This window comes from Trichosurus vulpecula, chromosome 2 (assembly GCF_011100635.1).
Source record: "Trichosurus vulpecula isolate mTriVul1 chromosome 2, mTriVul1.pri, whole genome shotgun sequence".
In the NCBI taxonomy this organism is placed as follows: Eukaryota; Metazoa; Chordata; class Mammalia; order Diprotodontia; family Phalangeridae; genus Trichosurus; species Trichosurus vulpecula.
Genome location: NC_050574.1, coordinates 29,733,065 through 30,013,600, shown reverse-complemented (window position 1 = coordinate 30,013,600; position 280,536 = coordinate 29,733,065). Strand labels below are relative to the sequence as shown.

Below are 280,536 nucleotides of genomic sequence, written 5' to 3'. Positions count from 1 at the left end.
TAGCACAAAACATAATCAGGTGAACACAGTAGCAAATAAAAACTAGTCTCAACAAATAGTCATTCACATGTACAGCAATGAACATATGTAATCACATTCTTGGGCAATTTTCACATGAGATTACCTTTCATTGTCACGCAGAGACAGGTAGAATTCTACCTTCAAGTTTACCTGCAAAATCATAACTTCGCCTAGTGCCCGCTCTAAGCTGCCTGGTTCTCCTGTCATTGCCTGACCTCTCCGGTCCTGTACCAGCCCTAGCAGTTGGTGTGGGCTGACCCTCAGAATCACTCTAGACCTGTGTCTACACCTGGACTGGAGCCTGTCAGTCTATTCAGTTTCTGTGGGTTGCATCTACACCCTATGAGTTTCTGTGGCAGTTTGAGGAATGAAAGGAGCTGACTCCAGATTTAATTCTCCTGCCCTGCAATGATACATAGAGTCTCCTTTTCATCACTTCCAGTGCCCATATCTGGGTCACAAAGTCTTTGCTGGTCTCTTTTTCTCAGCCTTTTCCCAGGTGAGTGGCTATCAGCTCTCTTCACCTGCTCATTGGAAAGTCCAACTGCCTCTCCTAGGGGAATGAGATGGTTGTGATAAATAGCCCTTATAAGACCTCCTCCATTCCCTGCGTCTCTTTTGTAAACTGGCAAGTTGCCTGGTCTCTTAATAACCCTGTATGAGTTAGCTAAAAAACCTAAGCATAAAGAATGAATGGGTTAAAGAACACAATATAGAAACAATAAATAGTTTTATTAAAGAGAAAAGATAATGACATAGCATTTCCAAGCCTACGGGATACAACAAAAGCAGTAATCAGAGGAAAATTTATTTTTCCAAATGATTCTACCAATAAAATAGAGAAAGCAGGCCAATGAATTGGGCATACAATTAAAGACAAACTAGAAAAAGAACAAATTAACAGTCCCCAATTAAACACTAAATTGGAAATTCTAAAAATTATAGGGGAGATTAATCAAATTGAATGTAAGAAAAACATTGAATTATTAAACAAAACTAGGAGCTGGTTTGATGAAAAAAGCAATCAAATAAAGTATTGCTTAGTAATGACTTCTTTTTTCTTTAAAATAACATTATTTTTTATCACATTTTATTTATTTATTATATTTATCATATTACATTACATTTATTTATTACATTAAATTAAAGGATTTTGTATGAATAAAACCAATGTAACCAAGTCAGAAGGAAAGTAAAAAAATTGGCAGAAAAATTTACAGACAGTTTCTCAGATAAAGGTCTCATGTCTCAAATATATAAAGAACTTTGTTAAATACATGAGAATATAATCATTTCCCAACAGATTGTCAAAACATATGAACAAGCAGTTTTCCAATCAAGAAACTAAAACAATTTTTAGTCACACAAAAATGCTCTAAAATATTATTGATTAGGAAAATTCAAATTAAAACACCCTAGAGATATCATTTTACCCCATCATGATTAACTAAAATAATAAAAGAGGAAAGTGACAAATGTTGGGAGGAATGTGGAATAATTGGGACATCAATCCATGACTGGTAGGACTGTGAGCTAATCTAACCATTTTGGAAAACAATCTAGAACTATGCCCAAAGAGCTATAAAAACTGTGCCCTAAGACACTTACTACAGAGGGGACCCAGGGCAAGTCACTTAAACCCAGTTTCCTCATCTGTCAAACGAGCTGGAGAAGGAAATGGCAAACCGCTCCAGTATCTTTACAAAGAAGACTTCAAATAGGATAACAAAGAGTAAGATATGACTAAACAATTAAATAACAACAAAAAATAAATTATATAACATAAATTAAAAAAAAAACCTTTATGTAAAACACCAGGTGGCCAGCCACCTTTTTCACGTTGGTCCTTGGCAAGCAGAGTCTCTTCATCCCAGACACATAGTCATAGCCCATTCACCCTCTCAGAACTCGGGCACTGTTGCCCAGGTTGCCACGCTCTGCTCTGGGACAGGACATACGAACTGGATGTTGGTGGTGAAACTTTTGGCCTGCTTTAGATATCACTGGCCATGTGGAATGCTTCTGGCTCCAAAGCTAGGAGGAGGTTCAAGCAGGAGGTGGCCACCATTGCTGGGGATGAGCTTTGTCCCAATGACAGACAGAGAGTATGACTTGGCCTTGGCATTTCACTGTACTCCCAAGGGCACAATCAAGGTTCCCTGCTGTCCTGACTCTGGCATGTTACTTCACTTATTAGAGCTGATTCTTCTTGTTGTCCAGTCTCCTGCCCAGGCAAGTTGGTGACTGAACCAGTGGCCTCAAGAGGGTCAAAGATATTTCCACCATGTGATGCTTTGGCCTGAAATAGAGAAAAATATAGATGAAAAAGGAAAAAGTAGCCAGTTTGAGGGTGTTCCAAAATTTTTAGGCCTATTTCTCTGTGTGTGTGTGTGTGTGTGTGTGTGTGTGTGTGTGTTTGCTTAACTACATTTATCTCCCTTCCACATCACAACTTTCTCCATTGCAGTTTTGATTTATTACAGGTTGGCAAAAGCAATTAAATGGGAATTGCGGGAGTTTTGCAGAAGCTCCAGGCTATAAGCCCAGGCCAGCAGCCAACGCAGAAATGTGTAGAAACTCAGAAATGCATAAATATATGTATAATAGTGCATAATATCAGCATATTTTACCTTTTAATAACATAATTTTTATGGATTTTTGACATAATTTGGACTTCTTCCATGATATGAAGTGAGGGGGGGTGCAAAAAAATTTTTATGGATTTTCCAGATCACTGAGGAGCCACACTCCTAACCCTGCAATGTAGAAGGATTAACTGTATAATCACTGATCCAGCCCTTACATATCACAGGAAAATTCTGAAACTCCAAAAAGAAAGTGACCTATCCAAGATCAAACAAGAACCTTATATACAAACTCACTTCCAGGACTTCTCATGGCTTTTCCCTATCATAGGATCGTAAATTTAGAGTAGGAAGCAGCCTCAGAGGCCAATGACCTCAGACCTGAGCAAGAAACCTCTTTCTCAGCTCCCCAGAACTTGATTCTCCAGCCTCCAAATGAAGACATCTAGGAAGAAGAATAGGCTCTCTCCTAAGGCAGCAGCTTCTACTTGACAACAGCTGGAATGCTTAGGAAACTTTTCCTGACTTTAAGCCTAGTCAAAGCCTAATCATAGATGACCCTCTTTGTGACTCCCACCCATTGGTGTTGGTTCTACCCTCTGGGGCCAAACAAAACAAGAAAATCTTCCAAGGAAAATCCTGAAGTCACCTATGGTGTGTCCTCTTTGCTACCTTGCTCCTGACTAAACACACCCAGATCTTTCATTCAGTTCTCATATGGTAGGAAAGATAGATTTAGTGGTCATCCAGCCAAGTTGATACATTCAAGGCTCATTGTCATAGAAGAAAGGCAAATGGAAGCACTATTCTCAGCTAGAAGAGATCCCCCAGGCAGCAACATTAGCAGAAAGATGTCAGGTCAGTCAAACCAACTGGTCAATCCATACGTCTGGCAGGAGCTACTCCCCCAACCTTTTATGTCATAAGCTAAAATACAAAGAAGATGAGTGTCAGGAAGCAGGATGGATACAATTTTCAGACATATAACGAATAAATAAATAGAGAAACCTCAACATGGGATGCAGTGGACAGAGCTCTAGGCTCAGAGTCAAGAAGACCTGGGTTCATATAAAGTCTCTGACACTACCTAGTGACTTTGGGCAGCCAATCAATCAACTTGCACTTATTAAATGCCTACTATGTGGCAGGCATTTTGCAGGGTTCTAGAGTAGGAAGCATAAAGAATAAAACAGGCAAAGATGGCAGCTGGAAAGCAGGGACTAGCGTGAGCTCCCCACCAAGTCCCTCCAAAAACCTACAAAAAATGGCTCTGAAGCAATTTGAGAACTACAGAACCCACAAAATAGCAGAGGGAAGCAGGGCTCCAGCCCAGGACCGCCTGGATGGTTGCTGGGTGAGGTCTTTCATGCATGGACTGGGAGTAGAGCAGAGCGGAGCAGAGCCCAGCGTGGGTGGCGCGGATCAACCAGACCAGGAGCCGGGCAGAGGGTGTTCTAGTGCCCTGAATCAGTGAGCTGTGGCAGTTGCCAGACTTCTCAACTCACAAATACCAAAGACAACAGAGAAGAACGGCAGAACCCACAAAATATCGGAGGGAAGAAGGGCACTAGCCCAGGACAGCCTGGATGGTTTCTGGGTAAGGTCTATCCCGCATGGAGCTGGGAGTGAAGCAGAGTCCAGGGTGGGCAGTGCAGACCAACCAGACCAGGAGCCAGGCGGAGCGTGCCCTAGCGCCCTGAATCAGTGAGCTGTGGCAGTTACCAGACTTCTCAACCCACAAACAACAAAGACAACAGAGAAGGTTAGTGGGAAAAGCTGAGGGGAGTGGAAGGAGTTTGTGGTTCAGCCATCACCCCGGGGGCAGCGGAGGTGGGGCAGCTACAGAACTACAGCTGCAGTTGCTTCCGGCCCCAGGCCCACCTGCTGGGAGGAATTAAGTAGTAGATCAGAGCAGGAGTGAAGAGCTTGCTGAAGATCTATGTCCAGTTCGGGTTGAGGGTTCTTGGGGAAGGAGGAGTGATGGTGTGGCAAAGCTGGCGCATCCCCACAAGCTTGGAACATAGAACTCTTTACTCTACAAGAAGTCGTACCCCACTGAAAAACTCAAGGGTCAGGTAAGTTGGCTGGGAACATGGCCAGGCAGCGAAAATGCACCCAGATTCAGTCTCAGACTTTGGAATCTTTCTTTGGTGACAAAGAAGACCAAAACATACAGCTTGAAGAAATCAACAAAGTCAAAGAGCCTACAACAAAAGCCTCCAAGAAAAATATGAACTGGTCTCAGGCCATGGAAGAGCTCAAAAAGGATTTGGAAAAGCAAGTTAGAGAAGTAGAGGAAAAATTGGGAAGAGAAATGAGAAGGATGCGAGAAAACCATGAAAAACAAGTCAATGACTTGCTAAAGGAGACCCAAAAAAATACTGAAAAATACACTGAAGAAAACAACACCTTAAAAAACAGACTAACTCAAATGGCAAAAGAGCTCCAAAAAGCCAATGAGGAGAAGAATGCCTTGAAAGGCAGAATTAGCCAAATGGAAAAGGAGGTCCAAAAGACCACTGAAGAAAATACTACCTTAAAAATTAGATTGGAGCAAGTGGAAGCTAGTGATTTGATGAGAAATCAAGATATTATAAAACATAACCAAAGGAATGAAAAAATGGAGGACAATGTGAAATATCTCATTGGAAAAACCACTGACCTGGAAAATAGATCCAGGAGAGATAATTTAAAAATTATTGGACTACCTGAAAGCCATGATCAAAAAAAGAGTCTAGGTATCATCTTTCAAGTAATTATCAAGGAGAACTGCCCTGATATTCTAGAGCCACAAGGCAAAATAGAAATTGAAAGAATCCACTGATTGCCTCCTCAAATAGATCCCAAAAAGAAATCTTCTAGGAATATTGTCGCCAAATTCTAGAGCTCCCAGGTCAAGGAGAAAATACTGCAAGCAGCCAGAAAGAAACAATTTGAGTACTGTGGAAAGACAATCAGAATAACCAAAGATCTAGCAGCTTCTACATTAAGAGATCGAAGGGCTGGGAATACGATATTCCAGAGGTCAATGGAGCTAGAATTAAAACCAAGAATCACCTACTCAGCAAAACTGAGTATCATGCTCCAAGGCAAAATATGGATTTTCAATAAAATAGAAGACTTTCAACTTTCTCAGTGAAAAGACCAGAGCTGAATAGAAAATTTGACTTTCAAACACAAGAATCAAGAGAAGCATAAAAAGGTAATCAAGAAAAAGAACAAGAAAAAGAAATTGCAAGGGACTTACTAAAGTTGGACTGTTTTGTTTACATTCCTATACAGAAAGATGATGTGTATGATTCATGAGACCTCAGTATTCGGGTAGCTGAAGGGAATATGCATATATATATATATATGTTATGTATATATATGTATATGTGAGTGTGTATGTATGCATATATGTATGTGTATATGTATAGAGAGAGAGAGTGGGCACAGGGTGAGTTGAAGATGAAGGGAAGATATCTAAAGGAAAGAAAATCAAATTAAGGGATGAGAGAGGAATATATTGAGAGAGGGAGATAGGGAGAGATAGAATGGGGTAAATTATCTCACATAAAAGTAGAAAGAAAAAACAATTCTGTAGGAAGAGAAGAGAAGGCAGGTGAGGGGAAATGAGTGAATCTTGCTCTCATCAGATTTGACCTGAGGAGGGAATACCATACATACTGAATTGGGTATCTTACTCCACAGGAAAGAAGGAGGAAGAACATAAAAAAGGGGGATGATAGAAGGGAGGGCAGATGGGGTGGAGGTAATCAAAAACAAACACTTTTGGAAACGGACAGGGTCAAGGGAGAAAATTCAATAAAGGAGGATAGGTTAGGAAGAAGCAAAATATAGTTAGTCTTTCACAACATGAATATTGCGGAAGGGTTATACATAATGATACGCATGTGGACCATGTTGAATTGCTTGACTTCTTAGGTAGGGTGGGTGGGAAAGGAAGAGGGGAGAGAATTTGGAACTCAAAGTTTTAAAAACAAATGTTCAAAAACAAAAAAAAAAGTTTTTGCATGCAACTAGAAAATAACATACACAGGCAATGGGGCATAGAAATTTATCTTGCCCTACAAGAAAGGAAGGGAAAAGGGGATGGGAGGGGAGTGGGGTGACAGAAGGGAGGGCTGACTGGGGAACAGGGCAACCAGAATATATGCCACCTTGGAGTGGGAGGGAGGGTAGAAATGGGGAGAAAATTTGTAATTGTGAAAATCAATGCTGAAAACTAAACATATTAAAAAAAGAATAAAGTAATCTCTCTTCTCAATGATCTTATATTCCAACAGGAGACATGAGGAGTACCTTTTCCCTAGCTGCTGCCCATGCCTGGAAAGGTTCCCCCCTTCCCAGTCTACATTTAAGATGGCTCAAATGCCACCTTCTGTAAGAGGTCTGTCCTGGCCCCTCCTTAATGCAAATGCCTTCACTCTGAGAGAAACACTCGTTTAACACTAAATAATCTGGTACATACATGGTGGTCTGCCCATTGTTTGCCTCATTAGAAGGATGATCTCTTCGAGGGCAGGGACTGAGCATTCTTTTATCCTAAAATTCAGCATGTTCATTGGCATATTTTTATTGTTTTTCAGGTTTTAGCTGTGTTTGACTTTTTGTGACCCTATTTGTGACCCAGAGAATGAGACCCCTGGTCCTATTTTAGAAATCTTTAACTCAGCAGTATTTGTCAGAATTTGAAGTCTTTGGGGATCACCTTCAAGAGCCCAGGGGCACATCAGACCAGAAAAAGGAGCTATGAAGAAATTGCCAATCAGCTCTGTGTACAGCGAAAGAGTTTATGGTCAAATAAAGGAGAGGGATGATCACAGAAGATTAAAATAGACAATTTTGATTACATAAAACTTAAAAGATTTTGCACAAACAAAACCAAAACAGCTAAAATTAGAAGGGAAGCAGGTAACTGAGGAAGGGGGTGGGAGGAAATCTTTCCAGCAACTTTCTCTGATAAAAGTCTCATTTCCAGAATTAATCAAATGTATAAGAACAAGAGCTATTCTCCAAATGACAAATGATTAAAGGATAGAAGAAGTTTTCAAAGGAAGAAATCCATACTGAAAAATATACTCTACATTTCTAATAATTGGAGGAATATAAATTAAAGCAACTGTGATGTTTCCCCTCATACCCATCAGATTGACAAGACTGACAAAAAAGGAAAATGGCAAATGTTGGAGGGACTGTGGGAAAACAGGCATTTTGATATACTGCTGGTCGAGCTGTGACTTGGTCCAGATATTGTGAAAAGTAATTTGGAAGTAAACCCCGAAAGTTATTATACTGTGCATTCCTTTGGCCCACTGATACCGCTTCTGATCCTCTACCCTCAGAGAGATCAAAGAAAGAGGAAAAGGACCTATATACAGCACAATATTTATAGCTTACATTTTTCTGTAGAAAAGGAATAGGAAACTAAGGCTGTGTCCACTAATTGGGGAATGACTGAACAAATTATGGTACATGAATGTAAGGGAATATTATGGTGCCATAAGAAGTGATGAAATGGATGGTTTCAGTGAAACATGGGACAACTTTGTATGAACTGATGTAGAGTGAAGTAAGCAGAACCAGGGAACAGCTTATACAGTAGCAATAACATTGTGATGACAAACAACTGAGAAAGACTCCAGACCTCAGATCAATGGAATAAACAACTACACTTTCAGAGGACTCACGTTTAAACATGCTACCCATGTCCTGATGGAGAGGTGATGGACTCAGGGTGTTGAAGGAGTCATATGTTCTCTTTGGACATGTCTAATGCATGGATGCGCTCTGTTTGACTACACATATAATTTGCTGTTAAGGTATTTGCTTTTGTTTTTCTTCTCCCATGAGGGAGGAAAGGTGAGGAGAGAAAATAGATTTTTGTCAACTAAAAAATTAGTTCATTTAAAAAGACAAAAGAAACAAAGATTCAGAGTCACTTTGTGCCACCAAAGCACATTGGAGGAGGACACCAGTGAGGAGGGAGACCTTGGTGGACTTTTCCCAGCTCTGACTAATTCCAGATTTGCCCCTGGCTGTCTGAAGTTCATGTAGATGATACAGGAGACCTGAAACCAGACTTCATGATCACGGACTCATAAATTTCCATCTGGAAGAGACTGAAGAGGTCATGTCATTCAATCCTCTCATTTTACAGATGAGGAACCTGAGGGCCAGAGAGGTAGTGTAACCTCAGGATCACATGGACAGTGAGGGCAAAGCTGAGTTTTGAACCCAAGCCCTCTCAGACCAGATCCAACCATCTTTCCATGATACCACAACTGCCTCCAGGGAGGTAGGCAGAGCTGAGGGAGGTCTGGGCACTTCTCAGGTTTCCAGAGCAGCAGCCCAAAACAACAATAGTTCTGGGTCCCTGGGTGGATGGAGACCAGGCAGACTCACCTCCAGACTTCACGTATTGGACAGCGGTGTAGACTTGGTGACACACACAGATAGCTCGCAGTCATCATCTTTCATGTCAGCACGAATATGGTCTGGGGAGAAAATACACACGGTGTTGAATGTAGGTGAGCATTCCTTTATTGTCATGAAGCCAAATTCTGAAAGAACAAATGCATCTGCTGATAAAGGTCCAGGGAGGGAGCATCCTGAGGTAGCCCATCTAGCTGTGGGCTCAAATGCTGCCCCAGATCCTTTGTGACTGAGGGAAGCTGGACAGGTTGCTCTAGGCCACTCTGACACTATGAACTGCATCAGACAGGGCACCCACATGCCTTGCTAGAAGGAATATTCTTCTCCGGGCAAAAAAAAATCACAGGCCTGGTGCCCTGACCATCACCTTCCAAGAAGAAAAAGAAGAGGAAAAGTACAAAGCATTGTGCTGAGGATGGGCGACAAGGACAAAGACAGAACAATTTCTGCCCTCAAGAAGCCAACATCCTACCTGCACAGCATCATCCACCACTTTTCCCTAGTGAAGAGGAAGTGTCTTTTGTCTTTCTGCATATTCCTGGCACTTACTGCCGTGCCTGGCACATAGTAGGCTCTTCATAAATGATTGTTTACTCCCTCGTCTTTTTCTTTCCTTCCTTCTTTCCTTCTATTCTTCCTTCCTTCTATTCTTCCTTTCTTCCTTCCTTCCTTCCTTCCTTCCTTCCTTCCTTCCTTCCTTCCTTCCTTCCTTCATCCTTCCTGTCTTCTCAGCACTTGGTTTAGTGACTTGCATACAGTAGATCTTTAATAAATACTCATTGACTGACTGACCTGGCCTTAATTTCCTATGCAGATAAAAGCAGTTGACCTAGATCATAGGATGCAGGACTAGAAGGAGCTTTGGATACCAATAAGTCTAATCTGTTTCTTTTATAATTAAAGACACTAAAGCCCAGGGAAGTAACTTGCCCACAGTCATAGAAGCAGAAAAAACCCCAAGATAAGATGACCTGCAAGTGCTCTCTCACTTTACAAATCCCATGATCCTATGAATCCAACCTTCTTGGGGAAGTAGAGTCAAGGGATCCCTGGCTGAGTGTGTGTGCTGGGGACTAAAGTTAGGAAAGGCATGGTGTGGAGAGCTGGGCTTGGGAGAGACACTCCCCAGCCAGGCCTGTCTTTGAGTTGCACAGAGCTGAGTTCTGAACCTAGAAGTAGGAACAGTGAATGGTTGCTCAAGGTCATCCTCAAGGGTTGGGGAAGCTGCTATCCCTGATCTAATAAAGCCAGCAGAAGCAGAGGTGGCAGGTGGGAGGGAGAAAGAAAGTGTTCTTGGTACCTCCACTGTCATGATAAGGGACATTAAGGCAGGCTCTGCACTTTGTATTCCCTGATGACCTACCCTAGGTAAGTGGGGAGCCCTGACAGAGACAGGCGGCTTCCTGGGAGATGCAGCTGAGACTGAAGACAGTATGTGTACTTTTTTTTGATTTCTAGAGGTGGATAGCATTTTCCTTCACAGGTCCTTTATAGTAGATTCGAACATTTATAATACTCAGAATAATTAAGTTGTTCACAGGTATTGTTCAAACTATTGCTGTTACAGTATATAACATTGTCTTGGTTCTGCTCACTTCACTTTGCAACAGTTCATGTAAGTCTTTGCATGTTTTTCTAAAATCGACAGGCTCATCAATTCTTACAGCACTGTAGTATTCATTACAATCATGTTCCACAACTTGTTCAGCCATTCCCCAATTGATGGACGTCCCCTCAATTTCCAATTCTTTCCCATCACAAAGAGATCTGCTATAAATATTTGAAAACACATGGATTCTTTTTCTTTCCTTCTGATGACCTGGAAAACAGATCTAACAGTTGTATTTCTGGGTCACATTCTTCTATCTATCTAGCCATCTATCCAGAATCTTTCATTCTTTCAATCCAGCCATTCATCTTTCTATCCAGCCAACAATCAGCCATATCTCTCTCTCTCTCTCTCTCTCCTCTCTCTCTCTCTCTCTCTCTCTCTCTCTATCTCTTTCTCTCTCTCTATCTCTTTCTCTCTCTCTCTCTGTCTCTTTCTCCCTCCCTCTCTCTCCTTCTCTCCCTCCCTCCCTCTCTCTCTCTTTCCCTCTCCCTCCCTCCCTCTCTCTCTGTCTCTCTCTTTCTACCTCCCTCCCTCTTTATCTATTATATATCTATCTCTGTTGACAATCATTACCTCCCTTTGGAGAAAGGAATGTTTTCCAAGTTTACTTCAAACAGTTGTGGTGATCAGAAATCTCAGTTAGATTGTCTTAGTGTGAATTTAACAGGTTAGTGATTAGCAGCAGAAATATAACTAGGAATCTCTGTGCCTGGGGGCAAGTACCACAAACTGAACCTGGGTCAAGCCCACCCTCAGTTAAGTGGGGAAGGGGGTGGGAGAAGAATGAGGAAGGATGAGGACAAGGGGAAGCACTCCCCTGCCTTCCAGCTGGCCTTTCTCTAGATTCACTAAATGAATTTATGATTTAGGTACTGAGAGCTGTTGCTTTTATAGCTCTAAAGGACTCCAATATTGGTCAGAGCCCTCCCTCTAAATTCAATATCCTGCGGTAAAGTCCCCACCACTCCAGCCTTTTTAGGCCTCTGCTTACCTGCTTGGTTTTTTTTCCTTCTAACTAACTTCACCACCAAAATGATGGCAGCGGCAGCGATGACAGCGATGACAACGATGGCAATGAATGGAATGATGATAAATGTGAGTTGATAGTTGCTATATGGAGAGCACAATTCATCCTTGGTGTCCGTGCCTGGCTTTTCTTCAAATAAACCCTGTGCAGTACAACTAGGAAGATGGAGGAATACGCATGTCATTGAACATGAGCTCATTCCCATCAGCCCAGCAAAACCAAGTTATCCAACTCCTCCCCCAGTTGCACTCAGCCATGCAACCCAGCAGCCAAAGGAGCTGACAGAAAGAGAGGCAGAGTATCCCAAAAAGAGGAAGAGAAGTAGGTGAAGCAAAAGTGTACACCTCTCCAATTTGTAGACAATACACAAAACCAGGAGGGAGGGCATGCATGTTGGATTAGCTAGAAAGCCAGTATTCCCAGGATCCAAAAAAATTTTGACAAAATAGAGCCATGAGACAAGATTGTTGTTTTTTTTCCCCTCTTGTAAGAAACGGGGAGAGGGGAGGGGGAGAGCAGTTTTGTTTCCACAGAGTTGAAAGCATTCCTCTTCCTCATGTGCCCCCCCCAGCTTTAGCAGAATGTAAGTGAGGTGACTGGTTAGAATTAGTTCTAATGAAAGCTCTGGGGTGAAAGGTTAGAGGCTTGTATCCATGCCGTTTGAGGACGACATGACCAAGGCAGTCAGGGGGTTGTATCTGACCAATGAAGAGCCTGGTGGGAGAATCGAAGGAAGAGCCAGTAAAAGGACTGGCGTCCATCTGAGTCCTTTGTACTCTTCTGTACTCTGTTCAGGAGACGTTCCCATTTATTCAGACCAAATAAATGTAAAACATAATTAAAGCGCCCCGGCGTGGGTGGCGTCCTTTCTCATGAGAAAGCAATAAAATTCCTTTTTGCCTTCTCTGGAGAATGGTCTCTGTTTATTTTTAATGTGAGTAGTGTTCTCAGACCCATACACTGTTGTTTTTGAGGGGAACAGAACTGCAATCAGGGGAGACCCTGGCCCTTTTCTGCTTCATATGTCTAAGAGACAGAACCAGTGGTGGGATTCAGCCAATTCTCATCGGGTTGGTAGAACCGATACCTAATTTTATGTTGAATTTGGTGAAACAGTTGTTAAAATGGCTCTTGTAATTAGGGTTCTCTCTAAGGTGGGCACCTGGGCAGCCTCCCAATGTAGAAATCACAAATCTACATTCCTTACTCTTTTTTAATGTTCATCTGACCAACAGTGTTTTCTAAGTGTCTGTAGTAATGTTCATTCCGTGCATAGGTGAAAAAAAATTGATGGAACCAGACTTATAATATTCATTCATTCATTTCTTAAAACTCATTATATCTTTGATGGAAATGCTACATTTTAATTCCCTCATTTTTGTTACTTCAGTAACAATCATATAATGTAAAGACAAAAAGTGCCAAAAAACCATGGGGTGACAAGCTGTCATTTATTTCCACTTTGTGTTATGCCCCCAAATTCCCCCTGAGATATTACGAGTGTGCTGGTATTCCCTGAATAGTGAAGCCAATAGGAAGTTGGGACACAATGAACCAATAAAAATATAGATTTTAAGGGTTATGTCGTCACCCATTTCAGAAGCCATGGAAATAGAATAGGTAGGATGAGTTTTGGTTCTGCATATTTTCCAACATTGGCTGCTGTGGTCACATGGCTGTTTTTGCTCCATAAGAATACGTTTTTTAATATTTTTTCATTATTATTTTAAAACTCTTTCTTATAACATAATCTAGTTTTGTGTACCTCTTTTATTATTCTTATTTGAGTATTAAATGCATGAAATATTAAACTACATTTCAGTATATCTTTTTCTATACTTAAAATGGTCATTAGGGCAGAGAACCAGTTGTTAATTTATTTGAATCCTACCACTGGACAGAACTCTAGGCTTCCCAACTCCAAGGCAAGCCCTGTATTCCCTATCGCCTATGCTAACAGTAAGAAGGAAAATAATAGAATTGAATGAAATCAATGCCTTACAATTAGGCTAAAAAAATCATCTCAAAAAGATCATAGAGCCAGAGATAGCTAGGTGGTCCAGTGGACATCAGTGGACATAGCCCTAGAGTCTGGAACATGGGAATTCACATCTTAGTTTAGCCATTTCCTGGCTGTGTGACCTTGAGCAAATCACTTAACCTCTGTTTGCTTCACTTCCTAGTGTTGTTCTGAGGAGCAAAGGAGACAAGGCCTAGAAAGTGCTATGTAATGATGCCTATTATTATTGTTACACTAACTGTTGTCCCAGTGCCCATGGGTATGAGACCCTGTCCTTTTTTGGTCGAGAGGAATGCCCTGCCCAGCAGGAGCTGGCTGACAGAGTTGGTAGGAGGACTCCAGCCTTCATCAATCCTTTCTAGGACCCCTCAAGCTTCAAGATTTTTGGGGGGAGACTCTTCAAGCATCAATGTGCCTCTGGCTTCTGGATTGAAGAGGGAAGATGGAAGAGGCCAACCCCAATTCAGATTGCTGAAGGAAAGATGCCAGAAACATGAGTGGTGCCAGCAGCCTCCATCATGTCCTCACCCCAGCTTGCTATGCTAGAGACTTGGGGAATTTTCCCTTTGGGTGAGACCTAGGACTCTCTCTTCGTCCAGCTGAGTTATCTTGCTCCTGGTGGAAAAGCGCCTTTACTCTACATTATTTGACATTATTTTCTATGTATATCTTTTCTGGTCTCCTTTTTGTTACAATTTAGATAAGTGGGTATCTTTGCTTTTCGCGATGTGTGTTCATTGTGGAGTTTGTATTAGGTGAGAAAGGAGTCAATCTTTGAATAGAGAGTTTGGAGTTTCCCTTCCTCCTCCAAAAACAGACAAAGCAATCATAAATGAGATTAAACCTGGTCATATCCCCTAAATTAACAATATTTAAGGGAGCAGATAGTTATGATTCTAGCTTAGTACCTCCTTTCTCTGAAAAGAACAAAGTGGCCTCGGGCCCCAACCTCCTGCTTCTGTTCTGGCAGGAATTAAAATCTTCCTTGGAAAAGGGCAGTTGGGAGAAAAGGCTAGAGATGTCTAGGCTTCCTGTCTTTGAGCCACATGACAGCCCACACCACAAGTGGGTCTTATTATTAATTTATTAATATTATTGCTGTTTAGCCATTTCAATCATGGCTTACTCTTCATAACCCAATTTGGGTCTTTCTTGGCAAAGATACTGGAGCGGGTTGCCATTTCCTTCTCCAGCTCATTTTACAGATAAGGAAAGTGAGGCCAACTGGGTGAAGTGACTTGCTTGAGGTCACATAGCTAGTAAACGTCCGAGGCCAGGTTTGAGCTAAGGAAAGTGGGTCTTCCTGACACCGAGCCTGGCACTTTATCTACTGTGCCACCTAGATGACAATTATTATTGGTATTGTTACTTTTGTTGTTGTTGAAACAGACACCAGGACACAGCCACTATAAAGATGAGGAAACAGGTTCAAAGTATCAAAGTGATTTATCCGTGGTCACAAAGGAAGCAAACATCCCAGGCAGAATCTTAACACAGGTCCTTTGGCTCCAGAGCCAGTGCCCTTTCCTCTGTACTATGGCACCACACTGGGAAGGAGATGAGACTAGATAATAATCTATCTGATTGCATAATCCTGTGCCAACAGATGTAAATGAGGTCAACATTTCTGATTCTATGCCAGTCAAATGCTGGTGCAAATTATCAAGAAAATGTTTCTCTCTGCATTCCCTGCCAGCACCTCCCATTTGTCCAGTAGCTACAAATTTTTGGAAGAAGAGGATCTGCTGAGTCATCACATCCTGGACCATCTTGATACCCACATCTCTGAGCTAGAGAGAGAGTGAAAGGACTCTGAGACAGCTTAGAAATCTAATCCCAAATCTAATCCAATCACAGTGTCAGGGTCCTCCAAATACAGTGACCCTGAAGGGTGAACATCCTCTCTGTTAGCAAAGTATTTCAAAATGTGAACAGAGTAAAGATGATAGGGACTGACTGCTCCAGTGAAAGCAGTGGTGAAGAACTGACCCTTCTCCTGAACACAATGATTCCTTCCTTGGGGCTGATGATCAGATGTGTGCTTTCTGCCTGGTGGACTTCTGGTAGCATCTGTTTACCAGTCTAGACTTCTTTGCTAGTGTTTTCTGTCACATGCACATTTATTGTCACAGATGTGATGTGATCTAGGTGCGGATAATTTAAAATAAAAGTTTTACAATGTACATCCTAAAAATGGAGGAGACTGCTAGGTGGTACAGTGGAGACAGCATCAACCCTGGAGTCAGGAGGACCTGAGTTCACACCCAGCCTCAGACACTTACTTGTTATGTGACCCTGGATAGGTCACTTAATCCTGATTGAGAAAGAAAGAAAGACAGACAGAAAGAAAGAAAGAAAGAAAGAAAGAAAGAAAGAAAGAAGGAAAGGAAGGAAGAAAAGGAAGAAAGAAAGAAAGAAAGAAAGAAAGAAAGAAAGGAAGAAAGAAAGAAAGAAAGAAAGAAAGAAAGAAAGAAAGAAAGAAAGAAAGAAAGAAAGAAAGAAAGAAAGAAAGAAAGAAAGAAAGAAAGAAAGAAAGAAAGAAAGAAAAAGTAAAAGCATGGAGTATGAGTGCCCCGAACCTTCTGTGTGAGTCACTAGTGCAATCGGAACACCAGCCATGGCGATTCAGCCTTAGACTACATTGGCGGGTTTAGAATAAAGGAACTGCTGTAAAGCCTGTCACATGGACACTGTCCTGGTCAGCCCACATCTGGAGAGTTGTGTTCAGGGCTCCATTTTAAGAAGTTCCTCAGTTAGCTGGAAGAACTCCCATAAGAGGGCACTAGAGACTCATAGATTCTGGGCTGGAAGGGATTCAGGGGGCCCCTCATTTATAGATGAGGAAAACCAGGCACAGAGAGTTCAAGTGACTGATAATAGCAGCCAGCATTTATGTAGCATCTCCCATTGGTTAGCACTTTAAATATTATTTCACTGGCCCAAGGACACATGAATAGCCTCCATGGCACCTGAACCCAAATTCTCTTGACTCCAAAGCCCTTTCCATGGTACTGGGCAACCAAGGCTCCAAACCAGGCATGTGAGGAGTTATGGAGATGTCCAAAGGTTGTCTCAAGTATTTAAAGGGATGTTAAGGAGAAGAGAAGTAAAGTCACTTAGCTTGGCCCCAGAAGGTAAAACCTGGAGTGGTAGAGAGAAGACACAGAAAGGCAGATTGTACTTCAGTTTAAGGGAAAAACCATAACAATGGGAACTGTCCAACAGAAGGAAGACCAGAAACAAGAGCAGATAAGCAGAGCAGCTTTGAAAGCTACAGACTGAATTTCTTTTATGCCTAAAAGGAAATGTTTGCTATAAGGAATAGGGATTCATAGTTCACTGAAAATCCAGAGGTGGCTGGAATCAGCTCAATCCATAAGCCAATGTTAAATTGTTAAATTCATGCTTCAGTAATTGGCCGATATTGCAAATTAGGGCTTGATTTGTTATTTTGCTGAGTGTCTAGACTTAAGAAAGTGACAGTGAAAATGCTGATGATGCAGAATAAACTGAAAAATGTGTCCTGTGTATATTTATTTTTCAGAGATCCAGTTGTTAAACATTTACCTGAACCCCATCCCTACCTTTCTTGGTAATTTCCTTCTCTTTTTTTCTGTTCTGCTTTAGATACGGAAACATTTGTTTTATTTGGTGTTTGTTAAGGTCAGAATTTTTGTTAAAAGCATTATAAGTGAACAAGCAAAAAGAATGAACCACCAAGTCCCAGAGAGCATGATATGCCTACTTTGTCCATGGCAGACACTGGCCAAGGGTTCCATTCGGGGAAAATGTCCCTGCCTGGCACTTTTCACAGTTGGTGTTGTTTCTCTCTGTGCCTGAAAGAGAAGGAGACATGGGAGATTTGGTGCTGAGCATAGCAATAGGATCAGAGCAAAACATGGCTGCTAGAGCAGTGTCCCTGGATTGGTTGGTCCCTTCCCTGGAAGCTCTGTGTCAGAGCAAAGAGTATTGGGAACAACTCTAAGAAACTCTCCCCAGGCCTGTGGCAAGAAATTTTTAAAATATATATGAAAATATATTTTTACATCACCTACATTACCCAATGTTTCTTTCTTCCTATTAATAAATGTTTAAGGGTCAACTGTTTGGTTTTTTTGGCAGGGGGGAGGAATACAAGGGACACTTTTTTGTTGTTTTTTATGTTTAATCGATATTACTAAAATTTTCCCAGTCACTTACTTAAAACTAAGCAATTAACAAAGCAATAAATTAAGTCCTGATTTACTGTTTCCCTATATCTGAAGTGATGATGCTCACATTGAAAATTTAACAATCAGCTCTTGGGAGAGCAGTTCAGGCCCACCCCAGCTCACCCCTTATGACCTTATCTTACCCAGAGAGCCATCTCTTCTAATACAGAATCTTAAGATAAGGAAAAAATAACAGTTCAGCAAACTAACCAACATATCAAAAAAGGTTAACATGTGTAGTGTTCCATCCCCTCGCCCCCCAGCTCTACAAAGAAGCTGAGGTTGAGGTACAGCAGCTAGGTGGCTCAGTGGATAGAGCACTGGAACTGGAGTCAGGAAGATTTTAGCTTAAATATAGCTTTAGACACCTACTAGCTGCATGACCCTGGGCAAGTCACTTAAACTCTGTTTACCTGTATCCCCTACTATAAAAGGTGGCTAATGATAGCACCTACTTTCCAGGTAATATTTACAGAGTACTTAACACAGTGTCTGGCACCTAGTAGGTTCTATTAAATGCTTGTTTACTTATTATCATTTTAGTTTTCTGAAACCATATAAATGATTTAGGATCATGGCTTTAGAGGTAGAAGGGGCCTTAGAAATCACTGACTCCTACTGTCTTATTTGACAGAAAGGGAACCTGAGGCCCAGAAAGCTCAAGTGTGTGACTTACGTGGTGACACAGGTTATTCCTTCGGTATTGGAAGGATCTTCCATTCGGGAAGCTTGGTTCCTCCCTCTACAAGGGCAGGTTGTGATCCTTCTCTGTTTTAGCAGATGGCCTTTCAGAGCTGTATCTGAAACATCCATCCCCTGAGGCCTCTGTGAGGCTGAGTCCCTCTGTACTTAACTAGGCAGGTCTTCAGAAAACAGACCGTCAGAAAACCAGACCCCTGGTCCTAATTTTTTCCAGAATTTGAGCTCTTTGGGGAATGCCTTCAAGAATCCAGGGGTACAATAAGCAGAGCAATGAAAAATTTCCAATCAGATCTGTGCACAAGGAAAGAGTTTATGACAAAATAAGGGGGAGGGATCATCACAGAGGATAAAATAGACAGTTTCAAATAGATAAAATTTACAAGATTTTGCACAAACAAAACCAATATAGCTAAAATTAGAAGGGAACTAGGTAACCGGGGGAGGGAGAGGGGGTGGAAAATCTTTGCAGGGTCTCATAAAACTCTCATTTCCAAGACAGATGCAGTACTGAAATATATAAGAATAAGAGCCATTCTACAAATGATAAATGGTCAAAGGATTGGAGCAAGGAGTTTTCAAAGGAAGAAATCCAAGCTGTCAATAGCCATATTTTCAAAAAATACTCTAAATCTCTAATAATTAGAGGAATACAAACTAAAGTAACTCTAAGGTTCTGCCACATACCATCAGATTGATAAGACTGACAAAAAAGGAAAATGGCAAATGCTGGAGGGACTATGGGAAAACAGGTGTATTGATGTGCTCTTGGTGGAGCTATACCTCAAAAGGTATTATACTATGTATCTCTTTTGGCCCACTGATACCACTTCTGATCCTATACTCCCAAAGAGATCAAGGAAAGAGGAAAAGGACCTACATATGCCAAAATATATATAGACTACATATTTTTGTAGACAAAGAACTGGAAACTAAGGCTGTGTCCACTAATTGGGGAATGGCTGAACAAATTATGGTACATGAATGTACACCATAAGACAAGATGAAATGGATGCTTTCACTGAAACATGGGAAAACTTGTATGAACTGATGAAGAGAAGTGAGCAGAAACAGGGGAACTGGTTATACAGTAACAATAACATTGTGAAGACAAACAAATTAGCAAGGCCTCAGAACTCAGATCAATGGAATAACCAATTACAATTCCAGAGGATTCATGATTCAACATGCTACCCACCTCCTGATAGAGAGGTGATAGCTTCAAGGTGCTGATGGAGATGTATAGCCTCTTTGGACAAGGACAATGAGTGAATGTGCTTTGTTTGACCACACATAAAATTTGCTATAAAGGATTTTGTTTTGGTTTTCCTTTTCCAGTGGGGTAGGAAGATGAGAAGGAAAGAGAATAGATTTTTGTGAATCAAGGAATAGTTCATTTAAAAAGACAAAACAAACAAAGATCAGAGTCACTTTGTGCTACCAAAGCACATTGGAAGAGGACACTGGGAGGAGGTTGACTTTTCCCAGCTCTGGCTAATTCCAGATTTGCCCCAGGCTGTCTGAGGTCCATGTAGATAAGATAGGGGACCTGAAACCAGACTTCAATATGATAGACTCATAAATTTCCATCTGGAAGAGATCTAAAAGTTCACATCAACCAACCCCCTCATTTTACAAATGAGGAAACTGAGTCCCAGAGGGGTCAAGTAACCTCAGAATAATATGGATAAGGAGTGTAAAGCTAGGTTTTGGACCTAAGCCCTCTCACACCACATCCAATCATGTTCCCACTGTACCACAACTGCCTCCAGGGAGGCAGGCAGAGCTGAGGGATGGCTGGGCACTTCTCAGGTTTCCAGGGCAGCATCCTGAAGCAATAACAGTTCTGGGTCCCTGGGTGGATGGAGATGGGGAAGGCTCACCTCTAGACTTCATATATTGGCCAGGGTCACAGACTCGGTGACGCACACACGTCTCACAGTCGTCATCTTTCATGTTAGCGCAGAAATGGCCTGGAGAACAGCCACACACGGTGTTGGATGTAGATGAACATTCCCATCTGGTCATGAAGCCAGACTCTGAAAGAAAGAACAAGCATATGCTGGGAAATGCCAGGGAGGGGGCGCCCTGAAGTTGCCCATCCAGCTTTGGGCTCAGATGCTGCCCCAGATACTTTGTGGCTGAGGTATGCTGGACAGGTTACTCTAGGCCTCTCTAAGATTATGAGCTGCAGAGGAGAGGAGACTCCCACTGATGGGGTGCTTGGGTGCTTGTGCTTGGACCCTAATTCTAATATCACATTTCACCTAAGCCTCTGCTTGGGTGCCTGTGCCTGGACCCCAATTCCAAAAGCATATCCAGTTCTAAAATCGCATCTCTCCCTATCCTCAAAATACTGTCTCAGGCATTTCCTCTCCAGTTAAAGGGCAGCATGCCTTAGCAAAACACTTCTCTCTCCTCCTGACACTGTAGCCAGCTGCACCTATAGAATTTATTAGGTTGGACTCCCTGTGTAGGTGCTAATTGGCTATGCATTGGGACATAACAATATTTACTACTTACTGACTTTACTGATATATAACCTAGACATAGTCAAATGTATACTCACGTTCATCTTGTCTAACAAGATATCAATGAAAGCAACCTGGATATTTCCAGTCAGCCCTGACCATAAGTTGACTTAGTGACATTTCACAGTCAAAACCACACCTCCTTGTAGCCCCACCCCCATCCCCTTGGGCTGTTTCCTAGTGAACTCTGGATAAGATACCTGTGCAGTAGATACAAAAATGCATGTTCCTTTAAGAACTGACCACCCCTTAACCACTCCCAAATCCCACCCCAAAACACCTAATTGACATGTTTCACCCCAAAATCTCCTATAAAATCTTTTCCTATACCCCCATAAGGTTGCAGGTTCCCTAAGAACTCTTGCCCACTATAAAGCATAATAAACCTTTGCCACTTTGACTTAAACAATGCTTGACATTGTGAATTCATTCCAGATGGCCTGACCCTCTCCAGTACTTGGATCCTTGAGGGGTACTCCCCCTCAACAACCCTGTCTGGGAACTCCAGTCTTGGGGTTCCTGGACCTCATCTCCCCCAACCCTCAATACCGCATGCCTTGATAGGAGGAGTGTTCTTCCCTGGGAAAATAAAATCACAGGCCAGATGCCCCTAACATCACCCTCTAAAAAGAAAAAGAAGAAAGAAAGTACAAAGGACTGTGCTGAGGATGGGCTACAAGGACAAAGAAGGAACCATTCCTCCCCTCAAGCAGCCAACATTCTACCTGTGTAACCTCATGTGTCACTTTTCCCTAATGAAGACAGAATATCTTTTGTCTTTCTGGGTATCCCTGGCACTTAGCACAGTGCCTGGCACATAATAAGCCCTTCATAAATGATTGTTTTCTCCCTCTTTCCTTCCTTCCTTCCCTCCTTCCTTCTTTCCTTCTTTCCTTCCTTCTCAGCACTTTGTCTGGTGCCTGGCATACAGTAGATCCTTAATAAATGCTTATTCAGAGGACTCTGGGAAGATGGCAGAGTAGGTCAGAAAATTCCAAGTTCTCAAGATTTTCCCCCACAAATGAGTTAAAATAGCACCTTAGGGCAAACAAAGTGTGGCTGGAGACAAAGAAGGATAGGGGCACAACTAAGATCTTTCTGAGACAACTTGAGAAGATAGAAAGAAAAATCCCAGGACAAAGTTTGGTCCCTGCAAGGAGTAAACACCTCTAGGCTAGTTTCCATTTTAACAACAGGTGGCAAGCCTTGGGGTTAGTTTGAAAGGCTTCCTCTGCCCCAGACATAGGAACTTTTCACCCCAGGATAATGAGGGGAGTTGGGAGTGTGAGCCTGTATCAACAATCCAGCTAGCAGCTTCTGTGGGGGTGTAAGATCCACCAACAACCAGCACCCAGAAAGCTGCCAACACAGGTCCTTTTGATCTGCTTTACTTAAAGGAAAGGAATGTTAAGGGGTTAACAATCTTACTTTAATCCAGCATACAAATAACATCCACCTAGTGCAGGGGAAAAAGCCAGCACCCTGAATTACAGACCAAATACAATTCGTAGTTATCAACATCTGGGTGTACAGCCGGGGAGCTCATTAGAATGGCTGGCCCAGAGTCACACGCCACTCCTGCTGTGGCTGAGAGCTCCCAGAGAGACTGCTAACCTCTGCACTTATATATCCTCACCCAGGCTGGGCATGGAGAAATTCCCCACCTCCAATATCACATCAGATACAAATCAATGGCTCCCAAATTGTCTCAGTGCCGAAAAATACAAAAACATCCCACTTTATCTGCCCCATTCAAACAAAGGCCAAAATCATTAAAGGTCAGCAGCAAAAAGTCTCACCTTAATTATCATTGCAGAGCCCAGGAAGATTGAGGGAAAGAACCTCTGCTGATGAACATCAGACCCACCTGTGCTGCAAAGAGCGGTGGGGATGAGAAGGAAGCAGCACACACCAGGTGAGTGCAGAAGCAGTGGGGCAGAAAGCCCCTGGCTGTGGACACTTACAGGAGGTTGGAGGTTTGGCTTTGATTTCAGGCTAGAGTGGAGACTGAAGATCTGGGGCAAGAGGCATCATCCCCGTACCCCAGGGCTAGTGGTGATTATGAAAATCATGTTATTATCACAAAAAAAAAGGCAAAGGAGAAAGAATACAACCATAGAAAATTATTACAGGAATAGAGATGACTGGAGTTTGTCTTCAGAGGAGGATATCGAAGTAGAGAAATCCCTGATAATTATTTAATAAGAATTTAGTAACTTCAATAAGGACCAGAGACTGAACTAATCAACCAGAGGAAAAGTTTGGACCTAACAACTTCTTTGTTCTTTGAGCAAACTCAGAGAATGGCCTCTTCCTATGTCAACAAGCCCAGATGGGGCTGAGTTAAGAATATTCTTTCCTCTGTTCATGGCCATTAAGGATGAGACACTTAACCTGAAACACTATTTTGAATAATGGGCCTTTTCCTTATCTCAGTATTTTATGGACATGTACTGTTATGGTATGTTAATGGTAAAGAAAATACAGATGTCCTGGATCATAATTTCAATGGACATTTTGTCAACTCTCTTATTGTATTTACAACCTATGCAATTAAGAAATTACTTTCTTACACTGTGATTAAACATACATGGAGATCATAAATTTTGAGTGACACAGACATGCTGAGTTGGGACTGTCCTGAAATGCATTTAAGCCTTCTCATTCTTTTGTTTAGACAGTCAGAACTTATGATCTGGCCCCTTGTAAGTACAAGCAATCTAGTTCCGCTAGCTTTAAGGGAACAAACAATATGAATTTACATACCACCTAGCTTCTTTGCCTCCTTTAACCAAACTTTCAGGTTAATACCCCCAAAGAGTAATGTCAAATCGTCACTTTCCCCAAAAGAATTTATAGAAGATCTTAAAAAAGACTTTAAAAATCAAATGACGGAGATAGAGGGAAAACTCAAACAAACAAATAAATACATATATAAAGAAATGAATAAATGGATAAATAAATAAAAATAATCCAAGAAAAACAAGAAAGTTATGAAAGGAAAGTCAGCCAATGAGAAAAGGAGATCCAGAATCTTAAGGAGGAAAATGACACTTTGAAAATTAGAACTGGGCAAAGTGAAGCCAGTGAAATTATGAGAGATCAAGAAATAATTAAAAAAAACATGAATAATGAAAAATGGAAGAGAAAATAAAACATATTATAAGAAAAACAACAGATTTGGAGAATAGATCAAGAAGAGAAAATATTAAAATAATTTGACTAACTGAAAGTTATGATGAAAAAAAGAATCTTTATAAAATAATACAAGAAATAATTAAGGAAAATTGTCCTGAAGCATTAGAACAAGGCAGGGAAATAGAAATAGAGAAAATCCATCAAACACCACTTAAAAGACACCCTATGAGGAAAACTCATAGGAATATCATAGTCAAATTCTAAAACCTGTAGCTCAAGAATAAAATATTAAAATCATCAAGATTAAAGCAATTTGAATATGATGGTGCGGCAATTAGAATTACACAAGACCTAGCATCGGAGACATTAAAGGACCGTGGGTCTTCGAACACAATATAATGAAGAGCAAAAAACCTGGGGCTCTGGCCAAAAATATCATGCTCTACAAATTTAATTTATCTTGAGTGAAAAAAATGGACATTTGGTAAACTCTCAGACTTTTTAAAAAAAATCCTTAAAAGATTCAACATGTAAGTTCAAGAGAAACATAAGATATATACCAATGATTGACTATAAGGGATTCATAAGCTCAGGCTGTTTGCCTTTTATATAACATAAAATGAAAAATGTGTATCTAAGATTCTTATTAATAATTGGCAAGCTCATAAGAAAGAGGGGGGTAAACCTGACTATGATACGAATTTAAAGAGTAAAATGATTTAGAAACAGCTTAAAAGGGTAACTATTTTATACAAATGAGTTGCTAGAGGAAGAATGGATACAGAGGAATTAGATGGGGGAGGCAGCCTGGTAGTTCTGGTAACCTACTCTCATCGAGAATGTGTTTAAGAGGGAACAATACATACATATTTAGAAGAGTATAAAAGTCTTCTAAATTTAGAAGAAATAAAATGGTAGTGGGGAGAGGGGGGAGAGGACAAGGGTGGGATTTTTAGAGGAAAGAATGATGGAATAGGTAAAAGGGGAGGTTTAGATGGGTGTTTAGATTTATGGGAATGGGAGGATAGGGGAAGGATCCTTGGAGGGGGGTAGGCAAGTAATAGGAGGGCAAGGTAGTTAGTAGAAATAAAGTAGAGGAATCAGGAGGGATGGGAAACAAGAGACATGCACAAACAAAAAAAAACAAAGATCGTGAGTAGATTATGTTTGGGAAAATATATGTCTATATATGTATGTATATGTATATATATATTTGTATGTATATATATATATATATTTGTATGTATATATCTATAGCTATAGAGAAACATATCTAAACTTTATTGTAGCCTTCAGGGGTGGAGTGGGGGGAGGGAATAAAAGAACAAAGTAAAAAAGTGCACAGCAGAGAACAAAAGGAAACTTAACAAGGAAGCAAAGAAAAGATGGACAATTCTCAACACAACATATATTATTTGTTATATAGGCTTTCTGTAAATGAAAATCTATTGGTATATATGTTGAATCCTTTCTTACGTTCTGCTATGTACATGGCATGCTTTTTTCTTACTTTGTATTTAAGTTTTAATATTTAAGTTTACGATACGTTTTGTTCCTTTTCTCCATTCTGTATTTGTATTCTGTCCCTCGAGTTTAAAATTAAATTAAATTAAAAAAATAATAAATGCTTGTTGACTAGCTGTCTTGTCTTAATTTCCTCTGCAGAAGGAAGCAGTTGATTTGCATCATAGGATGTGGGGATAGAAAGAGCTTTGGGTACCAATAAGGCCAACCCCTTTTACAGAGGAGGATACAGAAGCCCAGGGAAGTAACTTGCTCGCAGTCACAGAATTAGAAAAAGACCAAGGTAAGATAAGTTCCAAGTGCCCTCTCAATTTATAAATCACATGATCCTATTAACCCTACTTTCCTGGGGAAGCGGAGTCAAGGGATCCCTGGCTGAGGATGTGTGCTGGGGACAAATGGTAGGAAAGGTGTGGTGTGGAGAGCTGGGTTTGGGAGAGACACTCCCCAGCCAGGCTTGTCTCTGAGTTGCACAGAACTGAGTTCTGAACCCAGAAGTAGGAACATGAATGGTTCCCCAAGGCCATCCTCAAGGGTTGGGGAAGCTTCTATCCCTGGTCTAACAAAGCCACCAGAAGCAGAAGTGGCAGGTGGGATGGAGCAGAGAAAGTGTTCCTGGTACCCCCACTGTCATGATAAGGGACATTAATGCAGGCTTTACCCCGCTATTCCCTGATTACCTGTCCCAACAGAGGGGAAGCTGACAGAGACAGGTGGCTTCCTGGGAGATGCAGCTGAGACTGAAGACAGTCCTCAGTATCACCACCCCCAGCCCCAGCCAACTTGAAACTAGCTGAGGACCCCAAGGGGAGTCAGATTTCCTCTCCAAAGTCTGAACTGATAGGGACTCCCAGAGACAAAGAGGAAACACAAGGGGGTAAGGAGGACCCCATCAGGAGAAATGGAGGTGCAAATAAATTGAGCATTATGGGGCTGAAAAAGGAAGAAACTGCTGTTGCTATCTACAGGGATATGCAAGTTGAGGAAATTGGGGCCCATCATTTACTCTTCTGAGAGCAGGAGGCTCACTCCACCTCTACAGACTCAAATTTCTGAGCTGGATGCTCACAGCCCACATGTTTGCCTGGCTATGCCAAGCACCAGGTTTTGCCTTAGCCCTGGGTTCATCACAATCTCAGGGCAGTCTAACAACCTTTCCAGGTGGGGAAGGGGGAAAGGAGAAGGTAGATGAATATTTATTAATTGGCTATTTATTGACAATCTTAGGTCAGTCTAACAACCCCTCAAGGAGAGCCAGAGTTGTTACCTGCACCAAATATACAGATTCACTTACCGAGGACCAGGTTGGGAAAAGGGATTTCTCAAGGTCACACAGAGTCTGTGAGAAGTGGCAAGAAGAAAGGAGAAGAGGAAGGGAAGAAGCACTGATTTAGTGCCTCCCCACCATGTGTCAGGCACTGTGCTGAGTGCTCTACAGATATCTCATTTGATCTTTACAACAACCCTCAGAGGTAGATGCTGTTATTGTCCTCATGTTACAGTTGAGGTAACTGAGGCAGACGGAGGGTAAGCCATGCCCAAGGTCACAAAGTTAGAAGTGTATGAGGTCACACGTGAACTCAGATCTTCCTGACTCCAGACCCAACACTCTATCCACTGTACCACTGGGCTACCAGAGCCCAAGTCTCCTAGCCAAATGCATGGAGAATAGATTTAGAGCTGGAAGGAACCTGATTGTTATTGCATCTAACCCTCTCGTTTTAAAGATAAGCAAATGCCAGCCCAGAAAGGTTAGTTACCTTTTCCCGATTTCCCTTCATGCTGGTGCCTTCCCTCTGACATTATCTCCACTTTGTCCTGCCTATAGCATGTTTGTACAGAGTTGTTTCATGGTGTCTCTCCCATTACATTGTGAGCTTCTCAAGTGTCTTTCTTGGTATCCCCAGCACTTAGACCAGTGTCTGACACATAGTAGGTGCTTAATGAATATTTTTTGGTGGGCTTGCCCAACATCATACAGACAGTAAGTGGCAGAGCTGGGATTTGAACTCAGGTTCTCTGACTTCTCATCTAGGACTCTTCCCAATGCATCATCGGATGTCAATACTGGGGCTGAAAACCTTTTCAAATTTCAAAAAGAGCTATGTCTAAGACTGGAGGAGGGAAATATGAAAAGCTGTGAGCAAGTACTTAATTTGCAGTCATGGGACCTGTGTTCAAATCCTGGTTAAAACTTCTCTGCAGTCAGTTTCTTCACTAAAATGAGTCCAGACTCCAAAGGAGCAGCGCCAGAGCAGCCCCAGGTGAGCCAAGCAGTTCAGACAAACAGTAGGGCGATGATAGCTATACAATGTGTCATCTTGCTCTGAGGGGGAGTTGTGGGACCCTTGTATGAAAGGCATGAGCCATGAGCCAAAGTACCCTTCAATAGGAATGCTTTCAACAGCAACTGGGACCACTGCTATTGTCAGCCCCTTGACCCCTTCTCCTCTCAGTGGCTCCTTTGTACCCAATAGCAGCTCAGCAGCTACCAGCAAACTGTCAGTTCAAGCAGTGCCCTCCTTCAGCTTTGCTGCTGCCCTGAGCAAACCAGCAAAACAGGCAGAGGAACTGAGAGGGTCTTCAATAAGCGGTGAGTCTTCTTCATTCTCTTCTCTGGCAAACAACCACAGCTCTCCTGCTAGCACCTCCAAGTGAGTGCCCATTGGGCCCATCATTGTTCTTATGGGGGGCCACAGTGTCCCCGGCACACCCCCAGTGGTCACCAGCACTCCAAAAAAAACAGCCAATGGTGTCTGGAGAAGTGAAAGTTGACAGCCCATGTATCTTCTGGAGAGCTTATGAGGTCTTAAGGAGCTATCAGCTGGTGGCTGAATGTTTGTTGTGGCCGTATTTAGTAAATACACTTGATTAATGAAGGAGATTCTCCCAGTGGCACAGCACTGCCTGGCACTGAGCTGGTTAAATCTTATCTGCTATGTGTTCCAAGATGTCACTGTCTGGTGATATGAAGATGGATGGTCTCCCTGAAGAAGGGCGGCCTGTGCCTTAATGATGGGCTTGTTCCCTCGTCCAGCCAGCCCCCTCCTCCCTCCACTACCTAAGCATATGTGAGCTCTCTCTCTCTCTCTCTCTCTCTCTCTCTCTCTCTCACATCCCCTCTCTCTGTCTTTCTCTCCTTCTCTCTCTCCCACCTCTGGAAGTTTAAGATTGAGGCATCAAGAAGGGTCCCTCAGTTCCAGACAAGGCTGCCTTTTCCCTTTGAGAGCATGCCAGTCATCTGCTGTGGAGTCCAGGGCAGCAGCCAGTGTCCATCTTCCCCCCAGCTAGCTAACTGTTCATGACCTGGAGGAGCTGACAGTACACCCTCCTCTTCCTCCTCTCCTTGACCCTCCCCCCACAGATGCCAAATTCCTTGGGCTTTTTCATGTCTGTTTCAGACCTGCGTCCAGCAAACATTTAGCACTGTCAGAGCTGAAGGAAATAGGTTGATTAAATAGGACAGGTTTTGTGTACTCACGAGTTTTCCTAGAGGCTCTTATTTTTTAAAAAAAGATAATATCTGGTAACATTGCCCTATGCCAATACCACCCTTACTCCAAAGCTACATCCCTCATAGACTCCATATTGGAGCCAAAAGGAAAAGTCCCTTAGTGACCACCTAGTCCGCACTCTAGTTCCCTAATACATCCTATCCTACACCCCGGCTGGGGTGGACTACAAAGGAACTATAAGCCATAGTCCCTGCCTTTGTAGATTTCACAAACTAGCTGGGGAAATATGACACATGCACAGATACAAAAAATTAATTTGCAAAGCAAGGAGAGCTAACATAGCATTGAAAGGTTTGTGATTTTTTTTAAACAAAGATTCCCAAATAGCCCCTTGTGGGAGGTGTTTTTGTTATTCCCGTATCACAGATGAAGAAACCGAGGCTGAGGGGTTAAATGATTTGCCAGTGTCACCCAGTAAGCACCAGGCAGAACTAAAACCCAAGTCTTTCTGACTCCCTAGTCCAGAGTTCTATCCACTGCGCCACCTAGCTGCCACAAGTTGGAAGGGATCCCTTCATTTCTTCTTGGGAAGCATAACAGGCACATTATTTTCTTCTCCTGTCCCCAGGACAGACCAGGCCAGGAGTAGACCGGGTGGAGCAGGCCTCAGGACCCTGAATGACTGAGCTGGGTGTGTTGGCAACCAAAAATGGGCTCCTTAGCGCTTGGTCAGCAAGTGCCCTTGACTGGTTTGGCTTTTTCCCCTGAACTGAATGCTGTTTGTATGTTGGACTGGAGTAAGCTTGTCGGCCCCTTCACCTTGCTTCCCTTGCTTAAGCTGATGGAAAGAACCTGTGCTTTCCTGGTCAACCCCTTCACCTTGCTTAAGCAGATTGAAAGAACCTGTGCTTTCCCCGGCGTACCTTACACCCCCGCAGAAGCCGGATGGTTAAAAGCAGCTCCCGTTGGAGCCAGAGGCTGCTATAGCCACAGCCACAGCCACAGCCACAGCCACAGCTGAAGCAGGAGCTGCCAGTGGCAGAGCTGACCTACGGGAGGAAGCTGAACAAGGACTTCAGGCCAGTGGGTAATCTTTTTACCATAGAGGGGGAAACATGATTTTGCTTTACGCAATCATGCTTCTCTGTAGCCTCCTGGTTACTCTTTCAAGGCGTACTTATTGGGCCTGGAAGCTTTTGATCAATATATCAAAATGGGGTTGCTGGTTCATGGGTTGGTTACTGTGGAGCCTAAATATATGTTTTGATTCTTCTGCCTTCTACTTTGAGAGTTTCTTATATCTGGCGGTTCCGAACCTTTCAGACATGTTTATGATCCTCTTTGAGATTATAAACTCTGCCCTTCTAATACATTTGGTGATGAGGATGGGATCGCTAGGTATAGGATCTCTATTTAGAAGCAGAACAATTTCAGAGGAAGAGATGAATATCCCAGGATGGGAGGATCCATTTTATTCCTCCCTAGCAAAAGAATTGGCTAAAAAAGCTGGACCCTGTGAAAACTGGGAACCAAGGCTACGGAGAGGAGATCCTAGGGATTTGGAAAAGTGTTTACAAGAAGTTGGGATACAGTCAGGGGCATCACTATCTAGGCAAAGCTGGATAGTGTTATCAGCCTACCGGCTAGTATACGAAAGATTGAGATTAAGTGAAAGACATGGGGGCACTCCTACCCCACAGCAAGAAGGGGAATCTCAGATAGCAGGAGACCAAACTGACTCAAATGAGAACTTTTCTATTAATGTGGCTAAGAGCAACAGGAGACCAAAAAAGCCCAGAGTGCATTTCAACCCAGCCCAGAAAGAGCCTGACTGCCTGCTTCGTCCTAGCCATGGTGGCAGAGGAAGTGAGTGGGGGGACAATGAGACAATGTTAGGGGCTGAGGCACAAAACACTACTGGGGTTCAGGATGTCCCTCACACAGAGAATAGGAGATGGTTAAATGATCAGACAAGGGCTCGACCCATACAAAGGAGGAAGACAGAAACCCGAGGTGAAGATTCAGTTACAAGGGAAATTCAGGAAGATTTCTCACCGCAAGAGGTCACAGATATTTTGAGTAGATTCAGCCAAAGAATAGGAGAACCATTAATATCTTGGATACTAAGACTCAGTGATCAAGGGGCCAGTGGAATATCAGTGGATAGGACAGACTGTATGAGATTCATAGGTATCAGCCATGATCCTCTAGTTCAACAAGCTTTTAGGGAACATCATCAGCAAGGAGATGGTGATAGCAGGACTACTCTGTTGGCGTTAGCCGCTGTGGGATGCAATAAGAGATATGCTACTGATTCTATGTGGCCCACTGAGCACAGACCCTGGTATTCACTTAGAGATTGTATCATGAGACTAAAGGAGGAGGTGATGAAGACTGCCATTATGATAGGAACCGCAGACAAATATTACAATGATCCAATGGGACTGCCTCATAGGAATTTAATAATTAGGACAGCTCCCCCTGCTTATAAACAACTAATTTTGAATTTATTACTTGGAGAAGTAGGGAGCCATCTTACAACAGTGATAAATAAGATTTTACAGTTACATGACTTAGGTGACTGGGGAAGGGATAGATCTCCTCGAGAGAGAAGGGTGAATAACCAGCAAACTTGGCGCCAAAGGAGAGTAACAAGGAAAGAAATGTTTACTGCTCTATTGAGAGCAGGGGTAGGTTTTGAAATGATAGATGGAATTCCAACCAATGAATTATATAGAATGTATAGAGATAAAGGACCTGATAACAGGAGAAATAGGGAAATAAGAACTGCTCCTGCAAGCCCACAAGCCACTCAGAGTGAAGGTGACCTTGTGTGATTAACGGATGAAAACTTGTACATCTGGGGAAAGGCTGGGAGGACAATCCTAGTCTCTACCTAGGATGGGATCCTCTTAGTTTAGTTTTCCCATTGTGTTTCCTTGTACATCTGGGGAAAGGCTGAGAGGACAATCTTAGTCTCTATCTAGGGTGGGATCCTCTTGGCTTCCTCATTATGTTCCTCTTGAAAAGAAACATTTCCCACCTGAGTTTGGCTCTGATGTTGGATCTTTGCATAACTAAAATCTCAACCAAACTTGAGATGATTTTATTTGAAGGATAATAGCCCATACTTGTCTACTCTTTTTGTCCTTTGTTTTGGCTAACGTTGTTGCTAGTTCTGTTTCCTTTAGGCTTAAGCACCCTGCACTTTCCGGTGACTGCCTAAGCACGTAGCATTCTTGGAATTCCTGCCAGCTAGTTAAAGAACTGACCTCTGGAATGGGACTTTTTTGGGGCAGGGCCATCTCTACATCCAATTTCAGCATGAAGAAGCTATGGAAAATGAGACCTTCACCCCTTACTCCAAGATTTTGAGCCTCAATCATTCAAGGGGGGTGGGAATGATGATAATGTTCTATGTTTACTTATTTTGTGTTATCCTTGCTATGTTGTTTTATTATTATGATATTATTGATCCTATGTAATGGATACAAGGATCTAGGGGTGGACATTTGAATTATTAATAATTATTTTGGGGATGATTGATTGAAGAGATTATCTTGCTGGGACCTAGGGGTGGATCACATTTGAATTGTAAACCAATGTTTAGGAATGTCACCAAATGATATGTTTTGCTTTATTATGAATATGTTTTAGTTTCCTTTGTAATTGGATCACAATGTATGTTCTAGGATACATGGCTGATTAGATTATGTATCCTATAACAAGGGGTGGAGAAGTGTGTTGGCAACCAAAAATGGGCTCCTTAGCGCTTGGTCAGCAAGTGCCCTTGACTGGTTTGGCTTTTTCCCCTGAACTGAATGCTGTTTGTATGTTGGACTGGAGTAAGCTTGTTGGCCCCTTCACCTTGCTTCCCTTGCTTAAGCTGATGGAAAGAACCTGTGCTTTCCTGGTCAACCCCTTCACCTTGCTTAAGCAGATTGAAAGAACCTGTGCTTTCCCCAGCGTACCTTACACCCCCGCAGAAGCCGGATGGTTAAAAGCAGCTCCCGTTGGAGCCAGGGGCTGCTATAGCCATAGCCACAGGCACAGCCACAGCTGAAGCAGGAGCTTCCAGTGGCAGAGCTGACCTACAGGAGGAAGCTGAACAAGGACTTCAGGCCAGTGGGTAATCTTTTTACCATAGAGGGGGAAGCATGATTTTGCTTTACGCAATCATGCTTCTCTGTAGCCTCCTGGTTACTCTTTCAAGGCGTACTTATTGGGCCTGGAAGCTTTTGATCAATATATCAAAATGGGGTTGCTGGTTCATGGGTTGGTTACTGTGGAGCCTAAATATATGTTTTGATTCTTCTGCCTTCTACTTTGAGAGTTTCTTATATCCGGCGGTTCCGAACCTTTCAGACATGTTTATGATCCTCTTTGAGATTATAAACTCTGCCCTCCTAATACACTGGGGCAGTTACCAGACTTCTTAATCCTACCCTCAGCTTCCCATAGACAGTTTGCCAGGATGAGATCAGGACTTCCATTTGTCTCAGATCTTCTGTTCATTCTATCTAGACTTTCACAAATCTATCTTTCCTTTCCTCTCCCCAACTGGGAGACTGCAAAAGACCAGCCCTGCTCTGAAGCCAGCCTTCTGCTCTTCATAACTGGCCCTCAGTCTCCAGAGAGCACCTGTCTCTGGGTCCAGGTATCTGCCTGGAGTCTGACTGGGCAGCAGAAGCCTCAGCCGTCAATCAAACTATCCATTGAGCTGCGCCTAGCTTTGCCCCCAGTGCCCAGAATCCCATCAGGGTTTTCTCTCTTTTCTTCTCTCTCCTAATATTATTACTGTTAGTCACAGTAAGAGTAAAAACGACTACTCACATGCCTGAAAACAACGGGGACCCCGAATGAGATGACCTCTGTGGTACTTTCCAGCTCTGGATCTGTTATCTTGTGATCCCTTCCATAGGGGCTAGGGATCGGAGATACCCTGAGGGGGCAGGTGGACAGTCCCGGGGAGGGGAGAAAAGTGGAAATGGGGGAGTAACAGAACAAGGAGAGTTCCCAGTACTTTACACGGTCAAGAGATCTGACATGCTTAAGACGAATTTGTTAGTTATGCAAAATATCCTATTCAAACAAAGAAGTCCAATTTCTAGGATACTAGAGTACATGAGGTGGACAGCAGGGCCAGCTCCACCACCCAGCATTCATCCCCTCTCTTCCATCCCCCCATCAACAGGGATACCCTCCCCCTTCTCCAGCCTGATATAGCCCCGATCCAGCTGGGCTTCAGGGGTACGTGGGAAAGGCATATCCTTTGTTTTTGAAAACCATCCTCCTATCACTGAGGGTGAAAGTTCCTCTTTAGAAATTCATTCCTTTAAGTAAATAAGAACCGACTTTTTAAATGCCCTAAAAAGGGTAACATTAGCAGTCATCCACAATCTAATGTGAATTAATTGCTCAGCGTAACTCCTGCCTGTCAGGCAACTGAGGGCAAGGGAATTATTAGAAAAGAGCAGAAGGTTGGAGAGGTAATTGGAAATTCCAGAGCACAGCTGGGGAGGACAAGCCTAGCTGCGGGTTAAAGGGAGAGGTTTTGGGCAATCAGGAGGAAACACCAGGTCAGGAGACCACCCTTCTAATCCAGTGGCTAGGGGTTAGGAGGGTGTAAACGGGTGCATTTAGGAACCTGGTAGGGCTCTGGGGACTAACTCAGACTCTTTCCCAAGTTCCTGAGGACCAGCTCTGCTGATTGCCCCCCTTTAGAATCCCAGGCATTTTAAGTCCTCTATGCTGAGGTCCTTTCTAGCTTGGATAGTCTGTGTTCTAGGGATGTGTAAAAGAGTGTGAATAAACGATCCTGTGTTTCACGTGCCTTAGAACCTTAGAAACTAGCCCAAGCCCCTCATGCTCTAGATAGACAAACTGAGATCCAAAGAATGGACATGATTGACCAAGGTCATATGGAAAAGCCTGGAAAGGAGCCCAGGTCACCCATCTGCCAGCACAGCTCTCTCACTGCCTCTCCTCCTAACCTGGTCCAGCTCCTGCTGTCTGGGTTGTCGACTTCCCTCCCACCCCATCTTGTCTGGGTAGGTCCAAGACTGATGACTTTCTCTGGCCCCAGCTCCCCCATCCCAGGGAAACAAGAGCACTCAGGTCAGAGCCCAGGACAGGGTGGGCCTTGGGTTATATCCAGGATCCTAGGTGACCCCAAGGCCCCTGAAGAGTTTCTTACCAGAGTCACAGACTTTACACTGGAGACACTTCAGGACACTCTGCTCTGCTGTGTATGTCCCGGAACCGCAAGGCATACACATGGTGCCTGTCATTATACTGCATTGCCCATCAACTCTGTAACCTAACAATATCAAAGAGTTAGCATTAAGAACAAAGTATGGGGCAGAGCCAAGATTGCAGAGTAAAAGCAGGAACTTGCTTGAGCTCTCCCCCAAACCCCTCCAAATGCTTGTGAAAATTCTAGAGGAGGCTACAATTGGGGCGGAGCCAAGAGGCTACTTGAAAAGAGGGACTTGCTTAAGCTCACTCCAAATCCCTCCAAATACCTGTAAAAAATAACTCTAAACAAATTCTAGAGATACAGAACCAATGAAATAACAGAGGGAAACAAGTCTCCAGTCCAAGATGGCCTAGATGGTCACTGGGAAGGGTCTATCACACCATGCTGGGAATGGAGTGCAGCCCAGTGTGGGCTGCGCTAGGACAGACCAGACCGGGAGTCAGGCGGAATAGGCTTTAGGGCCATGAATCACTGAGCTGTGGTAGTTACCAGACTTCACCCACAAACACCAAAGACAGCAGAGCAGGTCAATGGGAAAACTGCTGGATCTGGGTGAGAGAAGTGTGTGGTCCAGCCCCAGCCCTGGGGTGGTGGGCAGCAGTGGCAGGAAGCTCCAGGAGCTGCTTCTGGAGCCCCTGGTACACACAGTGGGAGGAATCAAGCAGCAGATCAGACCAGGAGTGCAGGGATCTCAGGGTTCTCTTGCTTTCCCCTGCTTGGATCTGGGTCGCAGTCCTGGTTGTTGGTGCTTCAGGGAGGAGGAGCACTAGTGTGGCAGAGCTTGTGGTGACTGTGGAGAGGGAGTCCTCCTTGTAGTTACATGGCAGAAAGGAGCCAGACCAGAGCATTCTCTAGAGAGGAGCATCATACCACCTCAGAACAGAAGTAGCTCTGAAAACAGCAGCGGAAAACCCTGAAGCTTGGGACAAAGCACTCTCCACTCTGGAAGCAGTCATACCCTGACAAAAGCTCAAAAGTCAAGTAATTGGCTGGGAAGATGAGCAAGCAGTGTAAAAAGACTGAGACTATAGAATTTTTTTTGGTGACAAGATCAAAACATACAGTCAGAAGAAATCAACAAAGTCAAAGTTCCTACATCAAAAGCCTCCAAGAAAAATATGAATTGGTCTCAGGCCATGGAAGAACTCAAAAAGGATTTGGAAAAGCAAGTTACAGAAGTAGAGGAAAAATTGGTAAGAGAAATAAGAGTGATACAACAAAGTAATGAAAAACAAGTCAACGACTTGCTAAAGGAGACCCAAAAATTATTGAAGAAAATAGCTTTTCCTTGACTCTTTTATGTGAGATAATTTGCCCCATTCTCCTCTCCCTTCCTCCCTCTCCCAGTACATTCCTCTCTCACTACTTATCTTTATTTTTTAGATGTCATCCCTTCATACTCAACTCACCCTGTGCCCTCTGTACATATATGTTTGTATGTGTGTATATGTAGGGCAGGAAGGGCAGATTGGGGGAGGGGTGTAGTCAGAAGCAAAAACTTTTGGGGAGGGACAGGGTTGAAAGGCAGAATAGAATAAATGGTGAGATAGGATTGAGGAGAATATAGTTAGTCTTTCACAACATGATTATTACAGAAGTGTTTTGCATGACTACACGTGTGTGTGTGTGTGCGTGCGCGTATATATTTGATATATATATATCAAATTTCTTGCCTTCTCAATGAGGGTGGGTAAGGAGGAAGGGAGGGAGAGAATTTGGAACTCACAGTTTCAAAAATGAATGTTAAAATTGTTTTTACAAGCACATAGGAAATAAGATATACAGGTAATGGGATATAGAAATCTAACTTGCCCTACAGGAAAATAGAAGGGGAAGGGTATAAGAGAAGGAGGGTGGTGAGAGAAGGAAGATCAGATTGGGGAAAGGGAAAATCAGAATGAATACTATCTTGAGATGAGGGGAGGTGAGAGTTGGGGAGAAAATTTGGAACTCAAAATTTCGTGGAATTGAATGTTGAAAAACAAAAATAAATATATATATATATATATTTTTAAAAAACTGAAATGATGAGCAGGCAGATTTCAGAAAAAAACCTGGACTTACATGAACTGAGGCTGAGTGAAGTGAGCAGAACCAGGAAAACATTGTACAAAGAATCAACTGCATTGTGAGATGATCAGCTATGATAGACTCAGCTCTTCTCAGCAATACAATGATCCAAGACAATTCCAAAAGACTCATGATGGAAAAAGCTATCCATCTCCAGAGAAAGAACTATGGAGTCTAAATGCAAATCAAAGCAGACTACTGTCTCTTTTTGTTTGTTTGTTTGTTTTCTTTCTCATAGTTTTTCTCTTTTGTTCTGATTCTTCTTTCACAACATGACTAATGTGGAAAAATGTATAATATGATTGTAGAGGTATAACCTATATCAGATTCCTTGCTATCTTGGGGAGGGGTAGGAAGGAGGAAGAAAAATTTGGAACTCAAATTGAATGTTGAAAACTATCTTTACATGTAGTTGGAAAAAAATAAAATACTATTTAACGTAAAAAAAAGAACAAGGCCCAAAACACCTGCCTGCAGAAGCCATTCCCCTTCATGAGAATTGGCTCAAATTGGGGAGAACATACACACTTAATTGGGTCCAGAAACATATCTTACCCTACAGAAAAGAAAGACAGGATGGGAAATAGAGAAGGGGGTGCCAACAGAAGGCAGAGTAGATTGGGGAAGGGGGTGGTCGGAAGCAAAACTTTTAAGGAGGGACAGGATAAAAGGAGAGAGAATAGAATAAATAGAGGGGGGTGAATGGAGGAAAATGCAATTAGCAATAATAACTCTGAAAATTTTTTTGAAATAAGTTTCTCTAATAGAGGCCTCATTTCTTTAATCTATTGATAACCGAGTCAAATTTATAAAAATAGGAGTCATTACCCAAGTGATAAATGATTAAAAGACATGAACAATCAGTTTTCAGATGACATAATCAAAGTTATCCATACCCATATGAAAAAAAAAATGGTCTAAATCACTATTGATTGGTGTGTTGGTAAACAAAATGGGCTCTTAACACTCAGTTCAACCCAGTGCCCTTGAAGAGTTTGGCCTTTGTTTCCTTGGTTAGATTGAGAGATGTTGGTGATCTCCTTGCCTCAGGGGAGGGTCTAGTTTACACATGAATTTGAGTGACATGTTTGGGACATCAGAGGCTTTTAGACCACATGGGTTTAAGTCACCTTTTTGTGACTATTTTAGGCCATGTGGGTGAGTCACATGTGTGACTCACCCCGACCCTGAAAAAGATACAAAACCAGAGGTTGCCTTTCTCTTTTTCAGAGCTCTTACCCACAGACGTTGTGGTGCTCGTGACTCTGGGCCAGCCCTTGTTATGAGCTCCCAGGCTGAACCTAGATGTTGGTAACCATGAATTGTATTTGGCCTGTCTGTCAATGTTTGTAATTTGTTTATATTTGCTCCGAAGTTCAGGGTGCTGGCTTTTTCCCCTGAACTAAGTGAGTGGTATTTGTATGCTGAATTAAAGTAAACTTGTCCTGTCCTACAACAAGTATTGTTCAAGAAGTTCATATGTTGGGAAAGAGATTGGGCTAGATGTTCCCTGGTCCCTCTAAGATCTGAGATTCTATGGTTCTGGAATTCAAATGGATAGATGAAGAAAGGGAGACTGGAAGAGGCAGACATTTACCAGATTAAGAGAGTGATCTGTTCTAGAGAAAAAACTCTTTGACTTACCTGGATCGCAAGGGTAGCAGCACTTTTCATCTACCTCATACTCTCCCATCATACATTCCAGCGCCTCCTGGGAGCGGATGAGCTTAATCATTATAAACATGCTGAAGATCTTGGGAAAGGAAAGAAGGAGACAGCAATGAGGGCGAAGGAAAGACTGTGGTCCAGGGTGTCAGGAAAACTGGGTTCTAATCCTGACCTTGTTGCTCACTGTCTAAATGACCTTGGGCTAGCCACTTACCCTCTTGGGGCCTCAGTTTACCCATCTGTACAATGAAGTGATTGAAAGACAGCACAATGTGCTAGAGAAAGCACAGGACTGGTGTTTTAACAACCCAGCTAGTAGCTTCGGTGGGGGTGTAAGATCCCTCCCCCACAGCCGGCACCCAGGGGGCTGCCGGGACCCAGGAGGCTGCTGGGAAAGCACAGGTTCTTTTTATCTGCTTAAACAAGGAAAGCATGGTGAAGGGGTTGACCAGCTTACTTTAATCCAGCATTCACTTAGCATACAGACAACATTCATTTAGCTCAGGGGAAAACGCCAGCATTCAGTTAGCATTCAGTTAGTTCAGGGGAGCATACAGACAAGCATCAAGAGACAGACCAAATACAGATTCATTGACTTACTTCAGGGGAAAAAACCAGCACCCTGAGGTTCAAAACATTCATTTAGTTCGGGGGAAAAACAAACCAGCACCCCGAACCTCAAAACCAAAATACAAACAAGTTACAAATATCAACAGACAGACCCAATACAATTCATAGTTACCAACATCTGGGCTCAGCCCGAGAGCAAGGGCTGGCCCAGAGTCACGCTTGCTTGCTGCTGCTCCCACACCAACTGGAAAAGGAAAGAGAGAGCTTCAAGCTGTCCTCTCCCCTCTTATAGAGCGTTTTGACATCATCAAACACCGCCTGAATGACCAGGGCCGATTGGTTCTTGACTTGGCCCCTCCCCCTAGCGTAGACTCATCACACAGGAAGTTTTCTGCTTCCTGACATGCTCTCTGGGCTTCCTGCCCCGGAAGAGCAAGCCACAGCATCCAGAGGCTCAATGAGGTAAGCTGAGTCATTCAAAGAAAACAAAGGCCATTCTGGTTACAACTGGGAGTCAGAAGATTTCAGTTAGAACCCTGCCTCATGCACTTACCATGCTACTCTGGACAGTCATTTAACGTTTCTTGGTCTCCATTTCCTCACCTGTAAAATAAAGAGATTGGACTTGAAGGCCTCAAAGACCCATTCCAGCTCTAGACCTGGGATGCTGTGATTTAATCTCCAAGAGAGTCTGACCTGTCTGTAACTTTAAAAAGCACCAGCCTAGAAAGGCTCAAATAGAAGGCGGGGTGAGTATAGGAGAGAGGGGCATGGTGCAGATAGGATGTAATTTTAATCATGATTAAGTCACATTGAATAGAGCACTTTCAAGGTTTCCAGAGAGCTTTACACACTTTTCATTTGAGTGTTATGACAAATCTGTGAAGGTTTTACAGGTAGGGAAACCAAGGCTGGAAGGTTAACCTGGTAAATGTGTGAGGCAGGATTCAAATTCAGATCTTCTCCATCCACTCTGTCTCTCTCCAAGGGATGCTGTAGGATTGTCTGCCACAAGTCCCTCAGGGCATGTCTGTGATTTCCTCTGTTTTCTTCATGGTGTTCAGAGGCAGGTGGGACATAGAATTCAGCAAATGCTGATTGCTGGAGCAATTTGGCACCTTTGTCTAGATCCCTGCTCTCAGATCAGAACCAGAGAGACCAGGGAGAGGGTACCAGGGAGCGGAATACCCTGTCAGAGGGTTCTAAAGGGGAATCCTTGCCTCCTTTGGCCAAACTGCCTATCAAATGTGCTCCACCTAAAACTGATGATAGGTGTTATAACGTCTGGAGGTAGAGAAAGAAGGGGCCTAAGGGCAGCAATGAAGAGGAAATGAGATAAAGCTCTTCAAAGCACAATGCTTGGCTCATACTAGGGAGTTAATAAATGCTTGTTTCCTTCTTTCTTTTATACATTTAAAAACATGTTTTTTTCAAGGATTCATAGACCTCATGGAACTGCCAAAGGAATCCCTGCCTGCCCATCCCCCCAGAACCCCTAATTTCTAATCTGACCCTTTTACTTTGGGGATAAGAAAGCTCATTCCCAGAGAGGTAAAGTCAACAAGCATTAATTAAGCACCTATTGTGTGTCAGGTAGGCATCTAGGTGGCACAGTAAATAGAGGCCAGACCTGGAGTCAAGAAAAACTGAATTCTAAGACAGTCTCAGATACTCCCTAGTTGTGTGACCCTGGGCAAATCACGTAACCCTGGTTGCCTCAGTTTCCTCTTCTGTAACATGAGCTGGAGAAGGAAATGGCAAACCGCTCCTGTGTCTTTGCCAAGAAAATCCAAATGGGGTCATGAAGTGTTGGACACTCCTGAAAATGACTGAACAACAACAAAAGTGCCAGGCATTGGGATGAGGCCTGGGGATAGAAAGAAAGGCGAAGATGGTCCCTGCTCTCAGGGGGCTCACACTCTAAGTGGGGGGGTGGGGGCTGGGGGTGGTGGTGGAGGTAAGGTGAGCTGTCCAAGGTCCCGAAGAGAAGAAGTAACAGAGACAGACTTCTCCATCTGGGGCCTCTGCCTGCTAAACCACTGCTCTTCCTGCTGCCCTGGTTCCATGTCTGAGAACCTCAGTGCTGTCAATCAAGGCCCTGAAGCACCATGTGCTGCCTCTGGTTCCTTCTAGCTGACAAGTATAGGGCAGTGTGGAGAGGAAGTTGCAGGGACCAAGTCCAGCAGAGGCAAGTGAGACAAGCTGGGGCCTGAATCAGAGTCAGCCCCTCTTACTTCACAATCCAAAGGGAGCAGACCCCAAAGGGGGCTTTCCTCATGGGAGGTAGCATCCTAGTTCCAGAATTACAGGAAACCTCTGAGATCCCCCAGTGCACCTCTCCTATTTTACAGATGGGGACATTGAGGTCAGGGAGGTGAAATGACTGATCCACTGTCACACAGAGGGTAAGGGCTGGAAGGGGAATCTGAGCCCAGGGCTCTGCCTACTGTGCCACCTTCATCAGACCAGAGCTCAGAGCCTGGAGTTGGTTTCTTGGTACCACTATAAGAAGAGAAAAGGGTCCACCTCCAAACTAACCTCTAAACACACATTACAAAAACAGAGGGAAAAAAGGGAAAACTACATTTCTTAGTTTACGTATTTTTTTTTAGATAAACAATTGTCTCCAGGACACATATACATATCTGGCTTTATTACTGAATTTTTCATTGACCTTTATCTTAAAAGAAGACACTTTTTTTTCTGTTATGGCTCAGGGGCCTCCAGCGTGGCCTAATCCAAATGGGTGAGACAAAGAATAGGTGCTGACCAGTGACCAGGGTCCCAGGGGGCTAGAACCCAGCTTGTGAAGTGGAGAACTCAGACAAGGGGAGTTGTCCTGGTGACCCAAGGATCTGTTTAACCTAATGTCTCATTTTTATATGTTCAAATATAGAATAAATATAATTGACCTCGATTATTTTTACAGTATTTTCATTTCCCATTATATTCCTCTCTCTGTCTCTGTCTCTCTGTGTGTCTGTCCCTGTCTCTGTCTCTCTGTCTATTTCTGTCTTTCTCTCTCTGTATCCCTCTCTCTCTTCTCTCTATATGTACACATAATGCATATACACACACACACACATATATATATATACGTATACATGTGTATATATCTATATCTATCTATCTATCTCCATCTCTATCTCTATATATCTATATCTATATATCTATATATACACATATACACGGGGCAGTGTGTCCCAAGTATTGAACCAGAGTCTTCCTGACTTTGAGCCTGGCTCTCTGCCCAGCATGCTGGGAGGAGAACATGCCAGTTTAACAGGCATCCTGACAGTGTGACCCTGGACAAATCTCCCAACCTCTCAGTGCCCTTGGGAGCTCTCTAGGGTTCTAGATTGTAGAGAAGGTGCCCACCTGCATCAACAGAGGGATTTCTGTCTTCTGGGAGAGCCCCCTGTACCAGTGAACTCTCAAGTGCAGTGCCAATCCCTATGCCCACATTTTTAGTTTATCTTCACTTCCACATCTATTTCTGTACCTGATGACTCAGACCTTGTAACAAACTCTAAAAAGGAAAGAATGTGAAAAAGGGGGAGGGAGAGATAATGCAGCAGGGAGATGGCTAGGGGATTGTAAGAGATAACCATCCCTTGGAGCCACATTCTATCTCTTTTGCTTTTACTGCTTGAGGGACCTGAAACAATTTACTTAGCTTTTCTGGGCCTCAGTTTCCTCATCTGTAAAATGAGCTGGAGAAGGAAATGGCAAATTGTTCAAGTATCTCTGCCAAGAGAACCCCAGATGGTGTCGTGGAGAGTTGGACATGTCTGAAAAATGACTGAAAAATGCCTTACCAGCAACTGCAGGAAGAGGTTGGCCTCCCTAGACTCAGACATCAATTCCTATCTCTCTCTGCCACACAGTATCTAACTCTCCTTAGGTGGGTTTCTAATTTCCTCCACAGTCTCTCTAGTTTTCTCAGCCTCCCCATCATTAAATTCAAGAGGGAGGAATCTGCAATTTGGATCCTTTTGTGGCCAGTCTAGGGGCATGGAGAGGATGAAAGGGACTGGAGAGGAAGAAATGAGGGAAGGGGGCACGGGGTGTCTGGGAATTAGGAAGAGGGGAATGGAAGGGAAAGACTGGGTAAGGGAATGAGCTGGGAAGAGAGTCAGAACAGGAATTAGGGAGGAAAACGGCGAAAGGCTCCCCTGCTGGCTCTGTATATTCCTCTGAATAGCCCCCCGCCTTCGGGAGTCGAGGCTACACTGTCCCTCCTCCCTCTCCTTTAGTGGGGGGGGGGGGCGTGGGAGAGGGAGGAGGGGGAGGGGCAGGGGGACAGAAGGCAGGCATTCCCTGTCCAGTTGCCCCCAGACCCAGATTCCTACCAGAAAGATGCCTCTGTTCACCATCTATACGTATCTCCGTCTGGCCGTCTCCAGCTCCAGAGAAAACGTATTCCCTGTCTTCGCTGAAAATAAATAGTAAATGCTAGGCAAATGAGTAGGCGGGGCAAAACAAAGAGTTCCCAGAAACGAAAACCTCTTCTCAGGTCAGGTTGGGGCCACAGCCAATAAATGTGCACACAGTAAGAATGACTTTGTAAAGCAGAAACTTCAAAACGTGCCCACATCTTCAGCCCTGGGGAGGCTAGAGGAGAGGATGTAGGCAAGGGAAGGAGGTGGTGAAGTAGTTAGAGAGCCAGACCTGGAGCCAGGAGACTGGCGTTCAAATTCAGCCTCAGACACCCACTAGCTGTGTAACCCTTGACAAGTCACTTACCCCTGTTGGCCTCAATTTCGCCATCTGTAAAATGAGCTGGAGAAGGAAATGGCAAACCCGTCCAGTGTCTTCGGCAAGAAAACCCCAAATGGGGTCACGAAGAAGTCAGACAGGACTGAACAACAATAACAAGGAGGAGGTGTACAAAGACAAGAGGTCTTGCCAGATCCAGCATGGGGGCTGGGGTGAGGAGGAGGGGGAGGGGCAGGAGAAGGGGAGCTGCGGAGACTCTGACCAGATGGAAACCCAGATGACGGTAACTCTTCATTATTCATCAGTGGCTTTTCTTGGCTTCCACTCCAAAGAGCACCATGCTCCTTGGAGGCAGGGACTGAATTTCTTTCACATAGAGATAGAGACGGAGGTAGATACAGAAATATATGCATGCCTACATATACATATACACATACAAAGTACATATACAGATATATGTGTGTCTATACCTATTCACATACATGCACACACACACATCTACACAGACACACACATACATCTCCCCATATCTCAAGCAATCTGTCAAAAGCTACAGGCGATCAACAAACTCAAACCGCTGCACCAATGTCAATAGGCCCCTACAGAGTTCACAGCTGCACCATGAGCACCAGCCTGTACAACAATTAACAAACATTGCCTTGGCATGCATATAGCACAAAACATAATCAGGTGAACACAGTAGCAAACAAAAACTATTCCCAACACATAGTCATTTACACATACAGCAATAAACACATGTCATTACACGCCAGGTACTTTTCACATGGGAATACTTCACATTCTCACCTAGAGACAGGTAGAACTAAGCCTTCATAATTTCATAACTTTGTCTAATGACTACTCTAAGTTTCCTAGTTCTCCTGTAATTGACTGACCTCTCTGCTCCTGTATCAGCCCTAGGAGTTGGTGTGGGCTGACCCTCAGAACCATTCTAGACCCATGTCTACTCCTGGGCTGGCAACCAGTCCAACTTAACTGTCAGTCTGTTCCAGCTCTGTGGGTTGCATCTATACACTATAAGTTTCTGTAGCAGTTTGGGGCATGAAAGGAGCTGACTCCAGGTTTAATTCTCCAGCCCTGTGAGTGGAATGGCTGAAAGTCTCTCATTTAAGGAAAAGGATACTTAATATTTTAGCCTCCATAAAGCCTGAGCTGTATCATAAAGTTTAAAGTTAACCCTCCCCCTCCCCACTTAAACTTGCACATATACCACACATAACCACATCCTGTATCATGTCTGTAACTGCTGATTTTAGTTTGGGGTTAAGGTGTTAGATTAAGGATCTTTCCTTGTTTCAAGAATGTGAGGCCAATTATCCCCACCAATGGGGATAGATGTCCAGACTTTGGGGTTTTTCTTAGAATTGTTTTATAAGGGGGTTTTTAGGGGCATTTTTTAGAATTGTCTTCAAGGGTTAAATAAACTGCCTGTCTGCTCTCTATAACTGGCCTCCCTACCCCATTCCACCCTGGAGTAGGTGATGCTCAGTTCTCTCATGAGACTTGCAAATAAAGCCTCTGTCTTTACCTTGAGAGATGTTTGATTGTTATTTCATTTTGGGGGAATTACTGTCCCACACACCTGTAATAACACACAGAGTTTCCTCTACTGTCTTCATCACTTTCAGTGCCCCTCTCTGGGTCACAAAGCCTTTGCTGGTCTCTTATTCTCGGCCTTTTCCCAGCTGAGTGTCCATCAGCTCTCTCCACCTGGTCATTGGAAAGTCGAACTACCTCTCTTATGGACACAAGATGGTTGCGATAAATAGTCCTTATAGTGCCCTCTCTGTTCTCTGGGGCTCTTCTGTAAACTGGCAAGCTGCCCAGTCTCTTAATAACTTTGTGTGAGTTAGCTGGTCCACCATCTAAGTCCCTGGACTATGAAAGCAGACTTTTCCTTGTCTCCATTGACATTACCTCAGGTTGAAGTCAGTCCCTCCCTAGCTGAAGCTCCAACTGAAGAAGAGGTTCCAAATGCCATTAGGCTCCTTTTGTGTGGCAAAGCACCTGGTGCTGATTCTATTCCAGCTGAGATTTACAAGGTAGGGGGTTCATTGCTCATATAAAAGCTGACTGAAATTTCCCACGTTATATAGCAATAGGAGATTATCCCCCAGGAGTTCAAGGATGCCTCCATTGTCCATCTCTACAAAGGTAAAGGAAATTGATTGTCCTGTGATAATCACAGGGGAGTCTCTCTCTTAGTTATTGTGATAGGATTCTTGCTACCATCCTCTTTAATAGGCTGATTCTTCACCTGGAAGATGATAATCCACCTGAAAGCCAGTGTGGCTTCAGAAAGGGCCAAGGAATGGTCAAGATGGTGTTTGCTTCCCAACAACTCTAGGAGAAATGCTAGGAGCAGAACAGAAGTCTGTACACAACATTTGTAGATCTGACCGAGGCTTTTGATACTGTTATTCATGAGGGCTTATAGAAAATTATGTCAAAATTTGGTTGCCTGGAGAAGTTCATCAGCATTGAATGCTTGCCCATGTTCTGGATGATGGGCAATGCTCTTGTGCTTTCCAAGTCACCAAAAGAATGAAACAAGGCTGTGGGCTTGCTCCCATGCTTTTTAGCATGTTTTCAGCCATGTTATCAAATGCTTTCAATGAGGATGAACATGGCATCAAGATCAGCTACTGCACTGATGGTAAAATCTTCAACTTTAAAAGGCTACAAGCCAAGACCAAAGTGGAGGGAGGGTTGGTGCATGATTTTCTGTTTGCAGATGATTGTGCACTCAATGCAGCCTCTAAAGTTGAGATGCAATGAAGTATGGATCAATTCTCTGCTGCTTGTGCTAATTCTGGCCTAACAATTAACACCAAGAAAACACAGGTGCTCCATCAGCCACCGCCACACCATCTATACATGGAACCATCAGTTACAGCAAATGGAGAAGCTTTGAATGCTGTGGATAAGTTCACTTACCTTGGTAGTATACTTTCAGTGATGTACACACTGATAATGGGGTTGACACATGCATTGCTAGAGCTAGCTCAGTGTTTGGGAAGCTCCAAAGGAAACTATTGGAGAGAAGAGGTATTAGACTGACTACCAAACTGAAGGTCTGCAGAGCCATTGCGCCAACCTCATTGTTATATGTCTGTGAGACCTGGACAGTATAATAGCACCATGCCAGGAAACTGAATGGCTTCCATTTTAATTGTCTTAGGAAGATTCTGAAGATCACCTGGCAGGATAAGGTACCAGACTCTGAGGTCCTTTCTCAAACTAAACTGCCAAGCATTCAAATTCTGTTTCAGAGAGCATAACTTTGATGGGCTGACCATTGTTCGAATGCAAAATGTATGCATGTCAAAAAGACTGTTTGATGGAGAACTCACACAGGATAAGCACTCACATGGAGGTCAGAAGAAGCAATACAAGGACACTCTCAAGATCTCTCTTAAGAACTTTGGAACTGATTGTGTGACATGGGAGACACTGGCACAAGACCAACCAGCATGGCATTCCCACATCAGAGAATGTGCTGTGTTCTATGACCAAAGAAGAATTGAAATAGCTCAAAGGAAATGCAGGAGGTGCAAATTTAGAGAGTCCACCCCAAATGTTCACACTGACTATTTGTGCCTGACATGTGGTAAAGCATTCCAAGCTTGTATTGGCCTGATGAGCACAGTCAGACACATTGAAACTTGACTCTAGCATAGTGATGTCATTTTGGTCCTCTTTGAGAAAGAAGGACAACAACCATGAGTTCAAGGGTCCTTCTTTCTTCTCTGGGAGATACTTTTCTATTCTCCAGCCTTTGACACATCTATATTCTCTTTCATCTCTTCAGACTGACCAATCAATGGACACATTTTTCATTAAATGTCTAGTACAGGGCAACAGGTGCTGGGGAACAGCAACAATGAAAGGGTCCCTGCCCCACAGGGGTTATTTGATCCCTTCACTTTGTTTCTTTTCTTGTTGTTTCTTGTTGTTTTGTCAATTAGTCATGTCTGACTCTTTGTGACCTCATTTGAGATTTTCTTGGCAAAGATATTGGAGTGGTTTGCTATTTACTTCTCCAGCTCATTTTACAGATGAAGAAACTGAGGCAAACAGGGTGAAGTGACTTGCCTAGGGTCACACAGCTAGGAAGTATCTGAGGCTGGATTTGAACGCAGGTCTTCCTGAGTGCCCAGGGTGGGCACTCTATCCACACTGGCAAGTCCTAGTCTTCTAAGATAAATGTTCTTTCTCTCAAGGCAAGCTAGCATTAGACACTAGTAACCATATCACCTTCCATGGGAAAATGATCCATCTTTCATCTCAATATATTTCCTTTATGCAGTTTTTTCTCTGCCTCTTTCTGTCATTGTTGTAGATTATAAACTCCAAGAAGGCAGGGATCTCATCTTAGTTACCAGCGGCTAGCTAGCCCTTGGGTCAGGGGCTTGTAAACATAGAGGACCCAGCCTCCCTTTGGGGTACTTCTCATTTCTCTGGCTCAGAACCACCACCCAGGGAGTCTGAGAAAGTCCACTGACACCACCCATTAGTACATCCACACTAATTCTTCACAGTTCACAAAATGGAGGAAGGGAAGTCTTCATGTAAGGTTTCTTTTAACAGGCATTTAAGTGCCCACTATATGGGAGAAAAACAAAATACTTACTGTTTTCTAGGAGCTAACACTTTACCTAATAATTTACAAAATGTGCACTTGAGAAATGCATAACCTTGGGAAGCAGCTGTCTTTACTCTCTCGGTGTCCAATGAATTAAGTTAAAATTCTCTCCCAGAAGAAGCACCTTTACCCCTAAATAAGCCCCTTTGCAGCATTTCAGTTGCACAAATCAAGGTATTTCAGAATTTGGAAGGGAGCTCAGTGGCCATCTAATCCAACCCATACCGGAAAAAATAAATCTCCTGTACGACATACTCTGTAAATGGTCCCAGCTTCCAGTCTTTGCTGGGAGACCTCCAAAGATGGGCATCCTACCTCTTCCCAAGGCAGCCGTTTCTGTTTGGGGACAGCTTTCCTTGACATTGGCCATACATCTGCCCCTTTGCAATACCCACCCTTTACCCCTGGTCACACAGCAATTCTAAACCTGCTTCAAGTGCCAGAAGACACTTCTCACATCCCCACTGAGTTTTCTCTTCTCTAGGCCAGCCATCTCCTGTTCCTTCCACTCATTGTTATAGGCATGGACTCAATGCCCTTCACCTCTCTGCTCACACCAGATACTCTCCAGTTCCCCCATGTCCTACCTACATTATGGTGCCCACAACTGAACCCAATTGTGCAGATATGCTTTGACTGGAGCAGACCAGTATCACTTTCTTATTCCCAGAAGCTGGGACTCTAGTAATAAAGCCCATGATCTTTAAAACAAACACTAATACCTTTGAAATGTAAAATTCATTCTCTAGTTTGTCATTTCCTACTTAAGTAAAGACGACTTTCCTGGACCTTTGAAGAGAGCGTCTTACTGTTACATTCACTGAGTCACTCCATCAATTACTTTTCAAAACTCCAAATATTTGTGGGGTGACAAATGCATATCTAAAAAGGCATTCAGGTTACTTGTGAGCAAATATAATTTACTCTGAGCCTTTTTTCATGTTTTAAAGGCAGTTTCATGTACTTTTGGGTCAGCCATTAATGCCTGAAGCCCAAGTTTTATTATTTTGAAGTGTTAATTCATAGAAGGGAAGACTTACGATCTAAAATGAAGCACCCAGGGGTTGTGGCATGGGGGGGTGGGGTCAAATGAAGGGAGGTTCATTGCAGAGGTTATCGTTGGGCATCCATCACTGAAGTAGGAAGGATGGAACTCAGCCTCCACAGACAGAGAGGAGACATGAAGCACCAGAGGCCATTCAATCCAATCCTCTCATTTTACAGATGAGGAAACTGAGGCAGAGGGAAAGTCAGTGATTTGCCCAAGGTCACATAGATCACAAGCCCAGGAGCAGCATTTATGACCAGTCTCTATGACTTTAAAGTCAGGGTTCTTTCCTATTGTACCAGGTAGGTCAAAGCAAAAGGAGAAAGAAGGGTCAGTAATGATCCATTAATAGGATGCTCTAGGAATTGGCATGTCCAAGTCCCATCAAGGGAGCTCCAACATGGGATCCCCTGCCCTTTCCTGGGGATTCCTTGGACGGCATCTTGTTGAGCCAAAATTTGAGGTGTTACACTGAGATAGGGCAGCAAGAGCACATAGAATGACTGGCCTGGAGTCAGGAAGATGAGTCTTCCTGAGTTCAAATCCAGTCTCAGACACTTACTAGCTGTGTGACTTTGGGCAAGTCATTGAACCCTGTTTCCCTAAATTTCCATGTTTGTAAAATGAGCTGGAGAAGAAAATGGCAAACTGCTCCAGGATTTTTGCCAAGAAAACCCCAAATGGGGATGGTCACAAAAAGTCAGACAGGCCTGAAAAATGACTGAACAACAAAAGAGGGGGACAGGGCTGACAGAGTCACAAAATTTCAGAGTCAGAAAGGCCCCCAGAAGCCACCTAGTCCAGCCCAGCTTCCACAAGAACCTATCAAGGGCACCAACCCCCTCCTTTTACAGATTAGGAAACTGAGGCCCCAGCAAGGTAAATGGCTGCCCAAGGTCACACAGCTGCCCCAGTGAGGGGAAACCCAGACCCTCCCAGAGCAGCATCTTCCACTTTGGGACATCCTGAGATAGTTGTTTGATTGTTTATTTGTTTTCCTGACCTCTGGCCCAATTGGCCACTTCTACCCATCATTCCTACTTCTGTTCTCCATAAAGGCCAAGACTTAGCTAAACCTCCCCAGTTCCTTCCACCTCCCCACCTAGGGCATCATGACCTTGAGGCCCCTTCGCCCTCTGGCTGCTCCCTTCTGGTCACCTTTTAGCTTATCAATGTCCTTCCTGAACCGTGAGACCTAGAACTGAACACAGTCGTCCAAAGGTCTGGTCCAAGAGCAAGGGAAGGTACCGTGTGAAGCGAGAGCCAAGCCTTTGTGTCCTTTCTCATGGGGGACCGAAGGCAGGAGGGATGTAAGGAGGGAGGCCCCTCAGCCTGCCCCAAGTGACCACTTGTGTCTCCTCTTCCCAGGAGGAGCAGCCTCAGCGAGAATGGGCCACTCTCTTCTGTGAGGATGGGCCTCTTCAGTGGGACCTCAGATGATTCTTTACAAATCCTTGTTCTCAGTGATGTTGAGGGCAGAGAGAACCTGCTCCTGAATTTTCTTCATGTTAAAAGGGGGAATTTCACAGTGTAGGCTGTGACAGACCTTTGATCAGCTGCTTCCACACTGTCCTCTGGGCTTACACCCAGAAATCTGCTCATCCTAGTACTGTATCCAGGGCAAACCCCACTGTCCTTACGCTCACATGGGGTGCTGGTGAGTTTGCTTTTGAGGTGTGTCCCCCTTGGATTAGGAGATTTGCTTTGACCAGTTCAGAGCCAGAAACAATGCCAAAATGTGGGGCTGGGCCTTTAAATTGAGTGTCTCAATCACGGAATGAGGCCAGGCTTGGCCTTGGAACATATGTGGTGGACCTTTCCCCTGGCTCTGAGAAGCACAAGCCTCTAGACAAGTTGGACTCCTTGCCTAAACAAATTCCAGTGACAAATTGGTATCCCTGGGTTCTTCCAACACCCACATGTTTCCAACTGAGGGCCTGTGTTATGTGTGGAGAGTTTAGGAGTGGCTTTGGCCTTGGGCCCTCCCTTGGCAGACAGTGCTGGCTTCAGTGGAAATTGCATTCTGGTCAGAGGGAAGCTTTGCTGGGAGGACTCTTAGGGCAATGGGGTCTGATTCTGTTGTTTGGGTCCATTGTCCCCATTTTTTCTTTCATGGTCACACATATGTTTTGGTCTTTTAATTTAAGAAGTGATCGTCTACATGAATATTAAAATGGAGAATCAAAATAAATTGTGAAATTATCGCTCCCTTGTTCATGGCAGCCCTTGCACCTCAAAAGACCCTATGGACTTTTCAGACTTCCAGGTCCCTCACATTTCCACAGGACTCTGGGTGCCATCCCCATACTGTGATTGTTCAGTTGTTTCTCAGATGTGTCTGACTTTTTGTGAACCTATTTGGGGTTTTCTTGGCAAGGATGCAGGAGTGACTTGTCATTTCCTTCTCCAGCTCATTTTACAGATGAGGAAACTGAGGCAAAGAGGATTAAGTGACTTGTCCAGGGTCACACAGTTAGTGAGTGTCTGAGGCCAGCTTGAACTTACTGACACTAGGCCTGGCACTCTAAATACTGTGCTACTTCACTACCATATTATATTCTGCCCATATTATTATCTCCATATTACTCATGTAATAATTCCCAGAAGTAGGCAGGGAACAAGAGACCTGGGACCTCATCTACCCCTACCTTTAAGACTCATGTGATCCAAGGCAGGTGACTTGCCAGCATTCGTGCCCTCTGTGACTCACTGAGGTGTAGTGAAGATCAACTCTAGTGTTTATGAAAATGCCTTGTGGACTCTAGAGAGTATACCAGGGTGAAGGACTCTCGCTTTTGTTATTGCTCCAGAGTCCCAGAATCTACCTTTCTCTCAGGCCCTGGCTCCTTTCTCATCGACATCCCTAAGTCCATGCTGGACTGGCCCAGCCTCAGGCAAAAAGGAAAGCAAAAGCCCTAAATTGGATTCCACTCAGAGATTCCCAATCTCCACACTGAACATGTGCCTCTCACCTGGGCTCCTGCCCCTGGTTTGAACACCTGGGCAGAGACTCACACTACACACAGGAGGGGAGATTGCCAATGTCGTTCTTAGCTCAGCGCAGGCTCTTTGTGCCCCATCCCCCTCCTGGCATCCGCACCAGTGTCAGGGTCAGAGCTGGGGTCTGGGAGTTGGAAGGATTCACAAAGAGCCCAGAACTAGCATTAGGGCCTGTGTGCTGGTTGCTTTGTGTGAGGCTAGACAATAAAGGATAGTGTAGCCCCCAGACTCACAGATAACGAAACCCTGAACTCAATGTCTCTTGCCTTTCCCCAATGCAACAGTTGATGAGGGTGGAGGAGGGGAAAAGGGAAGACAGATTTGGTCATAAGGGAACTTCTTCAAACCTGCTTTTGTAACTGGAAGTCACAAGGCCCTCTGGTCACAGGACAAGTGCAGATCTCTCTGCTTCCCTAGAGTCTGACCCAGATTTTTTTGCTTCTCTTTTTAGCTAAACTGGCCAGCCTGAATCACTAGTGGGGGCAGGTAAGACCTGAGAAGCAGGAGCTCACATCCTAGCCCAGGTGCTGGGCTAACCACACCACCAGTGGTTAGGAAGAGGCCTCGACTCATGAGCCATCTCCCACAGGAAGCCTTCCCAGATACCCTTGGTGCTAGGTCTCTCTACTCAAATGATTGTATGCATGTTTAGCTAATTAAAAGTGGGATCTCCATAATAAGCTCCATGAGGGCAGAAGCTGCCTTTTCATTTTCTCTTTGTTTTCCTAACCTATTAAGCAGACACCTAATAAATGCTTATTGGATCCAATTAGAGATAATAAATGACTAGATAAGCAAACTCATGAATTTTATTTAATTGTATTTTAATTTATTAATTAATTTATTTTTAGTTTTCAACATTCATTTCCATAAGATTTTGAGTTCCAAATTTTCTCCTCATCTCTCCCCTCCCCCACCCCAAGATGGCATGGATTCTGATTATCCCTTCCCCCAGTCTGCCCTCTCTTCTATCACCCTCCCTTATTGCCTTCCCCCTTACTTTCTTATAAGGCAAGATAAATTTCTATACCCCATTTCCTGTATATCTTATTTCCCAGTTGCATGTAAAAATAATTTTTAACATTTGTTTTTAAAACTTTGAGTTTCAAATTCTCTCCCTTCTTCCCTCCCCACCCATCCTCATTGAGAAGGCAAGCAATTCAATATATGTTATACATGTGTAGCTATGCAAAACACATTCATAATAGTCATGATGTGAAAGACTAAGTTATTCCAAGGTGATATAATCCAAGGAGAGGTGTTTATTCCTCTCCTGACCTGTGCTCTGGTCTATGAGTGACCTCAAGCACTATTTTCTGCCCTGGAACTGTGAGGAGGATTCCCCCTCCAAACTGCCAGAAGCTCTACCACACCAGTGCTCCTCCTCACCCCAGGACTATGATGCAGATCCAAGCAGGGCAAAGCAAGATAATTCTGCCTCAGTGCCAGCAAAGAAATCCCTGCAATCACCCTCTGATCAGCTGCTTGATTCCCCCAAATCTGTGGGCCTGGAATTCTGGAAGCAAGCAGCCACTGCCACACTGCTGCCACCACCTCTATCACCCCAGGGCTGGGGTGAGACTGTGCTCTCACCCAGGTCCCACAGAGTTTTTCCACTGACCTTTTAATTTGTCTGTGGTATTTGTGGGTTGAGAAGTCTGGACGCTTCCCCATCTGCCAGTAATTCAATCCCCTCCAGCCCCATCTGTGCTAGTGCAGCTCACTCTGGACTGTGCTCCTTTCCCAGTCTGGTGTGATAGATGTTTCCTATAGACCTTCCAGGTTGTCTTGGGCTGGATATTTGCTTCACTCTGTCATTTTGTGGGTTCTGTGGCTCTAGAATTTGTTTGGAGTCATTTTTTACAGGTGTTTGGAAAGGTTTGGGAAGAGCTCAAACAAGTCTCTGCCTTTACTCCTCCACCTTGGCTCCACCCCCACTAGTGAATTTTAAAAGGTCAGAGAGATAACAGTGAGTGAATGAGGGGTGGAGAATGGAATAAGGAGGAGATGTTTACTCCCAAGGGCCTGTGGGATATCATTTTACCTCAAAAAAAGGATTTGGCTTCTTCTTTTGTTATTTCTGAATATGCTCAACTTGATCCATTCTCATCAGGCTTCTAAAAAAATTACACAGGACAACTTCCCTCCATTCTCCTACCTTGATTCTTTTTTTAAAATGTGTACCGATTTATTCAAATGTATGCATATGGCTAAGTCACATCATTTTAAAATTACTTGACAGGTTTTAATCAACCAATTGTTTGAAAGCAACGTGAATACGAGTTTGGCAGAGTCTTTTGAAAACACTTGTTACTACTGATGGGGTGCCTGAGTGCTTGTGCTTGGGCCCCAATTCCAAGATCACTTTTCTCCCTAGCCTCAAAACACTATCCCTGACAGTTTTCTTCCCTGACAGTTTTCTCCCCAAAGACATTATGCCTAGCAATAACTCATGAGTGGCCCCCAATAAGACAAACTACCTTTCCCCACAATTACTCATAAGTGGGTCCCCAGCAAAATAAACTATCTTTCCCCATCACAAGAACAAACTAACCTCTGGAGAAATTCTATTTTAAAAACAGGACTATCTTGTAACCCCAGTATTATCATGCATTGATTCTCAAAGTTATCATATCCAATCGAGAGGTCAAACTATAATCATCAACTCTCAGAGCTATCTTGCTATAGACATAACAGACCAAAAATATACCCCTGAGAAACCCCTTCCCCTGATTTCCAGTAGTAAATGATGCCTGTGACCAAGGTTGTAGGTTATTACCTCATTAGTATATCTGGCACTTAAACCACTACTTTTCCTACATATGCTTTAGCATCATTCCTGTTAAGTTGCAAGTTCCCTAAGGATCTCTGCCCACTGTAATAGCATAATAAACCTATGCTAACTGACTTGAAGAATGCTTGAGTCCATGAATTCATTCCACATGACCCTCTTCTGTACTGCAGTCCTTGAGGGCTTCCTGATACTCCCGTCAAACCTCATCACTACTACCAGTTTTTCCCTGAAGGGATAGAACTGTTTGCTACTCTGATTGTTTTCAGAAAACTCCCACACATTTTTCAAGCCAGGGTGTCAAATGTGTGTCTGAGTGTATATGTGTGTGTGTTTGTGTGTGTGTGTGTATTTGTGTGTGTGTATGGTGTTTTTGTGTGTATGTATACATGTATGTGAATATATACATGTGTGTATATATGTATACACACATACCCTCATACATATATGTATACACCCAACTTGCTTGGTAAGTTCCAATCAATTCCTCAAACAATCAAGTGAGAAAAAAGAAAAGGAGAGTTTTAAAGTAAGTTCAAGTTGTTCGTGGGAGAAAAAAATAAACTGGAAACCCAAATGTAGGCTGACTATCTTTATTTCACAAGATAGCTGAGGTCTGGCTGTCTGGGGAAGAGAAACAAGAGGAAACCCAGAGAAATTTTAGTAGGCATGGAAATTAATGGCAGGTGGTATGAAAAGTATCTTCAATGATGCCAGTCATCCTCCATGAGGCTGCCTTGGTTGTTCAACCACTCCCTGTTCCAGGACACTCTGGAGTGCCTGATTGCTTAAAGCTCTCTGTGTGGCTGAGGAAAATGACTGAGTCAATGGCATCTCCTACATTTTCTCCGACAACAGGAGAAGGTGGGTAAGAGCAGAGGTGACTTCAATGTCATACTCCTCTGAATGTCTCTTTTCCTCCTATACTCAATTGCCATGGAGTGGGACCAAGTATACAATGGAGACATTGATGAGGTAGTTACAAGACAACCTTTAAGCAAGCAGCTTCTCCAGAATGTAGGTGGAGGGTGAAGTTACAAAGGTAAGAAGTTTATACTTGTACTGTGTATGAATGCCAATTTGACTTAGTTTTAAAAATAAAATTAAAATCAATTCTCAATTTTGTACTCCCTTCCATTAAAGTTGAGACCATCCTACTCAGAGGCATGGTGCTATCTTCTATGGCCATCCAGGGTCACTGTCCCTCCCCACAAAGTTCAGTCTCTGATTTATAGGTTGATTCTGCCCCATTTGTATAACCTGGTCTCCCAGTTTCTCAACCTTTTTAGCTGTCATGAAGTTTGCTTCCAGTCTTACATCAACCATGTAATTGTCAAAACCAAATTTGCCCCAGATGCTTGAATTCCTGTTTATAGCTCTTGTCAACCTGAAAGTTTGGTTAAAAGAGGCAAACAGGCTAAATGACATATAAATTCATATTGTTTTATTTCCTTAAAGCTAGCAGAATATATGCACACTTGGAGCCAGATAAAATCTGACTGTCTGATAAAAGAATGGCAAGAATGTCTATGTCCCTTAGATTTATGGTCTCCATATGTGTTTAACCACACCATGAGAGAGGAAGTTTCTTAGCTAAATAAGTTGTAAATACAATAAGACAAGACAATTGACAAAGTGTCAATTGAAATTATGATCCCAGAATATCTGTGTTTCCTTTGTATAGCATATGTCTATAGGACACCAAGATAAGAGAAGTCCCAGTATTCAAGATAGCATTTGATCCTAGGCATCCTGTCCTTTAGTGGTTACAAACAGGAAGAATGTTCCTATAGTTGCTGACACAGGAAAAGGCATTTTTAGAGCAAAGCAAAGAAATGTCTGGTTGATTAGTTCAGGCTTTGGCCCTTTTTTAGGGTTCAAATGATCTTAAATGATTATAACTCTAAATATAATCATAAGATATATATCAGTTCTATGAAGATCTATAACATTTTCTAGAAGTCAAACAAAAAATGTCATTCATCATAGAGGACTGGAATGCTAAAGGAGGAAATAAAAAGGTAATTGAAATAACAGGCAAATTTGGCCTTGGAGTACAGAAGAAAGCAGGATAGAGATCAATAGAGTTTTGTCAAGGTAACTTGCTGGTGATAGCAAACACTCTTTTTCAATACCCCCCAAATTGACTTCACACATGGACATGACCAGAGGGTCAAACTAGAAATCAGATTGATTATATATTTTGTATCCAAAGGTGAAGAAGCTCTATACAATCAGTTAAAACAAGACTCGGAGTTGACTGAGGATCAGAACATGAGTTTCTTCTTCTATGCCCAAAGGGCTATGCCAACGTGCATACCCTTTGAGCCAGCAATACCACTTCTAGGGCTGTATCCCAAAGACATCATACAAGTAGGAGAAGGACCCATATGTGCAAAAATATTTATAGCTGCTTTTTTGTGGTGGCAAAGAATTGGACATCAAGGGGATGCAATCAATTGGGGAATGGCTAAACATATTGTGGTATATGAATATAATGGAATACTATTGTTCTATAAGAAATAAGGAACAGGTGGACTTGATAAGAACCTGGAGAGACTTATATGATCTGATTCTGAGTGAAGGGAGAAGAACCAGGAGAACATTGTACACAACTACAGACACATTGTATCTATCTGTGATGACTAACTTTGATAGACTTGGTTCTTCTCAGCAATGCAAGTTTTCAAGACATCTCCAAAAGACTCATAATGGAAAAAGCTATCCACATCCTGAGAAAGAATTACAGAGTCTGAATGCAGATTGAAGCAAACTGTTTGCTCTCTCTCTTTTTCATTTTATTTTATTTTTTTATTTTGTTTCTTCTTTCTCATGGTTCATTTCATTGATTACGATTCTTCTTCACAATTTGACTATTGTGAAAATAACTTTAATGTGAAGGTATATGTAGAACCTACGTCAAATCACATGCTGTCTTGGGATGGGGGAGGGAGGAGAAGAGGGAGAGGGAGAAAATTTGGAACTCAAAAACTTGTAGAACTGAGTGTTATAACTTAAAAGAAAATAAAACAAATGTTTCTTCTTGCAAAATTCAGACTTAAACTGAACAAAGTAGGGGAAACCATCAGTCCATATAGGTATGATCAAAATAATTTCCTTTAGGACTATGAAGTAGAGGTGATGAATAGATTTAAGGGATTAGATCTGGTAGACATTGTCTGAAGAAATATGGACACAGGTTGGCAATATTGTAAAGGAAGCAGCAAAAAGAAAAAAAAATCCGAAAGAAAAAGCAAAGTGAGAAAGCAAAAATGGCTATCTGATGAAGCTTTACAAATAGCCAAAGAAAGAAGGAAATGGAAAGAAGAAAGGGCACAATATATCCAGCTGAATACAGAATTCCAGAAAAAATCCAGGAGAGATAAGACTTTCTTAAATGAGCAATGCAAAGAAATAGAAAAAAAACTATAGAAATAGGAAAAACAAGAGATCTCTTCAAGAAGATTAGAGATACCAAGGGAATGTTTCATGGAAAAATGAGGATGATGAAAGGCAAACTGGTAGGGACTTAAAAGAAGCAGAAGAGAGAAAGAGAAGAGAATACACAGAAGAACTACACAAGAAAGATCTTAAGATCACTGATAACCACAATGGTGTGGTAACTGATCTCATTATCAATGTGTACATCCCTGGAAAGTATACTACCAAGGTAAGTCAACTTATCCACAGCATTCAAAACTTCTCCATTTGCTGTAACTGATGGTTCCACGTACAGATGATGTGGTGGTGGTTGATGCAGCACCTGTGTTTTCTTGGTGTTAATTGTCAGGTCAAAATTATCACAAACAGCAGACAATTGATCCATACTTCATTGCATCTCAGCTTCAGAGGCTTCATTGAGTGCACGATCATCTGCAAACAGAAAATTATGCACCAACACTCCCTCCACTAGTTTTGGCTTGTAGCCTTTTCAAGTTGAAGAATTTAGCATCAGTGCAGTAGCTGACATTGATGCCTTGTTCATCCTTGGTAGTGTACTTTCCAGGGATGTACACATTGATAATGAGGTTGACACATGCATTGCCAGAGCTAGTTCAGTGTTTAGGAGGCTCTGAAGGAAAGTATGGGAGAGAAGAGATATTAGACTGATTACCAAACTGAAGGTCTACAGTGCCATTGCACTGACCTCATTGTTGTATGCCTGTGAAACCTGGACAGTCTACTAGTATCATGTCAGGAAACTGAATAGCTTTCATTTGAATTGTCTTAGGAAGTTTATGAAGATCACTTGGCAGGATAAGGTACCAGACACTGAGGTTCTTACTCAAACTAAACTGCCAAGCATTCAAACTCTGCTTTAGAGAGTGCAAATGTGATGGGCTGGATGATTTGTTCAAATGCAAAATGTATGCTTGTAACAACAATGTGGCTAGCAGCTGCTGGGGGGTGGTGGTGGTAAGACCCAACAAAACCAGAAACAAGAGCTTCCAGCACAAGTTCTTTGATCTGCTTTTCTAAGGAAAGCAACTTTTTAGTTCAGGGGGAAAAGCCAGCACCCTGAATTTCAGAGCAAATATAGACAGAAATTACAAACTGTAAGTATCAACAAATCAAATAAACACAAGCCATATGCTTCTAGCTTTCTGTCCAACATCTCAGTACATAGTTACCAGGGAAGCACCAACATCTGGGTTTTCAAGTCAGGGGTCTCTTAACAATGGCTGCCTAGAATCTTGTTTAGTCAAATCACACGACACTCTTCCAGTGAGTGAGAACCCCAAACAAAATCCTAACCTCAGAGTTTATATGCCCTTCTCAGGGCTCCAAGGCTTCACACCTAATCAGCAAAAGGGTGTGGGCCTGGAGCTTAGTACCTAGCAAGACTTAATCAAAGGCACTTGATTACTTTATCATTCTAAAAGAGAAAACAGTAAAAATAAAAGTCCCAAAACTTGCCAAAAAGACTGTTTTTTGGAGATCACACACAGGGCAAGCTTTAACATGGTGGACAGAAGAAATGATAAAAGGATACTCTTAAGGTCTCTCTCAAGACTTTTGGAATTGATTGTGTGACATGGGAGGTATTGGCACAAGACCACTCAGCATGACATTCCCACATCAGAGGAGGTGCTGTGCTCTATGAGCAAAGCAGAATTGAAACAGCTCAAAGGAAAGGCAGGATCCACAAGTTTGGAGTATCCACCCCAAATGTTCACACGAGCTATTTGTGACCAACCTGTGATATAGCAGTCCAATGCTGTATTGGCCAGATCAGCCTCAGTCAGACGCATTGAATATTGACTCAAGCATAGTGATGCCATTTTGGTCCTCTTTAAGAATGAAGGACGGTGAGAAACCAACCAACTGATTTAGAGGCAGACATCCTGGAGAATGGAGCCAAGAGGGTCTTAGCAAACCTTGCTAACAATAAGGCCAATGGAGGCGATGGAATTCCAGCTGAGCTATTTAAAATCTGAAAAGATGTTGTTCAAGTGCTGCGCTCAGTATGCCAGCAACTGGTGTGGAGGCTCTGACGGTGGCCACTGGATTGGAAGAGATCACTTTATATCCCAATCCTAAAGAAGGGCAATGCCAAGGAATGTTCAAATTACCAAACCATTGCACTCATTTCACTCACCAGCAAGGTTATGCTTAAGACTCTGCACGGTAGGCTTCAGAGCAATAAGTGAACTGAGAATTATCAGAAGAGTTGGCTAGTTTTTCAAAGAGGCAGAGGAACTAGGAACTGAATTCTAAGGGGGTTCCAGAAAAAAAAAACCCTCTAATTCTGCTTCATTGACTACACTGTAGCTTTTGACTATGTGGATCACTACAAATTGTGGCAAGTCCTCAGAGACTGGAGAAGCAGCTCATCTCATCTCCTGAAGAACTTGTGCAATGGACAAGAAGAAACAGTAGCTTCAGGCATGGAACAACTGATTGTTTAAGATTGGGAAAGGAGTTAGATGAGGCTGTATATTTTCACCTTGTTTATTTAATTTACATGCAGAGTACATCATAAGTATGTCATCCAGGCTGAATGAGTCAAAAGCTGGAATTGACATTGCCTAGAGGAATATCAACAAACTTAGATTTGCAGACTCTACCACTCTAATAACAATAAATGAAGAGGAATTAAGAAGCCTCTTGATGAGGGTGAAAGAGGAGAGTTTAAAAACTGTCTTAAAAAACAAAAAACCAAGGTCATGGCTAATGGTCCTATCATTTCCTGGCAAAGAGAGGCAGGATAAATGGAAGCACTGTCAGATTTTTATATTCTTGGGCTCAAAGATCACTGCAGACAGTGACTGCAGCCATAAAACTGAAAGATGCTTGCTCCTTGGAAGGAATACTATGGCAAATCCGGACAACATACTAAAAAGCAGAGCTATCACCTTGATGGCAGAAATCTGTATAATCAAAGCTATGGTTTTTCCATTAGCAAGGCAGGGCTGTGAGAATTGAACTATAAGTAAAGCTGAGCACTGCCAAATTGACACTTTTGAAGGGGGAAGGCAGGGCAATTGAGGTTAAGTGACTTGCTCAAGGTCACACAGCTCATAAATGTGTCAAGTGTCTGAGGCCAGATTTGGACTGAAATCCTCCTGACTTCAGGGCTGGTGCTCTTCTCACTGCGCCACCTACCTGCCCCCAAATTGATGTTTTTGAACTGTGGTGCTGAAGAGTTTTTTTTTTTTAAATCTTGGATTTTTTTTTTTTATGTTCAACCATGCAAAACATATGACCATATTAGTTACGTTGTGAAAGAAGATACAGACCCAAACTGAGGAAAACACACAAAAAATATAGAAAGAGAAAAATAATATGCTTCTGTCTGTATTCAGACTCCATCAGTTCATTCTCTGGAGGTAGACAGAATTTTTCATCATGAGTTCTTTGTAATTGTCTTGGACCATTATATTGATGAGAAAAACCACACAGCAAACTTAACCTAACTTTATATAATTGAGTCTTGCAGTCTCTTGCCTCAGGGCCTTGCTCCTCTCCCTAGCGACTGACAAGTGACATCTGGTGATGAATATAAAGCATAACCAAGTTTCTCTAGAAGTGGAATCTGAGCCCAGCAGCCCCAACAAGCCCTCCTTGCTCTGAGGACATCAGGAAAGGAGCCCCTTGAAGCTTTATAGCTCCAAAGTGAAGATGAATTTCCCTCTACTCAAAGAATTACAGAATCTCAGGGTGAGAAGTGACCTAAAAGGCACCATGGTGCCTTCCACTCTCCAGGCTTCAGTTTCCTTCTCTGAAAAATAGAGGTTGGACTAGAAAACCTCTAAATTCCCATCCCACTCAAAATCTTTGGATCAGTGTTCAAGTCACCCAACCCAGTCTTCTCTTCTCCAGGATGGACAGTCTTAATTCCTTTATCATTAGTGAAGGGAGGCTAAGACAGACAATGGATATACAAGACATTCAATCAAAAAGCATTTATTAGGAATCATCTGGTTGCCAGACACTATGCTAATGTTAGAAATACAGTTGGCACAGAGATTTAAGTATCAAGGGCAATTTATTACTATGGAGGAATCCAAGGTAGTTGGGCTTATGTTCCTGACCAGTAGCAGGCTTTGCCCTTCTTTGGAAAGAAGAAGCAAGGAACACAGGAGCAGGAGCTGCTTTATAGGATTAGACCAATATGGCATGCCTTCAGACAATGGATTGGTCCATTCCCCTTCCAGGTTACAGTCTTCCTTACACTCCCCTTACATGCTGATCCTTGGTATGTCCCCCACACCCCACCTCCCATCATATATCCCATGTTCAAAAATGGCAGAAACTCCTTCCTGTGGATGTGTAAGGTAATATTCAATTGGCTAATTAAGCATGTGTGCTAGCCATTTGACCCAGTTCTGTCTTCAATCCTGACTGTTATCTGGTCAGCTTAGGCCAGTTTTGCCTATATCTGGAGTTTGTGGTTTTCAGAAAATCACTATGTATTCTTTGATTAGCTGGGTCTACCTGCCTTAGTTAATTTTTATTCCCTTCTTTGTTCAAAATGACAATTAATTATTCTGTGGAAACTTAATTTTCACCAAGCTCTCACACTAAGTGCTGGAGATACAAAGAAAGACAAAAAGAATCTTCCTTTTTAAGGAGTTCACAGTCTAATGGGGAGACAACAAACAAACATATATACATATGTATATATCATATATATATATATGTGTGCGTATGTGTATGTGTATATGTATATGTGTGTATGTGCGTGTGTGTGTGTGTGTGTGTGTGTGTGTGTGTGTACCTTTCTACAATTTCTGGGAAGAAAAGAACCAGCTCCCTGGAGATGTTGGGAGAATGGAGGGAGCAAAAAAGTTTGTGATGAAATAGGAAGATCTGGGAGAGTAGAGAATGGAATAGAGGAGGAGCACAGCATGGAGACCACAGAGCGGAGAAAATATTTATTGTTTATCCTTTAATAATATGGTTGAATTTACACATAAAACTGTCTAGCTCCAATATCTTACTGTAGAGCTTAGGCTGACCTCAGAAGTGCTTCAAGGAAGCAGGATGGTGGTAAGGAATGCTTAGATCCCACCAAGTGCCTATTTAGGGTCCACCCAAAGTTGTGTTTTGGGTTGCTCAAATTGAATTGTCTTATCTTTGGATTTACATCTCAAACTGCCTGTGTGAGCCAATTGGCAAATATCTTTTTTTTTACTCCTAATAATATTTTATTCCCCCCTCCCTCAGTTACATGTACAGAAAATTTTAAGCATTCATTTTTTTTAAAATTTTAAGTTCCAAATTTTCTGTCTCCCTCCCTCCCTTCCCTCCCCTCTCTCTGAAACAGTAATTGGATATAGATTATACATTTAATCATGAGAAGTATAAGAAATCACATGGCCCAAATTAAAAAAATGTGGAAAAAATAATAAAAAGTGAAAAATAGTATTCTTTGATCTGCATTCAGACTTCATCAGTTGTTTTTTTTTTAAATCTGGAGGTAAATAGCATTTATCCTCATGAGTCCTTCGGAATTGTCTTGAATCACTGTGTTGCCGAGAATAGCTAAATCATTCAGAGATGATCATCATATAGTATTGCTGCCACTGTGTACAATGTTTTCCTGGTTCTGCTCACTTCACTTTGCATCAGTTCATGTAAGTATTTCCAGGTTTTTATGAATTCCACCTGCTCATCATTTCTTATAGTACAGTAATATTCTATTATAATCATATATGACAATTTGTTCAGCCATTCCCCAAATGATGGACATCACTTCAATCTCTAATTCTTGGCCACTACAAAAGGAGCTGCTACAAATGATTTTTGGAATCTCTTAGGGATACAGACCTAATAGTGGTATTGCTGGATCAAAGGGTATGCACAATTTTGTGAAAGTCTTTCTTCCCTATCTGAATTCTGCATAATACAACCTCCCAAAGAGTAGTAGAGGGAGCTGCCCTTTCATTCTGGCTCTCTCCCTACCAAATGACTGAATACATTTTTTTTCTATTTCAGATTTTGGGGTTTGTTCTCCTAATACTGGTCACTAAGACTGAGAAGCAGAGCAAAGACTATAGAGATGGAGGATAGATGATTGATAGAATACTTAGGGAGGGAGGGAGGGATAGGTAGAAGGGCAGATTGATAGATAGATAGAAGTGGAAAAGTCTAGAAAGTGAGGATTGTGCTAGGAAAGGAGTGAAGGAGGCTGCATGACTGGCCTGGGCACTGCCTCAAAATTGAGGTTGTGGGAGAGATTCACCAAAGGAGGGGCAGAAGGAGAAGAGGAATCTGGTAGTAGAGAGGAGAGAGCTTTCAGTCTGATGGCAGAGGCCTGCCCTCCTGTCCTTTGAATTCTAATCGCTGGCGGTCCTCTTATTTTTCCTCTTGGGTTCTTCTTCTGTCCATTCAGGCAGACAAGTTGAGGGATGGCAGAGGGACTGTGTCTATCCTTCTTTGCTCTCCCCCACTGAGGGTGGGATCATGTAAATCTGATTCCCTTCTTATAAATTAGTTCATTCCTATTGTCCAAAGACTTGTCCTTCCCTGAGATCAGAGTGTGTTTGGAGGAACAGCCCTAAAAGTTTTATGTTTCATAGTAGGCCCTGGAGTTCTCTGGTGAATGTTTAAAACACTTCGTGTGGGAGAGCCATCAATTTACGGCTTCATTTGATGAATGGTCCTGTAACCCTTCCAAGCAGAACCCTAAATCTTAAATTCTGGGCTCACTTGGATTTCCTTTGGGAGTCATGGGGCCCCTGAGAGTGAGTACAGATCTGAGGTCAAACTCTACTTAAAGGGGGGCAGTGTAAACGGTACTAGAGGAGACAGTTCTGCCTCTGAGTAGGACCAGGAGTGTGGTGTGAGAGTATTCAGAATCTGCCCCTTTTTCATTGAGGAAAGTGATGAGAGCATAGGCCCTCATGCCCCACCTAGGGTTACCTATAGGAGCATACAGGGTGCAGAGGTGACAAAAGGCTCACAAACCAAACATTTGATAAGTTCCTACTGTATACAAAGCAATGTGCTAAGTATTCAGAGAGACAGGATTTAAGAAAGACTTAGTCTAAGATGCGTTTGGAACATACACACAACATGGCAGAGCAGATAGAATGCTGCACTTGGAGGCAGAAAAGTCTAGTCCCCAATCCTGCCTCTAACTAGCTGTGAGAACCTGAACCAGTCACCCTGAGTCTCCGAGTCTCAGTTTGCTCATCAGGAAAGTGGGAATGGAGGCAGCTAGGTAGCACAGTAGAGTGCCAGGCCGGGAGTTAGGAAGATTCATTTTTCTGAATTGATATCTGGTCTCAGACACTTACTAGTTGTGACCCTGGGCAAGCCACTTAACCCTGTCAGCTTCAGTTTCATCATCTGTAAAATGAACTGGAGAAGGAAATGGCAAACCCCTCCAGTATCTTTGCCAAGAAAACCCCAAATGGGGTCAAGAAGATGCAGACATGACTGAAAGTGACTGAACAACAACAACAAAAAAACGGAAATGAAAAAGCATCTACAGCACAGGGTACTTTTACGTATTTTAGGTTTCAAGACTCAGATGAGATAATGTGTGTGAAACAATTAGAAACTTTAAAATCGGGTTTCCTGGGCACCCCTTCTCCTAACCTCCCCACCCCAAGCTTCTATCCCCCAACACTATTAGTGAGTTCTCCTGAGATGCAAAACACTTTTTTAACCCATTCCAATCAAGCAAAACTCCTTAAACAAGGACAATCCCCTCCCACCCCCGCTTAAATCCATGACTAATTCTGGTTTGGGGTTGTCCTCCCTCCACTGAACTCTGAGCACTGCCATGTTGGTAAGGAAGCTAAGCCATGACCCAGACTCAGAGAGGCCCTGTCCTGGGAGAGGTAAGAACCTGGAGCTGCCACATACAAGTCACAGCTACTGTTGAAATGGCATTTTAAGGTTTGCAAATGCTTTAAAAATAGTATCTCATTTCATCCTCACTACATCACTGCGGAGGGGAGAGGAGGTGCTATTATTCTCCCCATTTTACATCTGAAAAAACTGAGACAGACAGCTACCAAATGTCTGTGAGTCTAAATTTGTATTCAAGGCCTAGCTGATTACAGGTTTAATGTTCTGTACACTATGGCTCCACCTAGCGGCCATTCCAACCTCTTCCCTTTATTCTTTAATGAAAGTGGTCAGACTGACGGGCTCCGATGAGTTCGAGCTGCATGGGACCTCAGAGGTCATTTAATTTAACTTCTTTATTCTACAGATGAGGAAACTGAGGCTCAATGGCATTAAGTAACTTGTCCAAGATCATACAGCTAGTGAGCGGAAGAGCCAAGATCTGAACCCAGATCTCTGCTCCCAATGTCCATTCCTCATATTCATATACACCCCTTCTTTTTATCCTCATCCTCTCTCCAGGTACCCACTCTACTTAGATCTGACACGGTTCCCTTGTACCCACTTCTACTCCCAATATACATGAGATAGTTTAGCGCAGTGGATACAGTGCTGGATTTAGAGCCAGGAAGACCTAAATTCAAATCTAGATTTACAGCCTTGGGCAAATCCGCTAATTTCTCTGAGCATCAGTTTCCTCACCTGTAAAGTGGGGTTAACACCATCTCACTCTGCCCAGTGCTTTGCAAACTGAAAAGGACCATGCAAATGGCCATTGTTTTTACAGAGAGAGGATGTCATTCACACCCCACTTTTAGGGACTTTACAGCAGGGTTTTAGCCAGTGGTGTACTGGTAAATGTTTAACAGCCATCTCTCAGGGAGAGAAAAAAAAAAAGCAGTTTAATATTTTCATCATCATGAACATTTTCTCCATCTCTTTCTTAAGACTAGTAATCAACAAAACAATGACTCAAGCCCTGATTCGTAGTTTGCTTATTTTTAAGGTGGAAATGCTCCGGCTGAAAATTGACCAACCAGCTCTGGTGAGCCGGCTCTAGCACACACCTGGCGGATCGGCCAGCAATGCCATCCCACTCAGGAGCATGAATGCTGCCTAAGTAGAATCTTCAACTCCATTAACAGAAGTCAGTGACGTCCAGTGAATGTGAGCTCATCATGAATAAGGATCTTGTCCTTCTTTGTACAGTATCCCCAGCTGGGTCTCCAACACTGAGCGCAGTACCTGGCACTGGCACATAGTAGGCATTTAATAAATGCTTGTTAACTGATTGACTGATGACAAAGGTGATGGTCCTCTGTCTTCTACTTTGGGCAGATCACATTTGAAGAACTGGGCTCAGTTCTGGCACCATGTTTCAGGGAGAACAGTGATGGAGGTGTCCAGAGGAGCAAGGCTGTTCTCTACACTTAGTGCACGCTTTTAAAATGTTTATTGAATTAATGACAGAGCTATCAGATTGATGATGGCACTCCAAAACTTATTCTATGAAGGAAGCCTATGAATATTTAGTTTGGGCAAGGCTTAGAGGAGACATCTTCCCTGTCCAACCTTTTGAGTTCCATTTTATGTGTTGTCTTCTCTGAATAGAATGTAATCTCCTTAAGGACAGGAACTCTTATTTTCCTGTTTTTGTGTCCCCAGTACTTAACAGACAGCCTGGCACATAGTAAGCTTCTCTCTCTCTCTCTCTCTCTCTCTCTCTCTCTCTCTCTCTCTCTCTCTCCCTGTTTCTCTCTTTCTCCTCCCTGCTTCTCAAATATGCAAAAATAAAAGGGATTGAGGTCAATGAACTGAAGTTCCTTTCAGTTTTCATTGACAATCCTATGATCTGAGGCTAGCAGCAGTGACTTCTCAGAAGGACCAGTCCCCCCAAATGTATAGCATTCAAACCACAGTCTCCCATCCCCTCACATTCTTTAACATAAAATGATCCCCATTCTTCTCACAAATAGAAAAAAAATAAGACAGCTACCCTTTAGAGGCCTCCATTCCCTGTCCATGGTCTGACATGATCTATCTACCTTCACCTCCCCAAAGTAGTCACTGATGGAGAGAATAACTCTCCCAGGAGATCAGAGGTTCCCAATAGCTAGCCCAGGGCTCAAACAGATCACATGAGCCCTAGATAGCTAGCCCAGGTCCCACAAAGGGCTTCTTCTCTTGGGGACAAGGGGAGACTGGGGAAAAAGGAGTGTTATCCAAGGATGGATAGCAAGAAAGCTGGATGCAAAGTCACAAAGCTCTTACACAAGTGAGAGATTCTCCCCCACTCTATCCCCATCTCTACGCTTAAAAGATTAACAATCTTACTACAGTTTTAGCATACAGAACATATTTCCCTTTTCCTTTTCAACTTTCTGCCCTTGCCCCTTCCCCTTCCCACCCATTAAGGATCCTTCATTATGAAGGCACATTTATGTACAGCCCTATATACTTAACAGAATACTGGACTCCTTTCTTTTCAAGCCAGAAGAGACCTCAGAGTTGAGGCAGAGAGATGCAAAATGACTGACCCAAGGCCACACTGTAAGTTAATGGCAGACATGGAGATGGGAGTCCCGGCCTGCTGACTCCTAGTCTAGGGTTCTCTCTAATCCAAGAGTTCAAGTATTCCATTCTTTTCACACATAAATTAAAGGGAACTAATATTCCCTACTGAAAAGAGGAGGTCCTGCAGGAGCCACCTTCCTCTGGAGTGAAAGCCTGGAGGTGGCCAACATGAGTCCATCTACCAGGGCCACCACAGAGGACTGGGAGGGTCTTTGAGAGCAGGCTGCTTCCCAGGGTCAGGAATAGGGAAGGAGGGAGTCAGCCCCTCTGGAGCTGCCCAGGAGCTTTTCTGGAAGTGGCTGTGCAGCTTGGCCTGGGTATGGGTCTGTGCCTTGTGGAAGGAGAGGAAGTGGAAGGCTTCCTGTAGCCAGCAGGCATAGCCCTCCTTCTTTCTGCAGGACTCCTAGGAAAACCCCAAATGGGGTCACAAAGAGTTGGACACAACTGAGCATGACTGAACAGCAGCAACAAAAGTGTGCCAGGCATTGGGATGAGACCTGGGGACAGAAAGAAAGGCAAAGATGGTCTCTGCTCTCAGAGGGCTCACACTTTAAGTGGGGGAGGGGAGGTAAGGTGACCTGTCCAAGGTCCTGCAGAGAAGAAGTAACAGAGATAGACTTCTCCATCTGGGGCCTCTGCCTGGCAAACCACTGCTTTTTCTGCTGCCCTGGCTCCATTTCTGAGAACCTGTCAATCAAGGCCCAGAGGCATCACCTGCTGGCTCTTGTTCCCTCTAGCTGACATGTAGAGGGAAGTGAGGAAAGGAAGCCAAGCAGAAGTGCTGGCCCAGAGTCATGCTTGCCACTGCTCCCGAGCCAACCGGAAGAGGAAAGAGGGCTCTTCAAGCTGTCCTCTCCCCTCTTATAGAGTTTTTGACATCTTCAAGTGCTGCCTGAATGACCAGGGCCAATTGGTTCTTGAGTTGGTCCCTTCCCCTAGGTTAACACTCAATAGGGCATGGCTCTTCAGTCAACCCTCCTCTCAGCCAGCCCCATGAGTCATCACACAGGAAGTTCTCTGCTCCCAGGCATGGGTTTCTGGGCTTCCTGCCCTGGAAGAGGTCACACAGGAAGTTCTCTGCTCCCAGGCATGGCCCAGCAAGGCTCAATGAGATAAACTGAGTCACTCAAAGAAAACAAAGGCCACTCTGGCCACAAGAGTCAGGTCAGACAAGCTGGGGCCTGAATCAGAGTCAGCCCCTCTTCCTCCACAATTCAAATGGAGCAGATCGCAAAGGGGGCTTTCCTTATGGGATGGTAGCATCCTAGCTCTAGAATTACAAAAAACCTCTGAGATCACCTAGTGCACCTCTCCCATTTTATAGATGGGGACATTGAGACCAGGGAGAGGAAGTGATCGATCCACAGTCACACAGAGCATAAGAGCTAGAAGGGGAATCTGAACCCAGGGCTCTGCCTACTGTGCCACCTTCATCAGACCAGAGCTCAGAACCTGGGGTAGACTTCTTGGTATCACTATAAGAAGGGAAAAGTGTCCAACTCCAAACTAGCTTCTAAACACACATCACAAAAAAAGGTGAGGGGCAGAAAATTACATTTCTTAGTTTAAATATTTTTTAAGGACACATTTGTCTCCAGGACACATACATATATCTGGCTTTATTATTGCATTTTTCATTGACCTTTCTCTTACAAGAATGTACATGAAAAAAAAAGAATGCACAATTTTTTCTGATATGACTCAGAGGCCTCTGTATTGTCAATGTGATATGAGCAACTGCTATGAATACACAAATGTATTTTAAGGATAGAATTGCAAGGTATAATAAGCACTCTTCACTCAAAACTGAACCAGTATAACATGTACTCTGTACACTAAGCCCAGATAAAATATCATTATGGAGATACAGGAAAACAAACTTAATTGGGCAATGAGAGTATTTGTACACATTACCAGCACTGCCATCTAAATTCACTTTCACAGCCCAGAGGCTCCTTGTAATAGCTCTTAAGAAGGGTAAGAAAGTCAGAAGCTAATCATCCTTCCAGAGGGCAGGGTCTCCCTCCAGGGAGTTTCTGCCCTTTGGCAAATCAACCCCAGCTGCTGCGGCCCTCTTCTCAATGCTCAATGCTCTACCCTCACCACTTTCTCCTCCTCCTCCTCCTCTTCCTCCTCCTCCTCCTCCTCTCCTCCTCCTCCTCCTCCTCCTTAACACAGGCTTGCCCTCTCAACATTGGTTCTCTATATATTCACAGTTCCACTCAGCACCTTATTGGCTACAGCCCACATAGACAAAGGAATAGGCACAGAATGAAGCATCCCAGAACTGTCCCCCAAAGCACCCTGGGAAGCCAGAGGTGAAGACTCATGGGGAAAGAGGATGCAGGAAGTGGGAGGAGAGGGGCCAGCTCAGGCTGACATGTAACAAAGCATCAATTAAAGTATTAGATATGAAAGAAGCTTGAGTGGTTTCATGAGCAGCAGATTGCATATCTCCTTCTGCCCATTATGAAATGTATCATATTGGACATCTGGTGCAGGGTTTTGGGGGGCGATTTATTAGGTCTTCACTAATGAAATAATTTTGTTTTCTGTGAGCCCACCACAGGCCTAACGGGACCTGGAAAGGGTAGGAGGAACTAGCCACCTAATAGGGAAAGCTGTAATTGTCAGATAGAGAAGAATGTGGATGAGAAATTGTTGTGTTTATCCTTTATTCTTGAAGAGGAGCCTGACGTCAGGGAGATGATGATATGACTTGGAATTGACTTTGATTTGAGTGAGGGAAGGCTGCGCAAGGTCACCAACCTCACTTTCTCCTCCAGAGCCATCTGGGTCCAGTTTCCAGATACTCATCAGGATGATGAGAAATGACCCAGGATGCAATAGAAGACCCTGGCCCTTTTAAAGTAAGGTATTTTCAGGTTCTCACTTTGAGTTAGGTAACACCCATTCAGTGACTAGGCCTCTTTAAGAAGTGAACCTACAGCTATGGCTGGTGGCTATCCCTGAGAGCTTTCGATGTGATTGCAAGGTAGAGTAAGGTTATCTTTTGGGGAGGGGAGGCTGATTCTTTGTTCCTATGGCCCATGAGGAGGCCAGTTCAGGCTATCAGTAGTCTCCTACTTTGCCTTGCTATGGGAAGATACTTGAATTGACTTTAAAGATTACCATGACCACAAATGACCATACTTAGATTTCCTGGACCATTGTGGAAAGGGAGGATGGTCTTGGAATGCCAAGAGCTCTGGAAGAGGCAGAGGCATAACCAAGGTCAGACCACTAGTTTTCTGCCCCAAGAAGCTACATTTAATGGGTCCTTTATCAATGTAGAAGTAGGCTTTAGAATTAGTCACCAAGAATAGTTAAAATAGGAAGCTGATAGAGAGGAACCAGATTGGACTCCCTCCTTACCATGTTAGCCTTCCTCTTCTTGCCTCAGATGTGAAAATTCCTTGTTACAATTATATGTTGTAAGAAATGACAAGCAAGATGATTTCAGAAAAACCTGGAAAACCTTACATGCACAGTGAAGTGAGCAGAACCAGAACATTGTACACAGTAACAGCAATACTGTTTAACGAAGAATTGTGAACAACTTAGCTATTCTCAGTAATACAGCGATCTAAGACAATCCCAAGGACTAATGATGAAGTGTACTCTCTGCCTCCAGGGAAAGAGCTAATATTGACTGAATACAGACTGAAGCATGCTATTTTTCAGTTTCTTTCTTTTTTCTTTTGGGTCTTCTTATACAAAATGACTAATATGGAAATGTTTTACATAAAAAACCCATTTAAATAAAGATGGGGCACCACTATTCACCCACAAGGTTTTCTGCAGCAGGAACCAAGACCATGCTGGGTATCAGGCCACCTCTCCTTTCACTGCAGCTCCTCCACATCCTAGAACAGTTATCCTCTGAAACTGGATTTCAGAGACAATGCCTCACCTCCCTGGGGAGTTAATCCATTCCTCTTTGGAGTCCTTCCCTGGGGCTCAGTCGTCCTAATGGGCGAATGTGTCCAAACTCACTTGACCCTGCTGGCTCTCTCTAGCAGACCCTAGACCATGTGTTATCTTCTCTCTCATCATAGGCATCTTGCCTTCTGGTCCTGCCTTCCATTTCTTGTCCCAGAGCCATATTCAACCCTACCACTGGTCCTAGAAATTGTGTATCAGTCAGTTGCCCTATGGTTCCACTCACCATCACTGTAACTCCCCAGACCAGAACTCTCCTCTATGGCCATCATCCACTATATGTGTAGTTTGTAACTTTAGAATATAAGCTATTTGAGGGTAGAGACCGTATCTCATTCTAGTTTTTCTTTCCCAAGAATTAATGCTTGGTGAACAGTAGGTATCTAATAAATACTTTCCCCCTCTTCCTTCCTCCCTTCCCTCTTTCCTTCCTTCCTCCCCTTCCCTATTTTCTTCCTCCCTCCTTCTCTGCCTGCCTGCCTCCCTCCCTCCCTTCCTTCCCTTCCTTCCCTCCCTTCCTTCCTTCCTTCCTTCCTTCCTTCCTTCCTGACTCCATACCTACCTCCCTTCCTTCCTTCCTTCCTCCCTTCCTTCCTTCTTTCCTCCCTGCCTGCCTGCCTACCTTCCTTCCTTCCTGTTCTCTTCCAAAAGGGAAATTACTCCTCACCCTAACTTGAACCCAAAGGATACAAATAACAGCCCTTCAGAAGGCAAAGCAGTCTTCAAGTAGGTTTATTTTGCTCAAGTCTGAAACGATCAGACATTTAACACACACTAGGTGCTTGGGAGAGTAGACACGGGATTATAGATTTTTACACCAAAAAGCAAATCTGTTGGGCTAGCCAGGAAGAGTTAACACAATAGCAGCTGTAAGGTGTGGTTGGATTACACTTAATGAAACACCTCAACTGGGTCATCTTTCATTCAGGCTCCAACCTCTAGTATTGAGGGTCCTGGCTGACAAATATACATGGATTTCTTAAAGAACTAGGTGGTTTAATAACAGTCGAGATGTCATTTGAAACAGTCATTTTTCCCCCAAAAGAAGCTGCCCAGTCTTAGGCTGATGAGTGGCAGAGAACCACTGGCATCTCCATTCCTATATCTGCCTCTGGTTGGAGACAATAGCTGGGACAGACCCTGCCCTGGGCTGGGACAGAAGGGGAGAAAGCGCTGGGCACGTGGGCTGCCCCAAGGAGGGGCCCAGCCCTCAAAGCTGGCCTCGTTGACTGCTTGGGGCTGACTGTAGGGTTGAAGTACAGGATTTGGGCTTGGTCTTCAGCTACCACACTCTGCATTTCTCCTCTGGGTGCATCACTGTCCCTGTGTGGCAATGGAAGGCTTCCGAGAAGGCTTCAAAGTTTTGCAAGGACCCCATCACCCTGAAGGACACAAGCGAGAGGAGAGATGAAAACATAGTTATAGAGGTCGGCCAGCTCAGTGGGCAGCTAGGTGATTCAGGGGATAGAGTACTGGGCTTAGAGACAGGAAAACCTGAGTTCCAGCGCAGCCTCAGACACTTCCTAGCTGTGTGACCCTGGACAAGTCACCTAACCCTGTTGGCCTTAGTTTCCTTATCTGTAAAATGAGCTGGAGAAGGAAATAGCAAACTACTCCAGTATCTTTGCCAAGAAAACCCCAAATGGGGTCATGAAGTGTCAGACACAACCGAACAACGACAATAAACCATCAGCTCAGTAAACAACCATGAAGGGGAGCATATACAACTCTAGCATCTTAGGAATGTAACTTAGGAAAGAAGTCTGGATTGGGAGGTGGGAGGAGTCTTGGGTTGTGGTATCAGCAGCCAGGTATCGGAGTGGGCAGAGCACTGTACTGGGTAGTTAGGAAGATCCGAGTTTGAACCTTGTCTCAAATACTGGCTGTGTGGCGCTGGGCAAGTCACTTCTTAGTCTCAGTTTTCCTGCCTATAAAGTGGGAATAACCAAAGCACCCGAACTCCCAATGCTACTGTGAGAAACAAATGATACCAACAGCTGGCATTCTACAGACATTACTTCACTTGATCCTCACAAAGACCTTGTGAAGCAGGTGGTAGTGTCTTTATTTTGCATGTGAGGAAACTGAGACGTAATATATGTAGATATCATACATTTAGAATTTAGAATATTTAACATACACTTATAACACACACATATGAACACAATGTATTCACATAATGTACTCATGTAGCACTACATTATAATTATGTATCATTATGTTATTACATATATCATATTTTATTATATAATTAGGTATACTTATAATATATGCATATAAGTGTATATTACCTATGAATGATTATTTATTGTTGTTCAGTTGTTTCAGTTGTACTAGACTCTTTGTGACCCCATTTGGGGGTAACTGGAGTGGTTTGGCATTTCCTTTTCCAGCTCATGATGCAGAAGAAGAAACTGAGGCCAACAGGGTGAAGTGGCTTGTCCAGGGTCACACAGCTAGGAAGTGTCTGAGGCCAGATTTGAACTAAGGTCCTCCTGATTCCACGCCCAGCACTCTATCCATTGTGCCAAATGGCTGCCCTGATATGATATACTATCATATATCTTACATATCATCTTATATATACACCATAATATATAATTCATATGATATTTAATACAATATATTTTATATGGATATACACTTGTTAGTTGTTATTATAACAAAGGGCATGGTGACAGTGTGGCCCAATAGGTAGACAGCTAGAAGCCGGGAAGATCAGGGTCAAGTCCTTACTCTGACATACTCATTTTGTAACCTCTCAGTGCTCTTGGCAAGATTGCAAGACTATAAGATGTAGAAGAGGTGCTGACCTGCATCAATAGAGGGAGTTTCCTCCCCTGGGAGTTCCTGATGCCAGTGAAATTGCAGGTCCAATTCCTACCCCAATTATCATTATTATCGTAGGTCCTTCCAGCTCTGCCACTAGCTCAGGGCCTGCCTGTTGGATGCCTCAGTACTTCCATGTGTAAAGGGCGTTGCTGTAACAGACTGTAAGCTCCCTTCCATGCCACACACCAAACAGGGCTGACATAATTAGGTGGTGCCACATGAGGGCAATCTCAAGGTCTTTTGTGGCCCTGCCGATTTTCTGCTGGCTCTGTGGGCAGGCTGAATCACTCCCTTAAGTTTCCTCTTTGTGTTGGGCACCTCAGAAGGATCACCATTGCAGGTAAATCAGTTTACTCTCTGAGCTAAGCTCACCTGGCTGGGCCTGAGGGCTGGGCCCTGCCAGGCTATTTGATGAGGGGTGGGACAAGGTTTAGAATGGGTGTTCTTCACCTTTTGGATGGCATGGACCCCTTTGGCAATCTGGGGAAGCCTTGGGATCCTTGTTCAGAATCATGTTTTTAAATACATAAACATACAGAAGATTACAAAGAAATGAAAGGTTAGTGAAAATAAATATGTGACTGCTTTCATAAAAATAGCAAGCATGAACTGGACAGACTTTAAAAGGGCCTGGTGTGCGGTAGTCCCTGGGGCCATGAAGAGTGGGATACAACTGAATAACACCATCACATTTTTTATAAATCAAAGTCATGGATCCCCTAAAATTTATCCATGGACCCCTTGGGGGTCTGTGGACCCCAGGTAAGGAACACCTGGTCTAGAGTTCGGGGCCTGACTGTAGTAGGGGGCGTCCCTTGGTGACAAGGTAGGACAAGAGCATGCAAATTTTCTCCAGGGGAAATAAATATACTCAAGTGGACTCAGACACTTCTCCTTCCTTCCCTCACTAAACCAAGACTGAAGCTAGATCCAGGGTAGAAAACTTGATGGCGGGGAGGAGGGAGGAGATGAGTTGGGGGATGCCATGGCATTCTGCATGCATGCCAACAGCCTATAGGGTGAGGCAGATGGAAAGAGGATGCCTCCCTGCTAAGTGGAGTAATAACTAGAAAATTCTGGACTCAGGGCTTGTACCACAAAGCACCCATGGCATGCCAGCCCCAACACCCCAACACGGGTGGCTTCCTCTTTGAATTATTCTTGTCAGCATATTGCTGAGCTCTACTGGATTTAGGTTGCTGGAGAGTTTGCAAATATTGTTATTAATCTTTAAAATAAATGCTCTTCAAAATTGGGAGACTTTAAATTCAGTGCCCTGGCACAGAGCTCTGTTGGCCTGCCCTCGTTTCAGCTTCGCTGACAAGGTAACTTCCTGCTTTCCCACCTCCTTTCGACTTCCCCATTCCAATCATAAGAGGGTTGCAGGAGCAGCCCCCTCAAATGCATCCACTCAAGGATACCCCATTTAAAGTCAGCCTGGTTCAGGAAAGAAGAAAGGGCAATTTATAAGTGGAATGGGGTGCACTTTAAAGTCCCAGCATCTTGGGACATTGAGGGATTTGGCTTCCCTGGCCTCAGCAGGTGGGTTCAGAGTGCTCGGCTTGCCTGTACTTCAGAGGACTGTGGACGTCTGTCTTTATGGACTGGCTGGCATACTCCGGTCTGTAGGACCCACACCAAACCTGTGGAAAAAGAGCCTGTGTTCTCACAGAGCCCCGGGCAGCAGCTCACACATCCCTGTGGTAGAATACAATGGGCCCATCCAGAATTCTCCCATCGATAGCTGTGGTTCCCAATGGACTTCGCTTTTACAGAACAAGCCCAGTCCCTTAACCCAGCCTCTTACCATCCTCCAAACCTCCCCTCATCAGACCTTACTAAATCAGCCACCCTTGATATGGGGAAGGAGGATTGGGGGGTGAGATGGGGATGGAGAGATGTTCTGAAACTGAACCTTGAAAAGATCTAGAAACCACTTAATTTAATTTCACATTAGGACTGGTCGAGGGAACTGGGCATCTTTAGCCTGAAGAAGATTAGACTTGGGAGGGAGTCTGGTATCTGCTTTGAGAGGAAAGGTATCCTAACAACCAAGGCCATCTCTAAGTGGAAGAGGCCGTCCCAACAGGTTGCGGGCTTCCCCCTCTCTGGAGGTCTTTAAAGAGGCTGAGTGACCACTCATCAGTTACGCTATATAGCGGGCATTCCTTTCAGACACGGGTCAGACTAGATGGCCGCTGGGGTCTGTTCCAACTCTTAAATTATGTGATGCTGTGACTCACTAGCCAAGTGACCTTAGTCAAAGTCATTGGGTCTTAATTTGCTCATCTGTCAACTGGGGATAAACTAATACTACTCTGCCTTTGAGTCAGAACTTTTGTGAAGATTCTAAGAGCTAGTGGGCAGAGAAGTGAAAATAGCTGTTACAAGTGTGGCTGGCCAAATGCTGCAATGCAGTTAGAGGACCTGAGTTCAAATCCTACCTGTCCACTACTTTCCCTCTCTGGGCCTCAGTCTATATATCTATAAAATGAGACCCCTCTAGATCCCTTCCACTCCTCAATCTCTCATATTTTATGTAAAGAATTGTTTTCATTTTAGCAGGGCCTGGACCCACAGTACCGCCCAATTAGTGCCTGCTGATCGAAGAGATGAGGAATATATCTTTTCTTGGGTGAAAAATATTCTGTAAAGGTCCATATGGAGAGTGCTAACTAGCAGTCTTGGTACCTGAGAAAATTCAGCTGAGGGGAGGATAGGGACATTGGGGCACACTGTAAGGCCACTGTTGGGGCAAAGGCCTGGGAAGGAGGGGTGCGGGGTGTTGGGAAGGAAGTTCACCATCTGCTTGTTTCTTCTTCTAACATTTTTATTGCTAATTAGGTACTAAGCTTTGTTGGTGCAACACTAGAAGAGGAATGTTTATGGGAGTCAGACCCCTCTATATTTCAGCCCCCTGAGGAGAAGCCCCAGCCATTCCGCCCTAGTTGTGGCTCAGCCTGGGTGAGAGTGACCTGAAATCAAGAAAACTTTAGTTCCTTTGACCTAGGGAAGTGAGTGTGGGCAAGGTGAGAGAGGCTGATGAGCTCCCTCCTCATCCAGTTAACAGGCCAGAAGATCCCACCTGGGCAAAGTTGACGAAGAAAAGCTGCTCATGGGTGAGATTCAGTCCTGGCAGTTTGGGCTCTTGTCCTTCCTGTTCCACCCACTTTATGTAAGCCTATGGATGGGACAGACAGACAAGGCCTGTGTTACCCACAATGCACGAGAGCCCACCCCGGCAAAATGGTTTTTCTATAGCGGGGCTGATCCCGCCTGGCACGGGCACAACAATAATTGCTAACAGTTACATAGCATCTACTGTGTGCTGGGCACTGTGCTGGGCACTTTATACTGATTGTCTCATTTGATCCTCACAATGACCCTAAGAGGTAGGGGCTGTCATGATCCCATCTTATAGATAATAATGATAATGATAATAATAAAGAGTCGAGATTTGTATAATGCCTACTATGTGCCAGGCACTGTGCTAAGTGCTTTGCAATTTTTACCTCATTTGATCCTCACAACAACCCTAAGAGGTAGGGCACCCATTTTATAGATAAAAACAAGTGATAATAACAATACTTGACATTTATATAGTGCCTACTATGCGCCAGGCACCGTGCACTAAATGGTTTACAACTGTTATTTCATTTGATCCTTATAACAACCTCTAAGGTAGGGCTTGTTCTCATGCCCACTTTACAGATGAGGAAATTGAGGCAGATAGAGTTTAAATGTCTCACATAGCTAATAAGTGTCTGAGTCTGGATTTGAACTCAGGTCTTCCTGACTTCAGTCCCTGTGCTTTATCCACTGTTCCGTGAGATAGTCCTGGGCATCTCTGTCTGAGTTTCCGTGTTTTGAGGCACCACAGACAAAACCTTGTAAATGGAAGCTCTCCCCAGCTAAAGGGCAGGCACAAGTAAACAGAGGAAGCAGCACGGATTACTAATGGATTTGGAGTCAGAGGGTCTGGGTTCAAATCCTGGCTTTGCTGCTGACCACTTCTGTGACCTTGAGCAAGTACCTCGACTCCTCTGGGCCTCAGTTTACTCACCTGTTAAATGAGGCTTCTAAGGTCCTTTCTGGCTCTAGATCTATGGTCTTACAAATGCCTTGTCCTGTAGGGGAATGAGCACTGAGTTTAGAGCCAGACGACCCTTGTCTGAGTTATGATTCTGATCCTTGCTAGCTGAGATCCTTGGACAAATCATTTCACCTCTCTGCCTCGGTTTCCCTATCTGTAAAATGAGGGGATTAGACTAGATAATTTCTGCAATCTGTTTCTGTTCTAAATCCCAAGACCCTTTTGTCTCTCTTCTATTCTTTCAAATACCCAGGAAAGAATTTCATAATAGAGCCTGGCATAGGGCCCTGTATTGTATACAGTGGGCACTCAATAGGTGTTGAATGAAGGAGTGAAATCCAGCTTACCTTATAAGCTTGCCGAATGCCTCCATTATCTGCAATGTTTTCTCCTAGTGTGCCAATCCCACTTACCTGTGGGCATGAGAAAGGGAAAGCAGGATCGTGGAAGAAGACATTTCAAACTACTCCCCTTCAGCACCGTCTCCTACTGTTCCCTGGCAACTGCCTGCTTTTCTGTGGCGGGTCCCCACGCCTGGAATGCTTTCCCTCCTTCCGTCCCCCTCCCACAATCCCTAGCTCCCTCCAAGGCTTGGCTCAGTTGACACCTCCTCCAGGAAGCCTCTCCAGATCCCTCACATGATCCCTGCTCTCTCCTTCCATACAGCATCTTCTGCTTTATCTGGTTTTCCATGCAGGCCCTGGCATTCAGCAAATGTGGAATCAAATCCCCTCTAGAGATACTTTGTATCTCTTTTGATTTATCTTGTATACACCTGTACCATATATACTCTCTCTCCTCCCATTACAATGTAACTTTTTAAGAGTTTCAAACTATTTTATTGGGGGGAGGGACTGGGAATAGTATTTATTTTTATCTTTTATTTATTTTTATTTTTTAAAATATTTTTTTTCCAATTACACGTAAAGATAGTTTTCAACACTTATTTTTGTAAAATTTTGAGTTCCAAATTTTTCTTGCTTCCTCCCTTTCCTCCCCCTCCCCAAGAGAGCCAGCTATCTGATATAGGTTATACATGTACAATCAAGTCAAACATATTTCCACATAGAATTTAACTTCTTAAGGGCAGGAACCTAACATAGTGCCTGGCACACAGTAGGTGCTTTACATCTACTATGGTTGGTTGGTTGATTAAATGAATGGTGTAGCTGGCTGGTCCCATCCCAACCCCCTGACCCCTGGTCTTTTATTTCCCCAGGTCCCTCTGAGGACTTGATGCTCTGACTAGCAAGGTGGTGGCTGCACTTGGGTCCGCCATCACTCTCACTCACATGCTGGCCGCCGGCCAGGTCCCAGGTATAGTTGCCATACTGGTACACCATGCACTTTGTCTGCTCCTTGAAGTGCTGAGATGAGAAGTTACTCCACCAGTCCAACATGTTTCCATCTTTGTCAAAGTTTCTTCCTGGGGGAGAGGAGGGAAGGGGACTACCCAGGGGAGGACAACACTGGTTCTAAGATTACCAGTGAGGCCAATACATCCCTAAAGCACAAACCCTGCCCTGTTTCTGTTCATAAATGTTTCACATCACCATGAACAGAAAAGGAAAAAAAGCAACTACCAATGCTGGCAGGTGACTGTGACTTTGGGTCATCTGAGAGTCCATATGGGCAGCTAGGTGGCTTAGTGGATAGAACGCTGGGCTCAAAATCAGATAGACTCATCTTTCTGAGTTCAAATCTGGCCACAGATACTTACTAGCTGTGTGACCCTGGGCAAGTCATTTAATCCTTCTTGCCTCAGTTTCCTTATCTGAAGAATGAGCTGGAGAAGGAAATGTCAAACTACTCCTGTATCTTTGCCAAGAAAACCCCAGATGGGGTCACTGAGAGTTAGACAGAACTGGAAAATGACTTGATCTTTAACGTGGGCACTGAACATTCTAGAGAGGGGCAGCACATGGATGCTGATTTTATTTCACTCTTGCTGGCAAATGCAATGAGTGATTCTAGTACCATGATATATCAGCACCCATGGTGGATATTTGTAATCACCTATTGGTCTCTTACCAAAAGCCAGAAATGTGGATTTAACCCAGATGTACCTGGTTCACCTGGGGACACTTACCAATTTGAAATCTATAGTCCAAACAAGTCTTATGACTTCATAGCCACGCTTTCTATACATGCATGCTGTCCTAGCCATACTGGCTAACTAATTGCCACCTGAACTTGATATTCTATCTCCCACCTCCATGTCTTTGCCCAAGCTGTACCTCCTGTCTAGAATGCACTCCTATTTCACCTCTGTCTGATGAATTTCTAACTTCTTTCGAGGCTCAGCTCAGAGTCACCTTTTATGACTTTTCTGATCCCCCAGAAGTTAGTGTTCTCTCTTCTACACAATTTCTATTTAATTATCTCTCTATATGTTGTATCCTCTTATAGACTGATGGGAGGGTAGAGCCATGAACCCCAAAACTCCATTGAAGGAGGGAGCTCAGCTAAGGATGCCTATACATGCATTACTTTGGGAATCCTTTGATTTCCTCTCCCCTCCCCCATGTAGGGTGCCTTGTTCAGGCCCTCTCCCCTCCCCTTCCACCTTGTGGCCTGCCCCATTAGACTGTAAGCTCTTTGACGGGAGACAATGTTTTTCTTTTGTATTTGCATCCCCAGCACTTAGTACAATGCCTGGCACATACTAAGCACTTAATAAATGTTTACTGCTTGATCATGAGCTCCTTCAAGTGAGCAATTGTTTCATTTTCAGCTTTAGATTCCCAGTGTCTGGCAATTTGGGCAGGGAAACTGAACTTGTGATTTTATTGGTACATGTGCCAACTTATTGGTACAGGGTGAAAATGGAGTCTCCCAAAGTGCTCTACAGCTAGAGGTGACTCAGGGAGTGAAAAGATAAAGGACTTGCCCAGGGTCACAAAGCCCATGTGTGGCAGACAGGATTTGAACCCAGGTCTTCTAGATTCCAAGGTCTCTCTCTATTCACCATACCATTTTTCCTCTTGATCAAGAAGTACTTGGTGAATCACAAGCCCAATTTTGTGACAAAACAGGCTGGGCCCTGTACTTCCAAATGAATGTTTACCTTCCAAGTAGTCCCCTTGGAAGGCTGGACACATCTATAGTTCCTGCTTATAGGATCTTGGCTACAGAGCGGGTGAGGCTTTGAACATTGTCTAGTCAAAATGCCTCCTTTTACAGATAAAAACTATGCCCAGATGGGCTGCTAACCCAAATGGGATGGGTAGCCCCCCTAGGTAGTAGGGTCCCCCTTCTTGAAGGTCCTCAAGCAGAGGCCAGGTGGTCAGTTGTCAGGCATGTTGTAGAGGGAAGTTTTGTTTAGGTGTGGGTTGGATGGAGGTGGCTTCTGAGGGCCTCTATGACCCTTAGGCTCTATAGGACTTGCCCAATGTTACATGACTAGTATATGGTAGAGATTCAAATCAGATTCTCTCCATATTCCAAACCCAAGTGCTTCCCTCTATACTTCCAGTCTCCTCCTGGTACCATGAAGTGGAACCCAGTTCTTGTGTCACTTTTGAGCTTTGCACACATGGATGTCCCGTATCCTCAACCAGGCTGGGTGGTCTTTGAGGCCAGACATCATGACGTGGCCATTTCTGTCTCCCCTCATCCCCTCCACCCCCGACCCTTGCCTGGATCCTCAGCACTGAAGCTTTGAATACTACAATTGATCTCTCCCCATAGAGATTGGACCCGGAATGTGTGTGGTAGGAATGAGAGAAGGAGGAGGATCCTACTCACCATTGTCATCAAACCCATGGGTGATCTCATGGCCAATCACCATCCCAATCCCCCCAAAGTTCAAGGCCTGAAGCTGCTGTTTGCTGAAGAAAGGGGGCTGCAAGATCCCAGCAGGAAACACTGCAGAAGAAAGAAGGGATCATTGGCGCTGGAAGGGATCTCAGAGGTCGTTTGGTACAAACTCTTATTTTACAGACGAGGAAACTGAGGCCTAGAAAGTGGAAGTGAATTGCCTAAGGTCACACAGCTAGTGAGTGTCAAAGGCTGGATTCAAATCCAGGTCCTCTGACTCCAAAGCCAAGGTTCTTCACATTATATGACACTGTAGGCCTATTGTCTTGTTCTTTTCAATGGCCAACTGCTTGGGATGAGATCACAGGGTCAGAGGCTCATAGAGTTTGTCAGCCAGTCAGCCAAGGAGCATTTATTAAGTACCTGCTATGTGCCAGGAACTGTGTTAAGCACAGCTGAAGGTCAAAGAAAGGCAAAATCAGCCTCTACTATCAAGGAGCTCACAGCCAAATGGGGGAGACAACATGAAAACAACTCGCACAAACAAGATACAAGGACAAATTTTATAGATGAAGTAACTGAGGCTTGTAGAAAAGTTTCTGAAGTCACAATCCAGATCTTCTTGATTCCCAGTGCAATGATCATGGACTAGACTGAATTGATGGCATTTATCACCCAGGTGGCAGGGGTGAGAATCTGGTCACCAAGCCTCCCATGGAGGACGACAGAAGCCCTCAAAGTCCTGGAATGAGGCTCAGCAGTCATCTAGGGGAACTTAAAGGCCACTTCCTTCAAGCAGGTCTCCCTCAAACCCTTCCAAGCCCTGTAGACTTTCCACAATTTTTGGCATCTGTGGGGGGAGCCCCTAACTTCTGTTTTCATATACATATCTTTCCTTCATCTGCCAAATCAGCTTCTCATACTCATTCAAGGTTAACCTTTTGGGAGTTAAACCTACAAAAAGAGGCATTAGAAGGAAGGCTGGGTTTGGAGTGTGTGGATTTGGATTCAAATCCTACCTGCCCCTGGGTCCCTGAATGACCTTAGGTAAATTATTTTCCTTTTCTGGCCTCAGTTTCCTTATCTAGTTTTTCCTAGGTTTTATGTCAGAAAAAACCTCTCTATCAGAGCTGCTCCAAAATAGAAAGGCTACCTTGGGAGGGGATGGGTGACTCCTTCTTGGAGGTCTTCAGTCAAAGACTGGACAACCACTTGTTGGAAATGTTATAGTGGGAATGCCATTTGGGTGTGAGGTGGACTGGATGGCTTCTGGGGTCTCTTTTAACTCTCAAATTCTGGATTCTAGGTGAGCTATAGGATGGGAGGAAGAGGGGCAGGGGGCTAGATTAGGGAGATACCTCTGAGATTCTAAATAAAAAACTAATGGCCTTCCATCTCCTCATCTATAAAACAGAGATTTGGCCAAATGCCCTTTGATGACCCTGCTGATGGCCCTCCTCCCTTCTCTCAGGGGAGGAGGGGAGGGGAGTGACCAACAAATGAGGTAGGGTGGGAAGGAGAGGTATGGATTTCAGCAGAGGCCAAGAAGGAAGGGACTGCATCACCTACCAATCTGGTTTCGATTTGGAGAGTAAAAGGCATTGACTACGGCAGCCCCGATGATCCAGCTGAAAAAGAAGACAGTGACCAGAGATTAGGTTTGGTGCCTGTGGTCAAGCTCCAGATGACTATGGGCTGTCCCATGGAGAGGCAGCCTGGACTAGCATCAGGGATGGGCTGATCACACTTTGGCAAATCACTTAAATTCTCATCTCTAAGTTTCGTCTTCTATAAAATGGGAATGATTATACCGATAGTGCCCAGCTCTCAGGGTTGTTGTGTGGGGCTAAAAGAGATCTGGACATGTGAGCTTTTATTATTTTGGATATTAACATGATCATTTAAAGTCGCTAGATGGCGCCATAGTGCATAGAGTGCCAGGTCTGACATTAAGAAAGTTCATCTTCCTGAATTCAAACCTGGTCTCAGACACTCACCAGCTCTGTGACCCTAGGCAAGTCATTTAGCCCTGTTTGACTCAGTTTTCTTATCTGTAAAATGAGCCGGAGAAGGAATTAGCAAACTGCTCCAGTATCTCTTTCTAGAGAGCCCCAAATGGGGTCACAGAGAGTTGGATAAGACTAAAACAACTTGAACAACAAACACAAAAAATATTGTTTTGGAAGGTTCATAGAAGATGTCTCATATCAGGCAGGCTGCCTCTTTTTCTTTGTCCTTTCTCTCACCACAAGTGCTGTGTCATTTTATTTTAATATGAATGATATGAATGATACAAATACTGCAAAATAAAGCACTTGGAGGTTATTGTAGGAGCATAGATTTAGAGCTGGAAAGTACTATCTAGTGCAGCCCCTTCATTTTACTGGTGAAGAAAGTGAAGCCCAGAGAGGTTAAGTCATTTATCTAAGGTCACACAGGTAGTCAGTGGCAGTGTTGGGATGACTTAATATAGGTCCCCCTACTTCAAATCCATACCTTTATTACAATATTGATAGTATAAAAGATACCTGAAAGGGGCAGCCTAGTGCAGTGGAAAGACTGTGGGACTTTGAGTGCAACAAACAGGGTTCATGTCCCAGCTTTGCTGTTCAATAACCTGTGACCCTTCTCTGAGCCTGTTTCCTCGTCTGTGAAATATGAGTGTTGGATAAGATGGTTTCTAAGGACTCTTTCAGTTCTAAATCTGCTCTATATTAAAGCTAAACTGTAACTCCCCAGTGTTGTCCTGTCTTCTCCCATGTGGCTCTCTACCTTCTAGCTGGACACCTCCCAAAGCCTGGAATGCACCCACAGAATCTCAATGTTGGGACTTCATCTCCACCCATTTAAATATCTCTTAAAGCCTGGCTCAGGTGCCCAGGAAGCTTTCTTTAATTTACAAGATCGAAGAATCATTGATCTAGGGATGGAAGAGGTCACAGAGGTTACTTAGTCCACACCCCACCATTTTATATCTGAGGAAACTGAGGCTCAGAAAAGTCACATGACTCTTCCAAGGTCATAAAGCCAGAAAGTGGTGGAGCCAGATCTTTTGTATTCCAGGACTGTGCTCTTTCCCTAAGCCACAACTTTCACTGCAGTTACTCGTTTTACAGAAGGGGAAACCAAAATGTGAGAGAAGTAATTTGCTGAAGGTCACACAGGTAAAACAGCAGAATCAGGATTTGAACTCAGGTCCTCAGACTATAAATCCATGGCGCTTTCCACTGTATCACATTGCCTCTTATCATGATAATCCTGAGTCGTCCAGGAAAAAAAGATCATTTTTTTGAGAAAGCAGGAAAAAGGTGCTTTTGGGAAAGATTTCTGTCTATGTACATTTTTGTTTTTGCAGGGGGAAAGGCAGGGCAATTGGAGTTAAGTAACTTGCCAAAGGTCACACAGCTAGGAAGTGTGTCAAGTGTCTGAGGCCAGATTTGAACTCAGGTTCTCCTGACTCCAGGGCCGGTGCTCTACTCACTGTGCCACCTAGCTGCCCCCATAATGTTTTTAAAGGTTTGATGAGGGGGAGCTAGGTGATGCAGTGAATGGCACATCAGCCCTGGAGTCAGTAGCACCTGAGTTCAAATAACCAGTTGTACGATCCTGGGCAAGTCACTTAACCCCAACTACCTCATTAAAAAAAAAAAAAAGCTTGGTGATTTAAGGTGGTAAATCAGAGTGTTTAGACAGCTAGGTGGTACAGTGAACAGAGGGTCAAGAAGACCCGAGTTCAAATACTGCCTAGAGACTTACTAGCTCTGTGACCTTGGACAAGTCTCTTTGACATCTCTGGCTTCAGTTAGATGGGGATAATAACAGCACCCATGTCCCAGGGCTGTTTTGAGGATCAAATCAGATGATATTTGCTAAGCACAGTGCAAACCTTAAAGTGCTGTCAAAACGTGCGCTACTTTTTTCATTATTTTTAATCACATCTGCCTAAGACCACATCACATCAAGATCTGCTTAATCACATCTGCGCTCTTTTCCAGCTGCCACTGTACTCACACATCCTGGTCCACCTTCTCCCTCAATTTCTTCAGGCTTTTCTGTGCATTGGACTTGAGGTTCTGCAGTGTGTTCTCAAAGAACATGTCCTCTGTGAAGTTCAGCTAAGGAAAGGGAATGTTAATATGTAAAGCAATTAGTCCAAAGGATGAAGCTCTTTTGTTTGTTTGTTTGTAGAAAATCAATGAGCATGAAGAGAAGAGCTATTCCTGGACCAGCCTGCTGATATAATAAACAAACGAACAAATAAAATATTGATGATTACTTTCATTTTTTTAGCAGTCACTAATGGATGTGTCTACCCTAAGCACTGAAGTCTCCCCTATTTTTTAAAAATGATCCCTCCTGCGGTTTGGAACTATGCCCAAAGGGCTATAGAAATGTTCATACCCTTTGACCCAGCAATACCACTTCTAGGGTTGTATCCCAAAGAAATCACGCAAGCGGGAAAAGGACCCATATGTACAAGAATATTTATAGCAGCTCTCTTTGTGGTAGCCAAGAATTGGAAATCAAAGGGATGCCCATCAATTGGGGAATGGCTGAACAAGCTGTGGTATATGAAGGTGATGGAATACTATTGTGCCATAAGAAATGGGGATGATGCAGATTTCATAACAACCTGGAAAAACCTACACGACATAATGCTGAGTGAGCGGAGCAGAGCCAGGAGAACGTTATGCACAGCCACAGATATATGGATTCCGTGAGGACCAACCCTGACATACTGCGCTTTTCTCAGCAACCTAAGGGGCAAGGACAACTCCAGGGGACTCACGATGGAGAATGCTATCTTCATCGAGACAAAGAACTGCGAAGTTTGAATACAGACTGAGGCACACTACATGCTCGCCTTTTCTGCTTCTCTTTGTTTTGTTTTTGGGGTTGTTTTTTTTTTTTTGGTTCTGTTTCTTCTTTCTCATGATTCATTCCATTGGTCAAAATTCTTCTCCACGACTTGACTAGTGCATAAATTAATTCAATGCAAAGTTATACATGACAGTTATATGAGACTTCATGCCGTCTTGGGGAGGGAGGGGGGAGGGAGGGGAGAAAAACTGGAACTCAAAACTATGTAGAACCGTGTGTGGTAAACTAAAAATAAATAAAGAAATTTATAAAAAAAATGATCCCTCCTAATTTTAAAAAAAACATTTTGATTTTTTTTTTGGAGTGGAGAGGGCAGGGCAATTGCGGTTAAGTGACTTGCCTAAGGTCACACAGCTAATAAGTGTGTCAAGTGTCTGAGGGCAGATTTGAACTCAGGTCCTCCTGACTCCAGGGCTGGTGCTTTACTCACTGTACCACCTAGCTGCCCCTAAAACGTTTTTATTTAAAGTTTTGAATTCAAAATTCTATCCCGGCCTCCCTCACCCTACTTCTTGAGATAGTAAGCAATCAGATATAGGTAATACTCATGCAATTATGTAAAACATTTTCATATTAGTCATTTTGCACAAGAAGACTCAAAAGAAAAAAAAAGAAAGAAAGAAAGTGAAAAAAGCATGCTTCAGTCTGCATTCATACAATATCACTTCTTTCTCTGGAGGCAGATAGTATGCTTCATCATTAGTTCTTTGGGATTATCTTGGATCACTGTATTGGTGAGAATAGCTAAGTCATTCTCAGTTCTTCATCAAACAATATTGTGTATACAACGTCCTCCTGGTTCTCTTCAACTTCACTATGCATCAGTTCATGTAAGTCTTTCCAGGCTTTTCTGAAATCATCTTGCTTGTCATTTCTTCTAGCACAATAATATTTCATTACAATCATACACCACAGGTTATTTAGTCATTCCCTAATTGATGGGCATCCCTTTGATTTCCAAATCCTAGCCACCACAAAAAGAACGGCTATAAATCTTTTTTGTACAAATAAGTCCTTTTACCTTTTTTGGATGTCTTTGGGACATAAAACTAGCAGTGATATTGCTGGATCAAAGAGTAAGCATAGTTTTATAGCCCTTTGAGCATAGTTCCAAATTGCTCTTCAGAATGGTTGGATAAGTTCACCACTCTACCAAGAGTGCATTACTGTCCCAGTTTTCTCACATCCCTCCAACATCCAACATTTTCCTTTTTTGTCATATTAGCCACTCTGGTAGGTGTGAGGTGGTACCTCAGAATTATTTTAGTTTGCATTTCTCTGATAAATAGTGATTTAGAACATTTTTCCCCACATGACTATAGATAGCTTTCATTTCTTTGTATGAAAACTGTCAGTTCATATTTTTATAAATTTGACTCAGTTCTCTATATATTTGAGAAATAACGCCTTTATCAGAGATAGTTGTTACAAATATTTTCCCCAGTTTTCTGCTTTCCTTGTAATTTTGGTTGTATTGGTTTCATTTGTGCAAAAACTTTGTTTAACTTTACATAATCAAAATTATCTATTTTACATTTTGTAATGCTATCTATATCTTCCTTGTTCTTAAATCCTTCCCTTATCTATAAATCTGACAGATAAATATTCCATGCTCTCTTAATTTGCTTATGATATCAAGCCATTTAGTAAAAGCACACTCGAATATTCCCCAGGTAAAAGCATTTCCCAAAGGGGTGAAAAAAGGAGTTCCCAAGAATATAAGAGCCCCAGGCTTGAGTTAGCTCCTCAGACTCCAACCAAGATCCTTGGGCCCATGACAATAGTATAGACAGAAATTACAAATATGAGATTCAGAGAAGCCTGGAATGACTGTTCTGAACTGATGGGGACTGAAGTTCCTAGGTGTGTAAATCATTTACCCATTTTGACCTTATCTTGGTATACAGTGTGAGATGTTGATCTACACCTAGTTTCTGCCCTACTGTTTTCCAGTTTTCCCAGCAGTTTTTGTCAAACAATGAGTTTTTTTCCCAGATGTTTGTATCTTTAAGTTTATCATATACTAGATTTCTATAGTCATTTATTATAATGTAATTTGTACCCAATCTGTTCCACCGATCTACCACTCTATTTCTTAGCCCGTGCTAGATTGTTGTTTTGATAATTGCTCCTTTATTATAATACAGTTTGAGATCTGGTATGGCTAGGACACCTTCTTCCACATTTTTGAAGTCTCCCTTATGACAAAGGAAAATTGTTAAGCAAAACAACCCATTGCATAACCTCACCTACTAGTGTTTGTAGCATGCCACTCCCTCTTTAGGCTTGTTCTCATCTTCTCTCAACCTCTCCGGTGAGATGCAAGAGTAGCATTCCATTTTTTATTCTTTATTTTCTGGTGTCACAATTGGTACTCGGCTATCTAGCATTCCATCTCCTTTAAGTGTGATGTTCATTTCCATTCCTGTAATCATTTGGGGTCTTATTGTCCTGGTTCTATGAACTTCAGCCCCCATCAGTTCAGAACAGTCATCCCAGGCTTCTCTGAATCTCTCATATTTGTAATTTTGGTCTACACTATTGTCATGGGCCCAAGGATCTTGGTTGGAGTCTGAGGAGTTAATTCAAGCCTGGGGCTCTTACCTTCTTGGGAACTCCTTTTTTCACCCCTTTGGGAAATGCTTTCACCTAGGGAATATTTGAACATGCTTTTATTAAATGGCTTGGTTATTTTGAAACTTCAGGCTCTGGTTGATCATTGGACCACATATGGAGACCCCTTCTAGGACAAAGGTTGTGTTCTATCATATCCCTCCACCAGACTGTTCAGTTAGTCTTTTATAATGGGTACCCACAATGTTTCCAGTTCTTTGCCATTCTGACTAGCATTATTAAAGAAGATGAAATCAGAGAGTAACCGCTGGGGATGATGGCCTCACCTGGTAATATTCATCATCAAGTTTGTTATTTTGCTCTTCTAAAATGTAGTCTGGGTAACCAATCTGCTCCTTTATGGCTGTGGCCTATGATAGGGAAAGAAGGAAGAGGGTTGGAGAGTGGGAAGAACACTGAATTGGGGCAAACAAGAACTGGGTTCAAATCCTTGCAAGTCATTTCTATTTCCTGAACCTTAAGTTCATTTTCTATATATGGGGATATGGGATGGGTTTGTGATTTCAGGTGAGTGGAGTGACTCATTGCGTGAGAACTCCCTTCACTAATGTGGATTATATCCCATCACTGGCTTTGATAAACCAGTGTTACAGAGCTAGCAATTTTTAGATTTGAAGCCAGGTATCCTTGGCTCCAAGTACCCACTATTGTCTTGCAAGTAGAATTATCAATTTTATAAAATGAGTGTGAAAATCTCCTGATAATAATTACCTAAGATAACAAAGGTAGAAACATCGATGTGAGGAAAGTGGAAATGTCAGGGTTTATGATCTCCCACTTTGAGTAGAAAAGTCTAAGTTTGGCTAAAATAATAATTGTACATAAAAAGTGCACTTTCCCAGCTTACTAAGTGTGGGATAAATTTGTGGCTCCTAGACCAGGTAACAAGGACCAGTGACATCCCCAAATGAAGGAGCCCCCAAAGCTCTCACTGACCTTCTCCTGAGCCTTCTTCTTGGACAGTTCATCCATCCATTGTAACTCATTGAGGGTCTCAATAAAGACCTCACGTACTTTTTGGATGAGATCACTCACCTGAAAGGAAAAATTTAAGCAAAACTTTCCCCTGACTCAGAGCTGAGCCCTTACACTCCTCCCCCCTACACCTGGAATGTGTTTGCAGAACCTCAGCATCTGAAGGGGCTTCATCTCTGTCCACTTAAATACCTTTTCTTTTATGGTCTCTTTGCCCCAGAGGAGAGAACACTTGCCCAGGGCAAGTTATACTTTCTGTACTTTTTGAGTGTGAGGCAGGTCAGTGTTCTGCTAGAAGCCCTGAAGTCAGCAGGAGAGCAGCGTTCTGACCATGCTGGGACCTACTGCCTGACCAAAGCTCATGCTGGTATGGATAGAATCTTTCCATACCTCATATAACAGGTGATTGTATAAAAATAACTTTGAATTTGGAGTCAATAGAGTTGGAATCCTAATTCCTTACTAACCTAGGTGGGGAGGGGATTATTAAGCTCTCATTATGTGCTAGGCAGGGTAGCTAGGTGGGGCAATGAATAAAACACTATATCTGGAGTCAGGAAGACATCACTTCAAATCTGGCCTCATACACTTGCTAGCTGTGTGACCCTGGACAAGTCACTTCACCCTGTGTGCCTCAGTTTCCTCACCTATCAAATGAGCCAGAGAAGGAAATGGCAAACCACTCCAGTATCCTTGCCAAGAAAACCTCAAATGGGGTCACAAAGAGTCATCCATGACTGAATAATGTAACAACAAAGTGTTAGGCACTAAATGATTGACAAATATTACCTTATTTGATCCTCACTATAACCATGAAAGGTAGGTACTATTATTATCCCCATTTTACAGACAAGGACACTGAGGCATATAGGCATGTCCAAGGTAATCGGGTCACTAGTAAATGTCTGAGGCTGGATTTGAACTCAACTCTTTCAGATTCCAGTATCAGTGCTCTATCCACTCTATCACCTAGCTAGTTATTTCTCCTCTCTGGGCCTTACTCTCTGCCTCTAGAAAATCAGTGGGTTGAAGGGCAGCTGGGTGCCACAACAGGTAGAGCACTGGCCCTGGAGTCAGGAGGACCTGAGTTCAAATCCGGCCTCAGGCACTTACTAGCTGTGTGACCCTGGGCAAGTCACTTGACCCTGATTGCCTCCAATAAAGAAAGAAAAGAAAATCAGTGAGATCATTGCTTAGGTCCCTCCCAGCACCAAATCCTGGGTCCCTGGGACTAGCACAAGCTAAATTGGCAAATGCAGGGAATACATCTCCCCTGCATCTCCCCAACAGACAACTAAAGTCACTTCCTGGCTAAGCACTGAACTTGTCCTCACTCTAATTCAATCTGGGCTCCTCAATTTAGGGCTGGAGAAGAAGAAGGAGCTTCCAATAGGAGACAACATGGTTTGGAAGTTGGGCCCTGTTACTCAGAACAAGTCACTGTGCCTCAGTTTTCCTCATCCATAAAATAAGACAATAGGATTGTAGCAAAGATGACCCAATAGTAGGTTTTCACTCTTTTTTTGCTCCTGTACATACATTAATGATGAATAAAGGTTACGTTATGTTTAACAAGACAAGCTGGCTTGACCTCTTAGAGGAAGGCGTTTGAACAAGATTAGGAGATGAAGAATACACAACATCCACTGTGGATCAGGTTCAGAGCTGGACTCTAGGGGATTGGGCTGACCTGGATCCCTCTTCCCACTAGAGTCCTCTGGCCCTCAAGTTTGTATGGTATGGGAGGTAGGGAGCCTGGGGCAGCAGGATGCTGGAGTGAGTGAAGGAGTGGTGCAGGAAGACCAGGAGTGGTGCTTTACCTACCATCCTCTTACTCTCGCCAGCAAATGATTGTTTCACGTAGAGGGCACCCACTGCGCTCTCCATGTTGTTGTTGACATAACGCACGCATTCCCGCCACTGTACGTCCTCCAGCGAAGTCCCATACAGAGCCTGGAGGGAGAGAAACAGTGTATACTCTCCCCTCCTCTCCCTTATCCACTCATTCATATATTCATTTACACAGTCACTCATTCATTCATGTATTCTTCTATATTATTCATTCACCTGCTCTGCATATGGTCTTAGGACCATATGAGGAAATGACCATCAACTCTATTTCCAAGGGTCACATGGCTTACTTGGGGAGACAAACCACAGGGAATCACAGAATCTCAGGGTTGGAAGGGATGTCAGAGGTCATAGGTTTTAGAATTAGAAGCCACCTTAAAGGTTGTCTAGTCCAATCCTCTCAACTTACAGATGGGCTAGAGAAGGTAAGTGATTATTTGTTTAAGGTTACGCAGGTAAGAAATAGTCTGGTCCATACGGTGACCTCAGGTGAATAATTTCACTTTTCTGGGCGTCCTGTGTAAAATGAGGAGGTTTGACTAGATGGTGTCAGAGGCTCCTTCCAATTCTAGGTATATGGATGACTCTGCGATTCTAGGTAACAGAATCTCTGAGGTGGAAGAGGACTCATCAGCCATCTAGTCCAGCCCATACCCAAATGGGAGCCCTACCCATGACATCCCCACCTTCTTCTGTTTGAATACCTCTAGTGATGAGCAAAAAAGCAACCCATTCTGCTTTTTAACAACTATTGTTTGGAATTTTTTCCCTTACATTGAGACAAAATCTGACCCTCTGCAACTCCTGAGGACCTCATAACTTCCAGTTTTGCCCTTTGGGGAGAAGCTGAACAAAACTAATCTCTCTTCCACATGACAGTCAGACAGGTACAGAGAGTGCTAGGAAGGAGACATGTACCTAATGAGGGTTGTGGAAAGGAAGCACATGGAGAAAAAGAACTCAGAGGAGGGAGAGATGACTGTGAGCTGGGGTGGGTTTTCTGGAGGGAGAGGGATTGGGCTAGACTTTACAAGACGACTAGAATTTCAATTGGCAGTGATACTAGTGAGCATGGGTATTTTACATGGAAGGGAAGAAAGGGAGTAATCACTGAGGCTGAAATTCATGTGGACAGTGAAGGGTCTGGTCTGGGGTGGGGGTACCAGGAAGCTGGAGCTGGAGAGAAGCTTAGGGCCAGACGGTGGAAGGCTTCAACTGTTAAGAAGTTTTTATTTTATTTGGCAGGCAGTGAGTCAATCACAGGGTCCCTCCTTGAATTTCTAGATAAGGACTTGTTCTTCTGGAAGAAGACATTTGCCTCTGTTTACCAAACTCATCCTTCTCCATTGCTTTCTCCCACTTTCTCCTTTCCACTGACTCGTTAGATATTTAGAATGCTCTTCACTTGTTAGATAGAGGGAATGCCCTTCACTGAGCCCATACTCTCTAATATCTGCCTGATGGTGGGACTTAAGTTTTCACCAGATGACTTCTGATGTTCCCAGAGGATAGAATCAGAGTACCGTAGTCTAGTAAACAAAACCCTAGTCTTGAGTTGAGGCAGCTAAGTGGCACCATAATGCATAGACTACCAGGCTTCGAATTGGGAAGACTCATATTTATGAATTCAAATTTGGCCTCAGACACTTCCTAGCAGTGTAACCCAGGGCAAGTCACTTAACCCTATTTGGCTCAGTTTCCTTAATTGTAAAATGAGCTGGAGAAGGAAATGACAAACCACTCCAGCATCTTTGCCAAGAAAACCCCCAATAGGGTCATCAAGAGCTGGATACAACTGAAAACTACTGAATTCGTCTCAAGTTAAGTCCTATCTGTCACTAAATGGCCTCAAATCATAGAACCCTAGAATTGGAAAGGACCTCAGAAGAGATGTGATACAACCTGTATCTGAATGAAAATCCATTCTACAATAACAATAATAAAAACTAACACTTATGTAGTGCTTTCTGTGTGTTACTGTGCTAACTGCTTCATAATTGTTATCTCACCTGATCCTTACAACAATCCTGGGAAGAAGTAGGAGCTATTATCATCCCAATTTAACAGATGAAGAAACAGACAAACAGGTTTAGTGACTTGCCTAGGGTCCTGCAGCTAGTAAGTATCTGAGGCTGGCTTTGGACTCAGGCCTTTTTGATTTCAGGCCCAATTATCTACTGTGCCACCTAGCTGCCCCATATGATCTCCCCAATATGTGGTCCTCCAGCTTCCACTTGAAAATCTCAAGGAAGGAGGAACCTACTACCACTTGAGGTCACTTGTTTTACTTTGGAACAACTCTCATTGTCAGAACATTTTTTTCTGGACACCAAGCCTCCTTCTTGACATGTCTACACTCTTGGGACCCAAGAAAGACAATACAGTTAATCCTTCTTTTCTATAATAGGTTTTGCAGGTGGGAGAAATGAATATTTTTCTCTTGTATATAGTAACTAATTATTGAATCAGGACTAAGGTTTTTCCCCTTTTCTACTTCCCCATCCAGAAACCAACCAGTGTGGGAAATCTCTCTTAAAGATTTCCCCAGGTCAAGATCTAGTCAGAAGGTAAAAGACATTCTAAGTTTGGGCTAATGGGTGCATTCCTGCTCATTGTGTTTGCTCAGACAGATCTGGGGAAGTGTTAATTCTCCCCTTGGTCAGACAGGTGATATGATATCAGATACCATATCAGACAAGATATGGATGACCCAAGTCATGTACCCCAAGACCCTCATTTTAATATAGCCCACCTCCCATTGTGTTAACCAATCAGAGTTGATTGGTGCTGCCCCAGGAATACCTACTCTTTGAAGGACATAAAACTGTAAGTCCACCACCATTAGGGGTCTTTGGTGTAAGGAAGGTAGCCAAATGACCATCCTTTTATCAATAAACATGCTGGACTTATTAATTAAATGATTAAATTACCCACAAACTATGTTTCTCTAACCTTCTTAAACATCACAAAAGGATTGGAGGGGTAGCTAGATGCGTGAAGTGGAGGTCTACACTTTGATGGAGTAGGGCATGGAGTTGGGGAGAAGATAACTTGGGAAGGGCTGGACTCAATGATAAGCTGTACAAGGGGATCTGGGCTGAAGCTACACAGTCTTTAGAACTGGACACAGTCCATAGTTGTATTCATAAACACACCATAAACAATCCATTTTCCCCAACACATCAGTAGAGACTTTGGGAAAGGAGCTGTTTAGGAAACTCACCCAAGTCCCTCCATGAGAGAAGAGGTCCAGGGCCCAGGAGCCATCTCCCCCTCATTTAATACCCTGATCTAGGATTGCGATTGCACATTTGGTCCAAACATTGCAGTTAAGCCTCAGGCCCCAGTCTCAATCCCTACACAATCTATTAGGAAAGAGTGAGTCCTGGTTCTTTCCCTTCTCTGGGGCTGAGTATTTCTACAAAGTGAGGAGGATCAATTTTGAGACTAGAAAATTAAAGATTTTGATTTGACAGCTGCTTCAGAGGTCATCTAGTGTAATTCACATTTTTTTTTTATTTGGTTTTCAGCATTGATTTTCACAACAGTTTGAATTACAAATTTTCTCCCCATTTCTGCCCTCCCCCCCCACTCCAAGATGGCGTATATTCTGGTTGCCCTGTTCCCCAGTCAGCCCTCCCCTCTATCACCCCCCTCCCCTCTCATCCCCTTTTCCTTTCCTTTCTTGTAGGGCAAGATAAATTTCTACGCCCCATTGCCTGTGTATCTTATTTTTTAGTTGCATACAAAAAGTTTTTTTGTTTTTGAACATCTGATTTTAAAACTTTGAGTTCCAAATTCCCTTCCCTCTTCCCTTCCCACCCACCCTCCCTAAGAAGTTGAGCAATTCAACCTAGGCCACACATGTATTATTATGTATAACCCTTCCACAATACTCATGTTGTGAAAGGCTAACTACATTTTGCTCCTTCCCAGCCCATCCCGCTTTATTGAATTTTCTCCCTTGACCCTGTCCCCTTTCCAAAGTGTTTGTTTTGATTACCTCCACCCCCATCTGCCCTCCCCTCCATCATCCCCCCCCCCCGCCTTTTATTTTTTTTTTATCTTCCTCCCTCTTCTTTCCTGTGGGGTAAGATACCCAACTGAGTATGTATGGTATTCCCCCTCAGGCCAAATCTGATGAGAGCAAGGTTCACTCATTCCCCCCTCACCTGCCCTCTCCCCTTCTCCCATAGAACTGCTTCCTCTTGCCACCTTTATGGGAGATAATCCACCCCATTCTATCTCTCCCTATCTCCCTCTCTCAGTATGTTACTCTCTCATCCCTTAATTTCATTTTATTTCTTTTAGATATCTTCTCTTCATCCTCAACTCACCCTGTGTCTGCTCTCTCTCTTTTACATATATATATATACACATACATACATATACACATAGATACATACATACATTCACATTCACTTATATATATACTTATATATATATATGCATATATATATGTATATATATGCATATATATATGTATATATATGCATATTCCCTTCAACTACCCTAATACTGAGGTCTCATGAATCATACTCATCATCTTTCCATGTAGGAATGTAAACAAAACAGTTCAACTTTAGTAAGTCCCTTGCAATTTCCGTTTCTTGATTACCTTTTCATGCTTCTCTTGATTCTTGTGTTTGAAAGTCAAATTTTCTATTCAGTTCTGGTCTTTTCACTGAGAAAGCTTGAAAGTCCTCTATTTTATTGAAAGTCCATATTTTGCCTTGGAACATGATACTCAGTTTTGCTGGGTAGGTGATTCTAGGTTTTAATCCTAGCTCCATTGACCTCCGGAATATCGCATTCCAAGCCCTTCGATCTCTTAATGTAGAAGCTGCCAGATCTTGGGTTATTCTGATTGGGTTTCCACAATACTCAAATTGTTTCTTTCTGGCTGCTTGCAGTATTTTCTCCTTGATCTGGGAGCTCTGGAATTTGGCGACAATATTCCTAGGAGATTTCTTTTTGGGATCTATTTGCGGAGGCGATCGATGGATTCTTTCAATTTCTATTTTGCCCTGTGGCTCTAGAATATCAGGGCAGTTCTCCTTGATAATTTCCTGAAAGATGGTATCTAGGCTCTTTTTTTGATCATGGCTTTCAGGTAGTCCAATAATTTTTAAATTATTTCTCCTGGATCTATTTTCCAGGTCAGTGGTTTTTCCAAGGAGATATTTCACATTGTCTTCCATTTTTTTATTCCTCTGGTTCTGTTTTATAATATCCTGATTTCTCATAAAGTCACTAGCTTCCACTTGCTCCAATCTAATTTTTAAAGTAGTATTTTCTTCAGTGGTCTTTTGGACCTCCTTTTCCATTTGGCTAATTCTGCCTTTCAAGGAATTCTTCTCCTCATTGGCTTTTTGGAGCTCTTTTGCCATTTGAGTTAGTCTATTTTTTAAGGTGTTGTTTTCTTCAGTGTATTTTTCAGTATTTTTTGGGTCTCCTTTAGCAAGTCATTGACTTGTTTTTCATGGTTTTCTCGCATCCTTCTTATTTCTCTTCCCAATTTTTCCTCTACTTCTCTAACTTGCTTTTCCAAATCCTTTTTGAGCTCTTCCATGACCTGAGACCAGTTCATGTTTTTCTTGGAGGCTTTGGTTGTAGGCTCTATGACTTTGTTGTCTTCTTTAGGCTGTATGTTTTGGTCTTCTTTGTCACCAAAGAAAGAATCCAAAGTCTGAGACTGAATCTGGGCGCGTTTTCGCGTCCTGGCCATATTCCCAACCAACTAACTTGACCCTTGAATTTTTCAGTGGGGTATGACTGCTTGTAGATTACAGAGTTCTATGTTCTACGTTTGGGGGGGAGGTGCCAGCTCTATCAGAGCCACACTCCTCCTTCCCCAAGGACCCCCAGTCCAGACTGGGCTCAGATCTTCGGCAGGCTGTGCACCCCTGCTGTGATCCACCACTTAATTCCTCCCACCAGGTGGGCCTGGAGCCGGAAGTAACAACAGCTGTAGCTGCCCCACCTCCGCTGCCCCCGGGGCTGGAAGCCGAACCGCGAACTCCTTCCACTCCCGCAGCTTTTCCCACTAACCTTCTCCGCAGTCTTTGGTGTTTGTGGGTCGAGGGGTCTGGTAACTGCCGCAGCTCACATATTCAGGGCGCTAGGGCCCCCTCCGCCAGGCTTCTGGTCTGGATCGTCCACGCCGCTCAGGCTGGGCTCTGCTCCACTCCGTTCCCAGCTCCCAGCTCCCAGCTCCCAGCTCCGTGTGGAATAGAGCTCACCCAGAGACCATCTGGGCTGTTCTGGGCTGGAGCCCTGCTTCCCTCTGCTGTTCTGTGGGTTCTGCCGTTCTAGAATTGGTTCAGAGCCATTTTTATAGGTTTTTGGAGGGACTTGGGTACGGAGCTCACTCTAGTCCGTGCTTACCAGCCGCCATCTTCTGTAATTCACATTTTAGAGATGAAGTTGAGAATAGAAAGTGATGTGCCTAAGATCACACAGGTAATGTCGGAGCTAGGATTTGAACCCAGCTCCTGTGGTTCTAAATCCAGTTCTCTTTCAAATATACTAGACTATTCTGGATGTTAGTGAGGGATAATAGAGAGTGGACTGGCTTTGGAGTTAAGAAGACAGGGGTTCAAGTCCTTCTGACATACACTGGGAATTTTTTTGAGATTATTGGTTAGAGAAAAACTGTTGATCTGTACCAGGGGAGGGTGCTTCCACACTGGGAGTTCTTCACCTTGATGAAATGAAAGGAATAAGAGAAAAAAGATGGGGATGCTCCCCAAGAGGGATATGGTATGGAAATCACAATCTAGCAGACCTGTGAGCCCTTTATTCCATTTACTAGGCCTATGGGTGACTCACCTTGCGATAGCTGACTCGGGCTTCCTTGAATCGATGGCTCAGGTTACTAATTTGATCCTGCACCAGGCGCCAGACCAGGTAGTTTTGGATGGTTCTGGGAACAGATGAGTAGAGTCCCTCATTAGTGCCCAGGGAAGGGTCAGGAAGGGGGCTGGAAGGGGAAAGGGATAGAAATGGGGTTGGAGACAGGGTCTTCTGGTTCCTCACTGTCAGAGTAAAAAGTCTTTCCAATTGGAGATGATAAGTCTGGGGAAAGGGCTGGCCTTACAAAAGAGAGGAATAGGCAATTGAGAAGATGCTATGGTTTAGAGATCCTAAGAAGAAATTCCTTTCCTTCTCTCAGGTCTCTTTTTCCACCTGAAATTTCACCAAAAGAAATCAGGTTGTTTCATAGGTGGGAATGCAACTACTTCCTGAGAGGGATAGTACATTAACCCTCATCAGTCATTTATACCTTAGTGTGAATGAACACATTGGCTCTTTTCCTGGGAGCAGGTTTTGATGGAAGTGTTGGTGTTGGAAATCTGGGGTACTGGGTGCTTGAAAAGTAAAGCGGAGAGGATACCACAGAAGGAGGAAAAACAAAAGAATAAGGGGAGGCTGAGGCTGATGAAGCCAAAAGTTCAAAGCCATCAGAGTGACATGGGCTGGCCATGCCTATTCTCACCTGGCTGGGTACTTGCTGATGATTTCTTGAAGACTCTGGAGGTAAGGAACCCCATACACCACGACCTCCTCATTTTCCAGGATGTTAATGTTTACCGAGGACATGACAATTTGTATAAAGACAGTCCAATTGAAGTTCTGTGAGAAAGGATCACAGACCTGGTGTGGTGTAATGGAAAGAACACTGGCATTAGAGGACCTGGGTTCAAATCTTCCTAATGCACAGGCCCAGTCAAATCAGTCCTTTCCTCATGAGGAGGCCAGGCCATCCCCTCTGGCTAGAACATATCATTTCCTCCTCATCATTGCCTTTCAAAATTCTTTCTTCTTCCTATTAGGCTCAAGTAACATCCCCTCTCTGAGGATGTTCCTGATTCACAATGTGTGGCTTTCTTCTTTGTCCCCCTCACTCCCCACCTGGCATTCTATCTATTTCTGTGAACACATGTCATGCCTCACTCTTCTCTCTGCTCTCTTCCAGACTTTCAATAGAGTGTAAGCTTTTAAAAAAATTAGATTTTTTAATTTCAGTTTACAACATTCAGTTCCACAAGTTTTTGAGTTCTGAATTTTCTTCCCCTCCATCCCCTCCCCCCTTCTCCATCCCCCCTCCCCCACAAGATGGCATGTAATCCAATATAGGTTCTACATATACCTTTGCATTGAACTTATTTACATAATAGTCCAGTCATAAAGAAGAATTATAACCCATGGAATGAATCATAAGAAAGGAGAAATGAAACCAAAAAAGAAGGAAAAAAAGAGAGCGAATAGTTTGCCTCAATCTGCATTCAGACCCCATAATTCTTTCTCTCGATGTAGACGGCTCTTTCTATCATGAGTCCTTTGGAGCTGTCTTTGAACCTTGCATTGCTGAGAAGAGCCAAGTCCATCAAGGTTAGTCATCACAGAAGCAGTATGTCTGTGGTTGTGTACAATGTTCTCCTGGCATGTAAGCTTTTGAAGATTAGGGGCTGTGCCATATTTTAAATCTTCCTATTATTCATTCAGTCCATCCATATTCACTTATTAAGCACCTACCATGGGCCAGAGACTATGTTAAGCAGTAGACATATAACAACAACAGTAACATGACAACAAAAGAAGGCCTGCCCTCAGCTCACATTATGATAGAAGAGGGGCCTTTAACCACTGAATGGGTGTTGCCTCAAACTGGGGCCTGGGGAAGACCTTAGCTTAAAAAGGCCAAGGTTACTTTCACTGCACCTGGGACTATCGCCAATTGTCCTGACCTATGTCTTGCCACTGGACTCAGATGACCCAGGAGAAGAGAGTGAGGTTGGTGAATTTGCACAGCTCTGCCTCACTTAAATCCAATTCACTTACAAATCAAGACCTCAACCTCCTGATGTCATTGGTGCTCTTGGAGAATGAAAGATGAACAACAACAGAGGTGACAATATGGAAATAACTGATTACATACAAGCTATAAGTAGTGTGGCAGCTAGGTGGTGCCATAATGCATACAGCACTGAGCTTGGAGTTAGGAAGACTCAACTTTCTGAGTTCAAGTTTGGCCTCAGACACTTGCTAGCTGTGTGACTCTGGGCAAGTCACAACCCTGTTAGTCTTTGTTTCCTCATTTGTAAAATGAGCTGGAGAAGGAAATGGCAAACCACTCTAGTGTCTGCAAAGAGTTGGGAGATGGTATCTTGTGCCAGAAGGCCAGCATCAGAGAAGACCATATGTTTCATGTGGTATCTTCCACAGGAAGAGAGGAAAGTTAGTGAGTTTAGTTTTGGACATGTTGAGCTAAATATTTCTATGGGACAGGTCTTCCAGCTGTCCTGTCTTTCTACCTTCTGTCTGACCCTGGCTCAGGGCCTTCTTCTTCCATCCATGATCAAACAAAGAGACAGACAGAAATACAGATTGAGAAGTTCAGCAAGCATTTGGAGATATGAGACTGCAGGTCAGGAATGAGGTGGGAGCTAGACATATAAATCTTAGAGTCGTCTTCACAGAAATGATGATAGAATTCATGGGAGTTCATGAAATCACCAAGAGAAATAGTATAGAGGGAGAAGAGAAGAGGACCTTGGTGGATGCCCACAGTGAATGAGCCAAGACCTCAGCAAAGGAAACTGAGCAGAGGTTAGACTGGTAAGAGAACCAGGGGTGTCATGAAAACAAAGAGAAAAGAGAGTAACAAGGGGGAGAGGGCTATCAACAATGTCAAAGGCCACAGAGAGGTCAAGGACGATGAGGATTGAGAAAAGGCCACTGGAGTTGGCAATTAATAGTTCATTGGTGATTTTAGAGAAAGCAGTTTCAGTTGAATGATCAGGTCAAAAGCCAGACTGAAGAGAGAGAAGACAAGAATGAAAGGAAAGGACAAAGTGGGTGCTCAACAAATGCATGAAGAATTGATCAAATAATATACAACCAGCCTTCTGTCCTCCACCTGAAAGTGGTTTTTTTTGTTTTGTTTTGCTTTTTTTTGTTTTGTTTTGTTTTGTTTTGTTTTTGCTATTGGTGTAAGTCTGGTAAACACCATCCCTCTTCCGACAAAGCCCCAGACAGACAGACATACAGACAGATGAGAAACTGAGGAAGCTGCAAAATTACCTTGAAGGGAAAGGTACTCTGGAGTTGAGATATATTCATTCTGTGATAGAGGAGAGTGACATCATGCCTTTCCTCTTGAGGTGAAGTGGCCTGGGGGGAAGATTTAAAATTGGGTCACCATTAGTGGGAACAACCCCCTAAAACTGTCCAGATCTACATACCCAAGAAGCCACAGGTCAGAATCTCCATGGTTTCTCTTTGCTGTCTCAAGTAATCCCATGATCCTCAGGGAAAGAGAAGTCAGGCATAGGACCTGGCACAGAGAAGGTGACTGATAAATGCTTATTGGTTGACTAATTAAACTCTGGCCACTAACAAATGTTGATTAGCAGCCCTTCTGGGGAAGAAGTGTGGTTATATTAGCATAAAGAATACTGAATCTGGAGTCAGAGGTCCTGGGTTCAGATGTCACCTCTGATGCTCCTTATGTAACCTTGGGTAGGTAATGTCAATTTTCTTATCTGCAAAATGAAGGGGTTAGACCAGATGGCCTCTGAGCTCCTTCTAGGTCTCCATCGAGGATCCTATTAGAGCTGGAAGCAAGCTTGGATGTCATCTAGCCCAATCCCCTTATTTTACATAGGAGAATAACCTGAGGTCCAAAGAAGTGACTTGTCCAAGGCCATACTAGTAATCAATAGCAAAGCCTGACCTCCAACCCAGATCTATAATCCTATAATTTTCTTCATCCATCTCCCATGGACCCTGCTTTCTCTTCCACCAAAGCCAGATCCCACCTGACCATTTTCCCTAGCTATCCCCCACACCTAGAATACTTTTCTTCCTCATCTCCATTTCCTGCCTTCCTTGGCCTCCTTTCAGTCTCAGCTGAAGTCCTGCCTCCTATCAAGCCTTCCCTAGACCTGCTTAATTCCCTCTGAGGCGATGTGCAATTTAGCCTGTCTATTTGTATGCTGTCTCCTCCATTAGCCTGCAAATTTGTATCCTTATCACTCTGTGGGCTTGAACAGTGTCTAGCCCACAGAGGATACTTAATTAAAACTGGTCTCTTTGGCCTTTACATCGTTACTCACTTTGGCAATTTCAGTTTCAAATTTCATCACCAGCAACATTTCATTCTCTACAAACTCATCATCTTTGGTGAAGTTCAGATCGGCTCGAATCATCTTGGCAATGCTGATCATGAACTGGAGGTATGCCTCCCGGACCTGGGCCAGAGGGTAGACAAAGTCGGTCAGGAGAGAGACAAGAACAGAGGGGCAGAGACACTCAGGCAGAAATGCCCCACCCCTCCCAATGTCTAGGTCTGTTTTTTTTGTACCTTCCCACAGGGGCACACAAGCCCACTACCCTAAGGAAGCATAGAGCTCCTCAAAGAACATTTAAGGAGTTCCAGGATTTAGAGCTGGAAGGGACCTTAAGAGATCATGTTTGCCAACCTGTTCATTTTACAGAGGAAGAAATGAGTCTCAGAGAGGGGAGGGGACTGGGCCAATGGCACAGTGCTTTTAAGGAGCAGAGCCAGGATTCGAACCCAAGGTCTGACTGCTTCCAGGACTCTTTCCACTCCATCCTGCCCCAGGTATTCAGAAACTGAGAGAGTTGGGGAAGGGTGGTATCTTTGACTTAGAACTTAGAAAATACTTTTGAAGTCATCTGGTTCCTACTCCCTCATTTTATAGATGAAGGAGAATGAGATCCAGAGGAAGTAAAATGACTTATGTAGGTTACACCACTTGTAAGTGGAAAAGATTCAAGCCCAGGTCCTCTGACTTTAAATTCAGGGGCTTTCCATTATGTCTTAGTGCCTTTTCATGAAAGACCCTTAGATACAATCAACTTCAAACCTTTTGTTTTCAGAAGAGGAAGAAATAAATCTGAGAGAGGTCACCTGGTCCTGTGTTCCAGGTGGTAAGGAAGCCCTTTAACAGCATCCCCAGCCAGGACTGAAAGTTAATGTTGTATCAGGGCATCTAAATCCACTAATGCACTAATGTATTTTTTAAGAGGATTCTTCTTATGAATAAGGAAGCCTCCTGGTGATTCCCATATTCCCACATACAGCCAAGGAGAGGGGCAGAGGAGCTGGGAGGAATTGTCTTGGGAGGCTAGGATGGGCTTGAAGGAGGAGAGGGGGCTGGATGCAAATGCTCTCTGTTTCTCAATTGGACCAAGGGCTTCCTTGTGTGCATAGATATCACTGGCAGCACTGGCAGGGGAGGGGTGTGTGTGTATGTGTGTGTGTGTGTGTGTGTAGGGGGAAGACCATCCTCTTAACATCCACATGAATCCCACCTCAATGAAGGGTTGCACTGACCCTCTGGTAGTTGCCACTGTTGAAGTAATAGTCTCTGGAAGGCATGCCCAGTGATGGCTGGTCAATCTGCAGGCCAAATACAGAATGAGATGTGAAGGGGAAGGGGCAGGGAGAAGCACAACTCCACCCTCTACCCCACCCCCACAGGTGAAGGCCATAATGAGTGTGATCACAATAGGAAGGCAGAGGGGAGGGGAGTACTGGGCACAGTCCCTCAAGATGAAGTGGTTAGGGGGCAGTCCGCTCTAGCACATCTATGTCATGCATTGGCCCAATCAGTACTGGGCACAGTCCCTCAAGATGAAGTGGTTAGGGGGCAGTCCGCTCTAGCACATCTATGTCATGCATTGGCCCAATCAATGAAGGGATGGTTTGCTGTTGGTAAAGAGTTTAGGGTGTCAGTAATAACAATAATAGTGATAATAAATGATAGCAACTGGCATTTATCTGGCCCTTTAAGGCTTGCAAATCTCCTTACATGTATGTAACCCTCAAAATAAGCCTGAGATGTAGGTGCTATTGCTAACTCCATTTTACAGATGAGAAAACTGAGGCAGACAGAGGGTAAGTCCCTTGCCTGGGGTCCCACAGCTAGTAAGTGTCTGAAGCTGGATTTGAACTCAGATCCTCCTGACTTCAAGTCTGAATGAGATAACATAGATACAATGTGCTTTTCAAACCTATACAAATGCGAGCTTCTCTATCTACTTCCTCCATGCAGAGGAAAACAATTAGCAAACCAATGAAATGAGTTTCTCTTTAGCCTTTTGTTGCCATTACTAACTGCCCTGACTGACTTTTAGTAAATAAAAGTATGTTTGGTTTCCTGTGATTCATAATTTTTTCATAGTTTAGAGCTATGTCCCACATATACCTTCCCAAGGGCTAACTTCTGTAATGCAGATTGGAAATCAGAAACAGATCTGGGAATAGAAGATTCAACTCCAGGACACATCTATTTCCTAATTAGGGGAAGGGGGGCACTACCAGCTTTGAATGTGGCACATGGTCTCCTGGAAGAAGATCATTCTCCCGTACCTAGGAGCAGACTTAGAAAAAGAATGATTCAGTTTCTCTTTCTCAGGTCCCAATAGCTAGTATCCCAAGCCCACATTAAGATGGACCATCAAAGATTCAGGTCTGTGTCCTCCAGTCAGCTTCTACTCATCTAATATCCCCATCAGATAATTGCTTTGGTATTTCTCTGGGAGGCCAGGCCCCCAGACCCACTGCCAAGGGGCTTAATGCAGCTCTTGTGGTAGGATGCCCCATTGCCCATAGCCAGCTAGGTATTTTTCCCTTTTAACTGAGCTGAGAGACCAGGTGTGGTACTTACATAGATGATGTGGCTTCTGGAGTCTCGATCATCATTCCAAACAAACATGTCAATGAGGAGCCGTTTGTTGAACTGGGAGTTCATCATTGACAGCTTCTCTTCCATGACCCAGTAGGGTTCTACGAATTTGAATTCACAGAATGTTAGAGCTAGGAAGGACCTTAGAACACAGTATGCCAGAGCTAGGAGGGACCCTAGAACTGAGAATGTTAGAGCCAAGGAACCCTAGAACCTAAAATGTTAGGCCTAAGAGGAAATTCAGAACAGAGAATCTTGAGCTGGGAAGGACCCCACAATTGAGAATATCAGAGCTAAGAGGGACATTAGAACTGAGAGAGTCAGAGCTGGGATGGACTTTAAAAGCTAGAATGTCAGACCTAGGAGAACCTAGAATGTTAGACCTAGGAAGAAACTTAAAGAATGTAGAATCTGAGACAGCCTTTAGAACAGAGAATGTCAGAATTGGGAGAGACTTTAGAATATAGAATATTAGACCTGGGAGGACATGGAACAGAATTGAGTCAGAGGTGGGAGGGACCATGGTACATAAATGTTAGACCTGAGAACCAAACGTCAAGGCTAGGATTTGAAAGCATAGAATATCAGAGTTGAAAGGACCTTTAGAATTTAGAATGTCAGAGCTGGAAGGAACCATAGGGCAGACACTTATATAGCTGGAAGAGACTTTTGATGTTAAAATGTCAGAGCTAGGAGTACAGATTCTTAATCTTTTTTTGCAACATAGACCCCTTTGGTAGTCTGGTGAAGCCTATAGACCCCTTTTCAGAACTGTGTTTTTAAATGCATAGAATCACAGAAAAAACCAACTATATTGAGGTAATGATTTCATTTTTCCTCATTCAATTTCACAGACCCTCCTGAAGTCTATCCATGGACCCCTGTACAAGAGACCCTGCCTTAGCGATAATGTAGTCCAATGACTTCCTGTTAAAGACGGAGAAACAAGTTCTGAAAAGGGTAATGATTCTTATCAATTCACTTGTCTGGGGGAATATCATTGTCTTAGAAAAAAAACATCTATTGAATTAACTCTTTTTACAATTCGTTTTTATGGGGCATAGGTCTAAATCAAGGTTCTGACAGAAGCAGGTACCGATTAAGTTCTGAAACAGTACCTGCTAATAGGCACGTGACAAGGTATAGACCATTGGAACCAATAGTGAGAACAGCCTGCTTTTGTGAGTTTCATATGAAGAATTGAACAAATTGAGAATATATAGTGAATAACTGGGGAAATATGGGTGCCAGAACCAGCCTAGTAGTATGGGGAAAATAGAGTTTACCTGAATAGAGAGAGAAGATGAGGGTGTAGTAAAACTATAAGCTATGGTGGGGTTGTTCTTGGGGAGGAGCCAGATATTGAACAAAGAAAATTGGGAAGAAGTGAAAGAGTAGAGAACTGGGTTAAAAAGAGGTTGTAACTCTGTGTATATTGGGACTCATGGAGTATAGCATAGCATAGTATAGTATAGTTTAGTATAGTATGGTATGGTATGGTATGGCATGGTATGGTATGGTACGGTATGGTACGGTACAGTATGGTATGGTATGGTATAGCATGTTATGGTACAGTATGGTATGGCATGGTACGGTACAGTACGGTATGGTATGATATGGTACGGTACGGTACAGTATGGTATGGTATGGTATGGCATGGTATGGTATGGTATAGTATAGCATGTTATGGTACGGTATGGTATGGCATGGTACGGTACAGTACGGTATGGTATGATATGGTACGGTACGGTACAGTATGGTATGGTATGGTATGGCATGGTATGGTATGGTATGGTATGGTACGGTACGGTACGGTATGGTATGGTATGGTATAGCATGTTATGGTATGGTATGGTATGGTATGGTACGGTATGGTATGGTATGGTACGGTATGGTATGGTATGGTACGGTACGGTATGGTATGGTACGGTACGGTACAGTATGGTACGGTATGGTATGGTATGGTATGGCATGGTATGGTATGGTATAATATAGTAGAATAGAGTAAGCCAGTGGGCTGGAATTCTCTCTATTGCCACTTGCTCCTGAGGAAAAAGCTAAACAAAACAAGTGCTAAAGAAAATATACTCTGCTCTTTATGTAGTCCACTCTCGGTCATACCGGGCAGCTGAGGAGAAAAGAGAATGCATGCTACCCTTTGTTTTGAATTGTTGTGGAGAAGAATAGAAAAAAAGAGAAGAGGAGACCATTGAAGATATTTCTCTGCATTGTTATTGCTGAGAGAAGAAGGGAAGTCATACCCAGCATGGATCAGCTCAACCTAACTTAGTGGTGAAAGCATCTGTTTATCATGAAGTGATGTTCGTCAAGGAACCTTTATGGACAGCTCCTAAGATAGAAAAAAGACAACAAAGTTCCAGTCCCAGAGTTGTGAGTTGTCTTGGCTAAATGTGTTCCAAATATATTTGCTTTATTACCCAGGGCTTTCGGTGTGTGCCCACTCTCTTCATAGTCAATGTGTGTATCAGTGGGAGACTGGAATTAAAGTTTATGGGGGGAATGTTCTGTATATGTTATGTGTTTGCTTTGCATTTTTAGCAAATGTTTTGGTTAAGACTAATCAGCTGACTTATTAACGGGAAATACACCACAGCTCATGAACTATAGTGTCAGCTCGAAGACAATGGAGAAACCAGGGCTAGATACAGGAGCTTCTGATTCTCTCTTCAGGGCCCTTTGTATAGGAAGAATTACAAAAACTCAAGACCTTTTGATTATCAATAACCTTGTATGTTTATGTAACCCCTTTCCTTCCTAGACTTTTCACTTTTACTTATTATAAGCACACTTTATGCTTCCATTTTCTTTATAAAGCAGATAAATAATGGATAGAAAAGTGGTTTTGCTTTGGTTTGTTTTGTCTCCAGCTAATTAGGGAACTAGGATACTGGTCTAGTGACTAGGATTCATTATCCTTCACCATTTGGGGGCTGGTGGGACCTCAAAAATCTCCATTATTTCGATGGACACAGGATGTGCGTTCTGAATAACAGGCTGTACCAACCCTTCCTAGGAGCCCCAATATCCCTCCCTAGCCTGAGGATAAAGGTAGGAGGAGCTTCGTCTCTGCTGCCTCTATCTGGTCCCAAGTCCTGAGAGTAATTGTCTGGCTGCGGAGGAATTAGGATGTGCAGGGTAAGACAGACCACAGGCAAACTCTGATGCTGCCTTCTTCTTCAGTATGCTCTCAAACACTTCTAGTATTTGTTGGCTCTTACAAATAATTTCCCACACATTATCTCATTTTATCCTTAAGGAATCCTTGAGAAATAGGTGGTGCAAATATTATTCTTCCCATTTCATAGATGACAAAACTGAGGACTAGAGAGAAGATGTGAGGACTGAAACCCAAGTCTTCTGACTACAAAGTGGTGTTCCTTCACTGATCCACACGCTCTCCTTTTACCTTAGGAAGGATCAGTGTTAGTCACTCTTCCAGGTCTAATGGGACCACTCTTTTTTTCTCTTCAAATCTCCCTTCTTTTCCAGGGTTCTTCCCCAGCCCCTGGGCCAGTGGGAGAAGAGGTCACAGGGCAGGACGCGGCTGGTGAGAAGGTGAGAAGACAGGTGTCACATACCTCTGATTTCCTTCCAGTTGTCAGTAGCCACTGGCCAGTCTCCCACAATTTCTAAGATCTTTAACAGAGGCTGAGAGTCCCGTGATTCGATCAGACCTGAAAGAGGAAACGGTGATACACACCCAAGCACCTAGGAACTCTAAGGGCACAGGAACCTCTGCAAAAACATGAATGACTCAAGTACATCCACATGCATACAATCACATTCCATGAACATATGCACAGAAATACAAACATACATTGGCACCAAGAGTTGGCATCCAGAGGGCAAAACATAAACAATGTGAACATTCAACAGACATGGAAATATCACAAATACACAGAATCAAATGAGATAACATTTGTAAAGTGCTTAGCACAGTGCCTAGAATACAGTAGGTGCTCAATAAGTGCTTATTCTCACCTCTCATTCCTATATAACACATACCAAGCAGAATAAGTTATAGATGCATATGGTAGAGAAAGAATGCATAAATAAACAAAATATAAACATACTCCAACACACAATAGTCCTAAGACACATACATATAAAAAATATACAACCCAACACAGAAACAGGCACAACATAGGCACAGAAAACACAGTCAATGAATCAATCTACAATCATTTATTAAGTGCTTGCCAGGCACTGTGCTAAGTATTATGGGTACAAAGATGGGCAAAACATAGTCCCTGCCCTCAAGGAACTCACAGTTTAATGGAGGAGACCACATGGAAATGACCAAGTATATATAAGGTACATATGGAGGGGTTGGAAGGTAGCCTTAGAGAGGAAGGCTCAAGTTCTGGCGGGACTCTGAAAGGCTTCCTGCACAAAATGGTTTTTGAGCTGAGTCTTGAAGGAAACCAGGGATTCTAGGAGGCAAAGGTGAGGAAGGAGGGCATTCCAGGCATGGGGGACAGTCACTGCAAAGGCACGGAGGTGGGAGGTGGTGGCTAGAAACAGGAGGCAGGCAGGATAGTCAGTCTAGTTAGAGACTAGAGGCCACGGAGGAGAATAAATTTTAAGAAGGCTAGAAAGGTCAGAAGGGGCCAGGTTATATAGAACTTTACAAGCCAAACAGAGGATTTTCTGTTTGACCCTAGAGGTAACAGGGAGCCACCGAAGTTTCTAGAAACCCACACAACAGAACATGGAAACACACAACACTATCATAGAAACACATGACATCCAGCACAGAAACATACAATACAAAGGGAAACACATAGCATAGCACAGATACATAAATGAGTCTTATACAATCAAAGGACATGTAAACACACAAAACACACACAACATAGTGACACACATAGACACATGGCCCAGACACATAGAAATGTGACATAAATCACAGAGGAGACATTCAGAAACATACATGAATTCAAAGTAGACATACAGCAATACGAAGACACCAACACAGAGACAGCCCTAAACCTTTATCACCTCTCCTCCTGCCCACTCCTTCCTCTCTTGCATGCACTCACTGTTTTCCTAGGTTCTACTTTCATTTGGCTAACTCTATAATTGCCAAAGATAAACTTGACAGGACTGTCTCCACGGGAATTGAGGTTTATAAAGAGCTTTGCATAATCTCATTTGAGCCTCACAATGTCTTGGAGAGATAGGCAGTATAAATATCATTGACCTCCTATTACAGAATAACATGTGCATAATCACACAGCTAAGGCTCAAACCTGGCTCTCCAGACTCCCAGCCTGGTCCCCTTTCCCCTACCCCAAGTTGCCCCTGAAGTAAGGTCTCTAGACTCACTTAGGCAGACTCCTTTGGCCTCTGCTCCTCAGTGACTGTGTCTGGTGCCCTCGCCGGAGCGTGGGGGAGTAGCAGGGGATGCTGTCCAGGACCACAGCCTGTGACTCCACCTTTTCTCCACCTCCAACCTCCAGCTCCCAACCTCCAATGCCTTGGTGGGGTCCCAGGGACTAACAGAGCTAACCATAAGGAGTTGGTGGGGTAAGAAGATATAGGCTGGATCTAACCTGTACCATAATGTCAGTTCCATGATGCACCAGTCCAGACATTGTTGGCTGGCCCTTTTATCTACCCCCCCTCCCCCACCAGTTTCTTCCCCAGCCCTACATAGCATAGCCTAGGGTAATTCCAAATCCAAAGCACAGAAAAGCCAGACATCACTTACTTTGATTCATGCAGGAACTATAGAGCATCTTTGCTTTCTGGATGGCATTCCGGTCTCCCTCTCTAGGGGTCTCCAGCACACCTGGGGCAGAAGGGAGAGCACAGCTGGATGGGGGCCTTAGGAGGAGACAATAGAGAACCCTGGTCACTTCTGCCTGTGATGGAGAGCAGGGTCAGGAGTGGCCTATTCCTTGACCTCAGGAAGGCAAGAGTGATGGAAGCTGGGAGAGGTTAAAGCCTCTCATCTAGAAAATGCATTTCCCTCATTTCTTTGCACAAGTCAAGGATTAGAGATGTGGAATGTTGTATATATACTCTCAGAATCAGCTGATCCATTGGATAGTTTTGCTGAACTAACTTTTGGACCCTCTTTCTTTTTCTTTTTCTTTTTTTCCTACAAGAAATGGCTTCTTGGGTATAGAAGTAGGAAGTGATTAAGAAATAAAGAATTAATATAGGAACAGAGGTATCAATGAACTAAAAATAAAACCTATCCTCTCCAGCCAAGTCCAGATCCCAGCTGATGGACACATCAGAAATCTGCCTAAGCAGTAAGCCAGTCTAGTCTGTTGGCATTATGAGGACAGAGTACACAGGGTAACAGGTAGATTCACTTCTGGTGTGGGAAAGAGGCATCTGCTTGCCTTCTAAAATGTCCTCTCTCTCAGCTGTAGGGACCTGAGAGGTGGCTTTAGCCTGATCTTCACTTTATCAAATCTTAGGGGTTAGAAGCCTTAGAGACTTAGATATCGTTGAGTCCAACACCTCCATTTTAAAGATGAAGAAACTGAGGTTCAGGGAGCCAGTTAATGGTCTGGCCAGGGTCACTCAGTCACAGAACTGAGATTCAAACCCAGGTCCTCTGACCTCAAATCTAATCCTCTTTGTACTATTAAGATAGCTTTTCTCAAGGAGACTCGGTGGAACAAGTGTAGGATTTGAATACAGAGGATTTGCCTCTGACATATTCTCTCTGTGGAATGTTAGATAAGTCATTTACTCTCTTTGAGACTCAGTTTCTTTATTTCTAGGGTTGTACTAGATGGCTTCTGAGGTACTTTCCAGGTCTGCAGGTATCAATCTAAAAGCCTGAGGCCTCCCAAGTTCCTGGAATGCCTCCCACATAGCAGGTGCACCCTAGGGATTTATTGATTATTGATACTAAGTTTATATAGGCAGACAGTACCATCTTGCTAAAGGTTGTACACGGGGACCTTTGTTATGCTGTGTTACTGTGACCTGAAAATGGTAGCATGGGAAAAGTGGTGTTACCACTAGCATACATAGATATTGTGAGTAAACTAACAAAGTATGGTAGAAAGAGAGCTTCATGAGGAGTCAGAGGGCCAGGGTTCAAAACCTACCTGAGCCACTAACTGGCTGGATGACTTTGGGCAATTACTTTCAACTGTCTGGGCCTATGTTTCCTCAACTGTAAAATGAGGGAGTTGGATGTCTCCCAAAGTCTCTTCCAGCTCTAGATACATGAGAAATTATCCACACCCCACCCCCAACATAAAATCACTGCTTGCCATGGGACTACCCGATACTATGACCCCAAACCAGGAGTAGGGAACCTGAGCCCTCAAGGCTGCATGTGGCCCTCTAGGTCCTCAAGTGCAGCCCTTCGATTGAATCCAAACTTCACAGAACAATCCCCTTAATAAAAGGATTTGTTCTCTAAAACTTGGACTCAGCCAAAAGGCCACACTCAAGGACTAGAAGGCCTTGAGGCTGCAGGCTTTCCACCCCCTGGCCCAAACTGTGACTCCTGGCCAGAACAATCCCTTCCATTCCTCACCTTTGAGTATGATTTCCAGCTCATCCCGCAGGTTATCAAAGATGCTGTATCGAGAGCTGCTCTCCGGAATCACGTGGCGGTTGATCCAGCCCCCGCAGGCATACTGGTAAAAGTCATTACAAGGCTCACTGGTGGGGTCCATGTTCTGGATGATCCTAGAAGCTGTCCACCACAATGCCAGATATTTGAGATATTGGGGATCGTGGAACCCAAGATCGAGACCTAAAAGGGTCTTGACACCAATCCCAACTGATTTATATCTGGCCACTGGACCCAGATGGTTCTGGAGGAGAAACTGAGGCTGGTGACTTTGCACATCCCTCCCTCGCTTAAATCCAGTTCATTTGTATGTCATGGCATCACCTCCCTGAAGTCATGTCTTTTTTGAGAATGAAGGACAAAACAACAATTAATACCCAAACACAGGAGATGACCAGGTGAAAAGGAGCTTGCCCTTGGAGGGACATTTCCCACTCCCCTCTTTTATCCTGGGCAATGATCAGGGATGGGGAATGTGTGAGGCGGGTGAATGATGGGGCACAGCATGCATCCCCGGAGGCAGTTCGATTTCTTTGGTTAATTGAAGAGAACATTGACATCCACTGAACTTTCTAGGTGAAGTAGAAAATGTTTTTATCCTATTAACAATAGCTACCATTTCTAAAGTGCTTTAAGATTCCTAAAGTGCTTTACATACGTTATCTTATCTGATTCTCACAACACTTCTGGAAAATACCTTCTCCTCATTTTACAGACAAGGGAACCAAGGCTGATGGAAATTCAGTAATTTTCCCAGCTGGTGGATGAGCGTGGAGGGAGTTAGATTTGAAAACAAAACAGGTCAAAGATTTCAGCGAGTGCCTTTGGCTCAGTCCACATCCAACACCATCACCCATCAATCAACAAGTGAGTGTGTATTAATGAATGTTTATTTAAGCAATGCCAAGAACTGAGTTTCACTTTCTCTGCCTCCAGCTCTCATTCTGAATAATGAGGATTTTCACTTGGAACAATGGCCCTGCAGCACCCTAGTCAGGAAAGAGGCTTGATTCTGGTGGCTGCTGGGAAGGAAAACCATTTGGGAAGATTCTTGTAAGATCATATAAAGGAGAGAGGTAGGGGGTAGAGTGGGGAATTGCATCATGCTTAGAGGGCTGCACCTAGAACCAGGAGTGGGCCAGGTTGGGACCAATCCTGTCTTTGATACTTATTAGTTGTGTGACCAAGTGCAAGTCTGTGGAACTCTTGGAGCCTCAATTTCCTCATTTGTGAATTGAGAAGGTGAGGCTAGATGGCCAGTAGGTTCTATTTCAACTATCAATGTATTATCATAAAATCCTACAAATGTGGAATATATATATATATATATATATATATATACATATGTATATATATTTTATACTTGTGTGTATTTGTGTATAGAAATATGTGCATATATAAATATATGCGTATATTATATAAAAATGTGTGTGTGTGTGTGTGTGTGTGTGTGTGTGTGAGAGAGAGAGAGAGAGAGAGAGAGAGAGAGAGAGAGAGAGAAAGAGAGAGAGAGAATTTTTTCTTGTCAGACTTTGGCTGTTTTGTCACTTATTTTTCCATCATTAAAAGATACGCTTTGTGTTTTTTTTTATTTTTGTTTTTTGTTTTGTTTGTTTTGTTTTCTCCTACCTCCATGCCTTGAACCTTTCCTCATAACAAAGGGGAAAAAATTGCTTAAGCATTATCAAATGACAAAATAGCCAAGTCTGACCATATCTGTCATGATAGGATGGTATGATAATAGATCGAGAGCAGTAAGGGCTGCTAATGACATCTAACCCCACCCTCTCATTTCACAGTTAAGGAAACAGTTTCAGATAAGGACTTGCTAATAAGCATCAAGGCAGGATTTGATTGATGCCTGATACCAAGTGCAGCCTTCTATCCATTACGCTTTCCTTCAAACTCTGCCCCCCTCCCAACTTCTCTTCTGAACTTCCCATGATCTTATTAGAATCTACCTAAATGTCATCCATTGGGATCAGGTCCCGTTTCCTGACTGAGGATACTGCAGGGCCTTTGTTCCTAATGAAAATCCCCTTTATGCCGGACAACAGATGGAGACAGAGAAAGTGAAAGTTAATAAATGCTTGTTGATTAATTGATTGGGAAGGAAGGCAGAGAACAAGCATTTATTAAATGCTTACTGTGTACCAAGAAATGGGTTAAGCACTTTACAAATATTATTGCATCCAAATCCTCATAACAGTCCCAGGAGGAACCGCTACTGCTTTTAGTATCCTTATTTTACTGTTGAGGAAACTGAGGCAGATGACTGGCAAACAGCTTGATCACGCAGCTGGAGCTGTATCGGATGTAGACTGAGTCAAGTGACATACCGTGAAACACTTGAAGACTATTTTAAAATCTAACTTCCCCTCCCCTATCAACTTCTCATCTTGTCATTTTCCCCCAAAACATATGTGTGCATATGTATGTTGCATGTTGTCTTTCCCTGTAGAATGTAAACTCCTTGAGAACAGGGACTGCTTCATTTTTCTTCCTAAATCCAGTGCCTAGAACAATATTTCGTACACAATTGGTGTTTAATTAATGCTTGTTGATTGATGGGTTGTATGTGGGTAACTGAGGGTCCTGGATAATCAGAGGTTTTCTGTACAGCTGCAGATCTCACTGGTATCCTCAAGACACTGACCAGGCGAGCCCCAGATGAGTAATACACATCCTTCCTGATAGCACAGGAATCATACCAACTAGCCCTCAGGCTGACTGGTTTATTCTTCCATCATGAAGAGGAATCTAGAAGCTGCCTTGTGCTTATGATGACCTCTCCTTTACCTGATACTTGGGGAAGCCATCAGTCAGGGACTTGGTCAACAAGGCTCCTACTATATGCCAGGTGTAATGCTAAGGGCTGAGGACACAAAGAAAGGCAAAAACTTACTCCCTCCTTTCCAGGAGCTCATATGCTAGTGGGAGAGACAACGTGCCAACAAATAGACACATACAAGATCTATACAGAGAAGGTGATGGATATCTTAGAGGGAGGATGCTAGCAATGGGCTAGTCATGAGACCCCTCTGATATTGCCCTGAAATATCAAGATGTCACAAATCATAGCTCTTGAGCTTGAAGAGAAATCATCTGATCCAACCCCTCCAATTTTACAGAGGAGGGAACTGAGGCAAAGGAGGTTGTGACTTGCCTAAGGTCATCAGAGGCAGGTTTTGAACCCAGGTCAGAGCCAGTGACCTCTCCTCTGTACCCCACTCCCAATCCTGTTTGGCTGAGTTCCAGATGCCTTCATCTCAAATAGCTTTCGGCTGGTTCCTAGAGAAAGCAACTGCCTGTCCCACCCAAGCATTCCCATCAAGGCACTTTGACCACACTATTTCCAATTTATCCAGAGAATACTAGTTGGTGATCTAGGGATGCAGTGTTTTGGATAATGGAGGGAGTGAAAAGGGAGATAAAGAAATAACCAAGTGGAAGAACATGTTCTCCAATGAGATCTTTGCAACATCAAGAGAAAGCATGGACAGATACTAGCATCTTGAGTGCCCACCAGCCCTGGTGGCAAACTTATGGAAAGATATGGACAAGAGTTGCCCACAATAGACAAGCCTGAATAGTCTGTGGTCTATATCACTGGAGGGAACTTCCAAATCAATGAAGTCACAACTCCATTGGAAATTATTAATAAACTGGAGAGCATCTAGCCAAGGGCAGCCAAGATGGCACAGTCTTGGAATACTTCCATGTGAGGGTGATTAAAGGAACTGGGGATGTTTAGGCTGGAGAAAAGAAGACTCAGTGAACACAGGAGAACTATTTTCAAGTCATATTGAAAGGGAGAATGAGGAATAACCCATGGAAACACAAAGACATTCTATTGCTTGTCTCCCGGCATCCTCTCTGGTCTTTCCCCACGCCAGGAATGCTCTCCTCAGATCCACCTACTTCCACTTCCCTGGCTCCCTTTAAGTCTCAACTAAAATCCAGTCTTTTACATGGAGCCTTACCCAACCCCTTTTAATCCTGTAAAGCCTTTCCTCTTAATTATTTCCTATTGATCTTGCATATAGCTTGTTTGTATATATTTGTTTGCATGTGGTCTCCCACATTAGACTGTGAGCTCTTTGAAGTCAGGGACTGTCTTTTGCCTCTTTTTGTATCCCCAGTGCTTAGCACAGTGCCTGGCACATAGTAGGCATAGCAGGTGCTTAATAAATGTTTGTTAGATTGATTGAATGGAAGTTTACTTGACCAAAGATAGAACCAGGAACACTGTGTGATAAATTGCACAGGGACACACTATGACATGCTGCCTCTGGTTCGACCCCTCATTTCCTAGATGAGGAAACTGAAACTGAGAGAGTGTGCTCTTCATGTTCTAGGTCCTGAAGAGATGTTTGTTGAATGAATGAAATCATCCCCCCTCTAAGTTTCCTTGTTTCTGTTGAAAGGACTGTTATTTTCCCAGTCACAGGCAGTGGGTGGCTCATTGGAGAGAGCATTAGACTTGGAGTCAGGAAGATCTCAGTTCATGTTTGACCTCTAGAACTTAAATAGATGTATGACCCTGGGAAAGTCACAGCTTTTGTTTGCCTCAGTTTCCTCATCTATAAATTGAAGGGACTGGACTAGACTGCATCCAAGGTCTCTTCTACCTGGATCCTATGACTCCTGAGTCATTCTTAACTCTTTTCTCCCCCTGCCTGCCCCCCTAATCCCTCACCATATCTTGAGAGTTGCTAAATCTTATTTACAATATCTCTCACAACCATCCTTTTCTTTCCATTCACCAACCCAGTTCTATGCTAATAGCTCTTTCTTGTACTATTGTTAATAGTCAGTCACCTAATTGTTCTTCCTGTTTCTAAGTCACTCCCTTCTCAGATCCATCTTCTACAGACCTGCTGAAATGAACTTTCTAGAATGCATCTGATCCTGTTGCTCACTCCCCGGGCTCCCTATTGTGTCTACAATAAAATACCAACTTCTCATCAGGGCATTTAAGGCACTCTACAATCTGGGACCAACCTGCCTTTCCAGCTTTACTCATTTTGCCACCTTTCATGAACTCCACTTTCAATCTAATCCAATCCAATCCAATCCAATAAGCATTTTTAATTGCCAAATTAACTGTAAGGCGCTGTGCTTGAGGTTCTGGAAAAATTAGACTACTAGCTGTGACCCAACTTAGACATTTCATCTCTTGCCTCCAGACATGTGCATATGCCATTTCCCATATCTGGAATGCTCTCCTTTGTCATCTTCATCTCTAAGAATCCTTGAGCCTTCAAAGCTCAGATTAGGTACAATTTCCAATAAAAAGTCTTTCCTAATCCTCAGTAATTCATTCTCTCTCTCTCTCTCTCTCTCTCTCTCTCTCTCTCTCTCTCTCTCTCTCCCTCTCTCCCCTCTCCCTCTCTCTCTCTCTCACCCCCTCTCTCCCTCTCTCTCTCTCTCTCTCTCTCACCCCCCCTCCCCTCTTGTCCTCTCTTCCTTTTCTTCTTCTTCTTCTTCTTCTTCTTCTTCTTCTTCTTCTTCTTCTTCTTCTTCTTCTTCTTCTTCTTCTCTCTCTCTCTCTCTCTCTCTCCTTCTTCTCCTCCTCCTCCTCCTCCTCCTCCTCCTCCTCCTCCTCCTCCTCTCCCCCTCTTGTCTTCTTCCTGTCTCTTTCTTCTTGTTGTCTTCTCCTTCTCCTCCTTCTGCTCCTCCTCTTCTTCTTCCCTTCCTCCTCCTCCCTCCAACTCCTCCAGGTCCTCTTTCTTCTTATTTTCATCCTCCTTTTCATCCAATTATCTTGAATTACCCATTTGTGTAGTAAATTATATTCCCCTCCTCCAATATAACTCAAACTCTGTGAAAGTAGAAATTTCTTTTCTGTCTTTTTATATTTAGCAACCAGGTCAGTGCCTGGCACATAGTAGGCACTTAATAATGCTTCCAGGCTTGACTAACTTTGGGGGACAGCACTAGTAGCTGAGAAGATCTCACGTAGAAGGTGAGCTGAGTTTCAAAGGAAACTGGGGGTTTTATGAGGAAGAGGTGAGACAAGAAAACATCCCAGGCATGGAAGATAGTTTTAGCACAAGCGTGATTGGGAATATGAGGTGCTGCACTTACGGAACATCCAAAGGACAGGTTGGCTAGATCGTAAGGGGAGTCATACATAACAAAGCTGGAAGCTTAGGTTGGGGCCAGGTGCTGAAGGGCTCTAAATGCCAAATGCATGAGTTCCCATTTGATCCTGGATGCAGTAGAAGGCCAATGGAGTTTTTAGAACAGAGATGACATATTCAGACTTGCACTTTGCTAGCTACACGGAAGATGGATTGGAGAGGGTAGAGACTTGAGACAGGGAGACCAATAAATAAGTTAATTCAGTGTTCCAGGTTAGAGATGATGAAGAAAGGGTTGGACTGGGTCTGGAGAGGTCAAGTTATAGGAGTCTGTGTCAGGGTCAAGGCAACCAGCCACGCAGCTCAGGAACTTTGTCAGCTCAGCAGCCAATTACCCTCCTGTCAAGTTCTGACTTCATCCTTAACTGAGATGGATGGCAAAGCATCTCTAGGTTGAAGCCCCTTCTAAGAGCAGGGGCCGGCAGAATGTGGCTACACTGGAGGGGTGGAGGTACACTCACCATTGGAATTCACAATGACTTGCTCTGTATGGTTGATACTGCAGGCATGAGCCAGGCTTAGTTTCAATCCATTTTTAGGGGGGAGACAGAGGGGACATTTTACTTACCTGTTATCACACAGCCAGGGTGGACACAGATTTCTCCAAAACTGGTAGCAATTCTGGGGTCTGTAAGAGGCAAACAGGAAAAAAAAACACATGGAAACAGGATGTTCTCCTTGGGAGGGACAAAGACGTTACAAAAGGGCAGCCTGAGGGGGAAGGAGGGTGAGGAAAGGATCATAGATTTCAAGCTGGAAGGAACCTCTGAAGTCATCTAATCTGATTTCCTTATTTTACGGATGAGAAAGTAGAGTCTTGGAGATGTGAAGTGACTTCACTAGGGTCACCCAGCTAGTATGTGTCAGAGTTGGGATTTGAATCCAGGTCTTCAGAACTATACACTCACTTTCTCAAGGGCTCCTACCCTTTGCTTTGCTGATGGTGCCAGGCCACCAGGGGCATTGAGGGTGGTAAAATAGGGACCATCATAATTCACCCCAGACCCCAGGGAGGACTCCATATAGAGGCCAACAGTCCTGCCCAGGGGATGTTGCCAAATGATTTTGCTTTGGAAAGGTTTAGAAAGATAAAAAGAAACCAATCAGGACAGTATGGACTTATGGGGCTTTGCCAGAGTGTGCTCTCCAAACTTAACCTCCTGACTCCACTCCACCTGCCCTCCTACTCATCTGAAGCCTTTGGGTCACCTCTGGAATTTTACCTTTGCTTAGGCTGTGCCCTCCCCTTTTGAGATTTCTCTTCCAGCTAGAACCATAATGAATAATATTTGTGATCACAGCAACGGAGGAGCTCACTTGGGGTACATATAGCCCCTGAGGCCACAGGACCAGGAAGATACTTTCTAGCAGCTTCTTATCTTAACTCTTCTTGTTCACAAGTCATTAATGTCAGTTGTTTCTATGCTATTTGAGGATCAACAGTACTGTCACTGCCCCCTCTAAATTTCAGCAACATAAGTCCAAGCTCCTATTGTCTTGCCTTAGTTACTGTTTTGGTCTCTCCCCTGCTCAAAAGCTTTTCCATGAGGCCCACATTGGTTGCTCTGTGCTCTAAAGTCTTCGAGTTCTTATGGTGAAGGCCATGTAGTGCAGCATAGGCAGTACAATTTTGTTTGCTCGTGAAGAGCAGGATAAAGACTAGCAGCTACATCAGCCTCACCCGTTGCATTTTCAGTTTTGTGCCCAACTTGGGGACTTACATGGCAACTAAGGTGCACTATGTGGGTTGTAAAGAACCTTCTCACTTGAGCACTTTGAAATCTTGCTGAGTGGGGCCCTTGGAATAATTTGAAGGGGACCCAGATCCGTATCAAAATTGCTTCATCTAGTGAAATGAAAGGGGTAGATGAAGCCAATGACAAGATGCTTTCCTACCTCCATCATACCTGTTAGTTGCTGGACATGTCAATTTAGGAGCAATACTAGAAAAGGGTCAGGGGGCATCAGAGTTGGCAATCTTGACCCTTCTCACCAACAGCCCAAAACAATGTATCCCCTAAATTTTAATGTCAAAGCCATTCCTCTCCAGTGAAGCCTCCCAAGATGGACTTCATCCAAAGTGACCTCTTCCCCTTCTGAACTCCCAGAATATTTACTGTTTGTACCGCATCATCTGGCATTTAATATAACTTGCCTCATATTGTTATGCGAATGCATGCCATGCCTCTCCCAAATAGATTGGAAAACATGATCTATGTCTTAAATCTTCTCTTTTCCACTGGGAAGTACCATGGCTTGCACCCAGTAGGTGGCCAATAAATATTTTTCAATATTGATCATAGTTTTGAGTTGTTTCTAATGTCTTTGTCTTGTCCTCCCAATCACTCCCTAAGCTCCTTAAGGGTAGTGAAAGTCTCTTTTATCCCTGCTGTCTCCCCAACAGGGTTTAGCTCGAGCTTAGGCACAATAAAGGTGTTTAACAAAGAGCTCAGGGGACAGATTTGACCTTTCTCTCTAGCACAAGGTTGTTATAGTCAGGATGCCACATGGTTATTTTGGTTATTTTTTAATCTTGCTTCTGAGTCGATCTGCATGGCCACCAGAGGCATTATGTGGGTTGTAAACTCTGGTTGCATTAATAGTGATTAAAAGAACTTAGTGCCCATGGCCATGGCCATGATGCCCACAGAAACATCTTCTGTTTGGTAAATGTAGCTGCTTCCTAGGCAAGCTTACTTGGACTATGCTTATAACAGGCAAAAAAGGGCTACCTGTGAAATCTCTTCTTACAAAAGTCTTCTCTTCTCTTGGGATATAGAACGAAATGGGAAAGAGCAGCAGTGGCTTCCCTAGGGAAAAACAGAAGACTTAGCTAATCTCCAGGTGTAAAGAATTTAGAACCCACTGTTCTTGGACAGCTTCCTCTGGGGCTGTCCCACCTACTGGTAAGTTTTCACAGGTGACCTCTGTGTTCAGGGCTGGTGAGCTACCCTATTGGAACACAGACTTAAAAATAATAAAGACTTTGGCTTCCCAGATGTGACAGGGAACTGAACAGCATGAGGCCAAATCTTCTTCCATCTTCTCCCCAACATGGACTCTTTAATACAGTGACACTGGCCTCTGGCTATTCCACAAACAAGATACCCCATCTCTTGGCTCTAGGGATTCTCTCTGTCTGTCCCACATGCCTGGAATGCTCTTCCTCCTCCACTCCAACAACTGATCTCTCAGACTTCCTTTAAATTCCAACTAAAATCTCATCTTTTACTGGAAGCCTTCCCTAACCCCTGTAACTTCTAGTTCCTTCCCTCTCTTGAATATTACCTATTTATCCTGTATAAAATTTGTTTTGTACATATTTGTTTGCATGTTGTCTACTCAATTGGATTGTAAGTTCCCATCACAGTGCCTGGTACATAGTAGGAGCTTAATAAATCTTTAATGATTGCTTGATTATCAACAATAGGTAATTACTGAACAAGTTGCCTGAAAGTGATGTAACATCTATATTGTCTTGTTTTTTAAATCAGAAAACCCCTGACTCATGATTTATTCTGGCACTGCAAATATGTAAAATAAACCCAAGTATACTGAGAATGATAGATGTCCATATGATAAACTTTAAAAACATTCTACCAACACAATAATGGCAAGAAAATTCATATTAAAATGTGGCATTTTGCAGGGAAACATTCTATGCCCATTATGGTTCTTCTTGACTTAAATCCGTGATCATTTCTCCTAAAGAAAATCAAGTATGGCTTTCAAATTAAAGAGGGAATCAAATAAAAACATTTTATTAATCACTTTAGGTATATAATAAAATTATTTGGCTCCCCTGAAAAAGCACAATAAATAGCTTATATATCCCAAGGAATCTTCCTCCAATGATATAAAAAAAATGTTGTTTGGATTGGGTAAGTGTAAAATTCTTAATGCGCACTGAGGAAAGAGAGAGACTACAGGCTCTGGCCTTGAATCCAGAGATTCAACTAAACCAATGAAAGAAGGCAAGACTTATGAATATTTTTGGTCTCCTTCAGGCTATATACAGGAAACCTAAATGACTAAATACTCTAAGAGACTTACTGGCATCCTATAATCAAAGCACAACGAGAAGGATACATTTAGAGCAACCAATGCCTACATGATAACATTCAATTTACAATTTGGAACTTGCAAAATGCACTACGAAAATTTGGAAAGTATTCTAACAAAAAACCTACATAATATTAGCAAACTATATGACCCATTATTCTAAGGAAGCTATAAAAAACCAAACTACAAAAACCTACCTTATTTGAGCAACAGTAAAAGCTAATAAGAGGTATTTGGGGAATTTAGCCCAAGGTGGATTATTGCTGGATCAAAAATATGAAAAAGCTAAGATATAAGAAAGAATGGAGTCAAAAGGGCAATAGCTACATGAACCCTATTAAAAATATGTCACTAAAGATACATCAAACAAATGGCAGAATCAAATGGACATTTTTATAGAAATGGAAAGGTTTGTAACAGTCATTTGGGATCAGATTAGTGATCCCAGAAAGGTTCCAGGACCCTAGATTTATTCATAGATGAAGACTATGAAGAAATGGTGATAACTGTGTAACATAACTCTGCAGATTGAAACAAAACAATTATCTATGACATACCTAGAAAGGGGCTGACCAAGTTTGGTCTTCAAGAAGTAGCTTCTCCCACACAGGTTAGATGGGAGTTGGGGTCAGAAGATGGACCTAGAAAGACCCAATCAGGTACCGAAAACCATATACCAGAAACTCACTGTCTTTCATAAATCAACAATTGACAAATCCACCATAATACAAATACAGACCAAAATATCTTTGAGAATTCAACAAACTATATTGGAACAAAAGCATAATCTCAGACAAAACTGTTGTCCACCATCATCCAGATATAACAATGATGTACTACACTTTTAGAACAATTGATCAATCAATAAACATTGATTAAGCACTTACTGTATTCCAGGCACTGTGTTAAATGCTGGGGATACAAAGAAAGGTAAAAGACAATCCCTGTTTTCACTATATCTAAAACTCATAATGTCCAATCTACATGGAATTAAAAACTTAGAAAATATAGAGACCTAGAAGAAGAAATCAAAACCATGTGGGAACAAGAAGACATGTAAGTATCATTCCCTATTATCCTGTCTGCTATTGGAGTCATCCTGAATATACTTCCAGGGAACCTGCAGAAGGTAAGCTTATAGTTCAATGATTTTATTCAGTGATAAAAGCAGTTATTTTACTCATCTGTGCAAAAAAAGAATAATTACAAGACATTGATTTGTTTCTTCCAGGACTATTTCTAGTTGAACTCCATAAAAAAAGAGGTGAGGATTTGATGATAATAATAATAATAACATGACATTTCCCTAGCAGTTTCCAGCAGACAGGGAAACTCTGCCCGCCTCAGTTTTCCCCACCTATAAAACAGAGATAATGGTAGCACCTACTTCCCAGGGTTGTTGTGAAGATCAGTAGTTGTAATAATATTTGTAATAATTTGTAATATTTATAAAAGTCCATAGCACAGTGCTTGGCACATAGTAGGTTCTTAATAAATATTTATTCCCCTCTATCTAACCTTCCCAGCCACAGTCACCCTTGCCATCTCTCAAAAACTTTCTGCATAGTTCTATGTAACCAGGATTATTGGATCATGACTACCTAGGACCAGGGAGGAAAAACAAAAACAAACCTTTGAGCCCATCTGGTCCAATCCCCTCATTTTATAGGTGAGGAAACTGGATGCCAAGTCCTTCACCGCTAGGCTGGTGATCCCAACAGCAGTGGTGGCACACATCCTATGCCCAGGGAGCCTCATATTTGACCTGTGAGTTATTCCAAGGCCTGACCATAATGAACACACAACATTCTAAAGGGATTCCCAGCTTGAGCATCTGAGTTGTTTCCCTTAAATAACCTATTCCTCCTCTTGTCTGGCTGACTCAGGAGCTGAGCTTCTGGCTGCTAAGTATTTATGACAGTAGAGAGTACTACCATTTGGAGGCTTCAATCGCTAAAACATCTTAATGGGAAGATAGATCAAAGCTGTCTGTCCCTAAATGAGGGTCTGCTAAGGTTACAGAACCTCAGAGCTAGAAGAGACCTCAGAATCTTCTAGAGGGGGTGGGGAATCTGAGGCCTTGAGGCCACATGTGGCCCTCTAGGTCCTCAAGCGTAGGCCTTTAACTGAATCCGTACTTCACAGAACAAACCCCCTTAATAAAAGGATTTGTTCTGTGAAACTTGGACTCAGTCAAAAGGCTGCACCCAAGGACCTGGAAGGCCACAGATGACCTCGAGGTCACAAGTTCCCCACCCTTTCTCTAGACCATGTCTTACCTGAACAAAAAAGTTCCAACTCAACATCAGCAACAAATGGTGCATTCAGCCCCCACTAGAATACCTCCAATGACAGGGAGCTTGCTATCTGCCATTCTACTTTCTGCTTACATAGTACCTTCCCAGCAGGACACATTTCTATCAAGCCAGTGGTGGGGGGCATCTCGTGCTCCACTCAGGAGGGAAAGGAAGAAGCCTCCTTTGGGGACACAGAAGCTTATATGTGCATCTCCCATCCATTAAATGTTTTTGGCAGAGAAAGATGCTTAAACATCTCCTTTCCCTGATAACTCTGAAATGGAGACATTATCATTTTCCTTCATTTAAACCACAGTTGGGCAGTCAGAAACAAACCCATCTGGTGTGTGCTTCCTGGGATGGGGGGCAAACTGAAGAAGACTTCAGATTCGGTTTGTGAACTTGGAAGAGTGTAAGCTCCTTGAGGATAGGGCTTATTTTGCTTTTGTCTTTATATCTGTAGTACCTAGTGTGGTGCCCACATCTTGGAACAAAGATAGCTTCTGCACTTGTGATTTCACTGGCACAGAAAACTACTATATGACAAAACTTCCTCTATTAAAGCAGCCAGAGCACTGAAGTGTTAAGTGATGAGCCAGGAGGTTTCAAAGGCAGGAGACGAAACCAGAGTTTCCTGATTTGCTGGCAGGTTCTCTATCCACCATGCCGAGTCATCTCTGGCCTCATACAGAGTAAGTGTTTAATAAATAAATGCTTACTGAATTAAATGCCTATTAAACTAAATGTTTGCTGCAGGGAAGTAGTTGAAGATTCAGAGCTGGAAGGCAGCTTTAAGTCCATTTACTCCAATGTCCTCATTTTACAAGATGGGAGATGGAGGGCAATGATTTGCTGAAGGTGACATAGCTAGTAAATGGTATAACTGGCCTTCTGACCCCAACACTTTCTCCAGTTCCTCTGTGCCATTCAGGAGTGAATCAGAACTCCTTCTCTGTTGAGTTACTAATGGTACCACTCACTCCAGCTCTTAGCACACTATCCAGAATGTTTGTTGTTCAGTCGTGTCTGACTCTTCATGATCCCCTGAGGTTTCCTTGGCAAAGATACTGGATTGTTTTGCCATTTTCTTCTCCAGTGTGTCCCCATCTTGCAGATGAGGAACTGAGGCAAACAGATGTTAAGTGACTTGCCTGGAGTTACCCAGATAGTAAGTGTCTGAGGCTGGATTTGAATTCAGATCTTTATGACTCCAGGCCTGTTGTTCTATTCACTATTTACTATCTTGCTATTTCATGCCTGACACATAGTAGGAGTTTAAAAAATGCTTATTGATAGATTCCTCCAGAACTATTCGCTATAGGAGCATTTCTCAGACATGTTGTAGAATGGATTCTAGGTTAGGTAAGGATCAGACTAGGTGGCCTCTGGCATCCTTTCCAGTTCTCAGGCTCTCTGATATCCATGATTACCATCCAATCCAATTAGCATTTAGTAAGCCCCTACTATGTGACACCACATTAGCTGCTAGGAATACAAAGACAAAACAAAAAAAAAGTCTTTGCCCTCAAAAAGCTTACAATCTATTGGGGGTAAGTGGGTAGAAATGAATGAATGAACACTTATTATACTCTCATGGAGTGCAGTCCAGGACTCCAGCAGAGAAGAATTTACTGCCTCTCTGTACCTTCCTCACTGCTCCTGGCTCTGTCTCTGGGGCCGAGCAGAACTATCCTCATCGAGCCTCTTTTACATAACAGCCCTTCACCTACTTGAAGGCAGTCATCATGTGCCCCCTGCTTCCTTTTTAAGACCTAGTCATAGTCCAGCTCCTTCATTGTCTAGGTAAGGAAACTGAGTCCCAGAAACTTGCCCAACATCCAACAAAAAAGAAGTGTCAGAACTGGGGTTTGAACTCTGGTGTTCTGGTACAAAATTCAGCACTCTTTCACAACTATACCATAATGGAAATAAAGCACAGCCAGCTGTTCAAAATGTCCCTCATGGAGTGTACAATTTAGTCAGGAGATATGGGATCAAGCTGGATAAAGATCATACTATTATAGATTTTGAGCAAGAAGGGACCTCAGAGGCCAGGTAGACCAACTCCCTCATTTTACAAATGGGGAAACTGAGGTAAAGTGATTCACGTAGATAGTAAGCATCAGAGGTGAGATTTGAAACCAAGTCTTCAAACTCCTATCAAGATATTAGGAGACCCCCTGTTTTCCAGAGGTAAGGCCCAGCAAGCAGGCTATGCCCTGAGCTTGACATAACAATAATCCTTTGTGCTCACCCTCTGGATGATCTCACCCTCTGGCAAAATCACCTAATTACCGTATTGCTTTAACCAGCACCAGGTGTTCTCTGAGCTCAGACAAGTATGTTCTGGTCAGGAAGTCCTCCTATGAATCAAACTAGGCTCAGTGTTGCTGTTACCCTTAACTGTCAGGGCTGCAGCTCAGTGTGTAGTCATTGGTATAAGTTTTGAGGGTTAGCCACACCAGGACAGGTCCCTCCACTAAGAGCAGGCACATGTGTCTAGTTCCCCTCCTTCTTGCAAGCCATTTCCCTCACTTTGAAATTAAACTTCTGTTTGATTCTTAACTCTCCCATCTCTAGCCTGCTCTGTTCAGCTCCAGCTATCCACAGGTTAGAGAGCGGTTGGGTCCAGTTGACCCTCTAGAGCTGTGCTGATTATAACACATTCATCAGAGAGATTTACACCTCACTTTGTGAGGGCTGGATGAGATGCTATTAAACAGCGACAGCAAGACAGCAGGCTCCCTGTGCACAATAGCTACCAGGTTGGTTGTTTCTTCCTCCCAGCCCTACCAAAACAAAGCTTTATTTTTCCACTCTGATAAATTGTTTTTTAATGTACCTGTCTTCAAAGCCAAAATCTCACCTTAGTGTTAAGACATTGAGTTGACATCTCCCAGGGTAACAGATGCAGAGATAAGAAACGTTCTGGAAGTCTGCTCACAAAATGTTAGGAGCGTCAAATACTCAGACATGCAATCATGGGCCCTTGTAATATTCAGGGGTTTCCCCATCCAGATGGAGAATGGGAGCTGCTAAGAATCTGCAGCTGGGAGATTTGTAGCAGTGAGAGTTAGAAGAAACCTTGGAGATCTTGGAATTCAACTCCCTCACTTTACAGAGGGGGAAACTGAGGGCCAAAGAGAACCGACTTGTCTGGGGTCACTCAGCTAGAAGTTCTGAGCTCAGGTCTTCCTGACTCCAAGTCCAGCATTCTACCCACTACTCCCTTCTGCCTCCATGGCAGCAATGTTTTCCCCTTCCCAACCCCCACCCTATTTTAAAGATGAAGAAAATGAGGCCTAGAAGACTGCAGAAGCAACCCGACTTAGTGGAGCGAACACCAAATTTGGAGTCAAGAAGACCTGAGTTTAAATTCTGCCTCTAACATTTTCTCTGAAACCTATGATGTTAAAGAGAGAGGCAGTGGATAGGAGGCTAAACCAGGAAACTTGGATTGGAATCTTGCCTCAGATGCTTCCCAGGTATGTGCCCAAGGCCAAATCATTTAATATTAATTTTGTCGTTGGTCACAGTTGTTTCAGTCATGTCTGACTCTTTGTGACCCCATTTGGGGTTTTCTTGGTAAAGATACTGTAGAGGTTTGCCATTTCCTTTTCCAGCTTGTTTTACAGATGAAGAAACTGAGGCAGACAGCAGTCAAGCGACTTGCTCAGGGTCACACAGCTAGTAAGAAACTGGATTTGAACTCAGGAAAGATGAATCTTCTTGACTTCAGGCCTGACCCACTCTCCACTGCACCACCTAGCTACCTCTTTTATAATAAGAATACCCATCATCCTAACCAGAATTTATACAGCACTCTAAGTTTGGCAAAGCACTTGGCAAATCTGATCTCATTTCATCCTCAACAATAGTCCTGGGAGGCAGGGGCTGTCATTATTACCACTTTTCAGATGAAGAAACTGAGGCAGAGAGAACTTTAGTGACTTTCTCAGAGTCACAAAGCTGGGAAGTGTTTGAAATGGGATTTGAACTCAGGCTTCTGTTACTCCAGATCCAGTGCTCTATCCACTGTGCCACTTATCTGCCTCAGTTTACCTCTCCATGCCTCAGTTTCCTCCTCTGTAAGATAGAGATAATAGCAACCACCTAGTGGGATTATTAAGAGAATCAACCACATGTAAAGTGCTTTGCAGGTCTAAAAGAGCTGGACAAACACAAGCTCTTATTAAAAGTGACTTGTCCAAGGTCATGCAGGTCATGAGAAGGCAGAGCTTTCCCCTTCCCAATCCTCACCCCATTTTAAAGATGAAGAAAATGAGGCCTAGAAGGCTGAAGAGTATTACTACTAAATTACTAATTACACATCACTAATTGCTGATATATAAATACCTCTTTAAGGTTTGCAAAGCACTTCAGATGGACCATCTCATCTAATCCTCAAAAAAAACCCATGAAGTAGGTGATATCAGGATCCCTATTTTATGGAAGAGAAGACTGAGGCTCTGACTGGGTAAATGATTTGCCCAGTCACACAGCTAGCTGAATATCTGATGTGGAATTTGAACCCAGGTCTTCGAACTTCAAACCCAGAGCTCTCTCCATTGGTATGGCTCTTTACCAGTGAATGTCTGAAAGCCTGAGAAAGCCAACAGGGCACACTGAGGGGCGAGCCCCAGGGAAAGTCTACACTGAGAAAAGGGAGCTGATAATGGGGACCAGTACTGGCTTATGATCCTTTGAGAAATAAGGTTTGGTATTCACAGTTCCTTTGACTCAATAAATTTGGAAGCATTCAGGTAGCTGGAAAACTGGAGCCAGGAGCCCAGGAATAAAATCCCTAAGAAATCCCTATGATAAGAGACATTTTCATTCATCTGAGGGGGAATTTTCTTGGGATTGCCATGGACAAAGCAAAAAGCAGGCATGCTTCAGAGGCTTTTCAGTCAAGCATCTGGATGGCTGTGAGTGATTGCTGGCTGGGTCCCTCAAATGAGCCTCCCCTGGCTACCACCTATCCCCTTCCCAATTAAGACCTCTGTTCTTCCCCTTATTCTGTATGCTTGTTTCCTAGAACCTTCCAGACCAGCCCCAGTCCAACCTGGTGGCTCAGTTGCCCTGGGCTACATTCCTTACCCTACCTCTGAAGGCTGAGCAGGATGGCAGAAGGAAGCCTCTTTCGCTTTCTCCATGGTTGGATGTAGCTGATGATACCACCCCAAACCTGTATTCATCAGTGTTGACCCTCTACCCCATCCATGCCTTGGGGTGTTTATGAAAGAGTGGGGCCCATGAAAAAGCACCCTGACATGCAAAGCACCCCAGTACAGTTCTGCATGTAATATTTTGGGGGAAATCAACAGGGCACACTGTGCACTGCCAAGCTGGCCCTTCTATGGGGCCATGGAGAGCCTATTCTTTCAGATGGGCCTGGGCTGGGGTGACACACAGGGCCAAGCCTGACTTCCTCACTTACCCTTGGCTTCCATGTAGAGGATTAGCAGAGTGACCAAGGAGCAGGTCATGAGAAGCAGCAGCACTGACAGTCCCAGCTCCAGGACGCTCCAAGGTTTCTTCCTGGATCTGGACAATTTCTCCGCAATACCCATTTGGCTTTCGGATTTCCCCATGACTGAAACTCTAATAAGGAAAGGGGGAATTAAAATTGGACAAATTATAAGAGAAGAGGCAACTACTCAAAAAACCCCAGTGAGAAATGGAGGCAGGGAATGTAGACTAACAGACCTATGCCTCAAAAACCCCAAATCCAAAATTCTGGGATTGGAGGGGAGGGACAGTGTCCATGCTGACGTTAAAAAATAGTCCAAATCGTCCCCATATCACAGAATCCTAGATCTAGAGGTAGAAGGGACCCCAGAGACCTCTAGTCCAACTCCTTCATTTTACAGAAAAGGAAGCTGAGGCTCCCCCTCCCCCAAGGGATATTATGATCATAGAGAAAGCAGGAAGGGTCATTTTATAGATGAAATCCAGAGCTAGAGCAGGTAAGTTTCTTGCATAGGGTCGTACGAACAGGTAGAAAGCATCAGCGGCAGGATTGGTGCGGGCTGGTTTTCTCAAGCTCCTTTTCCATCGCCAGAGCCCACAGCCCAGCTGCACCACACCAGAGTATCTCAGCTTATGAAAACTAACCTAGCAAAGAGGCAGTCCTGAGTCTTGGACCCTCCTGGGAGATGGAGATCCCAGGCTCATGCCCATTCTCAAAAGCCTCCTCTACTGGTGCCCTGTGTCCCTCGGTGCCAATTCAGTTCCAAGGTGGCAGATGGAGCAAGGTCCGTTTCCTTTGGGTCCCCGAGGCTTCTGGGGAGACGTGAGAGGCTCACAGCACTCAGCCAGAACTTTTCCTGCTTCTGTTTGCTTCTGGATGACTCCGTGGCTGCTTGGTGGTACCCTCGGGAGAGAGTCAGTGCAGGGGGCAGAGAGCGGCTTCTGGGCAGGCGAGCGGGCAGATGCGATCCAGGAGACTCCTGGAGATGGATCCGGGAGTGCTGCGGACACTCCGCTATCTGTCCTTCTGTCTTCCAAGTTCGCAGTCAGGAACCTCTCGGGGAGTGCCCAGTCCCAACCTGGGGTCTCCGGGAGGCCAGGGGAGTGCTCGTAGCAGGGAAAGGCGAGTGCAGAGTGTCCTCCTTCGGACTGGTGAGGGCGGGGGAAGCCCGAGCAGAGGCGGCAGCGGTGGGGGCGGGAGCAAGGGCTCCGCAGCGTGGCGGGACGCGGGCGCTATGCGGGGGCTGAGCGCAGTCTGGCTTGCTCACGAGCTCGATAAGGGGCTGGGCGGCGCGGGGACGAGGCCCCTTCCTGTGTGGGAGCGAGTTAGGGTGAGGATCTGGAGGTGTGCATTGGAGGAGGCGGGGAGGAGTGCCTGTCTCGCATTTTCCTAAATTGTCAGGAGCAGTGCTGGCCTTGGAAAATCCTGCTGGGGAAAGTGGAGTTAGATGACGATCTGAGATGTAATCCTGGCTCTGCCATTAATTAGATGCGTGACCTTGGCCAAGTCACTCAACTGCACTAGGCCTTACTTCCTAATCTGTAAAACGTGTGAGTTGAACCAGATGGCCTCTACTGTCCCCTTCAGCTCTAAATACATAGCGCTATAGACTGGAAAGTAAACTTGGGAACAGGCTGTAATGTCCCCTATACCAAACACCTAGCAAAGTGGGACCTAGGGAAAAGACCTCTGATTTCATTAGTATGAGGCAGCAGTCCTCAAAGCATGGTCCGGGGACTCCTAGGATCCCGAAGATCCTTTCGGGGAGGTGTGTGAGGTTAAAATGAGTTCTATAGTTACAGTATGATGTAAACTTCTCATATATTACATACTGATAGCGATCACCCATATCAACAAAAGCTCATGGTGGAGGGGGGTCCTCAATAATTGTTAAGTGTGTAAAGGGGTCTTGAGACCAAAAAGTTTGAGAACCACTGGTATATGGAGCTCCTAGGTGAGCAAACCCCCTCCACCAGTGCATGTTGGCACCTTTTCTGCAATTTATACTCTTGGAGCACCAAGAGATTAAATGAGTGGCCCAGGGTCATACAGCTAATATTTGTCAGAGGCGAGGCTTGAACCCTTCTCTTGCTGACTAATCGGATAGATGAGGAAGTTGAGGCCCAGAGGGAGAAGAGATTTGTCTAGCAGTTAAGTGGCACATGTGGAATTCAGATCCAGGTCTTCTGACTCAAAGATCTGAGTATAGGGCACATTTTATTTTCCAGTTTGGATTATAAGAAACCTGGCTTATGATCAATGTTGATTTCACAACTGTAGAATATATAGATACACAGTATCAGTAATTTAAAGGTCTTCAGAGAACTGGCCAAGGTACTGAGAAATTAAGTGACTTGACCATGGTTACACACAGCTGGTATACAATATACACAGAGACAAGACTTGAACCTAGGTCTTTGTGTTTCTATGGCTAGTCTTCTATGTCATGTTGCCTCAGTTTCCAAATCTTCAAAATCAAGATAGTAATACCTTTGCACCTGCCTGACAGGGTTGTTTTGAGGATCAAATGAGATCATATAAATGACAGGTTTTTTTTGGTTGTAGTTCAGTTGTGTCTAACTATCTCTCCATCCACCCTTTCATCTCTCTCTCTCTCTCTCTCTCTCTCTCTCTCTCTCTCTCTCTCTCTCCCCCTCCCCTCTCTCCTCTCTTCCTCTTTCCTTTCTTTCTCTCTCCCCTCTCTCCTCTCTCTCTCTCTCTCTCTCTCTCTCTCTCTCTCTCTCTCTCTCCACCTATCCATCCCTCTATCTCTCCTCTATTGAGATGTATGAATGATTTCATATAGGGACCACCTTCTTCTCTTCCTGAATGCTCTCCTCTCTGTTCTCTGAGTTTTCATCACCACCCTCTCTTGGTTATCTACTCACCTGACCACTCCTCTGTATCTCTGGCTGAACCATCATCTGCATTTCCTCCCCTAACTGTAGGTGTTCCCCAAGGCTCTGTACTGAGCTCTCCTTTTCCATCTATACTCTTGCATCAGCTCTCATGGGTTCAATAATCATCTTTATACAGATGACACCCTCCTAGTCTCTCTCTGGGCTCCAGTTCCATATCTCCAACTGCTTATTGGACATTTTAATTGGACATCCCATAGGCATTTCAAACTCAACATGCCTAAAATAGAACTCATTATCTTCCTCCCACGTATCCTTCTCTTTGGAAGTTCCCTATTTCTGTTGAGAGATTCACCATCCTTCCAGTCACCCACATTCACAATTTCTGCATCATTTTGGATTCTTCACTCTCACTCACCTCATATATGCAAGCACTTGCCAAATCTTGTCCATTCTACTTTCATACCTTTTGCATCTCTCCCTTTCTCTCCACTTGCAGGCACCAACATAGTTCAGGACCTCACCACCTCTTACTCGATTACTGCAATAGCCTCTTAATTGGTCTGTCAGTGTCCAGTTTCTCCCCTCTTCAGTCTATCCTCCACACAGCTGATTCTCCTAAGTATAGGCCTGATCAGGTCACTCCTTTATTTAATAAACACCCATATGGATCCTTATTACCTCTAGAATAAAAATATTGGTTGGCATTTAAAACCTAGTACTACCTACTTCCAACCTATCTTTCCAGTTTTATGTAAGTTAGTCAGTCAGCCAATGACCATTTATTAAGCACTACATTCCAGACACTGTGCAAAGTGCAGGGAGTACAAACAAAAGACAGTTCCTGCCCTCAAGGAGCTCACAGTCTAATGGGGGAGACAACATGTAAGCAACTACATACAAACAAGACCCACTTCCTCTTTATGCACTCTCTGGCTCAGCCAAACTGGCCCCCTTGTTACCCCTCGCACATGACCCTGACTCTCCTACCTACATACCTTGCAAAGGTTGTTCTATCTCTTCATCTCCGCTGTTTAGAACCGCTCATTTTTTTCAGCTCAAGCATCAGCTTCTTTCTACATGAGAATTTTCCTGATCTTCCCAGCTATTAGTGACTCTAATTTCTTTGTAATTAGAGCCCCTCTAATCACCTTTGTATTTATTTTGGTTTTATACAGAGAGACGTACATATGTTTATATATGCACATATACATATACACATATACACATGTGTGTATGTATATATATACATATATGTATAGCATAATTATACAGAGTTTCAAAAAGTCTTAATGAAGTTTTGAGTAATAGCTTAAAACTGTACTAAGATTTTGGGGACCCTGTTTATGTACAAGATATATTCTACCCAATAGAATGTAAACTTCTTGAATGAATGAATGAATTAATTAGAAAGCATTTATGTAGTACTTCATATACCAGACACCATGCTAGTAGCTAGGGCTACAGACTCAAAGGTGAGATAGTTTCTGGCCTCAAGGAACTTAAGTTCAAAGATCAGGAGGCAGCACAATCAGCGAAATGGTGGCCAGAGAAGGGAGTTTTGATCCAGGGAGTCACTGGGGTGAGTGGAAGCATAGGGAAGTTAATTGTCACACCATTTCCAGAAGCAATGGAAGCATTGATTTGATGACTGTTCACAGAAGAGAAAGAGGTGGAAAGTAAAGTGGGGGATGAGGGAGGTGTGCACACAGTGGCAGAGCAGATGGTGGCAAGACGCCCGCGTCATCCCCGGTTTCCTGGTGGAGAGCTAGACAAGATATGAAGCATGATCTAGGGCCAGCTATAGGAGCCTAAGTCTGCTTACTTATATACATTGCTCTCCAAGGATTTTCACTCTATTAGACTGGTCCATATATAGGTTATTCCTAAATATTTGCTGTATCTCTCACTGAAAAGGAATTGTGTGTGTATGTGTATATATATGTATGGATCTATGTACAGGAGGCTGTGTGTATAATGGTTGGAGAGATAACCTTGGAGTTAGGAGGATACATGTTTAAGGCCTGCTTCTGACACATATTGGCTGTGTGACCCTAGGCAAGTCAATTGACCTCTCAGTGTACCCAGGCATTTCTCTAAAAGGCTCTCTAAAAGAGAAGGTGCCAGTCTTCATTGATATTCAGTTTTTCATCAGGAGCTCCCTTCACTGATAAAACCTCTCTCTGCCCACCCCCACCCCCAATATATATTAGAGTGTCTGCTTGGTAATTGTTTATTTAGGGCCTACATATATTTAGATTTGTGTATATACATACATACATATGCATGTATATGTACATCTGTATATATATATACACATATATACATATACACACATGCACACATATATGCAAACAGACTTGTACTTATGCCTATATATGCACACACATTTTCTTTGCAATGAGACTTCATTTAGGGAATGTGGCTTGCAAGTAGGGGTGGCCCTTTATGTAGACTACCACAGTTGATTGTTAGACCCTTCAGGGCAGGGTATGGAAGCTGCAAAGAGGCAGATTTAGACTTGATATATAAAGCAACTTCTTACCAAGGTATTATAGTGGAATGACCCACTTCAGTAGGTAGTGGGGTGTCTGTCACTGGAGGTATTCAAGCATAGACTGGGTGGGTGGCCATTTGGCTGGGCCATGGTAGTGGGGATTCTTATTCAGGTATGGTGATGGCCTCAGAGACCCTTTTCAAACCTGGGATTCCTTGATTCCATAAAGCCCCATGCCTTTGCTTCTGGGGGGTGAGAAGAAATGATAGTGTCTAAGGAATCATTCATTATTTCACCTCTCATGGCCCTGGAGATGGGTATAAGAATAATGGTGTGTTTCACACCCTGGGCCTTAAAGGGGGAGGACTTCTAGGACTCCTCAGGAGCTGGGCTTTCATATTTCCCTCTGATTTTTTTCAGGCAATCTAACAACTTGAGGGAAAGATCTAAGATTCACTTCTTAAATCAGAAATTATAAACAAGAAAAAAATTTTAAATAATAAATCAGAAAGTATAATTATCTTAGTTTGACATTGATTCTGGTAGGTATCGATCTTAATCTAAAAACAAAGATGGAGGGACAGCTAGGTGGTCCAGTGAGTAGAACACCAGCCCTGGAGTCAGGAGGACCTGAGCTCAAATCTGACCTCAAACATTTGACACATGTACTAGCTGTGTGACCTTGGGCAAGTCACTTAATCCCAATTGCCCTGCCAACTTCCCCCCTCCCAAAAAAAAACAAAGATGGAGAAATCATTTCATTTCCCCATGTCTCAGTTTCCCCATCTGTAAAATGAGGTAGTGGAACTAGATAACATCTAAAGCCTTCCAGGTTTAGAATTATAATCCTATAGTATGTTAGCTAAGAGTTGACAAGTCTTGTATTCAACGAAATCCCAGTCATGTCTTCTTTTCCCAACAGATGCAAACTGTATTATTCCTTCTCTCCAAACCATCAAAGAAAAACTATGTCACTGGAAAGATCCAAGTAGGGGGTTTGTCCCTGACCCTATCTTTCTCTCCCATAAATGATGCTCTCATTCCTTCCTTTGACTTTTTGGTAGTTATTTGTGAACAGGAGAAATCCAGAATAGGAAGAGCTGGATAAAGAAATATGGCTCTTATAGGAGGCCAAGAATTTAGTCTTTAAGTTAGACAACTGAGGCAGCATCTGAGCTTCCTTCCTGCAATTCCGTTGTGTTATCATCAGGATAACCAGCGGTGGATTTAGAGGTTGACCAAGTTTGGTCTTCAAGAAGTTGCTTCTCCCACACAGGTTAGATGGGAGTTGGGGTCAGCAGATGGACCTCAGAAGAGACCTGCCCTGGCTGAACTCCTATAACATCTAGCATCACACCATTTCCTATCATCAAGAAATAGCTCAAACCTTCTTAATCTTCTCCAGCGCTGTTCTCAACATTGTAGTAATATGGTACTCTTAAAATGCCAAGCTTAGAAACAGACTTTAAGTGGTTCCTCCAGTCATGAAGAATTATAGTATCATAGAATTAGAGCTAGAAAAGAACTTAGACACAATCTAGCCCAATCACTTCATTTTACAGATGGAGAAACTGAGGTCAAGTGATTTCCTAAATTTACACGTTTTCACTGGGATTTGAACCTAGCGAGATCAAAGGATCATAGATCTAGAGATGGAAGGGATCTTGAAGAATGTCTAGTTCAACATTCATATTTTACCTATAGAGAAACTGAGGCTCATGGAGTTAAGTGGCTTGCTCATGGTCACACAGGCAATATCACAGGTCAGATTTGAATCCAGATATTTCTAAATTGAAATCTAGTGTTCTTTCCATTCTGCCTCTGTAAGTTGCAGGAAGATCCAGGGTCAAGATAAAAGTCCCCATTGACTAGAATTTCCACAGCATTACCTTTTAGTTTCTTCAAGGGACAATACTGTTTATGTCAAAGCCACTGTGCAAAGTCATAGTTTCTTGAAGTGAAGACTTGATAAGACTTGATATCTGTCTCTTCTCTGGGGCAACTCTTTCTAATGGCTTAAGGAAGACATGGGGAAGGAGGCAGGTGGGTATGTGTAGTTTGGGGATGCAGAGTGGGAGAACCGAGGCTTTGTGGGCTGGCAAACAAAAGCAATGCCCATGCAAAGTGTTCCAGGATCCAAGAGCAGAAATGGTTACTTCCCTGGTCTTAGGCATTGCTGAGTCTAGGAGTGTGCATTATGGTGGGGGGCATTGTGATGCTGTGTCTTCATTCTATTTCCATAGTTGATGGATTTTATCCAGTGATTGAGGAGGAGGGGCCAGGTGGGGAGGGTGAGATGAAGAGGGGACATTGGGTAATTCTGATATTTCTGTCCCAAGTCTCCCAGCTGTCCACTTCTAAGCTCAAATTAATGTAGGAGTCACAGTCAGAACTAGTGTGTATATTCAGAGCCATGTAGGGACCATTTAAATCTTTCTCTACCTCCGCTCAAGGGCTCTGTTACCTCTAGGCTTAATTATAGGGGGAAAAACTTAAGTAACTTTAAAATAAGGAGAAATAATGGTCAGACAATTTCCACTATGGTTCAGCTTATTTTAAGGTTTTAAAAAAATCTCAGCTATGAAGCCTGGAAGAGTGAGTGTCATGCATGGGGAAGTCCCAGAGAGTCAAGCCACACTTTACTCTTCTGTAGAGTAATAGCCCAACATGTCAACACACTCAGCCTGTCCCTGATATGTAAAATGGCATGGTGGACCAGGTTACCCCAGAAGTCCTTCCCAACTTAACCTCTAGGATCCTATGATACTATTAAATCACTCACCCCATAGTGAGAATTAGTCAGATACCTTACAGGAAGGGCAACAGAAGAGGCCTAGCTGCTTGGGGTAGGGAGATGTTCAAAGGAGGAAAAAGGGTCTTGCAGACCAGCTTTCAGGACTTCCTAGTGGTGACCCTGAGCCTTGAGGAGGAGCAAGCTGAAGGTCCAATCCAATGATACTTCACAAGGGTTCTTTAAAATGTCTCTTAAGGTTTATAAGCAGGAAATAGAGGGTGGAGGAGGCTTAGATGTAGAACCTAGCAGGCTGGAGCCCCCAGGGCTGGCATTGTTACTGTTCACATTCCACTTCCATTTCAGAATCCCCTGGCACAATGGAAGCCCTGAGTTTGGAGGAGGACCAGAGGCCACAGGCTGGCTTTGTTCCTCACAGGCATGTCATGACCTCTCCTGGCCCTGGAAAGCATCTCTTCTTCAGGCAAATGAGGGGCTGAACTAAATGATCTCTAAGGCTCTCTCCACTTTTAAGTCCTGTGAGTTACAGGGACATTGTAGAGAAAGAGAGTGTTGGATTTGTATTCAGGAAGACATGTGTTTGGATCTCATCTCCGACACTCACTGTGTGACCAAAGACTTGTCCCCCAACCCTTCTTTCCTTATCTTTCAAATGAAGGGAGTTGGATTGAAAGGCCTTCCATATATTGATGGTATTATAATTATCATCTATGTAATATATGTAACTCTATTACTTACATCAGCAGCTTGCTTTAAGGGCCAAATGTGCTGAAGAGTATGAAGCATTATAAAGGCATCGGCTATTAACTAGAAGGAGCTAGGCAGCACCATGGACAGAGCACAGGCCTGGAATCAGGAATAATAATGATAATTTAATAATAATAATATTTGCATGCTACCTACTATGTGCCAGGCACTATGCTAATTTTATAATGATTATCTCATTTGAACCCCCACAACAACCCTGTGAGGTAGGTGCTATTATTATCTCCATTTTACAGATGAGGAAACTGAGGCACGGAACGGTTAAGTGACTTGCCCAGGGTCATGCCAATAAGCCCCATGTTCTATCCACTGTACCACCTCTAAGACAGGAAGAAATGAATTGAGATCTTGCTTCAGGCACTTATTACCTATGTGATCCTGGGACACATCACTTAACCTCTGTCTGCCTCTACTTCCTTATCTCTGAACTGGGGATAATAATTGCCCTTCCCCTTCAGGGTCATAGTGAGGATTAAATAAGATATTTGCCAAGTGACTTGCAAACCTTAAAGCACTACATAAATGATAGTTGTCATCATCACATCATCATCACCATCACCACCATCACTATTTTTAGCTAGTGGCAGCTGGATTCCCTCAACTCCTGAAATTGGTACTAGTCTGAATTTTTAGTCTAGGAATCATATAATCTAGGATCTGAGGGAGACCTGAAAAGACATCTAGTCTTACCTTCTAGGCTTTGTGGGCCTCCCTGATGGGGAAGACGGAAGGTCAGGTCACTCAACCTGGTCTGGAATGCCACCAGGGACTGGGAGCTCATCACTGCACAAGGAAGCCTGTTCTGTTGCTGGGTGGATGTGGTTGATTGCTAGACAACTCTTCCTTATACTAAGCTGAAATCTTCCTCCTTGAAACTTCCTCTCATTGGTCCTGGTTTTTTCTTCAGGGCCAAGCAGGGCTAAACCTTATTCTCCATGGCAGCCCTTCAGACATTTGCTGACACTGATAATGCTTCTTCTCTCCTCTCTCTCCCTCGTCCTTTCCACATTCTCTCTTCCCTCTTCTTTTCTCTTATTTCTATTCTCTCATTTTGTGCATTTAAATACATTTTTCTTTGGAAAGAATCCAGAGGCTTCCCAAGTGCCAGAGGGATCTAAGAGGGAGAAAAGCTTAAGGACCCTCGCTGTACAAATATTATCTCCATTTTCCATATAAGAAACTGAGGCTCAGAGACAGAAAATGACTTGCCCAGGGTCATGAAGCTAGTAAATGTGAGATGCCAGACTTGAACTTCTCCTCCTGACTCCAAGGCCAGAGGTTTCTCCTGATCTGCGAACTACTATGCCTAAATGGCACAGTGGATAGTCTTCTAGTTTGGGAGTCAGAGAATCTGGGTTCAAATGCTACCCTCTGACACTGTATATATGTGACCTTGGGAAAGTCACTTGCCTCTGTGGGGCAGTTTTCCTTCTCTGGAAAATGAGGGAGCTGGATAAGATGGCATCTGATGTCCCTCCCAGTTTGGGATCTATAAATTCTAGGTCACCCCTCTCAAAAAGAAAAAGAAAATTCAGCTCAAAATAGGTAAGAATGTTCTTTTTCTCTCTCCACCAGGGGAGGTGAGTTGGTGCCTGAGGCTCTGTTGACAGGCTTCTGGATGTGTTGACAGCTTGGTTGGAGAAAAGCAAATAGATATTAGCTGTTCCGAGCTCTCAAGCAAAGCCTTCCCTTGGAAAGGTTTCACTATAAACGAAGAGGCTGCTTAGAAACCATCTCTCTCTCTCTCTCTCTCTCTCTCTCTCTCTCTCTCTCTCTCTCTCTCTCTCTCTCCCCTCCTTCCCTCTCTCTCCTCTTTCTCTCTTCTCTCCTTTCTCTCTGTCTTCCCCTGTCACCCCTTCCCTCCCCTTCCCCTCCCCTCCCCTCCTCTTCCCTTCCCTTTCCTCTCTCCTTCCTCCTCTATTTCCTTCTTATCGCCTCTTTTATTCCTTCCCTGCTACTCTCCCTCCTTTCCTTCCCTCTTTCTCCTCTTCTCTCTCTCCATTCCTCTCTCAGTCTCCTCCTCCCCCTCACTTATTATGCTCTAATAATATTCAGACAGTGGTTAGATGGCCCCTTCTCCAAATGCTACAAGGAGAAGCTATATTTTAAGACTGGCATTGGACTCTTAAGGTTCTATGTTCCCATTATTCCATGTTCTACTGTTTCTTTGCTTCAACTATAAAGGTGATCTTACCTATCTGCCTATCCCCTCACTCTCTTTCCTTTGGCAAAATGTGGTTGAACCAACCCAGGACTGGGGAGCACCGGATCAAGTTAAAAAAGTCGTTTTCAATCTTGAGCTCTAACTGGGCTACTGAGTCTAAAGTTCTTGTGTAATGAAATGTTCTAGGAAAATGATGAAGCCAATTGTGACTGCTAAAAATGACAAGGGATCTCCAATAAGAGAAGAGACTTGTCTCCCACCTTTCTTGTCTTACTTAATGTCAGTTGGTCCACTGTTCCGAGCTCTCAAGCAAAGCCTTCCCTTGGAAAGGTTTCACTATAAACAAAGAGGCTGCTTAGAAATCATCTCTCTCTCTCTCCCTCTCTTTCTCCCCTTTAACAACAATAACACCCATCACTTATACAGTACTTAAAAAGGTTTCAAGGTTTAACATGTGTTATCTCATTGGATTCTCATAACAACTGTGCATGTGTGTGTGTGTGTGTGTGTGTGTGTGTGTGTGTGTGTGTGTGTGTGTGTGTGGGCTATTATTGGTCCCATTTTACAGATGAGGGAATTGAGGCAGAGATATTCAGTTACTTGCCCAGGGTCACACAGCCAATCTGGTGATGTTGGTGATTTGAACTCAGGTCTTACCTAATTCAAGGTTCTTTGCTCTATCCACTGTATCTCCTAGCTGTCCTCAACCACATACCCAAGAAGTGGTCATCCAGCCTTTGTTTGAAGACCTCTGGTGAGGGAGAACCTGCTATAACACCCCCTGAGGCAGCCCATTCACTTTGCATAGCTCTTACGAAGCTCTTCCTTATAGAAAACCGAAATTTATTTTCCCCATCACTCTGGGGCCAAGAAGAACACCTTGGATGCCTTTTCCTCAGTGGGACAGCCCTTCAAATATTTAAGATGATCAGCCTTGGTGCCCACCAAGGGAATTGGCAAGCCAATACTGCTCTGGCATTTGCCTGGGTCCCAGAGGCATCTTCAGTCAGTGCTCTGGGTTACTTGGCCTGGTCACAGCCAGGAGAAGGAAGGTTGGCTTTCAGGGAGCAGGGGGCATGCTGGGAAGGTGAACTCTGCTAGATTATCTAACCTAGGTTATTTAATCCATCTAACACTCACCTGGGGCTATGTCTTTCTGACATACTACAATCCCAGACCTGGACCTTGGGTTCCTACGGTGGAAGGAATTGAGTTAGAGGCAGACACCCCTGAGGCTAGTGAACCCAAAGGCTCTTACCTCCAAAGAACATCCATAGTATGTCAGTAGGATAAGCAAGGGCCAGCCCTGGACTGTTAAACTGAAATATCGTGAACAGTGGAGATGCCAGAAGAAGAGGGCAAATGCTGTTATAACTGGTCCCACTTCAAGCCACCCCAGGGATGGCTCCTAGGGATTCTGGGTAACATGGCAATGGCTTGAGGTTCAGGGTCACTAGCGAACTCAAGGCAAAGCTATGGAATATCTTTATTCAGCTTGTCTCCATGCTCTGCTTTCACTTCACTGGGGCTTTTCTTTCTGTTTTCCTATTCCCTGCCTCTCTCCCAAACTCAAGTATCCTTGTTCTAGTCCCCATCTGGCAGTCAAGTGACTGGTAAGCCAGACCACACTGAGAAGTCTTTCACTAAGAGGAGGTATTCTTTTTTTTTATTTTTTTTTTGTTTTTTTGGCAGGGCAATTGGGGTTAAGTGACTTGCCCAAGGTCACACAGCTAGTACATGTGTCAAGTGTCTGAGGCCCTATTTGAACTCATGTCCTCCTGACTCCAGAGCCAGTGTTCTACTCACTGCCCATCTAGCTGCTACAACAGGAGATATTCTACCTAGGACAAAATGTGGCATGGAAGAATGAGCATGGGTTTAGGAGCCAGAGAGAGCTGCATTCAAATCTTGCCTCTTATTCTTGTGACTTATGTAACCTTAGGCAAATCATTTAACTTTGGGGTGGGGGGGCTTTAGTTTCCTTTCTAAAATGAAGGGGGTTGGACTAGATGACCTCTGAGGTCCTTTTCAGCTGTAGGTCTATGAGCTTCTGTCTTAATGCCCTAGCAGGAGGGAAGCAGAGCAGCCCCGGGCTTTTGGTTAACTGCATAAAAGATACTGGTGTGAGGCAGGTATCTCAGCAGTCAGGTTTCAGTAATGCCTTCAACATCATTCCTGTTGGGGGTCTTTCAGATTCCATTTGAATAGAGCTAGTGACAGGGAATTTACTTGCTCTCAACCTCAGTATCCTCATCTGTAAAATGGATCTAAATACTAGCACAACCCTCAGTGTTATTATAGAGGAACAAATGAGATGGATTAATGTGGGTTATGGACACCGGAAAACTTTAAAATACCGTACAGAGAAAGGCAACCTTGAAGCAGTGGAGAGAAGGCTAATTTTAGAGTCAGGTTCAAATCTTCCCTATAACAAATGCTGCCTGTGGGATCTTAGGCAAGTTACTTGACATATGAGGGTTTCAGACAACTATAAGTGCCATAAGTGGTATAAGAAGGTGCCAACTTGTATTGGTAGAGGGAATTCCCTTAATAGGAGGTCCCTAGACCAACAACATCACAAATCTAGTAAAAAGAAGCAACAATTTAAAAAAAAAACCCTACCTACTGGATTCTATCAGAATCTCTTTTTTTCTATCTAAAATGAAATAGCTCATCCCCATTTTACATGGTGATAACTATTAGAAAATTCTCCCTTTTATTGAGCCCAAACCTGTCTCTTTATGAACCCTCCCAACCTCCTCCCCATCTCTCACTGGTCTTGGTTCTCTCCCCTGGGGCCACCTAAAGACATTTATTCCCTTTTCTCCTTGACAGCACATCAGATATTTGAAGGCAGCTCTCATGCCTCCCACCAGAGACGCCTCTTCGCCATACTAAACAGTGCAGAAATCCAGGCTGTCTGGGAAGGGAGGAAATGAAATGAGAAACTAAATGCAGTCATTTTCACCCTAAAATTTTGTTATGAGTTTGTAATGGAGTTTCACAATCTAATCACACCACCTCTTCTTTCCTGCAAACCAGGAATCTTGTCAGGCATTTTCATACCTTGGAGAGCAGTTGGGGGAGGAAAATTTAGAATTGATTCAGAGGAAAATATGACCATGAGAGCTGACCCCAAAGTGTGATGGACTGCCTTGGGAGGAAGTGAGCTCCCCCTCCCTTGAGAGCTCAAACAAAGGCTGGATGACCATTTGGGGGGATTCTGTAGATCAGGCGTTCTTAACGTTTTTTGTGTCTGGTACCCTTTTGGCAGTTTGGAGAATGTTATGGACCTCCTTCTCAGAATCATGTTTTTAAATATTTGGAGGAAATGCTAAATTTCAGTTAGAGGTTCATGAAAATAAAGATGAAATTTTTTTCCATTTATGTTCATGGACCACCTAATCATATCCACAGACCTTTTTGGGGATCCGTGGTCCCCAGGTAAAGAACCCCTGCTGTAGAGGGGGCATCTTGTTTGGATATAGTCTGAACTATTTGGCCATGAGGTTTCTTCAAGTTGTGAAATTCAATGAAGAAGGAGAAATGATAAAGGCCAAACCTGAGTTTTGGTTAAAATATGGATCATGAATAGGCAACCAGGTGCTTTCTGAATCCTTAAGGAACCCTGAAAGAGGAGGATGGGCACAGCGTCTCAGAGTTATTCTGAGGGATTCCTGGTGCAACCCATACCTACATAAGAATCTCTACCACATCTTTGACAAGAGGTCATCCATCTTTTGCTTCACCATTCTAGTGAGGAGGGGGCAGCCTGTTCTGTCTTTGGACACCTCCCACCATTAGGAACTGGTTCTCATGCTCTAATGATGTAAGAAAATAGTTTAAAATGATGATTATGGGCTAACTGTGGTGGGATTTGCCATGGAATCCATTCTGAGGCTGTCAGAGCCATTGAACGCTTGCTTGTATGATCATAGAATTAGAGCTGGAAGAAACCACAGAGGTCATCTGGTTTAATACCTAAACTTTACAGTTGAGAAAACCAAGACCTAGGAAGATTAAGGGACTTGACCAAGGTCATACAGTAATAAGTAACAGAGCTGAAATTTACACCCAGTTTTTTTAACTCAATCTCCTCTAGATCATGGAGGAGATTCTTCATGTTTAAATTGGATTGTGCGCCCCCCCCTCTGCTGATGAAGGTATGTATGGGGTAATGGATAGACTAGGACCTAGGAAAATTTGAATTCAAGTTCCACTTGACTCATGGACACAACAGCTCTCAAAGTCTCCATTTTCTCCTTTAAAATGGGATTAATATTTTCCCTACCTACTTCAGATATTGGTCATGAGGATAGCTGCTTTGCTAGCTCTATGAGTGAAATTTATTTCCTTTAATTCTGACACTGCTAATCTGAAATTATTCAAGTAGGATATGGATTTAGGTTTCCTTTTGTTTTACCTGCAAAGAAGATTTTCTAAGAAAGTAGTTCAATAAGATTGTTTGCAGGGGAAATGTTTAAATTACTTTGGAGGCAGTGGGGGGGGGGGCACCTGTTTTTATAAGCTCTTTTACAGCTTGGTTTTTACATTCCAACAGTGGACATAGTAAGCCCATGTCATTCTCTATTCATTAAAACAGGTCCTCTAGGGATTTGTGATAGGCACGCTTTCTTAGGCTAGATCAAGTTACTATGTGTATTTCAAGTTAAGAAGCCAATGTTAAAAAGCTTGGTAAATCAAATTCAAATACAGTGCTCAAACAGGATTAGTCACATAGCAAGGTCAAAGGATAACTAATTTGTTATTAGCCTGCTTGTTCCATAGGTAACTCCACCATGTCAAGAGATATTCAGGAGGGTCCCTAGCATGTTGGGAGGACTTCCTGTGGTCTATGGGATGACATGGATAAGACTGGAGCAGGATGGGTATGCTTAGATGGGTTATAATGTGCACCACTGGAAGGAGCTCCCCTTTAGATGAGATCTGAAGTCTCCTGGATCACTGGAGTAATTCACACATGCTTTTATCATCATTTTTTCTTAATCACATATTTTAGATTATATTTCAAGCAAAGCCAGACAGACTAATGACCACAGGTAGAAGAGATTGGGCTCATCGTCAGAGAAGCAAACTAACCCAAGAGGGTTATAAACTGCAGCAAGGCATAAATGGAGTCTATGATAAAACAGGACTGGTAGTAAGCAGATACCACTTGGTTTGGAAGGTCTCCACATGGTCAGACCCAGATGTCCCAGGAAGCTGTACTTTCAGCATATCGTTATTCCTGTGACCAAAGGCAATTTCATGCTTGGTGAGAACCTGCTTGTGAAGATGCCCTTTTATTGACTGTGATCACCTGTAGTCCTTAAGTCCAGTTGAAACCTAGTCAACCTTACAGGAGCAAAATTACAGGAGAAAAAATATGGGAGAAATTCTCCTTGCGGTCTTGCTCCTTGGTACCTGAGTTTAAGGTGCAGAGGCAAAGAGACACCGATGACTCCAGCAGCAGTCTGATTTTAGGGTATGCTGTGCCTCTGAGGAGTCCTACTATCTCCCCTTCCTGAAGAAACTCTCTCCCTTCCCTCATCAGTAGCACGTTTAAATTTAGGGCTTAAAGCAAACGACAAGTTACTATATGTATTTATTTAAGTTTTAAAAACTTCCCCTCCCACATTCCATCCCCCACTGGGTGGGGGGAACAACCTTGTAACAAGTATGTATATCAGTTAATCAGTCAGTGAATGTTTTAATTAAGCACCTACTATGTGTCATGCACTAACCCTTAATAGACTATAAGCCCCAGGAGGGCAGCAGCTATAGCTTATCTAAATTTTATCTTTCTAGCTAGGTCGTGAAGTGGATAGAGTATTGGTCTTGGAGTCAGGATGAACTGAGTTTGAATCCTGTCTCAGACACTAACCAGCCATGTGATTCACCCTAGGTGAATCACTTAGCTTTTCTCTGCCTAGTTTTCTCATCAGAAAAAAAAATGAGGATGATGTAAAAGCATCCACCTTACAGGGTTGTTGCAATAATCAAATATGATAACATATGGAAAGTACATTACAAGACTTAATGTACTATATAAATGGTAGCTTTTATTATTATTATTTAGGCTAATTTTGGATATTTAAATGTCCCCCTCTAAGGAGAATGTGACAGTCTGTCAGGAAGATAAGGGAAAAAATGGATAACCATTATGATCAAGTGTCATGTCAAAGGACCATTCCCTCCTGCCTTCCCCAAAGGAGGATGGATACTTCTGGGGGGGAGGGTGGCTGGGTTGACTTTTAAAGGCCCCCCCTTGTTCTGCATGTCAGTGAATTCTGCAGCCCCACGAGACTTCTCTCTTGATCCTCCCTCGAAGCTTCTTCAAGTCACTGCTATTCTCGTCTAGGAGGAGGCCATACTCGACCACCTTCCATGAATCCTCATAGCGCTGTTCCTCCAAGCAGTGCTGACCTGCCAGGTGGAACATCTTGGCCAGTGCTTTTGTTCCCGGCTGAGCAGACACACTGCGCAGGGCCAGGGATGGAGACAGATGGAAGGCTCGGATGAATTCTTCCACAGCGCTAGCCTCATCTGAGAGGCCTAAAAACAAGCGGCCTCTGGAACAAAAATCTTCCACCTGCATCTGGAGGTCATTGGCTGTGTGCTTCTGGATCACTTTGTCCAAGTCTCTAAGGGCCCCGCTGAAGTCCTGCAGGTGGAACAGGCATGATGCCCTCAGCCGGAGGTGTCTGGGGTTCCCATTGCTGGCCAGGACAGCCAGGGTGTAGTAGCCAAGAGCCTTCTCTGGGCACTGATGCTTTTCTAGGGCACTTCCTTCTTCAGCTGCTGCCTGGACAGAGATAGAGACAGACACATATAGATGATTTCATTCTTACTTGGCAACCAAAAGGACCTTGAAGAATTATAGACACTAAGAATTGGAAGGAAACTTCAAAGCCAACTACTCTGACATGGAGCTGAAGCAGAATCCTCTCTACTTCACACCCAACAAGTATGAGTGAAGTCCAGCCAATACTTGACCACCTCTAGTGATGGGGAATGCACTACCTCCCAAAATGGCTCATTCCACCTTCAGATATGTTCCTAGTTTCTATTTTTTTCTGGAAAGCTTTTTATCCCTGACTTCAAGCCCAATTTTGCTTCTTTGCAACTCTGCCTTCACCCCCCACCCCAATTATTCCTAGTTCTGGCTCCTGATGCCAGGAAGAATAAGTCTCCTTCCCATGGAAGCACTTGAAATAAGCCCCTCCTCCTTGCTTTTCTTTATATCTTTCCTCCTTCAAGCTAAACATTCCCATTTTCTCATGTGGCATGAACTCAAAGTCCTTCATTATTTAGGCCCTCCTCTGGCCATTCTCCAGATGCACCTGAATGGGATCATACAACTTCCCCCAAACTCTGGACTGAGGCATCTATACTAAAGTCAAAGAGCACAGAAGGGGACATAATGGAGAGACAGGCTGGTGTAGGAGACTCTGGAGATAGAGGACCTGGATTCGGATCATACCATGGGTACTCACTCCCAGTGTGACCATGGGCCAGCCACTTGACCTGCAAGGTCCTTGGTGTCTTCTTCACTGTGCTGTGGTTCACAGATTAAGAGCTAGAAGGGCCCTTAGACATCATCCAATTCGATTTGCTTAAAAATTCTCCTAATCTCCTCAACTCTATTCAATCAGTGCTTGTGCTGGGTGGATGGGAAGGATGGGAAAAATGAATAAAAGACCAAGACCAAGAAAAGGGTATTGTGTTCAGTTCTGAGTGCCACATTTTAGCAGGGGCAGCTCAGTGGTACTGCGGATAGAGCACTGGGCCTGGAGTCAGGGAGACTCATCTTCATGAGTTCAAATCTGGCCTCAGACACTTCCTAGTTGTGTGACCCTGGACAAGTACCTTAACCCTGTTTGCCTCAGTTTCCTCATTTGTAAAATGAACTGGAGTAAAAATGGCAAACCACTCTAGTATCTTTGCCAAGAAAACCCAAATGGGGTCATGAAGAGTTGGGCAAGACTGAAATGTCTGAATAACAATTGTCTCAGTCTCTCCTTTCATCCAATTGAACATTTTTTATTCTTCTTTTAAGTTTTGAGCTCTGAATTCTCTCTCTTACTCCAGTTCCTTCCCCACTTATTGAGAAGGCAAGCAATGTTACCCATTATATATGCAAAGTATTGTAAAACATATTTCCATATTAGCCATGCTGCAGGAATTTTTTTTAAAAAGGAAAATATAACAAACATGTACAGGTGAGAGAAACAAATTTCTCCATTGGCCATGTCCAAAGATTTATGTCTCACCCTACATTTTCAGTCCTTCATCTCTCTAGCAGGGAGCATGTTTCATCTGTGGTTCTCTAGAATCACAGTTGGTCATTACATTGACTGGACGGACATTTTAGCAAGGACATTAAAAAGCTGGATGGATGAGGGCAACCAGAATAATGACTGGACTAGAGACTGTGCCATAGTAGGACTGATTGAAGGAACAAGGATTTTTTAGCCTGGAGAAGAGAAGATTTGGTTGTGGGGGAGGGGAGGTGGACACGGTAACTGTCTCAAAAATATGTGAAGGACTGCCACATGTAAGAGGGATCAGACTTGCTTGGCCCATGGGCTAAGAACTAGGAGGCAGGAATTGCAGAGAGGCAATTTAGACTTCCTGTAAGAAAAAACTTTCTCACTATAAATGCAATGGGCTGCCTGGGGAGGCAAAAGCTTCTCCATCCTTGGGGGATTTTAAGCCAAGGCTGGATGATCACCTGCCAAGCATGTTGGAGAAGGGATTCGTGTTCAGGTACCATTTGGAGTAGATGGCCTCTGAGATGCCAACGCTGACATTCTGCAACTTAGTGTTTATCTAAAAAGGCTTCTTAGAGATCAACTAATCCAAAATTGTCATTTAAAAAAACTAAGATGTTTTATTGGTGTCTGTTGTCTCTCCATCATTGCTCATTCATCACTTCTCACTGATCTTTCCCTTGTGACAAAGAGAAATAATTAGGCAAACACATCGAGTACAAAGACTAAATCCCACAAGGAGTCCAACATAATCCAATGTGTTAGCTAGCCTTTCAAAGGATCAGATGAAATAATATTGATAAGGCATTCATCACAGTGCTTGGCACACAGTAGGCACTTAATAAATGTTTATTTCCTCTCTTCCCTTCTAGCTTTGGGGCATATTAAAATTTGATAAGCAGTATGCCTGTCTGCCCATAGCCCCTCCAACATCGATGGCTTCCATTTTTTTAAAATCTCTGCCAATTTGTTGGGCATGAGGTATTTTTATTTGCATATTTCTTACTATTAATGTTTTGGAGCATTTTCCCATGGAGTAATTTATAGTTTGCAATTTTGCCTCTCTCCAATCTGTCCTTCACACATGTCAAAGTGATATTCTCAAAGAACAAGTCTGACTGTGTCACTTCTCAATTCAATACATTCCAGTGGCTTCTTATTGCCCCTAGTATCTAACATATGCCCCTCTCTTTGGCCCTTAAAACCCTTCATGGTCAAGGTCCAAACTATAGAAGAAGCACACTCTAGAGTTAGAGAACCTCTATTCAAATCCCACTGCTGATGTTTACTATGTGTGACCTTGGGCAAGCTGCTTACATCCATTGGCCTCAGTTTCTCTCTCTGTAAAATTAGGGAATTGGACTAGATAACCTCTGAGTTTCCTCCCTGGTATCCTATGTTGTTTTCCCCAACAGAATATAAACTTCCTGAGGGCAGGGACCCATTAGTTTTTGTCTTTCTATCTCCAGAGTTTAGCACAGTGCCTAGACCCTTAATAAATGCTTTTTGATGGATGGATAAGCATAAGACGACCACTGGACAGATGCTACTTCCCTTCTAGCTGTCCTGCTGCAGGTCCCATTGAATTCTTTCTCTGCCAATAATGCCTCAGGCTCCCACAAGGGGTAGCTATCCTCATGGGCCCACAGCTTCCCCTGGAAACACCACCTCCTCCAAGACAAAAATACTCCAAACTCTGCTCCAGCCTCCCTTTACACCTGCTCATCTGTGGCTGTTACAATAGGGAACAGACTTGTTTGTTGCCTGGGTTAATCCAAGAACTCGCCATTGGAAAAGCATCCTGCAACATTAATGCTGGCTCATTTGTTTTTATGGCCTCGGCAATATGAAACTGGTTCCAAAACATTAAAGTGTGTTTCCCACAAATGACAGCAAGAACTCAGGCAGAGAACAAGGGGAAGGGGGGGACCCTGCAGAGGAGGAAAGTAGGTTTTAAGGAAGAAGATGCTCAGTCCTTGTGGCTTCAGAAGACGAAGAGCCAGAGAGAGGACCACTTCAGCTCCCCATTAATCCAAAAGGCCAGTCAGTTTATTGGTTTTTGGCCAATCCTCTTCTCTCCACAGCCCTCACCTCCTAAAGGCCAAACGCTCATTCGTGAAGGTCGGCAAGGAAAACAGCCCGGACCCTCAGCGCACTAATGGATTTTTCATTACTTCTAACAAACGGACTGTGCTTTCTTCAGGACTCAACCTAGAGAGAATGTGTGAGCTGCCAAGAGAAACTCCACCAAGGCTCAGTCCCACTCAGCAAGGGCAAATGAGTCCTTGGAGCTATGGGGGTGGAAGGAGGCAGGAAGGAGGGGAAGGAGTATGTGACATGTGGGGCCCCCACCTCCCAGCATCCTGCAGGATGGAAAGCTGTCCTACGCACCTTAGCTTTCCTGGCTCAAAACCTGGGTGGGTGAAAAAAATAGGATTATTATCCATAAAACCCCCAGTCAAGTAAACATAAAATAAGGCATAAAAGCAAGCATAAATCCTTGATATATGGAAGCAGGATATTGCAGGGGAAGGAAGACTTCATTTCCTTCCTCTGATTCTTATGACCTATATGGCCTTAGGAAAGTCACTTCTCTTCCCTCAGTTTCCTTATCTGAGATATGAGGCTGTTGGACTACGTTTAGACTGATGACTCTGTGAATATTATACCAATGTGCTATCTGAATAGGGTGGAAATGAACTAATAAATAATGTGGGCATGCTCTGTTTGAATATTTTGGAATTTATATTTTATCCTAGAAGCAAAATAAAATATTTGCTCCATTTTGAGTCTGTTTGAAATTCTGTTGCCTTTGGAAAACTATGCTTTTAAAGAAGTACCCTACTAACCTTAAAAATGAAAAAAAAAATCCAACTATATTTGATTATATAGGGGCAGCTAGGTGGCGCAGTGAGTAGAGCACCTGTCCTGGAGTCAGGAGGACCTCAGTTCAAATGTGGCCTCAGACACTTGACACACTTACTAGCTGTGTGACCTTGGGCAAGTCACTTAACCCCAATTGCCCTGTCCCCTCCCTCTGCAAAAAATATTTTATTTTATAAGAGGCAGTGTGGTTCAGTGGAGAGAGCAATGGGTTGGAGGCCAGAGAACCTGGGTTTGCACCCTGCCTCTCTCAGGCAGGACTTACTGGTATGACCTTGGGTAAGTCACTTCTCTCTGTAAATTAGAGGAGCTTAGATGAGCTGAACTAGGATGACCTTTCTATGATACTAGGAGCCATGGAAGTCTTAGGAGAATAAGTGTTTGGCCTTCCAGGGGACTACTTGGGAAGTAGAGGTCCTGATGTATTTGACACAACATCAAGGATATTATCCAATTCAATTCTACCATAGATCTTTCTTGGAGCAGTGTGTTCAGCTCTGGGCATTATAGTTTATGTAAGAAAATACTGATAACCTGGGGAGTATCCATGTCATAGGAGGGCTGGTTTAGCATGGAAAAGAAAGGGACAAGAAGGCTGTCTTCTGGTGTATGAAGGACTGCCACGTGGAGGAAGGACCAGACTTTTCCTGCTTGGTCCCAGATGTATAGGAGGCAGATAAGTGGTTCAATGGGTACAGTGCTGAGCCTAGAGTAAAGAAGACTTGAGCTCAAAACTAGTATCAGACACTAGCTGTGGGGAAGGGAGAAAGGTCACTGTCTGACTCAGTTTCCTCTACTGTGAAATGAACTTTCCTCCCAAGGTTGTGGTCGTGAAGATCAAATGAGATAATATTTGTAAAATGCTTAACACAGTGCCTGGCACACAGTAGGTGCTTAATAAGTGGTCATCCATGTACACAGATAAGTAAATAGGAGATAATTTGAGGAGAGAGAAAGCATGAGTAACTGGGGGCACCCAAAAAGGTCTCATGCAGGAGGTGGCATCTCAGCTGAACCCTGAAGGAAGGTAGGAATTTTGTTAAAGAGGATACTTAGCCTGTAGAAGAGGAAAAAAATGGGGAGGGGGAGGGGACTGGGGATAGTGGTTGCCTTCAAATATCTAGCGTCTTAAGAGCTATCACAAAGGAGACAATAAGCCTGGTTCAGCTTGACCCCAAAGGATGGAACTAGAAACAACCTGTGAATATTGCAGGAAAGCCAGAATATAAGCGGAAAAAACTTCCTGATATTTACAGCTGTCCTAAAGCAGGATGGGCTGCTTTGGGAACTGGTGAGTGTCCCTCCCTTCAACCAGCAGCCGGATGAGCCCTTGGTAGGGATGTGGCACAGGGCCTGCTTGTTCCAGGATGGGTCTCACTAGATGACCAACTCTGACATTCTGGGAGCCTGTACATTTCAACTGAAGACAGTCTCTTTTCAGTAGATTGCTTCAAGCCCTGTCTGCCAAGAAATGCATAGCTTTCCCATGAATCTGTTAATTCCTCAGCCTCAGTACTACAGAGAGTCAATGTTCTGGAGCTGGCTTTTTTAATCTTTGCTAAGATACCACAGTTTGTAAATGGGCAACATTCTCTCTCTTTCATCTGCTGGTATCTCTTAGGTCTTTTTCAACTAATTCCCCAAAGGACTACAGTGAAGCAATGTCATTGCCACACCACAAAACACTTTATACATAATCATATGAAGGCCTCTTATCTTGTGCAGCAGATGTGTTCCTGCAAAGTTATACATGTGCCTCACTTTGTTAAAGTGAACCCTAATTCTGATGCATGCTGGGCCATGGGCTTTGTAAAGGAACACAGAGATAACTCCTTTTGTAATGTGGACAATCATCCTCTAATTGGTTGGTATCATAAGCTGGGATTTTGGTATATTGGATTTTCTTTAAATGGGGCACATGGACCCTGATGCCTTTGTCTCTTACAGACTGACAGCCTGAAAATCAATCCCTGCTTTGGCATCCCTTAAAGGAAGATCTTTTCAAGTTGGAATTAGGTAGAATAACAAACAGAGCTTCCATTGCTTGAAATAGACCCCCATGAAGTCAATGATGAAACAAAAGTTCCCCTATACCTACCAAAATATTTATAGAAGCAGGTTTTTTTGGCAAGAGCAGAGAAATGGAAACAAAGCTGATGCCCATTTATTGGGGAATAGCTGAGAAATTGCAGTACTTGAATATTATGGAATATTACTGCATTGTAGGAAAGGATGAATCTGGCCATTATAGAGAAGCCTGGGAAGATTTATCAGAACTGATGCAAGCTGAGCAGAAACCGGAAACAATGTATAAAAGACAATGGAGATGGAAAAGATAACAAACAACTGAATCTGAAGGCTGTAAAATTATAATGGCCAAATTGTCCTTTAAGAAGAGACATGAGAAGGCATCTCCATGTCACCCCATTACTAGGCAGAGGTAGGGGACTAACGGTGCAGAACACGGAATGGTTGATATTGTTGGTTAGTTTTGCTGAGCTGGTTCCCCTTCTTTTTTGTTCTGTTATAAAGTACGGCTCTCTGGATTGGAAAGGGGGGAGAAATACTTGGAGAAATGTAGCTAATGTAACTATGGAAGATATCAATGCAAATGTACTTAAAAACTAAACTTTTGTGTAACTATGTCATATACATACATGTGCATATATGTGTGTATATATGCGTATATATACACACATATACATATATATATGCGCGTATGTGTATGTGTATATATATATGCTTTTATGTACTAAGGAGGTTTTTACATTAGTGAAATTGAATTCGATAGAACCAAGCAATTCAGGGGTGACTGTCTCATCTATCTTGGGGTTACCTGGAGTTGGTACTAAATGGTCTTAAAAGAGTCCTTCACAATGCTAGCTGGTGCCTCTCCTTTGGGGGGCACTCTGTGGTAGAGAGCCACTCAGGGAAGACGGGAGCTTGTTGGTAGTAAAAAGGTTGACAAATGGGTGGCTGAAACCTAGTTACCGGATCCTAGCCTTAGAGGAGAAAGGATGTCTAGAAAACATCTCATCCATCCTCCCCATTTTACCGATGACAAAATGGAGGTGCAGAGAGAAGACCTATATGTTTCACAGTCAGAGGACCTCAAACCGGAACAGAACCCCAGAGTTTGCCTAGTCCAACTCGCTGAATTAGAGTCCTTCAACATCATACATGATGGGTGACCATTCACCCTCATGTTACAAAGAGGGAAACTGAGTCTGAGAGCCTTCGAGTGACTCCCCTAGGGTTGCATACCTAGGAAGTGCCAAGGCAACATCTGAACCTGGATCTTCCTGACTTCTAAATCTGGTATGCCCTATGAGATGCCACTCCGAGGTCTCAGGGAGCCACATAAAACATTCTTTGTCTTTAAGAAGGGAAAGCAGCTTCCTGCAGGCATCCATCCATCCACTGCCAAAGTGGAATTCACAGTGGTGCATCATCCATTTATTTTCCTGCCTGAGTTAATGTGCACGAATGGAAAACTCAAGCCAAGTCACAGCTTCAGCCCAAATGGCTTTCAGATGTCAAATTTGAGGCCTGTGAAGGGTACAGGCAGATTAAACCCACAGCCCTGCCTCCTTTCTTCTGCCCCCAGGGCCTGGCTCTGTGGAATGGTTAGCTGGGTCCTGACTCATTACCTCTTCAAGATGGAGTCATTTTTAAAAAGTTTATTCTGAGCACGACTCAGGCTTATCTCAGTGAATTCTGCCAGTGTTTTGATTAATCCACTCTTGTCTTCAGAGGATGGAGGGAGAGAGGGAAGAGAAAGCCGGGGCAGCAAACAAATCCTCTAAGGAGGATCATCAGATCATAGTCCCAGAGCTGGAAGGGACCTCTGAGTCCATCTAAACTAACCCTCGTATTTGACTGATGAGGAAACTGAGGTCTGGGGACCTTATCCAAGGTCATACAGGTCAAAAGATCAAGGGATCATATAGCAAGAAGCAGAAAGGGCCTCCGAGGCCATGAAGTCTTATCCATAGCTGAATGAAAACCCCCTGCACAGAATGGCCGCCCAGCCTCTGACCAAAGACTGGTAGAGGGCAAGGAGCCCCCTACCTCCCGTGGCAACCCAGGGCACCCTTGGAGGAGGTTTCTCATTGCTCGAAGTTTCTTTTTTTCAAAGCCTCAATCTGCCTGTTTGCCTGCTGTACCCTATGCCCCTGATTGTGCCTTCTGGGACATATAACAGGACAAGTCCAGGATGTCTTCCATAGGGCAGCCACTCAATACTGGAAGACTGCTGTCCTGTGTCCTCCTTCTCTTCCTCCCAATTCTTCCAGCTGATCCTCATATGGGTTGGACTCAAGGTCCAGCATGGTTACTTTCCTTTGACCAACCTCCATCTTATGAGCTTTCTTCCTAAAATTTGGCACCTGAGACTGAACCACAATGTACCAGATGTAGTCTGACCAACTCCAGGGCCACTTCTGATTCCTCAGCTTCTCCTGAAGCTTCCACACCACTCCATCCTCATTGCATTGCTCTTATTAGGAAGGCAGGTGGATGGAACTCTGGGCCTGGAGTCATGAAGACCTGAGTTCAAATCCCAACTCAGACACTTCCTAGCTGTGTGACCCTGGGCAAGTCACTCTCTGGGTGTCGGTTTCCTCATCTGGAAAGTGGACACAATAACAGCAACTACCTCTTTGGGCGTTTGTGAGGATTAAATGAAATTCATTTAATTAAATGAATCAGGTGATTAAATGAATTAAATTATTAAATGTTAATATGTAACATCCTTTGTTTGTTCCTTAGTCCTTTTCAGTTGTGTCTGACTCTCCACTGATCCCATTTGGGGTTTTCTTGGAAAAGATACTGGAGCGGTTTGCCCTTTCCTTCTCCAGCTCATTTTACAGATGAGGAAACTGAGGCAAGCCACTTGGCCAGGGTCACACAGCTAGTAAGTGTCTGAGGCCACATTTGAACTTAGGTCTTCCTGACTCCAGCTCTGGAGCCCTATCTATTGTACCACCCACCATGCTTTGCAAACTTTAAAACGCTATATAAATGGTAGCGATCATTACTACTGTTATTATCATTACTACTACTATTAGCTGTGTATTTGTGTGTGTGTCCCCATCTCTTAGTATAGGACATGACATGTAGTAGGTGTTTAATAAATGCTTATTCATTACTGACTGTGTGACCCTGGGCAAGTCACTTAGACTCTCTTTGCCTCAGTTTCCTTACCTGTAAAATGAGGATAATCATGGCACTTATAGGGTTGCAAGAATCAAAGGAAATAATATTTGTAAATTGCTTGGCAAATTTTAAAATTCTATCAGTATTATTGGGTTCTCATTCACATACTTTGTCTCTCCTGACAGAATGGAAGGTCCTTGAGGGCGGGGCTTATTTCGCTTTGGTCAAGGTACCCCCAGCACAGAACACAGAGTAAGATAGTAGAGATAGGGATAGGGACTAGGACTGAGACTTCACTGGTATAGGGAACTCCAAGGTGAGGACATTCCCTTTACTGATGCAGGTAACAGTCTCAGAGAGTCTACTGAACCCAGACCATGGAGAGTCTAAGGGATTTTCCCAGGGTGACTCAGTCAGGATGTATCAGGTCTTCCTGACTTCCAAGGCAGGCACTGTGTCCGCTCTGATACACCATCTTTCTTAGAAGGGTGGTAGACATTTAATAAAAGATTGTTGTTCGGTTGGTTGATTAGGTCAGAGAGCAGAAGCCTCTCCCTCGCCCTGGACATTATGCTCCCCATAAGTCTCTGTCCTAGTTCACCCATCCCTCCTTCCTCTCTCCAGACTCCAAAGGTTTCTTGGGAATCTCTGGACACTTACCCACCCCAACCCCAAATACACACACACACACACACATACACACACATACGCACACACACACAATATCCTTTCACAAAAAAAAAAAACAAGGGCTATGGAGGGGGGAAACATGAGAGGTCTAACTAAGCCAGACCGTCCACCCCAAAAGACATTTGCACATGAAACTAGGACAACAACAACAAATAAATGAAAAATGTAAAAATATGTTACAGTGCCATTTAATTGGGTGGGACTGAGGCATATAATAAAAATGAAAGAAAAATCTTGGCCGTTGGGGTACCTGAAGCTGAGAAAGATACCAACTGTAAGTTCATGGATTGAGATCTAGAAGTGACCTTTGGGGTCACCTAGTCTAGCTCCCCTATTTCACAGATGAAGAAAATGGGGTCTAGAAAGGGAAGGGACTTGCCCTAGGTCTGGGCATTATGGGAAATATACGGAAAGTGGCATAAGGGAAGAACTCTAGAACTAAAGTCAAAAAACCTGGGCTCAAAATGTCCTATTGCCAGAGGCAATTAGGAGTGTCTTACACTAAAGTTCAGGGTAGGCCAGACATCTTCAGGACATTGATTCAATGGACATCTGATCTAATCTCTACTCCAATCCTCAAGGTGAAGGGCAGGGTGTAGAACTCTCTTTTTGAAAGAATATACAGAACATTATGTGTATATATATATATGCACACTTCATACATACACACAACAATGTTTATATACACAATATAATGATGTCATTCAGTCATTTTCAGTCATGCCTGACTCTTCATGATCCATTTTCTTGGCAAAGATACTGGAGGGGCTTGCCATTTCCTCCTCCAGCTCATTTTACAGATGAGGAAACTGAGGCAAACAGTGTCAAGTAACTTGCTTAGGGTCAAACAGTGAAGAAGCGTCTGAGGCTGGATTTGAACTCGTGAAGTTGAGTCTTCCTGAGTCCAGGCCCAGCACTGTGTGCACTGTGATGCCATCTAGCCGCCAAAATTTGCCTCTGGGTAAAGTCTGTTGTTGTTGTCAGCTGTCTGTCCTTTGTTCTCCTAGAGGACCATGACTTCAGGATGGAGATGTCAGGACTTGCAAGTGAATTGGATCATGGAATGGCAGAGGTGGAAGAGAATTGAGGTCAAAGCATCCCACCTGTCCTTGTACAAGACTCTCTACAACATTCCCATGACTGGTCCTCCAGCATCTGCTTGGAGACCCCAAGCCATGGAGAACTCACTCCTTTCTAAGGCAGCTTGGTTCCACTTTTGAATGACCCTAATTGTTAGGCATCTTTTCCTTACTCAAACCTAAATCTGCCTCTGGCAGTGAGATCTTTGAACCCAGGTTCTAGGCCTCTACTTTCAGGATTCTTTTCTTATGCAGCTTTTCCCACATTGGAATCCCGGCTCAGATACTTACAAGCTGCTTAACTGGGTATATAGAGCAAGGCAAAAGAGTCCTCACCCTCAAGGAGTTCACATTCTATGAGGGAGACAACATGCAATCAACTTCATACGCGTAAGATATACATGGAATAAAAAATCTCAGAAGGAGGGGCAACTAGGGGGCACCATAGTGCACACAGCGCTGGGCCTACAGTCAAGAAGACTCATCTTCATGAGTTCAAATTTGACCTTAGACACTTACCAGCTGTTTAACCCTGGGCAAGTCACTTAACCCTGCTTGCCTCAGTTTCTTCATCTGTAAAATGAGCTGGAGAAGGAAATGGCAAACCACTCTAGTATCTTTACCAAGAAAACCCCAAATGGGAACATGAAGAGTCAGGTACAATTAAACACCAATCACAGAAAGGGGAGGGGGGGTTGGAAAAGGCCTCTTAAAGAAGATGGATTTGGGGCTGAGTCTTAAAGAAGCCAGGGAAGTAAGAAGACATTATTACCAGCATGGGGGACATCCAAGAGGAAATCCCCCAGCCCATTTGGTGCATTCCCTCTGGAGGACTCATGGAAGGGCATGGATAAGCATCATGCAGAGTAAGAAGGGAGTGAGGAGCTGAAATCTGCATTGTAAGAGATGGTACCCACATGGATGAGATTCTGTGTTCACCAGAGTTCCCAAGTAAGTGGTCTCTTTGTCTTAAAGCTGGTATAGTTCCAGGGATGCAGACCTGAAGCATGTCCTGAACTATAGTGTTTTGGTGGGGTCAGAATCTTGGTTCGTGAAGACAATGAGACAATGTATGTAAAAAGAATGAGCATTTCTATGTCACCTAATATGTGCTAGCACTGTGCTAAGTGTGTTTTACAATTATCTCATTTGATCCCCATAACTCTGAGAAGTAGGTGTTATTATGACTCCATTTTACAGACAAGGAAACTGAGATAAACAGCAATGACACAACTTGCCTAATGTCACACAGCTAGGAAGTGTCAGATGCTGGAATTGAACACTCTAGCCATTGCGCCACCTAGCTGCCTACTTCAGAATTCCCTTTTGGGAAGCCTAGAATGGCTACACAGTCTGAGGGAAAAAGTATGCCTCTGGGATTGGGGCAGCGCTGAGCAGATCCTCACTCCAATCTTCACTACAGAGACTTAGCAAAAAGCAGCATCTCCTATCATCTTCACAAGAATGGAGGGGAGAGGGGAAGCAGGACTACTGTCTCATGGAGGTATCTGGGGAAAGGGCAGGCTTGGTCATTTGGAAAAAGAGCTGTGTCCGTGGAAAGGACACGATGGACACCAGATTAATAATGACAACCCAACTGGATGGAGCCACTTCTGACTGGAGGTCTCAGTATCCAATTACTGGCCTGCCCTTTAGCAAGAAATAGGGACCATTTCTCCATGTCCAGCCAAGCCTCAAGACATCCAGTAGAGGACAGGAGAGGGTGGCTAGATTCAGGGCAGGCTTCCTCCTTCCAAGTCTGTGTCTTTAGTCCATTGGAGGAGGGAGGAGAGGAGGCCTGGCTATCAGGAGATCCGGCACCAGGGCCATCCCAACGAGCCTGTGAACTCCCTTGGGTTTCTCATTTTCCCAGAAGGACACATCAGAGCCTTTAGGTTTAATGCGAATGCTTCAAACCCTAGGCCTCCTTTTAAGCCAGGTAGGGACCTTTGAGTCCCTAAACCTCTCAAAAGAAAGGGGCATGGCTTTAGAGAAGCCATGGAAGGTTTTTTATTTATTTATTTATTTATTCATTCATTTATTTATTTATTTATTTATTTATTTATTTATTTATTTATTTATTTATTTCTTACTGTCATCCTGTTCTCCAAAGATGCAAACAAAGTAGAGATAAAGCCAGAGGCTTCATCAGTCTGATGCAGCTAATCCAGAAAACAGATTTTTTTTCTTAAGATGTCAGTCAATAAGGCAGAAAGGCAGTCTCCTTCAAAACTTCTCCAGGGTTAGACACTGAATTCTGGCACCTGTCTGTCCCGCTCTTGGGTTGACACCAAGTTAGAATGACAAAGATGGGGAAAGTTTTAGGATTGTACCCAGGTCCTCCTGACTTGAAATCTAGTGCCACCTGGCTGCTTCAGCTGGCAGCTTCCCAGATGACCTCTCTGCGTCCCATCTTTCCCCTTTTCAATTCATTTTCTGTCTTGTGGCCCAACTGACATTTCTTAAACAAAGACCTGACCATGCCACCCACCCTGACTCAGAAAATTTTCAATGGCTCCCTATTGCCGCTAAGCTAAAATACAAAAATACAATACAAATAACAAAAAAAATATAAAATCCTCAGCTTGGCATTTAAAACTTCCTGCTGTCTTCCACTTTCCTTTCCATTCTTATTTGTAGTATTCCTCAGGCCTGTCTGTTCCCATCAACCAGCAGATGAGCTGACCCTTGTACATGACCCTGTAACTCCCCTTCTGTGTAAGATGGTCCTTGGGTCTAGAATACCTTCCCCCTCCTCTCTGCTCATTGGAATCCTTAGCTTCCTTCTAGGCAAAGGTCAAGTACCACTTTGTACGTGAAACCTTCTCTGATTCCCTCAGTAGCTAATATCTAACATGCCCCCATTACCTTGTAGCTACTTTGTAAATATTTCATATTTATTTATATGTATGTATGCTGTTTCTTCTTATAGAGAATAAGCTTCTCAAGGGCAGGGATCATTTCGTGTTTGTCTGTGCATCCTCCATATGCCTAGAACAGTAGGCACTTACTAAATGCTTGTTAATGGATTCCCCGACATATGCCTAGCACAAGTACACAGTAGGCACTTACTAAATGCTTGTTAATTGATTCCATGACATACCCGCCACACACATGTACACTCCCTGAAGTTATTAGGACTCTCTCCATCTTGAATTCACTTTGTATAAACTTCATTTATTCATGTATATTTCATATCCCCTTCCCTCTTTCCTGTAGATTTTTAACTCCTTGAGGGAAGGGGTTATTTAATTTTTGTCATTCTATTCCCAGTGTTTAACTTAGCACTTGGCACATAGTAGGAGCTTAATAAGATTGTAGATGTATGGGTGGAAAGGAACACAGAGACCACAAAGTACAAACTCCTCATTTTACAGATGAAGAAACTGAGGGCAGGGACCTTGCCTTGCCCAGGGTCACACAGAAGGTAAATGTCAGAGGTAGCACTTGAACCCCTCCCCTCTGACTAGAAAATGCTGGTTTCATTGAACTGCACAGGAGCCTGACCTCCATTCCCAGTCCTCATCTTTCAGGCTCCTCCGGGATGGTTTTCAAGCCCCTCTCCTGGGGAGGAGGAGACATAATCCATGCATCAATGAGTCCCAGACAGTCAAATGAGATTCCACTGGCTTATTCCTGGTACAAGGTGTCTCATCCCCCCTTCACGGGTACAGAGGCTTCTCTCAGACAAGGTAAGCAAGAAACTTTTACAAGCTGATAAATTAATTCTTGTTTACCAAGCTGTCTTCTCGCCATCAGCTAGAGCCATAACTGCAAATTGCATGCCTGTGCTTGCCTCAGAGACACACTCAGGTAATCAGGCAGCCGCCATGGCCTTAATAGGGGCTGATGAAGAGCAGGAGTGAATTTCCAAAGGGTGGAGGAAGCGTAGATGGGGCTTTTAGGCTGCTGTGGCTGCCTGAGTGAACAACAGGATGGGGGCGGTGGGCGGTGGTGGGAATAGGGGAGGGCACCCCCACCCGCTCACCTCTCCCACAGAAACAGACACACAGCAGCATCTGGATTCCTCCTTCTATCCAATGGCCCTTTGGGTCATTGTCTCGTCTCCCCTGTTACACAGCGAGCTCGTTGCGGGCAGGGCTATCTTGTTTTTGTTTGCTTGCTTTTTTCTCTTTTTCCATCTAGAATTCATTGTGAAGTTCTTAGGTGTGCATCATTTCATCCGAGTCTCACAAACACCCCGTCCAGGGTAGCTATAATTCGTCCCATCTTATTTAGTCAGTAACAGAAGAAAACAAAAACAAAATCTCAGATTCTTGGGGCCTTTTGGAGATCTGTTGAATTCAAAGCAATGTGATGCAATTCAATGTGAGATCACAAGGAGCAGGGATTCTGCTCCAAGGGGTCACCCTTGGAAAGACAGCAGAGGAAGTGGGGTACAGAGGAATGACTGCTGACTTGGAGTCAGAGGGTCTGGGATCAAATGCTTCATCTGTCACTTAGAACCTTTGTGACCTTGGTCAAGTCATTTACTTCTCTGGGCCTCAGTTTCCTCCTTTGTAAAAGGAGGGGGTTGGGCTGGATGACCTCTGAGGTCCTTTTCAGCTCTAAGTAGGATCACAGATTTAGAGCTAGGGCTCAGAGATTATCCACCTCAACCCTTACATTTGACAGATAGGGAAACTGAGGTCCATGAAGGTAAAGTGATTTGCCCAAGGTCACATAGGTAGCATGCATCCAATTCTCCAATACCAGAACCAGCGCTCTTTTCACTGATTCCCTCCAAGTGCATGGCCCGTTAGAAAAAGTACTTCATTTGAGATCAGATCTGGGTTCAAATCTTGGCTCTGCCATTTACTACCTGGATGTCTTTAAGCGAGTTCTTCTCTGGGCCTGTTTCCTTATTTGTAAAATGGGGATCATAGAAGCACCTGACTCCACAGTTGATGTGAGGATCAAATGTGATAATATTTATAAGCACTTAGCACAGTGCCTGGCACATAGGAGGGACTTAATAAATGTTCCCTTCCCCTCGCTTCCCTTGACTCTTGGCAGATCTAAGCAAGATGGCGCCAGCCCCTACCGTACCTGTGACAGGCTGTGCCTCTGCTTGGTGTCCAAGAGGTGCAAGAGGAACCCCAGATCCTTAGGGTCTTTCCCAGCTAGGGGCTGCAAGTTGTGAATGGCGGCTACAGTGTCTCTCTTCTTCACCTGGAGGAATCCCAGACGGGCCTGGGCAGGCTCAGACCTGGGAGTGGGGCCAAGGACTTCTTGTAGGTGCTCAAGAGCCTTCTCATAGCAACCTGTTTGAGGGAGAACATAGAAACAAAGGTCAGAAGGACTGCTGTACCATGCATGGCAAACTCAACAGATCAGCTCTAAATTTGGAGTCAGAAGTGTTGGGTTCAAATCCTCACTACACTGCTGGGTGACCTCCAGCAAATCACTGCTATGGCCTCAGTTTCCTCATCTATAGAATGGAGGTTGGATTAGGCAGCTTCTCAGATCCCTTTCAGCTCTAAATCTTGGTTTCCGTTATATGATAACAGTAACAACTACCATGCTACAACATTACTTTTTTAGGCACGTTAAGGTCCTCAAAGATCTTTCTGTGTTATCTCTTTTGACCACGTGTGTCTTATCTCATTGGATGACGGACATGATCTCATCTGATCCTCAAAACAACACCCTGACATGAGAATTACAGGCATAATTACTGCCATTTTATAGACGAGGAAACTGAGGCTCAGAGGGGGTTGGCAATTTGCCCAGTTATCTAGCTAGTTAAGTGCTTGACATTTGAACCTAGGTTTTGACTCCATTCACAAACTGACTGACTCACATTTATTCCCAAATTGTTGGAAACCAGTCTCAAAATGATGTGTCCTTCACCCCCAGACATAACCTAATACTCTATCTCTACTTTTCCTATGCACTTATCCCTTTCTGTTTTTGTCTTGTCATCCTTTGAGTAGCTGTCTCTCCTGCTAGACTGTGAGCCCCCTGAGGGCAAGGGACATCTTTTTTCTTTCTTCCTTCTAGTATACAGCGTAATGTTCTTTGAATGTACATGATTTCACTTGAGTCCCACAACAGCTCTGTGCAACACAATTATAACTTGCCCTAGTTAATGTGTGGCACTCAGGCAAAACAAACAAACAAACAAAATTAAAAACCCTAATTCTGTGGACCTCTTTGAGATCTGCTGGACTCAGTGCAAGGCAATTCAACGTCCACTGTGTTCCCTGAGAATTGGCATAGAGGATAGAATGACAGACGGGAGATCAGGAAGAGAAGACTGGGAGGAGACATGATCGCTGCTTTTAAATACCTACTGGTTGTCACATAGAAGAGGGATTAGTCTTGTTCAGCTTGGCCCCCAGAGACCAGGGCCAGAAGCAATGGGTACCAGGACACAGTGTCGGGCTGGAGGTCAGGACAAACTTCCTAACAATAAGAACCACCCAGAAGGAAACTGGGAGGTGGTGAAGGTCTTCAAGCAGAGCCAGAATGAGGACCCAGAGGTCCTGACCCTCAGTCTGGGGATCATTCCTCTCTACTCTTCTACCCCTGGTTTCACCTTTCAAGTTTTATCAAAGGGAAATGTGTCCTACTTTGATCCCACCAGGATCTTCCCTTCCCAAAGGCTGTGGGTCCAGGTCCCTCCAGGCTCTTGACTTTGAGAGTGGATATTTTTGCTCACACCCATTGCCATTGGTTCTGCTGGACTATGCTGCCTGTCATTTAGTCAATAAATATTTATTAAGCACCTACTACATGCCAGGTACTGTTCTTTTTTTTAAAAAAAAACATTTTATTTATTTTTGGTTTTCAACATTGATTTCAACAAGATTTTGAGTTTCAAATTTTCTCCCCATCTCCCCCCTACCCCACTCCAAGATGGCATGCATTCTGATTACCTTTGTCAAGTGTGCCTTCCCTTCTATCATCACCCCCCTTATCCTCCTCCCCCTTACTTTCTTGTAGGGCAAGATAGGTTTCTATACCCCAATTCAGGGCACTGTTCTAAGTGTTAGGTATACAAAGAGAAGCGGAAGACAGTCCCTGCCCTCAAGGAGCTTCTAGTCTAATGGAGGAGACAACATGTGAACAAATATATGCAAACAAGTTATATCCAGGCTAAATAGAAAATAACTAACAGAAAGAAGGCGCTGGAATTAAGAGGAATTAAAGAAAGTGTCTTGTAGAAGGTGGGATTTTAGCTGGGACTTTAGCTGCCTGCTGCTGACCCCTAACAACCGCTGGGCCTGTCTCTCTACCCTGTTGCTTACCTCTCCTTAATGGGACGTAGGCCCCAATTAAAATGTGATCTCTTGGAGAGCAGGGACTCTCTGGTTTGTCCATTTCCATTCCTAGAGCTTAGAATGATACTTGGCATATAGTAAGCACTTAATAAATGCTTTTCCATCTCATGTCATTTCCATATAGAACACTGATAATATATTCCCTGCTAAAGCATCATTCTTACCTGTTAAAATCCAAACATCTGCAAGGAGGATGCGCCAGCTGGCATTTGTGGCGTCTATTTTAATGAGCGCTTCCCCGATGGCCAGCAGTTTCTTGGAGGGCTCTTCTCTAGGAAGGTTCCTGTCCAAAGCCAGCTGGTTCAACCCAGTTCTGCAGTGGGAGTAGAGGCCTTGAGTGATGAAGACCTGGGCTTCTTGTTTCAGTGACAAGATCTCAGGGACCACTCCCGCCATGTCCAGGGTAAGAGCAGAAATGATGCTGTCCACAGCCTCCTATGAAGACAATCGACAGTGGGGGAGCTCAGGCTTGGGCCCCAAACTCTCCTTCTCAGAAGGTTGTGCAACACTGACAGAATTTTTGCTTTTATTTGTATTCTTGGTGCCAGACACATAGCAAGCAATTAATAAATGCTTGTTGACCTGACTTGACATGTATATGAGGCAGTTAGCGTGATGCTGTAGATAACTTGGCCAACATATTACACTTAACACAATACTTGAAGATTCACCAAATGTCTTTTTACTCAAAAGCCCTACAAGTCTGGAAGTGTGAGCACTGTTATCTTCATCATACAGATAAAAAAATAGAAGCATAGAGAAGTACACAGACTCATCCAAGGTCACACGGTGACAAGCATTTATTAAACACCTACTATGTGTCAGCCACTGAGCTGAGCACTAAGGATACAAAGAAAGGCAAAAATCAACCCCTGCCTTCAAGGAGTTCACAGTCTAATGGGATAGACCATATCACATGCAAACCAGATGCATACTGGCTAAATTGGAGGTAATCTCAGAGATTGACATTCAGGGCTTCAGGGGCCAAAACTGATATCTTCTTTCTAGGCCATGCTTGTCTCTATTCATTCATTTCTACTTAGCTATTTTGTTCGTGACTTTGGCAAAGCCTGCTTTCTTTACTTGGCCTTGGATAGTAATCCATCTCTAAATAAAATATCCATTCTACAGCATTCCTGACCAGTGGCCATCTTCAACAAGATTATCTTTAAATAATGAGCTTCTACAGAAAGGAGTACTGCCCTAGGTATTATGGGAAAGAGGGGAAAAGTATAAGAAGTTCTATTGGTGGAGGGTAGTTATATTACTGGCTGTCAGTCTCATCCGACTTAACGACCCCATTTGGTGTTTTCTTGGCAGAGATACTGGAGTAATTTGTCATTTCCTTCTCTAACTCATTTTACAGATGAGGAAATTAAGTCCAACAAGGTAAAGTGACTTGGCCAGGGTCACACAGCTGGGAAGTGTCTGAGACCAGAGTCGAACTCAGGAAGATGAGTCTTCCTGACTCCAGACCTCGACTCTCTATCCATCATGCCACCTAGCTGACCTGTAGCCTCTCATTAACTATTTGCGATGAAGATCTAGTCTATTTCGTCTAACGATCACAGCAGTAGTAACAATCAATGATGGTAACAGCTAACGTTTGTATAGCGATTTAAGATTTACCAAATGCCTTACCCATACCTGGCCTTGACCCTGAAATTAAAAACAAAACTTTCCAAAAACCTTGTGTACAAAAGCACCTTAACTTGGAGAGAGGAGACAGATAATCCTACCAAGCACAGAAATGACCAGGGTTCTAAATATTCTATTTTTAACAGCTTTATCATTATTGTTTTCCCCCTTCTCTTCCATAGAACTTCAACTGCTAACTGAATCAGGAAACTAAGCAAGCTGCATGAAGGGCCTGTTTTTATCTAGAGAACCATCAAGTTGGGAAGCTACTTCCAATTACCAGGATGCAGATTGGCTTTCTGTTGATAAACATAGCTGTTTCTGCCAGAAAGGGGGCGCTATTTGGCAGCCCAAATATGAAACCATATGATCCTAAAGTAGGGTACTGGTCCTGTCCTGCCCTGAAACATTCCATCCAATCCTATCCCATCCCGTCCCATCGCATCCCATCCCATCCCATCCCATCCCATCCCATCCCATCCCATCCCATCCCATCCCATCTCATCCCATCCCATCCTATCTCATCCCATCTCACCCTATCACATCGCATATCTTCTTGAGCCCATAGAAATGGGGAGGCAGCATGTGGTGGACAATGGCAGACCTAGGGTCATAGGATCATAGAACTAGATCTGGAAGGGACCCCAGAGGACTAGATAAACCTTTCCACTCTTCAGAAGGGGAAACGGAGGCTCAGAGAGGTTGAGTAATCACCTCAATGACCCACAGGTGGCATGGATCTGCGATCAGAACCCAAGCCCTTTCACTGCAGAGCCAGGTCTCCCCACTACACAATGGAAAATCTGGGTTTGAATCCCTGATCTGATGCTAATTGCCAATGTGTGATACTGGGCGATAATAATAGCTGTTAGTTACATAGCACTTTAAGATGTACAGAGAGCTTTGCATATGTTGTCTCATTCAATTCTCTCAATGAGCCTATGAGGTGGGTATTATCATTATTATTCCTATTTGACAGAGGAGAAAACTGAGACTGAGGGAAGTTAGTGACTTGCCCAAGGTCACACGGTATCTGAAGTGAGATTTGGATTCAGGTCATGCTGGGGCAAAGAAGCTTGGCTCATCACAGTGTCTGGTACATGGTATGTGCTTAATAAGTGTTTATTGAATGATTGACTGATTTAAAGAAGTGACCTAGGGCCAGTCACTTCACCTGGTCTGGTTTTCAGTTTCTCGTCTGTAAATTGAGTGCATTGGACTAGATGACCGCTGAGGTCTCTCTTGACTTTAACAATCTCTGTTTTTGGTGGAGAGAAGCATTTATTGAGTTCCTGACCTATAGGTGAGACATGTGGGTGGAGGTGAAGATGAAGAATATATAATTTCTATCCTCAAAGAGCTAATGGTGAAACTGGAGGAACAGGACGTGGATAGTGATAGCTATAATATACAGCAAACTAAAATGGGAGATGGGAGCTCAAATGAGAGTCAATTTATGATTCTTTGGGAGAGAGTAGAGAACTCTCAGCTCTTTACTTTGTCTTCTTCCAAAGAGAAGCAAGGAGGTGGAAGGGATTTCTTTGTATCTATTCTTCCCTATTCTGAAACTCACCACCAGGAGTAGAAACCAACTTCCTTCCTTCCTTCCTTCCTTCCTTCCTTCCTTCCTTCCTTCCTTCCTTCCTTCCTTCCTTCCTTCCTTCCTTCTTTCCTTCCTTCCTTCCTTCCTTCCTTCTTTCCCTCTTTCCTCCCTCCCTCCCTTTCTTACTTCCATTGGTAGATTACAACCTCTATGTTCTTTGTGGCCCCATTTCTGTGGATAATTGAGGACTGACCTTACAAAAGGTAAAATACGTGCTTTGTTCATCGGTTAGAATTTTCCAAAATTCCAAAGACCTTTTTATCCATTTTTGGGAATACTAAGACATGTACTCTAAGGAGTTTTTGGAAATTTCCCAGAGGTACCTTTGGTAGGGGTCAAAATAAATCAAAGAAATATGAATGGGGGGCTCCCCTTGAGATAGGACCACCTGGAATACTGGGGCATCTAAGTCCCCTGTGATCCTATGATCTCTGAGGTCCTTTTCTGCTCTAAAAACCTATAATCAACCTATTCACTGAACGGTGTCTTTAAAATGAGGAGCTCCCCTCGTGTATCTAAGCATTTGTTCACAGATCATTAACTGCTTGGTGGGGAAGAAACAAAGGCTGAAACAGCTCTGATGCCAGGATGTAAACTATTAGGAAGACAGGACTCAATTATAAAAATCTGGTTTATATTCAAATTTTTAGGAAAATTTTAGAAGTTGAAGTTTTCCGTCATTTCCATAAATTTAATTTTGATCTTTGGTCACAGTGGGCCCAGCTTTAGGGCATATCCTACCCAGTCCAAAAAACTTTGATCCTAAATTGTCCAAGGAATGAAGAAGACATCTCTGTAGGTCTTTCTCCAGCTGTCTGTCACCCAAAGCTCCTTACTTCCTCAAAGTATGGATGGTCATACCTTCTGCTGATTCAGAACCAGATACATAAATGCCCGACCACACAGAGCCTGCACATTGGTAGGGTCAGTCCTGAGGATGGTGTTGAAGTCATAAATGGCTGTTTTCTTCTGGCCTAGGTGGCCATAGCATCGGGCCCTGGCCAGGAGGGATTCCCTGGCCTGGCTTCCTGGAGAAGAGAAGAGATAAACAAGTTAGACCACACTATACATTGGTAAGTAATGGAGTGCCCATCAACTGGGAAATGGCTGAACTAATTGTGACATACAAATGTAATAGAACCTGAATATTATAGTGTGATATGACAAAAGGGGATGTTTTGGAGAAATTTGGGAAGAATCGTATAAACTGATGCAAAATAGAGTGAACAGAATCAGCAGAACAAATTATGCAATTAACAACGAAATAGATTTAAGAACTTTGATCAGCACAATAACCAGAAATAACCATAGGCCTGATGATGAAGCACTCTGAGAGAGAGGTGATGACTCAGGGAGCAGAATAGAACACACATTTCTGGATATAGTTAACATGAAAATGTGTTTTGTTTAACTATGTGTATTTGTTATGAGAGTTTTATTTTACTTTTTTATTTTGCAATGGGGTCACAGTTAGAGGGAAAGAAATGTTAAAAATAAGCCACCCTTCCCTTTCTATGCCCCCCCAAAGAAAGGGAACAAAAGGAAGGCCAAAAAAGGAACCACAGATAGGAGAGCTTTGAAAATTACATGGTGAATTTATTAAATACCTAAAAATAAAATCAAGCTCTACAGAATAGAGATTTTCTGTCTTGTGTACAGCACTTTCTTTCTGCTCTAAATGCACTCAGTTTATTTGGTGTTTGCAAAATTTAGAATTTAAAAATAAGGAAAAAAACAAGTCAGGCCAGAGTTGGTCTAATGTCTATTAAGAAAACTCTTGATTTGTGGGTCAAGAGGGGGAAGGGAACTCTGCTAATCTTTGTTTGAAGCCTTCCAATGAGACAGCCCATTCTACTTTGGGAGAGTCCTAATGGTTAGGAAGCTTCTTCTCCTTTGTAGGCCCTAGTTCAGTCCTCTGGGGCCAAGTAGAACAAAGCTAATCCCTCTTTCCACATGGCAGCCCACCATATTCCTCCTGAGTCTTCTCTTCATTTTCCTGACTCCAAGTCTGGCATTCTCTCCACCACAGGGAGGACATAGATTATTGGAGAGAGTAGGCAGGGAAGGTACCTATCCAGACAGAGCATCAGCAAAGGTATGGAGGGAGGAATAAGCTGGGCAAGTATGAGAAAGAACAGAGATGAAGCCTTGCTCTTCTCTAGATTAGTTCCTCCTCTACCGAAGGGGCCCACATCACCTTTCATCCACCAACCCATCAACAAACTAATGAGTATTTATAAAATAACTACTCTGGGCCAAACCCTGTGGTGTGGATACAAATACAAAAACAAAGTCAATTCCTGTCCTCAAGGAGCTTATATTTTATTGGTATTCATAATCAGAGGTATCAGACACACCATCCACAATACTCCCAAGTGCCCCCTGAACCAGATTAAAATATAAACAGGAGATATTTAACAAAATAGATAAAAATCCAACAAAATACAGATAAGATATTTTAAAACTAAGTCAATATACACAGAAGGATTCTTATAGACCGTTTAATGACCCTTGGTTCTATTTGAGTTTGACACCACTCTTTATAATGGCCAGTCAAGTTCTCTATTATTTCCTGAAATGAGAATTCCTATTTGTCTATGGCCTGATTGCCTATTTGTTGTTCAGTCATTTTCAGTTGTATCTGACTCTTCATGACCCCATTTGGGGTTTTCTTGGCAAAGACACTGGAGTGGTTTGCCATTTCATTCTCCAGCTCACTTTACAGATGAGGAAACTGAGGCAAACAGAATTAAGTGACTTGCCCAGGGTCACACAGCTAGTAAATGTTTGAGGCCATATTTGAACTCAGGAAGATGAATTTTCCTGACTGCAGGCCTATACCACCTACTTGAGCTTAATTGTTAATGATAATCTCTAAATCTTGGAACCTGTGGTTCTGAGCCCCATAGGGACACATTTGTAGCAGACCACATAAGGGCTTCATCTCTTCTCCTCATACCCTTGTCCTGTCCTTTTCCACAAATTTCCCATATCCCAGAATTATTTTCCCTTATTATATTCAGCTGGAAACTGTCTTGTCAACACCTAGTATCTCCCTGCCTATGATGTGAGATCGTAAGATTATGGATTAAGGGCAGGAAGGAACCTTAGAGGGCCATGAGTCCAAGACTTTCATTTTACAGATGAGGAAACTGAGGCACACAGAGGTTAAGAGAATTGCCCAGGGTCACCCAGCTAGTATGTATTTGAGGTAGCATTTAAACCCAGATTCTCCCTGACTTCAACTCTTGTTCCATACGAGAGATGAGAAAACAATCAGATGCAACCCCAAGCTAATTTAACTTATGTTGGGAGTCCAGATGATAAGATGGTTGTTATGAGTCTGGAAGACTTCATGGTCCCTGGGAAGAAGATGGAATTCACTGGAGGGAGAAGAGGAATCATATGGATTATCTGTAAGCTAATTCGAGTTCTGTGTGTGTTTCCCACATTTTTGATGCGCACCCAGGGAATTATAGCAAATTATTTTTAAAAAGTGAACCTTTATTAAATATACAGTCATGAAGAATACTATTTTTATTCACCAAACTAAAAAAAAATCCTAAAATTTAACTAAATTTTAGGTGTAATTTACCTGAAGCAGAAATTTCTATATCAAAATGAAATTAACTAATCAAGGCACAAAGCTACCCTCTTTTTGAAGCCATTAGCATATTCCTGGGTACAACAAACACAATTTACACGCACACCTATATTTGACATCTATTACAATTTTCAGTGCTTGTATGGGAACTGGGGATCTTGTTACTTACATCTAATAAAAGCTATAGTTGAGATTTCCCAGAGTGACCTATAAATGGGGGGAAAACAAGCCACACACGTGTAATTTGGGGGCTATGTACAAGATAGGAGCCAATTTCTATAAGCCCAGAGACTTACATGGGATACATCTGAAAACTCCTCCAAGTTCCATTATTACTGACACACTGGCCATTATGTATTATGTAAATTATCAATGTCTTTCTTTAGTCTAATTCATGGAAGGCATCAGCCATGATTGCAGGTAATCTAGCAGGAAGGAAGGAAAGAAAGAAGGAAGGAAGGAAGGAAACAAGGAAGGGAGGAAGGAAGGAAGGAAACAAGGAAGGGAGGCAGAGAGACAGGCAGGGAGGGAAGGAAGAAAGAAGAAAGGGAGAGAGGAAGGAAAGGAGGGAGCAAGTGAGGGAGGGAGGGAGCAAAGAAGAAAGAAAGAGAAGGTGGGATGAAGGAAGGGTGAAAACAAGAAAGGGAAGAATGAAGGAAGGGAGGGAAGAAGAAGGAGGAAGGGAGAGAGGAAAGAAGGAAGGGAGGAATAAAAGAAGGGAGGAAGGAAGCAAGAAGAGAAGGAAGGAAGGAAGGAGGGAAGGAAGTAAGGGAGGAAAGGAGGAAGGGAGGAAGGGAAGGAAGGAAGGAATAAAGAAGAAAAGGAGGGAGGAAGTGAGGGAGGGAGGTAGAAAAGAAAGAGAAGGCAGGATGAAGGAAGGGAGGGAATAAGAAAGAGAGGGAAGAATGAAGGAAGGGAGGGAAGAAGAAGGAGGGAAAGAAGAAGAAGGAGGGAGAGAGGAAAGAAGGAAGGGAGGAAGAAAAGAAGGGAGGTAGGAAGGAAGCAAGAAGAGAAGGAAGGAAGGAAGGAAGGAAGGAAGGACGGACCGGAAGTTGGTAAGAAAGGAAAGGAAATGGAGGAAAGGGAGGGAGGGCAGAAGGTAGAGTATGATTTTGAATTCCAGAAATTCAGTAACATGACTGAGAGGGGGACTGAGTCAGACTGGCCTGGGCCCCTCCATGAAATGGGGGCTTTAGGAGGAATTCACTAATGGGAGAAGTGGGTGGGTGGGCCTTGCAGAGGAACATTACAGAATGAGCAGACTTCAGGGATGGCAGACATTCAAGGGTAAAGGATGTTACTTAAGAGGAAGGCTAATTTGGATTGATAACAAGATTGAATTTTTCTGTATATATATATACACACATATACATATATACATATACACAGAGTGTGCACATGTATGTATGTTCTAAGATATTGAAGCCAATAATCACATACTTGGACCATAAAGTTACCTAGTAAAGTTCTTACCTGCTTTAATGAATAAAAATGTTTTATAATTAGAATAGCAACTGTTTATATGCAAGTAAGTGAATTATTTTAAAGCTTTGGCAAAATACTTCTATTAAGTGAGTTAGAGGTTTCTATCAAAATTATTGGCATTAGTAAAATATTTGGTAAAACTTTTGCATCTAAGACAGTAAGCAAGAGTAAACTTTTGCCCAGCTTTATTAGTAGTGACAAATTAGAGGGTTTGAAATCATTGAGTTATGCTATAAGCATTCCCCTTGATCATGTTCACTATGCACCCTGGCAAGGACATTTTTTATGTGCTCATTTTAAATTATTATTGATTTTTTGTTATGGTTTTTTATGTCACCTTTATTTCAAATCCCTCTCTCCCCTGTCCCCTACCCAGAAAAGAATCTTTTACAAACCAAGTATAAGAAACAGGGGGGAAAGGCATCTCAATAAAATTAACCTGACACATCACCTAAGTCTGATGGTACATGTAATGTTGCACACTTGTAGCCCCATACCTCTGCAAAAAAGGGAGGGGATACATGCATTTTGTCCTCTCCTCTTTGGGGAGAAGCTTGGCCATTACAATGACAATGGTCATGCTCAGTGGGTATTTTTACCTCTTGTTGTTTTTATTGGGATTTCCAATATCATAGTCACTGTATTTATTGTTTTCTTTGTCCTTCTCACTTCTCTCTGCATCAGCAAATGAAAGTTTTCTAACACTTCTCTGTATTCTTAATATCTGCCATTTTTCATGGAATGATGAATATTCCATTTCCTTCATATGCAATTTGTTTATCTGTTTCCAGTTCTTTAGGCACCCACTTATTCCCAATTCTTTTCTTCCAGAAAGAGTGCTACTATGAATATTTTGGTAGATGTAGGGGTTTTCTTTCTGTCTTTGACCTCCTTGGTGTATCTATACCCAGAGAATAGGATCTCTGGGTCAAAAGATATAATAACGATAACTTTGTTTTCAGTTGTGTCCAACTCTTTGTGACCCCAATTGGGATTTTCTTAGCAAAGATTCTGGAGTACTTTGCCATTTCCTTTTCCAGTTCATTTGACAGATGAGGAAACTGAGGCAAACAAGGTGAAATGATTTGGCCAGGAACACACAGCTAGTAAGTGTCTGAGGCTGTATTTGAACTCAGGAAGATGAGTCTTTTTGACTTTAGGCCTGTTACTCTATCTGCTCTGGCACCACCTAGCTACCCTGTGTTTTATGATACTTCTCTGGCTTAAGTGAGTCCCTCCAGGTAGGATGTAGAATTCACCTGTTGACACTTGCTCTCTACACTTGGGCTCCTAGTGCCATACTCCCCTAGGTTAGGTGCAGCTATCAATAGGTTAAGTCCCAGGTCCGGGTTTTAAGGGGAAGCCTGTGGGCCCTCCAGAGATTATGGGAAAACAACTCCTTAATGAGTCTGGGTGTCAAGAATAGTATGTAAACCAATAAGAATCAGTTCAATGCTAAGTTTTATTGGCAAACAAGAGGGAAGAGTGGGGGGAAGGGAGAAAAGGAGAGGGAGAAGGGGACTCAGGGTACAACTCAGACACACAAAGAGTAAAACTCATGTATGGGTGTTGATGTGTTGGGGAGCACGGAGATATGGGTCCCTTGAGCTGGGACAGTGTGCTCCCGTGGGAGCATGGTGCTTCTGCATGAAGGGAAGGTGGGCTCCAAGTGCTCTTTTGAAATGGGGATATTTACACACTGATTTTAGATGGCCACTCGGAGCTGGCCTAACTGCATGTCAGCGCTTGGGGCACGTAGTATTTTTGGGGGTACACAGGTACAGGGAAAAACCCAAACTGTTGGAAAGATATTACTTTTTGGAATACAGCCATACTAACCTCAAAAATACTCTTGCCAGTACTTTTCCATGTGTAGATTTTATAACTTTACAATCCCTCTTAAGGGGAGACTCATAATGGCCCAAAGACCACCAGGGCTAATCTTAGAGCAATGCTTCCAGTGCATTGATTCGATGACCTTCAGCTTCCCTTAAGAGGAGAATGCATGATCACCAAGCCCAATCTTATGATAATACCATTTCTTAATAGAGCTTTATTAACCCTGGTTGAGAATCATCTTGGTGATTAAGGCACATTCATAGCATTCTTTGCTTCCAAGTGTGGGACCTGGCAGCCTGGAGGGCTGGGCCTGGCATACCTTGATAGACATAGAGCAGGGCTTTGATTCAGGAAGTCTTGGATATCAAATCTTCCTAGCTTTATGACCCTGGAGAAGTTGCTTTTCTTCTACCAAGCTCAGTTTATTCATCTGTAAACAGGGCTAGTAATTTTGGTAATGCAGGATTATTATGTATATATAGGTCTTTAGCAACCTGAAAATGCCATAGAAATGCTGGTTGTTATTAGTCTGTTTCTCTCTTCCCTCTTTCTCCCTCTAATTGGCTATGATAATGTATACAGGGGAAACAGAGTCTCAGAGTTCTGAGGCTGGCCTTAAAATGCCAGTCCTTGCTGCAGTTAGGATAACCAGAGGAGACATCAGACCTTGAAAACATCTGGAAAGCAGCCCCAGCTTTGGCAGGGCCTGACAATTTGGTCTCTGTCAGTGAAGGCCTTTGGAACTGGCCTTGATGGGCAGACCTCTAATCTCTGCAGAGCACAGATAACAAGCTACAAGGCCATTTACATAAAGAGAGCTAGGTCTGTGATGGGCGATGTGAGGAAGCTGGCTGGCATGCTAATAGGTCTGCATCCAGCCTGTCTTCCTGCTTCCTGCCTCTCTCCAGCAGCCAGATTCCCAAGACCCTGCACTTTCAGTGGGTGGATGGGGTCTTTATCTTCAGTAAGTGTTTATTAAGCACCTACTGGGTGCACGGTACTGGAGGCACAAATTCCTTTCCTCTCAAGGGAAATAGAGTCTCTTGGAGGGAACAACACCCACACTATGGGTTCTTTACCTTTTCTGCTTCCTGGACCCTTTTGATAGTGGGTGGGATGAAACTTAAAGACCCTTCTCAGAATCATGATCGGTTGCCTATCCATATTGTAATTAAAGGAAGTGCTAATTTTGCTGGTAAGGTAATGAAAATAAAGATGTAATTTTTTTCCCATGTAAGTTTATGATGCCACTGAAATGTACCTATGGAGATCTGTGGACCTCCCCTTCCCCCATTAAGACTCCCAATCTACACTGCTAAGAAAACAAATACAAAGTGTGTGCTGAGTATAAGCTGGGCAAGTTAGGTGGAGAAGAAGGGTCAACAACAGGGCTTTGCAGACAAGGGGGCACCTGAGCTGAGCCTTGAAAGGAGCTACAGATGGTGGGAAGGAGGGAGGGCATTCTCCTTAAGGGGGGACAGCCTGGGCAAAGGCATGTAGAAAAGGCCTCTGTATTGTCCTTTGCACCCCTCCATAGTATGGAGGGGCAGCTAGGTGGTGCAGTGGATAGAGTGCTAGGCCTGGAATCAGGAAGATCTGAGTTTAAATCCATCCCCCCACATTTACTAGCTGTGTGACCCTGGGCAAGTCATTTAACCCTGTTGGCCTCAGTTTCATCATCTGTAAAATGAGCTGGAGAAGGAAATGACAAACCTGCTTGCCAAGAAAACCCTAAATAAGATAACAAAGAGTCAAACATGACTGAAACAACTAAACAACAGTGGTGTGGAGGATGCACATCGTATTAGTCAGGGGCACAGAAATGCCTACTCAATAAATGAAAGCTCTTTAAGTCCTTCAATAGATTAATTCAAGTTAACAAACATGTCAGGTGACTACTCTGTATCAGGCTGTACTGTGCTGGAGTCACTGCAGATATGAAGACAAAACCCCTCTAACATCGTTGCCTTGCATGCACCCAAGAGCCTGTGCTAGAGATCATGGAATCACAGGGTCATCGAGGAAGGCACGGAAGAGGCCTTGTTTTACAGAGAAGAGAGCCAAGGCCCAGAGAGGTCTGGCTAATGCTTGTCTGAGGTTGAATCTGGACCCAAGGATTCCAAGACTGTTCTGTATCCATTGCTATACTCTGTCCCAGTGAGGCCATGGTTAGAGTGGTATGTTTTATGTTGGGTACCACATTTCTGGGAGGGTCACGGCTTAGTTGGAGAGAGGAGCATAGTCAGGATGGTGAGGGGCCTGGAGAACGTGCTGCAATATGATTGGCTGAAGGAGCTGGGGATACTTAGCTCTGAGAATAGGATAGGAGAGGAGAGAAGGGGGGAAGAAAAAGGAGGAGAGAAAAGAGAGTGAGGAGAGAAGGGAAGAGGAGAAACAAGGAAATGAGGGGAGGGGAGAGGAATGGAGAGGAGAGGAGCATAAGGGAGGGGATGGAATAGGAGAGAGGAGAGGGAAGAGGAGAGGAGAGGAAGGGAGGGGAGGGAAGAGGAGAAAGGAGAGGGAAAGGGAGAGAAGGGGAGATAGGGGAGGAGAGAAGACGGGATAGGGCAATCAGGGTGCTAATGGGCCATGAAATCATGACATATTAAGATTGGTTAGAGGACCTGGGAATGCTTACCTTTGAGGGTAGGAGAGGAGAGAAGACGAGAAGAGAGAAAGAGAGGAGGCAAAACGGGAGAAGAGAAGAGGGGAACAGAGGAGAAGAAAGGAGAGAACAGGGGAGGGAAGGGGAGAAGGGGACAGGAGGAAGAGAATAAGGCAACCAGGATGATGAGGGGCCATGAAATCATGCCATATTAAGAAATGCTTAGCCTGGTGAAGAAGAAGTGGTGTCGGTGTGGTGGGTGGGCAATGATAACTGCCTCCCATCTTTTCCAGGGCTGTGATACGGAAAGAATCAGCCTTGTCCTGCTTTGTCTCAGAAGGCAGAAACAGGAATGATGGGTGGAAGTTACAAGGCAAATATAATCTTAACATCATGAAAAACCTTATAATTAAATATCTCCCCAACATTGGATGGATTGTACCAGATGGTAGTGAGTTTCCCTTCTCTGAGGGTCTTCAAGCAAAAGCTGGATGATTACCTCATGGAGACGCTGTAGAGGGTTTATTTGACTTCATTTTTTTCTGGTGTGGATTGCACTAGGTGGCCCCTGAGGACCTTCTAGTGACAGCCATCCTTGTGGCTGGGGAATGCTTTGTAGGGGAGATGGCCATTGTTCTAGGACTTAAAGAATAATTTGGAAGATGAAGACAGATGGGAGAGAAAAAAGGGGGCAGAGGTGGGAAGATGGCTGCCACGTTGGGGAGCAGGGAGAGGGGCTGGAATGGAGAAGAGGGCTCATTTTCTATAATCACAGAGTTTTCAAAGGAGGAGGGGCCTTAGCAGTCCCTGAGCTGACCACCTCATTTGGGAGGAGGGGGAGAAGACGTCAGAAAGGAGAAACACAAGGAGAGAAGGCTCCTTTCAGTTGTTCTCTGCCTGGGTCACAAACACATCTGGCATCCTATGCCCCATGCTGGGCACTGACCTTCAGGAAGGTCATTCACAAGCCAGAGGGTCTCCAGCCTGGAGGAAACATAGAAATAGTTCCACGTTCTACCAGGAGCTTCAGAACCACTGGAAAACAAAACAAGACGAAATAATAGTGTAAAGTGTCTGGTAATTGCTTTCAGCCAGATAATGGCTCATCTAATGTTTGACAGGAAGCTGCTAATTGCTGGAGGAGGCTGAGCAGGCAGGCTAGGATCTTGTCTTTGGGGGAGAAAACAAAACTGGAAGTCTGCTCTTTATAAATAAAACCATACCCGAGGCAACTAAGGATGGCCAAGGGTGACTTTGCCACAGTGGCTGACAAGGGTGTGTTAGAGACAAGCTATTGTTAAATTTTTGTGTGTGTGAGCATTTATACCTCAAAAATAAGGAAGTGCTATGAATCAGGGTTTGATTTATTGTTTCAATGATTGCCTAGCTTTAGAAAAGAGATGGCAAAAATAATAATACCTATATAACTTAAAAGTATATTGTGCACACATTTTCCCCCTGGAGAGCTGGTTGTTAAACATGGATTAGCATATCATTAAGAACTGGCCAGAAGTGCTACCCACAGAATGACAATGGATGGAGGATCTCATGTCCAGCAGGTATGGAGAGCTTGAGAACTGACTTTGATGGAAGTACCTGAATGCAATGGCTGAAGCACTGTCAGTGATATTTGAAAGATTGTGGAGAAAGAAAGAGGCGCAGAAGGAAGAGAAAAGGTCAAATGTTATACTGATTTTCCAAAAAAAGGAAAGTATAGGCCAATACCTAGGAGGTTATCATATGGTAGATGCTGTTTAACTCCAGAGGTTAAAACTAGGAGGGAGGGAGGAAGGAGAGGTGAACGCTTAGAGCAGAGTAACAGGTAGGAGGCAGAGACAGTTGAAACCCAAGAGAAGGAAAAGGACACATCAAAGAGAAACCATTGACCCAGATGAATAACTTCCTTGGGTCATTGGTGAGCTGGCAGGAATGACTAGTCAGCCAGAGTAGGGGGGGCAGGGAGGGGAGGATAAGAGAGGGGTCTGAGACCTGGAGATGGACAAACATCAATCAGATTTCCAAAAAAAGGAAGAGAATAGGGGCTGAAAATTGGAAACAAGCATGCCTCCCAGAGATTCCTGGCCACATCTAGGACATTATATTAAAAGAATGTGCAGGGGCTGATTAATTTTTGCCTTCATATCCCTAGGATAGTGCTGGGTACAGAGTGGAAGCTTAATAACTGCTTGCTGATTGATTCAAAACTGGTTGAAGGATATTAATGGCTCAGTGTCAAGGTGGAAGGTGGTCTATGGTGGAGTCACTCCTGAGATTTCTTTAGCACTTTTTCAGTGACTTGAGGGAAGGCATAGATCCATGCTTACAAATTTGCTGATAATCATAATAACAACAATAACAGCCAACGTTTATATAACACTTCAAGAAAGTGCTTTACAAATGTCATCTCATTTTATCCTCAGAACAACCCTAGGCTCTGTTATTATCCCCATTTTAAAGATGAGGAAACTGAGTCTGAGAGTAGTTAAGTGACTCACCCAGGGTTGCACAGTGTCTGAAGTAGGATTCAAATTAATGTCTTCCCGACTCCAAGCCCAGCATGCTACCCCTAGCTCTGGGGATATGCCAGCATTCTGGATGGAAGTCGAAAAAGATCCAATGGGCTAGAACATTGGGCCAAATCTAGTTAGGTAAAATTTAATAGAGATAAATGTAAAGTCATCTATGTGGGCCCAAAAAATAAATGTCAAAAGTGTGAGATGGGGGAGGCTTTGGCATTGATTTTTGTGGAACAGATTTGGGGAGCTCAGCAGACTATAAGACCTGTATGAGTCAATGGTCCAAGGGGGCAGTTGACAAGACAGGAGATTCTTGGTCTGCTGCATGAGAATGTAGTGACCAGGACCAGGGAGGTGATCAACCTGGTATACCTGCCCTCATCAGACCACGTCTGGAGTACTGTGGCTAGAAAAAGAGAACAAGCATTTATGTAGTGCCTATTGTGTGTCAGACACCATGCCAAGTGCTTTACAATTCTCGCCTCATTGGATTATCACAACAACCCTGGGAGGTAGGTGCTGTTAGGATTCTCATTTTATAGTTAAAGAAACTGAAGGAAACAGATTTTTAAATGACTTGCCCAGGGTTCCACAGTTAGTAAATATCTAAGGCTAGATTTGAACTCAGGTCCTCCTGTCTCCAGAGTCAGCACTCCAATTCACTGCACTACCAGCTGTCCTAGGAATATACTTGACCAGCTATAGGTCCTACATTTTAGGAAGGACATTGACAAGCTCCATAGTATCCAGAAGAAGGCAACTAAAATGGTAAAGAGTCTCAAGACCATGCTATTACAACAAGCATTTATTAAGCACTTGCTGTGTGCCAAAGGAATTTGTATGGTTTGAGGGAGAACATGCCGGCTTTCCTCAAGTATATGAAGGGTTGCAGTGTGTTCTGTATGGGCCAAGAGAAAGCAGAACAGGGAGAAAGAGGGAGGGAGACATTTCCCAGCTCAGTTTAATCGACTTTCTAACAGTGAGAAGCCTGCCAAAATGAAATGGCCTGACTTATAAGAAAGGAGCTCTCCAAACCTGGGAGGTTCCAAGAGGAGGCACGGCCTACGTGACCTGGGAGAATCACCTCCAGCACATATTAAAATGTGAGGGATTTGCATTCTCAGTACTCATGTCCCTAGTGCCTGGAACATAGTGAATGCTTTAAAAATATTTGTCGATTGACTGATTTCTCACATCATCTCTTCTTCACTCATATAGCCACTATCCTGGTGCAGGGTCTCATCACTAATCCTCCAGAATGTTGTAGGAGACTCCTACTTGGTCCTCCTGCTTCCACTCCCCACTCCAATCCATCACCCCATCCAGCTGCTTATATATAAATATATACACATATATGTATGCATATATATGTGTGTATATTATATATATATGCATACACAGGGAGTATATAGGGAGGCAGAGAGAGAGAGACAGAGAGAGAGAAAGAGACAGAGAGAGAGACAGAGAGAGAGAGAGAGACATAGAGAGAGACAGAGAGAGAGAGAGACAGAGAGAGAGACACAGAGAGAGAGAGAGAGAGAGAGAGAGAGAGAGAGAAGAATGAGCACAGATCTGACCACAGCATTGTCATACTCAAGAATCTTCAATGATTCCCTCTTGTTTCCAGGTAAAAATATGAACTCATCCGTCTGACATTTAAAGCCCTTCACAGTCTGGCTCCAGCCCAGTTTTTCAGTCATCTCATGTCCTCTTCACACACTCTTGATTCCAGTCAAAGTGCTCACTGTCTCGTTCCTCGGTACCCTTGCAAAGGCTGCCCTCACCCCCAATCCTTGAATGCATTTGCTCCCCATGTCTTTCTCTTAGAATCCTCAGCCTCCTTCAAGATTCAGCTCAGGTGCTCCCCATTTTTCAGAAATATTTCCTAATCTGTGTATGGTTGGATTTTGGCTTCCCCTCCCCTTACCATGCCATAGGTATATGCCTGTACAAAAGAAGCCCCCTGAGGGCAGGGACTGTTTAGTTTTGTCTTTGGATCTTCAGTGCCACATACATATATATGTATATAGCACTTAATAAAAGTCTACTGAACTGAATCTAAGATTCACATGGTAGTGTTTCCTGAGTAGACTAACCAGGATAGACAGTTACTACCACCATCCCAATGGGATAAAGAAACTGAAGCCCATAAAGGTTAAGTGACTTGCCCAAAGTCACCCAGCCGGCAAATGTCTGTGACAGAATTTGAATCCAGGACTTCTTGACTCCAATGCCAAAATTGAATCCCTAACACACTATACTCCTTTACATAAAAGAAAAATTACAGAAATGAACTGGGATGTCCAGCCTAGAGAAAGGACTTTGTGAAGAGTGGGGCCTAATAGCTGCCCTTGAGTATGTGAAGGGTATTTATGGTGAAGCTATATTAGCCTTGTTTTGCTTGGTGTCACAAGGGGGAATCAACAGAAAAGGGGAACATTTCAGAGAGAAAGATTTGGAGTTCATAGAAAGAAAAATTAGAGTAGACAGGGATGCCTCAGGGAGCAGTGAGTTCCCCATCACCGGGGATCTTCAAGTGGCAGCTGGGTGACCACTCTTTGGGAGGGTTGTAGAAGAGATTTCTGGTTAGATGTAGGTTACTCTAGAGTCCTCTAAGATATAGGTTACTCTAGAGTCCTCTAAGGCCCCTTCCCAACCCTGTGGTTCTATGAGACTTAGTTTGGGACCAGGTTGTGTAGAGCTCAAATACCAGATCAAGGAAAATTTTAAAAAAATCAATTTTTCCTCATAGGTAAACAGTTCTCAAGATTTTTACTCTCAGGATTACTCCATACTCTTAAAATTATGGAGGACCTCTCCCCCAGAACACCACACCTCAATTTTATATTTATAGATTTGAGTCAGAAGACTTGACTCAAGAGGTGGGCTCAAATCCTACTTCTGTGACCTTGAGCATCTCACTTACCAACCAACCAACTAACTTCCCTGGGCCTCAGTTTCCTAGTCTGTAAAATGAGGGCACTGGTTTCAGTGGCCTCTGAAGTCCCTTCCACTGCTGAGATTTATTTTCCCTTATAATGAAGAACATAAACAAACACCAAAAAATAGCTTGCATAAAATGAACCAACACTGAGGTTCCTTCCAACTCTGAGATATGTGGAGTCTCTGAAGGCGAATGGTGGAGACACCAGTTTCTTGGTGTGAAATTAAGGCAAGATAGAGATTGAAGATGGCACTGACCTAGTGAAGATAAGCAATCTTCCCATGTCTATGTGACCATGGATGTACCTCCCATGATTTGAAAGAGGGAGTGGAACACAGCAAGTGCTTAATAAATGTTTGTTGACCTGACTTGACTTGACTGTCCTCTGGAAAGACGTCAAATTGTCACCTCCTTTTGGAAGAGTATTAACATATTGTGTTGACTATGAGTATATGATGAGATGATTATAATTATGTGAAGAGCATCATAGGTACATTGGTTTGAAGTTAGAAATGTTGGTGGATATAATGTAGTGCCAACTTCTATAATGAGAAAGGCCTCAGGATAAAGGCTGGAATTTAAGAATACTTCAAAGGATCAAGCAAATTTAAGCATCAATTGCTGCTTCTTGGACCTTCTGGTGATAAAGGCCAATTTCAAACCCGGTTCTTATGATTCCACATCCAGCGATCCTTCCACTACCCCAGGCCGCCTCTAAGAAATGGTCCTCAACAGCTCCAAACAGGTTTTATTTCTTCAGTTTTTTGCACAATGTTTTATTTCACATAATGTTTTCTTTCTTATTTATTTTTTGGAACCACACAATGCTAAAACTGGAGTAAAGTGCTAGAACTGGAGTCAGGAAGATCTGGGTGCTGATGAAATGGAGTGAGGACCAGCTACAAAATGGCATTGGCTTGGTGTGGGAACGGAGAGAACCAATCAGATTCTAAGAGCTCATAATCACAGACTCCACATTGTACTGCCACATGTATTATCCTCTATGTTGTTGTTTTCCTGTAAATCATCCATGGGGAGCCATCTACTATTTCATAGATGTCGATGGATGCAATAAGTTAGCACCTCTCAATTCTGGGAAAAGAAAACCCTGAAACCTACTTAACCCCCTCCTAACTTGACTGAAACTCATTCTTCTCTCTTCCCAACTTGGAAAGCCCATACATAATCTTCCCTCCAACAGAAATCAGATTACCTAATTTTGTATCTTAGCTTGTATTTTGTTATTTGCTTTCTCTTAATTAATTGGTCTTATTTGATTAGTTGTTTTTAATACATAAAAATCTGTCTCACTTTGTATTCAGGGTCTTTGGACTGACTGGGGAATCTATTGATCCATTTATTATGCCTGGTTTTTCAAATCTGGCTTCAGACACTTGCTAGCTGTGTGACCCTGGACGAGTCACTTAACTTCTGTTTGCCTCAGCTTTTTTATCTGTCAGATAGTAATATGGGCTTCACAGGCCATATGTTATGAAGATCAAAAGAAGTATGGTAGGAATGAGATGAGAATGAAGCTTTCAGATGTGTCCAAAGGGTAAAACTATTCAGACATGACCAACATATTTTAACTAAATGTGTTACAAGAAAGGTTTTTATTTGGGAGTGGGCAGAGACTGGGAGAGGTGGTGATAGGGTACAAAAAGTAGGAGAAGCAGCAAAAAAAGCATGGAAAAGCATTTAAAATACTTTAAAGGAAATTGAGAAAGGGACCTAGACAAGGAGGGAAACATTTAATTTAATACATATTTTTAATAGAAAATGATTGCTCTGTAAAGTGTTTCTGATCTCCTATAAAATCTCTTTTCCTGCTATTTATACAGGGTGTCCTAACAGTTTTAATGTACTTTTAAGCTATTAAAGCTAATGAGCTTTTGGTACACCCTGTATATGGAAGTGTTCATGTTTGTGGATGTTTTTCAAGTTGATAATAAAAAGGCGGCGGGGGTGGGGCGGGACTTTGAAATAAACAAGTTGCAAAATCCAAAGTCTGTAAAATGCTTGGCAAAACATAAAGCCATATGTAAATGCAAGTGGGCAGCTAGATGGCTCAGTGGATAGAAAGCCAGGCCTGGAGTCAGAAAGACCTGACTTCAAATCTGGCCTCGGATACTTACCAGCTGTTGCTAGTCACTTAACCCTGTTTGCCTCAGTTTCCTCATCTGTAAAATGAGCTGGAGAAGGAAATGGCAAAACACTAGCTGTGTGACCCTGGGCAAGTCACTTAACTCCATTTGCCTCAGTTTCCCCATCTGTAAAATGATCTGGAGAAGGAAATGGCAAACCTCTCCAGTATGCTTGCCAAGAAAACCCCAAATGGGGTCAGGAAGACACGACTAAATAACAACAACATTCTTTCCTGGAAGAGTATTGCCTTCAGGCAGGAAAGTACTGGTAAATCTTTTCCGAGGACAAAAATCAAGATGGTTCCTGCCCTCAAGGAGCTTAAACGCAACTGGGGAGGGCTAAAATTGGCCAATAGTTAATGAAATGCAAGAGAATTTCAGCAGGGTGGAAGTCCCAAGTAAGGACATCAGGGAAAGCTTGTGTAAGGATAGAGGTTGGGGGGAGCTGCTAAGATGCAGAGGGGAGAAGAGAGCCTTCTGGACCTGGTGATGGTGGCAGGGAATGGCCTGTGCAGAGGGAGAGGCAGGAGAAGGAATGCCAAGCTCCTCCCATATGATACTGAGCCAGTCTGGCCAGGAATGAAGCGGCAATGAAGATGAGTTCTCTCCAAACAGCGGGATGCAGCCAGACTGTACGGGGCTGCTCATTTTCATAATCTCATTTGTTTCTCCTGTGAAGCTGCTGTCATAACATTTGCTCTACAAAAGACAATATTTTCAAGAGAATAAAATTCAACTGTACAGCCCACCCAAGATGTTTTCCAATTAGCTCAGCAGGTGAGCTCTTCTGTATTCTGGGGATGTGGATTTAGTAGCTAGACTAGAAGTGATGAGGTGGTGCTCAAGTCAATTCAAAGCACATGTATTAAGTGACAACTGCATGCAAGGCACAGTGCCAGGTGCAGGGGAGACAAAGACAAAAAGAAAAAAAAAAGTCTTTGACCTCAAAGGACGTACATTCTATGGGGGTGGGGAACAATGTAATACACAAAAAGTGTACATGTGGGGCCACAACCCATCTTCGGACTTTGTTTTACCTAGACCTCAAACAACCCAGAGGAGAGATGAAAATAGAGGAAGTGACTGTTCCAGAGAGTGGAGTCAAGTAAAGTAATTGGTCAGAGGAGAGAGGGCCTGGCACTTGGGCCAGGAGGTGAAAGGCCTCAGAGCTGAGACCCAGAGGAACAGAACAAAGGAGATCCCTGCTGATTTCAGGGTGAGGGTACTGCCTATTGTAAGGACACAAGATTTGTAGGGGGGCAGAGTATCCTGCCAGCAATGCCAATTGTAAGGCCACATGTAAGGGGGCTGATCTGTCCTGTCCTGATATATCAATTGTAAGGCTGCAGAGCCTCCAAGAGAATACTGAGGTACTGAAGAAAGAGGGACCCAAGCCAGCTTGGTACTAAACACAGGTTTATTATGGTTTGTTAGGCTAATTGGGTTATTTGAGGGAGTTTACTCATGAGACTTAGTCAGGAATTAACAACTGGTTCTTCACAGAACTGAGCCAAGGTGCTGCCCCCACTGTTGACTTGGCAGGTGCAGGCCCTGCCCCCACTAAAAACTGGTTCACTGAACTCAACCTAAAATTAGGTACTACTCCTACCTAACTGGAGCAAGCCAGGTAAATCCCACCACTGGCCTAGAGAACAGAATGGTGAGATGGATCCCTGCACCAACCCTAGGCCAGGTCAGGTATCATACAGAAACAGAACAAAAAGGCATAGTGCTAGGGATGACCAGGGGTCACCTGCAAATGTTCCCATGGAATAGTTTTTGTGGTTTACTCAAGGTAGTTTACATTCTATGAGACCTGAGGTCATGTTCTTAAGCTCTGGCCTACCTCTGGATAACTATCTAAAAAAAGTCATTGCAGGACATTCCACCAAAATTTCAGTGATCTGGAAGCTGGAGACTGAGGTGACAGTGAGTATGACATGGCCCCTAGGTCTCAAATAGATGTTTGAGCATGAGATCATTGGAGAGGGTCCGATGGAAAGCATATCCCATCAAAGGCACATGGACTGACTGAAGGTCAGTGCATTGTGGTCATTTGCAAATGACCATTTCTCAGAGTTTTGAAGGAAAGAAATGGTGGAGAAATTATTAATCAAAGAATAGTTTGGGGGCTATCACATAATTGACTGTTACGCTCTATAGAAATGAGGATTTGGAGTTTCTCAACTTGTTATTCATTCTTGAAGAGGACCATAACATCAGGGAGATGATGACATGATTTGCAGTTGACTTTGATTTGAGTGAGGGAGGGCTGTCCAAGCTCACCAGCCTCACTTTCTCCTCCAGAGCCATCTGGGTCCAGTGGCCTGATGTTCATCAGGATGACTGGAAATGGCCCCAGCTGAAGTTAGAGATGATGGGTCACTACTCATGATGAGGTCCCTGATTTGAGACATGAGAAACCATATCTGGAAGGAGCGGAGTGGGAAAGAGAGATATCAGAGATCAGAAGAAAAGACACAAAAACCTTCAGGAGTTAGACGATACGACAGAGGCAGAAGAAGATCAGTGTTCCCTGATACTTGAAAGGCTTAGGATGAGGCCCCTAAGAGAGGATGACTGAAGCCAGGTGAGTTCTGTAGTTGCCGCTGAAAGCTCAGTGGAGGAGAATTTTATAGCTGCTTGGAGAGAAGAGAAGCCTGCTGGGACAAGAGCTGGCTGGGATGAGCCAGATTGCTCTTTCACATCGTCTCCAATTTGAGAGCTGAATGAGGATGGATGGGACCTCCAGCAGATCTGGGAGGACAGACAGTGCCGTAGCTGCTGGGAGCTCACAGAAGAAAGCAGAATCAACATCTGAGGAGTTTTGCAATTCTCTGCCTTGGGGCAATTATTTGTTATTGTTAATTATTGTTGATTAATTATTAATTAGCTAATTAATAGTTGTTAACAATAAGCAATATTGTTAATATTGCTTCAGAGCTTCTCCAAGGCACAGCTGTGGAAACCTGCAGACCCCAGATGTAGGCTGTTATTCCACTGAAAGAATGTAAGGCTGCTGTTTATTGAAGGAAATTCTAAGACCTAAGAGAGGCTACTTTGTCCAGCAGGACAGTGGGAAGACAGAGGAGGAGTGGCATGGTTAGGCATGGTTCAAACGATTGCCCAAAGAGAGCACAGATGTCCGGGCCCGTAGTAAATAGAGGCATGAGTTGCTGAAGGCACATGAGCTTCTCTCTTCATGGACCTCACTGTTGTTTCTGTGTGCACCCAATGACACTATGTGTATAGATGGGAGAGAGGGGGCCAGGCTTATGGGTGGATCCAACCATTTGGGAACCATTTACAAGAGAGATGTTAAGTGGACTTTTATTCTATGGGAATAGAACCCAAAGCATCAGCACCTTAGGAATAGGGTCCAGACTTCCCAGATGAGGACATTCCATCTACCACACCAGTCTGGCACCCACTCTGCCATTTAAAGTCTTATAAAGCTGCCTTATAAAGCTGAGGGGTTAGCTTGCCCGGGGTTACAAAGCCAGTCAGAGGTAGGACTTGAATCCAGGTCTTCCTGGTTCCATGGCTGGCTCTAATTATGCTGCCACTTAATACACCAATCAACAATAATTCTCAACTCATTGATGTAGAGAGGGTATGAATGAACTGCAATGTTACTGGTGATGGTCGGTGTACAAGATGGGGCGTGAAAGTATCACTTGGGAAATACATGGTCAGAAAAGGAAGTGATCATCATTGGGCAGCCCAAGGGCTACACTGATGCCATGGAGTGATCCAAGACCTTGAGCAAACCCTCCAGCACACTGGGTGTGGCTTCTATGGGGAATTTACGGGAGTAGCTACGAGTCTATGGCAGCTACGTAGCACAGCACATAGAGTGCTTGAGGTGGAGTCAGAAAGTCTTGAGTTCAGATCTTGTCACAGGTACTTCTTAGCTGTGTGACCGTGGCCTAAATTCAGTTCCTCATCTGTAAAATGGGGGTGATAAGAGCCCTATCCTCACAGGGCCATTGTGAGGATCAACAAGATTGTTCAGCAAACCTCAAAAAGCTTTGTCAATGCTACTATTCAGTGTTCTAGAGGATGGGAAAGCAGGGATGGGTTATGGTTCGAACCACTGAAGGGAACATTCACATCCTCATGGATTTGGATATGGAGAAGAATTAAGCAGCCACCTAGTCCACCCCTTATTTCCCAGATGAGGAAACTGAGACAGAGAGAAAATCGAGTTACCCAAGGTCACACAAATTTACCATCCACTGAAAACATTGAAAGAAATGATGCATATGCCTCATGGGTTTGCTGTGATAAAAACATATTAGAACCCATAAAGTGCTACATGGTGTTCTGCTCCCTTGTAACTGGTCCTTGTCAGACTGCATCTGTTGTGTATAGTTCTGGGTGCTGCATTTTAGATGATGATGACTATTAATCATTATTATGAGTAGCCAGATGGGGCAATGGATAGACCACTGGGCCTGGAGTTAGGAAGACCTGAGTTCAGATTTGGCCTCAGATACTTCGTAGTTGTGTGACCCTGGCCAAATCTCTTCAGCCTGTTTGGTTCAGTTTCCTCATCTGTAAAATGAGCTGGAGAAGGAAATGGCAAACCACTCTAATATCTTTCCCAAGAAAGCCCTGAAAGGGGCCATGGAGAGTCAGACATGACTGAAAACAACTGAATAGTAATAGTGTTCCTCGGCATCAAGGAATTTTAGACCTAGAGTTGTAAAGGACCCTTGAGGACATCTGGCCCATCCCCATCACTTTCCAGGTCCTAGAATCAGAGGATCACGCCCAAGAATCCATCTACACCACTACCCTCATTTTACAGATGAGAGCATGTACTGAAGCACAGAATCGTGCCCAAGGTCATACAGTGAGAGGCATGGCTCGGATTCACATCTAGTCTCTTTGACTTGAAACCCAGGGCTCTTTCACTCCCACCAAGTAGAAAACTCTTTGCGGCCAACACTCTGTGAATGCTTTGGTCAACCAGCCCTTCAGGTGATGCTCCTGCTCAGGGCAGGTGTCATTAAGAGAGCAGAGATGGGGAATGGACTCAGCTTTTAGAAATACTGCACCCTAGACTCTGGGGAATATGTTAAATGCCCCCCAAGGCATCAGCACATCAAGAAGTAATCATAGGAAGAATTTAGAACCCTGATCAATGAGATTGTGAGTCCAGAGGATTGAACATGACACCACTCACCTCCTGCCAGAGAGGTGATAAACTTCAAATACAGAGAAAAACATACATTTCCATGCTTGGCCAAATGGGGGAATTTGCTTTGCCGGCCTATGGATGCACGTTTATGGTGGGAGGTTAATTACTATTTTTTGCTGTTGTTTAATTGGAGGACTGGAAATTGGAGGGGGAGATTATTAATGTATGTGAAAATAAAGTTATTTGAAAAACCCAATAATATCCATCTCAGGAATGCATAATAAGCTCATTTAGAGAACCTGCAATGTGCTACTTAGACACAAGACAGCATAAACATATTAGCCAGAAAATGTGCGATTGGAAAATATATGATCTATTCATTGGGTGACAAGCTGGCCTCTCTCTGACTTCTTGGTTACTGAGCCCAGAAGATAAAGGGTAAAGCAGAGAAATGTCAAACTCTTGCTGTTGTTGGTGTTGTTGTGCATGTGTGTGCATGTGTGTGTGTGTGTGTGTGTTGGTTTGAAGAAGAGTTTGCTCCATTCTGGGATTTCATCCTACATCCCAACAAGACTTTCATTTTGTGCTCAGTTTCCATCATTTAAAAAAGGGAGTGTCTAAAGTGTGGGTTGGGGGGAGATAGCTATCCTAGCTGTATTACAGGCATCTCCTGTGCAATCCCGGGTCCCAGCTGGCTCTTGGAAGGGTGGAAGATGGGGTAGGGAGTGAAGAACTGGGAACTAGGGCTGGTGGATAGATAAGTGGGAGCTTTGTCATCCCTGGGCTCTCTTTGCAGCACACTCTCACCCTCTGCTGGTTATTCTGATAACTGCACAGTCATAATAAGGAAATGGACTTCTAGCATCATCAGATCCTATTTTTCACAGATGTAAGTAAAACTGAAAAGGAACCCGCTGTAATATCTCTGACAAGTGGTCTTCTGGAGGTAACCTACTCCAATTCTGGACAGCCCTAATTGTTAGGAAGTTTTCCTCTCTACTAAAAATATATTTTTAATTAATAAGCACTTCTTTTCTTTTTAATTTTTTTATTTTCTCTTTTTTACACCTCCTTCCCCTTCCACTGACAACAAAATTGGGAAAAACAAAATCCTTGTAACAAATATGCATAGTCCAGCAAACAAATCCCCGCATTGGCCATGTCCAAAACTGTATGTTCAATTCTGCATCTTGAGAGCTAAGAAGTTTCCCTTGACCTCAAGACTAGATCTGCCTCTAAATACCGTTTAGAGGGGCAAGTAGTGTCTGTATGTATATATGTATATGTGTGTATGTATGGGCAAGTATATATGTATGTACATGTATATATATGTGTGTATATATGTGGATAGAGAGAGAGATAAACAGACAGACAGACAGATAAACAGACAGACAGACAGACAGATAGATAGATAGATAGATAGATAGATAGATACTGTTACTGATTCTGCCCTCTAGAGCCAGGCAGACCAAGTCAAACCCTTCTTCTATACAATGATCCTTCAAATACTTGAGCCCCATGATCATGGCTCCTCTTAATCTTCCCTTCTCCAGGCTAAATGCTGGTCGCTCTCCTTCAGACACTTTCCAGATTACTAATGTCCTTCCTCAAGCATGAGGTCCAGCCAGGGTAGATAGCAGGGGGATTATCGCCTCCTCATCACCCAATGGGTGGATGACCTATTACAGCACTGTCTCATACTTACTGCCTCCTACAATGGAAAAAAAGAGCCCTGGGTCTAGAAGTCTGAGGAACTAGGTTCAAACCCTACCTATGACACTTACTTGGGCAAGTCACTTAATCTCATTGATCATCAGGGATGTGAAGCATGATGGAAAGATGGACATACTTAGAGTACAAAGACCTAGGTTTGAATCCCAGTTCTGATGCTAACTAGGAGAGTGGCCCTAAACAAACCACCTAACTTCTCTGAGCCTCAGTTTCCCCATCTGTAAAATAAGATGCTCTTTCAGGTCCCTTGTGAATCAAACCCTGGGATCCCATCTTCCTCCAGACATACCTGAGGCAATGATGGCCACAGAGAGGTAGGCAATGGCCTCTTTGGTGTATGTGTCCCCCTGTTTATTCTTCAGGATGGTCACAGCCCTCGAGTGGCAGTGGACTTGCAGTAGCTTCCGGTCCTCTTCCCTGAAGATCTCCATGATTAGCTGGAGGCAGGAGGTGTCCCCAATCTGGATAACTTTCTTTATCAGCTGAACAAGGTGGGGAAGCAAAGGGAGAGTTATCCTCACAGGAACAGGATGGGGAACCTCATATACAATCTTCTGTAGCTCCCTATTACTTATCGCAGAAAACCTCGTTCATCATGCAAGGCCCTCTAGGTTCTGGTCTCCTCCCACCAACCCCAATCTCCATATTGCACAGGATACCAGCTGGTGATTGGTGGGATAGGAAATCTTGACGAATATGCTGGATTCCTCATTCAAATGAAACCTTTAAGAAAAGGCTAAATGAACATTTTTTGGGGGGGGTCATGTGGTTGATACAGGAATTCTTGTCCACATCTGGGTTAGTCAAGATGGATCAAAGGACCATAGACCTAGACCTGGAAGGACCCGACTAGTCCAACCCCTTCCCCATTTTACAGGTGGGTAAACTGAAGCCCAGGGAGGCTGAGTGACTTGTCCAAAGTCACATGTATAGAATAACAGGAACATAGAACTAGAACTGGAAAGAACCTTGGAAGTCATCTAGTCCAACCTTCCCCACCCATTTTACAGAGAAAGAAACTGAGGCCTTGGCAGCTAAAGGATTTGCCTGAAGACACCCAGTGTAGAAAGTAGCAAAGATAGGATGGGAACCCATATCTTCTGACTTCAGAACCAGTGACTTTTCCCTTCCAACTCCGAATTTCCAACTTTGATTCAGCTAGACACAAGTTCGGATCTGGCTTCAGACATTTATTACCTTGGAAACATTAGGCTGAAGGCGATGGATTGTGCTGGACAGAATCGACAAAAGACACTCACTAGCTGCGGAACCCTGGGTGAGTCACTTAACCTCTGCTTGCCTCAGTTTCCTTATCTGTAGAATGGGGATAACAACAGTACCTACCTCTCGGGTTTGTTGTGAGACTGGAATGAGGTGATATTTGTAAAGCACTTAGCCCATAAGAAGAGCTTCATAAATCTTTCCTTCCTTCTCAGCTTCCTCTCTTCCCTGCCCCCATTTTCATTTCCCTACATGGACCCAACTAGAAGGACGGAAAGTATTTTTCAAAAACGAAAACTTACAGAACATCAATCTACAAAGAAATTTCTGTTTACAAAATGGTTTTGTCTTAGGATGCTGGGCCAGCCGTTCATCCAGAAGGACTGCACTCACTGCCAGCTGATTCACAGGCTTTTGAGACCTGAGTTCTAATGTTGACTCTGGTAGAAGTCTAATGTGTGACCTTGGGTGAATCGTATGACCTCCTGGGACTTCAGGTTTCTATTCTCTGTGACTGCATATACATTTATATAAACATATGTATGTACACATGCACATGTTTGTGTGTATGTATATGTCCATGCACATGCATTGTGTAGAGCTATATACATACATATATACATATGTACATACATACACATGTGTGCATATACTGCAGCCATGAGTCAGTAAAGACCTAAGGTCAAATTTGACCTTAGAGATGTATTAGCTATGTGACATTTATTTCTGTTTGTCTGTCCTATCTATCTATCTATCTATGTCCATCTGTCTGTCTATCTATCCATCCATCCATCCACCTATCTATCCATCCCTCTATCTATATCTGTCTATCTATCCATCCATCCATCCATCCCTCCATCTATCCATCCCTCTATCTATCCATCCATCCATCTATCCATCTATCCATCTATCCATCCATCCATCCATCTATCCATCTATCTATCTATCCATCCATCCTTCCATCTATCCATCTATCTATCTATCTATATCCATCTATCTACCTATCTATCCATCCATCCATCCCTCCATCTATCTCTCTATCTATCTATCTATCTATATCTGTCTGTCTATCTATCTATCTATCTATCCATCCATCCATCCATCCATCCATCTATCCATCTATCTATCTATCTATCCATCCCTCCATCTATCTCTCTATCTATCTATCTATCTATATCTGTCTGTCTATCTATCTATCTATATCCATCTATCTGTCTGTCTGTCTAGATATCCATCCATCCATCCATCCATCCATCCATCTATCCATCTATCTATCGACACACACATATATACATACACACCACACACATATATAATAATCACACAATATGTATGTAGACATATGTATATGCAGTTACATATGTAGTATATATGTTATATGTGTATAATTATATTCACATGCATATGTTATATATAGAGACATCCTATACACATTTGGGGGTTAGGTTGCAGGAGATGGAACAGGGAAAAATGACATCATAACTTAAACAAGGTCAGTCCCCTTGTGGGACCTTTTCTGTGTAATTAAGACCCAAATGTGCCCTCTGCTGGTGAATCAAATTCCTGCACCCAGCCTTTCCCTTAGACTGGGGCCACCTGAGGCAAACCCCTCTAGCGGATGGATCACACACTCTAGAGCTACAAGGGACCTTAGAGTGGACCTTGTCCAATCCCCTCATTTTATGGAAGAGGAAACTGAGGCCTAGGAGGTTCAGAGTCCTTCCACCAGGTCACAATGTTGGAACGTGCACCAGGGATAACGTGGGCTGCACGTTTTGGGGACATGCCAAAGAAGAGCAAAGCTCGATGGCTTTTGGCCTCTGGATTGAGCTGGAGCGATGTCCCTAGCTCAGAGTTTGACTCTTTTCAAGTCGAGTTACTGTGGGCTTCCCCTGCCCTCCTGCCCCCATCCCTCCATCTCTCTCTGTCCCCGAAAGATGATGCTGGATTGTAAAGAAAGCTGGATTTTAAGTCAGAATCAGTCAGTGAACCAGAATTTAATAAGTGCTTGCTGTATACCAGGCACTGTGGTAAGTTCTGGAGATACAAAGAAAGACAAAAACAGTCCCTGCCGGTAAGGAGCTCAGAGTGTAAGGGGAGACAAGCCGTAAATAGCTAGGTACATAAAAGATAAAGCCAGAGTATACAAGAGGTGATCAGAGAGGGGAGACACCAGCTGCTGGGGGCCAAGAAAGTCCTTCTACAGTAAGTGGCATTTTTGAAGGAGGCCAAGGAGGCAGAGCATTCTAGGAATGGGGAGAGGCACAGAGACCAGTACCTCTGAGGTCCCTTCTACCCCTAAAACTGTGATCCTGTGATCCCTTGACTCCAAATCCAGGGCTTTTCCCCCTGACCCTTTCGCCTCCCTAAATACCAAAGCTAGAAGAGATTTATTTAGTCCCATTTTACTGATGGGGAAACTGAGGCAGATACCGATGTTCATCCTCCCATACTTGGGCCCCGCCGTCTGATTAACCTTAGGCCTGATGCCCTATTTCCTTGTTCTTTTCCCCCTCTGCCTTACCAGGTTGGCATCATAGAAAAAGCCTTTCCGTAGCTGCAGCAGGGCCAGGCGGGCCAGGATGGGGGCTGTGTGGGGGCTTTTGGACAGTGCCACCAAGAGGGTCTTGTGGGCATCTTCAATACGGCCCATTTGGTAGAGGGCATCCGCACTCAGAAGCCTGGATATCTCATCACTTCCATCCAGCTCCATCAGCAGGGCCGCCAGCTGGTGAACCCCGTGGGCATCCCTTGGAAAAGAGGAATGAGAAGGCCAGGTCAGCTGCAGAGGGGCCAGGACGTCCATCTTGGCCTCCCTAGTCACCAATGAGACTTCTCTGTGAGCCTCCCTGCCACCCTCCCACCTGACAATGCCCTCCTCTGGCACATACTGACTGCGTGACTCTGGGCAAGTCATTTAACCCTACAGTTTATAAATATTTATATGTTTAACTATATATTTATACATTTAAACTATAGGCAAATCTCTAAATCTTTAGACTATAGATGAAATGTCAGTTTTCATAGAGGGAGAGACAGACAGAAAGAGACAGAGACAGAGAGAGACAGAGACAAAAAGAGATAGAGACAGACAAACAGAGACAGAGATAGAGACAGAGACAGAGAGACACAGAGACAGAGACCATGTTGGATCTCCTAACCCAATGAAACCACAGGTCTATATTTTTTTTTAAGAGAGAGGTTACCTTACAATATTGTTGGGGAGAAAATGATAGCCAGCTATTTTTTTAAATTTTATTTTTTTAATGCACGGTGTGTCCATTTTCTCCTTCGACCTTCCCAAAACCTCGTGAGGTTGGTGTAAGTATAATCACCCCCATTATAAAGATAAGAAATTACATGATTTGTCTAAAGCCCCACAGCTGGCATGTCTAAAGCCCCAGGAAAGGCAGGAATTGGGACCTCAGGCCTCTTGACTTACCATTTCATGGGGTTATAAATTAGGACCATAGAGAGCATCTCGTCTAATTGCTATTTTACAGATAAGGAAACCGAGTCCCAGCCAGGCTTCGGGATTTGCCCAGTTAGTAAGTGGTGGTGATGCAGAACCTTCATTTTACAGAGGAGGAAAGGTGAAGTCCGGAGGAAAGGACTAGCCCAAGATGCTGGAAGTAATAATGATGATGAATATTTCTACGGCCTTTGAAGGTTTTAAAGCACTTCACGTAGGTTTTCGCATTTGATCCTCACAATAAGCTTGAGAGATAGCTCGTTATCCTCATCTTACAGAGGAGGAAGCTGAGTCTGAGAGACATAAAGAAGCTGGCCCAGAGTCGCACATGTAGTAAATAACTACAGAAGGATCTGAACTTGGGTCTTCTTGACTCACAGTGTGGCACTATGCTACAGGATTCAAACCCAGGTCCTCTGACTACAAACCAGTATGCTTTCCGTGATATCCCACCTGCCTGAGGATCAGAATCAACAGGCTGTATAAATACAGTGTAGTAAAAGCTAGAAGATTTACATCCTATTCTTAGGACATTAGATTGGAAGCTCTTTGAGGGCAGGGACTGTCTTTTGCCTGTTTTTGTATTCCCAGCACTCAGCATAGTGCCTGGCACATAGTAGGTGCTTAATAAATGTTTATTGACTGACTCTTAGTCCTACCTTTATTCTGTTCTCTGGCTGTAGGGAAGTCACTTCTTTGCCTCATTTTTGTTATTGTCTTTCAATCATTTTAATCATGTCTGACCCTCTCTGACCCCATCTGGGGTTTTCTTAACAAAGATACTGGAGTGGTTTGCAATTTCCTTCTCCAGCTCATTTTACAGATGAGGGCACTGAGGCAGACAGGGTAAAGTGACTTGCCTAGGGTCACACAGTTAGTGGTTTGCCATTTCCTTCTGCATCTCATTTTACAGATGAGGGCACTGAGGCAGACAGGGTGAAGTGACTTGCCCAGGGTCACACAGCTAGGAAGTATCAGGCCAGATTTGAACTCAGGAATATGAGTCTTCCAAGCCCAGCATGCCCTAGCTGCCCCTAATGGTTGGGAAAATACCTACATGGCCTTCAGATAAAGGTAAGGGATGTTAGGGAGTCACTGGGAAGATCATCATTCTCTGTGTTGTAGGTTACATTAAAGGCTAAGGGGTGAGACTCGGGATTACCCCTCTTTCGCAGGCGGGCTACCCTCCTCCTCTGTTGCCTTCTTGCAGCAGGCACTGGTGCCTCCCGGGGTGGGTTCTACCCTCTGCAGCATCTTCTGCCCCTCCTCCTGAAGCACCTTCAGCAGCAGCCCCCGCTGATTCCAGGGGATATAGGACTTAACGGTGAAGACGGCTTCTTGCAGCCTCAGCCTGGAGGCAGTGATGTAGTCCAGAGTGGCCAGGTACGGACTGCCGGCCAGTAGCCGCAGCAGACCACGGCCACACAGGGCCCTCACGCAGCTCCCGGGGTGGGGGGCTTCATGTTCCACCACTGCCTGGAAGTCTTCCAGGGCTCGCCCAGCCTCACCTGCGTGGAGGGTGCAGAAACCCCGGAACGTGAGCAAGGTGCTGAGGTAGGTGGGGTGCTCGGACCCAAGAAGGTGATCACAGAGTCCCAGGGCCGCTTGGCCATCGCCGGACAACAGCAGACAGTCAATCAGCCGGATGGTCAGCTCCCGCTGGGCCCCAAGGGGAGCCACACCCAGGAGAAAGCGCAGGGTAAGGATGATGGGAGGAAGGAGTTCTATCCCTGCATCGGCTCGGAGCTCCTCGCGAGCTCTCACCGCCTCTCGGAAAAGGGAAAAGTCCATTTCCAATATTTCCTGGGCCTGCGCCAGGATCTGATCCATGTCCCCAGGCGAGAACACCTCCTCGAGTTGTTTCTTGGCACAGTCTGGGTTCAGCCGGAAGGCTTCCTGGAGGTCCTTGAGCATCTCCCGGCTCCGGCGACCAAGGGAGAAAAAGGCTGCTGCCCGGGTAACCAGCAGGATGGATGCGCCTTCTCCTTGGGGAAGAGCAAGGTGTGCAGAAGGGTGAAAGACAAGTCAGCATCAGGCAACTGTACCTACATCCGAATGAATCATCGGGGTCTTTATTTAATTTACTCCCTCCAGTTATCGGTTGGGAAATACAGCCTCATACAGATCACACGATCATAGCCTCGGAGCTCAGCCATTTCATTTTACAGATGAGGAATGGGTCCAGAGAAGACAAGGGAAACACTTACCTACAGTCACCGGGGCACCAATCCTCAGGGGTAGGCTTTGAACTCAGGGCCTCTGACCCCAAAGCTGGGTTTTTTTTTCCTACTGAACCCATGTTGTCTCCCTGACAGACTAAGATCCTCACATTGGATGAGAAAAGGGGGCTCAGCTGCTCCATTTTCTTTTTATTGTCCCATTTTCATGGGCTTTGGAAGCCTTTATCAGGCACTAGTTAGACCAGACGGTTACTAGGGGGCATTTCCTATTCTGACATCCTGTGATTCTATGAATCACACCCTCTACCCAGGGGATAATTTTTGGCAGATACAGAAAACAATCAGTCATAGGGCTCTGATTTTGCAACCAGACATCACACTGGCTCACACATGGGAAGCTGGCAGCACCATCACGGTTCTTAAGCAGTTCTATCTTAGACCCTTTATTATTCAGTCGTGTCTGACCATCCATGACCCCCTTTGGGGTTTTCTTGGCAAAGATACTGGAGTGATTTGCCACTTCCTTCTCCAGATCATTTTACAGCTGAGGAAACTGAGGCAAACAGGGTGACGTGACTTGCCCAGGGTCACATAGCTAGGAAGTGTCTGAGACTGGATTTGAACTCAGGTCTTCCTGACTCCAGGTTCGGTGCTCTGTGCACTATGGCGTCACCTAGCTGCCCCTCAGTTCTAGCCTACAAAAGCCCGGCACTACTTCCCCACTGAGGCTGTGAGGATGTGACTCACTGAAGAGTATAATCCCACAGATATATGGAAGGGGTCATTGGGTCCACCCACACCCTAGACAGATGAGGAAACTGAGGCGAAGGAAACCCAAGGTCATGACAGAGATGGGGTTGGGACCCACAGATCTGTAACTGGAAGACCATTGAGTCCAACCTTGTTTCTTGTACAGATGGGGAAACTGAGGACAAAGGAGGTCTGATAACTTGTCCAAGGCCACACTGTTAGGTGCAATTACCTCTCATCCATAGGAAGAAGGGAATATAGCACCTACTGTGCGCCAGGCACATTCTAAGTGCTTTATAATTATGATCTCATATTATCCGCACAACAACCCTGGGAGGTAGGTGCGATTATTGTCCCCATTTTATACCTGGGGAAGTGACTTGGCTAGGGTCACACGGCTAGTCAGTGTCTGAGGCTGGATTTGAACTTTACATCCGGGGCTTGATAAATGCCTGATTGAGTGAATGACTGACTCCCCTTGAATATGACGCTCAATCTTCCACCTCCATGCCTTTATACTGGAATGTTCTACTTCCTAACTTCCACCTCCTGATTCCCCTGGCCTCCTTCCAGACTCAGCCCAAATCCTGCCTTCTGCAGAGGACCTTCCCTCCCTGGTATCTCTGCCCATTAACCACCCACTTAGGCAGCTAATGTTAAGATTTTTCTTTTGTCTTCATGGTTAATAACTTATGAAAAATCATCTGCTAGTACCTTGGAGTTTGCCACCAGGCAAGGTAGATTCAAGGACACGGCTGCACATGGTCACACATTCCTCCAGTCTGCCTGTCCTGAGCAGAGACGCAGCCTGTGTGGAGGATGCCTGGGTCTCTCTGGGGGCCAGAGCAGCTAGGAAGCGGTGGCAGTCACTAGCCCACTGACCTCCGGCTGCCTCTGTCTTGTGCTGCTTCAGGAGGTAATCCTGGCAGGCGCTGATGAGTAGGGGAAGGTGGTCCTGTTGGTGAGAAAGGATAAAGCCCAGAGTTTGGTTGTCGTGTGTAACAAAAGCCTGGAGGTACTCAATCACGCCATCCCCCACTTTGGCCCTGGACAGGATCCAGGCCAGAGCTCGCATGAGCCTCAGCTCTAGAGATCCTGGGGCGTGGACATCCAGGAGAGCATTGCACCTCCTGGCCACTTCCTCATGTCGCCCCTGCCCCATAAGGGTGGTCAGCCTGTAGAGGGAGGCGGCCAGGTTGTTGGGGTGGAGGGCACTGAGGAAGGCAGCAGCCAGGGCCACAGTGAGGGAGACCACAGCCATGCCATCCCAGTGGATAGAGGGGATCTGGGCCTCTCCCCGGCACCAGGCCTCGAGCATGGAGACCACCTGCCCAGTATGTTCCTGGCTCAGTGACTGCTGTGCCCTCTGCACCACTGAGGACGGGTGGCAGCTGAAGGCGGCCAGGTAGAAGGCGGTGGCCAGGGGGAGCTCATCCAGGGTCAAGTGCCGGTCTCCCTCCTGGCACAGACGGACAGTGAGCTCCTGGGCTGACATCCCGCATGGGCCTCTTGCGGTCACATCTCTCACTCCTCAGCCTAGATGAGCACCTGTAGAATGGAGAACAGGGCAGTCAGTGCTGAAAGGGTGACTTTAGATCTTCAGCAGGGCTGTGGTCCTCAGTGCAACCTCCAACAACACCTCCTGCCAATGTTCCCCCACTAACATTCTCCTCTACAGAGATCCAGAGTCCTGGGGCTTCCTGGGTCAACTCCCTCATTTTACACATGAAGAACTGTGTAGGATGGTCTGGTAACTCAAGTAATATTATTCTCATCTTAGAGATGAGGACACTGACATAGAGGAGTTAAATAATTTATTTGACATCACACAGCAAGTAACTTTTTCTCTCTCCCTCCTCTCCCTTCCCCTCCCCTCCCCTCTCCTCCCCTCTCTTCTCCTCCCCTCCTCTCCCCTATCCTCCCCTCTCTTCTCCTCCCCTCCTCTCCCCTCTCCTTTCCTCTTCTCCCCTCTCCTCCCCTCTCTTCCCCTCCCCTCCTCTCTCCTCCCCTCCCTTCTCCTCCCCTCCCCTCTCCTCCTCTCCCCTCTTCTCCCTTCTCCTCCCCTCCCCTCCCCTTCCCACCCCTCCTCTTCCCTTCCTGCCTGGGTGCCCCCTGGGCTATTCATGGCCTGGTCCCACTCTGATTGGCACAAGAGCCTTGACCTACTTTGTTTTCCAAACTGGACTGATTCACCACACCTGAGGCAGCCTGGTGGCCCCCTTGTTCTCAGAGGGCTAATGTACTAACACCAAAATGGATTCAGATACTGGATCAACTTAGCCTACCAAAGGCAGCTAGGATAAAGCACGGGATCTGAGATCAGAAGATCTGAGCTCACATCTGGCCTCAGACACATATTAGCTGTGTGACCCTGAGCAAGTCACTTCACCTCTGGCTGCTTCAGTTTCCTCAAATGTAAAATGGGGTAGCAATTACATCTGTTTCCCAGGATTATTCTGAGAATCAAATGAGGTAGCATTTGTAAAGTGCTTCGCACTGTGCCCGGCACATAGTAGGTGCTATATAAATGCTTATTCATTTCCCTTTCCCTCCCTTTGAAAATCCGAACACCTGAGCTCCAGAGAGTTACCAGCCTCAGCACCTCCACTAGCATGTGCCACAGGCATTGGCACTGTGCTGGTCTCACACAGCTAGTATCAGCAGGATTTGAACTCTAGTCTAGGGGCTTTTCTTTCAATTCTTTAAATGACTACCCCACCTAAGTACAAACTGAAGGACTGTGGGCTGAAGGGGACATAGGCATTGGAGGGCCAGGGAGGGAACTTCCAGGAAGCCCCCTGCTGGCGAGGAGGGAGCATTTTATCTTTTTGCAATGGAGCCATTCATAGGATCACTGGGGGTCTACGGAGAGACCTGTGATTTCACCAATATACTGGCTCTACTAAGCAATGAATTAATGAACAAAAATCATTTATTAAATGCTTATTATATGTCAGGCACTATGCTAACTTGCTTAGGACACAACTCCAAAAAGAAAGACAGTCTCTGCCTAATACAACACACATAAACAACTCTCCTGTAACTTACAGTCAGAGACTTTCTTAAAGATTATTGGTACGGCCATGGTCCCACAACTAGGATCCGTGTCAGAGGGAGGCCAGGGCTTCCTGACCCAGAAACTGACTCGCTGTCTACTGCTCCACACCACCTTGCTCATAGAATTGTAGAGGCAGTGCTGGAAGAGACCTTGGAGGTTATCTGTTCCAGCCCCCTCCTCAACGGGTAAAAAGGAAAAAAAAAGAAAGTTACACAATAACTTTATTATCTATTTAAAAGTAATGGCAAGCTTATACATAATAGATTTGCAGTTTCATGTACAACCATCTTGCTTTATTTCTTACATTCAGAATAAAATAAAAAAGAGAAAAATAAAAAAGAGAAAAGGTTCAAGTGAAACTTTTAGACCTATAAAAAATAAAAAGACAGGTCCAAAGAGTGGGGTGGCTGGCCCAAGGACACACAGCTGACAAGACTCAAATTCTGGCTTTGCCACTCTCTACCTACATGACTGTGAGCTGATCATTTAATCTCTCTGGGCTCAGTCCCTGACCTGTTAAATGAGGAGGTCAGGCTAGCTGACCTTTAAGGTCCCTTTAACATTTAAATCTATTCCTGCCATGGATGAAATAGGAAATTTGGGCTCCAATCCTGCCTCCTCTCTGACTCTATTTAGGTTGAACCTCGACCTATCATCCTGGGGAAGCAGGCTTCTGTCAGGTCTCCTTCTCACTCCTTACTCTCCGCCCCCCCCCCACCCTTTCTAGAGCCACTTAAATGTTGTCTTCTTCATCAGACTATAAACTCCTTGTGGGCAAGCAGTCTAATTTGCTCGTGTTTGTATCCCTGGTGCTCTGCCCAGTATGTGCCATATAATAAACACTTAATTATCTCCCCACCCTACTCTCCTATTCCTTTGCTCACAATACACACTTAATAAGTCTTTATTGAACTAAAATGGTCAAAATGAGTCATAAACAATGGTTACTCACAGTTCCTAGTTGTTGTTTTGTTGTTGTTGTGTGTATTTTAAAAGAAATTCTGGGAGGTTAGGTCCCAGCTCCCAACCAGCTCCCAACTCCCAGGTCTGATAGGAAAAGTACTGGCTCAGACACCAACGACCCCCACACCACACCCTTCAAAAGAGCCCTGCCCAAGGCATGTCCATGGAAACTGTGACTCCCACCTCCATCAGCAGGTTGGACAACAAGCATTCACTCTGGGAGAGACTGTCCTCTTAGCTTTGGAGTGGGAGATTGGCTTTAGCCCCCATATGCTGATTGGCTAGTGTTCTGGTCTCTTGGGTCTGGGGCTGGAAAGTTGGTGGAGCAGGGATAGGTGGAGGCAACTCCCATAGAGCCACTGATGATGGGAATCACAGACTGCCAGAGGTAGAAGTAAGCTCAGAGGTCATTTTGTCAGGCTCTTAGCTGAGCTAGAATCCCCCTCTGTAACAACTCCAACAAGGCCTCAGATAGCCTCTGCACCATGGCTCCCAGGGAGTGGGGCAAGGTAGCGGATCCCTCAGTTCTCAGGGTAGAGAAGAAGGCTGGGTGGGTTCACTGGGGAAGGCTTGTTACTTTCTGATTGAAGGAAGGGAAAGGGATACGAAGAGAGGCGGTTGGAGGAGAATGGTCTCTGCTTGAGAGGGAAGGGAAACTGGGATTTCAGGAAGATCTGTGGAGTTTTGGGGTCTCTACAGAACTTAAAGTTTTGGAGAGGCACTGGAACATTGATGTTCTCCTAGGCCATGCTTCTCTGTGACTGTTGTCCCAGGCCAGGCTAGCCCAGGTCAGCGCAGCTCAGCTTAGCACAGGGCATGCCAGCCCAGCCCAGTGTACCACAGCCTAGTGTACCGCATCCCAGCCCAGCTCAGTATACCCTGGTCCAGCTCAGCCCTGCCAGGCCCCAATCATACTACAGCCCCAGACATACTACAGCCCAGTCCAATGTACTGCAGCCTAGTGCACCAGCCCAGTCCAGGGTACCGCAGCCTAGTCTACCCGGGCCCAGCCCAGCTCAGTGTTCTCCAGCCCAGTTCAGTGTACCCCAGCCCAGCTCTGTGTACCCCAGTCCAGCTCAGCCCTGCCAGGCACAGAGCATTTCAACCCAGCCATACTACAGCCCAGTCCAATGTACTCCAGCCTAGTGTGCCCGCCCAGCCTGGGATACCTCAGCCTACTGTACCCTGTGGAGGTAAACCCAGTGAACCCCGTTCCAGCCCAGCCTTGCCAGGCATAGAGCACCTCAACCCAGATATACTACGGCCAAGTCCAATGTACTCCAGCCTAGTGTGCCAGCCCAGCCCGGGATACGTCAGCCTAGTGTACCCTGCCGAGGCCAGCTCATTGAACCCCAGTCCAGCTCAGCCCTGCCCGGCATAGAGCATCTCAACCCAGCCATACTACAGCCCAGGCCAGTGTACTGCAGCCTGGTGTGCCAGCCCAGCCCGGAATACTGCAGCCTAGTGTACCCCAGCCCAGCCCAGCTCAGCCCTGCCAGGCACAAAGAATCTCACCCCAGCGATACTACAGCTCAGCCCAGTGCTCCTCCACTTCAGTGCACCCCAGGCCAACCCACAGTTCAGTACCTGTGCTTCCTAAGCACTCACGTCCGGGGGTGGGGGTGGGGTCTTCCCATGGCCCTGTGCCAGGAACCAGGACGCAGCCTGTGCGCCTTGCAGGGTGGAGGGGGCAGAAGGAAGGCCGCACTCGTTTACCCTGCGGGTCTGCTGGCCTGGGATCTGTCCCTCCACGTGGGATGTTTCCCGGGAGATCATCAACAGTGCTCTGATAGTCGCTCCCCAGCTTAGCCCAGCCCTTATTGGCTGCAAGCCCGGCCCCATCCCCGCAGGCCGCCTCACTCCGCCCAGCGCACCCTCTCCATTCCACCCACGTCCCAGGAGGCTAAAGCGGGGCTTCAGCGCCTCCGGAGCTCCTCCCCTCCTGGGACTTTTCAGCCCCAGTGACCCGGCCCCTGAAAGGAGCCAGGGAAGCTCCGGGTGACTAAGGAACTACCCAGACAGCTCCAGGGTTTGAAAAGACTACTGCCAGCGGCTGCTTTCACCCACAAGAGGACCCAGCAGAGGAGCGCAGCTCCCAGGAGGGGGACGGCAGGCCGGCTGGGAAGGGTAATCTTAGCGGGAATCCTGCCCCTGCTGGTGGGCACCGAGGTACTCACTCTAGACCTCAGCTTTCTCATCTGTGGAGAGCGGTGAGGCTTATGATGATGGCTAAGTCCCTTTCGAACTTTAAATCTATGTATGACCTCATGAAACTGCACCTGGACCAGAATTTCTGGCAACATCCACAGGGAAGGGGGACCTACTCCCAAACCACCTTGGGACAACTTCAGTGCTTAGTGAGTTTGTCTTGTGGCAAGCCTAGATTCGTCTTTGCCACCTCCATCTGCTGCTCCTACTGCTGCCTCGGGGGCCAAGAACAGATGGAATACTTCTATGTATTTCACAACCCTCCAAAAACTGGAAGACAGCTATAGTGCCCCCCACCCTGCTCAATTTCTCTTTTCTTCTTTCTTTAAACAATTCTCATATGACATGGACTCAAGGCTCTTCAACATCCTGCTCACCCTCCTGGGGCACTCTTCAGTTGATCTTGGACTTTCCTAAAATGCAGTGGTCAGAACAGGACACCATCCTCCAGATGTGGTCTGAGCAGGGAGTGCAGAGGGCAGTGGGTCTATCGTGGCTATAGTCCTGCATGATACACCTCTTGGCTGTTATATCTCACTTACCTTGAACTTACAGCTCACTAAAAGCCCCATATCTACCCCCCCAAAAAAAACTGACTTCCCTTTGCTTTTTGCTTGGGAAACTATTTTTTAATTAAATTTATTTTTTTTCAATCAAGGAAAATCCACCTTCTTTCCCTTCTACCCCAGCGCCTGCCATCCCATTGAGAAAGAAAGGAAAACAAAACCCCTATCACATTGTCAAGCAAAATAAATTCCTGAATTATCTATATCTAAAAAATACATCTCATTCTACCCTGAGTTAATCTCTACCAGGAGAGTGGTGATACATTTCATCATGAGTCCTCTGGAACAGTGCTTGTACTACAGAGCATTGCATTGTTCAAAGGCCCTAAGTCTTTTGAAGTTGTTTATCTTTACACTGTTGCTATTGTATAAATTGTTGTCCTGGTTCTGCTGATTTCATTCTGCATCAGTTCATATGTCTTCCCAGGCTTCTTTAAGATCAGCCCCTTCATTGCTTTTTTTTTATAACAGCATAACAGTATTCCATCCCATTCATATCACAACTTGTTCAGCCATTCTCCAATTGATGGACAAAGAAGAGCTGCTGTAAATCTTTTTGTACATATAGGTCCCTTTCCTCCTTCTTTGATCTCTTTGGAGGTATAGATTTGGTAGTGGTATTCCTGGGTCAAGGGGCATAAGCAATTTAATAACTTTGGGGCTGTAGTTCCAACCTGCTTTCCAGAATGGCTGGACCAGTTCACAGCTTCACCAACAATGCATTAATGGATTGGTTTTCCCATAGCTCCCACAGCATTTATCATTTGTCACTGTTTTTTTGCCAGCGTTGCCCATCTGTGGATGTGGGGTAGAACCTCAGATTTTTTAAAAGTGCATTTTTCTAATGACAATTGATTGAGAGCATTTTTTCCTTATGGATAGCAATGGTATCCATTTTCTTCCTCTGAAAACTACCTGTTCACATCCTTTGACCATTTATCAGTTAGTGGTTGTTAGTGTTGTTCAGTCATTTCAGTCATGTCCAACTCTCTGACCCCATTTTTGGTGTGGTTTTTTTTGGCAAAGATGCTGGAATGGTTTGCCATTTTCTTCTGTAGCTTATTTTACAGATGAGGAACTGAGGCAGACAGGGTTAAGTAACTTGCCCAGAGTCACACAGCTGGTAAATGGAAAATGAATCTTCCTAACTTCAGGCCTAGTACTCTATCCACTGTGCCAAGAATGGTTCTTGTCCTTATAAATCTTAATCCCTTCCCTACAAGTCTTAGAAGCGAGACCTTTAGCAGAGAAACTTACTGCAAGGTTTCCTTCCATCCCCCATTTGCCTTCTCTTCAAATTTTAGCTGCGTTGGTTCTATTTGTGCAAAAATTTTTACATTATATATCATAAAAATTATTCATTTTGCCTTCTGTGATCCTCTCTACCCCTTATTTGGCCATGAACTCTTGCCTTATTCATAGATCTAAAAAGTAAATTTCTCCCTTGCTCTTCTGATTTGTTTATGATGTTACCTTTCATTTCTAAAGCATATACTCATTTGGGGCTTATCTAGGTATATGGTGTAAGATACTGTTCTATACCTAGTTTCTACCAAACTGATTTCCAGGTTTCCCATCAGTTGTTGTTAAATAGTGAGTTCTCAACCAAATAGATCTTTGGGTTCATCAAATGCTAGGCAACTATGCTCTTTTGGTTAAACTGCTTTTAAAAATTTCTCTTTATGAGTTGTGTTGTTGCTGGGCAGGTGCAAAGTGCCCTGGGCATGGGACTGCACCAGAGCCAGTCCAGCTAAGTTCAGGGAAGCTAACTGCCAAAAGGATAACCACTCATGAAGAACATCGATTATACCCTGGAGGGTCCCAATCTATCTGTGGAGGAACAACAATGGAAATTTGAAATATTCCAATCATCTCAAAAGTGCTCAGCGTACTGGGGCAAAGCCTGGGGGGTGGAGTAAAGAGTAAACAGAGTCATATATGAGCAGCTGCCCTGTCTTACACTATTATTTTAGGGGATTGTGGATGAGATCTACTGGCCTCATTGATGATGTGTTTTCAGATTTATCAGTTTTGAGGGAGGGGAGTCAACAGCACCTCTTTCTACCAGGAGTGCTGTGGATTGTAGAACTCATTGAATCCCAGAATCTCAGGGCTGGAAGAGACCTCAGAAATCAGCTGGTCCAAGAAATAATTGGATAAGAGTTTTCAACACCATGCCTGAAAACTGATCATCCATCCATCCATCCACCTATCCATCCATCCACCCATCCAATCATTTCTTAAAGACCATGCCTCCAGAGACAGTCCATGCCATGCTGGGATGGTTCTGTTCATGGTCCTCCACCCAATGAAACAAACACAGTAGCCCAAATATGGTCTGATGAAATCGTTTGGGACAAAGCAGGTCTATAATAAATGCTTAGTTGAGCAGCTAGGTGATGCAGTAGAAGAGTGTCAGGCCTAGAGTCAGGAAGACTCATCTTTCTGAGTTCAAATCTGGAGTCAGAGACTTACTGCATGACCTTGGGCAAGTCATTTAACCCTGTTTGCCTCAATTTCTTCATCTATAAAATGAGCTGGAGAAGGAAATGGCAAACCACTCCAGTTTCTCTGCCAAGAAAGTCTTCAATGGAATCATGGAGAGTTGGCCTGAACAACAATGAAATATGTTTGCTGATTGATTGGCCCAGGTAGAGGACATAGGACTAGATACTTACTCTAACCTTGGAGCTCAAGTGTACCAGTGGAGATAGCATGATTCAGTGGAGAGTGTGCTGACTCTCGGGTCAGAGAACCTGGGTTCAAATTCTACCCTTGATACTTGCAGCCACCTCACCTACACAAGCTTCCATTTTCTCATCTAGAAAATGAGTAGAAGAAACACTTTACTCTGCCTCAGTTTCCTCATCTGTAAAATAAGCTGGAGAAGGAAATAGCAAACCACTCCAGTATCTTTGCCAAGAAAACCCCAAAGGGGGTCCTGAAGACTTGGACACAACTGAAACAACTGAACAACACGAGCCCCTAGAACTTATCTTGGTGCCTGACACATAGTAGGTACTTAATAAATGATTATTTATTGATTGATGGACCCTGGGTAAGTCATTTTATCTCTGTCTCCCCCGGTTTCTTCAACTGTAAAATGTGAACCATAAAAGCACCTATGTCCTAGAGTTATTGTGAGCATCAAATGACGTAGTAGTTGTAAAGAGCTTAGCACAGTGTTTCACATAGTGGGTGTTTACTCAGTGCTCATTCCCATCCCTTTTCTCTTCCCTGCTACATGGATGACCTTGTTAGTAATGGGACCGTGGCCTCAGGAGCTTGAATGCCAGCAGCATGAGTGATGAGCCTACCCCTGATAGAAGCACAAACTTCTCTCTGGCCCCCAGACTCTTGGGTTATAGCCTGACCCTTTTTCTCAGCTCTGTTTCCACAAATAGAGTTATCTTTCTCCCTCCGCCCTTCCCCTCTGCGCCTCAGTACGATTGATGAAGTTTGTGACAGTTTATTAAGAGATTTCCCATTATTTTGCTTTGATTACTTTCATTTTAATTACCCTAATTAGCCACCAGGCTATAATTGAGAGGGGCTGTCACCGCCGACCATAGGTGATATTGTCAGAAAAGGCGGGGCTCAGCCTAGAGCGGGGCCATTCCACATTAGAAATCACATTAGGCAGAGTCAAGCTGATCAAACATCGCATGCCTGGCCTCCGGGGCTGCCATGTCAGGAGGGCCCGCAGGTGCCAGCCAAATGAGCCTGGCAGTCTCAGCGGATCCCGAGCCTGTGACACAGACGCATTACCCCTCCCTCACCGTGAGTCTGCCAAGCAGCCCTGTCACAGAAGCCCGAAGGACATAGAAATATGATGCTTTTGGAGAATGTGTACGACTCTTCACAAAGTCCTTCGAAACTTTCATTCTGTCGGGTGAAAAGATTGGGAGTCAGATTGGGAGTCAGAGGACCCACATTTGAAGCCTACCTCTCATTGACTGGTTGGCACAGTGAATAGAATATTAGGCCTGGAGTTAGGAAGACCTGAGTTCAAATCCAGCCTCAGAGATTGACTGTGTAACTCTGGACAAGTCACTTAACCTCTGTATCTCGGTTCCTTATCTGTAAAATGAAATTGGACTAGATTGTAGGTTCATCGATTTCGAGTGGAAGGGTTCTAAGAGACCATTTTGTCTAAGTTCCTCATTCTGTAGACCCATATGGGCCATATTTGAGGTCCATGGAGGTAACTTGACCAAACAGGCCAAATGGGTAGTGATCATCAAAGGTAATATTTGAACTCAGGTCTTTTGACCCCATAACCACTGTAGATGGTCAATATAATCTGTGAACAGCATTTCAAAGTCGAATTATTAAAGTCTGGGATTACAATGTGTGAGGCACATGGACTGAATACTACATATTCATTTTATGAATCATTTCCTGGCTCTCTTGTCACCCACATGGCAGCCTCCCAGAGTGAACAAAGAACCAATTCTGGAATCAGAGGACTCAAGTTCAAATCTTCCTTCTGCAATCTATTACCTACACGATCTTGACCAAGTTGCTCACCCCTCTGGGCCTCAGTTTCTTCATATGTCAAATAAGAGGGTTGGACTAGGTTAGATCTGAGGTCTCTTCTATCTCTAAAGTTATGATCCTATGAAGTAGCTTCCCCTCTCTAGGTCTCAGTTTCCTCATTTGCAAAATGAAGAAGTTGAATTAGATGACCTCTGAATCTAGATCGAGGACCCCATGGTCCTCAAACAGAAGACCCTCTGTCACTGCTCCACTCTCCAAATCTTTTCCAGCCTTGCCTGACCCTCTACTGGCAAAGCCATTGGGAGTCCAGACTCACCCCAGGCTGTGATGAGGAATCAGAGAAGGACTTTTAAGATGGAATCTGATCAACCAAGATTCAATCTACACAGGCTTATCTCATGAGCCCAAATCTATAAGATGAGGAAGGCTGTAACTGTTTCTGGTTTTCTCCTCCACCAATTCAACCCATCTCTTGCCTGCTGCCTCCAGCACTACCATCCAGTCATCATAGCTAGCTTTGGTCCTATTTCTCTCTTCCTTTTCTTGACTAAACATTTTGAGAAGACCATCTACAATAGGTGCCTCCATTTTTCCTCTTACTCTCCTCAAGACTTTCTGAAGTCTGATTTCTAGCTTCATCAATCAGTTGAAAGAACTCCAAAGTTACCAGTGATCTCCTAATTGCCAGATCCCATGGCTTTTTCTCAGTCCTCATCCTTCCTGACTCCTTTGCAGCCTTCGACTTCATTGGGCATCCTCTTCTCTTGGGCGCTCTGTTCTCTCTAGGTCCCTGTGATGTTCTCTTTTGGGTCTCCTATCTTTCTGACTGTTCCTTCTATGATCTCCTTTGCTGGATCTTCCCCCGGGTCACGTCCAGCCACATGTCCCCCAAGGCTCTATCCCAAGACCTCTTTTCTTCTCCCTTTATACTCTTTCACTTTGTGATCTCATCAGCTTCAATGGATTCAGTTATAACTTCTATGTAGACCATTCATACATCTACTTGTCCAGCCGTAACCTATAGACTTGCATCTTTAACTTTCTATTGGACATCTCAAACTGGATGATCCTTTAGACATCTTAAGTTCATCATCTCCAAACTGAACTCATTATCTTTCCTTAAAATCCTCCTTTCTCCCAAACTTTACTATTGCTTTTAAGGATGCTATCATCCTCCCACTCACCCAAGTTTGCCCAACCTCAGTGACATCCTCGATTCCTCACTCACTCTCACCCCACACATCCAATCTGTTGCCAAGTTTTGTTGACTCTGCTTTCCCATATACATCCCTTTCTCTCCATTCTCACAGCCACCATATTGGTGCAGACACCTCATCCTAATAGTCTCCTAACTGATCCCTCTGCCCCACCTCTCTCCTCTCTTCTATTCGTCCTCCACTCAGGTACCAAGGTAATTTTTCTAATGAGTTCCAGAGGCTCCCTATTATCTTCAGGACTAAAGTGGAAGTCATCTGTTTGGCTTCTGAAGCCCTTTCCAAACTGCCCCTTCCTACCTTCCCAGTTTTCTTACACCTTCCTCCCCTATATGTACTCAACCATCCAGCCACATTGGCCTTGGGGCTTTTCCTCACACTCAACGCTCCATCTCCTGACTCCCAGTATTCATCTCAGCTGACCCCCCTGCCTGGAATGCTCTACATTCTCACCTCCATTTCCTGGCTTCCTTTAAGACTCAGCTCAGTTTCACTTTCTGCCAGAGGGCCCTCCCACTGGCAATGCCTCCTCTCTCAAATTACCTCCCTTTCACACAGCATTTATCTGGTGTGTACATAGTTATTTGCATGTTTTCTCCTTCGTTAGCATATATGATCCTTGGGAATGGGAACTGTCTTGCTTTTCTATTTGTATTTTCAGTGCTTAGCACTGTGTTTGGTACATAACAAGTACTTAATACAGGAGTTATTAATGTGAATTTATGAATTTAAAATATTTTGATAACCATATTTCAATCTAATTAGTTTTCTTTGAAATCTTATGTATGATACTTTATAAATTTAAAAATATTCTGAAAATGGGTCTTCTGGCTTCCCCAAAATGCCAAAAGGGTCTGTGATATTTAAAAAAATAAAGTTAAGAACCCTGGCTTAAAAAATGCTTGTTAACTGACTTCCAAAACAATCATTTCTCTTGAAGGGGATGGATCAGTCTGAGATGGAGGGTGAGAGTGTTGTGATGATCTGGTGCATGAAGGACGGGCAGGAGACATAGTGGGCAGCCCAGCAGCCAGGGGCAATGCATTGATGGCCCATGAGAAAAGGACACAGTCTGCCCCCCCGCAACCCCCACCTCTCTTGACCCTTTAGGTGGGACTCTTGAGCTGCGAATCTTTAAAGACCATTTCTAGTTTGAACTTGAAACTTGTAGCTCATGACATAGATTCTTGGGTCTATTGCTATGAAAGAAAGAGTATTATAGAGGGTAAAAAATCTCAGAAACAGAGGATCTCTGAGTCAGAAAAGACTCCCGTATTCATCTGGTCTAACATACCTGAACAGAATTCCCCTTTACCCTATTGCCCGAGAGGCAATCCAGCCATTGTTTGAAGACCTCCAGGGGGTGTTGTTCAGTGATGTCTGATAGTCCATGACCCCATTTGGGGTTTTCTTGGCAAAGATACTGGAGTGGATTGCCATTTCCTTCTCCAGCTCATTTGACAGATGAGGAAACTGAGGTAGAAAAAGGGTAAGTGGCTTACCCAAGGTCGTGCAGCTTATAAGTGTCTGAGCCCAGATCTGAACTCAGGGAGGTGAGCCTTCCTGATTTTAGGCTTGGTACTTTATCAGCTGTGATACTTAGCTACCCTTGAAGACCTTCAGTGGGGTCTAATGCATCTACCACAAAACTGACCAAAAAACAAACAAACAAACCTTCTCAAAGCATAAGCCTGACTTTGTCATCCATAGCTCAAGAAGCTGCCCATTGCCTCTAGGATGCAAAACAACTTTCTCAGCTTCTCGTATTCTGGCTCCAGCTGATCTTTCCAGACTTATTTCTCATTGATCCTCTTTATGCATTATTCCACGTTTGATCAATTAATCAATAAACATTTATTAATCACCTACATCCCTACATCCTCTCGATTGTCCTCTGTCCCCACTCATGTCTCCCCTGAATACATCAGGATATGATGTGTGTCTAGGCCCCTACAGAAAAAGTAACTGGGATCTCAACTCCCCTGCAAGCATTCAGGCTCACCATATATCAGACAGAAGACAGGCACTAGTCTGGGTATTAGAGAGAAAAAGACAAAACTGAAACTCTCTCTGTAAAGCGATTACATTGTATTTTATTTACATCCCAGCCTATATTGCCTATTAGTTATTTGCTGAATGCCCCATTCCATCTCCTGCCTCCATGTCTTTGCCTAGGCTGTCCCCCATGCCTGAAATGCCCTCCCTCCTCACCACTATCTCTCGGAATCCTTAGATTCCTTCAAAGCATACTCAGGTGCCATCTCCTCCAGAAAGTCTTTCCCAATCTCATTGTAAGGGAGCTGAATAAAATGCTTGAAAGTTCTTATTCTTACTGAAAAGCACGGGAGCTAGGTAAAGAGAGTGCTGGATTTGGGAGAAGACAGAAAGACCTGAGGTTGAAGCAGGAAACAGCTTAGCGTGATGCAGAAAGTGCTTGATTCTGAGTCAAAGGATTTGGATTGGAATCTCAGCTCCACTGCCTGTTTTATCCTGGGTGAGTCAAAGAACTCTCTGGGCCTCAGCCTCCCCTTTGTTATAGGAAGGGGTTGGAGTAAAGAGCCTTTGAGATGTCTTCCAAAACTAAATTTGGGAACCTCTGTGGGATCCTGGACAAGTGGACTGATCTCACTGGGCCTCAGTTTCCTCTCCTGTAAAATAGGGGAGTTAGAATAGACGGTGTCTGAGATTTCTTCTAGCTCCAAATCTTTATACTATGTTTGACCTCAGGAAAGTCAATTAACCCATCTGATCCTCAGTTTCTTCATCTGTAAAAAGGGATCATAATATTCACTTAGGCTACTTCTCTCCTAGGAGTGTTAGAAGAAAGATGCCTTATTAACCTTAACACCCTGTGGAAAGGGGAGTTAGGCTCTTGCATAATGTGGTTACATCCTTTGGATTGTCCTCTGTCCCCACTCGTGTCTCCCTTGAATACATCAGGATATGGTTTGTGTCTAGGCCCCTACAGAAAAAGTAACTGAGATCTTAGCTCCCCTGCTGACATTCAGGCTTACCATACATCAGCCAGAGGGCAGGCTTCTTGGTTAGCACCTTTGCCCACAAGGTCCCAGACACCTTTCTGAGGCAGGCAGGGCTTCTAATACTCTCTCTAAAGCTTAAGGCCCAAAGAGAAGAAAGGACTTGGCCAAAGTCACAAAGGGAGTTAGTGGCAGCAGCTAGATTCCTATCTGGCCATGTCCTTTGATTCTTAATCTAGTGCTCTTTCCATCATTCTATGCATGCTCTTTGGCTCCATCTCTTTCTTTTTCACTCTCCCCCTCCTTCTCTCTGTCTCTCTTTGTCTCCGTCTCACTCTCTTTTTCTCTGTCTCTGTCTCTGTCTCTGTCTATCTCTGTCTCCCTCCCTTTCTTTCTGTTTCTGCCTGAGTGGATATATTTCTATTTGTCTCTGCCTCTCAATCTAATATCCCATTCCCTCTTCCTCTCCCTGCCCTCCTATCTTCCCCTCCTTTCCTCTTGCTCTGTCCTTTCTTCTTTCTCTTTTTCTTTCTTTCTCTCCCTCTATATCTCTCCTTCTCCTTCTCTCTCTCTCCCCATCTTTATTTCCCTCCATCCCTCCCTTCCTTCCTTCCTTCCTTCCTTCTCTCTTTCTTCTTCATTCTCTGCTCTGCTTTCCCCCCTCTCTCCTTCCCTCTTTTTCTCCTGTTTTCTTTTTTATAATCATCATCAGTCAATGAGCATGTGGGTATATGCTTAGGCACCTCAGGTTCTGTATAAAGACAGCACATAAATAAAAAAAAATCATATAATTCATTCCTAGAGCTAATTAAAACATTTATTTATGTGTTCCCTGTTGCCATGAACCTCTAGAAGCACTGATAATTGAGAATTATGTGTTTCTGAGTTTCATGGGAAAATGCAAAGAATCATGAAAATTACTCAAAACTAAGGTGACCCTGACTCACATGGGTCTTTCTATGGGCCTGAGAGATCAAGGTAGTTCTCTAGGCACACCTGAGATTGTCATGCTAGAAGTCTAGAGGCCTTTATAGGTTACTAGACAAAGTGAGGGTCACCAAATAGGGAAGAAAGATTTATTTTGTCTTTTTTGAAGCTTGGGTTCAAGGCTTGGATGTTTTGTGGTTTTTTTTTCTGGGTGGAATAAAGTTTTCTTCCATTTTATATATGGCTATCCTCAGTGCTTGCGTGGGAGCTGAGGTCTTTTTTAATGTTTTCTGTACAGGCCTAGATACAAGCCAGATTCTGATGTTTCCAGGGGAGATCCTAGATAGGGGCAAAATGTAGACAGAAAAAAATTATCAGAAGCTCCCCAGGATTGAACTCAGTCTGAGCTGGGTTGGGTCACCGGTTACCTCTGTGGAATACTAACAATCTTCCTCTCCTTTTATTCTCTCCATGTTTGTGGAATAATGGAATAATAGAAAGCTGAGTTACCTCGGCTCTGAAGGTCCATAATAATTAAGATGGCTGTTTGCTGGTCAGTTTCCGGGTGGCATCTCCAGGCTGCTACTCCAAATGGTCAATTGCTATCCTTATTTCTGGGTTGTAGGTTGTTGGGAGACACAGACCAACACTCAGGGGGTCTGAGGTCTGGTGAAGCATCCCACTTCCTTGATTACATCTGCCAGGAAGCTGAAGATGAAATTTCAGCCCTAGTCACCAGCTCCTCTCATAGCAAGTTCGATGATTAGGAAGATAACTGGGTTGGAAAGGGAGAAGGAGGATGTCCTCCTTGGAAGGAAGCCTAGGCTCTTAAGACTCTGCTCTTCTCCAATCATTCTCTCTTTCTTCCTTTGTCTTCTTCGTGGATATTTTAGCCCTGAGTGGATTTTCAGGCTGCCCCCATGTCAAGGCTGCTCTCCTTGGAAGCCTGACCTGCAGAGACAGCGATGCTCACAGACACCCCACCCCCACCTGCTTCTTTGCTAACCCACCTGTTCACTGGCCTTCTCCTCTCTGTGAGCGTGAGGGTTCCCTTTCCCCACACATGTTCAATAATAGATGGCTGAGGTATAAAAGGAAGAACCTGGCAGAGCTCATGCCTCCCCGCCTCCCTTCCTGCTCCACACCTGCCCACAGCCTCCCTCCCCTGGCTGGCTTTTTCATCTCAATTACATTCGAGTTTTGCTTGTGGTTCCTGAGTGGGATTAGAGGGCATTATGGTCCATAAAAGAGGGATTAGATTGTTTTGAAGGAGGAGCAGGGCAGAGGGGGAAATCATCATTGTTGCCACAATAGGAAAATTGTCCTCTTGCTCAGGAGGGAAAACAAGGATGAACTAACTCCCCTGGGGCTCCTCTGCTGACTCAGTTGGAATAATTATATGGTTTTGGAGAGGGGTTCATCTGCTGCTTTTATGGGGAGGGGCAGAAGGACATCTGGAAGTTCAGGAGATGATAGGATCATAGCTTACGGGCTGGAACCGACCTTAGAGATGACCTAGTCCAACTCCCCAACTTGATAGAGGAGCAAAGTGAAGCCCAGAGATGAGAAGCATCCTGTCTAATGTCACACAGCTAGAAATTATTGATTGCCTTGCAGTGCTCCAAAGGACACATAGATGAATCTCATTTGCTCCTTGCAACAACATTCTGAGGCAGGTGCTATCATGGTTGTTCCCATTTAACAGATGAGGAAACAGAGACCAAGAGAGGTTAAGAAACCTGCCTAGGGTCACATGGTTCTTAGGTACCTGAGACACAATTTGAACTGAGGTCTTTCTGATTCCCAAAGCCCATGAATGCTATGTCCACCACGCTATGTCACAATGCCTCTATTAACTAGCACAGCTGGTGTTTGAACTCCACATCCAGGGACCTCTCCACCATACCATGATCTGTGACCCCAAAGAGAGGGAGGTGAGGGTTTTTCCTCTGGTGTTTTCTTTCAGTTGCCTAGACATTGGCATTAAAACTAAGAGAACTAATATTTTTCATTCTGGTATGACTTTGGACTTCTCAAAGCATTTTTGCATATTTTCTGGAATTTCCTACCTAGAGGCAGCTAGGTGACATAGGGGATAGAGCGCTGGAGCTCGAGTCAGGAAGACCTGACTTCAAATTCAGTCTCAGACACTTACTAGCTGTGTGACCCTGGGCAAGTCACTCAACTGCTCTCTGCCTCAGTTTCCTTAAAAGTAAAATGGGGATGATAATGGCACCTGCCTCCCAGGGCTGTTGTGAGGACCAAATGACATGATAATTGTAAAGCTTTTAGTATAGAACCTGGCATGTGGTAAGTGCTATATAAATGGTAGCTATGATGATGATGGTGGTGATGATGATGGTAAGACTATGAGTTCTCTTCCTGCTTGTGCTAATTTTGACAATTGCAGGCTCTTCCATGGCTTGGAAAGACAGTTTGATATAGTGGGAAGGACATTGGATTTGAAGTCAGAAGAATCTAATAGGGCAGAATTTAAAAAAGATAAATATAAAATCTTTTGGTTTGAATTTAAAAAATCAGCTTCACAAGCACAAGACGAAGGAGGTCTACTGCTGTGTCTATAGAAGTTTGTTTGGAAACAAAAGGATGATTCACATAATGCTTTAAGGTTTGCAAATGCTTTACCAATGTTATCTCATTTTAGCCTCACAACAAGCCTGGGCAGGGTATATTTATTGGACCCATTGTATGGAGAAAGGGCAGCTAGGTGGCACCGTGGTTAGAGCACCAGGCTTAGAGACAGGAAGACCAGAATTCAAATCTGGCCTCAGACATTTACTAGCTGTGTGACTCTGGGCAAGTCACTTTACCCTGCTTGCCTCAGTTTCCTCATCTGTAAAATGAGCTGGAGAAGGAAATGGCAAACCGCTCTGATATCTATTCCCAAGAAAACCCCAAACGAGGTCATGAAGAGTTGGACATGACTTAAAATGACTGAACAACAACCCATGAGGAAACGGACACACAGAGAAATTAAATGATTGGCCTCGGGTTACACAGCTAATGTTAGTATCTGAGGCTAGATTTGAACTCAGGATTATCCTAACTCTAAGTCCAATGTTGTATTGACTGTGCCACCTCACTACGAGTCCTACATATGGCATATCTATCCCTGTTGGTCAGTGGGAGACCACACAAGGCAGTGGCTTATTGCCAACTAATTCCCACTGCTAGAAAACAGCAACAACAGAGAAAAACAACACAAAACCACAACAAACCAAACAAAATCTAGAAGTTTAAACCCTACCGGAGATGAGCCGCCTTTTCTACAATTTTCCAGGCACTGGAAATACAAATATGATTCAGCTCCTGCCCTTGAGAAGCTTATATTCTATTTGGGGAGATAATATATACAAGAAAGGGACTTGTGATTTCACTGGTATAAGGAGATCCCACTGAGAAACTCCCTCTTCCAATACAGGTTGGTCCTCAATTTTCATGGTAGGCACAAAGACACACAGTCAGTATGTATCAAAGATTGGATTTGAATCTGGGTGTTCTGGGCTCTGAAGCAGGTTCTCTATTTACTCCCCAAGGCTGCCTCTCATAAACAATAAGCATACTATCTTCTCATAAACATAAGCAAACTATCTTCTAAATAAATATGTACTATTTTTTGATGTGTGTGTGTGAGAGAGAAGAAGAAGACAATGACAACGACGACGATGGAGGAGGAGGAGGAGGAGGAGAAGAAGGAGAAGAAGGAGAAGGAGAAGAAGAGGAAGAAGAAGAAGAAGAAGAAGAAGAAGAAGAAGAAGAAGAAGAAGAAGAAGAAGAAGAAGCAGAAGAAGCAGAAGAAGAAGAAGAAGAAGAAGAAGAAGGAAGAAGAAGAAGAAAAGGAGCAGGAGAAAAGGAGCAGGAGAAAAGAGATGGAGAGAAAAAAGGGGAAAGGGGGGAAGGGAGGGAGGAAGGGAGGGAGGGACAGAGAAAGAGAGAGAGAGTGAGAGAGAGAGAGAGAGAGAGAGAGAGAGAGAGAGAGAGAGAGAGAATGAGGGGTGAGCCATTATGAGGTGGGAGGATCAGGAGAGGCTTGCCTCTGTACCAGGAGAGGTAAGAGGTGACATCTGAGCTTAGTCTGAGTTGCTATGTAAGCCTCTGAACTTTTCTTTTTCCTCCCTCTCAAACTTTGAAACCAAGAGGGGATAGGGAAAGAGATTAATATTAGACGGGGACCCACTTCCCACTTTGTATACAGAACTTAGATTGGCTTGAACTAACTAAGTTTATCAAGCAGGCACAGAAACATTAATCAGCCAGAAAAATAACAGAGTGAAATGACTTTTTCAAATGTCGTCAGTATAATTATCATCTTGCCCGTTACATTAAATGCCACCATTTATAACTGTGATGTTTAAGTATGCAAACAGTAATTAACTTGGTAATGAACTGAGGACCCCTGTGCCTCCCCTCCCTGAGCTAATTTGCATGTTAATTATCATTAGCGACCAGGGAAACAAGTTATAAACAGCCTAATTAGCAGCTTAATCATTTTTACAAGAAATCACGGGCGCACTTTGATACATGAGCAAGGGTTAGATTAATGAAGGCAGAGGAGGAACAGTTTCCTGAGCAGGCTGGGACTGCAGAACCGTGCCTCCATCGAACAGCCTTAAATACCACATCTCTGGATGAGGCAAGAGTTTAATTTGAGTAAAAGTAATTGTGCACATAAAACATTCCCCCCATAGCCGCCGCCGATGTTTAGAGGCCAGTTCTCTGCAGACGGCACAAGGCAGGCTGTGGCACAATTATCCAGCAAGCTTTGGGGTAGTGCACACACCATTAAGGCTAAAGTGTGGTTTTCTCCTTGAGATGTCCAGACCATGCTGCTCAGACCAGGGCCCAATTCAGAGGCTGTTCTCTGTGACCCCCATGCATCCTTTCGGGAATTTCTCTTACCTGTTTGCCAAGACCTCTTTTCTTGCCCCCATCTTGCTCATTGTAGAACCACAGTTATTTATTAGATTGCAAGCTAGTGGTACATGAGGATTAGTCAATGTAACAAGCATTTCTTTAGTGGTGGTTGAAGGAGACTGGGTATGCTTAGCCTCCAGAACAGGAAAAAGGGCCTGAGGGTTTTAGAATACTGTAAACTCAATCAGAGTGGTCAGTGTGGTGGTGCAACCAAAAAAAGAAAAGCAATGCCATTTTGGGCTGCATTCTGGGAATAAGGAGACCTAGCCCTCCACTGGAATACTGTATTCAGTTCTAGGTGCTGAAGTTTAAGAAAGAGATCCATAAACTGGAAAGTATCCCAAGGAATGCACCCAGGATTATAAAAGGCCTTGATTCCATACCCTGTAGCCCCTAAGGGCAGCTAGGTGGTACAATGCTGGGCCTGGAGTCAGGAGAACTCACCTTCATGAGTTCAAATCCAGCCTCAGACACACTCTGAGCAGGTCACTTAACCCTGTTTGCCTCAGTTTCCTCATCTGTAAAATGATCTGGAGAAGGAAATAGCAAACCACAGTAGCTGTGCCAAGAACACCCCAAATGGGGTCAGGAAGAGTCAGACGTGACTGAACAACAATAATAGGACCTATTGAAAGAACTTGGGATGGCCAGCCTTGAGAAGAGCAGATGGGGAAGGAGAGAATGGATGGCTATGTTCAAGTCCTTGAGAGGCTATCCTGTGGAAGAGGGAGATTCTTTTTTTTTTTCTTTTGCTTGGCCCCAGAAGACAGAGCTTAGAACAATGAATGGGAGTTGACATTTAGGAAACACTTCCTAACATGATTGTCCCAAGGCAGAATGAATGGGCTGCATCTGTGGGTTTGGATTTGTCCTCACTGAAGGCCTTCAGGCAACAGCTGGATGACACTGGGGTGATTCATCGGGCAGGGGACCTACTGGATACAGAGCTTGCCTTGAGGTCCAGAAGACCTAGGTTCAAGTGCTGTCTCTGACACCTACAAGGTAAATGATTCCAGGTGAGTCTCTTAAACTCTCAGGGGTCTAGACAGCTTTCTAACTGTGTAAGTGGAGGAAGACGTGCTGACCTGCATTAGTAAAGGCATTTTTCTCACCTGGGAGTTCCTTACACCAATGAAATTACAAGTCTAGCTCCTATCTCTACTTTGTTCAGGTATGGTTGTTGTTGAGTCATTTCAGTCATGTTGACTCTTCATGACCCTATTTGGGGTTGTCTTGGCAAAGATACTGCGGTAGTTTGCCTTTTCCTTCTGCAGCTCATTTTACAGATGAGGAAACTGAGGCAAGCCAGGCTAAGTGACTTGCCCAGGATCACAAGGCTAATAAGTGTTTGGGGCCAAGTTTGAACATGGGAAGGAAGATGAATCTTCCTGATTCCAGGCTCAGCTCTGTGTCTATCACTGAGCTGCCCCTGTTCAAGCATGGTTTAGACTAGATGGCCTTTTGAGAGCAGAGGCTTTTTTTTTTGTCAAAAATACCTTTACTAATGCAGGTCAGCACCTCTTCCTCAACTTACATACTTTGCTGTCTAGACCAGGACTTCTTAAACTTCTCTACTCAAAAGTCCCTCGAGACACAGTTTAAAAAGTACTGGTCTAGACCACTGACAGTTTAAGTGACTCACCTGGAATCAGAGAGCTGGTAGGTATCAGACTCCTTGAACTCAAGTCTTCCTGGCTCCAAGTCAGTAGGCCAGGTGTGTTGGTGACTTGATCTTAGTTCCACCAGCTAAAAGCAATGTCCCCTTCCTCACTTGTCTCATAATTCATTCATTCACTCATTCATTTGCTTACCTATTGATTTATTTACATATTTGTTTAAACTCTCTTTTATTCTTTCACCATTCTACTTCACATCACCCGTGTATACAATATTATATTGCCACCCCCTCTCCCTATCTCCCCAGTAAATCATAAGCTCTTTGAGGACAGAGATTGCATATTTTTTTAATCCTTATTATCACCAGTGCTCAGCACAGGGCCTTGACAAATAGTAGGCGCTTAATAAATATCTGAAAGAACCAATGAATGCCCAGTTCACCAACTCTCTCAGCCTTACTTGGCATGGCCCTGAAAAGGCATTAAAAATGTACCAAAGACTTTTGTTTTTTTTAAGTCATAGTCATGTCAAACCTTTTGTTATAACAAAAACAGCTGAGCAAAACCAACCCACACAGAAACCATCAGGTGTGGTGGCACACGCCTCCTATTGTACCTGTAGATGCCAGCCTCCCTGATCAAAGGAAGGAGTCAGCATCCATCACCTGTTCTCAGGAGCAAGACTGGGCATTAAAAGTAAGCCTCTTACAATTCTTCTTGTTTTCATCACCAGATTTGGGGATCTCTTTTCCCTGGCTCTGTCTTCATTTTAGTTTATACATGTAGTTTGTATCAGTTCATAATATAGTTTGTCCTAGCTTCATTTTTATAGCAATATAGTATTTTATTAAATTCATATACCACATTTTATTTTAGACTTAAGTTCAAATGAAAAGCATCCACTTTGTTTCCATTTTTTTCTACCATAAAAAGAGCTTATAAATATGTATTGTATAGAGGCAGCTAGGAGTCTCAGAACACTGTCCTTAGAGTCAGCAAGTTATTGTTGGGTTGTATCTGACTCCTTGTTACCCCATCTGGGGTTTTCTTGGCAGAGAGAATGCAGCGCTTTGCCATTCCTTCTACAGCTCATTTGACAGATGAGGAAACTGAGGCAAGCACAGTTAAGGGACTTGCCCGGGGTCACACAGCCAGTAAGTGTCTAAGGTCAGATTTGAACTCAGGAAGATGAAGCTTCCTGACTGCAGGCCTCAGGCATTCAATCCACTGTGTCACCTAGATGCCCAGAAGTCAGCAAGACCTGAGTTCATATCCAGCCTTAGATAATTCCTTTTTCTTTGCAGGGGGGGAAGCAGGGCAATTGGGGTTAAGAGACTTGCCCAAGGTCACACAGCTAGTAAGTGTGTCAAGTGTCTGAGGCCAGATTTGAACTCAGGTCCTCCTGACTCCAGGGCCAATGCTCTACTCAGTGTTCCACCCAGCTGCCCCACAAAATGGTAAATAGAAATAAGAAACAAAAATATATCATAAACTTAAATATTGAAACTTGAATGTAAAGTAAGAAAGAAAAAAAGCATGTCATGTGCATAAGAGAACATAGGAGAGGATTCAAAATATGTAACAATAAATCTTCATTTCAAGAAAGGCTGTATGATAAATAATATTCCTTGTGTTGAGAATAGTCCATCTTTTCTTTGCTTCCTTGTGTTTTCTTTTGTTCTCTGCTTTGTTCTCTGCACTTTTTAACTTTGTACTTTTTCCCCCTCCCCCATCCCTGAGAAGGCTACAATATAATTTAGATATTTCTTGATATATGCATTGACATACAGATATCTGCATACACTTATGCATATATACATGTGTATATAGGCATATACTTTCCCAAACATACGCTACTCCTGCTCTTTGTTTTTTTATGTTTGTACATATCTTTCATTTCCTATCCTTTCTGCCTCCTCTACTTTACTTCTGCCTGCTACCTTGCCTTCCTATTACTTGCCTACCCCCCTCCTCCACCAACCACCCTACCCTCCTATTACTTGCCTTCACCCTTCTAAGGATCCCTCCTCTATCCCCCATTCCCATTAATCTAAACTCCCTTTACCTATTCCCTCATTCTCTCCTCTAAAAATTCCTCCCTTATCCTAATCCCTCCCTTGTCTTCTCCCCCTTCACTATACCCCTACCATTTTATTTCTTCTAAATTTAGAAGACTTTTATACTCTTCTAAGTATATAGATATTGTTCCCTCTTAAACCTGATGAAAGTAGGTTATCAGAACTACCAGCCCTCCTCCCCATCTAAATCCTCTGTATCCTTTCTTTTTCTTGCACCTCTTTTGTATAAAATAGTTACCATTTTTAGTTGTTTCTAAATGGTTTTACTTTTTAAATTCATATCATAGGTTTATCCTCCTCTTTCTTATGAGCTCGATAATTATTAATAAGAATGTTAGATATATATTTTACATTTTATGTTATATGAAAGATAAGCAATCTGTTCTTATGAATCCCTTATAGTCAGTCTTTGGTATGTACCTTATATTTCTCTTGGTTCTTGTATGTCGAATTTTCTGTCAAGTTGTGGATTCTTTTTAACAAAGTCTGGAAAGTCAGAAGGTTTGTCAAATGTCCATTTTTTTTCCATTCAAGATAATACTGACATTTGAAGGGTATGATATTTTTGGTCGGAGCCCCAGGTCTTTTGCTTTTCAATATATTGTGTTCCAAGACCTGTGGTCCTTTAATGTCTGTGCTGCTAGGTCTTGTGTAATTCTAATTATGGCACCATCATATTTGAATTGTTTTAATCTTGATGCTTTTAATATTTTATCCTTAAGCTGGGGATTCTGGAATTTGACTATGTTATTCCTATGAGTTTTCCTCATAGGATATCTTTTAAGAGGTGTTCATTGGATTTTTTATATTTCTACTTCCCTGCCTTGTTCTAATGCTTCAGGACAATTTTCTTTAATTGTTTCTTGTATTATTGTATCAAGATTCTTCTTTTGATCATGACTTTCAGTTACTCCAATAACTTTTTATATTATCTCTTCTTGATCTATTCTCCAAATCTGTTGTTTTCCTTATAAGATGTTTTACTTTCTCTTCTATTTTTTCATTATTCATGTTTTGTTTAATTATTTCTTGATCTCTTATAATTTCACTGGCTTCACTTTGTCCAATTCTAATTTTCAAGGTGTCATTTTTCTACTTGAGATTCTGGATCTCCTTTTCTAATTGGTCGATTTTCCTTTCACAACCTTCTTGTTTTTCTTGGATTATTTTTATTTTTTTTGAGGTTGCTCTTCGGGGGTTTCTTTATTTCAGTATCCTCCTCTGAAGATGAACCCTGGTCATCTCTATTCCCGTAATAGGTTTCTATAGTTGGATTCTTTCTCCTTTGCCTGTGTATTTTTTTATAATAATAACTTGATTTTTGTAATCACCTCTACCCCTGGGATATGGGAAATGGTGCCTCTTGCCCCAAACCTTCAGTTCTCTCCTCTAGCCTGGAACCAAAGCCAAACCTCCAACCCTCTGTAAGTGCCCACAGCCAGGGGCTTTCTGCCCCACTGCTTCTGCACTCATTGGACGTGTGCTGGTTCGTTCTCGCCCCCACTGCTCTTTGGAGCACAGCTGGGTCTGGCATTCCTTGTCAGCAGAGGTTCCTGAAATCTTCCTGGGCTCAAACGCACGACTCCGCTCATTATCCCGGGGTTAAAAGTTCTAGTGGCTGGGCCGGCCTCGCAAACCAACTAACCCCGGGGCTTGCCGCTGGTTGTTTGAGCAGCTTCCCCGCTTGTTATTAAAATGGAGCTATCCTGGAGGTCTTTACTCCTTGCGGAGACCAAACCTAGTCCAGGGGTCTCTATTCAGATCTTCCCAAACTGTCCGAGGAAAACCCGGGTTGTGCCCCTATTTTTCTTTGTCTCCACCCACACTTTGTTCTCCCTAAGGTGCTATTTTAACTCTTTGCTGGGGGAAAACCTTGAGAGCTTGGAATTTTCTGACCTACTCCGCCATCTTCCCAGAATCCTCCCCCAGCCTCAGATAATTTCTAAGCAAATCACTTAACCACTGTGACCTCAGTATCCTCTTCTGTAAAATGAAGATAATAATAGAGCTCACCTCCTAGGGTTGTCAGAAGAACCAAATAAGATAACTTACGTAAAGGGCTTTGCATACCTTGAAGCGCTATGTAAGTGCTTTTTGTATTATTACTATCGTTTAGTTGTTGTAGTAGGAGTAGTAATAATAATAATAGTAGTAGTAACATAGTAGGAGAAATAATAGTATTAAAATAATAGTAGTAGTCATTTTTGTAGTTGTAGTAATAGTAGTAGTAGTAATAATAATAATAACCATGGTAGTAATAGCAGTAGTAATAGTTATAGTAGGAGTAGTAAAATAATAGTAGTAGTAGTAATTTCTGTAGTAATAGGATTAGTAGTACTCGTAAGTAGTTACAGTAGTAGTCATTGTCATCCTCATAGCAGTAGTAGTAGTAGTAGTAATAATAATAATAGTAGTAATAGTGGTAGTAATAGCAGTAGTAATAGTTATAGTAGGAGAAATAATAGTATTAAAATAATAGTAGTAGTCATTTTTGTAGTTGTAGTAATAGTAGTAGTAGTAATAATAATAATAACCATGGTAGTAATAGCAGTAGTAATAGTTATAGTAGGAGTAGTAAAATAATAGTAGCAGTAATTTTTGTAGTAATAATATTAGTAATACTCATAAGTAGTTACAGTAGTAGTCATTGTCATCCTCATAGCAGTAGTAGTAGTAGTATGAATTAGGCCTTTCTAACTTTGGCCTTTTGGGAGTATCAGATTACTAGATCAAAGGGTAGGAACAGTTTCATGCCTTTCTTCCTATAATTCCAAGTTTCTTTTCAAAATGAGAGGACACGTTCAGATTTCTTGCGTCTCTTTCCACAGTCTCTCCTCCGTCACTGATAATTTGGGCCTTTTCTCGTACCTCAGAGTCAAACCCTTTGCTGGCTCTGACGTGAAACTCCAGAACGGTTTTGATTGGCTTTTCTACCATGTGTCGTGACTGGGAGTCATGTCGTCATTCATAGTTTGCAGTTCTTTGCGCTCTCCGGTAAGAGATGGATGATGTCCATGATAAGACAGGTGAGTGAAACAAGGCCGTCAGTGTTTACAAGCATCACAAGTCACATACCTTTACAATCTCCCAGGAATTAAAGTTTGCGGTCACCAGTAGGGCAATGGGGAGGCCATGCGAAGGACTGACAGAAAGCCCATGTGCTCCACTTGTGTTCAAACAAACCTCAGCATCTAAAGGAAGGCCCTCAGAATATGGGGTGGACCCTCAGCGGAATACTTATGGAAGGACGCAGACAAGAGTCAACACAGGATGGCTTCTGATCTGCAGCTGCCAAGGTGATTTCCCTAAAGCCCAGGTCTGACGGCGTCGATTCCCTAGTACACTACCAATATTTATATAGCCCTCTAATATCATCTCATTTTATCCTTGCAACAACTCTGGGAGGTAGGTACTGTTATTATTCCCATGTTACAGATGAAGAAAGTAAGGCAGATGGATTTCCATGGGGGTCACAAAGCTGGTTAAGTGACTTGTGGCAGTGTTTGAACTCTGGTCTTTCTCATTCTGGGACCAATATCCTATCTACCGCACCACCTAGTGGCTTGTTCAATAAAATCCAGTGGTTCCCTATTGCCTCTAGGATTAAATACAAATTCTATTTGGCGTTTAAAGCTCCTCAAAACTTGACCAAAATCTACATTTTCAGGCTTATTATACATACATATCTATATATCTATATCTATATCTATATCTGTGTCTGTGTCTATCTATGTCTATGTCTATATCTATATCTATATCTATGTCTATATCTGTATCTGTATCTGTGTCTGTGTCTGTGTCTGTGTCTGTGTCTATGTCTATATCTATATCTATGTCTATGTCTATGTCTATATCTATATCTATATCTGCATCTGTATCTGTATCTGTATCTATATCTCTATCTCTGTCTACATCTACATCTACATCTGTGTCTACATCTACATCTGTATCTACATCTACATCTGTATCTGTATCTATATCTATATATCTATTATCTATATATATCTATTATCATATCTATATGTTATGTATATCTGTATATTCATATATACATAGATATAGATATAGACAGAGACACAGACATAGACATGGACATAGATATAGATATATAATTCTCTCTATATATAACACATTGTCCCTGAGCTTATTCTCTCAACATACTTTGGGGCTAACCAGCTGTTCTCCATTTGCTGGACTTGTGATGGTTCTTCCAACACCTCTTCCAACCTTTTAGAACACACAAAGTCATAACCTCACCTGTCCATCTTTGATACTTATTCGAATAGATTGAGAACGAAAAACACAACAAAGACACAAACAGCTGGGCCATGTGTTCACAGCCACATGGGGGCTGGGTATGTGAGAGAAAGCTTGAGGTAGTTCTTCCTTTTCTTGCTAAGAAGAGAAAATTCTTCCCTTCCTTGAGACTTTTGTACGTATACTTAGTTCTAACTTAGCAGGCAGTTAAAAGGCATTTAATTATCATAGTAGAGAGAATTAAGTCAACAGACATTTAGTAAGCACCTACTATGTGCCAGGCACTGTGCTAAGCACTGGGGAAAGAAAGAAACACAAAAACAGTCTCTTCCCTCAAGGGGCTCACAGTCTAATGGGGTAGACAACATGTAAACAACTATGTACAAATGAGACACATACAGGATATATTGGGAATTATCTCAAAGGGAAGGTTTGAGCATTAAACAGTCATAGATTACTTGTGCATGCTATGGATTGGGAAAGGTCCCCACCCCATACACATGCCCAGAGTAAGCTCGCCAAGACTCTGAGCGAATGGTACCAGGCAGCGTGTTATACACACTCTAAGGACTCTCATACATATTATTCCTTTTTGTACTCTATGCTCAAACTGGTCTTCTTGCTATTCCTCACACATGAAATCTCTTTGCACAGGCTGTCCCCCATGCTTAGAATGTCCTCCCTCCTTACCTCCACCTCTGGGAATCCCTAGTTGAATTTGGACTTGGATCAAATACTACCTTCTAATGCAACAGGAGATTTCAGGTGTCAGGAATAGCTAATGCTTCCCCTCTCTTTCCAAAATTACTTTATATTTATCATGTACAGACTTCTATATATCCATGTTTCTTTTCTTAGGAGAACATAAGCTCCCTGAGGGCAAGGAATATTTCATTTCTGTCTTCGATCTTCAGTGCCTAGTACATTGCCAGATGTTTGCCTATTGGTTGCATTGTTGGTGGAAGGACCTGCCCTGGTAAACCACAAATCTATTCAAATGTGACTATATTTCTGGATGAGAAGAGAAGGAAAGGGAATAAGCATTTACATAGCATCTATTATGTGCCTGGTACTATCCTTAATATTTTACAAATATTATCTTTTAAAATTATATAATAATAAATAAGAATATATAATATACAATAATATTTTAATAATATTATTTTTACAAATATTATCTCATTATCTCATTTTATTCACAACAACCCAGGGATATAGGTATCCCTATTTTATTGTTTTAGAAACTGAAGCAAACAAAGATGAAGTGACTTGCCCAGGGTCGCACACTCAGCAAGTGTCTGGGACTGGATTTGAACTCATATCTTCCTGACTCTGGGCCCAGTGCTCTGTGCACTACATGCCTGAACTGTCTAATGAGAGATGAGGTTTCTCCTTTCTGGTATGCTGACTCTATTCAACCTGTCATCGACTTCCCAGAGAAGTACCTCACCCTCAGTCAGTGAGGGGGGTGAGAATAATGCCATTTCCACTGCAAAGACACAGCAATTGGAGACTTCATGTGAGGAAGCTGAGGAAGGCATAACCCATGGTCACAAAGCTAGTAAGTGTCTGAGGAGGGATTTGAACTTGGGTCTTCCCAACTTCACGCCCAGAGCTCTATCCACTCAGCCACCAGCTGTCTCAACACTGCTAAGAGGTGGTCACTGGCCTTTGCTGCAAGACTTCCAGAAAGGGAGTCCGCTATCACTTGAAGCAATCCATTCCACTTTGAATAGCTCAAATTATGAGACCTTTTCCCTTATGTGAAGCGTTTCTCTCCCTTTGTCACTTTTTCCTATTGGCAGAGCCTATGTGTGCTACATAATAAGGCGGCAAAGGTAGATTGGCATCTGATCTTGAAGGGGGGAGTGGTGTGCTAAATGCCAGACAGAATTCGTATTGATCCTAGAGGAAGCGAGAAGCCACTGGAATTTATTGATCAACATGGTCAACCCTGTACCCCTCAAAATCAGACCCCAATGGATCTTTGCAGCATTATTATATATGGCCCATAGACTTTACATATGACATCTCTTCTGATCTTCAAAGCAATAATGCGAGGCACATGGTATTATCATTTACTTTTTACAGATAAGGAAACTGAGACTAGCCAAGTTTATCATTTGCCCAGGTCACATAGCTAGCCTCGGTTTATGATTTGCCCAAGTCACACATCTAGTAAGTGTCTGAGGCAGGGTTAAAGTGTTGCCAAGTCCAGCATGCTATTCTCTGAACCATTTGGCTGCATTTATCAAGTGGTTACTGTGTGTGAACCACAGACATAATGGTAGAGATACAAATAGGCAAGCAAGACAGTCTCTGTTGCTCACATTCTCACAAGTGGGGACAAGCTATGTTGGAACGAAGCCTGATAGACTGAAGAGCATTCAGATGAGGGCCACCAGGGTGGTCAGAGAATTGTACATTAGTCTAATCTTGATTGGTTGAAAGAACTGAGAATATTCAGCCTGGAAAGGGTTGCAGATTTAGAGCTGGAAGGGACTGTTGAGAATATCTAGTGTATTTTACAGAATGGGAAACTGAGGTCCAGAGAACTTAAAGGTCATTCACATAGCAAAGGCGCAGAGCCAGAAGTTGGACCTGAGACCTCTAACTCCAGATCTAATGCCCTTTCCACCATACTATGGGGAGAGGATAACATAAGAAGTGCTATAATTGAATCCAAGAAGAAGACATGTTTAGCCTGGTCACAGAGAACAGAACTAGAAGCAATGGTTAGAGATTCCAGAGGGACAGATTCAGGCTTGACGTCAGGAGAATCCTATTGACAATAAGATCTATTCCAAAATGGCATGGAAAACATGGGCTTAGCACAGTGTCTGGTACGTAGTAGGTGCTTAGTAAGTGATTATTGACTTCAGTGGGCTGCCTCAGAAAGGAGTGGACTCCTCTTTACGATCTGTCTCCAAGGGAAGATGAGTTGACCACTTATACAGTAGAGAAGATTCCCATGCAGGAGGAAATGAATGATCTTTGAGGTCCCTCCCAGATCTATGATTCTATAAGACCAACCCCTTCATTTTACAAATGAGCAAATAGGCTCAGGAGCTAATGAGCAGGGACAAATAATCATTTGTTCTTTTGTCTCCCTCTTCCCCTCATGCTACCTAGAACGGCTCCTTGTTTGAGCTAATTATTCAAAGGAAAATATTCACTAGAAGGGAAGCATGATGGACTTGTTAGCCCTAGGGTTGACACCTATTAGAAATATAATTAGGTGAATAAAAGGTTTACATGATCCACAAGTAATAGATACGTAATGCTTATGAAGAGAATATCTGAAATTAACTATATCAAGCCAGACCAGCCAATGTTTTCACATGTCTTGTTATCATTCAGTTATGTCTGACTCTTTGTGACCCAATTTTGGGGTTTTCTTGGCAGAAAAACTGGAGTAGTTTGCCATTTCTTTCCCCAGCTCATTTTACATATGAGGAAACTGAAGCAAACAGGGTTAAATGACTGGCCCAGGGTGACACAGCTAGTATGTGTCTGAGGCCGAATATGCCTGAGATCTTGACTGCACGGCCAGCACTGTGTGCACTGAATCACTGAGCCACCCTCTCTCACACACCTAGCAGGAGGCATCCTGTTACAGTGGGAAGAACATGAGATTTGGAGTCAAAGACTTGGAGCCTCAGACACTTACTAGCTGTGTCACCCTCAGCAAGCCACTCCATCTGCCCCAATTTTCTCAACTTTAAAATGGAGATAACAGCACCTACCCCCCAGGGTTGATGTGACGATCAAATGAAATAATATCTGAGATAAAAGTACCTGGCACATAGTAGGGCCATCAATAAATGCTTCATCTTCCTTGTGAACTTGAGCCTCGGTTTATATGAAGGGAGATGGAGTCAGCGGCTCTTTCAACCCTAGATTTACAATCATATAAGACAAAGCTTTCTTTGCATCTGGATCATAAAGCTGTCACCACTGTGTCTACCTGGTGGCAGCCTGTTGGAACTGCTGCTGCCTCAGCTAGAGGACAAAGCAACCTTTGGTGTACTTACCATGAAGGCCCCCAGGCAAGCTTAAAAACAAAAGCCAGTCTGGCAGTCAGTCAATTAGCATTTATTAAGTACTTACTATATGCCAGGCACTGTGCTAAGCAATAAGGAGGCAAAGAAAGGCAAAGGACAGTCCCTGCCCTTAAGGAGCTGACTGTCTAAAGGGGAAGACAACATGCAAAGAACTGTGTACAAACTGGATAGATACAGTGTAAATTGGGGGAAGTGTCAGAGGGAAGGACCTCAGAAATAGACAGAATAAGAAGCAGAAACAATAATTTAAACAGTGCTTTAAAGTTTACATAGATCATTATATGGGCAGCTAGGTGGCGCCATAATTCATAGAGTGCTGGTCCTGAAGTCAGGAAGATCCGGAGTTCAAATGTCATCGCAGACACTTACTGGCTATTTAACTGAACTCTGCTAGGGGCAGCTAGGTTGGGCCATAGTGTACAGAGATCTGGACCTGGAGTCAGGAGGGCCTGAGTTCAAATTCAACCTCAGACACTTACTAGCTATGTGACCCTGGGCAAGTCACTTAACCCTGTTTGCCTCAGTTTCCTCACCTGTCAAATGAGCTGGAGAAGGAAATGGCAAACCACTCCAATATCTCTGTACAAGAAAACCCCAAAATGGGCTCAGGAAGAGTTGGACATGCCTGAAAATGACTGAACAACAACAAGCTCTTTATATATGTTATCTTATCTGATCTTCACAACAACCTGTGAGGCAGGTGCTATGTTTATCCCCATTTTACAGATGAGGCAACTAAGACAGACAGAGGTAAAATGACCTGCCAAGTATTAGACATCTGGGGAATGTCTGAGGCAGGATTTGAACTCAGGTCTTCCTGGCCCCAAGTCCAGTGCTCTCTACACTTTACCATCTAACTGCCTCTGGATTATTCCAGAGGCTGGTGAAAGCTGAGACATCTCCCTGGCTTCTTCTTTCTTTGGAGAGCCTCAGGGCAGCCACCTGGAGCTGCCAATTTCTATGCTGTCTACCTTGGGCTTGCCTCAACCTGACTCACATTCTCCCTGGGCAGAGGAGGCTGTGGGGATGGGGGCGGGGAGAAGGATATGGCTCATTTAAGGTCCAGTGTTGAAGGCTCCCTTTTCTTCTTCCTTACACTGGGAACAGAGATATTAAATCATCGATCAAAACTTGCCTGAGCCTCAGGAGCAGATGCCTGCCAACATCTTGTCTGCTCCACCCACTGGCTGGCACAAGGGATGGTGATACTCATGGCCCTTTGTTGACCTATCTGCCCAGGGGGCTGGCATCGGGGGGTGGTGAGAGCTGATTGCCCAGGGTACCAATGGTGGTGCCAACTGGAGTCAGAGAGGCTGGCGTATATTTTCATCAAGGGTGGAAATGTAGAGAAGAAGGTTAATAAATCATAGGATGATAGACTTTAGAATTGGAAGGAAGTTTAGAGATTACCTAGTCCAGGTCTCTCCTTTGACAGATAAGAAAAATGAGACATTCACAATGGAATCCAACACACTAACAGCCAATAACTAATCAATGCAGTCAAGTCACATTTATTTTCCATATCCTACAATTTGTGCCAAGTTCCCATATTGGATGGAGCAGCTAGGTGGCGCCATAGTGCATAGAGTACCAGATGAGTCTTCCTGCGTTCAAATGCAGCCTCAGACACTTCCTTGCTGTGTGACCCTGGGCAAGTCACTTCATTCTATTTGCCTCAGTTTCCTCATATGTAAAGTGATCTGGAGAAGGAAATGGCAAACACTCCAGTATCTTTGTCAAGAAAATCCCAAACGGGGTCATTAAGAGTCACACACGACAGAAACAACAGAACGGTCATGTTGGATATTGAGACAGAAGATGAACTATGATCTCTAGCCTCCAGAAGCTTATTGATAATAATAACTATCGTTTACATAACACTTTAAGTTTGCAAAGAATTTACTTATATTATCTCTTTTGATGCTTGCAATAACCATGGGAAGTAGGTGCTATTATTGTCTCCCTCTTACAGACGAAGTAACTAAGATTAAGACAGTTGAAATGACTTGCCCAGGGTCACACTGCTAAGTTGTATCTGAAGCAAGATTAGAATGCAGGTCTTCCTGATCCTGAGGTCCATGCTTTGTCCACTCTACTATGGATAGAGCTGCCACTCTCTGAGTTAGGAAGATAAAATAAAGACACATGAAAACAGGAGGATGATGACCATGATGTGATGGCGATGGTGATGGTAATGACGATGAGGATGAGGATGACAATGATGAGAACAATGATGAGGATGAAGATGACAATGGTGATCATGACAGCAACAATGATGGTGTTGGTGATAATGATGACAGTGATGCTGATGATGACAGAATGAGGATGAGGACAGTGATGGTGAAGATGACAATGACGATGATGATGGTGATGATGGCAATGATGGTGTTGGTGATAATGAAGACAATTATGATGATGATGATGGTGGCAGAATGAGGATGAGGACAGTGATGGTGAAGATGACAATGATGATGATGATGATGATGATGATGATGGCAATGATGGTGTTGGTGATAATGATGACAATTATGATGATGATGACGGTGACAGAATGAGGATGAGGACAATGATGGTGAAGATGACAATGACAATGATGATGATGATGATGGCAATGATGGTGTTGGTGATAATGAAGACAATTATGATGATGATGATGATGACAAGGATGAGGATGACAGTGATGGTGAAGATGACAATGATGATGATGATGATGATGATGGCAATGATGGTGTTGGTGATAATGAAGACAATTATGATGATGATGATGATGATGACAAGGATGAGGATGACAGTGATAGTGAAGATGACAATGACGATGATGATGATGATGATGATGATGATGGCAATGATGGTGTTGGTGATAATGACAATTATGATGATGACGGTGACAAAAGTGAGGATGAGGGCAGTGATAGTGAAGATGACAATGACGATGATGATGATGATGATGACGATGATGATGGCAATGATGGTGTTGGTGATAATGATGACAATTATGATGATGATGACGGTGACAGAATGAGGATGAGGGCAGTGATGGTGAAGATGACAATGACGATGATGATGATGATGATGGCAATGATGGTTTTGGTGATAATGATGACAATTATGATGATGATGACGGTGACAGAATGAGGATGATGACAGTGATGGTGAAGATGACAATGATGACGATGACCATGATGATGACGACGACGACGACAATGATGACGACGATGATGATGATGACGATGATGGTTTAGGGAAGTGCTAACTTCCACCGAGGGTCACTCAGCTCGTAAGTATCAGAGGTTTGAATTCAAACCCAGGTCTCTCTGACTCCACATCCTGTGTTCTATCCATTACCGTAGACAACATGTGACTACTGACTGAATGATCCAATCAATGCTCTACATTCACTCGGTCAATCAATCCATTGGCCAACATGAATTTATTCAGCACCTACACAAGCTGGGCACTGGGCTAAGTGCAAGGGATACAAAGAGAGAAATGAAACAATCCCTGTCCTTGATGAGTGTTCTATGATGGAAGATAATATATACACATTTAGGCATACACTGAATAAATGCTTTTGGAAAAGAAGGCAGTAGTAGTTGGGGATGGGGATAAGAGCTGCATGACAGGCTTTATGTAGGAGGTGACATTTCAGCTGGACATTTTTTTAAACTAGGGATTTTAAAAGGTAGAAGTGAGGAGAGAATGCACTGCAGGTAGAAGGCACAGTTTGTGCAAAGGTCAGAACAGGGGAAATGGAAAATAATTTTTGAGGAAAATCAAGAAAGCCTGTTGGGCTGAGTTGTGGAGTTTTTGAAGGGGAATATATGTTGTAAATCTGGAAAGGTGGATTGGAACCAAGTTGTAAATGGCTCTAAATGTCAAACAGAGAGTAGTTTGTATTTGAACCTAGAGAGGTCACTGTGATGTCAGGGAGGTCTTCATGGAGAAAGTGGGATTTGAGCTGATATGTGTAGGATTAGAAATGAAGGTAGGACATTTCATGGGGGGCAATGGTGTGAGCAAAGGTGGGAGTGTGTAAGCTATATTTGGCAGATGGTCAGAAGGTCAGCTGGATATGAGACATGGAATGGCAGATTGGGTCTAGGTTGTGCCACACATGGCAGGCTAAGAAGGTTAGACTGTCTGGTAGCCAATGGCGAATCACCAAAGGGTCAAGTCTTTCCAGAATGATAGGTGAGATAAGGCTGAATATTAAAAAGTGCTGATTGTGTTTTTTCTTTAATTCCATTCAGACTTCTGCGGAAGGAGCCTGGTCAGACTCTTTTGGACCTGTCTTTATACCAAGAGCTATTCCATGGCAACAGACACCTCCAAGCTTTGGCTGTTAGAATGGATAAACAGCTGGCCCAGATGTTTATTCCACATGGACCAGCCAAGTCTACTTAGCTTCCTGAGCCAATGAAATCACTCTGCACCAGGGTGATGAGAGAGATGGTTCATCTGTAGCAGAATTGAACAGACGGCAATGGAGACACGGCCAAGTGGGCCTCCTTTCTCAATCTTGGGGAGCCGTGGCATGAAGGCAAGGGGTAGGCGGCATTCAGACTCCCTGGACGTGCTTCTCTGACCCTGGCAGCATTGAGATTTCAGACTGTCAAAAGGCATTGAGAAACTTGATGCCAGAAGGTAGAGAAGGTTATAATAGACAGCCTGTCTCTGGATGCAAGATGAACTGGACTGTAGGCTATTGGGTGTGCGTGGGAGGGAGGGAAGAGATGGTGGGTGGATTAGGCAGGAGAGGCAGGAAAGAAAACAGCCTTTCTGTGGCAGGCAAGGCTGATGGAACACGCAGTGGTCCCCTTTATCACTTGGTTTCTGTTGGAACAAGGTGTCTGCTTTTGGCTGGTAACCATCCTGCCCATGCAAGAGAAGCTTAAGGCTTAGATCAGCTGCCAGCCCTGGCAACACCACATCTCCAAGACAACTCTCCCTCCTCAGAGCAGAAAGAATCTTGGGCTGGGAGTTAAGGCAACTGGACGCTAGTCCCAAACCTCCTGTGGACTTCCTGTGTAGCTTTTCTGGGACTTAGTTTCTCCATCGCAAAATGCAAAGATCAGATCTGCAAGCTCCATTCAAGCCCGAGTCAGCCACAGGGATTACATTGGACGCCTCAGGCTGACAGTGATGGACTCTGTTAGAACTTGAGACTGGCAAAGATTCTGGAATTGTTGAATGGGTCAGAACTTGCTATCGAATCAGATCATAGGATCATGGATCTAGCAATAGAGGGAGCTTTTTGTTGTTGTTAAGTCACATCCAACTCTTCATGACCCCATTTTGGGGCTTTATTTGCAAAGATACTGGAGTGGTTTGCCATTTCCTTCTCCAGCTCATTTTACACATGAGGAAACTGAGATAAACAGGGTTAAGTGACTTGCCCAGGGTCACACAGCTAGTTAGTGTCTGAGGCCAAATTTGAACTCAGGTCGTCTTGACTCCAGGGCTGGCATTCTACCTTCTGCCATAGATAGACTGAAGTTACAGTTAGGAAGACCAGAGTTCAAATCTGGATTCAGACACTTTCTAGCTGTGTGACCCCGGACAAGTCACTTAGCCTCTCTTTGCCTCACTTCCCTTAACTGTAAGATGGAGCTAATAATTTCATCTACCTCCCAGGACTTTTGTGAGATTCAAGAAAGATAATATTCATGAGGTACTTTGCAAGCTTTAAAGCTCTATGTAAATTACAATGTTATTATTATTAATCTAGAGCTAGGATGAACTTTGGAGGCTAATTATCCCCCATGACTAGAAAACAATCTATCCTCCCCTGCACCTCTTACAATTCCCTTCAAACTCCACTCAAGCACCGGCTCTTACATGAAGCTTTCCCTGATTCTCCCACTCCTTCCTAGGTTCTCCCTTCCCAGCAAATTACCTGATATTTATTTTGTATACGTGTGTGTACACCATTCACATACCTGTCTGTATATATATGTGTGCATATGTACCCATGTGCACACACCCATGCATGTTTGTATATGTGCATACACATACATGTTTTTATATGCCTGGGTATATGTTCAATTTAATTCAGTAAACATTTACTCAGCACCTATGTTCTAGACACTGTACTAAGCACTAGGGACACAAAAAGAGGCAAAAGACAGTCCCTGCCCTCAAGGCATTCATATTATAATGTTTATACATGATAAGCACATATATGTATGGGTGAATACATCTGCATCTATGCATGCATGTATACATACACATGCGTGTAATGTGTGTATTGTGTGGGGGTGCATATAGACATTGTATGCACACATATGCATATGTATGTACACATGGATATAGTGCACGCACATGTATGTGTTGTGTATGTGTGTATGATTGAATATGAGGGATTATGACATTTTTACCTACCTTTAGAATTACTGCAGTTCTCGTTCAAAGCAAGCACTTAATAAATGCTTGTTGACTTTTTGCCTGATCTAAACCCATCCGTTCATTCTGCACAGGGGAAAGCTGAGGCTGGGGGAGAGTTAAGGGGCTTGCAGGTAACCACTTAGAGCTATCCGCAAGTGAACGCAAGTGAAGCCCTCGTTGGAGGGCTTCAGGTCCAGGGTGGACAGACGCTTGTCAGTGACACCATCGAGGCGGTTCCTATCCTCTGGACCAAAAACCTCTGAGGTTCCCTCCAAGGTCTCAATTGTTGGATTCCGTCTCACCCCTAGAATTTCCTCCCCTTCGTTTCAGTGCGAGGCCAGCAGAGGGCGCCAAGACTCCACACATCAGCCCTAGCTTTCCTTTGCCTTAGTTGAGAAAAGCTGGGACCAACCTGCCATTCAATGGCTAGAACTTCAGGGCTGGAAGAGGCCTTAGGAAATATCTACTCCTTTTACAGGAAACTGAGGCCCCCAAATGGGGCAGTGACTTGCACACAATGACATAGGTAGTTAAGAAGCAGAAGGAAGATTTGAACTCAGGTCTTCTGACTCCGGGGTCTTTCTGACACAACCACAGTGCTTTGGATGGGATAGGAAGCTCTGCATGCAACTTTGGGATGAGCTGAAAATGAAAAATGGTGGAGCTTCCTGGGGGTGGAGTAATGCCAGGCCATAGGGAGCCCATAGGGAGATCCCTCTTTCACCCATTCAGGAAGAAGTCAGTTCCCATAACAGCTAAGTGTACCCATTTTCGCCTTATACCCAGTACTGGTCTTTGTTACATGAGAAGGAAAACCAAGGGGTGTGGGCTCTAACTGTAATGGACTAAGCTTGTCAAGAGTTGGGGCTCCAGCCTATCCTCTCATTTTCTAGAAGCACCACCTCGAGCTCAAATTTCATCACAGAAGGACCTTCCAGTGGGCAGGCTGGTAAGATTGGACTGGGGAACTGAAGGACCATAGAAAATCAGAACTGGAGTGGGAACTTGCAAGTCATCGAGTCCAAATCCCTCATTTTCCACATGGGGAAACTGAGGCCAAGAGAGAGAAAATGATTCACTTGGATGAGGGAGCTGTACTAGGTAAGAAGCTGGCCTGCTAGAGTTTGTCTTTAGATGTGACAGGAATTCACCCTTCTCTGTGTCTAATGTCCATTCTTTCTGCCTGTATAGGTCAATACTATTTACCCAGAATCCCAAGTTTAAAAACTCATAGTGTTTTTTTGTTTCATCCTCTCTATGACTGCACAACTGTCTTATCAGTTCCTGGTTCTTGCTGTTCCCAAATCTACAACACCCATCCTATGTGCCCCCATCCCCGTTATCGGCTCTGTTGCTGCTCTTCTGTGGCCCTCATTTCCGCTTGTTTGGACTGCAGCAGTTAGCTCCATACAGGTCCTAGCATCATTGATACAGCTGGAAGAGACTTCAGAGGCCATTCAGTCCAACCCCAGTTTATAGAGAAGGAAACTGAGGCTGAAAGAATTGACTTGTACAAGGTAACACAGATAATAACTGTCAGAGGTGGGCATTTGAAAGAAAGGTCTTTTGACTCCAGAGCTAGTGCTTTGTATCACACTGCCTCGATTCTCTGACCCCTCAATCAATCTTTGAAGGGAAAGAAATAAGCCTTAATTAAGTACCTACTATGTGTCAAGAACTATGCTAAGTACATTACAAATACATCATTTGATCCGGCTTTAAAAATATGATCTCTCTGATCATAATAACCCTTTTCAAGCTTAGACTGATTTTGTCAATCCACTGCTCAAGAAATCTTCAGCTTCTCTGTCTTGCCTCCAGAAGAAAGTTCACATTCCCTTGCTTGGTATGAAAGCTCTCCTTCATCGAGGGCCACCATGCCCTTCTAGTCTCATGCTATACTATGCCCTTTGGTATATTCCAGATTGCAGTCAAACAGTTCCTTCTCTTTCCCACCTATGTGCCTTCACTCATTTGAGTACCTACACCTGGGATCTCTTCCTTCTTATTTACTCATTCAGTTTCTACTCATCCTTTACAGCCAACCTCAAAAATTTCCTTTACTAGGAAGCCTTCCCTCATTTCTATGGCTGCTAATGACTTTCTCACTTGGACCTCAAATATTATTTGGTTCTGCACCCCTCAAATGCACTTTATTATGTAATATTGTGTTTTATAGTGATCAGGTACTGCCAATCTTTGCTTACCAGGGGAGTGCAGCTCCATCTCCTACACCTACGTTTTACCCAAACAGACTTGGGTAATTCCTGCACACCTGTCCCAAGGGAATCTGGGTAGACTGGAAGACAATTGGGAAGAAAGTGAGGTGCTTTCTTCAGTATCTATAAGTACTAATGTGCCTGCCAGGTGTACTGATTGGGTGCTGGGGAAGAGAAGAGGCTAAATTATTATTTTACAATTCCATACTGTGAATTGATGTGGAATTTGGAGTTTTAATGGATAGCGAACTCAACGTGAGTCAGTAATATGATATCATAGCTCACAAAACTAGTATAATCTTAGGTTTCTTTGAGAGAGGCAGAGTGTTCAAGACAAGGGAGGTGAGAGTGCCTCTGTATTCTACCTTGGTCAGATGGCCTTTGGATTACTGTATTTATTTTTGAGTGCCATATTTTAAGAAGGACACTGATAAACCACAAACTATTCAGAGAATGGTGAAGGGATTTGAGATCATTTCGTATGAGGAGCAGTCAAGGAAAATGAGGCTATTTTTCTTGAAGAAGAGAAAACTTGGGGGAACATGATGGTGCTCAAATATTTGAATTCTATGAAAGAGAATTAAAGTTGTTCTACTTGGCCCCAGAAGACAGATCTAGTAGCAATGAGGAGAAATTGAATAGAAACAAATTTACAGTTCCATGCAAGAGGGAAAAATTCTAACAATTTGAGTTGTTCAAAAGTGTGATTGAAAGACTGGGAAGGTAGTGGGTTCTACTTCATTTGAAATATTTAAGCAAAAGGCTTTTTGATTATTGTTTAAATATGCTATAGCTGAGATCCTTGGGTCAGTTATGAGGGAAACTAGATGACCCTTGAATTCTTTTCCAACTCTGAGAGTCTATGCTTCTGCCTTTTTTGGTAGAAACTTCCTCATTAAATACAAAGAGATTTAGCTGGTCTAGATTCCTGGGAAAAAGTTGTAAGCCTCAGGTCAGGGGTCATGGAAATAACAAAGAAAAGTAAGATTTTGGATAGTGCTGTGTTGGGGGTTATAATGCAGACTGGCAGAGATTCTGTAGGAATCTGGTCCCCTGGGAAAGGGAATAGCTGCCATCTGCTGGAGGCTGAGGAGAACTTCAAGAAAGAGAACTGCAGTAAGTATGGGTGGTAGGCAACATTGACTTCAAGCAGAGCAAAGCAAGACAGCAATAATAATAACTAGCATTTAAATTGTGCCTATTATGTGCCAGGCACCGTGCTAAGCACTTTACAATTGTTATCCCTTTTGATTCTCACAACAACCCCTGGGAGGTTGGTGCTATTATTGTCATCCCCATTTTAAAGATGAGGAAATAGAGGCCAACAGAGGTTTTCCCAGGGTCACACAACTAGTAAGTGTCTGAGACTGGATTTGAGCTCAGAACAGACTCACAATGGGATATAGTGCCCGGTGGCATATGCTAAGAACAGAAGGAGGTGGAAACTATAGGAAAATCAACACTGCATTTACAGATGGAATAGCTGGTAAGAAGAGCTCCTAGGTAAGAAAGAAATGTCTAGCCAGCCCATGTTAAAACCCAACCCTACCAGTACTCTTAAGTCACTGAGCTTATGTTGGGCTGTCAGGAAAAGTTGCTTGTCGGTGTAATGTTGTCTTCTATGGCCTTTGAGCACTATCTGTTTCTAATAATGTGTAAGTAAATTGAATAGAATATAAACTCCAATGGAGACAAGAACCATTTGATTTTTTTTGTATCCCCTGGAGTCCAGCATAGTGAGTGGTACACATTAGATGCTTAATAAATACTTATCAAATTACTGAATGATCTTACCTAAGTACATGTTGTTTCTCTTGTCACCATAGAATGTAAGCTTGTCAAAGGAAGGGATTACTTTGATTTTGCCTTCTGCATTTCCAACAGTTACGATAAGTAGACATTTAATAATTGTTTATTGACCTGAATTGAAAGCTGTTCACATGTTGAGCCTTGTGAACCTATGGGCTGTTAAGGGGAGATCATACTCTGCAAGGAAGGGGTAGACACTGAAGTTCACACATCATGTAGATGGGGCCAGTGAATTGGAGAAGGAAAAATCCCTAGCATGTCCTTGGGGCCTTTGTGTATGAACGGCACCTCCGAAACACTGGTTACTCCCTTACCCACTAGACGGCAAGCTGGGAATGGGGGTGGGTAGGAGGGATTGGGGGACAAGAATGGTGTTTTATCTAAACTTTGTGCTTAGTGCATGATGATGATGGTGGTGGTGGTGGTGGTAGTGGTAGTGGCGGTGGCAGCGATGATGATGATGATGATGATGGTGATGGTGATGCTGGTAGCTAACATTTATATAGCGTCTAATATGTGCTAACAACTCTGCTAAGCACTTTATAATTATCTCATTTGATTCTCACAACAACCCTGGGACAAAGGTGCTATTATCATCCCCATTTTGAGATGAGGAAACTGAGACAAACAGAGGTGAGGTGACTTGTCCGAAGTCATAAAGCTTTTGTCTGAGGCTGGATTCACAAATGCCAAGAATAACTTTAACCCAAATAGCCACTGAGGTGAAGGGAAGGGAAGTAAATATTCAAGTGGGATTTAAATCCATTTCCTCTGTACTGACACATTACCTCCAGGAGGGAGTCTCAGACACCACCTAACCCAACCCTCTCATTTTACATAGGAGAAAACTGAGTCCCAGAAAGGGGAGAGTGACCACTCAAGATGTCACACCTAGAAACTGGCAAAGCCAGGACTAAGTCCTAGAATAGTGGAGTGGAGTGAGCCCAGACCTTAGAGGAACAAAAACCCGGGTCTGTTTCTTACTGCTGTGTGATCTTAGGAAAGTTGTTTGACCTTTCTGGTCCTCAGTTTCTCCATCTGTAAAAGTAGGGATAACTGAGATAGAACACCCCTAGGTCCTTTCCTAGGAAAAGTTTTCTATGAGTTTATAGGCACTGGTTGCTGCTAGCCTAGGATATGTCCTATTATTAAGTGATAGTAGTAGTCATTGCTACAAAGTTTCTTTGTCATTTTGGAGTGATCACTTATCTTTTCTCATTCATTCATTCATTCATTCATTCATTCCTTGAGGCATGCATGTGAAAATTCATTCATTTGCATAGAATAAGTAATTAATAAATGCCTTTTCATTAATTCATTCATTTGCAAATAGTAATTAATAAATGATTTTTATTCATTTATTCAACAAATAGTAATTTAACACCTACAATGTGCCAGACCTCCCGCTAGACATTGAAGATACAAAGATGAAAAAAAAAATGATATAATGTTTGTCTTCAAAGAACTTACAACCTGCTAATGTAGATACGGCAAGTACACATGCCGCTTGGGTAGAGGAGGGAACCTTGGTCTTAAAGACAGAAGTCTTACTTCCAGCAATCAGTCAGCAAGCATTTATTAAATGCCTACTATGTGAGCTTTTCCTACCATGGGCTTGCTATGCCAGACACTTGGAATACAAAGACAAAAAAAAGTTGGAATGTGTCTTATCAGAGACCATTTAGACTAGTACCCTTACTTTACTAATGGGGAAACCTGAGAACAAGAAAGAGTGGTCTTATCCAAGTTTATGCAAGTAGTAAGTAGGATTTGAAACCAAGTCACCTGTCTACATATTAGTGCCTGGCAATAGAGCCATGAATAGGCATTTTTATGTCTGGGGTAAATTCCTACCTGGGTCAAAGCTCTGGTAAGTACTCCCCAGTATTAGTTTTGTATTGTATAGGGCTTTATATGTTATAGTCACTAAAACAAACAAACAAACAAATAAACGAAACAAGGAACAGTTGTTGAATAAATAGGAGAGGGTCTTCCTCTTAGAGGGGGTGAAGGCTGTATGTCTGACTGTGGTCCTTTATGCCTTCAGTGCTTTCGAGGGCAGAAATCAACGCCTGCTGGTCACTGAGAGCCTCTCCCCAGAATGTGTTCATTAAAATTACATATTTAAAAACAGACTACAAGTTTGAGACAGCTAAAAGATGGAGAATATGGAATGAGAGGTAGGTTCTTCAGGGCTGCACAAGCAGAGGAGGGGAGCCCTCTGTGATGTTTCAGTACACAGCGTGGGTTGTTTTCTCTCTCAGTGGCCCGCAACATCTAGGGCTGTGAAGGGCACCTCACTTAAGAGCCATTTCCATTAAGAACGCCCTTCCTGTCCTATGTTCCATAAATCCCGTATCAGCGCCTGTAATCAGATAGGGACCCTGACTGTTGACTTTGTTACGGTACCTGGAGCAAGTCTCTATCTGCTAATTTAAAGCTATAAAACTGCAGCTCAGGGTTCCAGTGCCCTAATTCAGACTTCCTCTTCTCGGGGGCATTCATGCCAAAGTGAATGGGGAAGAAAGGAGGGGGTGAGGAAGGGGAGGAGGGGAACGCTAGCTAATGAAGTTAAAGAAGGCAGGACATCCTCTCCAGCATCCAACAAGCCTTTCCAAAGCCAAACACTCTCTCTGCACTGCCTAGGGACAGACTGGCTTCTCTCCCACAATCTTTTTTTCTTTTTATTAAAAAAGGATATCTTTTGTTTTTGTATCACCTCAATTTCTGAATGTATCCTTTCTCATTCTTTCCCAAGTGAGCCAACCTTTCCAACAAAGATTTAAAAGGGGAGGGGGGGGGGAGGAGAGGGGGCAAAATAGTTCAGCAAAACCAGTAGACACATTGGCTAAGTCTGAAAGTGTATGTAAGATTCCATAATCATAGTTTCACACCTTTGCAAGGAAGGGAGGGAGGAGGTGCGTTTTCTGACTTTCTCCAGGGTGAAGTTTCTTAGCATAATTCTGCAAAATTCTGTTTATTTGGTTAGTCTTTCCCTTGTCTTTGTTGTGATTACTGGGTAGATCCTTTCCTCATTCTGTTGACTTCACTTCGTGCTTCTCTGAGTTCTTCCTCTTCCTCATCTCTTAACTAGTATCTCCATGAGGACCAAATGAGATGATAAATGTAAAGCACTTTGCAAACGAATAAATGTCATATAAATGGGAGCTATGGCATGATGATGGCTTTTGATAGTATGTGTGCCACGTTCGTACAACACAATTTGGTTAGTCATTGCCCAGTCAATGGTCTTTTACTTTGTTTCCTATTCTTTGCTGTCACAAAGAGTTCAGTTGTGAGTATCTTGGTGCATGCGGACCTCTCTGTGGTAAAACTAGCAGCGGGAATCATTGAATCAAAGATTACGAATATTCTACTCATTTTCTTGGCATTATGACTATAAGGTTATAAATTAAAAGTTGGAAGGTTCTTTAGATGCCATATAATCCAAACCCTGATAAGGAAGAAATAGAAGAGGAACATTAAATAATTTAAAATCACTTTCCAGAATGGCTGAACCAGTTCACAACTCCATCAACCATGTATTAGTGTGCCTATTTTCAATAACCTTCTAACCTGGGCTCTTTCCATCTTTTGTTATCTTTTTTTTTAACCAATTTGGTGGATGTGAGGTGAAACCTTGTTTTCTTTTGGCATTTCTCTTCTTACTTGTGATTTGGAGCATTCTTTCATATAGCTGCTAATAGCTTGAAATCCTTTTTTTGAGGACTGTGTGGTTATATCTTTTGACCATTTGTCAATTGGGGCATAGCTCTGGGTCTGGTATGATTATGTTAATTTCCTGTAGATCCCTAAATCTTTAATCAGAGATATTGGTTGGTATAGGCAGTGCGAAGCAAAGTTTTTCTTTTCTCCCATTTGGCAGCTTAATTTTTTATTCTAGCTACACTGATTTCACTTGTGCAAAAGATTTTCAATTTCATATCCCCTATGATTCTGGGGCAGCTAGGTGGTATAGTGGATAGAGTGTTTGGCCTGGAGTCAGGAAGACTCTTCTTCCTGAGTTCAAATCTGGCCTCAGACACTTACCTGCTGTGCAACCCTGGGCAAATCACTTCTTCCTGTTTGCCTCCATTTCCTCACCTGTAAAATGAGCTGGAGAAGGAAATGGCAAACCACTCCAGTATCTAAATGGATTCACAAAGAGGCAGATATGACTGAAACTACTCAACAAAAACAAATAATAATAATTCTGGGGCTAGTACTTTGTCTCTTCCTCTCACATCCCTGTTTTTTAGAATCCCATCATTTTAGAATTTCAGTGTTGGGAGGGCCCTCGGAATACTGAATGTCAGAAGTGGGATGGACTTAAGAACATAAAATGTAAAAGCTGGGAAAGATCTTAGAATTCACATAGGGCAAGCCCCGATCTCACTCCATAGATGGGAAAACTGAGGTCCATAAAAGTTAAAACATGTCATTCAAGGTCACAAAGAAAATAATAATTGATATTTAAATTGTGTTTTGAATTTTACAAAGCAATTTGCATGCATTATTTTACTTGATTCTCCCAAAAACCCTGTGAGATGGGTACCAAAGGTATCATCACCCTCATTTTACAGATGAGGGGACATAGAATCAGAGACAAAAAAAAATCCACATTTACATAGTTAGGAGAGGAGATATAATTTGTACCCAGGTCTATCTAGATTATTACCTGTCATGTTGGTAAGCAACAGAATCAGGATTCAAATTTAGATCCTGATTTAGAACTTGAAAGGAGCTTTAGGTCTTCAAGTCCAAGCACATCTTTTTTACACAACAAGGAAACTATGTATCAGAGATATTAAGTTGCTTTTTTCAGATTGATACAGTTCACAAGTAAATGGAAGTGGGATTCGAACCCAGCTCCTTGAATTCCAAATTCAGTGCTCCCCCACTGTTCTACACTGCCTCTAGGTATAATCCGTAATTGGAAGAACAGCGGGATAGGATCTTAGACCTTTATTCCAGCCTCTCCATCTTACAGAAAGGGAAATCTAAGCCCAGAGGAGGAAAATGAAGACAGTGGGGTATGGTAGAAAGGACACTGGTTTGGGAATCACAGGGCCAGGGTTCAAATTTCTGTCTTTTGCCTCTTTTTTTGTAACCCCAGCACTTAGGATAGTGCCTGGCACATAATAAATGTGGTTGCCTGGTTGCTTGATTCTGACATGATCATAGGCAAGTCCCTTCTTTTCTCATCTAGCAAATAAGGGGATTGGGGTAAGACTATCTCTAAAGCCCCCTCCCCATAGAGATTCTAAGATCCTATAAAGGGATTTACTCAAGGTTCCAAAGCTACCCAGCAACACGAAGGGAACTGGAAGCCAGGTTTTCTGACTCTGACTTTAATTCTCTTTCCACTGAGTTCCTTCCCCCAGCTCCCTCCACCTTGCCCCTCCCCACCCCATCCCTCCACCTCCACCCCAGAAGCCTGGAATGGAGACAACTCTGTCTTTGGTGATGGTCCAAGGAGCAGCCTGAACTCAGGTGGGAAAAGGAGTAGTCAGGAAGATTAAGTCGACTAAGCAACACGAGTCCTTGTTCATGCTTGGGTGTCTGTTAATTTTGTAGAAAAACAAGGAGGGAAACCGATGGAGATGGAATGGAGCCTCAACTGAAGGTCTTTTTTGAATCCATCAAGGGGCCGTTTAACAACTATCACGAAGGGATTCAGCCAGTTCAGGGGAATGTACATTAATGTAATTATGGTATATCGTTACTCAGTGGTTATGGGTAATGCAGTTGAATTACTTGAACCAGAGCTTGGCTTGAGGCAGACCTTTTCTACACTTCCTTTTCATACCTCTCTTTATTAGATAGAAGTGATTAGATGAATCCCAGTATCTAGATAATTCAAATTAAAAAAAGAACAAGATGCAAGAATACAGTAACCGTTTTTCTCCTTAACTACTCGAATTTGATTTAGACATAATAAAAATAACATTTACCTATTGCTTTAAAATTGATGAAAGCACCTTTAAAATCATAGACTCATAGACTTGGAGCTATGAGGAAACTTAGAGGTCATCTAGTCCAAATCTTCTTATTTTACAGAGAGGGAAACTGAGTCCCAAGTGACTGATTGATTGACCTGCTCAGGGTAATTTCCCCTCTTCACCCTAGAATGTAAGCTCTTGGTGGCTAGGGTCCGTTTTTCACTCCTGTCTTTATATTCCCAACATCTAGCACGGTCCCTGGCACACAGAGAACACTTAGTAAATGCTTGCTGGATTGGACTGGATGGACTGTGAGGGATAACCAGGGTCGTTAAAAGAAAGGCTTTTGATCTGGAATCAGCTCTGTGAGCTCTCTAGACTGACTGGATTCACTGGGTAATTTCCAACACCTCCTTTCACTTTATACTATATAGATCTGAGCTGTGGATGCCTGTTTCTTAACCCCTTGGCATCTTTGACCAGTCATAGGAAAAACGAGGCCCCTCTATGATGTGACGTTCCAAACCCAAACTGTACAGATGAGCAGGAAATATAAACATAAGCAACTTGGGGGTTTTGTTTTTTGGCTTCCATTCTGTCAGATGCCCTGATACTTGAGCTCAGTGGTTAGAGCCCAGGGTTATTGAGGCTAAGTTACCAGGTTATGCTTTTCTTAAGACCACAGAACTTCTTACAGAGTAAGGATGTTCTGTGACCTGCAGATGGGTCCCCCTGACCCTGGACAGTGCCTTCAGGTAATCAGCCTAGTCAGGAAGGGAACTGGGTGAGAGAGGGTGGATGGCTCAGTGTCAATCCATCTCCACTCTCCATGGATTAAAGTCTAAATCCCACCTCAGACATTTACTAGACATTTACTCAGTTTAAGTCACCTAACCTCACCTAACCTCAGTTTCCTCCTCTGTAAAATATCAGTTCTTAAAGAGACAGATAGTTCTTATAGTTACTCAGATCTGTTTCACAGTATAAATACTAGCTTTTCCAAGGCGCATAGTTCCATTCTGAAAGGGCTGCCTCAGAAGCTTGCAAGTTCCCCTGAGGAGTCAATCTCTTACAGATTCTGCAATTCATTTTCTCTCTCTCTCTCTCTCTCTCTCTCTCTCTCTCTCTCTCTCTCTCTCTCTCTCTCTCTCTCTCTCTCTCTTCCTTCCTTCTTTCTTTTCTTCCTTCCTTTCTTTCTCTTTCTTTCTTTCATTCTTTCTTTCTTCTTCCTTCCCTCCTCCCTTCCTCTCTCCTTTCTTCCTGCCTTCCTTTTCTTTCTCTTCCTTCTTTCCTTCCTTCCTCTTCCCTCCCTCTCTCCCTTTCTTTCTTTCTTTCTTTCTTTCCTTCCTTCCTTCTTTCTTTCTTCTTTTCTTTCTCTCTCCCCCTTCCCCTTCCTCTTCCTCTTCTCTTCCTTCTCCTACTTCTCTCCTTCCCTCTCTATCTCTTCCCTATATCATCCAGTTTTTCTTTGTGTCTATCTGTTACTCTCTCCCCCTTCCTCTCTCTCCTCTCCTCCTCTTTTCTCATTAAAGAACCTGAGTATAGCCCAGAACTGGGATTTTCCAGGAATAAGTATAGGCTGAGTTAAACTTCTAGGCAAATTGAAGTCAAGCCAACAAATATTTATTAAGCACCTATTATGTTCCAGGCACTAGGAACAGAAAGAAAGAACAATGAAACTGTACCTGTCCTCAAGAATCTTATCTTCCACTAGGGAGATACAACACGTAGCCAGTTAAGTATACAAATGATCATTTGAGGACCAGAGAGAGAGTGCTGGCCACTAGGGAACTTAGGTAAAGCGTCTTACTATGTTGAGTGCAAACATTTTCCATGGTAGACTGAAGGAGAGAGGATGTTCTCTAGGCACAGAGGGAAATGTCACTTGTGCATACAGCTAGGAGGTAAAATTCCAAGGTAGTCAGCCATGCCTGTCTTCATCTAGCTGAGGAAGATGACATCTAGATGAACTGACTTAACTGAGCTCATGAAGCCAGAGTCATAAGACCACAGCTGGGGAACAGAAGACACCTAAAGAGGTCATGTAGTGCAACTCCCTTGTTTTACAAATAACAAAACCGAGGCTCAGGGACATTAATTGACTTGCCCAACATCACATAGGTAGCAAGCATCAGAGCTAGGAGCTGATCCCTGGCCCTTGGATTCCAAAGTCTGGACTTTTTGCACTCAAACATACTGTTGTGGCCAAAGCAGGACTGAAATCTGGGTCTCCGGTCTCCTGCCTCCCACTTCACCCTTCCCTTCCTTTCCATTCCACAATACAAAGCATATTCCTTTTTTTTTGGTTGGGGGCAATGTAAATGAATATACTTCTCTCTTTGGTTCCAGTATCTTTTCCTGTCTCTCTTTGTCTCTGTCTCTGTGCTTCTTGCTGCTCCCTCCACCAACCCTGTTAGTTGGTTCTGATAGAGATAACCATCCCAAGTATTGGCGGTCCTGGCACCAAGGCCTTTGAGGCCAGCTGCCCTGAACCATCAGAAGGCTGTAGTAGTGGTGATTGGGGCAGGGGATGGGGAGAGAGATTTGCCTTAACCAATAGCACATGTGTTTTCCCAGCTTGCCTTTCCTTTGCATTTTGTGTGTGCCCACATTCGGAAAAGCCCATATTGTTCTGGAGACACAAGGATTTGGCGTCCTCCCCTTTCCTGGGGGCTCCTACTACACAGAGTCCATCCACTCTTATCTCTCTCCCGGGGGGCTGAGAAGCTCTCCCAAGAGGAGAGGACTAGAATGTACAGGGAAGCCAGTTGACTGAGCTATAGGGAGAAAGGAAGTGGACAGGAGAGAATATTCAGTAGGATTGATAGATGCCTGTAGTTTATAAGTTATTAACCACCAGGTAACAGATTTGATTAATTTTGTGCCTGGAGGTTTTTTTTTTCTTTCCCCTCCTCCTCCCAAAGAATCAGAGAAAACAAAATATTTTTCTAATTAAATAAATCCACGGTGCCCGCTAATGGAGCCCGTCTGTGAGCGCGTGACAAGGCAGGGGTAGGAGTGGAATAATGATTTTATTTTTTCATTAAATAGAATTATAGGCAGTTACTCAAAGCAACCCTGAGCCTAATTGAAAGAAAACCATTTCTTCTTAATTTACTTTCACGGTTTGGAATGATAAAAGAGCCGTTCACTGGGAAATTAAATACAAAACACAGCCCAAGTAAAGGACCTTTTTCTTTTTCTTTTCAGTGAGTTTTCTACCCCCACTCTTCCCCAAATCCAAAAGGATGATCTCCAGGCACAGGTGAGAGAGAGAGAAAGGAGACCACCCATCCCCCTCCAGCTGTAGGCCTGCCTGAATTTTCGATCTCCTTTGAAAGAAGGTATGCTCAATTGATTCATAGCTTCACAGATCACCTCATTTCACAATGAATAGCTAGCATTTTTGTAAAATGTGCAAAGCCCTTTACCTGTATCCATTCATTTGATACTTACGACACTGTGAAGTAGACAATATTACCATCACTATTTTAGAGATGAGAAAACTGAGGCAAACAGGTTAAGTGACTCCTCTAAGTTCACAGGGATAATTTTATCTGAGGTTGGATTTGAACTCTTTTCTTTCTGACTCCAAGTCCTGAGCTTTAGCCAACTAGATAGTGCCCCCTAACTGCTCAGATGAGGAAATTAAGACCCAGAGAGGTGAAAAACAAAAACAAAACAAACAAACAAACAAGAAAACCCAAAGCCCAAACCCAAAAGAAAAAACTTCGCTCAAGTTCCCATAGGTAGGATATAGATATGCAGGGAATACAGAGATAAAAACCAACTAACCCTTTTCTCAAGGGGCTTACATTTCAGGGAACAGTGTAGGACAAGCGTGTATATATGAACAATGTGCATAGCTAGTAAGTCAATACAAAATACATATATGGTATAAGCACAGTGTAATTAAAATATTAGCTGGTTGGTGAAGTGGATAGGCTCGGAGTCAGGAGGACCTGAGTTTGAATCTGACCTCAGACACTTACTAGCTGTATGACCCTGTTTGCCTCAGTTTCCTCATTTATAAAATGAGCTGGGCAAGGAAACTGGAAACTGCCCCAGTACCTTTGCTAAGAAAACCCCAAATGGGGTTACAGATAGTCAAACACGACTGAAAAAAGTGACTCAATAACAGCAACAAATTTCAATATGGGGAGGCGGGGGTGTGTGCCTGGGAGAAAGCAGTAAGGACAGCTGGGACCAGGAAACACCTGAGCTGTGCCTTGAAGGAAACTAGGGATTTGAAGTGAAGAGGGAGTGCGTTCCAGGCAGGGGGCAAGTACGTGAAAAGGCACGGAGATGGGAGATTCTCGTACGGGGAATGAATAGCACACTGCCCAGTTTGCCTGGAATCCATTCCAGGGAGGCAGGGGAATTCTGTGTAATTGGCCTAGGAACCTAGATTGGAGCCAGCTCGTAAAAGGCTGGGTCTCGGTTCTCATTCCGTGAGTGCCCTTTCTTCTGTCCTCTTGCCACAGTCCCAGTAATAGAAATGCCTTCTGTTTCTGTAGGGCTTCCAGGTTCCTGGAGCTCTCTCATAACAATCCTGGGAGGCAGCATTATCATCTTCATTTTCCAAATAAGATAACTGAGGACCAGAAAGCATGGGGTAGTTTGCCCCCAGTGACACATATAGGATGGCATCCTCAGTTCATGGATTTTTGAATGGTAAAGGACCTTTTTTCTTTGTTATTCAGTAGTTTTTCAGTCCTGTCTAACTCTTCCTGATCCAATTTAGGGTTTTCTTGGTAAATATACTAAAGTGGTTTGCCATTTCCTACTCATTTTATGGATGAGAAAACTGAGGCAAATAGAAACAAGTGACTTGCCCAGGGTCACACAGTTTGTCACTATCTGTGGCTGGATTTGAACTCAGGTCTTCCTGACTCCAAGCCTGGCACATTGCGCCAACTTAGAATTCTTTGCATTGAACACTCTCATTTTACATCTGAAGAAGATCAAGTCCATAGAGGTTTAAATGACTTACCCAAGGTCACACAGCAAGTAAGTGTCTGAGGCAAGATTCAAACGCCAGACTCTCAATGTTAGGTCCACAAAAAAACAGCAGCTTTCTTAGTGTCCTCTTCCATCTCCCAACGGAGCTGGTTTGGTCCTTCCCTTACCATGGATGACTTGGACTTAGCCTGAGCAGGGGTAGAGGAAAGACATGATGGGGGCCAGTGAGGGCACGAATTGCCAAGTCCACGTATAACTGTATTTAATTCTATGTTGGTTAATTGATTTTTTAAACCTATTTAATCAATATTTGATATTTATGTTGGTATAATATGATATGATAAATATAATCAATATTTAAATCTAGTCTAACCCAACCCAATCCAAACTGACAAGCATTTATTTATTAAGTGTCTACAGTATGAGGGGTGCTGCCTTCTCTCCTAGAATTTTTTGCTCATACTCTGCCCTCCTTCTTTGAATACTCTCCACTGCCAATTCCCTAGATTAACTACATCCTTCAAGGCCTAGATGCAGTCTTATCTCCTCCAAGGAGCCTTCAAATATCTCACCACCTCGAAGCCATCTCTTTCTCCTCTGAGCTCATAACAACCTCTCTAGGATGCACCTGGCTCAGAGGACCATAGGCAGGTGGGTGTCTCAGTGGATAGAGTGCTTGCCCTGGAGTCAGGATAGTCCTAAATTCAAATACAACCCTTATATTTACTAGCTGTATGACCTTGAACAAATCACTTAATCATGCTTTGCCTCAGTTTGTCTCATCTGTAAAATGGGGGGGTAAGAAGAGCACCTACCTCACAGTGTTGCTGTGAAAATCAAATATTATACCATTTGTAAAGGGCTTTGCAAGTGGTATATAAATAGCAGCTGTTATTACTATATCTAAAGCTGGATAGACCCTCTAGTCCAAGCCCCTCATTAAATTGATAAGAAACTAAGGTGGAGGTGGGGTGGTGGTGGTATTAGAGTGACTTCCCCAAGGTCACAGAGGCAGCACACAGCAGAACCAGAATCTGCACCCTCTCCTTAACACCAGAGCCAGCATTTTATCTACTCTTCTACCAGTGTTTGAGGGGATAAAAACTGGGTTGTTTGGGGACAGGAATAGGAAGTGGGAGGGGAAGGAGAGGTTTCAGAGATGTTGATCCTGCATGCCAGAAATTGTTCAGGCAAGATCTGTTTTCACTAACCATTTCTGCTACTTTTTACACTAAGTGCTTCCTTAAGAAGGTTGGAGCTGCTCAGATAAGGTTTCAGCTACTGCTGGGGCCTTTCTAGGAAGCTCCGTAGGGCCCACAGGGCCAACTTCCCCTTCCTTTCTCTCAGCAGATGGAAACTCAGCCCCCAAGGGGATCACAGAAGCACTTTTCCATCAAGGCATCTTCTTTTTGTTGTTGAGTCATTTTTCAGCCATGTCTGACTCTTCCTGACTCCATTTGGGTTTTTCTTGGCAAAGATATCAGAGTGGTTTGTCATTTCCTTCTCCAGTTCACCCCTCCCATGAAAAAAAATGGTGAAAAAGAATAGGGGATATGGAACATTTTACTTAAATCATTTATTCACAGTGGGGAATGGCAGCAGATGTCATCACAGGACTTTCTATTTCTATCGCTTACCAGTTAGCCAGCAAGCAACTATTAAGTACCTACTATGTGCAAGGTACTGATCTAAGCACTAGGGAAAATAAAGGTAAAAATAGCCCCAGCGCTCAAAAAGTTCCTTTATTGTAATGAGGCAGACAACAAGCAGAGAACTAGGTATGATATAAGATATATTTGGTGTAAATGGAAAGCAGCTTCAGCAGAATGGCACTAGGGGGTTGGGAGACCAGAAAAGGACTCATGCAGAAGGCAGGATTGGGGCAGTTTTCTAGGAATTCAGGAGATGGAAGTGAAGAAGGAGAACACTCCAGGTGCAGGAGACAGCCAGTACAAAGGCACACCGTTGGAAGACTCACCATTGCTACTTATTACTACCTATGATCAATTCAATTTGAAGAGCATTCATTAAGTTAAGTTAATGAAGTTATTTATTTTCCTGCCACTGCTAGGTGCTGAGGTAATGTGAAGAAAAAAGGAATGAAACAGCCCCTGCCTTGAAGGAGCATCTGATGTTCTACTAAGAAGATAGAATAAGCATACAGACTAGTCCATAGACAGTTTGTATAAAGTAACTAAAAGGGAAGTTTGGGTTAAGGGGGAGAGAGTGTTGATTGTATGAGGAATCAGGGAAGGCTTCCTGTGGAGGTGACACCTGCTATGAGCCTTACAAAGGGGCTAAGGATGCCAGTAGGCAGAGGTAAAGATCGAGAATACTCTGGCCCAACTGCCATCCAGGAAAGTGAGGGATGGGAGGACAAATGAGAGAATAGGGTCCTCCTCTAAGTATTAAGAGGTTCTCACACAAGCACATTTACTGGTTAGGTGCTGCAGGGCAGAGGATGCAAATAGCAAAAAGCCCTAATGGGAAAATAGAGTGTGGAAAAGAGACCCATTCTTGAGATGCAAAGGGAGGAGATACCAGTAGCTTCTGAAAGACTCGTCATGTGAGAGGCCCTGAACTATGGGAACTGGTGTGTAAAAGGACCCTAGAAAAAGAAATGGAGGCACTCTGTCCTACAGGTGGGTTTTTAAGTACTACCTAAGGCCTTCTTTGCCTTCTGGGTCAGAGAATGACATATCCCCTAGAAAAGGGAACAAGAGCCATCTGCTGGAGGCTGAGGAGAATAGCAGAAAAAGTGGCACTTGCAACAAAACGATCCCATGCTAGATGCTGCTAAAAGTTGTAGAAAGTGAAACAAAAAATGGGATCTTTGATGAAACAATTAATACTTGTGGGCAGCTGAGGAAGGTTGAAAGAAGCCAGAAGTGTAGAATATAGAAACAAGGGGCAGAGGCCAGGGGTGCCTGATGGGATCTTTGTGAAGCAATTGATATTATAGCCATCAGTCGTCTGTCATTTATTAAGCACTACCTATATTTTATTGTATTTTGTTAAATATTTCCCAATTACATTTTAATTTGATTAGGCAGTGTCTTTGATGCCTCTGATTTAGAGAATTTCTCATTTGTCCTGATGATTTCCTTCACCCAGATGATCTGAGTACTCCAGTATCTGACCTTGTCCTGCAGGTTAGTCATCAGCTTCCCTTATAAGCACTCAGGTTCACAAGACTCAAAATATAAACTTTTGTTTTAAAAGTAACCGAAACACTTATTTCCGTCCATATGAAGAAGCAGTTTAGTTTGGACAATGATATCTCTCTGTCTCTTCAAGCACAGCCTTCAAAGAGTGTCCTTTGCTCATAAAAGGAGCAGAGATCTAGAGCTTGCAGGGACCTTAGGGACCATCTAAGTCCAGCTGCCTTATTTTATAGATGAGAAAATCAAGGTTACATTAGTTGAGTTACTTGCTCAAGCTCATACAAATAATGAGTGTTAAAAGTGGGAAGGGAATCCAGGTCCTTAGATGCTAGGACCACTGCACAAAATGTTGCCCACTTCGGTCTCTGTCTGCCTTTCCCTCCTAGAACCTTTCTCTGGAGGGCAGTAGCCATGCCTGAATAATTATAGCATTAATAGACACTTTACAAAGGTCTTTTAAGGATGATTCATTTCCTTTCAGCACTGTGCAATTCAACAAACATTTATTAAAAAAACTATGTGCCAGGAACTATATTAAGCTCTGGCTGTACAAAGACAGTCTCTGCTCTCCATAAGTTTCTGTTCTTCTGGGGAGTACAGAATCCACCCAGTTAAGTACAGCCAGGTCCCCATCAATGCAAGTAATGAATCTCCCCAAAGTGGTTACACTATGAGAGTTCCTTCCTTCCTTCCTCCCTTTCTTCTTTCCTTCCTTCCTTCCTTCCTCCCTTTCTTCCTCCCTTTCTTCCTTCCTTCTTTCTTTCCTTCCTTCCTTCCTTCCTTCCTTCCTTCCTTCCTTCCTTCCTTCCTTCCTTCCTTCCTTCCTTCCTTCCTTCCTTCCTTCCCTTCCTATCTCTCTTCCCTTCCTCTCCTCCTTCCTACCCTTCTTTTCACTGTGATTTCAGTTTCCCTTGTCTTTTCCCCAAAGACATTGAAAGAGCTTAAGCACAATGCAAAAAAGAATCACAACGATGACAAGCATTTGCCCAGTGTTTTAAGGTTTTCAAAGCACTTTATATATTATTTGATCTTCACACAACCTTGAAGAATAGGACCTTATTATCATTTCTATTTTACAGATGAGGGGACTAAGACTGATAGAGGGTAAATGATTTGTTCAGGTCACACAGATAAGTGTCTGAGGATTTGAACTCAGATCTTCTGGAATCCAAGGTCAGTACTCTATTCACTAAACTGAGTAGTTGCTTAGAATAGGAGCATTGCTGGTTTTGAGTCATTTCAGTCATGTACCACTCTTTGTGACCCATTGTGTGGTTTTCTTGGCAAAAAGACTAGAGTGGTTTGCTATTTCCTTCTCCAGCTCATTTTACAGATGAGGAACTGAGGCAGATAGGGTGAGGTGGCTTGCCCAGGGTCACACAGCTAGTAAGTGTCTGAAGGCCTGCGCTCTGTCCACTGCCCCACCTAGGTGCCTACTATAACAGGAGAGTTAGTAAAGCTGGCTTTCTGAACCATTTTTGTGTCAGGGACCAAACGCTTGTGCCGTTTGGTAAAACCCATGGCCCCCCTTTCTGAATAATGCTTTTAAACACATTAAATAAAATACATAAGACTACAAAAGAAATCAATTGAATTGAAATACTTACCAAAAACACTTTTTTTTAAAGTTTATACACTTCAGGTCCAGAACTTCTGAGAGTAAGTAAAGAGATGTTATTTGGCTTTTAAGAAAAGTTTATCGATAGCGAGGTAAGCATGATAAAGTAATTAAATGGAAAGAAAACCCTAAAACTAAATTTGGACTGACAAGATTGGACTTTTATCTCTTCTCTCAATTACTATCAATCCATCTACTAACAAGTATTTATTAGGTACCTACTGTGTGCCAGGCAAAAACAGTTCCTGCTATCAAGGAGGTACCATCAAGGGAGACAACTTATAAATAATTAGATGCATACAGAGTATATACCTCTGTATATATTCTGTAAGTGGTGCAGTGGACAGAGCACTGACCCTGGAGTCAGGAGGACCCAAGTCCAAATCTGGCGTCAAACACGTCCTAGCTGTGTGACCCTGGGCAAGTCACTTAGCCCTCTTGGCCTCAGTTTCCTCATCTATAAAATAGTCTGGAGAAGGGAAACGTCAAACTACCCCAGTGCCTTTACCAAGAAAGCCCCAAATGGGGTCATAAAGGGTCAGACACAAATGAAAAATGACCAAACAACATGACATAGCTGGAAAGTAATCTGGGAGGCTGGGAGGAAGGGCACTAATTAGCTATGTGACTTTCTATAAGTTCCAAGTCCTGAATTTTAGGAAGTTCATCCATTAGCTGGACAATATCCAGAGGAAGGCAGCCAGGATGACCGAGGGCCCAGAGGTCAAGACAGAGAAGCATCGGCCAAAGTAATTGGGCACATTTAGGTTAGAGGATAGAAGGCCTGGGGGGCTGTGACAGTTGTCTTGAAATATGGGAAAGACTGTCTTAGAAGGGATCAGCTTTGTTCTGCTAAGCCTCAATTTGGAGAGCCAAGAGCACTGGAATTGTAGGGGTGGGTGGAGGAGTCGCAAAGAGACAGATTTAGGCTTAAGTATAAAAACTAGCAAACAAAGACAGGATCCCCGATCTTTAATTCTATCTCAAAGTGGTAAAGCAAGAAGTACAGGGTCCCCTCTCTTTAGGCAGAGGCTGAATTGACCTTATGTTGAGCATGCTAAGCTTCTCAGAGGGAGGGATTACTTCATTTTTGTCTATACCCTGCGCCTAACACAACTCTTGGAATGGAATAAATGTTTTTAAAAAATGCTCGTTGAATGAATAGATGCCCTAGAGGAGTTTTGTTGAGGTCCAGGTCCCAATGCTGGGATTTTATGAAGTCTCTCAACCTCGAAGACTTCAGTTTCCTTCTCTGTAACCTGCAGGGGTTGCTGAGAATGACCTCTAGGGCCCCTTTAGCTTCAATACTCCGGGACGGAGTGCTCAGGCTTAGTCTCATATCCAGTCTGCTATTGGGGACACTCGGTCTCTACCCCCTGAGGACCTCACCATCTAGTTATGGAGACAAGAGTCAGTGGCAAACCATGCGAGACAGCATGTAATTAATTTAGTGTTTGTTATGGGGTACAGACTATGTGCTGGAGCAATTCAAAGGAGAAGAAAATCAATGAGAACTGGCAGAATGTTCATGCAGAAGGTGAGAGTGGGATTTGATCTCCAAGGCTTGGAAAGATTTGGGAGGGGGGGGGAGAGACAGAGAGAGACAGAGACAAAGAGAGACAGAAACAGAGAGACAGAGAGAGATAGAGGCAGAGAAACAGAGACAGAGAGAAGCGGAGGGGAGGAAGGGAGAGAATGGGGCAGAGAGAGAGGCAGAGAGAGACAGACAAACAGAGACAGAGAGAGAGGCAGAGAGAGACAGAGAGGAGAGAATCCCCATTTAACATTTTGTTGTATTGAATCTGTCACGGGGTGTCCAGGTGAGAGAATGGGAGACTCTTTGAAAACTCCCTCCCTCCCCATTTACTTCACCCAAATGTCTTGTAGGTTGTGATTAGAGTGTCTTAGGAACATTATCTTCTAACAGGAAGAGGGTTGAGATAGACTAGGAGAGAACTGGGGAAGGATTGTATTTGGGAGGTTTATTTTTAGGAGGGATTGATGTAATGCATTCAGAGCTTTCCTTCCATCCCCCACCCAGTGCCCAAACATGTCCTTTCACCCTGTTGTGATCTAATCAAACTGGTTTTCTTTCTTTCTTTTCTCTACTCTTATCTCCTGCCTTGGATGTCTTTGCAGAGGTTGTTCTCCATACCTGGAGCACCTTCCCTCCTCACTCCCCTCTGTTAAAACCTCTAGTTTCTTTCAAAGCTCAGCTCAAATGCTGAGTGAGATCTTTCTTAACCCACCCAACTTCTAGTGTCTGTCTCTCCTTAAAATTACTTGGTATATAGGTGTGAATGGGATTTAGTCAGAAATCTGCAACATTGGAGGGAGCTTGCACACCCAGGAATTGACAGAATCATTTGCATATGAAAATATTTGTATTTCTGCATGTGTTTATATATTGTTCCCCTCTGGTAGAATGTAAACTTATTGAGGGTAGGGATTGTCCTGTTTTTGTCTTTGTACCCTTAGTGTCTAGGATGGTACCTGGTATAGTAGACTGTTAATAAATACTTGATTGATTGCCCCCCTTCCCCCATTTCTGAAGAGTCTAGCACAATGCCCAACACACAGTAGGCACTTCATAAATGCCTAGGGCTAGACATAGAAATGAAGGAATAAGGGTGTTCCTTGTCAGAGGAAGAGAAGATACTGACAGACCATGAATTGGTTGAGGCTCCATGTTCACAAGCACAGGATTTGCTAAAGCTGTGATGGATGGTTGGGGGTGGAATTGTCCTGTGAGCCATTGACAAATGTCCCCCTTGCTCAGAGAATTTCGAAAAACCTCTAATACTCCTGGAATTTGAAGTCCCATTTTTCCCCCCGTAATCACACTATTAAACTTTAATACCAAATATTAATAAAACATAGACTCTTTAATAGGAGCCAGCCGAGGTGGGGAATAGAGCTGCCTCGCTGGCTACGGACATTTCTGCCACTTTGTGATGGGTGTTAACTCTTTCCATGCTTGGGAGAACGTGGGGGGAAGGGCAGCATGCATTGGCTGTATGGAGGGGAAAAGAACCTAACAGAAGAGGAAACACTACCATTGGGAGGTCTGTGTTGCAATATCTGGGTCCAGAGCCGCTTGCTTCAGGGAACAGGAAGTGGATGCCACTCTCATATGATCTCTGGGACTATTTTCAAAGGCTGGTGAACTTGTCAATCCCCTGGTTCAGGGGGTGCTGCCTATCTTGGTGTGTGAACAGCACCATAACTAGGGGGGCAAAGATCTTTGCCTAAGGGGCCTGAAAATTAAGGAAGGCACCCATAAAATGCAGAGGAACAGATAATGAAATAGAAACTATTCTCACCAAAGAAAGGTGGGAAACCAATAGGGTAGAATATTATATACAGTATCAAATGTAGCCACTGTATAGGATATGGTTACTTAATTACTTTTCTTTGTCATAGGAAAATATCCAATATGGGTGGGGTGGGAGAATGGTTTAGCCTACTCAGAAATGAATTTGATGCAAAGTCAAATGGGATCGATAAAATACATTAGAAGTAATTAAACAGATCTACTCCCTATCCTGGTGGTCATACAGCTCTCCCCATTTTTGTGGTTATATCGGATCATATCTAGGCAACTACAAGGGATCTCAGAGACCATCTCATGTGACCTTCTCTTTTTACAGTTGAGGAAATGTTAAATCTGCCAAGAGTCACACTGCTAGTAAGTGTGTGAGGCAACCTTTGAACCTAGGTCTTTCTGACTTCAAGTATATCACCTAAGTGTTTTACATAGCAGACTCTCATGGTATTAGAAAGGTGAAGACCTACTTGGGCCAGAGGTAGGCAGTCCAAGGTGAGCTCCTCAGTTTCCCCAGTAGCAGCTTTGAAATATCTCTCCAGCTTCTTCCCTACAGATTTCTTCCTTCTTCTCCTCCTTCCCTCTCCTCCCCCTCTCTTCTTCTTCCTTCCCCTCTCCCTCTCCTCCCTTCCCTGTCCCTCCCCTTCCCTCCTCTCTCTTCCCCACCCCTTCCTTTCCCTCCTTCTCTCTTCCCCTTTCCACCCCTCCCCTCTCCTTTTCCTCCCCTCCCTGTCCCTACACTTCCCCCTTTCCCCCTTCTCTTCCCCACCCCTTTCCTTCCCTCCTCCCTCTTCCCCTCCCCTCTCCCTCTCCTTTCCTCCCTCCCCCTCTCCTCCCTTCTTTTCCCCTCCCCTCCCCTCCTCCTTTCTTCCTGTCCTCTTCCCTCTTCCCCTTTCTCTCCTTTTCCCTTCCCTTCCCCCTTTCTCTCCTCCTCTCTTCTCCTCCCTTTCCCTATCTTTCTTGAATTTTTCTAGGTTCCAGAATCCTTTGTTATGGCCCTGGATCTGGGCACAGCCACAGGGCTCCCTTTCTGATCCAGGAAAAAATTAAAGTTAAAATATCTGCATTAGTTCAGTCATTTATCTCTGTGTTTTGTCTACCTTTCTTTTTCTCTCTAACCAAACCCATGATTTTATTGGCATGAGATACTCCATGTAAGGAAATCCCTTCTACTAATGAAGATTAGAGCCTGCTCTGTAATTCCTCTTAACATGATTTCTAGGGCACTGAGAAATTAAGCCACTGTGTTGGTAAACAAAACGGGCTCTTAGCACTCAGTTCAACCAAGTGCCCTTGAAGAGTTTGGCCTTTGTTTCCTTGATTAGATTAAGAGCCCTTGGTGACCTCCTTGCCTCAGGGGTGGGCCTAGTTTACACATGAGTTTGGGTGACATGTTTGGGACATCAGAGGTTTTTAGACCACATGGGTTTAAGTCGCCTCTTTGTGACGATTTTAGGTCATGTGGGTGAGTTGAATGTGTGACTCACCCTCGACCTTGAAAAAGATATAAAACCAGGGGTTGGCTTTCTCTTTTTCGGAGCTCCTACCCACAGCAGTGGTGGCACGAGTGACTCTGGGCCAGTCCTTGTTACGAGCTCCCAGTCTGAACCTAGATGTTGGTAACTATGAATTGTATGGGTCTGTCTGTCAATGTTTGTAATTTGTTTGTATTTTACTCTGAAATTCAGGGTACTGGATTTTTCCCTGAACTAAGTGAATGGTATTTGTATGCTGAATTAAAGTAAGCTTGTCAACCCTTTAACATTGTTTTCCTTACTAAAGCAGATCAAAAGAACCTGGGCTTTTGCAGTGTGCTGGTAGTGTTCTTGTTGCTGGGCTTGTGTTGGTCTTTCACCCCCACAACAGCTGCTAGCCAGATTGGTGAAACAGCCACTTACCATTAGAGAGCCAGTATATGTAGGGTCAGACTTGAATCCAGATCTTTCTGACTTCAAGGCCAGCTCTCTCTCAACTATGCCAAGGCCTCCTCTCTTTCAAACTTGGATTTGGAATAGGAAAGGACTTTAAAGGACATTGATGCCAACTCTCCCAGCTGAGGAAAGCAAGATCTAGGGAAATTAATTGACTTAATCCAGGGTGGTCAACTTATCAATCAACTAGCATTTATTAGACAGGCATTTTGTTAAGCACTGGGGTCAGAAAGACAAAAGCCAAACATTACCTGCCCCCAAAGAGCTTGCTTTGTGGTCGGTAAGCATTTGTTAAGCACTGCCTTTGGTCCTCACAAGAACCCTGCCAGGTAGGTGCTATTATGGTTTCCATTTTAAAATTGGGGAAACTGAGGCAAACATATATATATTAAAGTGCCTTGCCTAGGGCCATACAACCAGTAAATGTCTAAGGCTGGATTTGAATTCAGGTCTTCCTGACCAGCGATCTATCCATTGAGCCATCTAGATGCAGATAACCCACAGGTCTCAAACCCATCTGTGAGTTAGTGGGGCTGCGTACCCTAAACAGCCCAAGACTCTCCTTGGCAGAATGAACTAATGAGAACGATTTGTTGCAATGGCCAGGAAGTTGACTGAAGCAGGCTCTGTGAGTCACTTAGAACTTGGTCAAACACAGAATATGCCAAAGTCACCCACTGCATCCCAGGACATTGCCAGTCACCTTGACCTTTGTCCTGCCACTGGACTTTAATGACTTTGGAAGAGAAAGTGAGGCTTATGACTCTGTGCAATTCTGCCTCACTTAAATCTGATTTACACACAAGTCAAGGCACCATCTGTTGTGTCACTGGTCCTCTTCAAAAATGAAATACGGACACCTGTATGCCAAACAGTAAGGACACAAAGAGAGGCAGAAACAGGGTCCCTTCCCTCAAGTAGCTTACGATCTAATGGGAGAGACAAATTTTTAAAAATTGTGTATACAAGACATATACAGTGAGACAAAGAAGGAAAATCTCAGAGGGAAGACTCTGAGGTAGGAGCAGAGAATGTTTATGTAGTCACAGAGCTAGTCATCCCCAGAGGCAATAGTCAACCCCGAACCCATGATCCTAGAGCCATTCTAGAGTGTCCATCAAAGACTACCAAAAAGCTTTTGCCCAGTTGGCCCCACATCTTGATGCTGTCTGGCAGTGAGAGGCCCCCACCAGTCCTGACACAGAAGATCCTATGATATGATGGAGGCTGGGGAATGGAACTTGGATGTAGCCTGAGCACAGATTAGAAGACCGCTAACTAGGGGCATCTCTGCTCCAATACTTCCTGGCTTATGGTGGGTTGCCAGTGAAGGCCTAATGGAATCAGGAAGAAAGGAGAATCTTGAGCTTTCTGCCATGCCTCTGCTTTCTAGCCTGGGATAATATTTTGGACCTTGATCTTCTACCTCCCCATTACAGGTATTTAAGCCTAGTGCTTCAGATGCCCATGGTTGGGGGGCATGTGATGCTAAAAGTATCCTACTCTCATATAACATTCAAATTGGAAAGCTTTACCAAATCTTCTATTTCCTCCTTTTTTGCGGGGGGGATGCAGGTAGAGCGTTAATCCAAGTCAGTGATTTTATTGGTTTGGGGAAATTCCCTCAATCAATGCATATGGGCAACTCATAACAGAGTGATTCTTTTTTTAAAATAAATTTATTTATTTTTAGTTTTCAGCATTCACTTCCATAAGATTTTGAGTTCCAAATTTTCTTCCCATCTCTCTCCTCCCCCACCCCAAGACAACATGTAATTTGATACGGACTCTACATATACATTCATATTAAACCTGTTTTCACATTAGTCATATTGTAAAGGAGATTACAACCAATGGGAGAAACCACAAGAAAGAAGAAACAAAAAGAAAGAGAGGGAGAGAGAGCAAATAATATACTTCGATCTGCATTCAGACTCTGTAGTTCTTTTTCTGGATGTGTTTGCAGTGACACATACAACATAGAAGAAATACACACACACACACACACACACACATGCACCCAGAGCTACCTTCTTGTTCTCCCTCCAACCTAAGCTCACAGCTCAACAGCTAGAGGACAGACATCTATCTAAATAACCAGATTCTCCTTGGTTTTATCTGTTTCTTATAGGCAACTGTCACAATGGGAAAGGGACTAGACCCCTCCCCAGGTTTCTTGATGACAGATTCTGCCTTCCCTGGCTTCCTTCAGGTCCATCTAAAATCCCATTTTCCTGATCCCTGTTAATCCTAATACTCTCTCTCTCTCCTCTCTCTCTCTCTTCTCTCTCACTTCCCCCCCCCCACCCCCACCACCATGTCTCCTTGGCTGTACATAGTTGTACAGCCAGGTGGTTCAGTGGATAGATTACTGAACTGGGTTGGAATCAGGAAGACTCCTCCTCATGAGTTCAAATCCAGCCTCAGGCACTGATTAGCAGTGTGACCCTGGGCAAGTCACTTAACCCTGTTGGCCATGAAGAGTCACACAGGACTGTAGAACTGAACTACATATCTGCAAGCTCATTGTCCCCCTCCTCCTCCCTCCCCTTAGAGGGAGCTCCTTGAGGGGCAGGAACTTTCTTTAGCCCTGTGCTTAGCAGAGTGGCTGGCACATAGTGAGTGTTTAATAAATACCTGCTGTTCAGAATTCTTAGGTCTTTTGGGGTTGTTCCTCTTTGTAATGCCACTGTTATCATGTGGGCTTTCTCCCCCTGGTTTGGCTTGCTCTACTCTGTAATCAGTCAGCCTAGGTTTCTCTTCATCATTTCTTCCTTCACAGTGCCTTCTATCACATTCACATATTGTCACTTCTTTAGCCTTTCCTCCATTACAGGCATTGCCTTAGTTTCCACTTTGGGGTTTTGGTTTTTGCCACCCCACAAATAGCTGCTCTAAACATATTTGTGTGCATGGGTCCTTTAACTGTTTCCTCTCTAGGCTGCACTTCAGACCTTCTAGCCTTTAGGGCAGCATCAGGCACCTTCTTCTCCCACTCCTTCCCCACCCTCCTTTCCAGTTTACTTTTATGTATTGTCTTCATTTATTTGAACAGAAGCTCCTGGAGGGCAGAGCCTATGTTACTTTCTCTTACAGAGGTAGGGACAGCCCGTGCACTCAAGGACCTAGAGGGTCATCTGTGGTGTCGAGGTTATAGGTTCCCTATCCCTGTCCTAGCTTTTGTATCTCAAGACTTAGCACAGTGTTTGGCACATAGTAAGTCCTTAATAAATATTTGTCACCTGCCTGCTTCATTTATTATTGAGTTGGTGTTCCTGCCCCAGGGATCAATGACCAGGTAACACCAGCGAGGAGGAAGTCAGGGTCAAGAAAAGAGAGCAAAACCTGGCAGAGAAGAGAAAGAGAAGAAGAAAATCCAGGCAGAAGGAGGAGGAAGGAAGAAAGTCATTGGGGGGGGGGAGAGGTGGGCAGGAGACACGGTCAGTTAAGAAAATCCACATGTATTTCTCCAGGAATTCGCTTCAAAGGCCCTTCCTGTTCTCACCGAACAGTCACCGTAGTGCAGGTCTCGGGCCACTTAGGGAAGGAACAAGACCAGCCTCTGTTAGAGCATCAGTGGTCCAAGTGAACAGCAGGTCACAGATGCCCCTGCTTAGGGCAGCGGATACTTGCCTTTGTGCGCACACACACAATGTGGGGATGGAAGGAAGCTGGGGGAGGGAATTTGAGTGCACATCCTCGCTCACACACGTACACACCTAACACAGCTCTCATTTATACAACAACCTGTGAAATGGACAGAACGAGGACCACCACCTTCATTTGACAGAGGGGGAAGCTGAAGCCCAAAGATGTTGTGCCAGCTTTCTCATGATTCTTAAGTCTTAGACCCTTTGCAATACATTATGTTCCCTTACTACTGTTGTTCAGCCGTGTCCAACTCTACGTGACCAAGTCCATGAGGTTTTCTTGGCAAAGATACTGGAATGGTTTGCCATTTCCTTCTTCAGGACATCCCCACTTTACAGATGAGGAACTGAGGGAAATAGGAGTTAAGTGACTTTCCCAAGGTCACACAGCTAGGAAGTGTCTCAAGCTGAATTTGAATTCAAGTCTTCCTGACTCCAGGCCCAGGGCACTATCCATTGTATCACCTGACTGTCCCTCCGTGCCCGACCTCTATATTCTCAAACAGCAGCTTTATAAGAATGCCTCACTCCACACCTGTACCTTACAGAACTCCTTCCAGATTCACTTGATGTGCCATCTCCACTGGCAAGCCTTTCTGGATTTAGGAATCCAAGTTGTCTGGGCTTCTTATACCCTCTTTAAATGACCGTATATCTGCTTATTTTGTCTTGTTTTATCCTCCTAGGAGAAAGCAAATTCTTTGAGGGCAAAAATCGTTCCTTGTTTTGTGTTTGTCCCCTACCTGTAAGCAACATTCTTGGTGGTGCCACAGATGGAAGGCTGAACCTGGAGTCAGCTTCCTGACTGAACCTGAGCTCAAATTTAATACTTAGTAGTTATGTAATCTGCAGGAAATCCACTCAATAATCCAATAAGCATTTATTAAGTGCCTACTGTGTGCCAGGCACTGCTCTAAGTACTGGGGATAAATGAATAAAAAGAAAAAAAGACAGTCCTTGCCCTCAAAGAGCTTATAATCTAAGTTATTTAACTTCTGGCTGCCTCAGTTTCTTCAACTGTAAATAGTAGCAGCACCTACCTCTCAGGGTTGTTGAAAGAATCAAATTAGATTATTTTAAAGTCCTTAGCAAAATGTTTGGCACACAGCAGGCATTTTATAAGTGTTTTTTCCCTTTCACCTTCCCCTTTCTTTCAAGAGGACAGACCCATTAGTTCATTGGTATAGGACACTTGGGATGCAGATTGGGACCTTGCTGATATGCTTACAGAGTTGTATCTTAAATACTGAGTTAGTGGCCCACGCTCATACTGTCAGTATTGGGGGAGGGGAAGGTTTGATCCCTGGTCCTCCAGGCTCTGAGGGCAGCTCTCTATCCACTGACCAACACTGCCCCTCTGCCTTGTATACAGTAGACACCTAATAAATGCTTGTTGGATTAGATTGGATGACCTATTCATGTGCATCTGTTTTGTTTTCCCTACTAGATTATAAGCCCCTTGAGGTCAGGGACTTTTACACTTTTCTTGCTGCCTCAGCAGTACAGAGAATGAGCCTGAACACATAGTAAGTATGGATGAATGAATAAGAATGAACAGGTTTTTGCTGCCGCCACTCTAGAAATGACAATTTTGCTTCTGGGCTTGGGCATTTTCAAACCTGCTTCTCCATCCTTATGTAGCTCCTGAGGAGTCCCCAATACCAAAGAATCCCAAGAGAGGCAGCTGAGGACCTGGATTTGAAGCTTGGGTAGGCTATTAACTATTTGACCTTGTGTAAATCACTTCTTCCACCCGTGCCTCAGTTTCCCTTCCTCTAAGGCACCCCTCAGCCTTAAATACTAGGGTACCACTTTTTGAAGTAATCGTAAAGTGCCTATCAATGGGGGCCAACATGGAGTCCCCGGATTCTGGAATTCAGATCCACCAGCCCTAGAGTATCCTGCTCCTCAGAGTCAGTCTTCAATCAAGCCACAGAGAGGGAGCATATTGAAAAAACTTTTCAGCACCAGGGAGGACAGAATTATTCTTACCCTTGATTTCACCTCTGTTCCCCATAGAGTAGATAGTCGATCCTGTCCTGGCTTATCTGGACTACAGCACACCTATTGTCTGATAGCTGGGTGCACTCCAAGCAAGAATGAAAGGCATTGGAAGGAGGTGGACAGAGGGAAGGGCAGATTAACAAGTCTGGGGCTTCCCTGGCAGTGCCCCCAAGAGAGGGCTGGCTGGGTTATGGAGGCTAAAATAACAGAGAGCTTCTTTTCAACAAGGAGACTTCAAGGTGTCCTGAGGAAGGGCCGCCTACCCTGCTCTTTGCCTCACCTTTTTTGGATGGCTCTGCTGGGCTCGGAATTGGGGTGACCTTGGTTCGAATCCCCCCGAAGTCATTGGCTTTGTGACCATGGTTGATTTTGGTCAATGCCTTACTTTTCTCATCAGCTAAATGAAATTCTGGGCCATGGCGACCTCTGAGTCCCTCTCCTTCCAGCTCTATTGAAGTCTGCTGGCTTCTGATTTCTTCATGGCCTTCAGAGAGGGTTTTCATCTGTCTACCTAAAATAATAGTACATTAGTGATGCTTTGACCCCATCCTTGTGGGTTCACCCCGCAAAGGAGTGAATCAAAATCCATCCCCTCTCTTGCACATGGGTAATTCAGCTTGACAATTTAAGAAATATTTATTAAAATTCTTGCTATGGGAAAGCCCTGAGGGATGCCTGTGGTGATACAAAGACACATACACACAGATATACACATATACACACAACCAAGACAAAATCTGCCCTCAAGGAGCTTACTTTCTTTGGGAGTGATCTGATATGGGCACAGATTAAAAAAATACAAAACCTGTCACAAGGTGAGAGAGAACTAAGAACTGAGGGAAGATCAGGGAAGGTCACCTGTGAGAAGGGGGCCCTGAGCTGGGCTTTGAAGGAAGGGGGTAGGGGTTCTAAGAGATGGCGTTCTGGGTGACTCTTGCCCATTTCCTACCTCCATATGGGATCCATTCAATGCAGTCAATATATCAGTAAATAAGCATTTATTAAGCACCCACTGTGTGCCAGGCATGGTGCTAAGTGTGTGTTGAGATACAAAAAGAAGCAAAATACAATCCCCACTCTCAAGGAGCTTACAGTCTAATGGAAGAAACAACATACAAAAATTATATGCAAACAATCTACGTACTGGAGGACTTCTATACTATTTGATGAGTCTCAGGGCACATTTCTTCCCTCCCTCCCTCCCTCCCTCCCTCTCTCTCTCTCTCTCTCCCTCTCTCTCTCAACTTAGAGTAGTACTATTCATCTGTTACATCTCACTCTAATTATTCTACAATCCTACTTACATTTCTGAATTTTACTTAATAATTGACAATTAACATTTAGATGTTTATAATATGCTTAGAGAGACAGGGCTAAAGAACTGGCCTCAGAGCTCTGAAGACCTGACACATTCTAGCTGTGTGACCTTGGGCAAGTCACTCAACTTCAGTGCTGTAGGCAACTCTTTAAGACTCTAAGTTGCAGAGAAGGTACCAACCTGAAATGGTGGAGGAATTTTCCTTATCTGGGAGTTCTCTATAGCATTTGTAATCATAGGTCTAATCTCCATCCCTTGAAGCCATTTTAAAGTTGGTGCCTACTGATAAAATGTGGGGCTTGAAGCAAGGCAAGACTCAAGTTCAAATCCTGTCTCAGGCACTTCACCAGCTGTGTGACCCTTGGCAATTTACATAACCTCTCTCAGCCTCAGTTTTGTCTTCTGTGAAATGGGTTTAATTGTAGAGTTCCCTACTATAAGCAGATCACAACCTCAGTTTCCTTATCTGTAAAATGGAGGTAATAATAGCCCCTAATTCAAAGGGTTGTGGTTCTGAGGATCAAATGAGATAATATTTGTAAAGTGCTTAGCACAGTGCCTGGCACATGATAAAGTGCTGCACAAGGTTGTTGTTATTATTTATCATTCAAGATCGTTGTGAGGATCAAGCATATAAAGTGCTTTGCAAACCCTGAAGTGCTATGTAATGTTCATTGATTATCATCATCATCATCATCATTATCATTATTATTATTATTAAAGATTATTGTAAAGATCAAACATATAAAATCCTTTGGAAACCCTGAAGTGGCATGGAATTGTTAGTTATTATTATTATTATTAATATTTTTATTATTTAGGATTGATGTGAGAATCAAATAACTTGTAAAATGTTTTACAAACCCTAAAGTGCTATCTAGGGGCAGCTACGTGGTGCAGCAGATAGAGTGCTGAACCTGGAATCAGGAAGACTCCTCTTCTTAAGTTCAAATCCAGCTTCAGACACTTAATAGCCGTGAAGCCGGGGCAAGTCACTTCCCCTCCCCTTTGCCTCAGTTTCCTCATCTGTAAGATGATCTGGAGAAGGAAATGGTGAACTACTCAAGTATCTTTGCCAAGAAAACCCCAAATGGGGACAGGGAGAGTCAAACACAACGAAAAATGACTAAACATCAACAAAGTGCTATGTAATATTATTATTATTGTATAGGATTGGGGTATGAAACAAATAGCATATAAAATGTTTAGAACCTTAAAGTGCTGTGTAAATGTTAGCTATTGTTATCATGTGTACAGCACCACTGTCTCCTCCTATACCCTGCAAGCTCCTTGATGGCAGGGACTTTTTCCATTTGTCTGTGTGTCCCTAACACAGTGCCTGGCACATAGTAGCTGCTTAGTCATAGGAACATAGATTAAAAGTTGGAAGGAATCTTAGGCCACTGAGTGCACCTCTCTCATTTTCTAGATCTCTGAATCTCAAAGAGGTTGAGTGTCATGCCCAAGGTCACAGAGCTATTGACTGTCTAGGGCAGGATTCGAACCTAGGTTTTCCTGACTGGAAGTTCCGTCATTTGCTAATTAAAAAAGAAAAAAAAATAGCTATGTAACTTTGATCAGATCATTTAACCTCTTGGTCCTTAATTAATTAGTAATATGGGGAACAACAAAATTTTTTATGTCCAGGGGTGGGAGCTAAATCAGGTAAAGTTAAGTTAATGAGTCTGACTTTAGTTCCCCAGAAAATTCTAGAACAGACTATTAAAGAGATCAAAGAACACCTAGAAAAGGAAATGGTAATTAACAAAGGGCCATCCAGGCTTTATCAAGAGCAGGCCATGCCAAGTTTAATTGATTTCCTTCTTTGACAGGGTTACTAATGGATAGCTGAGGAAGAATGCTATGGCTGGCTACAATTTATCTAATTTTCAGCAAAGCTTTGGATAAAGTATCATGTAGCATTCTTGAGGAGACAGTAGAAAGATGTGGACTAGAAGATAATATAATTCAACAGATTGAGAAGTGGTTTGATGGGCAGACTCAGAGAAATTGTTAATGGTTCCATGTTAACTTGGCAGGAAAGCTCCAGTGGAGAATCTGTCTCTGGGGATCTGTACTGTTTAACATTTTTATCACTGACTTAGATAAAAGCATAGATGGCAGCTTCATCAGATTTGCAGATGGCAGTAAGCTGGTAGGGACAGGTAACATAGGGATAATGGAGTCAAGATCCAAAATGCTTTAGACACACTAGAGCATCGTGCTATATCCAATTAGGTGAAATTCAATAGGTATAAATGTTTATACATTGGGTAAGTTAAATAAAATTTACAGCTACAAGATATGGAAGGTATAGTCAAACAGAATTTGGTCTGAAAAAGATCTGAGGGTCTTAGTGTTCATGTAATTCCTATTCCTCCAAATAGAATGTAAGTCCCTTGAAGACAGGGAGTTTATTCTTATCTTTTGGACTCTTTTATATCTCCAGTGCTTAGCATGGTGCCTAACACATAGTAGGCATATAATAATGCTTGTTAAATTGGATTGAACTTAGGCAGTGTGGTCCAATGGAAAGAGCTTGAAATTCTGATTCTGATACTACCTGTATGATCTTAGGCAAGTCACTTAACTGTTGACCCTCAGTTCCCTCATCTATAAAGGGACTAGACTAGATGGTCACTAAGGTCTCTTCCAGTTTGACATCTATCTTTTGAGTTGTAACTCATTGCTGGGATCTCTGAGGACAGAGAAGAGGCAAGCCCTAGGACCAGTACCTGAGAGAACAAAACCTCTCCTGGCTATCTCTCTGTTGGCTACAGGAGGCATCTGGTGAGCCTGCCAATTGCAAGAACCCAAGTCCCCTCCCGAAGTCCCCCATGCCTGACTCAAGGCTGGTGCCTGCTCCAGCTGGGGGACATTTCCCACAAGTTGAGAATATATCCCAAGACCCCCTCCAATTGGTCCCCCTCACTCAGGATATGTTTCACACACACCCGACACAGTTTACACTCCATCAGCCTAACACAATCACTGCCCAGCTGGGCCCAGCCAGACTCGGGGGCTATGGCACCGGCTACATAAGCAAGCTGTGAAAGGGACCGCCAGCCGGCCAGGCTCCTTCGGCCTCTCGCGCTTTCAAAGCCAACAGAAGCAGCAGAAACCCACAGACGCTCGCCTCTCTCACTTTGCCCCTGGAAAAACATTTGGAGAGCATGGAAAGAAGGGCCAGAGGGTTGTTTTCTAATCGCATTCCCATCGCTGGGGCCTTTGGGTTCTGGACTGAGTTCAGAGCCATTGCTGCTCTCTGGAAGTAGTGGTGTTTATGGGAATATTATATCCTGCCCAGTCAAACCTGACAGTGTGAGTTGTTGATTCCATTACAGACAACGGGGGATGCCATCAAGAGCAGACTTCCCCTGCTGCCAGTGGAGATGGTG

At 43.5% G+C, this 280,536-nt stretch overlaps 3 protein-coding genes and 1 long non-coding RNA gene across 5 annotated transcripts; all 4 read right to left on the bottom strand.

Moving 5' to 3' along the window:
- Positions 1-1,659: 1,659 nt before the first annotated feature.
- LOC118835415 (tumor necrosis factor receptor superfamily member 14-like) lies at positions 1,660-40,039 on the bottom strand. Of its 2 annotated transcripts, XM_036742603.1 has the most exons (8): positions 40,001-40,039; positions 39,235-39,343; positions 35,458-35,580; positions 20,497-20,652; positions 17,449-17,539; positions 11,648-11,838; positions 9,015-9,106; positions 1,660-2,320 (listed from the first exon to the last, which is right to left on the bottom strand). In XM_036742603.1, exons 1-7 carry the CDS (start codon positions 40,004-40,006, stop codon positions 9,024-9,026), a joined length of 759 nt encoding a protein of 252 aa, XP_036598498.1. In that variant the 5' UTR covers positions 40,007-40,039; the 3' UTR covers positions 1,660-2,320; positions 9,015-9,023. The 2 variants fall into 2 exon arrangements, with proteins under 2 accessions (XP_036598498.1, XP_036598499.1); XM_036742604.1 differs by lacking the exon at positions 35,458-35,580.
- LOC118835416 lies at positions 40,038-44,247 on the bottom strand. Its single transcript, XR_005009502.1, has 3 exons — positions 44,181-44,247; positions 40,382-40,431; positions 40,038-40,072 (listed from the first exon to the last, which is right to left on the bottom strand). It is a non-coding gene; the product is annotated as an uncharacterized LOC118835416 (long non-coding RNA).
- A 30,907-nt stretch (positions 44,248-75,154) lies between these two features.
- On the bottom strand, positions 75,155-134,830 carry MMEL1 (membrane metalloendopeptidase like 1). Its single transcript, XM_036746689.1, has 24 exons — positions 134,811-134,830; positions 134,134-134,297; positions 125,067-125,144; positions 122,903-122,962; positions 116,150-116,311; positions 114,350-114,430; positions 112,215-112,310; positions 108,598-108,716; positions 107,262-107,327; positions 106,018-106,152; positions 104,984-105,073; positions 102,396-102,553; positions 101,729-101,822; positions 94,871-94,999; positions 93,008-93,106; positions 92,338-92,421; positions 88,568-88,671; positions 86,126-86,184; positions 84,545-84,664; positions 82,090-82,223; positions 81,145-81,210; positions 79,790-79,885; positions 78,271-78,347; positions 75,155-75,254 (listed from the first exon to the last, which is right to left on the bottom strand). Exons 2-24 carry the CDS (start codon positions 134,285-134,287, stop codon positions 75,155-75,157), a joined length of 2,361 nt encoding a protein of 786 aa, XP_036602584.1. The 5' UTR covers positions 134,288-134,297; positions 134,811-134,830.
- A 16,652-nt stretch (positions 134,831-151,482) lies between these two features.
- TTC34 (tetratricopeptide repeat domain 34) lies at positions 151,483-206,943 on the bottom strand. Its single transcript, XM_036743271.1, has 8 exons — positions 206,163-206,943; positions 203,681-204,503; positions 201,571-201,796; positions 198,115-198,307; positions 174,673-174,839; positions 170,735-171,005; positions 168,334-168,548; positions 151,483-152,007 (listed from the first exon to the last, which is right to left on the bottom strand). Exons 1-8 carry the CDS (start codon positions 206,941-206,943, stop codon positions 151,483-151,485), a joined length of 3,201 nt encoding a protein of 1,066 aa, XP_036599166.1.
- Between the last annotated feature and the right edge of the window lie 73,593 nt (positions 206,944-280,536).

What these genes read in the sequence shown, in the direction of transcription:
- LOC118835415 (XM_036742603.1), bottom strand. An exon ending in CCAATATATGAAGTCTAGAG is followed by an intron (nt 17,540 to 20,496) that starts GTGAGCCTTCCC and finishes CTTCTCTTTCAG; the next exon opens with GCACAGAGAGAAACAACACC. An exon ending in AAGGAAAAAAAACCAAGCAG is followed by an intron (nt 9,107 to 11,647) that starts GTAAGCAGAGGC and finishes TTTTCTCCCCAG; the next exon opens with ACCATATTCGTGCTGACATG.
- MMEL1 (XM_036746689.1), bottom strand. Translation starts at nt 134,287, where the DNA reads ATGGGGAAATCCGAAAGCCAAATGGGTATTGCGGAGAAATTGTCCAGA. An exon ending in CCTCTACATGGAAGCCAAGG is followed by an intron (nt 125,145 to 134,133) that starts GTAAGTGAGGAA and finishes GTTTTTCCCTAG; the next exon opens with GGAAGCCACTGCTGCTCTTT. An exon ending in CACAGTCCTCTGAAGTACAG is followed by an intron (nt 75,255 to 78,270) that starts GCAAGCCGAGCA and finishes TGTGTCCTTCAG; the next exon opens with GGTGATGGGGTCCTTGCAAA.
- TTC34 (XM_036743271.1), bottom strand. Translation starts at nt 206,943, where the DNA reads ATGTCAGCCCAGGAGCTCACTGTCCGTCTGTGCCAGGAGGGAGACCGG. An exon ending in TTTTCTATGATGCCAACCTG is followed by an intron (nt 198,308 to 201,570) that starts GTAAGGCAGAGG and finishes CACCTTGTTCAG; the next exon opens with CTGATAAAGAAAGTTATCCA. An exon ending in TGGTTCTGAATCAGCAGAAG is followed by an intron (nt 171,006 to 174,672) that starts GTATGACCATCC and finishes TTGTCTTCATAG; the next exon opens with GAGGCTGTGGACAGCATCAT.